General features: G+C 33.0%; 21 protein-coding genes and 4 long non-coding RNA genes across 41 annotated transcripts; 12 read left to right on the top strand and 13 right to left on the bottom strand.

The window, feature by feature from the left end:
- The first annotated feature begins 6803 nt into the window (after positions 1 to 6803).
- LOC103875179 (probable pectinesterase/pectinesterase inhibitor 34) lies at positions 6804 to 11042 on the top strand. The gene is made up of 3 exons (XM_009153665.3): positions 6804 to 8046; positions 8218 to 8354; positions 10177 to 11042. The coding sequence occupies exons 1-3, from the start codon at positions 7067 to 7069 to the stop codon at positions 10872 to 10874; spliced, it is 1815 nt and encodes a 604-aa protein (XP_009151913.2). The 5' UTR covers positions 6804 to 7066; the 3' UTR covers positions 10875 to 11042.
- A 2817-nt stretch (positions 11043 to 13859) lies between these two features.
- Positions 13860 to 16089, top strand: LOC103875189 (pentatricopeptide repeat-containing protein At3g49240, mitochondrial-like). Its single transcript, XM_009153676.2, has one exon. It carries the CDS (start codon positions 13963 to 13965, stop codon positions 15901 to 15903), a length of 1941 nt encoding a protein of 646 aa, XP_009151924.1. The 5' UTR covers positions 13860 to 13962; the 3' UTR covers positions 15904 to 16089.
- A 20654-nt stretch (positions 16090 to 36743) lies between these two features.
- LOC103875205 (zingipain-2) lies at positions 36744 to 38157 on the bottom strand. Its single transcript, XM_009153699.3, has 2 exons — positions 37653 to 38157; positions 36744 to 37496 (listed from the first exon to the last, which is right to left on the bottom strand). The coding sequence occupies exons 1-2, from the start codon at positions 38098 to 38100 to the stop codon at positions 36913 to 36915; spliced, it is 1032 nt and encodes a 343-aa protein (XP_009151947.1). The 5' UTR covers positions 38101 to 38157; the 3' UTR covers positions 36744 to 36912.
- On the top strand, positions 37496 to 38234 carry LOC117132732. Its single transcript, XR_004456257.1, has 2 exons — positions 37496 to 37866; positions 37950 to 38234. It is a non-coding gene; the product is annotated as an uncharacterized LOC117132732 (long non-coding RNA).
- Positions 38235 to 44132: 5898 nt separating this feature from the next.
- LOC103875214 (GTPase-activating protein GYP7) lies at positions 44133 to 46857 on the bottom strand. The gene is made up of 5 exons (XM_009153710.3): positions 46323 to 46857; positions 46053 to 46188; positions 45921 to 45970; positions 45791 to 45844; positions 44133 to 45723 (listed from the first exon to the last, which is right to left on the bottom strand). Exons 1-5 carry the CDS (start codon positions 46478 to 46480, stop codon positions 44538 to 44540), a joined length of 1584 nt encoding a protein of 527 aa, XP_009151958.1. The 5' UTR covers positions 46481 to 46857; the 3' UTR covers positions 44133 to 44537.
- A 19409-nt stretch (positions 46858 to 66266) lies between these two features.
- Positions 66267 to 66942, bottom strand: LOC117126606. Its single transcript, XR_004449269.1, has 2 exons — positions 66748 to 66942; positions 66267 to 66713 (listed from the first exon to the last, which is right to left on the bottom strand). It is a non-coding gene; the product is annotated as an uncharacterized LOC117126606 (long non-coding RNA).
- Positions 66943 to 70017: 3075 nt separating this feature from the next.
- On the bottom strand, positions 70018 to 81776 carry LOC117127909. Its single transcript, XR_004450881.1, has 2 exons — positions 73173 to 81776; positions 70018 to 73072 (listed from the first exon to the last, which is right to left on the bottom strand). It is a non-coding gene; the product is annotated as an uncharacterized LOC117127909 (long non-coding RNA).
- Positions 81777 to 90410: 8634 nt separating this feature from the next.
- On the bottom strand, positions 90411 to 95839 carry LOC103875228 (probable 6-phosphogluconolactonase 2). The gene is made up of 3 exons (XM_009153728.3): positions 91572 to 95839; positions 91365 to 91500; positions 90411 to 91054 (listed from the first exon to the last, which is right to left on the bottom strand). Exons 1-3 carry the CDS (start codon positions 91721 to 91723, stop codon positions 90566 to 90568), a joined length of 777 nt encoding a protein of 258 aa, XP_009151976.1. The 5' UTR covers positions 91724 to 95839; the 3' UTR covers positions 90411 to 90565.
- Positions 95840 to 106269: 10430 nt separating this feature from the next.
- Positions 106270 to 108385, top strand: LOC117128511. Its single transcript, XM_033281074.1, has 2 exons — positions 106270 to 107974; positions 108062 to 108385. The coding sequence occupies exons 1-2, from the start codon at positions 106313 to 106315 to the stop codon at positions 108149 to 108151; spliced, it is 1752 nt and encodes a 583-aa protein (XP_033136965.1). The 5' UTR covers positions 106270 to 106312; the 3' UTR covers positions 108152 to 108385.
- LOC117128459 lies at positions 108374 to 113648 on the bottom strand. The gene is made up of 7 exons (XM_033280873.1): positions 112808 to 113648; positions 111644 to 112554; positions 110984 to 111535; positions 110142 to 110897; positions 109871 to 110076; positions 109684 to 109768; positions 108374 to 109576 (listed from the first exon to the last, which is right to left on the bottom strand). The coding sequence occupies exons 1-7, from the start codon at positions 112812 to 112814 to the stop codon at positions 108938 to 108940; spliced, it is 3156 nt and encodes a 1051-aa protein (XP_033136764.1). The 5' UTR covers positions 112815 to 113648; the 3' UTR covers positions 108374 to 108937.
- Positions 113649 to 125173: 11525 nt separating this feature from the next.
- LOC103875262 (polyadenylate-binding protein-interacting protein 10) lies at positions 125174 to 127972 on the bottom strand. The gene is made up of 11 exons (XM_009153761.3): positions 127916 to 127972; positions 127314 to 127713; positions 127085 to 127192; positions 126976 to 127020; positions 126810 to 126882; positions 126635 to 126747; positions 126512 to 126571; positions 126384 to 126431; positions 126232 to 126297; positions 125848 to 125909; positions 125174 to 125561 (listed from the first exon to the last, which is right to left on the bottom strand). The coding sequence occupies exons 1-11, from the start codon at positions 127927 to 127929 to the stop codon at positions 125504 to 125506; spliced, it is 1047 nt and encodes a 348-aa protein (XP_009152009.1). The 5' UTR covers positions 127930 to 127972; the 3' UTR covers positions 125174 to 125503.
- A 1037-nt stretch (positions 127973 to 129009) lies between these two features.
- Positions 129010 to 142316, top strand: LOC103875291. Of its 4 annotated transcripts, none has more exons than XM_033281113.1 (12): positions 129010 to 129104; positions 129214 to 129316; positions 129452 to 129549; positions 129638 to 129724; positions 129796 to 129916; positions 130019 to 130240; positions 130322 to 130452; positions 130546 to 130737; positions 130819 to 130903; positions 130987 to 131155; positions 131225 to 131515; positions 131979 to 138130. In XM_033281113.1, the coding sequence occupies exons 2-12, from the start codon at positions 129239 to 129241 to the stop codon at positions 131993 to 131995; spliced, it is 1491 nt and encodes a 496-aa protein (XP_033137004.1). In that variant the 5' UTR covers positions 129010 to 129104; positions 129214 to 129238; the 3' UTR covers positions 131996 to 138130. The 4 variants fall into 4 exon arrangements, 3 of the variants coding, with proteins under 3 accessions (XP_033137004.1, XP_033137058.1, XP_033137034.1); XR_004451830.1 differs by lacking the exon at positions 129010 to 129104 and adding an exon at positions 139392 to 142316 and having other exon boundaries at positions 129141 to 129316; positions 131979 to 137236; XM_033281167.1 differs by lacking the exon at positions 129010 to 129104 and having other exon boundaries at positions 129141 to 129316; positions 131225 to 131335; positions 131419 to 131515.
- LOC117128569 lies at positions 135518 to 139394 on the bottom strand. The gene is made up of 3 exons (XM_033281290.1): positions 139006 to 139394; positions 138699 to 138911; positions 135518 to 138503 (listed from the first exon to the last, which is right to left on the bottom strand). The coding sequence occupies exons 1-3, from the start codon at positions 139210 to 139212 to the stop codon at positions 138273 to 138275; spliced, it is 651 nt and encodes a 216-aa protein (XP_033137181.1). The 5' UTR covers positions 139213 to 139394; the 3' UTR covers positions 135518 to 138272.
- Positions 142317 to 142573: 257 nt separating the features above from the next.
- LOC103875310 lies at positions 142574 to 149694 on the bottom strand. 2 transcript variants are annotated; one of them, XM_009153824.2, is made up of 17 exons: positions 149459 to 149694; positions 147583 to 148068; positions 147427 to 147511; positions 147254 to 147356; positions 147078 to 147162; positions 146895 to 146987; positions 146539 to 146627; positions 146329 to 146398; positions 145411 to 145835; positions 145158 to 145239; positions 144738 to 144911; positions 144593 to 144646; positions 144328 to 144420; positions 144172 to 144237; positions 144048 to 144094; positions 143287 to 143970; positions 142610 to 143195 (listed from the first exon to the last, which is right to left on the bottom strand). In XM_009153824.2, the coding sequence occupies exons 2-17, from the start codon at positions 147697 to 147699 to the stop codon at positions 142799 to 142801; spliced, it is 2664 nt and encodes an 887-aa protein (XP_009152072.1). In that variant the 5' UTR covers positions 147700 to 148068; positions 149459 to 149694; the 3' UTR covers positions 142610 to 142798. The 2 variants fall into 2 exon arrangements, with proteins under 2 accessions (XP_009152078.1, XP_009152072.1); XM_009153830.2 differs by lacking the exon at positions 149459 to 149694 and having other exon boundaries at positions 142574 to 143195; positions 147440 to 147511; positions 147583 to 147712.
- On the top strand, positions 149461 to 154510 carry LOC103875342 (general transcription factor 3C polypeptide 5). 4 transcript variants are annotated; one of them, XM_009153860.3, is made up of 16 exons: positions 149461 to 149600; positions 149793 to 149945; positions 150371 to 150611; positions 150685 to 150865; positions 150963 to 151029; positions 151302 to 151344; positions 151435 to 151606; positions 151693 to 151791; positions 151872 to 151940; positions 152063 to 152201; positions 152273 to 152474; positions 152694 to 152815; positions 152900 to 152939; positions 153022 to 153251; positions 153501 to 153988; positions 154372 to 154510. In XM_009153860.3, the coding sequence occupies exons 2-14, from the start codon at positions 149811 to 149813 to the stop codon at positions 153225 to 153227; spliced, it is 1716 nt and encodes a 571-aa protein (XP_009152108.1). In that variant the 5' UTR covers positions 149461 to 149600; positions 149793 to 149810; the 3' UTR covers positions 153228 to 153251; positions 153501 to 153988; positions 154372 to 154510. The 4 variants fall into 4 exon arrangements, with proteins under 4 accessions (XP_009152108.1, XP_033136871.1, XP_033136912.1 ...); XM_033280980.1 differs by having other exon boundaries at positions 152694 to 152939; XM_033281005.1 differs by having other exon boundaries at positions 149475 to 149600; positions 149796 to 149945; positions 152694 to 152939.
- LOC103875325 (serine/arginine-rich splicing factor SR34A) lies at positions 153880 to 156773 on the top strand. 3 transcript variants are annotated; one of them, XM_033281218.1, is made up of 12 exons: positions 153880 to 153988; positions 154711 to 154834; positions 154917 to 154982; positions 155072 to 155146; positions 155251 to 155404; positions 155498 to 155544; positions 155618 to 155675; positions 155787 to 155836; positions 155934 to 155990; positions 156072 to 156199; positions 156286 to 156415; positions 156533 to 156773. In XM_033281218.1, exons 2-12 carry the CDS (start codon positions 154748 to 154750, stop codon positions 156551 to 156553), a joined length of 873 nt encoding a protein of 290 aa, XP_033137109.1. In that variant the 5' UTR covers positions 153880 to 153988; positions 154711 to 154747; the 3' UTR covers positions 156554 to 156773. The 3 variants fall into 3 exon arrangements, with proteins under 3 accessions (XP_033137109.1, XP_033137089.1, XP_033137121.1); XM_033281198.1 differs by having other exon boundaries at positions 153924 to 153988; positions 154697 to 154834; XM_033281230.1 differs by lacking the exon at positions 153880 to 153988 and adding an exon at positions 154379 to 154621.
- Positions 156774 to 163032: 6259 nt separating this feature from the next.
- On the bottom strand, positions 163033 to 167558 carry LOC103875359. Of its 2 annotated transcripts, none has more exons than XM_033279241.1 (5): positions 166165 to 167558; positions 164932 to 166049; positions 164574 to 164684; positions 164336 to 164510; positions 163033 to 163954 (listed from the first exon to the last, which is right to left on the bottom strand). In XM_033279241.1, exons 1-5 carry the CDS (start codon positions 166388 to 166390, stop codon positions 163233 to 163235), a joined length of 2352 nt encoding a protein of 783 aa, XP_033135132.1. In that variant the 5' UTR covers positions 166391 to 167558; the 3' UTR covers positions 163033 to 163232. The 2 variants fall into 2 exon arrangements, with proteins under 2 accessions (XP_033135132.1, XP_009152124.1); XM_009153876.3 differs by having other exon boundaries at positions 164932 to 166052; positions 166165 to 167556.
- A 2147-nt stretch (positions 167559 to 169705) lies between these two features.
- Positions 169706 to 175494, bottom strand: LOC103875370 (RNA-dependent RNA polymerase 6). Of its 2 annotated transcripts, none has more exons than XM_009153887.3 (3): positions 174304 to 175494; positions 171162 to 173880; positions 169706 to 170852 (listed from the first exon to the last, which is right to left on the bottom strand). In XM_009153887.3, exons 2-3 carry the CDS (start codon positions 173874 to 173876, stop codon positions 169971 to 169973), a joined length of 3597 nt encoding a protein of 1198 aa, XP_009152135.1. In that variant the 5' UTR covers positions 173877 to 173880; positions 174304 to 175494; the 3' UTR covers positions 169706 to 169970. The 2 variants fall into 2 exon arrangements, with proteins under 2 accessions (XP_009152135.1, XP_033147823.1); XM_033291932.1 differs by lacking the exon at positions 174304 to 175494 and adding an exon at positions 174070 to 174197.
- A 22088-nt stretch (positions 175495 to 197582) lies between these two features.
- LOC103828432 lies at positions 197583 to 204551 on the top strand. Its single transcript, XR_004451661.1, has 2 exons — positions 197583 to 201081; positions 201201 to 204551. It is a non-coding gene; the product is annotated as an uncharacterized LOC103828432 (long non-coding RNA).
- Positions 204552 to 206847: 2296 nt separating this feature from the next.
- On the top strand, positions 206848 to 218513 carry LOC103828441. Its single transcript, XM_033286476.1, has 2 exons — positions 206848 to 213897; positions 214009 to 218513. The coding sequence occupies exon 1, from the start codon at positions 208219 to 208221 to the stop codon at positions 209251 to 209253; it is 1035 nt and encodes a 344-aa protein (XP_033142367.1). The 5' UTR covers positions 206848 to 208218; the 3' UTR covers positions 209254 to 213897; positions 214009 to 218513.
- An 11345-nt stretch (positions 218514 to 229858) lies between these two features.
- LOC103875406 lies at positions 229859 to 233430 on the bottom strand. Its single transcript, XM_009153926.3, has 4 exons — positions 233026 to 233430; positions 231362 to 232791; positions 230225 to 231279; positions 229859 to 230129 (listed from the first exon to the last, which is right to left on the bottom strand). Exons 2-3 carry the CDS (start codon positions 231980 to 231982, stop codon positions 230227 to 230229), a joined length of 1674 nt encoding a protein of 557 aa, XP_009152174.1. The 5' UTR covers positions 231983 to 232791; positions 233026 to 233430; the 3' UTR covers positions 229859 to 230129; positions 230225 to 230226.
- A 648-nt stretch (positions 233431 to 234078) lies between these two features.
- On the top strand, positions 234079 to 237723 carry LOC117132431 (replication protein A 70 kDa DNA-binding subunit A-like). The gene is made up of 10 exons (XM_033286473.1): positions 234079 to 234642; positions 234925 to 235086; positions 235174 to 235447; positions 235836 to 235950; positions 236024 to 236148; positions 236215 to 236296; positions 236370 to 236481; positions 236788 to 236945; positions 237011 to 237131; positions 237201 to 237723. Exons 1-10 carry the CDS (start codon positions 234430 to 234432, stop codon positions 237477 to 237479), a joined length of 1641 nt encoding a protein of 546 aa, XP_033142364.1. The 5' UTR covers positions 234079 to 234429; the 3' UTR covers positions 237480 to 237723.
- A 3295-nt stretch (positions 237724 to 241018) lies between these two features.
- On the top strand, positions 241019 to 245350 carry LOC103875413. Of its 6 annotated transcripts, none has more exons than XM_033286496.1 (5): positions 241019 to 241280; positions 241456 to 242492; positions 242598 to 242688; positions 244416 to 244545; positions 244815 to 245350. In XM_033286496.1, the coding sequence occupies exon 2, from the start codon at positions 241487 to 241489 to the stop codon at positions 241913 to 241915; it is 429 nt and encodes a 142-aa protein (XP_033142387.1). In that variant the 5' UTR covers positions 241019 to 241280; positions 241456 to 241486; the 3' UTR covers positions 241916 to 242492; positions 242598 to 242688; positions 244416 to 244545; positions 244815 to 245350. The 6 variants fall into 6 exon arrangements, with proteins under 6 accessions (XP_033142387.1, XP_033142385.1, XP_033142383.1 ...); XM_033286494.1 differs by having other exon boundaries at positions 242852 to 244545; XM_033286492.1 differs by adding an exon at positions 242852 to 242948 and having other exon boundaries at positions 241456 to 242688.
- A 398-nt stretch (positions 245351 to 245748) lies between these two features.
- LOC108872169 lies at positions 245749 to 255421 on the bottom strand. Its single transcript, XM_033286482.1, has 4 exons — positions 247811 to 255421; positions 247654 to 247742; positions 247376 to 247555; positions 245749 to 247295 (listed from the first exon to the last, which is right to left on the bottom strand). Exons 1-4 carry the CDS (start codon positions 247836 to 247838, stop codon positions 247104 to 247106), a joined length of 489 nt encoding a protein of 162 aa, XP_033142373.1. The 5' UTR covers positions 247839 to 255421; the 3' UTR covers positions 245749 to 247103.
- Positions 255422 to 260189: 4768 nt separating this feature from the next.
- LOC103875428 (probable 2-oxoglutarate-dependent dioxygenase At3g49630) lies at positions 260190 to 266241 on the top strand. Its single transcript, XM_009153948.3, has 12 exons — positions 260190 to 260387; positions 260484 to 260599; positions 260695 to 260813; positions 261613 to 261676; positions 261777 to 261844; positions 262805 to 262863; positions 262965 to 263109; positions 263239 to 263258; positions 263348 to 263394; positions 263521 to 263601; positions 263687 to 263776; positions 263857 to 266241. The coding sequence occupies exons 1-12, from the start codon at positions 260351 to 260353 to the stop codon at positions 264007 to 264009; spliced, it is 999 nt and encodes a 332-aa protein (XP_009152196.1). The 5' UTR covers positions 260190 to 260350; the 3' UTR covers positions 264010 to 266241.
- Positions 266242 to 267738: the final 1497 nt, after the last annotated feature.

Below are 267738 nucleotides of genomic sequence, written 5' to 3'. Positions count from 1 at the left end.
GAATTACTTTTAGTGAAAATTTAGGTCAAATTAATCAGTGTTTGATAATGTAGTGTGATGATTAGAAATAAACTGAAGATGCATTTGTTTGATTAACCAATTTTGATTTTTGTATTAAACACTAAATAAAAAATGTGTGTAAGAGAGAACGATTTGTGATTTGACAAAATTATGGAAACTTCATTTTTTTTGTCTATTAACCTGGTCATAACCATAATTCTAAACAAACCCAACCATAAAAGTCATAATCAAACCTCACAACCCCCATAATAAAGCCAATTAAACTTAATGACTCTTTAATCAACTTATAATCCAAATGACTAATCTTTTGAGCCTAAAACTTACAAGTTTTAGAGATTTCCAGCAGAGCTCATTTGTCATCATAGCTAAATTGCTCCCAGGACATCATAAGTTGTGTTTCGTAGCTAAATTGCTCTTCTGAATTCGAGCTCACTCTCTGTCTCTCTCCTCTTGTCCAGACACTAACTCTCCTGTTAGATTTGAAAAGAAGGTTACACCGAGGGTATTCTGAGAGTCTCATCTCTTGAGCAGTTATCCTTCTCAACCATCGAACAAACTCATCTCTCACAGGTTCATCATCATCATCAGAGGAACTTTCCTCTGCATCCATAGCTTTTTGGCCAGAGGAGGATCATGGTTCCACCTCTCCTGATTCTGACCCAGTGAGGACATGCCCAATGGTAACATAGTTAGGGTTTTAAAGTTGCTGAAGAAAACGTCTCAAGAAATTTTGAAAGCAAAACAATATAGTTACAACATACAACGGAAAGGAATTTGTACCTTGCACTCTTTAGATCACGATGACAAAAATTAGATGAAAATAAAACAGAATACATGTAAGAATATCCAGAACAAAAATCCAAAACTTTTACAAAATTTTGACAGGTTAACCAGAGAAGGATAATGCAGAATATCAGACATAAACGCTTAGTAGGAACAACATGAGATCCATATCCCTTCTTCATGATCCTTTAGTCAATCTTTTCATTGGTAATAGGAGTAGCCTTGTAACTTGTTCAAGGCATAACCACATAATCAACGCTTGCTGAGCCTTGTAACCTGTTCAAGGCATAACCACATAACCATCTGCCTTTTGCTGAGCCTTTCAACGCTTGGTGTACCCTACCTTTCCAACTGTATGCAAGCTACAACTGTTTCCTTTGCCATTTTTGTCATTAGAGTAGGGAGCCGCTTTGCTTTACCGATAAAGAAGATATCTTCTTTGACTTTGATGATTTTCCAAAAGCACAATCTTATTTCCTCTTCTTTCCCTTTATTTTGGACAATGACTTCGTCTTCAAAACAGCTTGCGACATCACCATGCCATTGCAGTAGCCTTCTTGCAAGACTTCAACACTTAACCATTTTATACCTGCAGTGTGGTTTTCTCTCCAGTTAGTGGAACATCATAGAGCTGGAAATCTCACTGCCTTTTACCTCATAATATTCTAGCTTCAAAATAATTTCCTTATATACAAAGATATACAATAAGATATGAGAGATTACATAAAATGATTGTTGTATGTTGATATCTATTTTTTCTGAAAACTTATTTATTCAAGATATAGTTAACTTTTGTTATTCGATTATCTAGTAATGATATATAGTAAATAAATAATGCATATGCATAATTGAACGTATATAATTATAAACAATGATACTATTTTCTTTTACATTGCAACTATAACACATTTAAGAACTGCATTTGTATTTGGAACACCCATGTTTAAGAATTGCAAAAGTTAAAAAATAATTGTATAACACTGCAACTAAATTGCGCCCACAAGTGCCAAAATAGTGGTTAACTTTATCCTAAATCTCAAAGTACATTTTACCTCAATTACAGGGTTTAGATACATGCAGAAGTAGCCATTAATATACATGTATGACTTGAAGTATTATATGTATAAAAACTTGCAACTCACTTGTGACTTGTTTGAGCTAAACTAAACTAACTAGTCACAAAATTGTTGCAGAGCTCATGGTACAATTTTGCAACTACAAAATTTACAATTTTGTGTGATTAATTTGTAACTACAAGTTTGCAGTTAAATACGTTGTTGTAAATTGGTCATAATAATGTTACTATGTTGTGACTATGCTGACTAATTACGAAAATGTCACAAATATGTCTGAAAAAGGCAATGGAATTACTACCATTAGTTACAGTCATATTTTTGCGACTAATTTATGACTTTTTAATTGTAATTGCAAAATAGTTGCAGATTAGTTAGAAATTAGTCAAACAATTTTGAAACTACTAATTGTAATTGCAGAAAAGGTCTCAAATTGATGTTTTCTTGTACTGGAACACACAAACACACTATGCTGATTTGGAAACTTCAGAACTGGATAAGTAAGAGAAAACCTGAAATGATGTGTATATGTCAAAATTAGTCAGATCTAAATATAAGAATAATATTACGAGTGTAACCGCTCAAAAAGTAGATATAACCTTCGCTGTTAACTCCATGGGAAGAGTCCATTGACGTTCAACTAGTCTTCAGATTCCTCTTTTTGGTGCTTTTACACGTAGTTCTGATGAAGGTGGCTTTGTCTGTCCATGTGGAAAGTCTTTGTATCCACTGAAGCGCACACAGTCAAATCCCGAATGGCCAATCGTGAATCTTTCATTCATAAGAAAACAAACATGAAGTCCATTCCAACTTCCTGGTGTAAAGTTCCCAGTGATACCCCTTGCTCTGGTCCTATTAATCCCGATATACAATTGACAATTAGTAGCGCAGGGAATGATAATGAGTCGGTTACCGATATAGCTAATCTTCTTTATAAGAAATAGTGAACTTGTATCGACAGTAACGTACTGGCCAAGAGACTACACCTGAGAAAGTAGATAATTATCCCAATAAACCTATTAAGTACATGCACACATCAAAAGTAGTAATGTAATTAAAAAATAAAAATCAGACTTACTCCATTAAAACTTGTTAGATTCAAAAGTAGGTTAATGTTAGACTTGTGTCATTAATACATTCGTTCGAGATGATGATTTTTAGCAATATTTGAGAAGTATTTGGGCAATGATTTATGGAAAGAAATTTGGGATCATATACTGGTTTAGATATCGTGGATTTAGGTATCTATGTCATTTTCAGCAATGAACTTGAATGTTTCCATCTGACATGGATAGATCATTTCTTCTGAAGCAAAAAAAAAACACATTAGTAAGCTTTTCATCAGGTCCATGTTCAGCAATAGGTGGCGCTTTGTAACCTGTTAATTATATAGAAAATTAATACAAGAGTTTGCCATAAGCACTACAATCATTAAACGTTATGAATCTATCTATCTATTTCTATAAGGAAGAGTTTTTCTCTTCGCTGGTGTTTCCACGTCAATAAATAAGGTAAGGAGAGAGTGACATGTGTCCACTTTAACAAAACTCTGTGTTTTATTAAATTTAAACTGCGCTGCTGCGTTTTGATTGTGTTTCTCATAATTTAGGGGCCTTGCTCCCGTTATTCAGCCCAAAACTACTAGACAAGCCGCAATATCTTGTTTACTGTCGATGCTATGACCATGTCATCAATTATTTTGGGAGGTTGGGTATAAAATTGATACACATCAATCTGTTATTTACTGTCGATTTATTTGCTTCGGTATGTCTCGGTTTCTTTTGTTTTCTCGTTTGTGTGTAGTCCGACGAACCGGAACTGTCGAAGGAAAGATTTGGCAAATTGTTTGAAGGTGAGGATGGATCTGGAGGGAATATTGATCAACCACTTGAGTGGGTGTTCTTCCAAGTGTTCGGCGAAGACTTGGCAGTATGTCGCGTCATGTTTTTGTGGTTTCATGTTTATCTTTGTAAAGAGCGCATGTCGTTTGTGTGTTGTCCGACGAACCGGAACTGTCGAAGGAAAGATTTGGCAAATTGTTCAAAGGTGTGGATGGATCTGGAGGGAATATTGGTCAACCACTTGAGCGGGTGTTCTTCCAAGTATTCGACGAAGACTTGGCAGTATGTCATGATGTTGATGAGAGCATCGTGGATCGAGGCTATGACCATGTCATCAATTGTTTTGGGAGGTTGGGTATCGGATTGATATCCGTCAATCTGTTGTTTACTGTCGATTTATTTGCTTTGGTCTGTCTCGGTTTCTTTTTTTCTCGTTTGTATGTAGTCCGACGAACCGGAACTGTCGAAGGAAAGATTTGGAAAATCGTTCGAAGGTGCGGATGGATTTGGAGGGAATATTGGTCAACCACTTGAGCGGGTGTTCTTCCAAGTGTTCGGCGAAGACTTGGCAGTATGTCGCGTCATGTTTTTTGGTTGCATGTTAATCTTTGTAAAGAGCGCATTAACAATGAGAGATGCGACTGCGGGTTAGTGTCTCCGTAGTATTTCGGGATTGGAGCATCAATCTTTCGAGGGCGGTGTTGGGTAATATTATTCGAGAAAGGGGTGTTCTTGGTTTTCTCCGGATTAGGTTCCATGTCGGGTTGTCGTCTGTGAGTTTCTACCACCTCTGCCCTTCCACGAGAGGTTTGGTTAGTCAGCGGTGGTGAGGCGGTTTGATGGGTTAGTGTGTTTCCCGTTCTTGCCTCGAACCTGCCCAGTGACTCCGTATGGGTTTCATTCTTCATACACTTCTATGTGTTCGGATGGTAGGAAGGCACTTCATAAGGATGGTGACGTCGTCCTTTGTAGCGAGGTCGCTCGAGTTTTCGCTTTTTGCCATCTTAGCTGATGGGTTCGCACGTGTAGCTTTCATCTTTTCAAAATGCTTCTTTGAGTTTAAAGATTCATGTTTCCCTCCACAAACGGTGCCAAATGCTAAAGTGTGAGTTCGGGTGGTTGATTAAGGAATGATTAAAGATGATTTAGGGACAAAGTAGGTCGAAAATCTTGTTTGTATTAGAAGCAGTTCGAAATGAAAAGAGGATATTACAAATAAGAAGTGAGGTCGATATTCTAATCGATGTCACTCTTTACAAAGTAATAAGAATGCTATATAAATTCTATCTGAGTTCGCTCGGGGAAAAGTTAGTCCTTTGGTCGGTTGGCAAAGGTCTTCTTTTATAGGCGAAATGCTCTTCGAATCCAACAAAAACAGCTTGTCGTCCTTTGTGATAAGGTCATATATTCGTTGTGTCCAAATTTGATGTTGTATATTCTCTGCGACGCTGGTTCAGCTCGCTTCGTCCCAAAGTATTTAATGTGAATCACTGATTCTATGTCTTTGACAGGTCTGCACGCTTTCTGGTGGTATGGGTCGTGAGGTCGTCAGGTCACTTTTGACACCCATTCCTCTTTTGGAGAGTTGAGTCGATCTTCTAGCAAACTGAACCGATCTGCGAATTATAGATAATATTGAGATTTTTTTAGAATCAGGCCGGGTTTTGATGGGTGTGTGAAGCCCACCTCCAACAACCATCACGAAACGAACGAAGAAATCGAACAATAATGCTGGTTTATCATCATGTAAATGTAAAATTGCATAAACTGAATGTAAGTACTAGTCATAGTGTTTAATTTAAACTACTCAGTTTAAAATTGACAAAAACTAAAAACATAAAAAGAATAACGTGAGATGTCTATGTAATCAGAAACAATGGGGGTCTTCTCTAGTCGCATTCTGTGACTTCTGTCATTAGCTGAGTCATTTTGTTTTGTACAATGTTGAAACGATATAATATAGACTTAATTAATTGCGTGTCAGTTGTTTAAGTTTTTAATCGCTTACAATACTACCCCAACATGTAACCGTGATTGAACTCGTTTTCACTATCATTTCATCAAGCTTACCTGGTAGGTAGGCGCCAGCTCATGCTCTTTAAAATTTACATTTAACACATATAATGATAATAATATCATTTACTGGATTTATATGCAAATGTACTAAACGCTCCGAACCGAAATACTTTAGTAAGGGTTATTGATGGGTGTATTTCAATGAATTTGAAAATCTAAACTAAATCTAGTATTTTTTTTGTTTTGAACACATTATTATTGGTTCTATGATTTTAAAATTCATATTAAAATCAAGTGTTATTGGTTTTATGATTTATAAATTGTAACGTAAATCAAGTGTTATTTAATCATACAGATTTATTAATAGATTTGATTTTATAATGGATTTGAATGTATTTGTATAGATTTATTTGTTAAAAATACAAAGATTCAAATCCGAGGAAAAACCTCTGGATTTGTAAATATTAATCCGAAAAATAAAAATCTGTATATTTTACTTGGATTTGTAAATATTATATAAATTCTTAAATCAATCAAAATATATAAACCAATATAAGTGTAGTATTTATAACCAATAAATTCCTATAAACATTACTTTTATGTATGTTTTGTGTGCCTTATTTCTGATTTTTTTAATATGTATCTGTTTCAAAATGAACTAACGCTCGGAACCAAAATACTTTAGTGTAGTATTCAGATCAGCATTATTTAGATATGTTTGTTTTGTGTACCTTATTTCTGATTTCTTAAAATTATTTATGTTTCAAGTTAATGGAACAAAAAAATTGGTATTGTTATTTAAATGAATTGGTGAAATATAACATCACAATTAAGAAATTAGACTAACCATTTATAATACGGAAAAAGATTAATCTTTATACGTAAGAAAAATATAGTTGTCCGCTATTAACTAACAAATGATCCAAATCCACTTGAAACTTTGTGATCGAGTGGTAAAAGAGATAGATTTGAGATGTCAACACATTTTAGATCGATCCACTGAAACGAAATCATATTATTTTTGGATATAGACCTCTGTTTTTGGACTATTTACATATTCGATGCAAGAATTTATCAATAGACTACACCGTACTTGAAATTTAGTCTTTACTCTTCACCCTTCTATAAAGTATGCATATTCTCAAGTTAATAAAAAACCTCGAACACAAGAGAAGTCAAGAACACAATAGAAACCAAATTTATTCTTATTCTTAACTAACGACTCAATGACGCGTGTCCCTCATATAATCACCACCACTCTCGTTACACTCATATATATACACTAAACATCATTCAGAATGTAAAATCACAAGAAAGAAAATATAAAACAAAATGGGCTACGAAAGACTCGGACCATCCAAACCAAGTGGTTCGGTCACAGCCACCACAGCTCCGGCTCCGAACGTGAACCAAGTCTCCACGTCAACACAACCGGAAAATACTAACCGGAGAAGAAAGAAGCTTCTAGTGTCGTCAATCGTCGTAGCTTTCGCCCTTATCCTCGCCGCCGCGATTTTCGCCGGAGTCCGATCAAATGTCAACTCTTCCCAACACGTCCCAGGGCTAGCTCGGAAACCAAGCCAAGCAATCTCAAAAGCCTGCGAGCCGACTCGTTTCCCCGAGCTCTGCGTCGACTCACTCATGGACTTCCCCGGCTCACTCGCCGCCTCCTCCGCCAAAGATCTGATCCACGTGACGGTGAACATGACGCTACACCACTTCAGCCACGCACTCTACTCATCTTCCTCCTTCTCCTTCCTCGACATGCCACCGCGTGTCCGCTCCGCCTACGACTCATGCCTCGAGCTGTTAGACGATTCCGTTGACGCGCTCTCACGCGCTCTCTCCTCCGTCGTTTCAGTCTCAACCGGCGAGACGAAGCCTCAAGACGTGATGACGTGGCTGAGCTCGGCTCTTACGAACCACGAGACGTGCGTGGAAGGGTTCGATGGTGTCGGCGACGGTGGAGTGAAGGATCAGATGACAGATGCGTTAAAGAATCTCTCGGAGCTTGTTAGCAACTGCTTAGCTATATTCGCAGCGAACGGTGACGGCGACGGGAATGACTTTACCGGAGTGCCGATACAGAACAGGAGGAGGAGGCTCTTGGACGTAGGAGACAATAACGTGAAGTTCCCGAGATGGACCAAGAGAAGAGAGCGTGAGATCTTGGAAATGCCGGTGTCTCAGATACAAGCTGATATCATCGTCTCGAAAGACGGCAACGGCACGTGCAAAACTATATCGGAAGCTATCAAGAAAGCTCCTCAGTACAGTAGTCGCCGGATTATTATTTACGTCAAAGCCGGAAGGTAAAAATACGTTTTTATCCTTTCCATTTCGAAAATTCCTCGATGTTTGTGTAATTTTAAACTGTTACGTCCGTGAAAATGATGAAAGTAACATCTTATAGTTGTACGGAAAATGTTAATAATTGCGTTGCGTTACATCTCAGTGATTGTCTTGTTTTTTTCTTTTGGAAGGTACGAAGAGAACAACCTTAAGGTCGGTAGGAAAAAAATTAATTTGATGTTCGTTGGAGATGGGAAAGGTAAAACTGTCATTTCTGGAGGGAAGAGTATATTTGACAATGTCACCACTTTCCACACCGCTTCGTTTGGTAAGGTTTCTTTCTTTGCTCCTTTTTAATTTTACTATTCCTTTTCACTTTTTTAACTTCTTGAAAATAATAGTATTATAGTGATAAATAGTTAAAAGTAATAAAACACTTTTGGTATGGAAAAAGTAATAAAAGACTTAAAACTCAACATCACTATTACAAGTAAACAAAATTACAATGCTTTATAAGTTGAGACTTGTAGATTATGGACGTCGAAAATCACAAGATCTTTCTAGCGCCATAACTGAAAAATTAAAAGAACCTTTAGTGATAATTACAGTCAAATCATGAAAAGAGCTAGATGGAGGTCAACATTTATAATATATTAGTATCGTTTTCGCTTTGAGGTTAATATATATATGTCTCTTGACTATTGATCAAAAAAAAAAAAAATTGTCTCTTGACCGAAAAAGAAATGTATATTAATACTTAAGGAAAGGAAATGAAAAAAAATAGTAAGCAAAGTTCTTGGAATCAGATACCGTGAAGGGGGCCATGAGCTAGCTGTATAGATTGCGAAGTGATAGGTTCCAGAGTGTCCGACAGATTCTCTTAAAGCCAGAACCGTTACAAAACTAGTTGTCTTTTTACCACTTGTGTCTATTTTTCATATGGAGTATGGATCACTAAAGATAGCTAGTTTTAATAAATCTTACATACTCGACCAGTAAACAAAGTCAATATTGTAAACAGTAAATTTTAATGTTTTTTTTTGTCTTAGTCATCTTTTCAAGACAAATATTTTTTTTTGAAACATCATTATTTTCTACCGCTTCCGTTCCAAGACCTCCATTGCGCAGAGCCGCAGACTAACTTTAAATTTCCACCAACTTTTTTTCTCACTCACGGTAGTTGAGACCTAATTTGTACGTAGTTATTTGGTACATTTACTTGTTTGTTGTTTTAGAGAAGATCATGATCTCTTCTTCATAAACCATTAAATTAAATTTCAATATAATTAATAATATTCCGTTACTCAAACAAATCCATTTGGTTGTTAGTTTGAAACTTATTTTACAGATTTAAATTTGTTCAGACTTTTAATGCTTCGTAGTTCAGTTACTGTTTTTGTATTGGATTTTCAGTATGATTCTGAAGATTAGTTAGGTAACACACTTACACTGAACCGCACATCCTATGTGGTACTGCCGCTTATCCAACCAAACTCACATGCATGTTGTTGTGGTCTTAATGTGCATTGAGTGCAGTCTACTCTACTCAAATCATACAACATTCTTTGGTAAAACAAAGTTTAAATACATTACACTCATCTAGAACTCATTTATATATCCCACATCCAAGTACGTACATCAGTAAATGCATGCATGTTCCATATATGCTAATTTGTATGCATATTCAAATCTTCATGTAGGTATGTATGCATACTTATATCATATATGCATACGCATCTAGATAGATAAAAAAACTCACATGGAACGCAACCTAAAGTTGGAGGTACGCCGCGCAATTACTGACCCACAAATTGGTACATATATATACACATTCATGATGGGGAGACATAGAAGAGTTGCATTTATTTATATATATAGTTGGATGTAGGTCATTGCTAATATTGTGGTTGGACGCGTTAGAGATCACTAGTTTCATTAACATTTCTATGTAAAGACATTTCTCAAATACTAGTCTTTGATTTTAAGTAATATAAATCCAATTTTTGTTTTTGTTTCAGTTCATTTGTTGAATCTATATTTAGAGATAAACTATTATTGATTTTAAGTAATTACATTGGTTTCTTATGTTTAATAAACTTAGAGTTGTTAAAACACAAAAACATAACTGTGTTTCTTGTTTTGTTTTCCAGCTGCGACCGGAGCCGGTTTTATTGCAAGAGACATAACATTCGAAAACTGGGCCGGTCCGGCAAAGCACCAGGCAGTTGCTCTCCGCATTGGGGCTGACCATGCGGTTATATATCGATGCAATATAATTGGTTACCAAGACACACTATACGTCCATTCAAACCGCCAATTCTTCCGTGAATGTGATATTTACGGTACAGTCGATTTCATTTTCGGTAATGCAGCCGTAGTACTACAAAACTGTAGCATCTACGCACGCAAACCCATGGACCTTCAGAAAAACACAATCACGGCTCAAAACCGGAAAGATCCGAACCAAAACACCGGAATATCGATACATGCGTCTAGGGTTTTGGCCACCCCTGATCTCCAAGCGACCAATGGTACCATCCAGACGTATCTAGGCCGACCGTGGAAGCTATTCTCTAGGACGGTTTACATGTTAACGTATATCGGCAGTCATGTACACACGAGAGGTTGGCTGGAGTGGAATACAACATTTGCTTTAGATACTCTATACTACGGTGAATATTTGAACTCGGGTCCCGGGTCGAACCTTTCGCAACGTGTGAATTGGCCAGGGTATCGTGTCATCAATTCGACGGCTGAGGCAAACCGGTTTACGGTGACGGAGTTTATATATGGTTCATCGTGGTTACCTTCAACTGGGGTTTCGTTCTTGGCCGGATTAAACATTTAGGTAAAGGAAAATAAAATGATTTTCTTTCCGATGCATTGTTTCATTCTTGCGTCCATATATTAATGGACATATATGATTAATCCTTTCCTATACAATTTAACTTTTTAATTGTATGATTTCGGGATATATATATTATTCAATAAGATCGTGACTCGAGGATAATTTACATTTGCAATATTCTTTTCGGTGGTACTAATTATATAATTCGGTGTGATGAAGTAATCGTTGGATGTTCTGTGACACAGACTAGTTTGATTTTACATATATTTTGAATAGAAATATAATGTTTACTTTAGAAAGAAATATAAAGTGAAACTTTAGTGTTTTTTTTTGTGTGTCAATAAGAAGGTCCAGCGACGTCAAATTTTTTGAACCGATTGAATGTTTTGAAAATTTTAGCGAATATCAAACATGCATTGTTTATAAAAATAACTAATTAAAAAGGGGAGAAATGGAGGCGTCGGTGCCGGTACGAACCAATGTGACTGAAATCAATATGGTCACAGCACAGAACCGACACCGACTGTGGGGTCCACGATTTTGGGAACTTTAGTTCCAATAATTCGAGAACCGATTAACTCACTATGCAGCAATAATACCAAACACCAACATGTTCTCTTACGTTATGCATTATAATTCGTTCTGATTTAAACTAAGAAAGTATTATATAACAAATTGTTGACTTAAGATTAGCTACTTATAAATGTAATAAACTATTTTTAAATCTATTAAGGTCGACAAACTAGAGTTTTTGAATCAGTTATTGTTACACCAATCAACTATTTAATCTAATTTTTAACTCTCCTATTGTCTCCAATCAATTGTTGTATGATCCATAGGTGTTTAGTAGATAGTTAATCTACAAGTTAATGTGGCTATACAACTGCTTCTAGATAGCTATTTTGTTGGAAATTCCTTTATTCACGTGTTTAAACGAATATATCTACTGAAATTCAATTCTACTTAATACTTGATTGGTAGAGCATTAGCATAAGCATTATGTTCGTTATTATCTTATCAACATTTAGCACATAAGTATTTAGAAAAACATTTACATGATGCTAATGCTCTCCAAATGCTCTTTTTGCTCAATGCTCTCATTTGGAGCTTTTGGTAGAGCATTTGCAGTTAGAATATATAATTTTTTTAAAAAAATTATATATAATTAATTTATTTTTGTTTAATATTATAAAAAATTATGTTTATAATAAAAAAACAAAATTTGCTTTAAAAAAAATAAAAGTTGCAATTAAATTTTTTTGAACTTTTTAAAAAGAACAATATTTCACATTTAAAGTATAATATAATTTAAATAATTACACGTATCATTCATTATTTTTAATAACAAAACATAACATAATATATATTTATATATTGCATATTATAAAATAAAAATATCTATATTATTTAGAAATAAGTAAATTATATATCACTTATTAATTTTTACGATAATATTATAATTTATTTGTTTTGAATAAATTTTATATTTTAAATAAATTTTATATTTTAAATAAATTTTACATTTTTAAGAAAATAATAATTCACATTTAAAAATTAATTTATATAATTAAATAATATTTATTATTTTTAATAACAAACATATTATTTCAAAATAAATATATCATATATTAACTTTTGTGGTAATTTTAAAATTGCATAGTGTTTCTGCTCAACCAGTCAGTTTATTAAAAACTTTAATGAAAGCATGCAGCTTCTGCAGCATACTGCTTATACAACATACTGCTACTGCTTTATCATCTGCTGTACCAAACGAGGCCTAAGTGGCGTTTCATAATGTTATAAGATTAGCTATGGATCGGATGATACGACGTTGCTGATCTAACCGATGACAAAAAAAAGTTTAGAAATTCAAAAATATTTGGGGAAAATACCAACACAATTTTATTTGATACAAAACAAACCATTTTGGTTATTTAAGGTGCCTTAGTCAAAATTTAATAATTTTTTTACTCACAAAACATGTAATATGATCACCAATTCCCCATTGAGCTTTTCTTCTACACACTTTATCGTTATAATGTATATGGATCGATGATGTGAAAATATGATAAATAAAAAAAAGTAATAAAGAATAAATATGATTCACTAAATCAGTTTTACATACGGAAAAAGAAAGGTTTTATAATTAGAGACATTATATTTTTTGATACATTAATTTTTTTTTTGGTAAAATGTTAAATATTATTACAAATTTTCAAATTTTGACAAACAATACAAATATATCAAATGATGGAAAGAAATAAAAACATACTGTAACAACAGAGGAACATACTGAAAGCAACGGAAACTGAAGCAAATAAGTGGTCTAATAACGAGAGAGGTTCAGACCTACCAATCATGATGGTTGCAGTGAGCTACTAAGAGAGGGGCACCCTCAAACCCTGAATGCAACAGTTTATACAAATTCCAACAAGAGCCCAGAGCTTACCGAACGAAGAATCCAAGCACAAACAAGTCTAAAGCATACCCGAAAATAGAGACCACTAGTGTATAGGAGAAGTCGTAAACTGACGATGCTCTCGTTCAGCATCTTGTGCCAAAGATTACCGCTTTCTACTGACGAGATATGAAACTTGATACATTAAAATTATCTTGGATAAGTGTTCTAGTAACCAATTTTTAGAACAATTATTGTTAACAGATACATAGATCTAAAACCAATAAAAAAATTCAAACTGAAATTTAACATATACATTTGGACAACTATTTGACACATAAACCAAATCAATCATTCTAGTTCAGTAACTTTTTGTTTAATCTACTGCTCATTATGTGCAGCTTATTTCATCTCAAATTTCTTGTTTTAATATCCTTTGTTCAAGAACAAGTTAAAAAAAAAAAATCATAGTAAATACAGTGGATCGCGGCCCACATAAAGGCCCATATGTTAATGGTTAGAAGTTAGCCTTCCTTACTGTCTTTTCTCTATCCCCACGCAGAAACATGGTTATCCCAGTTACCAAACAAAGCACACAAATTCATCATCCCCAAACCAAACCCACACTCTTCTAAAACCCTAACAAGTTCCTCTTTTACCTCTCTCACTGAGGACCCATCATTTTGAACCATGTCGATCGCTAAAGCCGCCTTCTTCAACCACCTGCAAACGCTCGCGAGAGCCTACCGCCCTCGCCTACCGCCGCCGTTTTCCGCCGTCCGTTACATGTCTTTCGCGACGCAAGAAGAAGCCGCCGCGGAACGTCGCAAGCGCAAGCGCCGTCTTCGCATGGAGCCGCCTCTCAACTCCTTCAACAGATCTCATCAACAGCAGCAGCAACCTCAGATCTCTAGGCCTATCCAGAACCCAAACATCCCCAAGTTGCCGGAATCTGTATCTTCCCTCACTGGGAAACGCCTCGATCTCCACAATCACATCCTCAAACTGATCCGAGAGAACGATCTGGAGGAAGCCGCTCTCTACACTCGCCACTCCGTCTACTCCAATTGCCGCCCGACGATCTTCACCGTGAACGCCGTCTTGGCCGCGCAGCTCCGGCAAGGGAAGTACGCGGCGCTTCTGCAACTCCACCGTTTCATCAATCAAGCTGGTATCGCGGCTAATATCATCACCTACAACTTGATCTTCCAAGCTTATCTTGATGTTAGGAAGCCTGAGATTGCTTTGGAGCATTACAAGCTGTTTATAGATAATGCGCCGCTGAATCCTTCCATTGCTACGTTTAGGATTCTCGTTAAGGGTTTAGTTGATAATGATAGCCTTGAGAAGGCTATGGAGGTTAAGGAGGATATGTGTGTTAGAGGTTTTGTTCCTGACCCTGTTGTTTACAGCTGTCTGATGATTGGGTGTGTGAAGAGTTCTGACGCTCATGGTGTTTTACAGCTTTTTGATGAGTTGAAGGAGAAGCTTGGTGGGTTTGTTGAGGATGGTGTGGTTTATGGGCAGTTGATGAAAGGGTATTTGATGAAGGAGATGGAGAAAGAAGCTATGGAGTGTTATGAGGAAGCTGTTGGAGAGAACTCTAAGGTGCGGATGAGTGCTATGGCTTATAATTATGTTTTGGAGGCTTTGAGTGAGAATGGGAAGTTTGATGAGGCTTTGAAGTTGTTTGATGCGATGAAGAAGGAGCATAGTCCACCGAAGCGTTTGGCTTTGAATTTAGGGAGTTTTAATGTCATGGTTAATGGGTATTGTGCAGAAGGAAAGTTTGGGGAAGCTGTGGAGGTTTTTAGGCAAATGGGTGAGTTTAGGTGTAGTCCTGACACGTTATCATTCAACAATCTGATGAATCAGTTGTGCGAGAATGGTTTATTGGCTGAGGCTGAGAATCTTTACGGTGAGATGGATGAGAAAAAGGTGAAGCCTGATGAGTACACTTATGGTTTGTTGATGGATACTTGTTTCAAGGAAGGTAAGATAGACGAAGGAGCTGCGTATTACAAAACGATGGTTGAGTCGAGTCTTAGACCAAACTTGGCGGTGTATAACCGGCTGCAAGATCAGTTAGTTAAAGCCGGGAAACTGGACGATGCCAAATCCTTCTTTGATATGATGGTGAGCAAGCTCAGTATGGACGACGAGGCTTACAAATTCATCATGAGGGCATTAAGTGAAGCTGGGAGACTCGACGACGTGCTTAAGATTGTGGATGGGATGCTGGACGACGAAACGGTTAGAGTGAGTGAAGAAATAAAAGAGTTTGTGAAAGAAGAGCTGAGGAAAGAAGGAAGAGAGGATGATCTGCAGAAACTTATGGATGAGAAAGAGAGATTGAAGGCTGAGGCGGAGGCGAAAGAGTTGGAAGCAGCAGAAGCGAAGAATAGGAGTACGAATATTAGGATAGCTTCTTTAATTCCAAAACAAGAGCAAGAGAAGAGTGATAACGTTAAGATGCTCTGGGATAATAACGGTGTCGCTGAAGAAATCGATGTGGCGGATGTGGTGGCTCAAGGAAAAGAAGCCGGTGAGGTGTCTCAAGGAGAAGAAGCCGGTGTGGTGGCCCAAGGAGAAGAATCAGGTGGATCTAACGGCCAGGCTCCACCGTGCTGATTTTCGTTTGCTTGAATTAATTAGTCTCTATTTAAGCGTAATTAAGGATTTAGTTGGGACAATAAGCTATGATCCACCTTTTGGTATTATGTCAGGTTTTGGCAAAATCATATTTTAAGCTTGCTTCTGCTTTCAATGTTATTACCATGGTATACACTTGATTGTTTGTCCACTACTGTTAACTCAGAGCTCCATTGTGAAGTTTCATAACAATGTGCAGAATCTTACCGACTTCCATGTGTGAAGAAGATTCCAGCTGTTCTTATGATTCTTTCTGTGCGTGGAACCGACAGATCAGTGAAATGAAAATTGCCTATGCGGTATTTAATTTGGAAATGGCTCCCTGTTTTTTTTTGTTCTCAGAACTTGATGATTGCGAACGAAGTTGTATTCAGCATTTGAGTGTTTCGAGCTATCTTACAGAACCGACGATAAAATACATGTGAGTTTTGTATTCAGCAACAGCCAGACAATTTTATGACTAAAACTGTCTTTTTTCTTGAAGGCTCTGGTGAATACAGTTGACCATTTAGGCTCTATTAGGTATAAAGTCAACAACTTTATCACTTCCTTAGAAAAGGTGAAAGAGAAATAACCATATTGTCATACAATGGATCATCAATATTCTTTAAATATTTTGTAAAATTGAATTAAAAGTTTCAAGTCATGAGACCAATAGATATTATTTTATTGAATCAAGATTGATTTTTTTTTTTGAGCAACTGAATCAAGATTGATAGATTACTCGATTGATTGATAGTTCAAACAAAATAGTCATGGATAACTAGAGTGTAATGGACAATATGGCTTCTTCATAGGATGCAGAGGTCGTCTGAAACGTGGCCCACCAGGTACGTTGGGACCCGGTTTTGGATAGTCCATCAGCTTTTCGATATCAACCTCTTCAATCTGTATTATATATATCGCACATTTTTTTTTGGCTCAACTACAACTTTCGTTAACTAACCAAACGGAATTACATGATCTTAACCTCAACAGAGATTAAACCACACACACAATGAAGTGATTTAGTATCACCCAGAAACACATAGATGGATCCTACGCTATCCAATCGATACTCCACGACTCGAAATGAACCGCCTCTTACACCCCTAAAATTAAACCCGAGATACGAAGATCTTGATGATCCGAGAGGGATTAAGGTCATACCTTGTTTAAAATTTGCACAAATCGCTAGTTTCCAAAGATCCGAATGCTGCATTTGAACTAGGATATCAACACCGTAAGGCGGGTCTCAAGTTTTGACCCATCGCTGTTGGAATCAAAGTCTCAATCCAAAGCCTAGAAAACGGAACAAGTACGTACTGCAAAGGTCGGGTCTTGACTGCAAACAAACGTGACCGGACCAGAATTTATGGCTTCCAAAAGTGTGAGCTAGTACCGCCGAACAAAGTAGAAAAGCCTACCACCGGCGCTGGGATGTACCGCTTCACCACGACTTTCACCAAAGTCCACGCCTTCGGTTGACAACTCTGTCAGTGTGAAACTCTGTGTCGCGACGTCTCCGTGAACCATAGAATGTAACCCTTGTTCACCGACCGTAGAACGTAACCCTTGTTCACCTACCGTCAATCCGCTCCTCCAAACATCACACCGCTGCGAACGTTGGTAGATCCAAGGTGGAGGAGGGCTCCACACTGAGCCACGCGCCGCAGCCATGAAGATTCCGCAGCAGATCTGAGAAGGAGAAAATTAGATCTGGCGATATTCTTCAACTCTAAAAGCCGACCTTCCCTGTCTCAGCTTCTCCACATCCTCGCCGCTTCTCCATAGATCCACCGTCTGCTCTTCTTATGATCCCGAGAAAGACCTTCGATTGAGAGTTGGTGAACACAGAGTAAGCTTGCATATCGGAAGGGATTGGACAGAGACAAAGGAAGGCATAAAGAAAAGAAGGCTAAAGAGGAGAGAGAGTGCCTCCGGTACCGGCAAACCACCGGACCGAAGTTAAAGGTCTTCTTCTTTCTGGTTCTAGTGAGGGATCGTAACTTGATTTATTTAAAGAAGGCAAATAGTTATTAGGATTAGTTATATAAAAAACAAGGAGATAACTTTTTGGAAGAAAAATTTCTTAGCATAGACCTAAAATTTTTTTTATCATAAATATAAATCTTAAAAATAAAAATGATCAAAATAGACTTAAATGTTTTATTAAAAAAAGTAAATATACACTTATACTCCTGAGGTTAATTAATCTAGACATTAGGGTTTAGAGTTAAGGAGTGAGGTTTATGATTTAGGTTTTAAGGTTTAGGGTTTAGAGTTGAGTACTGGGGTTTAGGGTTTCAAATTTTTAAAAATAAAAAAAAATGCTATTTTGATTCTATTAGTTTTTGATATCTATTTTTATGGTAAAAACTTAAAAAAAGTCTATTTGAGAAAATTGCCTTTTTAAGAAATTGGGTGGAATAATTATAAAAAAAAATAATTCACTAATTAACTAAAATCACACCCTTTCTCTTCCTATCTCTTTGTAACCTTTCTCTACAAAACTAAATTCATTTTTTTTAGTTATTTCACAAATAAACTCTTAACTTTTTCTTTTTGCCGTGTTTGTTAAGTACAAACGAACTAATAACATGAATTTGAAAGATGGAAGAAAACTGCTCACAATCTTTTGCCACTTTTTCTCGAGTTTTTACAACTAAATATGTAAATTAAACATTTTTATTTATTTTATTGCTTTTTTACTAAATTATTTTATTGCTTACCTTGCCGAAGGAATATTGATCAGTATGAGTAACTCCATGGCCATCATTAAGCCCTAAAAAATGCAAGATAAAAATATAATATATATTTTGACCAAAAAAAAGATAATATATATGTGTTGTTTATATTTATACAAGGTATATATTATTGACTCGATTGGTGATATTTTACCACAGTGGCACTGGCACAACGTACACCTTCTCTTGCATACCAATCAATGAAGCAGTAAAAGAATTGGTGTATGAATGGCACAACTGTTTTTTTTTTATTATTGCATTGCTAATATATCTGCTATTACTATTCGTAATGCTTGTAACTGTATAATCATCTTGTTTTGCTGTTTCGTACCATAATCTTTTATAGCTGTTTACTTTACTAATCATACCCATTAATATATTGATCTTGATAACATTTGTTATTTAACTTGTGTCATATACATGTAAGAATCAGGCAATATCAAATAAGCTCTTAAATTATTTTGTATAGCATAGAAAACTGCATCACTTTAAACTAAGCAACGTACTACAATTTTGTTTTTGGTAATTAAAATACTACAAAACATGCTAGTTGAATACATGTATTTCTTGTCAATCTCTCCCAAATGACGATTTTTTTTTTAATTAATTTGAACATTGAAGCAAAATCTTATATTATTATAATATTTATACCTATATTAATATTATATATTATTTTTTCTATGAGTTTTTAATTCTTCTTAAAGTAAAGTGTTATCCATATTTGTTAAAATGAAATTACTTAATATTAAATATACGTAATGATTTAAATTGTATGGATTTCCAAAATTAAAAATTTATAAAAGTTAAAGAAAATAAGGATTTTGCTATTGTCTCGACCATATTTAACAGTATTAACTTAATTTTACATATTGGATTTAAACATCAGTAGATTTGATATATTTATTTATGAATTTTATTTAAATTATTCAAAAAATGTAATAAAAATAAATCGTCTTAATTAAATCTTAATTATGTGTTACATTATGGTTTTGTTAATTTATTTTGTGATTACCTGAAGAACTAAATGGTAACAGAAGCAAGAACGAGATGAAAACCACCAACTTCATCATTTTGGATGGGGGGATCCCTTATGTGAAATGAATTGAAAATAAAATCTGGGGCAGACTTTGTATGATAACGCCTAATCGATCAATAGTGAAGTGAAATGTTTTCTTATATGTTGATGATTTTGGAGGAATATTTAGAAGTCTTTGACAGAGATAATGTCCAATTATAGCCTTCGTATATCCCATACATAACCAATAACTTGATAAATCAGTCGCAATTAATTCTGAGATCTAGCCATCAATCTCTTATATATTAATTGAGAAGCATTACACCATTTATTTTTGTAACCACATTTCTTCACTAGAATGATTGTTAGAATCCTTAAAAAAAATATATTGGTCCATCTAAATATATAATATTTTTTTATTAAAATAACCATAAATACATTATTAATGTGCTTCATTATTTTCTTAAATAAAATTACGGAATTGTCTAATGTGGCTAAAATATATATGACAATTAATGATTGTGAATAATAAAGATTTGATAAAAATAAGTGTATCTTATATTATATTTATTTAATTTTAAACTATTAAAATAAATTAAACAACCATATTAACCATATAATAAAAATTTAAAATTTTCTTTATATGTTATAATTTGAATTTTTTAAAATGAGTATAAATTATTAAAAATGTTAAAAGTCTCACATTCAAATTTTGTGATCCATGGTTTAAATTTTTTGTTATGATATGATACAAATGATTAAAAAATCATATAAGTCGAAAGTCTCTTTTAATAAGTATTAAGATTAAAAGATATATATATATATATATTTAAATTAAATTATATGCCATATAAAAAAACAGATTAATTTTTAAATTTAATTTGAACATTTTTTTTGATAAAACATTTGAAAAAATATTGACAGCTTAATTTTTAAAATATTATAAATTAATTAAACTATTAATCCTACAGTAAAAAAATTGTTATCAGTAATTTACTTTTTTGCTATAACATATACAAATGATTAAAAATATGAGTAGAAAGCATCATTTAATAAATATTAATATTAAAATATATAACATATATGTTACTATTATTTAAATTTAATTATATATCATATCAAATAGAAAAAAATATTTTTTCGATTAATAAAATTTATTTATATGTTTGCACCAATTTAATTATATAGGTAGTGGTTACTCACTTTTTAATTATGTAATATATATTAATTATTTCATAATATGTTAAAAACATATAATACATAAATAATTTATATATATAATTTTCATCCCTTAACCTAGTCAATATAATAAAATAGAAACACAATTGAGACCTAATATTAGTATAGTGTGTGATATTACCTTTTTCTGGAGAACTGCGTGTGTTACTACCAAATTTAAACTTTTATATTAATTATGTTCCATAATATGTGCATAGCAACTTAATTATTTAATTAATTCAACAAAATATTCAATATTTTTAAACAAAAATAAACAAAAATATATTTATACAGATTTTTCTAAGATTGCAATTTCATAAAATTTAACTATATATTTTAAAAGCAAAAAAAAAAAAAATTATTTATAAATATTAAAACTTTATAAATATCTAAATAAGTTAATAATTGAGTTTTTTCAAATATGACATACAATTTCAAGTCACGTATAAAAATAACTCATGTTTTTTTGAAATTGTTTTCCCTATTCACCCTAGAAGCTCGAGTTATTCACGAAAATGCCACTACTTTTTTTTTTTCATTTTTTCTAAAATGAATCTTCTACCTTTTTAATCCTCATCTTCACCAAGTATTTACAATATTGTCATTGTCATCAATACATAACCACCATGAACAACCAATTTGGAATTCTTAATGCATGAAAGTTTCGATTTTTACTCTTTATATATCTCATTACTTATGCACACAAATCACATCTCTTTCACCCTCTCTCTTCAAATTCATCCAAAAAACCAAGATTTTGATTCCAAGCTTTGTAAGTTTCATAGAGACATTGAAGCTCATGATTCGTGATCATGGACGACTTGGTAGCTTTTGTAGTGAGGTTTTGGGTGCTTGGAGAAGCTAAGCAAGTCATCTCACAAGTTCAAGGTATGAAATCATCTTTTGTCTTAGATCTGTTCGCAAAGACTTTCAAAAGACTTCGGGAGACTTTCAGAAGACTCCGGGAAGACTTTCAGAAGACTTCGGGAAGACTTTCAGAAGACTTCGCTACATATGTTCTCCATCGAGAAGACTTCCCTAGAAGTCTTCGAATTTTCCTTTATTAAGAAAAAAACCCGAAAGATCCCAAATAAGACTTCTCGAGAAGTCTCAAGAAGTATTCTCGGATAAACATGTTAGTTTTGCAATTGATCGAAGTTTGTTAGAAATTTGACTTTTTATAGAAGACTTCTCGGAAAATCTTCTCGGAGAAAACTTCTATAGAAGTCTTAGTCTTCTGAAAGTTTTTTTGAAGTCTTCTCACTATCGCAAGAAGTCTGAGTGGGTAACTTTTGCAATTGAAAAATAATAGTAAAAATTTAATATTAATGAGAAGACTTTGATTGAGTCAAATTTTATTCCGGGTTTTGGTCAAACCTTTGGTTACAAGAGAAGAATTCTATAGAAGTCTTCTCTAGAAAAGTTAAATATTGTCAATTGCAAAAGTATCCCAGGTAGTCTTCTTGCAACAATGATAAGACTTTCAGAAGACTCATATAAAAGTCTTCTTCGAGAAGACTTCCCGAGAAGTATTCTATAAAAAGTTAAATTATTAACATACTTCAATTGCAAAACTAACTTGTTTATCCGATAAGACATACTTCTCTCGCTTTTTGAGAATTTTAAAAATTCAAAAGTAAACCAATATTTACAAAGGAAGACTTCTCAAGATGTCTTCTAAATGGAAGACTTCGTAGGAAGTCTTCTACGTCAATGTTAATAAACTTTCATTTTTTTCTACAAATTAAAATGAATTTTTAATATATTTTTATTAATTCATGTGTATTAGTCAATATTGGGGCTCATGGATGAAATTCATAACTTATTTAGTGATAATTATGAGATTTCAAATATTTATGTTTACTAATGTTTCTAGCTATTTTGAGACTTCTGGAGAAGTCTTCTATGTTAGATTTTTAAGAGTGTTAAGTAACTTCAAAGTATGTTTTTAACTTTTAAAAGTGTCAAGTAACTTTAAAAATATCAAATCATATGGTTTAATGTGTCTTTTTATATCATAAGATATAATTTTTTAATTTACATGAGATTTAAAATTTAAAATTTCACTTAAAATTCAAGTTTGATCTTTGTGAATTGACTAAGTTTTCTTGTGAAGTCATATCTCTTAGTTTTAGTAAATTTGACTAAGTTTTTGCGTTGTTGTGTTTTGTTTTGAGTGGATAGAATGGTTAAAAAAATTCTTGGTATGTTTGTATCAATAACTTCAGTAATACCAAGTACTTTTGGCAAAACATCAACATATTTACCAAATTCTTTTGATTAATATCTCTTCCAGTTTACAAAAGAATTCACAACTAAAATAATATACATACAAATCCTGAATTAAAAGTTTCAAGTCATGAGACCAATAGATATTATTTTATTGAATCAAGATTGATAGATTACTCGATTGATTGATAGTTCAGACAAAATAATCATGGATAAATAGAGTGTAATGGAGGATATGGCTTCTTCATAGGATGCGGAGGTCGTCTGAAACGTGGCCCACCAGGTACGTTGGGACCTGGTTTTGGATAGTCCATCAGCTTTTCGATATCATCCTCTTCAATCTGTATCACAGTAAAACTTCTATAAATTAATATTCAATAAATTAATAATCTTTATAAATTAATAAATTTCACCGATTCCAATTTGGACCAATTGAAAATATAACACAAATCGATAAAATAATAAGATAATAATTTTTTAGAAAATTCTATATAAATATATGGTCCCACTAAAATTATAAATTAATAAAAAAAAGAAAGAACCAAAAAAATTATCAAAAACCTTTTTGCCTCTTTTTAGACTTTCGATTTCGACAAAGTGTCATGAATTACTTGTTTGATAGTCCTAATCCTAGTATGTATATTAAGAAGAATTCACTTTACCCTTTACATGTATACATATTTTATATAAATAAGAACATATTATTATATTTTTTGTTTTATATTTACAATGTAATTATCTTTATATTTTTTTAACACTTAATATATATTTGAAGAAATTTAGTAATATTATTTCTAAAACCACATTTAAGTGCTATGTATATATTATATACACTAAATAATATAATAAAATTAATATAAATGTCAAATTTCAAAAAATAAAACTAATGTATATACACTAAAATTAAATATATTTTTTATCTTAAAATAAATATATCTTAAAATAAAAAATATAAATAAGAAAACTTCTGTAAATTAACATTTCTATAAATTAATAAAATTTCAAAGTCCCAATATTATTAATTTATAGAGTTTCTATAATATTGCGCCACCAATCATTTACATAACTTGATTTATTTAAAGAAGGCAAATAGTTATTAGGATTATTAGTTATATAAAAAACAATGAGATAATTTTTTTTTCTTTTTTTTGTTTGTAACTTAAGATAATTTTTTCTTTTGGTCCATGATTTAACAAATACAAGAATAATGTAAAAATGGAGCGCCATAGAAAGTAATAGCTTGTTAAGTACAAACGAACGAATAGCATGAATTTGAAAGATGAAGAAAACTGCTCACAATCTTTTGCCACCTTTTTCGCGAGTTTTGACAATTAAATATGTAAATTAAACATTTTTATTTATTTTATTGCTTGTTTTGCTAAATTATTTTATTGTTTACCTTGCCGAAGGAATATTGATCAGTAAGAGCAACTCCATGGCCATCCTCAAGCCCTATAAAATGCGAGATGAAAATATAATATATGTGTCTTTTTATATTAATACAGGGTATATATTACTGACTCGATTGGTGATATTTTACCACGGTGGCACAACGTACACCATCTCTTGCATACCAATCAATGAAGCAGTAAAAGAATTGGTGTATGAATGGCAGAACTGTTTTTTTAATTGAATTGCTAATCTATCTGCTATTACTATACGTAATGCTTGTAACTGTATAATCATCTTGTATTGCTATTTCGTACCATAATCTTCTATAGCAGTTTACGTTACTAATCATACCTATTAATATATTGATTGACATAACATTTGTTATTTAACTTGTGTCTATACATGTAAGAATCAGACAATATGCTGATATAAGATCTTCCACTATTCATATAAACCATTTTGAAGGTTAAATAAGCTCTTAAATTATTTTGTATAGCATAGAGAACTGCATCACTTTAAACTTAGCAACGTACTACAATTTTGTTTTTGGCAAAATACTACAAAACAAAATACTACAAAACAATATGCTAGTTGTATAAATGTATTTCTTGCCAATCTCTCCCAAATGACGATTTAAATTTTTTGATTTTAATTAATTTGAACATTGAAGAAAAATCTTAGTATAATATTTATACCTATATTATTATTATATATTAATTGTTCTATGATATTTTTTTTAATTCTTCTTAGAGTTATCCATAATTGTTAAAAATATTTACTTAATACTAAATATACGTACTGATTTGAATTTAATAATTTGTATGGATTTCCAAAATTAAAAATTTATAAAAATTAAAGAAAATAAGAATTTTTGTTGTTGTTTCGAATATATTTATCAGTTTTAACTGAATTTTACATATTAGATTTTTTATTAGATTTAAAATCAGTAGATTTGATATATTTATTTATGAATTCTATTTAAATTGTTCAGATAAAAAATGAAATAAAAATAAATCGTCTTAAATTAAATCTTAATTATGTGTTACATTGTGGTTTTGTTAATTTAATTTGTGATTACCTGAAGAACAAAATGGTAACAGAAGCAAGAACGAGATGAAAACCACCAACTTCATCATTTTGGATGGGGGAATCACTTATGTGAAATGGGTTTGAAGAAAATAAAATCTGGGGTAGACTTTATATGATAACGCCTAATCGATCAATGGTGAAGTGAAATATTTTCTTATATGTAGATGATTTTGGAGGAATTTTTAGAAGTCTTTGACAGATATAATGTCCAATTTATAGCCTTCATATATCCCATACATAACCAATAACTTGATAAATCAGTCGCAATTAATTCTGAGATCTAGCCATCAATCAATACAATAAAATAGAAACACAATTTAGACCTAATATTAGTATAGCATGTGATATGACCTTTTTCTTTGGACAACTGTGTGTGATATTACCAAATTTAAACATTTATATTAATTATGTTCCATAATATTAGCATAACAACTTGATTATTTAATTAATTCCCTAAATATTTAATTATTTTTAAACTAAAACAAATAAAAAGATATTTATTTAGACTTTTCTAAGATTGCAATTTAATAAAATTTAACTATATATTTTAAAAGTAAAAAATTCATTTATTTATAAATATAAAAAATGTATAAATATCTAAATAATTAAATAAATTCGTAATTATTATACATTAATATTAATTTAGTTTGACTTATATACACAAGATAAATTTATAATATCATATATATAAATTATAGAATAACTAAATATTAAATTTCATAATAAATATATTTAAATGACTTAATATACTACTTACTTTGCAAATTATAAAATAAATTAAAATATATACACATAAAATAAAATAAAATTTTAATTTACGATATAGTTTAATTCATAGAAAATATTAGAAAAGTAAATATTAAATTAGTGACAATTAATTTTAATTTATTTTTTTTATATAAAAATAGTTATTAAAAATTAGATAATTACATATTTAGTTAATAATAAAAAATATTTATAATTAACTTTTATTTTATAGTTTATTGGAACATATTAGGTTGGCCAGTGCAAGACATGTTAAAAGATAAAAATGTGTGACACACCAAATAACCAAATAATTATATTTTAAATATTTGATAATTATGTTGTTATATTTATATATTTCTAAAATTTTGACTATTGAATATTAAAAACTCAAACAAAATTTATGAATATAGGTTATTCTGTAAAAAAAAAAAAATTCTTTTGAAACACTAAATTGATTAATCAACAACAAAAAATGTTATAAAAAGATTCTTAAACCTTTATAAGATGAAAGTAGAAAAATGAAACTCAAATGAGTCTAGGGTCCACTGTTCTTGCAAGCCGACACTGCATCATAGTGCTATAGAGAGCTGGTTTCATGCAGCAGAGAGAGGATATTATGTTCCTCAGTAATTTATCAATAAAGCAGACCATGTATGCCACATCATTGCAGTCAGGGCCGGGCCTGACAATTTCGGGCCCAGAAGCAAAAAAAAAATTTTTTGGCCCATAATCTTAATAAAACATGAAAATATTAAAAGGTGTTCCCATGTTATTCGAACCCATAACCTCTCCCTGTTATATATCTAGCTTTTACCACCAGAACTAAAGAGAAACTTCATTTATTTTTGGTCCCTAAAATAAATATTCTTTTGTTGGCCCCAAAGCCAATGCTTGATGGGCTTGGTATCAGGCACGGCCCTGATTGCAGTTGTGATCGTGCTTACGACTGTTTCGTTCCTGCCACAAGCTATGGATCGTTATGAAAGCAAACTTCAAAAGACAAGTTCGAGTCTCTTTTCCGCATGGAGAGCAACCTTCTAGTGGTGATGTTCCAATATGGACTAAGTCGTAGCCCATTATGTACCCCACATAATTAATTACGTGCATCACTTATTTCAAATTCCGTCCCCTTTTGCATTGAAAAATGACTTTTTGGAGTCCATAATAATATTTGTACTACCAGATATTGTATTTATGCTTTTAGGGTAATTTTTTATTTTGAAACTGAAAAAATACAATATCTGGTAGTGAAAATATTATTATGGACTCCATGTTATATTTTACTTTAATTATCGTGTGCGTTGACATACTATCTACATGTTATATTTTATAAAGTGAATTATATATATATATATATATGTGTGTGTGTGTGTCTACAAAGAAAAGATAATAATGGCAAAAAGAGAGAAAGGGATGGGAGGTAAGAGAAAGTGAAAAGTGTGACTTTAACTTACGGGTGTTAATTCGGGGTGGTCCGACCCGGTCCAAACCCGCTAAGTCCGTAAATATTTGAGTCCGGTTCGGCCTGGTCTGGAAATATTTTGAGCCTAGAATTTAAAGCACGGCCCGGCCCTTATAAGGTTTTTCTTGCTTTTTTGAGCTTTTCGAAAAATAATTTATCATCGTCACTTCTATCATTTTAATACATGTAAATTTTAATTAAAAAAATAGTTTTTTTTGTTTTAAAATATAAAGTAAGTTTAAACTTTTCTTCTTTATCAAATGTTTTTACTTTTTCGTATGCTTTAAATACATATTATAAATAAACCAAATTTAATAAAATTAAAATAATAAAATAAAAATTAAAATTAAATATATAAGAGAACAAAAATTTATGATAAACATGGTCAAACGTTTCATACTTTGTATTTTACAATAAAAAATACGTTGTACATAAAAGAAGTAGGTACATTTGCAAAATTTAAAATGTGACATTTGTAATGATCAAACAATAAAATGCATTAACAACTTTTATATTTACTTTGTTAGAGTTTGAATAAAAATATTAAAATAATATGTCAATACTAATAATAGTTTTGATTGCAAGAACAATAATATTTAAGTTAAGGTATAAAATTTTGGTTTTCGGGCCGGTCCTAGCCCAAACGGGTTAAAGCCTAAAATACCCAAAAGCCCAAATGAACTTAGCCCGGAAGACCCGTTTTTGAGCTTTAAAACTACGCCCAAACCCGCTGCGGGCTTCAGCCCTAATTGACATGTCTACTTTTCCACACACATTCGCATGTCAACGATGAATTTGACAAATATAGAAAGATCATAGGGATTGGTTTCCCTTCAGCACACATAATGATTTGCAGGGGTGGACACAAATCAAATATTTGAGTTTTGGAGTTATTAGTGATTCCATCGTTCCGTCCGAATAATAAATTATCCAATCTGATTCGCTTCACAACTACCCTGATATTCAGTGCCCAGATAGATATCTACAAATATTTATATTTTAAACAAGATATCCGATTCGTTCTTATAATAAAATAAAAAATTAAAATACAAAACTAATATAAAATATAATATGTTATTACAAAACAAAAAGTTATTTACCTTTTACAGCTTTAGCAACTAAATTAATCAATTTTTTTATTATTTTTTTAAATTATAAACTTACATATAGTAAAATAAATTAAATTTTATATATAATTCTTTTAATACATGTATATCTATATATATCCTTGTAACAGATCAGATATATGTTCCTAAAAATTTGATATTTGTTATTTTATTCATTTTTACGTTATTTTATTTCTTCGTAGAGTTATAGATATTCAAATTTTTAGGTTCGAATCAAAACATATAATTATTCGAATCAAAATTTACAGATTTGTTTCACAGCCCTAGTGATTCCAACTAGATGGGGGTTCAATTAATTTTGTGCCAGGCCTGGGTTGATGTTTTATACGATCTGTTTCTTGTTTCTACTAGGTTAAGATCCGCGCCATGCGCGAAATGAGATTATGTAAATAAATAATTTTTACATATTAAAATTTATTTTGTATTTATTTATGTATTATGTACATAATTAAATTAGATTAAGCACATTAATCAAAATAATACTTTTTTATTTATTGAAAGTGTTTTTTGTAAGTAAATCAAAAAATCATTTTATTTATTTTATATGGTATATAATTAAATTTTAATGATATTGAGATAGATATATAGTATATTTTAATATAAATATTTATTATTAATACTTTCTAATCATATGATTTTCTTAACATTTGCATTTGGTGAAACAAATAATTTAAACCATTACTCACAAAATTTTCAATGTAAGATTTTTTCAATGCACAATTCAAAATCATAATATTAATGTCTCAATAAGGTTTCAATGCAAATTCCAAAATTAACATATTTGTTTATTTTTATATGTTATATATTTTAATTTAAACGATACTGAAATAGACACACATATATATATATATAATATAAATATCTATTAAATGACATTTCATATTTATAAGATTTTATGGTCGATATCTTGTTATAACAAAAAAAGTTAAACCATTGATCTTAAAATTTTCAATATGAGACTTTAAACATTTTTAACAATTTATAGTCGTTTAAAAAAAAATCTAAATATAACATATAAAAAAAATCTAAATTATTTTTTACATAATTAATGTGATTGTTTAATTTGTTTTAAATAATATAAAAGTAAACAAAAAGAAGAGAAGATACAAAAATTGTTATCAAATCTTTATTATTCATAATCATTAATTGTCATAAATGTATTAGTCATATTTGGTAATTTTGTAGCTTTTATTTAAAAAAAGAATGAAGAATATTCTTTTGTACACAACTAATCAATTGATAGTTAGTTTAATAAAATGTATAATATATGTTTAGATATACCAACATATTTTCTAATTATTCTAAGAATCATCGTAGTACTGATACGTGACTTCTCAATTAATATATAAGAGATTGGAATTGGGATGTTCAATCAAATAAGAGCGATCCAAACCGAACAAAAATGTTTTTTTTTTTTGTTTCAAAACCTGCCTACCGTTTCTTTGTAAATCTTTCCAAATTAAATTATACCTTGCCAAAACTGATACTCAAAACAGAAATAAAAACGTAACGAAACAGAAGGGAATGATATCGATTTCTTTTGGTTTCAATAACCAATAATTTTGAATGTTGGATTGGACACTCCTAACTGAGGTCGAAAGATAAAAAGATGTTCACAAAAGTGTTTTCAAAACCAAATTGATAGTAAAGTGCGCAATATTTCCAATGAAATGAAGTAGATCAAAAATTTTGAGTCACAAATTAACCATATTGGTGATAATATATCAAAGACCAAATTCTTGGTGAAAACTCTGCTATATATTTACCAACTATCTGTCCACCTTATTATATTTTTTGTTTTTGTTATTGCCATAACTAAGTAACTAACTATACTTTAGTTAGATGATAAAACCAGCTCAAAAACTTTTTTTTTTTAATTTAGATGATTGGTTTTGACAGTACATATCATCTTACAATACTAAAAAGAGAATATCGTGAGTGGAGAGAGTGTCCACGTCGTATAAAAAATCAGCCAATGAAAAAGTCTCTTTTCGCCACGTCACCATGCTTTTGACTAGAATAGAGTAAAACTGGCCTTTAGTGTGGGTAGACTTAACATTTTAATTCGACCCATACCAAACCCACGTGGCTAAACCTTTTTGTTCGTCTCCCCCGACTCTTCCACTTCGTGTTCGTCTCCGATATCGGAACTTTCACGTCGTATAAAAAATCAGCCAATGAAAAAGCCTCTTTTCGCCACGTCACCACGCTTTTGACTAGAATAGAGTAAAACTGGCCTTTAGTGTGGGTAGACTTAACATTTTAATTCGACCCATACCAAACCCACGTGGCTAAACCTTTTTGTTCGTCTCCCCCGACTCTTCCACTTCGTGAGTGGAGAGAGTGTCCACGTCGTATAAAAAATCAGCCAATGAAAAAGTCTCTTTTCGCCACGTCACCATGCTTTTGACTAGAATAGAGTAAAACTGGTCTTTAGTGTGGGTAGACTTAACATTTTAATTCGACTCATACCAAACCCACGTGGCTAAACCTTTTTGTTTGTCTCCCCCGACTCTTCCACTTCGTGTTCGTCTCCGATATCGGAACTTTCACGTCGTATAAAAAATCAGCCAATGAAAAAGCCTCTTTTCACCACGTCACCACGCTTTTGACTAGAATAGAGTAAAACTGGTCTTTAGTGTGGGTAGACTTAACATTTTAATTCGACCCATACCAAACCCACGTGGCTAAACCTTTTTGTTCGTCTCCCCCGACTCTTCCACTTCGTGTTCGTCTCCGATATCAGAACTTTCAGTTAACCTTGAACCATTACTGACCAATCAATGATGATTATTTTAACTCTCCTTGATTTGTTTCGTTTCACCTCCCGTTGATCCTTTTCGTATATAAAGTGCTATGTCTAAATCTAAATCCACCCAAAACCCAGTTGGCTGTAGAAACGCTCATCTTAGTGATATGTGATTGAGGTTGGGGTTCTTGGTCGAATCGCTTTCAAACGGAACTACAAGTTCGGTTTTCTCTAATCTTTTGGATGCAATTCTATTTATTTTTGCAGGGCTTATGTTTTTGTATGCCAATCCTTACTATTTGATCTTAGCGACTGCATATTTTGGTTGAGTTGTGGTTCACAGTGATCAGTCAATTAAAGCATAAGTCAGAGGAGGGGATGCTTATTGATAAAGATTCAGACAACTTAATCTTGCCATCGTGAGTTTCTTGAATTTCTGGCAACTAATTAATGATTTTTTTCCTTTCTGATTAGTGATTACTGATCTTTGCAATCTGATTGTAGGCTGGACATGTTGATTCCGGTAATTCAACACTTTCAGGTAAACTACTGCATCTACTGGAAGTACATCTCAAAAGCAAATGACTAAGTTTGAGAAATAAGCAAAGTTGTAGGCTCTGTTCGAAAACGCAGACGCCTAGCCACTTAGGCGCCCGGCTAATCGCTGTTCGGACATCCGAGGCGATTTTGACGTAATCGGCCAACAAAATCGTTAGCCAATTAGTCGGTCCGCTAAACCGATTACTCGGCCCATTTACTGATTAGTCGGTCATTTAACCGATTAATCGGCCCAATTTAATAGGCTTAAATGGTTAACTATGAAAGTATTATATTGGGCCTCATAGGAAATCCGAAGCCCATATACCTTGAGTTTGCATTGTATGTGTATTCTATATATAGAGTCAGACTTCGCCCCTCTTTTCTCCAGTAAGCTATGTGGGACTTTGTCCAAGGAAAGGAAATAATACGAAAATAAATAAAAATCATTTAGGGATATAGAATCCGGGTTGTTCAGTGCACTAGCAAATGTCTCAGCCACTGGGAGACAATGTATACTTGTTTTCTTACACATATGTCTTTATATATACATATAGTCCTCTCTTAATTTGTGCTTCAATTATATGATATTCAGTTTTGCTAACAATTAATTTTGTTAAAACTAATAAATATAAATTTCAATAATAACATACGAAAAAATATTATATTCTAATTTATTTATATTATATATTTAAATTAAACATTTTAATAAAATAAAATAATAATTAAAACTAATCTCCGCGTATATCCCGATTAATCTCCGATTTTTTAGTAACTCGCTAGGCTCGAGGTTACCGCCCGACTAGCGTCTAGCGTAGTTTTGAACATGGGTTGTAGGTAACATGTTTTTTTTTTTGGATTCTAGAGACTGTAAAATAAATAATTCTGCACTGTTTGCTTAACAATGACCGTGTCTGTTGCTTATCTCTATACTAAAAGACATCATGCTGTTTTGCTAGACTCTCCTGGAAACAAATATTTTGTTCCGAACATACCGTGATTCTGGTCATAGATGCAACTATTGGTGCTTTTGAAGCTGGTTTTGATAATTTGAAAGGCTAGACAAGGGAGTATGCGCAGGTTCTTTAAGATTTTGGCATGGAGCAACTGAGCAAGTCATAGTCGCATTGAAGTCAACAAATGAATATTGTTGCGCATTCGAAGTACATAATTAATTTGATTAAGCAGTATGTTGGATCTTCTCTCATTCCTGCCGCTTTGAAGAATCGTATCTGACATAGATTTCATAAAGTGCCAAGGAAAACCAAAACTTGGTTTCGGCTCCCTGTGAAAGGCGCAAATCCTCATTGTTCCTGTTTCTTCTCTCTTGGTACCGAACCTTGCATTTCTGGTATTGTTAGCGGGTGAATTGCTTAGCAAATCTGAAACAGTTCATGTCATGGTTTACTTTTTGTTTAAATACAGGTATAAAGGTCCAAGTTTATTGGATGCAGTTGACTCTGTCAAGTCTCAGGATCTAAGGTACAGAACTACTACTTTGAGTACAAGTTATGTTAGGTGTTATGGGTTTCCAAGTTCTCTTTGTTGTCATTAGCTTTAAATCGAAAAACTTTCTTATGGATTTGCCTTAGTATATTGTTTAAGGATACTAATGAGACTGCTTCAACTAATGGCTTACATGACTGGAACTTTCTGCTAGGTAATTAATGGTTACGCCATCGGGACTCCGATTCGGAAGATCATGGAACCGTGCACGTCTCTGGAGCGTGGTTCTCAGGGTTGCACCATTGCGAGAGCTGGAGATAATGTAGCAATAGCGTTGCAAGAAAATGATGCAAACCAAGTAATGTCTGGAGGTGTGTTGTGCCATTATTATTACCTGGTTTCAGCAGTAAATGACAATAATTATGTTTGACTAAAAATCAGGTTATTATTTTGTTTTATTTTTGATGAATATCAGTGTTTTGTGGGAATCCTAAAGAGATGGATCAAACTGATTTAAGAGGTGAATGCATCATTTTTCTTTACTGGAAGCTAGGGAAATAATTCGAGAGCAGAAAGAGGATCTAGATCAACCAATGTGGATTCTCAAATCAATTATCGACCCTTCTTTGTAGAGTTAGAGGGCATATACAGATTAGACTTCGACACATGCACCACCCACTTTCGAACCACAAAATATTAAGAACCCTAAACTCCCAACTCAAATTTGAAAGAAGTGCGTAACTGAAATTGAGGAAGAGAGACGAGAGCTTAATTACCCTATTCCGAAAATAGCATTCTAATGACATATTCAATTCTTCTTGTTCTCACTTTGATTTCTCCTCTCTATCTTTTCTCTGGTTTTACTTCAAAAAGTATGAACCTTAAATCTCTAATTTGATTTGAGTTTTATTAAGTCAAGAGAAGCACACATTAAAAATGTATTTTTTTTTTAATTTAACGTCAGTAATCTTCTGTAAACAGAGTTTTAACTATCCCGTTAAAATTTTTGACGGCGGAAAGACGGAGGCCAATTTGAAGGTTTAATATGTTAGAGTCACTAGTTCGAGGGTTTGAAGTGTGAGGCATTGAGCACCGAGTTTAAAAGTCCGTCTCTTTCACACTTTTATGCAGAGCCGTGCCTGACATTTGGCAGGCTAGAAGCGAGAAAAAAATTTTGATCCAGAATTGCTCTACCCATCACTCGAACCCAGGGCACCCAACAAGAGAAACCCAAATAATAGCATCTTTAACCATCTCTACTACCTAATCTTCATGAGATTTGCCCCCAAAAATTCTTTTATACTGATCGGCCCTCAAGAAAATGCTTGATGGGCTTGTATCCAGGTCTGCCCTGCTTTTATGGTTTAAAATACGATTTTTCCATTGAAATTTTATAACTAAAAGGTTCATATATAGCCTTCCTAGGCTCGATCACCATTTGATAATATTTTTAGGACGTAATCTTGGATCGGATCGTAATAGGAGTCAAAAGTTCATCCCCAACGTCGATGTATTTTTATGTGTCTACATGATTTTAAATGAGCCCACACACTTTTTGTTATCAACAAGAGATTTATGAAGTAGATATGCGTTATTTTTTTCTGATAAAAAAAAAGAGTAGATATGCGTTATCAACGTACTATTCACTTTCAGAAAGACTAAACAGTGCGTAGACATATGCTTGTAAATACTTTTCTGAATAGTTCTATCTCCATCAATGCGTTTTTCTTCTCCATATGTTTAGCTAAAAGATCTAATAATTTTTTTTTTTGAATAAATGTTAAATTTTATTCATCAAAAAGCCTGTTTACATCATGTGTAATCCTATTTCAAAAGAAAAACCCTTTACAATAGATCTTCTAAATCAGAAACTATATTCTTGTCTCAAACCAAAATTGAAGAACTCTTTCCATACCCTTCCTCCTATCCTTCTTAATCAAACTCAGCTTGTTTCTTATACCCTTATCAATGGTCTTCTTCAATATAGCTATAGGCATAGCCTTCTCCCCATGTCTTATTATGTTCCTTTCACGCCAAATTGCATAGATAGCTGATTGAAATGCATATCTGATGCAAAAAGACCTCATCCTCTCTCTACTACCATCACATATAAGAGGCACAATAATGGACCAGACATTGGAGTATGAGCTTCTCAGGATTCCAAGAGCAAGATATTCCCAAACTTGTGAAGAATAGGAACATTCAAAGAATAAATGATTTCTGGACTCCGTTGTCATTTATTAACAAAAGATCTAATAATTAACAAAAGAACCTTATATATAATACTAGGGTCGGCCCGCCCTACGGGCGGGATATTAGTTAATTTGATATTCACTAAATGCTCGAGTTGAAATTTGTTTTAAGATTCAAGAATTTGGTTATCTGTTATGTGTTACTTATTAGTATGAAGTGGTATAGTTGTTTTAAGATTATTTTTGCTTTGGTATTGTATCAAATTAACTAATTGTCCGACTCATAATTATAGATGTACAAATGTGGATTTGTGATAAAGTTTGATGACAATACTGTTTTTTTTTTAATTCTTATTCATAGTGGAGTGTGCATGTGTCAGAAAGAGGCCTATATCAACTTTTATGTTTTTGCGTATGGATTTTAAATATATATTATTTTGTATAATGCATACTTGCTCTACAACATTTGCTTGTAGACTAAAAAAACTGTTTTCTATATTTTTAAAAAAGAAAATATTTAGTCTAGAATATAACATGGACATATGTATTGACTATATATAGAAGTTGGGTGTTATTTTAAAATGACATATGTATAGAGGTTTTTCAACCATTACTTCTGGCACAAAACATTTATAACTGCAAATACCTTCTTTTAAAAGCAGAACTAATAAAAGCGTGTATAATAAATGTATTTTGATATATATTATATGCATCAGATTATAAAGGTTGGAAACATTGCAAAACTGTTTGGAGCAAAGTTTTTAACTTCATGATCTTCATCTTGACGCTAGTTCAGTGCCGGCCCTGACTACAAGCATAAAAAGCATGGACTTCCAGCCGACACGATAATAAGTATTTTTGCGGCCACATATTTATAAAAGTGAGCCTAGTGGTTTTAAAAGAAATTACTAGGGCTGGAGGTGCTGAGTTCAATTACCCCTGACAGCCTTTTGTTTTATTTTGGCGATTACAGTAACGTAATACATGCTTCCAACAACATAACTTTCAAAATAGATATGACTACAACGAAAACGTGGGACCAAAATGCATTATTCGAATTCATGCAAGTGGATAGAAAGCAAGACGGGCCAAACCACACATTCCTTCGGGTGCATCCACATCTCTCTTGATTCTCATGTAACCATTTTCTCCCCAAGTTCGTCCCCATGAATTCTTCAGTAACCAATACTTAATCCCTTCTTCACTCATCCCGTAACCAACTACTGTAACGGCATGAGTCAGTTGCGTCCCACAGTCTCCGTCAAATATGCCACTCCGATATTGCTTAAACGCAGGCTCGTGGCCATTTATCGCCACTGAAACAGGCTGTTTAGATACTGCCTTTAGCAATGATTGCTCGTCATTACTTGGAACCGTCTCGTATCCACTGATGGTAGCAGCAACGGAATAGGTTGATGAACATGTTTGTTGTGACTCCTGGTAAGGATAGTTATCTTCTGTTGTGATTCCTTGGTTTTCGATTATGTACTCGAAAGCCTTGGACATTATCCCTCCCGCACATCCTTGGTTGTAGTCTCTGCTGCAATCCAACAACTGCTGCTCCGATAGCGATAGGAGCTCTCCTTTCGCAATCTGTGTTATGCCTTCTACGGCTGCCACCGCCGAGAAAGCCCAGCAGACTCCTGTTTCATTTTTATAAATTATATATATTATTTTTAAATGTGATGTAAACCGAATTATATAATCATAAATAGGTTGTCTGCTATATTTTGTGTCTATTAATTACAACAATGGTTTAGGTTAAAGTAGTATAGCTATTATTGACAAAAAAAGATTACCACAGTGGCCTTGGTTCTTAACGGAGGTAACCGCCCCCTCCTGTCTCCAATCCATGTTCTCGCCAGTGTCACTGACATTTTCATGTCTAAACGACACCTTTTTGTGCGAACCTGACGATGAAATTCTTAGCATATCTTCAGGAACCACCAGCCCCATGTACCTCGCCCGAAATTCCTCGTCCGTGAGGTCAGAGAACTGACTGACATCCAACGTGTACGTTATGTTCGTATTCATGTTGTGCCTCTCCACGAACTCCAAGTTCTTCTTAAAGATCTCAAACCTATTTGTTTTTTCAGATTCATCGGAGTAAACACGATGGAAACGAGCCATCCATTGCTCATGTTTCTCCGCAACAGCAGAAGCTTCAAAGAGTCCCCCACGAGAAGTGGCTCCTGAAGTTCTAGAACTCAATATAATGGCTAGAAGCAATAAAGTGATCGAAGTCATTCTTTTAGAGAGAAATGTATAAAAGGTTTTCTAAATATAAATGTTTGGGTTTCAAGGAACGAGTAAGAAGGTGGCGTTATATAGAGATTGCAAACTGTAAGGTCGCATGTTTTTTCTTGAATATTCTGACGATATTTTGTTAGGTAATGATCGTTGCCAATTTCAACACGCTAGTAAGTCAAGTACATGGCCAATCAAGCTACACTAAACTTACTTTGATTGAACCTCGTTAATCATGATAACAAGGTTGGGCCCCAAATCGTGTGATGACTTATACAAGTGGGTCCTATATAAGATAGTAAACAAGCGATTTGACAATGAGGTGGAAAATTCTGCGAAAATTGTACATGATTGAAATTCTCATTAGAATAAGTGGTCAAATTTCATATATAAATTTATTTATTTATTTTCCATTTTGACCGTTAACTGCTTAAATTATATTAGGATCGAGAAAAATACATGTATCCAAAGAACCAAACACAATCCGATTAGAAATATAATACTAAACTCGAACCAAACCTGATTAAATATCTGAACGGGTTCAAAATTTTAATATTTGGAGAATATAAATCTAACCCAAACCAAACCAAAATATTTTAGATACCCGAAATATCTGAATCAAAATAATATTGATAGATATAAATTACAAAAAAACAAGATAAATATATTAATTACTTTAAATTTAATATACAAAAGTATCCAAAATATAGATTTTTTTTAAATTGTTGAAAAAATTAACTGGTTGTATTCGACTTTTTCTTATTATTTTCCAAGTCGTCTTAGCTCTTTTGTAATTTTGTAACTCTGGTAAACGAGCATGGCTCCAAAAGAACTTTTAAAATTCAGCGGAAATCATGCTTGGAAAAACGAATGAAAATTCCAGTCTCTTTGCCAAATCACGTTCTGATCAGAGTCTCATTCATTCGAGTGTACGATGGCCTCTCAAGCTATGGCAATAAATTGGAGTACCTTTTCTTAATCTTTTTTTTTTGTTATATGTAATTAAGAAAAAATAATTTTACATTCCACACCTTTTATTACAGTCAACTTGATACAGATGTTGGAGAAGATGATAAATATTATTAACCTTGAGATGACGTTTCTAAAACACCAAATGGTCCAAATCAACTCTCAGAATGTGAAGAGTTTAGCATAAGAAACAACTCTAGAACATCAATGAGGGATTTTCCAAAAAGGTTCACAAGAAAATCAAAGAAACCACGGAGAATAGATGAAGAAGACTAACTAACTTTACAATTCTCGATTACTCTATTCTCTTCAAGTATTTTCTGTATTTTTATGGTTTCTTGGCTTGAAACATGATGAAGTTGTTGGATAATTCCAAGACTTGTGGAAAGTTAACATATTAATAAATATTTAAATTGTTAGGAAATAAACACACACAAAAGAAATTTTGAATAGGAAAAAGAAGTTTTATATTTTGATTAGGAAATTGTCTTTCACTATAACTATATGTCTCATTGAGAGTTGTTCTACAAGATCTAAGAGAAACTTTGAGAGCTTTAGTTTTGAAAAGTTTCTAAAGCAATAAGAAAAATTGTTCTTATAAGTCTTTGTGTTTTTAGATATTTGAATTGGTATCAGACTTCAGGTTGGATATTCGATCTAAGTTTAAGTTGAAGCTTTGACCCTGGTGAATGTGAAGTGATCAAGAAAGCAAGATGAGGGACGTGACTATAGCTTCACCTCGCACGAAGGACTTTGGATCCATATCCATCCATCATCTTATGTTGTCATCGACAAACTATACAGTTTGGTCGATGAGGATGAAGGTTCTACTACATGCTCATGAAGTGTGAGACACGATCGAACCCGGTTTGGATGATCAAAAGAAGAATGATGTTGCGCCTGCTCTTTTGTTTCAATCCTTTCCCAAAACTTTGATTCTCCAAGTGGAAGAACAAATCGCATCAAAAGAAATATGAAATGCCATCAAGTCATGACACCTTGGAGCTGATCGTATAAGGGAGGTGAGACTTCAGACGTTGATGACAGATTTTGACAGATTGAAGATGGAAGATAATGATACGGCCGATGACTTTGCGGAAAAGATATCGGGCCTATCATCCAAAGCAGCCTCGTTGGGAGAAAACATAGAAGAGTCCAAGATGGTGAAGAAATTCTTGAAGGAAATTCTGAGACACAAATATATCTAGATCCTAGCGTCTCTTGAGCAAGTCCTAGACCTCAACTCTACGGGTTTTAGGAATATAGTTGGAAGGCTAAAGGCACGAGGAGATTATAGGAGAAGAAACTCAGAAGGAAGACCAATGGAAGCTCATCTTTTCGAATAACAACCAGCATGGTCTTAAGAACTTGATCTGAAAGTTTCCGTTGAAGAGATAGAGGACGGAATGGTAGAGGCAGAGGTCAAGGTCGGTTCAAAAACTAAAACCATGTGTCACACATCGAAGACAAAAAGTCAAAGAAGGATCATTCAAAAGTGATATGTTGGAGATGTGACAAGTCATGTCACTATGCAACTGTCTGTCCCGAGAAACCATTAATGAATCAAGAAACCAACCTAAAGGAGACATAAGAGGTCGACGCCCTCTATGTACATGAAGTGGTTCTGAAAAATCTTGATATCGACAAAGTCAATGCAAGTGGTTGGTATTTAGATAATGGAGCTAGCAATCACATGACGGGGAAAATGAGTTCTTTTCGAGTTTGGATCATAACACCAAAGGAAAGGTGAAGTTTGATGATGGTTCGTGTGTTAATATTGTAGGAAAGGGTGCGGTTACTTTTGTGCGTAAGACTGGTGAGAAGAAAGCACTCAAAGACATATATTACATACCTGAGCTGAAGCATAACATATTGAGCCTTGGAAAAGTAAAAAAAACGGATGTGAGGTGAACATGAAAAACGTCTATTTAACACTCATAGATTCGTGTGAAATATTGCTTGTACGTGTTACAATATTCTCAAACCGTCTCTACAAGACCCCGATGGAGATTAGCTACCCGGAATATTTAAATGTCAGAGATGAAGATATTATATAGAAGTGGCATGCTCGACTATGACATATAAGCTATGGATTTGATGAACAACATGGTAAAGAAAGAGATGGTCATAGGAATACCGAGTGTTAACATACGAAGAAAGTGTGTGTGACGACGCATGTCTATCATGGAAGCCTATTAGAGACTCATTCCCGACTAAGACCATGTTTCGTGCGACAAAGCCATTGTAGTTATTAAATGCATATTTGTGTAGACCGATTACACCACCAACGCCAACAAATAATCGTGAGGCATTTTATTGTTCAAAAGGTTTTGCACCAACAGAGGAGGAGAGCTTACCTCAGCTGAGTTCAATCTATTTTGTGAAAAAATAGAGCGTAAGCTATGGTAGCCGAGTTGGAATCTATCACAAGAAACAATACATTGGAACTTGTAGATAGACCGACTGGAGTTGACCCTATAAGGTTAAAGTGGATCTACAAGATAAAAAGGAAGGTGGATGGTATGGTGAACAAGTATAAGGTAAGACTTGTGGCAAAAGGCTATGTACAAAGAAAAGAAATAGATTTTGATAAAGTGTTCCCACTAGTGGCACGTCTCGAAACTAAGCGGCTCTTAATATCTCTTGCAACAGTAAACGGATGGAAGATTCATCATTTGAACGTGAATACCGCTTATTTGAATGGAGATCGAAAGGAGTTAGTGTATGTAACTCAATCCGAAGGTTTTGAAAAAAAAAAAAAGAGAAGAGTGTGTTACAGAAAGCTTTGTACACTGATGGTTCCCATCACAAATAGATCATCAACGTAAATGACTGATGGTACACTGATGGCTCCTTTGTGCACTTCACAAAGGATCCATCAGTGTACCGCAAGAATGGAGGAGGAGACTTCTTGCTAATAATCATTTATGTTGATGATCTATTTGTGATGGGAACTTCGCTTAAGGTGATTGAGAAATTTAAGGAAGATATGTCAAAGAAGTTCGAGATGTCATATCTAGAAAATTAAGCTAACGTATTACATTGGCATATAAGTGATTCAAGAAGCATACGGAATCAGGATAAAACAAGAAAGGTGTGCTCAAGGAATCATGTGTGACACAAAGATGGAAGCGTGTAACGCCACTCAAGTCCCAATGGAGTCGACTTTAAAGATCTCAAAAGCTGAAGACGAACTAGAGATAAATGCTACCGAGTACATAAAAATCATAGGATGTTTGCGGTATCTACTTCACACAAGACCAGACTTGTGTTACGCAGATGGTGTTCTTAGTAGTTCCAGTGGAGTCATGTGTGACACAAAGATGGAAGCGTGTAACTCGACTCAAATTCCAATGGGGTCGACTTTAAAGATCTCAAAATCTGAAGACGAACCAGAGATAGATGCTACGGAATACATAAGAATCATAGGATGTTTGCGGTATTTACTTCACACAAGACAAGACTTGTGTTACGCAGTTGGCGTTCTTAGTAGTTACATGCACAATCCCAGAGACTTTCATAGACAAGCCATCAAGCACATACTAAGGTATGTAAGAGGAACAACAAACTTTGGTCTTTCCTTCAAGAGAGATGGGTCAAACATCATTATTGGTTATAGTAACAATAGTCACAATATCGATGTTGATGACAGGAGGATCACGTCATACATGCATTCTATTATGGTTTATCATTAATTACTTGGACGTCGCAGAAGCACCCGACGGTCGCATTATCATCATGCAAAACAGAGTTCATGTCGGCAACAAAAGCAGCAAAGCAAGCTATATGGATCAAGAAGTTATTGTGTGAGATACTAAGTGAAGAATGCGAAGGTCAAGCTTAGAATCGACAACAAATCAGCCATGCGAGAAGGTCAAGATATCATGTCATTCTTGAATGTATGGAGAATGAGCAAATCGAAATGGAGCATGTGATGGGTGTTATGAAGAAAACTGACATCCTTATTAAGTCATTAATAAGGATTAAATTTAAACAAATAAAAAGCTTAAGTGGAACTGAAGAAATTGATCTTCCTAATTCAAATCTGAATTAAGGAGATGAATGTTAAATAATTACAAGACTTGTGAAAAGTTAACATATTAATAGGTGTTTAATATATTAAGATATAAAAATCTATAGTAGGAAAAAAAAGTTTTCCATTTAGATTCTATGTTACACGGAAACGGAAGCGGGTACGTGGAAGCAGAAGCGTAAGAAAGCGCAGAAGCGAGATTTTTTTAAAAAATTAGGAAGCGAGTACGTGTTGGAAGCGTAACCATATATATATATATATATGAGAATATTTTAAAAAAAAATTAGAACTAAAAATTATATGATTTAAATTTAAAATAAAGCATTTATTCATTTATAATAATTTTGAAATGATTTCATATTAAAACTATGAAATACACATAAATTAAATTTAAAATAAATTATTATAATAATTATTTTAATACTTTATAATTAATTGACATAATATATTTGAATATATGATTTATCTTTAATAAAAAAATCGATGCATAAAAATAATTTATAGTATTAGTTTTAATATTTGTATATTTCTACTCTCTCTATTTAATACTATTAAAATTTGTATTTTATATATATTAAAAACTATAATTTTATATTTTATTGATTTAAGATTGTTTTTTTTTTTAACGAATGTAAGCGTGATTCCAAAACGGAATCGCAAGGTTCCAACGTGCTTTTAAAGAAAAGATTTTAGAAGCGTTTTGGAAACGGAATTCTGTAAGCTTCCATAAGGTTCCGATTCCGATTTTGGTTCCGAAGCGGAAAGCGGACGTCCGATGAAGCTTTTGTGCAACGTAGTTTAGATTAGTTTATATTTTAATATCTCACATTTAAAAAGAATAGTCTTTCACTATAAATATCATAAATATAAATCTCATGGAGATGTTTCGTAAGAGAGAAATAGTAAGAGCTTTCGTTTTGAAAAATTTATAAAACAATAAAATAATTGTTTTTATAATTTTTTTTGTTTCTAGAGATTTGAGAAGCCACTCATCTTCCACCACTTGTCCGTCATTTTTGCGATATAAGTCTATAACCATAATAATTTGATATTTTATTTAACCAGATAAAGACTTCTCTCCGGTTAACAACGCGTGCGAAAATAACACTTTCTCCTCATCAAAATCCATTTTCCACAGCTTTGTTTACTGGCACACATTTTATGAAACAGCTTTGATTTCTCAAGTAAAGAATCTCCCCTACGGAATTTGCAAAGGCCCCCCCAAATCTTTTCACAGTTTTCACAACACACACATATATTTATTTTCAATTAAATACACACACACGTCTCTATTCACCAGCCTCTTCCAATCTCTAGCTTCACTTCATTAAGCAAGGATTCAGAATACTCACAAGCCAATTCGGCCTGCAAGGAACCAGGGGACTCACCAAGAACCCCCAGCATTTAACACCAGTCACATAATTAAGATAAAATCTTATGAGAAGGCATGTTCGATCTTGGTGTGGAGAGTAACAACAAGGTCATGTGCATCATCCAAGAGCTTCCACACATCTAACTGCCCTGCCATACTATGACACTCCCTTAGAATCTCATCCATACTGTTATACTTCTCTATTATCAGCTTCCTTCTCTGCAACACCGATGCCGCTATTGCATATAACACCAAATCATCCGTGGGAGGTGCACGCTGCCTAATCCTGCTCCAAGCCGACTTCCCCATCCCGGCTCTGATCGCAGCTTGGTCTGCCCACATCACTTCCCACAGACAAAACGTCTGTTCAAGCGTCAGCTCTCGTCTGAACATTACAACAACCATTCTATACACAAAGAAACAGTCTTCAGCTTGGAGCTTCTCAAGGTGGCGGTACAGCTGAGAGTCTTTGGACTTTATTATCTTCGAGACAATGTTGAGTTGTCTTCTGATACCGACCTCATCAAGTCTGAAATTGTGCCGAGCTTTCTTCATGAACCCGACAAAACACCAAAAGGCTTCATGGTCATCAGGGATCACAGAGAGTATTGGAGATAGAAGATCGCTCATTCCTTGACAATAGCCAATGTCAGAGTCATACAAAGCATAGGCTTCGAGAACAGCAACGAGCCTAGCAGCTTGGAAGATCTTGTACGGTTCCAGGTGGTGGTAGTCTTTTAACCCGACAGCTTCAGCAGCACGACAGGCTCTGTCCTCGGATATAGCCGCCTGGGATGGAGAACAAGGAGTCCACTCTGAGTTAGCACGCACGGCATCTAGACGGATGATACGCTGCCACGTCACGAAATCCTCTTCTGTCCGAGGGATAGATGAGCTGGCTGGATTCACATCCGGAGTAGCTGAAGACTGAAAGACCTGAACCACTTCACTCTCGTCTGAAGAGTCTGAATCTGATGAATCGGAGTTGAGAGTGGAGATAGTAGCATTGGTGATTCGTCTAGAGCTGCTGTTGGCTCTCTCCACAGTACATGAAACTCCGCTCATGTAACCGAGATCTTCGTCACTAGAGAGAGACTCGCGGGCACTGACAACTTCATCAGAACATAAACTGTCAGTGTCTTGGGCTTGTGGCCAGTCATACTCATCTTGCATAGTGTTGAACTTGAGAGTTCCGTTGTTGTGTTTTTGAAGCCGCTTGCACTCCCTGCGTAGCCTCTCGTACTCCTTTCTGCATTTGTACAATCAAAGCTTAGAGAACACCAAGAAGAAGTGAAGATTCAATCAGTCTCTCTCACCTTCTCCATGTTCTTATAGTAACTCTCTCTGCTTTGGAACTATTAAAGCTATACCTGTAAGAAGAAGAAAAAAGTGTATTAAGCTTCAACTTTTTGGTTCACTTAATAGAAGTTTTGAGTTTAGACTTACACTCCAAGAAGGAAAGGCCAGACCTCAAACCGAATGCTTGGCTCAATACCCTACAAAGGAAGAGAAGAAAACAAATGTTTTTTAAAACTCAATACAAATGGTGTGAGTGAAGGTGGGGTCCATATGACTCACTCTTCTTCGGACTTTCCTCAACAAATCAACACCGCCGTTACGAAGTCTACCATCGGAAGTGAAGAACCTCTTCCACTGCTTAGCTCTGAGTGGCCTTTTCCTTTTCTTATGTGACCATGGCGACTTGAGACGAGCCCTGAAAACATTGAAACCGAGGTTTAATAGCATACTATTGTCCGATTCAAATGCTAAAAGACTCTTATTCATCTGGAAGGTACGAGAAGTCAATGAAAGGATTTTGCGATCTAGTTTCCATAAAAAAAGACTGACCGATCAGAAGAAGAGGAGGAAGGAGAGGAAGATGCGACGACGAAGAGAGCAGAACGCAAATGGATCCAAGAAGATGAGGAGGGAGAACGAGGAGATGTTAATGGCGATGAAGGATTGGAAGACGATGACGTCGTTTGTATCCTTCTCAGAGCTTTCATCTATTCCTCCCTCAGATTCAATCCTAACTAACCGCGAATATTCCCCTTCGAATCAATCAAACCTTGAAGAAAAAAAGAAAAGAAAAATAAAAACAGAACAACACTTGTCCCCGGAGACGAAAGGAAGGATGTCCGCCTTCAGACCACCACTGTCCGACAACGTTTTCGCCGGAGACCGATCAACTCAACTTGCTTCTTCTTCTTGTTCTCCTCGTTTACTTTTGGTTTCTCTCTCCAGAAACGTGGGCTTTCTATCTCGAGAATCTATGAGAAGAAACAAAAAGAAAGTCTCTTCCGAGTAATTACAGTGGACGCTTTGTTTCTCTCTCTTGTGGACCCCACTAACTCTTGTTTATAGAATTTGCACTTTAGCTCTCATTCTTTTCATTATTTTTCTTCATCTTTTACGTTTTTGTGTTCCTTATATATTTGCCCCTTTAGTTCATATTTACATTTTTCTTGACTTGTCTATTTGGGGACATATCCTGTTTGAGAGTAGGATCAGTCATGTGAAAAGCCGAATAAAACATTTGTCTTTAATTTTAATTTTTTTTGAACAAAACTATGTAGATATAATTTAAATCTGTAAAATATAAGCCTCTAAATTTATTTAATAAATCATTTACAACATCCAAAATCTTAAGATCGACGTTGTATGAAAGTTTGAATTGAATAGTTGAGATATACATACAATTATTTCTTAAAACTTTTTTCCCCAATAAAAAAATATTACTAAATTAAGAATATACTCCTACGACTAATTGACTATTATTTTAAGTTATTAAGGAAAGTATATATTTTCATTTCTAAAATTTTCAGAATTCTAAACAAGACTTGCTTTTAAAATATGTTTTGAAACAACAATTATTTTAGGGTGGAAGGGTAATATGTTAATCCTGATTGACTTTGTATCAACAAAAATAATAACTATAATCAATCCAAGATTTTAAAGAAATAGAAATAATTGCAGGGAAAAAGCTGATACCATGCCTTTTTATTTTGTCATCCTCGCATATTTTAAAGTAGAAAGGATGAAAGATAATAAAAGTTAATTCTGATTTACTATTGTACTAGGTTAAGATCTGCGCTTTGCGCATAATAAATATCATATATATTATTTTTATGTATTACATATTCTTTTACATATTTATAAAATAATAAATGTATATTAAATAATTAAAAATTCAGTAACTATTATATATATATATATATATATTTATAATTAAATTGGTGTGAACATAAATAAATAGGAAATTCTCTCAAATAGACATTTTTAATTTCTTTGGGCAGTCTCATGTATGAGAGAAATGAGGATATCTTCGATACGGTTCGAGACAGATTGCTCGGACCTAGTGGATATGACTATGAATCCGATGGAGTGGCCTACTTTTACGACAGAGATCGAGATGCTTCAAAGACTTCAGGAGGATTTTGAGGATGTGAGCTTGTCTCATATTTCTCGAAGTATGAATGGACGAGCAGACGCGCTAGCGAAAGAAGCAAGACGAAGAGGATATATTTTTTTCCATATAGATCAGACACGGACAGACGGAGATGCTCCTCGGAGAATCGGCTCGTCTGCCACCACTTGATCTAGTATATATGGATAGTCGACAAAAAAAAAAAAGACATTTTTAATTTTTTGTCACAAAAATAGTACTCAAAAAATAAAATGACAAAATAGACCCTTTTTATTTTGAAATTTTTAATATTTATTTTTTATTTTTTAAAATTTGAAATCCTATCCCCAAAACTTCACCCCTTAACTCTAAACCCTAAGTCTAGATTAATTAAACCTTGAGTATAAGTGCATATTTACCCTTTAATAAAACTTATTTTGATCATTTCCTTCTTTGAAGTTTATTTTTGTGAAAAAAAAACTAAAAAGGTCTATTTAAGGAAATTTTTCTAAGTAAATTCCATTAATTCAAATAATAACTTTTTTATTTTATAAGGTAAATAATAAAATTTAAATAACATTAACATATATATATAGTGTATTTTAATATTGATATATATATTAAATGATGCTTTCTACTCATTAAATTTTTTGATCGTTTGTATATTTTTATAATAAAAATTTTAAATCACTGATAACAAAAATTTAATTGTGTGATTAATAGTTTTAGTAATTTATATTTTTATTAAAAAATTCATGGCTAAGTTTACAATTTAAGTATTAAGTTGTCAATATTTTCTCAAAGCTTTTACCAAACACAATTGTTCAAAGCAAATTTCAAAATAAAATTATTTATGTATTTTAAATGGTAAATATTTTAATTTAAAAGAAAAAAAAAATATATATATATATATATCTTTTACACTTAATATTTATTAAATGAGACTTCTTACTTATATAATTTTGTAATCATTTGTATTTTACTATAAGAAAAAATTTAAACCATGGATCAATTTCTAGGGTTCGATGAAGTTTCGAGAATGGGATCCGGGGACTGGAGGTGCTAAAGGAATCTCAGATCATCACTATGGGTGCTTAGAGGCGAATCGCAAAGGATCTGATACTACAGATACGATTGAGATCCAACGAGATCTCGGAAAAAATGGAAAATTGGGAATTGTGGGATTTTGGTATTTATTGCGAGCTAGCTCTCGAGTTTGTTTCTTCGAAGTTTGGTCGATAGTATCTCAACTACGGAACCTCCAACGTGTGATTCTAAACCAGATAGGGGAAGTAGTTGGGTTGGAGATTAAGGAAAAGAATTACAGATCTGCTTTGCTCCGACTTTGGAAGGTATTGATCGTATGGCAGATTCATACGTATCATGACGGGGTGGGACTTCTCAGAGAAGAGATCTGTGGAATCAATCAGATAATTTGGTATTTAATTGGCTTAGATTGGTGGCGTGGGGTGGAGGAGATACGCTTAGTCTATATAAAGAGGATTGATACTGAGGCATGGTTTAAATTTTTTGGGAAATCATAGGATCTGAGGTAGTCATAGCAATCTCCCTTTTTTTCCCCGCTGTTTCCTTCCAGCCACTGCAAATGCAACCATCCTGTCAATGGTACCAAATTTTCCGGGAGCGAGTAAAGTTACTGAGTTTCGACCAATCTCTTGCATGAATACAGTTTATAAAGTCATGTCGAGGCACCTGGTGAAGTGCCTGAAGATTATACTACCGGATCTGATTCTCCCAAGCCAAACTGCATTCGTGAAAAATGGATTATTACTGGAGAATACAATACTCGCGAGTGAGCTGGTAAATGGATATCATAAGAAGCAAGGAGTAAAGAAAATTACTATCAAAGTGGACATTGCCAAGGATTTTGATACTCTGTCATTGGAGTTCCTTTTTGCTTGCCTAGAAGGTTTACAAGTCCCCTCTGTGTTCCTTGCCTGGCTAAGAGCATGTATCTGCACAACGAGCTTTATGGTTGGTTACAATGGCACTGTCAACAGGTATTTTAAAAGGAAGAGAGGCCTCAGACATGGAGACCCTCTTTCCCCCTACTTGTTTGTCATTGCTATAAATTTTCTATCACTAATGCTAAACAGAGCTGCTACAAAAAACAAACTCAAGTTCCATGCGAAATGTAAGTCCACAAGAATCACTCACCTATCTTTCATGGATGATCTCCTGATCTTCACCGACGGCCCTCTGGAATCATTACAACAAGTGCTTATGGTCCTTCGGGAATTCGAGCTTCGATCTGGCCTGAAAGTGAGCATGGAAAAAACAAGCTTCGTCGTTTCATGACTTACTGAACATGAGACTCAACTAATTCAAGCAACAGCTGGTATGAACATGGGATCCTTACCTTTCCATTATCTTGGAGTTCCTCTGAATTCTAAGAAGCTGAATCTGGTCAGCTGCGAGCCACTGCTACACCAAATCAAGGCGAAATTATCTTCCTGGTCCGTAAAGTCACTTTTGTTTGCTGGTAAGCTGTTGTTGATTAAGACCATCATTGCTAGGATAAAAACATTCTGGTGCTCCTCTTTTATTCTCCCTAAAGCTTGTGTAAGGAGAATCACCTCCTCTGTAGTGTTTTCCTGTGGAAAGGTGATGTGGAGAGCAGGCTCATTTGGATTTTGTTCTTCAGAGCGGGGTCGGTATGGGTGGCATGGTTCAAAGAAGTGATCCTAAAAGGATCCCTAGCAAACTACTGGACGACTAGGCCTTCTAGTTATTTCTCTTAGCTAGCGAATAAGCTCCTCAAGCTAAAGGAAACTGTGTTCTCCCTCATCAAACTACAGCTTCAGAATGGCCATTCTGCTTGTTTCTGGTTCAACAACTGGACTCCGTTTGGGAGTCTCTACTCGTTTCTGAATGGATCAACCTCCTGCTTGGGTATCCCTCTAAAGGCGACTGTTGGATCACTTGTTACCAACAACATATGGTCCCTTCCTCTTGCAAGATCAGACGAAAAATTACAATTGCAAACTTCCTTAACTACGGTACAATTGACTGAGGGAGAGGATCATTATGATTGGGAAATTAATGGGACCAAATCATCAAGGTTCCAGACATGGAAGATCTACACTTACTTAAGACCAGAACTAACAAAGGTTCGCTGGGAGGAGTTAGTATGGACAAAGCGGGGGATCCCAAGGCATAACTTTCACATCTGGCTGGTAGTCCAAGACAGGATTCCTACGCGGGATCGCCTCATCAGATGGGGTTTGCAAGTAAGCTCGGTGTGTCTCCTATGTAATGTAGCAGACGAATTGCGAGATCACCTCTTCCAATAATGCTCATTCATCTTTGATGTGTGGGCTCTACTACAAGACGACTCCGATTACAACCGCTGAGAAGCTGCGATGGTACTCTCAACCAGATGATCAATCTCCCCAAGGGCAAGCCGCTCACTCTCCTATCTCATTTAGCTTGGCAAGCTATGATATATTGGATTCAGAATGAATGAAACACTAGTCTGCATTCCAATATGTTTCGATCGGTTGACTCCTTCAACAACTTCATCTATCGTCAACTCAAGAACAAGATTAAGAGCTTTAGACCCTCAAACCCTTAACTCTCCTCTCAGATGTTGCAGCTGTGGATCTGATATGCATGTCTCCCGATCGTTTCCTCTCCTCCCCACCTCTCCATCTTTTTTACTGGGCTTAGCCATTATGGCTTCTTCTATTGGGTAACTGGGATATGATTCAACTAAGGTTCATTTGATATGGGCTTAAACATTGGGCTTTGCCCGTCTAACTAGTCCGGGGGTTTGTAATATATTTATTCTCATGCATTTAATATGAAAACATTTCTTCAACAAATAAAATAAAAAAGTTATTGTGATAGTCACCTATTTTTTATCTTATATACCAAAACACTATTCAAATCTACTGGTTCAATCTTTTTCTATGTTTTTTTATTTGAATCTCAAAAACCTCTTGATCAATAGGATCATTTACATATTTCCACACACCTCAAGTCAAATCAATCAGAAATCAAAACACAACCTCGTCTTGTTACGCTATTTTACATCACCGATGAATCTTTTCTGGACACCATCGTTACCAATACGATTGTTCGATATGATTGGTGTTGCATATTAATCATTTTTGATGTTTCGTTTATGTTTTAACACTTTTTAGTTGCAAGTTTAGTTTATTATTCATATTTTAATGATTAGGATTTAGTTTTTGGTTTTTAGGGGTTAAAAGTGGGGTTGGTTGTAAGTCTATGATTATACTATATATAAAGTCTATATACTATCAATTTATATTAATTTGCGTATGTACATAAAATTGACTCTCTATTGTGTACTATTTGTAGAGGATCAATACTATATATATATTACATGAAAACAAGGTTTTCATTATCCTCCAAAGTTGTTCTGCCACCTACATCATTGTTCCTCCCTCCTCTATTTAAGAAATGAAAACTTATTTATGTGGTAAATAATTGAATATCATGATGTTATATGCATGATTTAGCATTCTCTCTTCCCTCCCTCTCTCTCTCTCTCCATCTCTCTCTCTCTCTCTCTCTCTCTCTCTCTCTCTCTCTCTCTCTCTCTCTCTCTCTCTCTCTCTCTCTCTCTCTCTCTCTCTCTCTCTCTCTCTCTCTCTCTCTCTCTCTCTCTCTCTTCTCTCTCTCTCTCTCTCTCTCTCTCTCTCTCTCTCTCTCTCTCTCTCTCTCTCTCTCTCTCTCTCTCTCTTTGTACATTTGATTTGTTATTGTTGTCATATAAATTGTTCTATTTGCAAAGAAAAAGAGAATGGTATCAAATAGTGAATTATAATAAAAGAAAAAACACTTTGGATAATTTGTAAGTTACTCTATTAATAATTTAAAATTTTAAAACTACACATTCTATCTTTTAATTACACTTTAGTAAATATAAATTGACATTTTTAATCCAAATTATATATTTTAATAATTGAAATATAAATTAGAAAATAATAATATTATTATTATTAGATATGTTTAAAATAAATTTGTGTGTTGAGATAAATATGTTGTTTTACCATTTAAAATTTTACAGTAACAAGGATATTAAAAAAAGAAACAAATTATGATTTTTGGACTTTATTATGAAATTTATTTTCAAAATAAAATATAAGCAGAGTCAGAAATTAAAATCTGATTTTGAAACCATCAGATAACCCAAGTTTAATTTTTAAACATAAAAAACCATATAAGATCGACATGAAAAAATTACAGAGAGAAAATATATGTTTCAAGAGAAAGAGGACAATAATAGAAAACGTGAATTACAAAATCGAATTCTTAAAAAAAATTAGAAAATCAAATTGCACTGAAAGATTCATAAATTAACAAACCTCTCGGCTATGAGTAAAAGAAGAATAAACTATGAAACTAGAAAAAGAAAAATAAAAATGCTTTTGCAAAAATGGAGGATGGAGTATCACGGAGAAGAACAATGCAAGATAACTATCGATTGTTTTCTTTTTTTTCAGAAAAACTTTAAGATATATTAAAAAGAATATTGTGTATATATTTTAAAAAATTTGTTTTAATAAAAAAATTTTGAAACCATTATTATAAATATAAGATAAATTATGATGATAAATAATTGCAAAATATTCAGATTGCACAATTTAGTAAATTTATATGTACAAAAGTGTATTTAAAGAAACTTAAATAATGGTCTAGTTTTCAAATCAAATCTCATTTAATTATATTTCTCTCTCTCTCTCTCTCTCTCTCTCTCTCTCTCTCTCTCTCTCTCTCTCTCTCTCTCTCTCTCTCTCTCTCTCTCTTCTCTCTCTCTCTCTCTCTCTCTCTCTCTCTCTCTCTCTCTCTCTCTCTCTCTCTCTCTCTCTCTCTCTCTCTCTCTCTCTCTCTCTCTGTACATTTAATTTGTTATTGTTGTCATATAAATTGTTCTATTTGCAAAGAAAAGAGAATGGTATCATATAGTGAATTATAATAAAAGAAAAAATACTTTGGATAATTTGTAAGTTACTCTATTAATAATTTAAAATTTTAAAACTACACCTTTTATTTTTTAATTACACTTTAGTAAATATAAATTGACATTTTTAATCCAAATTATATATTTTAATAATTGAAATATAAATTCGAAAATAATATTATTATTATTATAATTAGATATGTTTAAAATAAACTTGTGTGTTGAGATAAATATGTTATTTTACCATTTAAAATTTTACAGTAACAAGGATATTAAAAAAGAAACAAATTATGATTTTTGGACTTTATCATGAAATTTATTTTCAAAATAAAATATAAGCAGAGTCAGAAATTAAAATCTGATTTTGAAACCATCAGATAACCCAAGTATAATTTTTAAAACATAAAAAACCATATAAGATCGACATGAGAAAATTACAGAGAGAAAATGTATGTTTCAAGAGAAAGAGGACAATAATAGAAAACGTGAATTAAAAAATCGAATTCTTAAAAAAAATTAGAAAAGCAAATTGCACTGAAAGATTCATAAATTAACAAACCTCTCGGCTATGAGTAAAAGAAGAATAAACTATGAAACTAGAAAAAGAAAAATAAAAATGCTTTTGCAAAAATGGAGGATGGAGTATCACGGAGAAGAACAAGGCAAGATAACTATCGATTGTTTTCTTTTTTTTCAGAAAAACTTTTAAGATATATTAAAAAGAATATTGTGTATATATTTTAAAAAATTTGTTTTAATAAAAAATTTTGAAACCATTATTATAAATATAAGATAAATTATGATGATAAATAATTGCAAAATATTCAGATTGCACAATTTAGTAAATTTATATGTACAAAAGTGTATTTAAAGAAACTTAAATAATGGTCTAGTTTTCAAATCAAATCTCATTTAATTATATTTCTTCAAAGTTTTCCAAAATATTTTCCTTCATGCATACTTGTCACTTCTAAAACTTATGGTTATTTTCTTAATTATTTTTGTTTTATTAATTATGAGTAAGCTAATTCACCTATTAGTTTATTATTTCTGCATAATTTATTAATATACATTTTTGGTTCAAATGTTTATTAATATACATTTATTTTGAATTTTTACAGTTGTAGCCTACTTCAAAAAGTTTCGCATGATAAACTATTTGGATATTTTAAAAATAACAAATAAAACCACCCGAAAAGTTCAATCACAAAAATCTTATTATCTTGATAGATCTGAAACGATCTTGGGATAATGGTTCCCAATTAGTGCGATGAAATAATTCCCATGTTTTCAACCGACCAAATATCAAGCACATGGAATTTAGCTATTAAGAAAATCATAATTATATTTCATAATTTACGTTTTATATTGTTCTTGTTTATGAATCTAGGTACATTGCCATTTTCTTAGTATACGTTTGTATATTTTTTTTAATAATGTAACCAAATAAAATAGAAGAAGCATAAATGTAAATTAAAGAATCAGTAATCATTAAGAATCTGTAGACAATCTTATATATTAAAACAGAAGTCACAACCTTGATTCATGTGTGATTTTTTTAAAAATGGACCTAATGGACCTATTCATAGAAATTCATATTATATTTTAGTTCAGACTAATAATAAATAGAATTTTTAAAATATTTTAATCATAATATCTTTTGATATCTTTTCATTTTAAATATAAATATATTTATTTTAAAATTCTAACAAATCTGTTTAAAAAGATTTTTACAAGATCTTCATTTTTGAAATTATATTTAAATATTTTTGCTAATTTCGAAATTAGTTTAAAATATTATTATACATTAATATATTCTGTTATATAAAATTTAAAAATAAAAAAAATCTATAATATTTTATTTATTATATAATCATAATCAATCATATTAAAATAAAATTATTATATTGAGCTAAATATAATAAAATTGTATTAAATTTATATATTTATTTATCTTATTTTCGTAATTATAAAATATTTATGTTCAAAAATAAATCTAATATGTTAGAAAGATGGGTTAACATTATCAAACTATATAATACATGTATAAAAATTAACATGTATTTCTTTAAAATTAATAATATAAAATCTTTGTAACTACTTTAATCATAATATATTTTCATTTTAAATATAATATATATTTATATATTATATTTTAAAAATTCTAATAAATCTGAGTACAAATTTAAACAATAACTTAATGTATTTTAAGCTATCGTTTAAAAATGAAAATAAATAAATTATATCCTATTTTATCTACTTTATAGTCATGATCATGTTAAAATATAATTATTATACTAAAATAAATATGATAAAATTATATTCAATTGATAAATTTATAAATTTTATTTTCATAAATATAAATTATTTATTTAAAATATAATATGATGATATAATAGCTTAAAATTAACCAGCTATATAATACATGTCTAAAAATTAACATATCTTAGACTTTTATATATACAATAATAAATTATCTAATATTGGTAAAAAGAAATCCAGTTTTGAAAGACGGGTCAAAATTTAGCATAAATTAATACAAAATAATTTTTAAATATATTTTCTCATTAATATATTAATTTGCTTAATAACTAAATGCAAATACAATAAGATAAATATATAATAAGAAGTGGTAAATACATACGGTTTAAACAATTAATTAATTATAACATGTAAATTATAAAATTATTGTATTTGAAATAGTTATATAAATATTTAAGTATATGATTAACATTAAAAATATATACCACTTATGTTCTAAAACAATAATGTATGTATAGAAAAGTGAAAACAAACACCCGTGCAGTTGCACGGGTCAAAATCTAGTACTCATTAAAATTGGTTCTTACGCTATGATTGTCATTCTTCTACTAATAAACAATTTCATGTATGTAGCCCTTTCTCAAAACAAAACAAAAAAGAAAACAAATTGATGTATGTCACCAGTCCACCCTTTTCTGGTTTTATTTTTCATTAAATATATATTTTGTCTTATTCAATCGATTCAGTTAATACATATTAAATGCAAGACAACGATTAATTTATTGAGCTTAAGGATTTGACTGGTTAACCACTTGGATTAGGTTTAAGAATATTCCAGATGCAAAGTATCACACGTTTTTCTATTGTTCGGGTGTTTGGATCCAAATATTGATTTGGTTTTAGCTTGATTTATTTTTCTTTGCGTTCTTGGAAAGTCTGTAGCCTAAATGACTGAAAAATGATACTGAAATAAATTATTTTTATTAGTGGACGGTTTACTTTCGGGATAATTTGAGAAATACCCTATTTGTGATTTTAAATTTGAAAGATACCTTTTGTTTTTTTCTTTTTGAAAACTTCACTTTCTTATATGTGAAATGCCGTTTTTGTCCAGATTTTATTTTAAAATTAAAAATTAAAAACAAAATTTAAACAATAATAAAACAGATTTATGTTTTCATATATTTATGTTACAGATTCTTGTTTCAGTTTATAAAACAGTTTTCCTCTGTTTTTCGTGAATATAACAAAGCTACTTCTTTATTTTTATTTTTTACAGAGCTACTTCTTGATTCATTAGATGTGCAGATACTAACTGTTCATCGTCATCTATTTCCCTAGCGTAGAACTGTATGTTGAATAAAATAACTTATGCAAAGCCTTTTTCAAAAAAAAAAAAAAAGATAACTTATGCATAAACAAACCTGTTCAGTTAGGTATTTTTTTTTGTCATCATTCAGTTAGGTTTAATTCTATGTATACCTTTGATCAAAAGCATATTATCCTCTAATAAATAAATAAATAATAATTTTCAAGAGACCATCATACAAATGCCTGTTTCTCTAAATTTCTAACAACACAGTTGATGTTCACCATTGAAAGAGACGATATCGGCGAGATTAGAAACAAGAATATACGAATTTAAACTACACCTAAAGACATGGACGAAGAAATAAGAAACCAATGAACGACACAGAATAGATAACAATATGAAACAAAAGAATAGACATGGGCGAAGAAATAAGAAACCAATGACGTTTGAATTCTCCAGAAGCTGCAGGAGCCGTGTGTTTCAAAGTTTGAGGGCACCTTTCTCTCCGGTAGCTCGTGGCGACTGGTAGCTCTCTCTGTTGTCGACTCGCTTTCTGATCCTTCGCGCTAAAGTTAAAGTTTTGTTCATTATCAGCTTCTTCCTTGCTTCATTAGTTTTTTCGTTGCTTAGATCCCTTTTGTTTAGTTTATTTATGTTCCTCTGCTACTAGTTTGTTGTGTATCGTCTGTAAAAAATTGAAAATTTAGTATAATAATTTAATATTTTAACAAAAAAAAAACAAAAGAAATGCATCATAAAAATGGGAAACCAGATGATTAAACTAGAGGAGGGAGAAGATATACAAGGCAAAATGCATAAAAAATGCTTCGTTTCTATACTTTTTTCAAAACATATAAGTTATATTTTAATAAATTATTATGTAGATATTAATAGTATTATTTAAAAAGAAAACGAAGATCTGAATCTTGTTAGATTTGTTACTTTAAATATTTAAGTAATTACGATGACAAAAATGTATTACAATAGTTTTAAATATTTATGATGGATAATTTCTGTCAAAAAAAAAAAAATTTATGATGGATAATTTAGTCAATTCACATATTAGAAAGTGTAGTATATAAAAAATAATAATAATGGTGTAGTTTTCAAATTCAAAACTCATATAAATCTATTTTCCCAAATTTTCCCTTTAATTTTAGTTTAAAATTAGAAAATATTAAAACAATCTTATGTATTTTCAAATTTAATTTTCAATCTGTAAAAAAAAAATTCACATCACTATCTATATTATCAAAACTAATCAACCATATTTATTTATTTTGTTAGATTCTTATCTATCCAAACTTAATTAATTAACTACAAATAATTTATTTGGTTAGATTCTTCTCTAACTAAAAGTACCAAACTTGCTATCATTCTTTAACCAGATTATTCTTTAATCAAATTTTATAACAAAACTAAACAAATTTATTTAAAATTTGACTACAAACTTTTAAATATTATATATTCATGTATATTATTATTTCATATATTTTTCAAATATATGTTAAATAATATGATGATTAATATAATTCACACATATCTATACTATTAAAAGGGAAGCAGTGTTTAAAAATCTACTTATAAAAGGTTGTTGGACCCTTTACTTTTTTATTTTTTGGTCTTCCTTATATATTATATGTTATCCCTATTTAATCTCAATTTGTTATCAGCAAAATAAATATTATTAATTGGGCTTTGGGCGTTTAACTTAAAAAAGATAATTTAACTGATACAACTCATTCAGAAAAGAAAATTATAAATTCAATTAACTTTAGTTACAGAAAACAAAAATTAACCAAAATAACTTTAGACCCATTTTTTACAAAATCTAAAATTATGAAAACCATTTTATACATAAATACATATAAATGTAACATTATTTAAATTGTATGGATTTCTAATAATAAAATATCTGTCACAAACTGGATTTTTTTTAAAGAAAAAAATTGATAATAGTTTGATAGAAAATTAAAAAACGAAAAAAATAATACTTGCTATTGATAATTAATATATTTATAAATAAACTTAACAATATTTGTTAAAATAAATTTTTTATACAAGTCAAATGTATATTAATATATCAAAAATTTATAAAACAAAAAACAAATTATATTTTTCTCAGTGGGTTAATAACGGTCTTTTGGATTTTCAGATACTTTTACTATATTTATTTTATTATATTCTATCCCACTATATATGAGTTACTAGATCTTACGATTCGACCACAAGTATGATTCGGATATGAAAACTCAATGAAAACATTGTACCGGACTGAAATAATAATAATATAACAGCTTTTAAATATTTTAGATATCTAATAATAAATATAAATTCATTTAATATTTGAGTTTACGGTCACCAAAAAAATACCCGCGCTTCTTAAGCGCGGGTCAAAATCTAGTATTGAATTATAAGAATACAACAATTCAATCTCATTTAATATCTTTTAAAAAATAAACGTAGAAGTAAAATTTATTAAGTATATAAAAACTTAGAGACATATATATATATCTATCTTATTAAAAATACATTTAATTTTAGAAATATAGATTTATTAATATACTGAAACATAATAACTGATTTTTTTAACTTATAAATAAATACATTAAAAATTGTTACTATAGTTAATAAAATATTAATTGAAAATGATGCTATATAATATATTATTTTTATTGGTTTTGTATCTAACTACAATATGAAAAGTCAACAAATTATACACAATTAAAAATCGTCGATCTATCTTAACTATTATATATTATAAATCAAAAATATATATGTTTATGCAATCATTATATTTTTGTATTAAAAAAATTGTTTATTTTATTAAAACAATCATCCTTACATCTGATTAAGCTTTAGTAGTTACATTAAAACTGACGTAACTCATTTTTCACATTTCTCGGATAATTTCGGGTGATGAACTTTTGGCTTTTTACATAAAATATCATGGAAAATAGAGGACAGTTATGAAGATAATAAGAAAAAATAAGCAAGAAACAAAAGGTGAAAATCATATACGGCAAGTGGCAAGTAGCAACTAGCAAGTGTGGGTCAACAAAAGCAGTTGCGTGTTGTTTTGATGTCTTTGCAACATTTTAAAGAATGTAAAGCAAAAATGTGATTTGACCCCAAAAATAAAAAGTAAAGCAAAAATGTGACCGTAAGTAAACTAGGATTATTATCCGAGATCCGGATTCGTTCCGAAACCGATCCGAATCTGCTCCAAAAATTTGGATATATAAAGGGGCCCTGATCTGGATTCGAATCTGTCAAAATCGAATCCGGATATCTTAATTTTTTATTCTGAATATTCAGATCCATAATTTTTATTAATGATTGTTTCAACATAGTAATATCTATGTAAATAATTTTATTGATTATATTTTCATATTTCAATTGTATATATAAATTTATATAAATTTTGTAAAAGTATATATAGACATAGTTAAAAACATTATATATATTTTTCTTTTTAAATTATTACTAATATTTTAATATTTTTAATATTATTATTTTTGTTTTAAAGATCAAAATCCGGATCTAGATATCTATCAGATATCATAATTTTTTGAAAGATATTCGATACTTGAATATCTTAAAACTTCGGATCTGGATAAGAATAATAAAACTTAGTTTTACCAAATAGGATCCAGATCTGAATACTTTAAAATTATCCGGATACTTGATCCGTCCCACCCCTAACTGTGAGAAAGTTAATCAGGACAATTAGTTGTTTAATTTTTTTTCCGAGGATAATTAGCTGTTTAATTAAAAAAAATGATTTTTTACTGAACTTTTGAAAGGCTAAAGCCTAAAACTAAAACTCTGACTTGCAAAACACGTGTTTGTCATGATTAGTTATTTAGTTTAGTTGGTGGGTCCAAAATCAATGTCTTTTAAAACCACCTGTAAACTTAGGCCTTGAACCTTTGATGATATCCTGTTGACCAAAAAAAAACTGACTTTAGTTATTGAGATAAGACATTCTGGTAAAAATCAAACTAAACAGTAAACATTCTAAGACATTTTTCTTTAGGTGAAGATTGTTTTGAAACCATTTTTCATCCAATCAAGTTTTAGCTTTTAGTTTTTATTTTTGTAAACCAATCAAGTTTTTTAACAAATAGATTCCCTAAAATTTAGAGAAACTAAATTTTCAAAAGTTTAACAAGCCAAAAACCAACTTTTGTGGGTTTTCAATATAAAAATGAATTTTGGTTTATTTTTTATAAAATACCGTATTTTAATTAATTAAAAAATAAATAAATAATATGTTCATAACGATAAAATTCCTAAAAACATTTTATCATTTTAATATTAATGTAAAATAATTTATTTGTGTTTCATATCTGTAAATAAATATAGATATTTTTAGTTTTAACTGTAAAAATTTGTTACTAATTTCTATTAAATAAATTATTGAATAATATTAATAATTATTAGACAGTAAACAACAACTAAAAATTATAAGAACTTAAAATATTTTATTAATACAATATATTATATTGATTTGAAAATAGCCATTCAAGTTTAAAAAATGAAAAATAATTTATGTAATAAAATTTTTAATAGTTTCAAAATTTTAAATTTTTTAATCTTTTACAAATTATAGATATTTTATTAATTATATTTTAGTATAATACTTAAAAAATTACATGGTAATTTTTATTTTAAATAACAACGACTATATTTTTTTAAATTTTAAATACTTTATCGCTATTTATTTTATTATTTTAAAATAATGTATTGCTTATTTTATAATAAAAAAAAACTAAGAATACAAAACCAAAATTTAAAAATTAAAAACCAAAAACCAAAACCAAAAACTGAAAATAAAAAAAAACCTAAAAGTTAAAAATTAAAAATCAAAAGTCAAAATATAAAATCAAAATTTAAAAACCAAAAACTAAAACAAAAAAAACTAACGGAAACAATCAACGCCTTAATACGCCTGGCCTCTTCGACTATCTTTATTATTTGTATACTTTTCTATTCTACACTCGTTCGTCATACATCCGGCAAATGGATGTTGATATGTTCCTAAATTATACCCTTGTAATTATATTAAGCGTTTATTATCATTATCTTATAGGTTGGAGACGAATCTACAGAAATGCACTCAATTATTCAGTTCAGAAAAGAGTCCACTCAATATAGGTTTAGAAAAAAATAACAGATGATTACTTTTATTATTTGCTAAATTGATCATTTAATTCTACATGGCAAAGATAATTTACTGTTGCGTCTTTTTTTTTCTTAAACTAGATTACTAACTTACCTTAAACATATTTGATGTATATATCTATCTTCAATACTTAGTATAAATAAAGGTTATCGAAATCTTCTCTCGTGTTTTAAATTCTCACTAGTTTAAGATCCGCGCTTTGCACGAAATGAACATTTATATATAAGAATTTACTCACTATTATTTATTTTACGTTCTTTTACATAATATAAAAATAACAAAATAATAAATATATATTGAATTATTGAGAAACCATTAACTATTATTTATTTACAATCATTTTATGGTAAAAGTAAATCTCAACAATCAGTTTTATCTATTTTATATAGTATATAATTAAATTTAAATGATATTGACATCAATATTAAGTATATTTTAATATGAATATCTATTAAGTGAGACTTCCTCATTATATGGTTTTATGATCATTTGTATCTTTTTATAATAGATATTTTAAATCTTGATAACAAATTTTCACTGTGAGATTTTTAACAGTTTTAAAATTTAATTTAGTTTTGAAAATTGACAGCAAATTGTTAAATTAAGATACTAAGTTCTCAATCCTTGTTCAATGCAAATTTTGAAATTAAAATATTTATGTATTTTTACATGGTATATAGTTTAATATACTTTATTATTATTCGGAATAGCTATTAAATGAGATTGTTTACTTATATTGTTTTAAAAATTCAAAATATAACATATATGAAAAACTATAAAAATTATATTTTTGATGTGATTATTTAATTTATTTGATGATATAAAATTAAACAAAAATGATGGAGGATACACAAATTATTATCAAAATCATCATTATCATCTATTTGATTTAATCATATTTGGTAATTCTGTATATTTTATTTCAGGAAAGAAAGAAAAATATTATTTGTACACTAAGTATAATATATATTCAGATGTGCCAAGATATTTCTCTACAGACTTTGACAAGCATTCTAAGAATGACACATGTCATGGCTAAAATTTTGTAATGCTTCTCAAATAATATATAAGGGATATCAATCCTTAATACTTAGCATATAAAACCTTATATTAGTGTACTATACTATATTGGTTTATTCGGAATGATCAAAACTTCTCTAAAGCATTTACAAAGTCAATTTGTGACAATATTTCTATACTATTTCAGACAATAGTTCTATACTATTTCTTAAATATGTAATAATGTTATAGGTTCCTTGTTAGGGTTTAAATTGTCGAATATTGAAAAATAGTTTATAGATTGTATTTGGTTTTATAGGTTTCTAAATAGGGTTTAGATTTACTAAGTAGGGTTTAGGTATATTAGTCAGCGATTTTGGGTGAGTTTATTATGTATAGTTCTTACCATATCTTGGGTGTTGTACTATGTCACCGAAATAGAATTGTACACTCGCAACATATGGTTAATATTATATTTGGGTTTAGATTTAGTAACTAGGAGGTTTGTCTAGGGTTTAATATTTAAGTGGGTGGGTAGGATTTAATATGTGTGTTCCATACTATGACTGATAAATTTTAAATATATAGTAAAATAGTTATAGATTATATTTGATTTATAATTTACTGAATACAGTATAAATTTACTAATTAGAGGTAAAAAACAGTGATGTGGATGACTTTAACACTCTCGTTGTCAATAGTGTGCACTAAATTTTAGTCATATCTCATTTTGTTTATTACATTATGTAAGTATCTTACTCACCATATATTTTTTTGGCCACATCATCTCTAATAAATGATATAAATGTTAGTTATTACATTATGTCAAAATCAATGACATGCATTTAATTATGACATGCATTTAATTTCTTTTGCAATCTTAGAGTCGCAAATTCTCCCTTGATTTTATCTTTCTGAACTTGGGGAAATGAACGAATATGCTTTTTTTTTTCTTGTCGACATAAGAGCATGATTAATGGTAAAAACCGTTTATGGAGTCCTTAAATTTTTTTTTTTGTCCTTAAAAAAAAAGTAAACCAATCGCGGACTACCACATGTCGATGGGGCCAACAAACAGTGCAAAAACTATCCCAAGATCGATCCTTATTTTGCGACTTTGGGGACCGTTTTTTAAAGTGGGGCCCACACATTAATTTTCTGCAGAAACCAGTTTAGGAAACCGCAATATTTATGGCCTAATATACTTAAATAAAAAAAATACAATTGAGAATTCTACTACCATTACATCATCATCATATGTAAGTGTTCTTCATTTGATGTAATAATATAATTAATCTGCTGAAACATTAGGGCTTTTTGCAAAATTGACCTAAAATTCAAAGTCAAACACAAAACTAACCTCTTTTTTTTTTTTTGGATATTGGTTTTGCCCTATTCACCCCACAAGTTCATATAATTCACGAAAATACCATCAATTTTTTTTCTTTTCGAAAATGACATTTTTAGTCTCTCACCCTCATCATCTTCAAGTAATTACAAGATTGCTATTGTCATCAATACCCCACACAACCATGAACAACCAATTTGAAGCTCTTAATGCTTCCAAAATCGATTTACCCTTCTTCTTTCTCCATTCTTATGAACTAAACACATCTCTCTCACTTTCTCTCCACATTCAGCTAAAAAAACCCAAGATTTTGATTCTACATTTTTTATGGTTCATAGAGTCATAGAAGCTAACGATTCTGGGTGGGTCACTTTCGTTTGAGATTATGTGTGCTTGGAGAAGCCTTATGTGTGCTAAGTAAGTTATCTCACCAATTTAAGGCATGAAATCGAGTTTTTTCCAGATCTGTTCGTCTAGACGACTTCCCAGATAAGTCGTCTGATCAATGCTGAGGTTATTTTTGCAATTGACTTTGAAATATGTTTTCTGAGACGACTGAAATATAAGTCGTCTGCTTTTGTTTGGTTACAAAAAAAATATCCAAAGAACCTAGATGACTTACATGTAAGTCGTCATAGGTTAATTTTGCATTTGACTAGATTTTGCCGGAATTTTGACTTTCCTGGACGACTTATTTTCAGTCGTCTGGTGAAAAATTGAAATATCAATATTTTATTAAAACCCAACGACTTACATGTAAGTCGTCGTAGGTTAATTTTGCCATTGAAAAAAAAAGACTTCAATGTTTAATTATACCCAAACAACTTACAATTCAGTCGTCCGCCCGACGATTTACATGTAAATCGTCCATGATTTTATTCTGAGATTCTGGTCAAACCTCGTAAATCCTGGACGACTTACATGTAAGTCGTCGGACGGACGACTGAATTGTAAGTCGTATATATATAAGTAAATATTGAAGTTTTATTTTTCAATTGCAAAACTAACCTATGACGACTTAATTGTAAGTCGTCGAGTTTTAATAAACTATTGATATTTCAATTTTTCACCAGACGACTGAAATGTAAGTCGTCTAGCTTTTTTGGAGTTTTTTTTAACCAAACAAAAGTAGACGACTTATTTTTCAGTCGTCTCAGATAACAGATTTTAAAGTCAATTGCAAAAATAACCTCTACGTTGACCAGGCGACTTATATTTTAGTCGTCTGGAAGACTTAGATTGAAGTCGTTCGCGTCGATCTTTAATAAACTTTCATTTTCTTTGTTCTATGTTTGCTAATGTGTTTTATTTTGACTTCTTCAGATGATGCGTCAGTTATATGTAGTGTTTGGAGAATGGTTGTTGAAATATGGATGTTGGAATTTTGTGGTTGATCATTTCGAAGGAGCGAGAATGTTATTTTTGAGTGAAGGTTCGACACATGCTGATCTTGTTGCAATGGCTCAAGAAGATTATAACCTGGACATGAACACATAGTCTGTGGAGTTAACCTACTCATTACAACAGAGTCTTTGTAAAATTTTAATTGCAAAAATGACCTAAATGGACGACTTCTCTGGAAGTCTACTAGACGACCTCCGTGGATGTCATCTGCGTCAATGTTTAATAAACTTGCATTTTCTCTAAAACTATAAATACTTTTTAACATTTTCTTGTTAATTCATGTTTATTAATGAATATTTGGAAAATTTATAACTTAATTGGTGATATTTATAAGGTTACCAACATTCACGTTAATTAAAGTTTCTAACTGATCCGAGAAAACTTCTGTGGAAGTCTTCTACGCTAGTTTTTGAATAGCTTGTATTTCTAAGAGTGATAAGTAACTTTAAGATATGTAAAACTTATATTTTTAAAATATGGTTTCTCCCTTAGTTTTACTAAATTTGACTAAGTTTTTCAACACAAACTTATAAAAATATGATATACTTTGACTAGTTACTATTGTTTGTTTCCATCTTTTAAGTATTATTGTTATAGACACTAATATGAAGCTACCAACATTCTTGTTTATTAAGATGAGAAAAAGGCCATTGGAGTTTATTATTGCATATGAGAGATCCAAAGATAAGAAAAAGGCTATTGAATTCTATTATTTCGTTGATTTGTAAATGTGTAAACACATTGTTAGCACATGTATTACATCTTAGAAAACATTATTACTGATTTTACAAAAAAATCACAACTAAAAGAGTAGACATGCAAATCACAAAACAGACCACAAATAAAACTATTATAGATCATTTCTTTACAAAGACAAGCTTGGATTCCACTTGATATGTAAGAAGACTTCGTTAGAAGACTTCTACGAAGTCCAGACGACTTCCTAGAAGTCGCCTGGAAGACTTCTTGGAAGTGGTCTGGAAGACTTTCTGGAAGTCGTCTGGAGAGTCGTCTAGTGCATTATATTTTAGATGACTAACTGGTAAGTCGTCCCAGAAGTCTTCCAGAGCTGAAAAATCTGTATATCAAAAAAAATGTTCAAATGGGTTAAAAACAGAGAAAATGAGTGGAATATTAGATAAATACCTTTATAGAACACACAAAAGTACATATTTGAAATTAATAGATCTACCTTTAAATGAGTGGAAGATGAGTACCATCTGATTAAAAACCTGCAAAAAAAGATAGATTAGTAAGAAAGACATGAGACAAAACTGAAAAATTCATATAAAGTTTGGTGTTTTCAAGTTAAAGAGATTAGAGTGGGTTTGGAGAGTTTTAGTTTGGGAAAAAAGTAAGAACTTTATACAACAAGAAGTTACCAAATGAAGAAAAATCAGACATAACAACTTACCAAAACGCTCAGTTCTATTATGAAAGGGAGACTTCGTCAGAAGACTTCCTGGAAGTCGTCTAGTACATTATATTTTAGACGACTAACAGATAAGTCATTCCAGAAGTCTTCCAGATCTGAAAAACATGCATATCAAATCCAGATATGTAAAACCTGCATATCCAAAAACGTTTAAATGGCTTAAAAACAGAGAAAATGAGTGAAATATTAGATTAATCTACCTTTATAGAACACAAAAAAATACATATCTAAAATTAATAGATCTACCTTTAAATGAGTGGAAGATGAATACCATCTGATTAAAAACCTGCAAAAAAAATATATTAGTAAGAAATACATGAAACAAAACTGAAAAATTCATATAAAGTTTGGTTTTTTCAAGTCAAAGAGATTAGAGAGAGGTTGAAGAGTTTTAGAATTATGAACATTACATTTTTGTTGCAGCCATTTTAGAGAAGGAGAGAGAATGTGTAATTTTTTTTTTATATAGGGAGACAAAAAATCCAATTAGGTTAAATATTTTTGATTCAGACGACTTCCTAGACGACTTACTTGTAAGTCGCCGAGAAGATTTAATATTTTTAGCGGGAAATTAAAATATTTTTAGCGGGAAACTAAAATAGAAGACTTCCCAGACGATTTACAAGTAAGTCGTCTGGTTTAAATTATTTAAGCGGGAAAATAATTTTTTAAAAATTTTAGGCGGGAATATTTGAACGACTTACATGTAAGTCGTCTGTTTTAATTTCTTCACCAGACGACTTCTATGGAAGTTGTCTAGACCCTAAACATAACCTCTAAACTTAATTAACTAATTAAACACTTCATAAAATCAAATTAAACTTCAAAAGTGTTTACTATACACAAAAATAAACACATATATGTAAAAATTTAATTTTTCAAAATAACATTCAAACTTTCCAAAATCTAACCCTAAGAATACATACAATACTACAACATATGTTGCCAAACCCTAGACCAAAGAATACCATGATTCACTACATACATTCATCTATGTTGAAAACAATTCAATTTTGTTATATTTTAATTGTATCACTTAAAATTGTTTATAATTACATGATTTTAATTTTTCGCTTATCAAAATATTTTTTAAAAAATTTAAAAATTATTTTTAATATCAGCTAGACCAGAAGACTTACTTTGAAGTCGTCCAGACGACTTCCAACATCTCAGACAACTTACTGTGGCTATATTCGTAAAAATGACTTTTGTTTTTTTGTTTGGTCATAAGGGGCTGGACTGTAATTTCACAAGGCGTTTAGGTTAGTTTTGCATTTGATTCAAGTTTGGTATATGTTTGGGGTTAAAATCAAGTTGTGGGTTAGTTTTGGCAAATTTCCCGAAACATTATCCAAATATATTAGTTTGGATGTCTGGATAGCCAAATTTTCGAATATGTTGCTTATGTAAATCCTACTTGATCAATGTATAAACAATTAAAACATTATTTGACAGAAAATCATTAAACATTGATAAAACAAAATATGATTCTATAAATTAAAAACGACAAATAGTTTAAGTTTCAGACTGAACATCTTATATTACTTAGCGCTGGGACTTTAAATACAAATATTAGAAAAATCTTAAAACTTGAAGTTAGGACTTAGGATTATAACTCTAAATTCTTTTAGATATTCAATGGATAGTCACCATTATTTTGCCAAAGATCAACCATAGATATTTCATTATTTTAAAATACATACGAAAAGGTCCACAGCGGTAAGTACACAAAATGTTTGTAAATGATTTTAAAATTCCGGAAGGCATGTTAATCAACAAAAAAGTTTGTTGTGAAAATATAGAAAAAGGCATGATACTTATTTTTTTTTTGGGCGTAAATGTTAAGATTTATACCAAGCTTTTTCTGTTTACAAGAGTTGTGGCAAGCCAGTTTAAAAGGCATGTTACTTGTTTTTGTTGTGTCATGTATTTAAAAATTATTCGTCGGTAATCTACGTATAATATGATCCATCATGTGAATTAGATATGTGTTGTTTACGCTATGTCTTCTCGTGTCTTTCATGATGTGGACACAATCATGGTGTTTCACACATTATCTTCGATCTTAGGGAAATCTATTCTATTAAATTAGAGTCTTACTTTTTATCTACTTAAAAATATTGTCATTCAAGTTTTGAACCTATTCACATTTCATTAGACATAAATATAACATCCTTTAAAATTCAGTTATACAATATACATCATGTTTGTTTTCGTGTGAATATTTTGTTGCAAGGATTTAGGAAGTTAGGTTTGTTATAGTTTAATAAGAGAATACTAATGGAGACATTTTTTATACGTATATACATTTTAAGGAAAGCTAATATAAATAAAAGGTTTGATATGCATGTATTAATGTAGTATATTCAGATGTATGATATCGAAATTTTCCATAACTACATATTATGCTTCTATTATTTATTTTGGTCTGTTCATAACATTTGTGTATGGTTTTCCAAATCATATATGATGTAACTATACCAGTGCTAAATATGATATATGAAATTCATTCAATCGTTCATATAGAAAAACATGGAATCCTTAATATATATTTTTAGAAACTCATTCGGTTCAAATTATCAATATTTAGATATATATATATATATATTATGTATTCATGAAAAGTTTTTGAGCATTTCTAATTTATTTAAAACTAAATAAAATTTTAGTATGTTGTTACATTTTTAAATAAAAATACAAAAACAAGTGGTTAATATATGATTATTAAAATTTCATCAAAACAAATTTTACAAAATATAAATATAAAATAATAGTAACTGGTATAAAAATATATTTTATAATTTAAATAAAGATATATACGCGCGGACGCGCGGGTTCAAATTCTAGTATAAAATTAAATTTCCTGTATAGGATTTTCGAAGTCTTTTCTAGTATACTAGGTCGTCGTCGCGGATTATTGGTATATAGAATTTTATAATTGATGTTTTGTTTGAATACTAAATATTATGGAATCGGTCACACTTAATAAGTGTTTCAAAACTGGAACTGAACTTACGGTTGAACCGGTAAACAATGATCCAAAATAAATCCAGTTTGAGTTTAGGAAAACATCCAATATTTTAAAACCCAATAAAACCAAGAAAACCCATTAAAGTCCGAAATTCGATTATTGGCTGAACCATTGGTAGCACCAATAAATAATTTAATTTAATTTAATTTTTTGTTATTTTTTTTGTAGATTTTGATAAAAACTTTCACTATGTCACCCGAAGAAAATGAAGTGAACGATGGTATATGAAATCAAGATTAGTTGATGTAATTTGTTGTTAGATTTTTGTTATCGAAAATTTATTACAATGATGTTTTACTTTTGGTTTATTTTAGTTTTAAAGTTTAATTTTGTAATTCGCATTAGAAATTTAAATATTTATGTATTTTAAATCTGTATATTTTTAGTAGATGTCATAACTCTTAAATTGCTATAAAAATTGTTAAATACTCTAAACTATTTTTAATATTTTATGTAAAATGAAAGTAAAAATATAAAAAACTAAAGTTAAGTATTTTCTAAGCGACTTTTTTAAAACATAAAATATCTATTATATTTTTATAGCTAATATATTATATAATAAAATTAATTGATTTATTAATTTGCAGTTCACTAGCGGTCGACCTAATAACCAGGTAACCGGGAAAGTTGTCCGGTTCAGTTTCCGAATCAGATTTCAAAACACTGCAGTTTTTTGTTTAGGTCTGCATAATTTGTCGTTTTCTTTTTGCTCTAAGTTAGGAATATAAATTTCTAAATTTTAGTTTTGTTATTATATAAGCCCACACTCTACAAAACTAAAGGATAAGTAGCCTGATTAACATCCTAAAGACGACGAAAGCAGCTTTGTGATTTTTTTTCTTAAGCTTCAAATAATTACAGTGGAGGTGTCAAAGTAAAATCTTGTTGATATTGTTAAAAAAGAATTGATGAATTATTAGTCTTTAAAATATAGAGAGACTTACACAGAAAGACACTTTCTGTCTTCTCTTTTCATTTAAGGACACATTGTGTCTTTGACACACTTTGTGTGTACTTTGTATAGACAGCTGTTTTTTTGTAGACAAAAATAACCTTGCTTTTGTGTAAGTAGAAGGATATTGTTTCTAAAGAATCAACCGTAAACCAACTAAAATTTTAATGGAATGGTTCTTAGTTAGAGAGAGAAAAAGAAATAAAACTTTTTATATAATTATTATTCTTCATTCACCTTCATTTGTATTTAATTTGCTTATTTTCAAAAGTTAAAGATATATAAATCAACTTTATTTAGTACCATAAATTATAACTTCTTATTTTCTACATTTTAACATCCATTTTAATATATAATTTTTATATTTTAATTTTCTTACGGAAACATATAGATAAGAAAGACTTAAATGAAAACACATGGATGGAGAAGACGTGGACAGAGAAACAGACATAAAAACATGAACTCAAGAGATATAGATTTGAAAATTTATAGATGGAAACTCGTTCAAGTTTGAGTTTTCAGATTTTCTTACGATTTTTGAGATTTTTGGCTAGTTCGAGCATAAAGACAAGTGAGAACAAGCGAAGCGTGGATGTAGATACGTGGATGCGCCTTAAAAATAGATGTGTACATGCGATTTGTGAACTTAGTGGATGAGCTAGGTAGAATATATGAAGTACAATGGATGGTGTTATTCAAATGATTATGCAAAAATACAAGTTCAATAACATTTACTATAAAAAGCACACAAGTTCTTGTGGACGGACGATTGTGGATGGATTATGAATACATGTTCAATCTTCATCTTCCCTCCCACATATTGAGAAATAAAGATTCAAGAGACTATTCAATTCAAAAAAATTAGTATATATTGTCTCCATCTTTAAATAATTTTACAGTTAGTTAAGCTAGAAACAACAAAAAATGTCAAAACATTACGTAAGCTGATAGTAACCACGTGGACAAACTCTTGTGGATGTATACTTATGGACGGATCATGTATACATGTTTGTGAGTACGAGGTTTGAATTGCATGGCTTCTTTATAAAACAATTATCTTGACCACAAGTATCTTGTCCATAACTATCTTATCCACAATTCTCTCTTCTATAACACAATTCTCTTAACCACAATTCTCTTGACCACAAGTATCTTGTCCATAACTATCTTGTACACAAATTCTGGAGAACCACAAAGACGATGGCGGATGAAAGCAAGTGTGCTAGGTCTTGAGTAATATTCAGACGGCGACAAGAGAACCGATCTGTTGCGAAAAGTCTCTCGGGGAGACATGGTCTTCTCTGTTCTCTGCAATGAAACAAAGATTCATCAAGAAACAGTGAGTTTTGTTTTTAAGCCGCTAGGACAAACTATAATTATGTTATTGCTTGTGAAACGAGAAACAAACCTTCCATGTCGGAGATTGAAACCGAAGCAAAGCGGCGTGATTACGGACACTACAATTCCTGGATCGAGAAATCTGAGACAGAGAGAAAGAGGATTATGATTTGTTTTCTGAGATATTACAAGATCTAGAAATTTAGGAAGGGAATAGGTAAAGACGTTTTTAATAAAGAAAAAAAAGGAATTAGTTTTATTGTTTTAAAAATATTAAAGTGGTTCTAGTTAAAAGGTTCCATCTAGTTAATGATTCAAAGAAAGGAGAGAGTTCACATAGTTGAGGGCTAGATAAAACAATTCACTAAGAAGAAGTGTTCACAGAGCTCAAAGTGTCTTTTTAGGTAATTGGAAACTTGAATTGTGTCTCCTAGAGGAAATATTTCTAAAATATATGGTACATGGTTAATTAAAGTAAGTTTTTTCCATTTATATATTATCAGGTTGTTTCTTGAGATCAACATGGTTTTTATTTATTTATTTTGATGCTCAATAATTATCTCAAAAATATTTTAATTCATCACATGTATATAGTCACAAAATTGTGAACTTCTGAAAATTTGTTTTATTAAAGCTTCGTTTTGCCTGCCTAAATTGGTAAGAATTTTGCTATGTTTATGAAACCATGATTTTATTTTAACCGTTTAACCATTTTTCTATTCATCATCCTAAGCAGAGAAATTTGGTTTCTTTGATCGTACTAATAAGAGATTTTCATATGTATATATAAACCAGGATTCCATAACAGTAAATTTAGTTGGATGGGTAAGTTTAGTTTATCGGGTGAAATAAACCAAACAAAAGGATGAGTTTAAGATTTTGATTATAAAATTTTTAAGGTTGATAGAGCCATTCAAGTTTATGATTCTTGGTCATTAACAAGTGGGTCGCTTTGATGGTGAATTTTTGTGTGGTTGAAGAAGCTAAACAAGATATCTCACTGGTTGAAGTTATGAAATCAATTTTTTTCCAGATCTGTCGGTCAGAAGACTTCCATGTAATTCTTCTAGTCAATGCATAAGTTAGTTTTGCAATTGAATTTATATGTATCTTTTAGAGATGATTTTTTTTGAAGTCTTTCGATTTTCTTTGTTTTTTAAAAAATAATTGAAAATACTAGAGGAGACTTCTCGGTAAGTCATCTAGGATAAACATGTTAGTTCTGCATTTGACCGGATTGTATCAGAAATTTGGCTTTTCCTAGACGACTTAGAGGGAAGTCGTCCAACACAAAAATAAAACTTAAATATTTAATTTTTAGACGACTTAGAGGGAAGTCGTCCAACACAAAAATAAAACTTAAATATTTAATTTTTAGACGACTTTCATATAAGTCGTTTCATGTTACTTTTGCATTTGAAAAAAATAAAAAAAAATATTTTTAAAAAATCTTGAAAATACCAAAGGAGACTTCTCGGTAAGTCATCAAGGATAAACATGTTAGTTTTGCATTTGACCGGATTGTGTCAGAAATTTGACTTTTCCTAGACGACTTACAGGGAAGTCGTCCAACACAAAAATAAAACTTAAATATTTATCGTTTAGACGACGTCCATGTAAGTCGTATCAGGTTACTTTTGCATTTGAAAAAGTAAAAAAAATACTTTATTTTATCCGGACGATTTCCATGTATGTCTTCAAATAAACGACTTACACAGAAGTCTTCCAGGATTTTATTCCGAGATTCTGGTCAAAGCTTGGTTATTACAGAAGACTTCCGTGTACGTTTGGATTATTTTAAAACGTTGGTTACTGATTCTGGTGAAACATTGGTTTAAACAATGTAGAAGATGAAGGAACGAAGAAATGTTTATGTGTAAATTTTTGGGCCGATAATAGTGCATCTGTTAAGAAAACAATAATTACACTAAGGCTCCGAAAGGAAAAAGCGAATCAAGCATTGCGGATCTAGCGGATCGATCGGAACAAGAGTGGATGAAGCGGATTGAGTTGATGAAGCGTATTTAGCGGTTCCAAACTAATGTTTGAATGGTAAAAATGGATAAAAAGCGCTCTAAAAACCTGTGCAAATTTGAAATAATTTATATAATGTTTTATAACTACTTACTTTCATAAATAACATTAAATGATTTATAAATTCAATAAGTATAGATTTTAATTTAAAATAAAATAGAAATATACTTTCAAGTTTACATATATAATTATTAAAGCTTTAAAATTATAATATATACTTTGGATTATTTAGAAATACTTATAGTTTTAGGTAAAGTAGTATAATGTTTTTTTTTGAAAAAAATAATGATTTATTGTTAAGAAAATAAAGCTTTAAGTCAAATATTATATATATATGATACATCAACTAGAATTAAAACTTGATTTTGAATAATTTATATATTATGTAATTCTTATTTTGTTTAAGTTTGAATTTTTGTAGATGTTTATATGACTAAAATAATTTTTAATTTAAAATTAGCACGTATTAATATTATTTAAACAAAAATTAATTTATTTAAAAAAGAATGAAGAAAAGAACCACTAGAAACACTCACGTCTAGCTGAGTAGCTACTGTAGTTAGTGTTTCATGAGTTTTGTTCACAAATTTGAACTAATAGGCAGTTCATTATTTAAAAAGTGAATCAATATACAATTAGTTCTAAAATATTGAATAGCAAACTTAGCAAAGTTTGCACGTCTAGGTGTCTTTCCGTCTTTTTCTTTTACTCTGTTCAGACTCTAAATACTGTCAACGTTGTGTATATATTGATTTTGCTTTATTCACTTAAGAGCTGACGTGTCAGTTTCATTGATTGTGAATATTTTATCCTATGTGGACAGTTTTAGAAGCTTTTAAATTTGTTTATTTTATAGATAATATATATATATATAAATATATATATATATATATATATATATATATTTAAAATCGTTCCATTAGACATCAACTTAGAATGATTTAATTTTAGATTTTATTACTGTATAAAAGATTTAAAGGTATAAAGATGGTTCATTTACCGAGTTAGATCAAGATAATTAAAATTAGGGATACACAGTTACTTATAGACTAATATACAATAAGCCGACGACAAAGTTAACAAGTTTAATTTTTTTACCGCTAAGAAATTTCAGTTATTTTTTATTTGTATTTCAAGAATACGAAATTCAAATAATACATGAATTTTTTTCCTAATAGTAATACTGTACATCTTCTCTTAACAACAATTTTAGCGTTAATTTTTCTAGTGACTATTTTTAATCGAATACTTTTGTACATCAGATGCTTGTAGATCTCGTCTAATGTTGTTTGGAAAATAAAGAATAAAAAAATTCTCTAGATCACGTTCCTGTTTCAAATCCTTTCCTTCCATCACGTTCTTGATTTTTTTTTTTTTGAACTTATTTGCATAATCTTCTGTAATATTTAGATCACGTTCTTAGTTCAAAAAAATATATTTAGATCATGTTCTTTTTTTTTGTGGTAAAAATTAGATCACGTTCTTGTTGCTAACTATTATCCACGGACCACAGTTTTAATCAAACGTTACGATTCCATTGGTTTTTTTCCATTGCGTCTTTAGTTTCGTTCCTGCCAAATGCAGTGAATCATTGCTTGCAGAGTGAATCATATTAGGAACCGTTCTGTTTTAGTAATCTAATCTATTAAAACTGAAGTACATTTGAGAATTAATCTTTACTAGGTGGCCGGCCCCGCACCCTGTGCGGACATAAACATATCCTCTCTCTCCCTCTCTCCCACTCTCTCTCCCCTCTCATCCTCCCTCCTCCCTCCCTCTCTCTCTCTCCGTCCCTCCCTCTCCCTCCCTCTCTCTCCCTCCCTCTCTCTCACCTATTAATAGTGAGAAAAATGTCTTTAGTATTTATTTACAACATTACAATATCGCGAATTCCACAAAAGTAAAACAAAAAAAATTAATTAATAGAAAATCTAACAAAAGCCACATCTTAACCAATAGAAGAGTATACTATTGATAACACGTTTCAAAACTTAAACAATGTAAATGAGCTTCCGTTCAAACGCATGATTGATTCAATCTCCGCCAAAGATAAACTCTTAATTTGATCTTCTGATAAACTCAAGCCTGAAAGAACATGTAAAAATTAATTTGATCTACTGACGTTTTCTTTTGATAAAAACATGATAAGCTAAGAAGTAGAATATTCTTTATTAAATTCTCAATAAATCTTATACTTATAAGGTAATATTATTTTTGGAATATCTTGTTAATAAAGCTAAATGAGAACATCTCGTGAATAGATTGCACCAAAATTTTGGTTGACAAGTCTCACCATAAATATTAAGTTTTAAATGCATGATTTTAGGAGAGAAAATATCTTGTCAAATAATTTTGTTTCTCTGACATCTAAAATATTTAGTGAGTATTTAATGAACTAAACAGAGAAATGATCTCAAAAAGATGTTATTTGAATCGAGAAAACACAAAAGATAAGTAAAATGCTAGAGTTTACTAAAATATTTAGCTTTCACAATAAGCTATGTAATAGAATGTTCTCAAATTAATTTTAAAAATGTATCTACCTATAAGTTAGGATTATTTATGGAATATATTGTTACTAAAATTACATTTTAAATATAAAAAAGAGAATATCCCGGGAGTAGTTTACACTAATGATTTAATTAACAAATCTTGTCCTTAAAGTTTAAATATTAAAGCATGAGATTAGGAAATAAGATATTATTTCAGTAGAGAAAATACCATCCTACTATAGATATTTTAAAAATATAATTGATTATCCAATTTTGATGTACAGTAGAGAAAATACCATTCTAAGTGCACATCTTTTGCAGGATCGGAATGGTGAACTCTTAGAGGTCTGAAATATGACCACTTCTCTCAAATCATCTCTGAAAAAAAAAATCACAATCAGCAAACCAAAAAACAAATATGTGTATATATAAGCTTATAATTCTAAACAATAATATAAATCTACAAATCAAAAAAAGAAAAATATTCGCAGCACAAAAAGATGCTATTGAAATGATTTAGCTGAGAGATGTTATCAAATTGAGTAAAAATTTTTTACCAGATTGAGGAACAAAGATGTTATCGAAATGATATATCAAAGAGGTGTACAATCAAATCATATATAGCTTCAGTGGAGAAATTGTCATAATAGGGTATCTGCATATAAACCAAAAGAAAAATCAGCTCTCATGAAATATAAAAGCTTAATGTTCTAAAATAAGAAGAAAAAAAGTTTAGAACATTATTAACATTAAAAGTTCAGAATACAAAAATACAAAGTTCAATTATTTCGTTTCTTCTACTGTGAATGTCTTATTTATAGTAAATTGGTAGACGTTTCTCATTGATTTAGCTTGCATGATAAGCTAAGAAATAGAATATTCTTTAATAAATTCTCAATAAATCTTATACTTATAAGGTAATACTAGATTTTGACCCGCGCTTAAAAGCGCGGGTTATTTTTCAGTTGATAAAGATATATGATATGAATTAGTATTTTAGTCTTGTTATACATTATTATGTTACAAAATTTTATTATGTCAAAAAAAATTATTATTATGTAATTATATTTTTAATCGTTTGATTACTTTTTTCAAAAAATGCTTTAACATTTTTTATGGCAGTTGATATCAGGATGTATGGCGGTAACGAAAAATCTAAGGGCAAGAGGAATACAAGGAGATACGTGCTGTGCACGGTGTGGTGATCCTGAAGAATCAATAAACCATGTGTTTTTTGAATGTCCCCCAGCTCGTCAAGTCTGGGCACTATCTAAAATTCCATCAAATCCGAATATTTTTCCTATTGGCTCTCTTTTTGCTAATATGGACCATCTATTTTGGAGAGTTAATCCAAAGATGGAGGATCATCAGTTTGCATGGATACTATGGTACATTTGGAAGGGTCGAAACAATAAAGTATTCAGTAATCTTGATATTGATCCCAGGGAAACACTTCGATTAGCAGAACTAGAATCAACACTTTGGGCTGAGGCACAGGTTAGTAACAACAGGTGTGCACAAGAAGTACAAGTTAGGCCTAACGTAGGAACCACAGGAAGATGGTGTTTCACAGATGGTTCTTGGAAAGATAACGACCTATTTTCAGGACAAGGTTGGCTCAGTACATTATCAGGGTTTGATGGTTTACTAGGAGCAAGGAATGTAAGGGCTTGTCTTTCACCGCTTCATTCGGAGATGGAGGCATTAATTTGGGCAATGGAATGCATGAGAAACTTAAGACAGTTTCAGGTTACGTTTGCAACGGATTGTTCTCAATTGGTGAAGATGGTTTCAGAACCAGAAGAATGGCCAGCATTTGAAAGCTACCTGGAAGATATTAAGCTGTTGAGAAGAAGTTTCGTCAACTCAGATATTGTTCATGTACCTAGGACGGAGAATACAAGGGCGGATAGTTTGGCACGTAGTGCTCGGCAACAACCGTCTTTCGTCGTACACATGGATTCAGAGTTACCACTTTGGTTTACAGGGTCTATATGAGTCTGTAATCTTTTTGCTGTCAAAAAAAAAAAAAAAAAAAAAGATTACTTTTTTCAAAAAAAAATTATATGGATTGATCAGATTCAGTGCGTCTATTATTTTAAAATAAATTATTTTCAATTAGATGAGAACAGTACTTTTATATTAAGTTTGGACCCGTCGTCGAACCAGTAAACACGATGACTTGTACATAAGCTGGTTTAGATTTAATGAAAACTCGTTAATTTAAAGCATGCAAACTTCGAAAAAACCCGCAATCAAGTGTGACCCGACATTTGGTTTACATGGTAGGAAAAAAATAATCTTCAATAATATTTTAAGAGATGAATGAAACTTCTAATATATTAATGTAATAAAAAATAATTTAACGTAAATATATATAATTTTGTTTTGACAAATGATTTGCTAAAGTATTTTTTTATTAAATTTGATTTTGTAAATATTTAGAATTATATAATGTTAGATGACATGATATAATATGTTGTATGATATATGCTTTCGTTTTAATAATTGATATCTAAATATTATATATCCATCTTTGAGCATAATATATGATGTATATAACGTTATTAATAACAACAATAACATTGGATGATAATAAGAAAAATAATTAAAGAAGTGTATCATACCAAATGAGAAATAATAATAGGATTTATTTGAATTATTTATAGTTATTGTAGTTAATGGTAGGATAAAAAATAAAGAGTTTTATATAGATGTTATAAATTCTTTTATAAATTTTTTAAAAAAAAAATCTTTAATAATAAAAATTTTCAATCGCATCTATAATATATTCTTATCAAAAATCATCATAACAATATATTTAGAATATATATATTTTTAGAATATATTGTTAAACTAAATTGGAGAAATATAAGGTAATTGATTATTGCATAGTTAGAAAAATATAAGATAATTGACTATTGCATAGTTAGAGAAATAAAAGGTGAGACCAAAAAAATAGTTTAAGCTAATGAAAGGGTCCAACAACTTTTCATAGGTAGATTTTTTAAAACTTCTTCCCTTTTAATAGAATAGATTATTTTTGGAATATCTTGTTAATAAAGCTAAAGGAGAACATCTCGTGAATAGATTGCACCAGAATTTTGGTTGACAAGTCTCACCATAAATATTAAGTTTTAAATGCATGATTTTAGGAGAGAAAATATCTTGTCAATTAATTTCATTTCTCTAACATCTAAAATATTTAGTGAGTATTTAATGAATTAAACAGAGAAATGATCGCAAAAAGATGTTCTTTGAATCGAAAAAACAAAAAAGTTAAGTATTAAAGTGATTTCATTTTTAGTAGTGTCGATGATTAAAATAAATCGAAAAAGAAATTCAATCAACAAAATCAAGAGAATTCTTTCCATTTGTAATAAGGAAACTAATTATTACATGTATTAACTAATATTGTTGCGCAAGTAATGTTAATAGAGAGATTAAATTATTTTTTCCTTTTCAATCAGTTTTCAATGTTACTTTCCTTTTATAGGGGATCGATGAACTAAAATAAATTATTTGATTTGATAAAATGACTTTATATTCTAATATATCTATAGACTACATAAAATAATAAACCAAAATATTTACTTGAATTGATAAAATGACTTTATATACCATACTTTCGACAATTAATTACTATAAATAGTTATTAATAATATTATGTAAGTCATTTGGAATCCAAAATATTTATTTGAATTAATAAAATGGATTTATATACTATACTTTCGACAATTAGTTACCATAAATAGTTATTAATAATATTATGTAAGTCATTTGGAAAGTGATGTTAATTGGTCATTAAATTATGTTTTCCCTTGCAATTAGTATTCAATGGTACTTTCCTATTATAGTGGGATCGATGAATTAAATGATATATCGAAATTACAAAATAAGGTAAGTATTTAGAGGGCTTTCCTTTTTAGTAGTGTCGATGGAAAATATAAATCAAAAAGAAATTCTAAAAAATATTTAACAATAAACAAATATTCAATATATAGTAAATTTAATTTTATTAATAATTTATAACATTCTGTAAATTATTTTAAAATTATGATAAATTTATTCTTTAAACAACGATAAATAATTTAAAAATAATATTAATAAACATGTTTGAATTTTTTAATATTTAAAATATTCAAAAATACCTTCTTCACTAACTGAAAGTTATATTTTTAAATATAAGAAACTTGAGAAATGAAAATTTTAATTTTTTTTTTCAAAATCTAAATATCTGAACCAGATCCGAAATAACCGAATCCGAACTAAAAATACCCGAACCCGACCCGAAGTACAGAAATACCCGAACGGATTCTACACCTCTATACCGAAATACCCGAAAATCTGAAATACCCGACCCGAACCCGAACGGTTACCCAAGGCTAAACTAAATCGATAATTATTATCCCCTAGCTATATATGGACTTAACAAAATCGACAATAGTTTTGGGCTTGTCTACATAAGTGATTGATTAAAATAAATGAAAAAGAAAAATTCAAAAAAACCAGCCAATAGAATTATAACGTTTTTCCTGAGAAGCTCTATATGAGTGCCACCTCAGCAGAAATCACTAAAGTGACTTCTCTTTTTAATGTATAGGGGGATTTCATATTTAATATTACAACATTTAACAACATTCTAAAACCAATTTAATTCATTTGATATACTCAACCAAAAATCACGTATTTCCTTGATGTAAAATAATAAATTAACATAATTTTTTTAAAAAAATTAAAAATATTTTCGGTTATCCACAAATTTTAACGAAATGGGTCGATTATTAACACTTTGTAAGTTATGCTGATCGCATTTTTGAATCAAAATATGATTTAACCCGTAGCTGGGCAGATTTGACTTGTTTTCTAACATTACTCATGTGGTCTGGTTCGTAGCTTATGTTTGCTTATAATTATGGATGGAGCCTATTTGAGCGTTAAAGAATATTCCAGAGAAATAGTTTTCCTGTTTTGGCAGCCATCTGTTATATATGCATGTCAACTTTTCTGTGATGACTTTTTTGAGATTTTTTCCGAAAGAACTGACTCTCTTTGGATATACTTTATCCCTCAAGTAGATATAACTCTTATCCTATGCAATTGGATATTTCAAACTGGTATTAACATTAGTACCAAAACAAAAAATTCAAATAATAGCGTAGGTCAACGCAAGAGGATAGGAGAAACGAAAAAGCCTTCATAGAATCAAATAAGAGCATCATCAGTGGAGAAATTCTCAGACAGAATTTTTTTAACATTTTATATTACTTTTTAGTAATGTAATTAAAATTAATAATACAAAGGAAAAAGAACCATGAATGAAAGACGTTTCTTGTAATTGTTAGAGTCTCTTGTTATTTGTGTGATAGTCTCTCTTGTCCAAAAGATGTTTCTTGTAATTGTTCTCCCCTCTTTCCTATTGTTCTTTTGTAGCTAGAGACTATTATATAATTAAGTGAATAGGTGTAATGTTTCATATGAACCATTGCAATTTTTTGTATGAACAGTTGCAACTATAAAAATAAAACATTGCAACTATTGATGATTACAATCTTTGGTGATAAACATATTAATTAATTGCAACCTTCGGCGATTAACCATTGTAACTCTTTACTAACCATTGTAACTCTTCATTAACCTTTGCAACTTTTGGTTTAACCATTGTAACTATTGGCTGCAAATCTTCACTCTCTATATAAATAGATGTAGGCATTGGCAAATGGATATAGAAAAAATCAGAAACTAATAGTTAGTAAAAAAGAGAGAGAGAAAAAATTCATTGTTCAAAGTGTTAAGCTAGATGGGTTTCCAACCTAAAACCAATTGGTGATAAGTGGAGTGACCCATCTATCTTATATATTGCTTAGGATCCTTTCCAAATACCGATGTGGGACACTTTGTGTCTAATACGCCCCCTCGAGATGATGGCTCTTTAAGCATCAATCTAGGAATATTCGGGCAAGGATCAACGGGCCAACTTTGGGCTAGATTGATGTGGATCAGGTTGGGCTGTGTGGATCGGAGTCTGATACCATGTTAAGCTAGATGAGCTTCCAACCTAAAACCAATTGGTGATAAGTGGAGTGGCTCATCTATCTTATATATTACTAAAAATCTCTTCCAACTACCGATGTAGGACACTTTGTGTCTAATACGCCCCCTCGAGATAATGGCTCTTTAAGCGTCAATCTCGGCATGCTTAGACAAGGATTAATGTGCTAACTTTGGTCCGGATCGATGAAAATTGGGTTGGACTGCGTAGATCGGGCTCTGATACCATGTTATGCTAGATGTGATTCTAACCTAAAACCAATTGGTGATAAGTGGAGTGACGCATCTATCTTATATATTGCTTAGGATCTCTTCCAACTACCAACGTGAGACACTTTGTGTCTAATACGCCCCCTCGAGATGATGTCTCTTTGAGCGTCAATCTCAGAATATTCGAGCAAGGATCGATGGGTCAACTTTGGGCTAGATCGATATGGATCGGGTTGGGCTGCGTGAACCTGGCTCTGATACCATGGTAAGCTAGATGGACTTTCAACCTAAAACCAATTGGTTTTAGATTGGAAGCACATCTAGCTTAACACAAAGATCATCAAAGACTTTGAAGAAACACATATAAACACTAAAGCTCTATTTGTTTCTCTTGTATCTTAGCCTAGAACAAGAGTGAGACTTTTGATTGTCTTATCCTACAAAGGGATTTCGTGTAACCCAAAGTTTGGAATATGGTCAAAATACTCTTTAAGGAAAGCACGGCGATTCAATCATTATCCATATATAATTCACAACTTTACGGGTTATAACCCTTAATACAATCTTAAAGAGTATTTTCTTGTGAATTATGACTGGTGAATCTATACGAGAGATGACATCAAAGTTTGAAAAGTTAGATAAGTTTGAGGGAGTATATTTCCGGAGATGGCAAAAGAAGATGCATTTTCTCCTCACAAATCTGAATGCCTACTGTACCGGAGGATGCTGAGAAAGAGTCGTTGGATGAGACAAGGAAGCAACTTAAATGGGAAAACAACAATTACATATGATGTGGCCATATTCTCAACGGTATGTCAGACCCTCTCTTTGATGTTTATCATAATGTCGAATCCGCAAAACAGTTGTGGGATGCGTTAGAATCAAAGTACTTGGCTGAAGATGCTTCTAGTAAGAAGTTCCTTGTCAGTAATTTTAATAATTACAAGATGTCTGATTCTAGGCTAGTTATGGAGCAATACAATGAATTGCTTCATATACTAGGTTAATTTGTACAACACAACATGAAGATGGACGAATCCATTTCAGTATGGAGTATCATCAATAAGTTACCACCTTCATTGAAATTTTTTAAACACATGTTAAAACACAAAAATGAATTGTCTCTTGTACAACTTGGCAGCCGTTTGCGCATAGAGAAATCTCTAAGGGCGCAAGAAGGAGAAAAACCCAAAAATAATGAGGCTGGTGCTTCTTCCATCAATATGATGGAGGAAGGTGTGAGTTCTAAGAATAGGAAGAAGAGGAAACGATCTTCTAATAACAACACTTGCAATGGATCTAACAAAAAGTTTAAGAGCATTTGTTGGAATTATAACATGTCGGGCCACTTAAGTCATTATTGCCGAGCTGGGAAGGATAAAAATAAAATGGGACAAAACCTTTTGGGACAAGTGTCTAAGGACCAAGTTCCAGTCACTCATCAAGGTCAAATCTTTGATTTTAAACCATATTCTAATGTGAATTATGTATCAAAGACTTATGAGGCATTTTATGTGCAGGATGATGAAGTGGCATGGTGGATTGACTCGGGTGCAACAACACATGTTTGCAAGGATCATGAATGGTTTACTACATATGGGTAAGTTCAAGATGGATATGTACTTCATATGGGAAACGAGTCAACTTTCCCTATTCTAGTTCGTAGAAAAGTGGTGTTAGAGTTTAGTTCTGGAAAAATCCTTGATCTTAAGGATGTACTTCATGTTCCCGGAATTAGGAAAAAATTAGTCTCTGGTAGTGTTTTAAATAGATGTGGTTTTAAACAAGTGTATGAATCTGATAAGTATATATTATCGAAGTGTGATGTATTTGTTGGATTTGGACATTTCTGTAATGATATGTTTATGCTTAATATTAATAAAATTGTCAATTATGTTTATATATTTATATGGCAAGTTCTAGAAAAATGATATTTCTCTGTGGCATGCTAGATTAGGTCATGTACATTATAATCATATGATTAATATGTCTAAAGAAAGTTTAATTCATACTTTTGATATAAATTCAGAAAAATGTAGTACTTGCATGATAACAAAGATAATTAGGCAACCATTTAAAAACATTGAAAAAAATTCTGTAGTGCTAGGAATCTATGTGATTTTCTTGCTACACCATCTTTAGGAAACAAGAAGTATTTTGTCACTTTCATAGATGATTATTCTCTTTGTAGTATGTATATTTATTACATGCTAAAGACGAGGCCCTAAATAAATTTAAGGTTTATGAAACTGAGGTTGAATTGGAACAAAATGGTTTGATTAAGAAGTTACACACCGATAGAGGTGGAGAGTATTATGATCATGTATATTTCCAGTCCGTAGGCATTATTCATGAAACTACGGCTCCGTATACACCACCACAAAATGGTGTATCAGAAAGGAAAAATAGAATCCTAAAGGAAATGGTTAATTCCATGTTATCTTACTCGAGATTAAGTCACGGATTTTGGGGTGAAGCCATGTTAACGGCTTGCTATTTATTAAATAAAATTCCTAACAAAAAGAACAAAATTACCCCTTTTCAACTTTGGTATAAGAGAAAACAAAACTTGAATTATTTTCGAGTTTGGGGATGTAGGGCTGTTGTAAGACTACCCCAACCCAAAATTAAAACTTTGGGAGAGAGATGTACTAATTGCATTTTTATTGGATATACAGAGCATTCCAAAGATTATAGGTTTTATGTAATAGAACCTAATGATTCAATAGCAGTTCACACTGTAATTGAATCAATAGATGCAATATTTGATGAAACTCATTTTTAATCTATACCTATGCCAAAGGCTTTGGTTCCATGTTCAAGTGCAACTAATAAAGGAGATGAAACTCTTGTGTCTCTTAACATGTTACCTATGCTTCGTAGGAGCAAGCGAGGAATGATTGAAAAATCATTTGGTCCTGATTTCAAATATATTTAGTTGAAGGATCAAAAGATGAGATTGGTTTACAACACTCATAATGTTATCATATTGATAATGATCCAAGAACTTATAGCGAAGCTATGAACTCTCAAGATGTTGCCTTTTGAAAAGAAGCAATAAATGATGAGATGGACTCCATCATGGGAAATAATACTTAGATCTTGTCGGATCTTCCACCTGGTTGCAAGCCTTTAGGCTGCAAATGGATCTTCAAAAGAAAGATGAAAGTTGATGGAACAATAGACAAGTTTAAAGCACAATTGATTATTCAAGGCTCCAAACAAAGGGAAGGTATTGATTATTTCGATACATATGCTCTAGTTGCTAGGATCTCTTCTATAATATTATTAATTGCTTTGGCAGCAATTGATAACCTTGTGGTTCACCAAATGGATGTTAAGATAGCGTTTTTAAATGGTATTTTGGAAGAAGAGGTGTATATGAAGCAACCTGAAGGTTTTATTATGCCTGGTAATGATCATAAGGTGTGTAAGTTGATCAAGTCATTGTATGGGCTAAAGCAAGCACCTAAGCAGTGGCATCAAAGGTTTGATGAGGTTGTCTTATCAAATGTTTTCCAGTTAAACCAATCAGATAAGTGTTTATATGGAAAATTTGATGAATCTGGAAACGGAGTAATCATTTGCTTGTATCTTGATGACATGTTGATTGTTAGTACTGACCTTAGACAAATAGAGCTTACAAAAGCATTTTTGTCATCAAATTTTGCAATGAAAGACATGGGGGAGGCGGATGTGATTCTTGGAATTAGAATCAAACGTGAAGACAAATGACTATTTTTGATACAATCTCATTACATTGAGAAAGTTCTTAAGAAGTTCAATTGTGAGAATTGTTCTCCATTGAGCACTCCCATGGATGCGAGTGTGAAGCTTATGCCTAATACAAGACAAGCAGTATCACAACTCGAATATTCACAAGTGATTGACTGCTTAATGTATGCCATGACGAGCACTAGGCCATATATAGCTTACGCTGTAGGAAGGTTGAGTAGATACACTAGTAATCCTAGTACTCACCATTGGCAAGCCTTAAAAAGGGTGCTCAAGTATTTGAAAGGAACCATTAATTATGGTTTGACATATGTCGAATTTCCTTCAGTGCTAGAAGGATATTCAGATGAAAGTTGGATTACCAACATAGAAGATCATTCTTCTACAAGTGGTTGGGTGTTTTTGCTCGGGGGAGGAAACAAACTTCCATTACAAGTTCGACGATGGAGTCGCAATTCGTAGCATTAGCAGCTGCTGGTCAAGAAGCAGAGTGGCTACGAAACTTAGTATACAAGATTCCACTGTGGCCGAAACCAGTATCACCAATTTCTATCCATTGTGATAGTGAAGCTACTTTGGCAAAGGCCTATAGCCAAGTGTATAATGGTAAGTCTAGACACCTGGGCGTTAGACATAGTGCAGTACATGAGCTGATCACTCACGGGGTGATTACAATAGATTTGTTCGGTCTCAACAAAATTTAGCTGATCATTTGACGAAAGGATTAGTTAGGGACTTAGTGATAAGTCGGTTAAAGGGATAGGTTTAAAGTCCATTTAAAATCTTTAATGGTGGGATACCCAATTCTCCTCTAATACGATGTTAGGTGCTGAATTCAATGTGGAAAGCATGCATTTAAAGATTGAAGCACATTCTTTTTTTTTGTTAATATCATCCCAAGGTATGTGTTTGGACCTGCAAGAATGAGATAGTTGAAAAATTATTCTTAATAAATACTTTGAAAAAGTGCATTTTGCAGGTGCATGACTGAAAGTATTTACCTATATGAGTGTGAAGTGATGCCGCTTCAATAAGTTGGGTCTTGGCTTTGTACGCGCTTAAGAATGGATAGGAACACATAGCTTATAATAGTGTCAAGTATAAACACTTAGAGTAGTGTGGAAACACATGTGTGTATTATCTTCATGTGCCCAAAATGGGTTGAATGATTCAATCCGTATGACATCCTGATTCTCGGACATTTGGAATGTGTAGTACACTTAGATGAAAATTTAATTCTTCGAACATTTTCATTTATGCATGAGTTTGATATATGTATTATTTATATAATAAATTTATGATTAAACTTTAATGGAGGAGGGATGTTATATATTTAAGTGAATATGTGTAATGTTTCATGTGAACCATTGCAATTGTTCGTATGAACAGTTGCAACTATAGAAATAAAACATTGCAACTATTGATGATTGCACCTTTTGGTAATGACCATATTAATTAATTGCAACATTTGGTGATTAATCATTGTAACTATTTAGTAACTATTGCAACTCATCATTAACCTTTGCAACTTTTAGTTTAACCATTGCAACTATTGGTTGCAACTTTTCACTATCTATATAAGGAGGTGTAGGCATTGACAAATAGATATAGAAAAAATCAGAAACTAATAGTTAGTAAGAAAGAGAGAAAAAAATATTCATTGTTCAAAGATCATCAAAGACTTTGAAGAAACACATATAAACACTAAAGCTCTATTTTTTTCTCTTGTATCTTAGCATAGAACAAGAGTGAGACTTTGATTGTCATTGACAACTAGACATAGAAAAAATCAGAAGCTAATAGTTAGTAAGAAAGAGAGAGAGAAAAATATTTATTGTTCAAAGTTCATCAAAGACTTTGAAGAAACAGATATAAACACTAAATCTCTATTTGTTTCTCTTGTATCTTAGCATAGAACAAAAGTGAGACTTTGATTGTCTTATCCTACAAAGAGATTTCGTGTAACCCAAAGTTTGGAATATGGTCGAAATACTCTTTAATGAAAGCACTTAAAAATGAACTGATGTGGGTGCTCTAAATTCTTTGAGGCAGATTGAAAATATACTTAATTGGTCTTAAGCATAACCAATGCTAAAATAATAGGTTCATAATCGAATCAACCCAAGGCAACAGGCCTAGTGAGGTACAACCACAAAATTGGAACCGAGTTTGGATTTTTGGTAAGACATAAATTAACGTTAACTTTGACTTTTTTTGGTTTCTTCTCAACAATGAATTAAAAAAATTTCTTCCATCCCCTTAAATTCTTGTAGGGTAATAATCAATTAACGATTTTTTTTGTTGCAACAAACGGCTATTCTATTACTCAAATTTGAGGTGGCTGGGTAACAAGACTATAATAGAACAATTAATAAAACAAATAGATCTATGGAAAGAATGAGCATTCCTAGCCAGCGAATCAACGATTTCATTTTGCGCCCTCGGGAAGTAGCTGATCTTGAAGTCCGAAAAACACATATAGAGAATTTGAATGATCTCCAGCTCAGTTGAGAGGTTTGGCCAAGCTTGTGGATCTGTTATCATTACAATTAGGTCTTTACATTCTGTCTCAAATCTCTGGCATGTCGAATGCTGTAGCATGCTCTCAATTGCCCATTTTAGCGCTTCCAGTTCCGAGTGTAGTGCTGTCTCACGTCTTCTTAAGTTCAGTGTCCCCATTAATCGATGGATAGCATGGGAAAGATCCAATCAATTAATGGATTTCTTAAGTTTGATTTGGGGAATTTTGTCTTTCCCTGATTCATATGTTGGCTAAACATCCTCTCTCATTTATGAAACCAATTATTATTAAAACCAAAGAGAATACTTGTAAACCAAATTAATCATTTGGTATGTTACACAGCATAAACAAGTAATAGCAATACACGGTTTACAAACGAGCCAAACAAAACCGATACAACTGGACACACAAACGTTGAAATCAAAGGATAGAGCACCAGCCTTTGAGTTTAGACGCAGCTGCTTGGTCAAGGAACCAGACCACTTCAACATCCGCTGTTAGTCTACCAGCTGGTACATCTTTGGTATGAGTAAGAGCAGCCGCAACCGAATCGGCTTGTTCTTTATCACATACGGCCATAACATTGTATGAAGCACAATTGATAACCGGTAGAGTAAAAGTGATCCTTTTTGGTGGGGGTTTTGGTGAATCGGTAATAAATGTAACCCATTTCACTTTTTCATTGATTTGATCATGTCCCGGGAACAAAGACGCCATGTGACCGTCTGGTCCCATTCCTAGAAGCTGGAGATCAAATTGTGGGAAACCCGAGGATTTGTATGTTCGGATTATGTTTTTGTTCACCTTTTCTTTGAGGCATTCCTCATACCGTTCGGCTGCGAGCTCGGCATTGCCTTCAGCTCCGAGCCCTTTGTCGATGGCATAGATGTTCTCGGCCGGAACAGGAACCTGGATGTTTTGTTATTAAATATCAAATATATATCTATGAACATGATCTTGCCTTGACGTTTGGTGTGTTTTGTATCAAAATAAACCCATTATTTCTGGTGTTTTAGTCAAAATTTTATCATAAACTATGTACATTAAACACGAACATCAGAAAATTTCCTTAAGATTTTCAAAACTATTAGATGAAAATTATAAATATGCTCTATTTTACTAATATGATATTAGTTTTAACATCCACAGGAAATATTTTATTGTGTTTGTAACAAAAGAAACTGTATTCAGATATACTGCTTGATAATTATATATGTACCTTGGAGAGAAAACCGTCGTATGCGAGTTTATAGTTGCTATCGGCATCATCCCAACCACAAACCCTCTCATCGACCCAAAAAATGTGCCACTTAGACCATTCAATTGAATCAGCATAAGGAGGTTCCAACAATTTCCTGTAGGATGAATCAAATATAATGAGACTTGTATTAAGAGTGTGATAAAGATGGTTTTATATTTGTTATACCAAAGCCAGGAGATGAGGTCGCCGCCGGAGAGAACAACGGTGAAGATTCCTCTTTCTTTGCAGAATTTCGAGGAGAGATTCGCTGTGTATTTGGCCAGCTCCACCGCCAATTCATGCTTTGTTTTGAATACTATCTTCTTCGCCGGAGCCATTTTACTAGATGATGATTATAATGGTAATTGTAATGGTGTGATGATGGCAAGCGAAGGAGCCTTGTTTTTTATAAGAAAGTGAGTGGGGAGTTATTACTTTTTAAAATATTTGTACGTGGAAAATTGGATTAACAAAGGGTATGTATGTTACTACAAACAAAATAATATATTTGAAATATTATACTTTTTTTGAAAAAAGGTTTAATATTATACCTTTCTTTCTTTGTAGTATATACATTTAATCATATACAACCTTATTATTATTCCTTTCGTCCTTATTAATCTACTCTATATAACTATATATTCATGTTTTTCCATGAAATTAGATTGTTTTAGTGGTTCAAGTTTTTTCCCCTAAATCCATTTGTTCAAACTTTTATTATGAGTGTAGCTAAGAAAGATGAAATAGAATGTGAAAGATTAATTTGGTTTTTAGTTTTTAAATTTTGGATTTTGCTGTAAATTGTAGTTTTTAGAAAACATTGAATAGTAATCTATTTTTTGATTTGTAATTTTTTGATTTTGACTATATTTAAGTTGTTATTTTTTTTTCAAGTTAAATTCACAAAATAAAAGTTATTAATAATAAGATATTACTTACTATGAAAATATTAAATCATACAAAACATTACTACATCAAATAGTTAGTTTTATATAAACAAACTACAAAATTTAAATACTATGATAAATGTGTGTAATACTTATGTAACTAGGCATTTTGCCCGCACATGCGGGCATAATCATTTTAAGAATACTAATTAGTACATATATTATAAATTTTAAAACCAGTATGATAAATTTATAATAATCTTTTGAATAATCTTTGTGTTATTAAACACCAATGTATCATACTATGAAAACATAACCATTTATCAAACATTCTATTTAATAAAGTAAAATAAGAAGGTCAAGCCTTCGTCTCTTTTAACCTTCTTTACCTCTTCAAACTACCAATAAACATGAAACTACAAAAAAAAATTCAAAACACACAACATAATATTTTGAAATTTATCTTAGTACTTGGTTAACCAAATTCTGAATACAGAAAACTGAAAGTCTGGTCACTGAAACATGTACTTCCTGGTCGGAACGTTATGGTCCAACGGTTTGCAGATAGCGTAACCGCATAACATAGGTACCAGTCATACGTAGCTATCAGTGGTCCAAGCTGGCTTCTCGCTTTGAGTACTGCAGAGGCAGCGACATCGCATCTAATTCCCTAAGTGTTCTTCCTTTGAAGTGTGTGCGGTTTGTTCTTGTGTACTGTTTAATACTTTCAGCCTAAGTTGTTATAGCCTATAGGTCATGTATCTTCCCTGCCTACTGATATGGTTCTGGTTTCTTGTTTTAAAACTATGTTCGAACCTTATCCTTGGTGGCTTAATATTAATCAATATTTAAAAAAGAGTTAGCATCATATATAGTTTCGAAATACTAAAAGAAATTAGATATTAAGAATCTGCCTAACACAGTAAAACTTTGAGGGAAATAGGGATGATGGAGTGAGTAAAACTTAAGGCAAAGACAGTGTCCAACAGAGTGTTTAGGTAGATCACTAAATATGATAAATTGTGTGGGTAGGAAATGCAAATACTCTATACTTTCTCTGTATTAGGACTTATATATTATTATAATATAACATTGATTACGAATTACGATAAATATCACTTACATACTATCTATACTATTATTAAATTAATATAAGATTAAAAAAAATCACCTATGTTTGACTTTACGTTGTTTGCCCTGCATAGTTTTTAATTAATGGTTTGTACTCATCTACTCTATTAAAATAGAATTCTACTAGATAATAACCTGCGTCATGGGCAGGATGAGGTGATTATTTGAAACTATATATTATATATTTGTCAAAATTATACATTACATATGTATATATTAAAAGGAAAGTTATTTTTCTTAAACACACCACAATTCTTCCATTGTTTTTTACCATTAATTATATCAAATATATGATTGATAGTAGATGAAATTTGAGCTTAACGCTCCAATATAAATTTTTTTCCTAATTTATATATTTAAAATAAAATAAAATACATGTTTGAGCTAATAAAAAAAGCTGAAACATTTGCATGGTACCGTACGTAATGGACATGAGTTAGACATGTTTAAGGCAAACATTTACTAATTATTATCACTAAATTAGTGGTACATTAGACATATATAATTTCCTCAAAACAAACTGGATTCAAATATAGGGGCCACATATGTATAAAACAGTAAATCGCTGTAATAAATCGATGGCTATAATTAAGAAATTTGCATATCTATCTACTTTTAATTCACCCATTGACATAGCAAAATAATACATGGAAAGAACAATTAATAAGATGAATCTTTTTGACATTAGCTTGGACACCACAAACACGAAAGTCAATCATTCCAAAAATATTTGATTGACTCAAATTTTATTAATCTTTTGAATTGGAGCATTCAATATTTGACACCGAAATTTACTCCATTAATAAAATATAGCTTAATCAAGATCCAATAACATCATTTTTTTCCGATTCATTCAAATTTATCATGGATTATATATTTTATTTTCCAGTAATATATTTATATTGTATCTAAGTATTTATAATCAGAATAAAAATATGATTATATTGTTGATGTGATCGAGTATACAGAACTATTATACTAACATATTACTAATAATAACTAACTAATATACAACAACATAGAAACAAACCGCACAACATTCTATTTGTTTCTGGTTTATTCAGCATAGTATATTTTATAACATAAATTTGAAAAATTATATAATAAGATGGCCAATGACATAATATTATCTCGAGTTGATATGGATGTTAAAAAGTATTGATATAACTTAGCATGGCATATAAATTATATTATCCATAAAGTTTACATTTTATACAATAGTATTGTGATACGGATGTATAAAAAGTTTCAATATTCTAAATTTAGTGAACACGTTCATGAAATGAGACTATATGTTTTTGGCAAGATGCTTAGAATAATAAATGTTTTATTTACGGAAAAGATAGATAAAAGTTGTCATATCATTAGAAAAATTCATAATATTATAGATAAAACCCAGAATCCCCAATTTATGGATTTTCCCTAATGATATGACAACTTTTATCTATCTTTTCCGTAAATAAAACATGTATTATTTTCAGCAGATTAATTATTTTACATATATAAGAGTTGTATCTACCGCTCTATAAACACATGAGAAATATCAAAAATAATAATAGCCTATGCAAATCAAACTTTAATATTTTATTTAAATAAGTTAATTTCATTATGTTTTAATCAATATACCATTAACCTTATGTAATTTTAGCCATAAGTATTATATATTTGTTACACTAAAATATTTTTTAAATTCTTTTAGATTTTAATTTTATAATATGTTTATCTATACTATTATTTGAGAAGTGAATTTGCTTATGTGTCATATTTTCCATAGTTTTAGATTATTTTGTTTTTTTTGTCATGTTTTAAGTAATTTTAGCTCTAATTTTTCTTATGTGTCATTTACTCCATAATTTTAGATTATTTTGGTTATTTTCATGTTTTAAGTAATTTTAGCTGTTTCATTAATATATTTTTCATGTTTTAAATATTTTTTAGCTGATTCATTAATTTATTAATTTAAATAATATTATTATTTCAAACCTTTTAATTATATATGCTTATGTGTCATGTTCTCTATGATTTTAGATTATTTTGCTTATTTTCACGTTTTAAGTAAAGTTAGTTGACTCTTTAATTTATTTTTCATGCTTTTAGTAGTTTTTAACTGATTCATTAATTTATTAATTATAAAAAAGTTGAAAATCATGTTTCCTTAAAAAGTAGAGAATCTAGTTTACCTTAATTTTGATTAGATAAAATATAGATTTTAGAAAACAAAAGCCAAATCTATTCTAGAATCTACAAACAATCAACTTCTTAGTCTAATTATCTTAGGCTATAATTTTTTGAAATTTTTTTAAGTTTTGATTTTTGTTTTAGATTTTAGAGTTTTTTTAAATTTAAGTTTTAGTTATTTTTAGATTTTAATTTTTAATTTTTGGTTTTTAGTTTTGTATATTTTAGTTTTTTTATATATTAATGTTTTTTTTACAAATAGGGTGATTTATTTTAAAATAGTACAGAAAATAGTAATAAAATATATAGAATTTTATATTTTCCAGTAAAAGGTATTAAAATATCAAAAGTTGTTATTTAAAAAAGAAAAAGATATATTAGCTTGTTATTTTTAGTTAATTGTATTTTTGATAAAAATATAATTTAGTTTAAATAAATCATAATATAAATACTAATATAAAATTCCTTAAACAAAAATTAGAAATTATATACATTTAATGCTCATGTATATTATATTAATATTTATAAAAATAATAAAATACATATGGAACTAGTTGTACACTTTTTACAAAACCACCAAAACATTAATTGTGATATAATTTGTTTTTGAAATTTTTTCAAAACATATAAAAACTAGTTTTATAGGAAAGTTTTTTTGTTAAAATCTTGATTAGATATTAAAAAGTTTTCTTTTCTGAAAAACTAGTTTTCATAACTTATAGAAAATCAAAACTTGATTAGATAAAAAAATGATTTAAAAAACAACATTAAAATACATTTAAAAGCTAACGAAGATCAATCTCTTAGGCTATGTGCAACGGTTGTTGTTATTCAAAACTTTAATTTACACTTTTAACATTCTATATCATATTCTCTTTCTTACACCTATTAATTTAATATTTTTCAATTTTTATTAAATAAAAATTTTTATATTCACAAGCATTTATTTAATAAAAATTAATACCCTAATCCACCATTTTATCTCATTTTATCCTTTTTATAATTATACTTTTAAATAACAACATTGAAAATATTATTTAAAAACAATAATAACTAAAATTTAAATAAATTGTAATTTATTTTTTAATAAAAAAAACTATTTATGTTCCACTTAGCAGAAAAGAGTATTTTCTTTAAAAATTAACGTTTATATTATATTACAATAGATTTTCTTATTTTATCAAAATCAAAAGAATCTAGTCTCTATTTATAGAACACAAAAATTATAAAATTTTGATATAATTTGTTTCTATAAAAAAATATTATTTGATGTAAAATAATTAATCTCAAGTTATTAGGTTGCAACAATAATCTATAAATTCAAACAATCAATAACATAGTTACAAATATACCAATATATATACATATATATATATATATTTATATATTTTGAAAAGTAATTTGCTCATACTCGATCATGCTTTCTCCCATATGTGGTTTAAAGTGAATCAAAACAACATAAAACACTTTCAACATGATAAAAAAATTTAGTAATAAGAAATAATCTACCTCAGGTTTTTTTAGGTTTTCAAGAGGTCTATTGCAAGTATTCAACAATTGAAAGTAAAATTCAACAAGCCAATTGTATATGCTAGTCAAAACCTCACTAACATCTTTCTTTCTAGTATATTAAAAAGTATTTATATATTGTATTATGACAACTATAGATTTCCTTTTCACAGTGTCCTTCTCCGTATAAATTTGTTTTTTTTTTTTTTTTTTTTTGTTAAATTTTTCTTTAGAATCTGTCTCTGTAAGCTGTTCCATACACAATGAGGTAAGGTACTGTTCTGACAACTGTGTCAATAAGAATGGCAAAGTTCACACCTGAAGACATACCCGTCCCTGCAACAACAACTGTATAAATTTGTTTACTTAGTTTTACTTTTGTCTATAAGTGTTAATTTCTTGGGGTTAGTTGAACTTATTATAAACGTGACCTACTATACATCTATACGATAAAGTTTAGTACCAATCTGAATAAATAAGATTTCCACGTTCTTGTAGTACAATATTTTATATGTGAGATGAGTGCTGTTAGAATATTTTTATTGCAGGTCTCTTAAGTTGGAATTTTAGCGTAATATAAAATACGGTCTCTTAGCTTTTAACTAAAAAATTTAAGAACGTTTCTTAAATAAGAGATATAAGAGACGTCTCTTAGCTTTTTTAGTTTTTTTTTTTTACGGCAGCTTTTTTAGTTAAAAGCTAAAAGACCATATCTTATATTACGCTAAGAACCCCAATCTAAGAGACCTTCGATAAATATGCTCTTAGAGGTTGGTGTGTTAATGTGTATTTATATATATATATATATAATTAATAATTACACAGCAAAAGTATGTAGTCTTATTGTAATTTATTTCTTTGTGGTGACTTTTCTGATTAACGTGGACTGAACTGTCGGTTTTACATAGCACCTTCATTTTAAAAGACTCCAGTGGGAATAATAGCAATACTAAAGCTAGAGAGGTGCAATACCTTCGACACCTAAAAGACTTTTGAGAATGTCTTAGGTGCAATAACAACAAAGCTATTTTTCCCTTTTAAACAAAAGACTTTTGCCATTCAGAACTACATGCAAATTCATGACTAAAGAGGCTATATATGTAATATGTCTATATGCAAATAGACTCAGTCGTCAACTTAGAAAATTTAAACAGGGCCAGGCATTTTGGAACATAAGTCTCTAAGGTATTCGGATCCGGATCCTTATTCGGCGGATCCATAATTTTACTATCTTTATCAGGATCCGGGGTTCTCGGATATCCGGGTATCGGATATTCTTCTAAAAATTGTAATATCCAGCGGATATCCGGATCCGGATTTAGATTCTTAAAATAAATAAATAAATAATATTAATATATATAAAATTATTAAAAATAATTTAAAAATAAAAATTCTATAACTATTTTTATTTATTTCTATGTATAATATTACAAAATTTACATATACTATTATAAAAATAAAAATATATTAGATAAAATTAGTTTATATATATAGATATTACTATTTTTAATAAACCTTACGGATCCGGATATTCAGACTAAAAATCAAGATATCCGGATCCGGCTTTGACGAATCCGGATCCAATATTTTACTATCCGGATTCGGATTCGACCCTTTCAGATATCCGGATTTTTGGATCGGATCCAGATCGAATTTCGGATCGAATTCGGATCTCGGATAAAAGTCCCAGGCCTACTCACAAGAGAAATGATCAAAAACTATATATGATGAAGGAAAGAAAAATAAAAAAACACAAGGTTTTCAAGTCCAGAATAACTTCATTATTTACTATAAGATGTTATGGTCTGGTGGACGACAACCGTAAATCTCGCTTCGATGCTTTTTCATATGATAAAGTATTAAAATTTACATGCTTGAAACAAATATTCCTTTTTAGGTAAAGTTAAACGGTTTTTGTTTTATTTGTGGTGTCTGTTTTCTTTCCATTGAGAGCCTTGTTTCTTAATAATTTCTTTTTCCGCCTTTAGTTTGAGAGATATTTTGTGGTGTAATATCCCTTTTAACTATGGGAAATTTGGCTGTATCACCAACAAAAAAATATATAATTCAAAATCTAACTTTTTTTTTTGTCATCAACTTTACAGACTCATATTGACTTTGTGAACCAAACTGGGAGATCTTGATCCATGTGAACTACAAAAGACGTTTCCTTCCTAGCACTGCGGGCTAAGCTATCCGCCTTCTTGTTCTGCGTTCTTGGTACATAGATAATCTCTACTCGGGAAAAACTCTCTTTCAGGCTGTTTATATCTTCCAAATAACTTGCAAATGCTGGCCATTCTTCTGGTTCTGAAACCATCTTCACCAATTGAGAACAATCCGTTGCAAACGTAACCTGAAATTGTCGTAAGTTTTTCATACATTCCATTGCCCATAATAAAGCTTCTATCTCCGCATGAAGAGGAGTAAGGGAAGCCCGAACATTCCTTGCACCCATCAAGCCCGCAAATCCTTCTAGAGTACTGTACCATCCTTGACCTGAAAAAATCTCATTCTCTTTCCAGGAACCATCCGTAAAACACCATCTTCCTGGAATTGCCAGAAGAAACATAGCCTCTACCTGTGGAATCCTCTTGTGATCAGTCAGTATTTGTGCCTCAGAATCTAACTATTTTACTTAATAAACTAGAGTACACAACATATTTTATATAATTGTCATTTTGTCCTTTTAACCAATCGGTATAACCTGTTAAAAATAAAATTAAAATAATTATTAGATAATTGTAATTATTATATCGTGTTTTATTCTTCTTCACATGTTTACACTAGAAACAATTACACCCAAAGACAGTTTTAAGTTTATTACTACATGATAAGACAGTTTATGCTACCAAGACACTTTTCTTCTAACAACTTCTCTTTTTCTAAACTAATTAGTTATCTTGCAACTAAAAAGCTGACTAACTAAAAAGACTGTTTTAGCGGGAATTGACCCACACCATTCATCCATTTTTACAATTGATGGCCCAGATTTGTTCTGATATATGTGACAAGACTTATATTTGTTTCCTTTCTCAGTCTTTAGATTTGTATTTTACTTTACATTTTAATGGTCCAGATTCATTTAAGCACAATAAGATATATTCATCTCCCACACTTATTTTCTTCTTTTGATTTTATGTAAAACAGAACCTTAATCATTTTTTGCCTCCATCTCCATCGGATTATGTCTCCATCTCCATCGGATTACTGCGGCTAATAACCTGATTTTGTGATGACTCCGGCGCGGCAAGGATATCCGACTTTATCTACCTCCGGTAAGAGTGATGACTCCGGTGGTGATGCTTTGTAGCCGCCGTGGTGAATAACAAACAAGATCAGACGGGACTACTCGTCTCCTTATGTTGACTGCTAAGTTAGAAAGAAGAAGAAGATGATTATGATTGATCTCCAGCAAATCATCTTTCTTTTATTTGCACTTTAGGTCATTTATGTTTAGCTAGGTTTTCAATTTGACCCCCAAATTATGGAATGCACATATTTTTTAATTTACTCCAAACTTTCAAATATGCACTTTACCCATTGTTACATGCAACAAGAATGATTAGTGTGTGTTTTCATGTTAGCTTTATTTTAAGTTAGTTTAGACTAATCTTTGGTTATTGTACACATGTACACAACCATTTTTTTGATATCATTGACGAAGACTTTAATATACCCCTTCCCGTCACTTTGAAGACATAACATATGATATGTTTTTCATTTCTTATCTACAGCCACTATTCTTTTTCATTCACAGATGTGTACACATGTACAACTCAGATAGTGTACGCAACCAAGTCCTACATACCAGGGGAACACCGGTCCACTTCTAGCAAATGTCTTTATTGATATACACATATTTAACATACTTCCTCTCCTCACTCTGAAGACATAACATGGGTTATTCATTTTTCATCTACAACTACTATTCTTTTCATTCATATATGTCTATACATGTACCACTCAGATCGTGTACACAACCAAGTCGTACATACCACGAGAACATCCACTTCTTGAAAATGTTCTTATTTAATGTACACATGAACACCACCATTTTTATCGTACACATCTACTCCATTACACTATATCGTACACACACAACAAATATCCAACAACCACTATCTACGCACACCATCACGTGTCCACATAGAATATACAAAGCCACACTACAACTAAATTGAGTTTAATCATAAATACATAGACTTATAGGTTAGATAAAGTGTCATTTTGCGTATAATGCAAACTAAATTGAGTTTTACATTATGTTTCTCAACTTTACATTATGTTTCTCAACTTCTTGTTCTTAATTTTGGTTTAGTGTTCCTTTTTAGATTTATCTATTCATTAAAGTTGAAGTCTTTGCAACAAAAAACCTATCAAAATTATTCAATTTGAGTGAAATGGATGTGGCTTGTGGGTTTGTACGTTCTTAAGAATGGCAGAAGGAACAATGTTTGCATGTGCAGTAAGACATGATTCACATATATGTGTACGCCAACAATATATAATGTTGTACATGTGCACACATATAACATAGACAAGCACACTTCCTCAGCTTTACACTTGCAAAGAATGAATTTTCTCTTTCACATATACACATGTACATTGACATTATGTACTCGTCGTGTACATGAAGGATATACTTAAAAAAAAACACAAAACACAATTGTTTATTTTGAAAGTATGAGGCAAAAATAAAAGCAAGCAAAATATAAAGAACCATTTCTGTAATTATAAAGAAATGCTGAAATGAACAATCAAGAAGTTATGGGGTTAATTCGAATAGTCATCTGCACAATTAAAATGTTTGGGGTCAAAAACGCAAGTATGTGAATTCTAAGGGCCTAAACAAGCAAAAAAATCTAAAAATACCCATTGATTCTCTCGAGTTCTAACAGAGCCGCGACAGCGAGATATGAACCCATGGCGCCAGAAAAAATGTGAAATAGTCTGACGTGACACTAGTTCAGTTCGTGGTGCGGAGGTTGGCGATGGATGAGACTTCAAAGGAGTTTGTGGTACGGAGGTTGGCGATGGCTGAAATTCATGGCAAACCTCCATTGAAAAAGAAGAACACGGTGGAAGAGATGATGAAGAAGATTGTGGTGAAAAAGGCAAAATGTACAATAACATCAAATAAAAAAACAACCGCCACATAACAAACCGTCAACTTTTTCCTTTCCACGCCGGCTGTCTTCTCGACATCTTCGCCGGCGTCACTCATCGCTCGTCAAACAATTTCCCTGAGAATTTTAATCTTCAGATGTCGCCGTCGTCGCTAATGTCTCTTTCGTCGTCTCTCGGTTTCTCTATCGGATCTCAGTAAAAGTTAGGGGAAGTGGATAAATCTTTCTACACATCCGGTAAATTAAAAAAGAAATAGGTTAAATCCTCATTGGGCCCTCCCAGTTATTTTTAAATTTCAAAATGTAACCAGATATATAAAGTTTCAACCAACAATACGCGACCAATTACCATTTCTTAGGAACAACTTATGACTTTTCACATAAAAACTGCCTTGGTAGTAGTAACTGTCTTATCTTGTTAAAAAAAACTCAAAATTGCCCTTCAGTGTAAATTACTCTTTACAATTAGGTGATAAAAATATAAAGCCGAAAGACATGATTCTTCTCCTTCATTATTCCATTAATTTCATTTCCGGTCATAACACCACATTCACCTTCACCTATATAATCGAACCATCACTACTTATTATTTTACTCGTCGCAACCCGTCTTCTCTTCCAGCCACCGTTGCAAACCTTTTTTCTTTACTTCCTCCCAGTCTCTTCTTTTCTTTCACCTATTGTACCAACAACAAAATTTCTTCTTCAATAACCACTGCTTTATACAGATGTTTTTACAGCCACCGTTAGTTCTTTTATTGGAGGAGAAAAACTAAGTACATCTAAGCAAAAAAAAATTATCACATTGAATATATATTTTCATTCTATTTTGCGTATATACTTGTTAGTAGAAGTTAAATGGAAAACACCGGTTGATGCCATATGAAAAGATTTAAATAGAACAGTTGTTTTTTCACTTGAAATCAGAATGGACTATGAACTCTAAATAGAACAATATATATATATATATATATATATATATATATATATATATATATATATATATATATATATATACATACTAACCATCCATATATATAGATATACAAACTCATGTAAACGAAATTGATTTTCTAATTCTTGTACTAGAACATAACTCACTACTGTTCATGTCGTGCGTGCAACTACATCTATTGAGGATGTTTGTCGATGGTAGTCATGTAATAGAATTACTATCTGTTCAAAGGTAGTATAGTATTTGTCGTGCTAATAATAAAGTAACTGTTGTGGAATATACTTATGCTCTTTTAACAGAATAGAAACTGTTGAAATGTAGACACGTTTTGTGTGCCATTGTATGCATAATGTTGTTCTTAATATGTTTGACACATTGACATGGACTTTTGTAATCTTTACAACTTTATCTTTTATTTGTCTGTTTTAGGCTAGGAATGGATGAGTTACAATTGCCAAGTAGATTAGTCAAAACTTGGTTCGGTTTGAGCTAGTTGGAGGGCAACATGTTAAAAATTATTTCAATCTTCGTTGGATAGAGCTGATAAAAATAATGTTAGATAAAGAGCATTTGGAAATGTTGCATGGTATACATTATCAAAAATGAACTATGGCCACATGGGTATTGAATACCGTGTATCAGAAAGAGACTATACTATTTATATATGTTAGAGCACGCGCAATGGTGTTACCCAGAGTGAATCCTTAGAAAAATTGTATTTTGACTTTTTAAGTATTATTTTTTTTCTTTTTTAGATTAAAAAAAATAATATCAACCAATCGCGGGTCGCCACATGTCGTGGGGACCCGCAAATAGTGCAAGGATTCACTAAGAAAGAATCCTTATTTAGGGATTTTACAGATTGAATCCTTAACTTTTGGTGGGATCCACTGATTAGTTAATTATTTTTTTTCTTAAAGATTCCCCTTTAAGGATTCTCATTGCGGGTGTTCTTATATTCTATTATTTTTATCGGTTACTTGTGTATGTGGAAAAAGATCAGAGAAGATGACCGATTCTTGTTCTATTATATTATAGACATATATAATAGATATGTAGCATGTTCTGTCAGACGGTTGTTTCATCGCTGCCACCCGTCCTCTCTTCTTCCACCTCGCCACCTATAGTCTCCTCACCACCTCTTTTAAATGTTGCAATGAAATATTGTTTTGTTCTATTCTATTTGACGAATGTAGAATATAAATATGATTTTACCATAAATATATTATGTTTTGAAGTTGTATCATTGATATGAATAATAGTTTTAACCACACCTACACAAGTGGTTTACAAACTCAATTTTATCATTTCGTTAATCATACTCAAACAAATGATTTTAATTCACAAGTATATTACACTTTCCATTTTTATATAGTACAATTTAATATTTCAAAATATTGTATACTAATTTCAGATTTTAGTTTAATTTAAAATCTTATAAATAAATATTATAATTTTAATTTGGGTTTGAGTTTAGTGATTGAGGTTTAGTGGGTTGGGGTAATGTTTAGCATTTAGTGGTTGTGGGTGAGATTATAATCTTATACTAATCCAACGATATGAAATAGAACACTCGGTACATATGTAGGTTATTAAATGAAATATATCTTTATTGTTTATATTTAAATCACTCTTTTGACGTGTATATTTTATCGAGTTGGTTACCATATGAGACACATTGTGTCTTTGGATTGCATAGAGGGACACATCTTGCTTTGTAGACACAATATCTTTGTCGAAGAAGAATAATGGACATTGTTGCCCCTGATTAAGGGAGACCGAACTTTCTGTCTGGTTATGGAACCGGTTTGCAAGCTGTAAGACCGGGTTGTTAGCTGTCTGTCTTATCCATTACCAAAAGCGGGGAAAAAAATCTCACCGTAGGATAAAAGAAAAAGCAAGTTTGATCCTACGGTTAGATTTGAAAGTAGGTTTTGCCAAGGACGTGGATAAAATGCGTGTTTGTCGTTGGGGAGCAAGAAAGAGCGACGTTCTTCTGGGGATTTGCAAGAGAGAGAACGTAGGTTAATAATTTTTTTTGTCTATGATTGTTGATGAATGTTTTGTAAAATCGGATCTTGTATTCAATCGAATGTGTACTTGCGCATGGTGCAGGTGCTATGGAGGACCAGTGCATGGTGATGTGTGGCGACTGGGTTTGTGGGGATGGATGTAAGTGGGAATTTGTGGTCGACAAAAGGCAGATGGCACGGCTTGTACCGATTTCCGAGTCTATTGCACTCAAAGAACTTCAAGAGAGTGTTCTGCGGGAGTTCGGTAAGGAGGAGAAGCTTTGGGAACCTGTTCTTAGTTACTGGACGCCAACAAGCTTCGAGTTAGCGACGGGGATTCGAACGCCTCCTGTGCAGCTTACAAGTGATGGAGCTATCAAGTACTTTGTTCAGCACATGAAGGTGAAGGGGGCTATGAATCTGTTTGTTAGGTTCGAGAGGAACGTGACGTTTTCTGAGAAGGACAATGTTGACGACTCGGGGATGGGTTTTATAACTCCGGTTGCATTTGGACCAAAGAGTTCTTCAAAGTTAGGCTCTGGAACTTCGAACGGAGGATATGTATCGACGGGTGCTTCTAAATCTAACATTGTTGACTTGCAAGATGTAGAGTTTCTGAGTGAAGTGGAGAGAGTTGAGGAGGTAATCAAAGGCGGTAGCGAGGGTGGAAAAGGAGAAGCTTTAAGCCAGAGTAGTGTTGGGGAGGAAGAAACTGTGGTGGAAGAAGTGGACGAGCTTGACGTGAGACCTCGAGGTTATGACGAAGATTTCTGGAGCCCACTACTGAAAACTGACTACAAAGGTTCGAATGCTGTTAATGTCATCTACAATGAGGAGGAGATTGTTGCTGGTTTGACAAAGAGTAGTGGTCCACGGCGTTACACTTGCACCACCAATGATGCGTTTGACCATGTTGTTGAAGTCGGCGGTAGTAGCAGTGGTGTAAATTTGCCCAAAGATGAGGACTTTGGCAAACAGAACCCATGGCTGCATGGCGTGGATGAGGGTGTTGGTGTGGACAGGCAGAGGAGGTCGTCCACAAGGAAGCTAGATTATGTTGTGATGAAGAGTTTGATATCCCTCCTCTGTTTGATGATACTAGCTATGCCGCAGCAGAGATTCCAGACATGGATTTAGATGAGAGAGATGGAAGGATACATGTTGGGAAGGTTTTTGGTAACAAAAAAGATTGTCAGATATCGTTGGCGATATATGCAATCAAAAGCCAATTCCATTTTAAACAAACAAGAACAAAGGTTGATTCTTTTGTTGTGGAATGTCCAGATGAACACTGTGACTGGAGAGTTACAGCTCATGAGATCAGGGTGTGTGGTTATTATGAGATAAGGAAAGCTCAACTTGATCATAGTTGTCCCATCGAGTCAAGGCAGGGGTATAAGAGCAAAGCTACTTCGCGGGTTATTGCGGCAGTTTACAAAGCTAAGTTTGGGGAACCTGGTAAAGGACCAGTGCCTGCGGAATTACAGAGGCTAGTGCTCGAGGATCTTCGAGGGACTGCATCGTACATGAAGTGCTATAGGGCGAAAGAGAAAGTTATCATGGACATTCGTGGATCAGAAGAAGACTCCTACTTGAAGCTGCCAGAGTATTTGCACATGTTAAAACTTGCAAATCCTGGCACGGTTGCTGATCTGGAGACTGAGGTGGATGAGGATGGAGATGAGCGATTTCTTTATATGTTCCTTGCGTTTGGGGCGTCCATAGATGGGTTTAAAAAGCTGCGTCGTGTGCTGGTGATAGATGGTACACACTTAGGAGGGAAGTACAAGGGGGTGCTGTTGACTGCAAGTGGACAAGATGCAAACTTTCAGATCTTTCCTCTTGCTTACGCTATTGTGGACAGTGAAGATACAGAAGCGTGGACATGGTTTCTACAAAAGGTTGAGCGTATATTGGCTGATTCCCCAAGTCTTGCCATTATATCTGATCGTGCAACATCAATTTCTAATGCTGTGAAACGTGTCTATCCATCTGCTCAACATGAGGCGTGCATTGTCCACTCAGCAAGGAACGTTAACTCCCGCTACTCGAGCAAGAACTTGGCAAAGATGGTGACTGCTGCTGCAACTGCATACAGACAACGGGACTACAGGGAGCTGTACGCTAAGGTCAGAGCAACTAACAGTGCATGCGGAGTTTATTTGGGGAATATCGGTGTGGCTCATTGGTCGCGGTCGAACTTTGCGGGTGAGCGCTATAATATCATGACTAGCAATATAGCTGAGCAGCTTAACAACGCTTTGAGGGAAGGGATGACGTCACCAATAATGGAGTTGGTGATATTCATTCAAAGGATGATGACAAGGTGGTTCTGTGCTAGGAGAAAGAAAGCAGAGAAGCATAGGGGGGTTGTTAGCGTGGAAGTTGATAAAGAGATGACCTCTAATATGGCAACAATGAAGGGTAGTAAAGTGAACTCTGTCTCGAATTGGACTTGTGAAATTGTGGGAAAATTTGGAGGAAAGGAGCGTGTGATGCTTGCTGAGAAGCAATGTAGCTGCAAGTATTTTGATAAAATAAAAATACCTTGTGGCCATGCTATGATAGCTGCTGACAGTTTGGGAGTGACTTATGAAACATTGGTGGGTCACTGGTACAAGACTTCGACTTGGAGGGAGACATATGGTGGGATAATTAATCCAGAGGGAGATCCTAGGGATGTTGATGTTCCGGAACACGTTAAGAATATGGTGTTAATGCCGCCCTTGACGACGAGGCCAGCTGGGCGTCGTAGGAAGAACAGGATTCCTTCAACTGGTGAATTTCCGGTAAGTACATGCATAGTTCTTTAGATCATTGAATGTGTGGGATTGTAGGATCTTGTAGTACTTGAATGTTTTTGATTTGTGTTTCAGGTTGCGAAGAAGACAAAGCTGGTTCCAAATAAGTGTGGGAGGTGTCGTTGTGAAGGGCACAACAGGACCCGTTGCACAAACCCAATATAGAGATTGAGGCAGTGGGAGGGAGTTTTTGTTCGAAGTCATTACTTGGCTAGCACATTATCGTATGAATAAGTTTTTGAATAAGAAACGAACTTGATCATGTAGTGTTATGAGTGGTTTTGTGACATTTGAGTTGGAGAAGTATTATGGTTTGAGTTGTTAAGTGGTAAAGACTATTACTTTGCTATTGTATTTGAGAGGATAATTGTGTTTGCATTGATTAAGGTTTATTTGGTATTCCTGGTGGGGTTATGTAGCTCTTTTGCAAGCTGATTTACTATAAGAGTAATTGTGACTCCGTACATGCAATCGTTTGTCTTAAGTATTAGATGTGGATAATGGATAGTACTTGTGTTCGATATATATAGTGTACAGGGACGGAGGTGTGTACGTAATTTCAAGCTGATTAGCTTAAGGTGTGGTAAAGTTGTAGATGTGGACAATGGGGCTAGGACTTGTGTTCGATGTATAACGTGTACATGAATGGAGGTGTGATTAAGTAGTAGATGTGGACAATGGCTAGGACTTGTGTTCGATGTATAACGTGTACATGAATGGAGGTGTGGACGTGAAATCGTTTGGTAATTGTACAAAGATGTAGGCTAAGGCAAAATGGAAAGGAGAGCAGTTGTAGGAAAGTCATAAACATAATATGTTACATAACGATTGTCTAGAAGCAAAACACCAAGAAACAGAAAAAGTTGCATAGACCAAGACACATAAGTTGCATAAACCATAAGTTTTAGTTTCAGACAACACTAATAGAGACATGACGAAATGGAATTTTGATCAAGGAAAAGTAGGAACGTGGTAAGCAGGTAGGACGATGGTTTTGTAGACATCCATGGCATACTGTTTGCGTAGATCATCAACGGTCCCGTCAGTAATTCCTGACATGTGGGGGAGAGGATCACCGTGAGAGTGTAGCTCCATAAACTTGATGCTGACTGGACCACAATCACCCGACCGCTCATTTATGTAGCTTCCGGTGATCCTTTCCCAATGAAAAGGCTTCAGTCCACGGAACTGAGTCTGATGTGGTTTAGCAACCTTCTTGACGAGGTAGGGCAGTGAAGTGAGGATGGGGTCCATGAGCTTCTGCACTTTGTTATCTCCATACAACGTTGGGAGTGGGTCTAGGATCTCAACATATCCCATGTCGAGGTTTATAGCTAGTCCCACCCAGTGACGATCCTCCCAGATCATAGGAGTGTATATCGTAAACACATCTTCCATCCATTTCTTCCCTGGCTGAAGCACCAACTCAGTCAGACGGGTGTCCCATTTGAATCGGTCTTTCCTTGCCAGTTTCTTGAACCCCTTGAAGACCTCCTGAATCCCGGATGCTAGATACGGTGTTGTGAAAGCAAGCTTCTCTCGATCAAGGAGCTCTCTGTGCCTTCCAGCAAGCATGTAAATTTCCATATGCTGGACCATAACGTCACATGTTATTCAACAGAATATGAGAAAGAACCAGAGTAATCATAAAGAGAAACAGGAAAAGCAAAGGAGCTTAGAAGGGGACTCGAACTTACAAATGTGGTGACCCATTTCTGCGGCTGAGCTATTTCCAATATGAATCTGTTGGAGAAGTCAAATTGGGACGGAGTAATGTGGAATCTGTGATAGTTTTAGAACATGAATTAAGAGTTGTTGAAAGAATGAAAATGTTAAAAAATCAAAAATGTTGCATGCGATGAAGGTTTGGATCAAGGTACGTACGCTTGCGTATTTGCTGTGAGAGTCGCGTGGAAGAGGTCCCACTGTTGCTGCGGAAGCGGAGCGATGAGGGCTAGTGCTGGAATTGAAGGGCATTTGAAGAGTTCTTCTGCAAGGTTGCATTCTTCATCTGATGGCTGATGTCTTGGGGTTGGCTTTACAGGGCTGGAGTCGCTAAGTTCAACAACTTCCTCGTCAGATAGGTTTTCCTGCACTCAAGAAATGAAGGCAGTTACGGGAGTGGTGGGAAGAAAAGTAAGGAAAAAAACAGTACCTGACTCTTTTCCACGTTTAAGGTTGGGAGGGAGGTTCGTTTTGATGTAGCGGTAGCAACGAATGCATTGACAGATGAGGCATGTTCAGCAAATCCGCTACTCTTAGTTGGACACGTATCGGGTGTGATGGGGATTAGTGGGGGTTTAGGAGTAGCTCTGTGGGTTGATGTGTCGTATCTAGGATTATTCAGTGATGGGGGGGGCAGGACTGTTGGGCTCGAAGATTTCAAAACCTTGGAATCGAAGTTGGTGGTAATGATGGTCACTAGTATCGTAGATGGGTGTAGTGGGTTCGGTTTGGTTATGGTCGGGGGTGGTATGGACGGGGGTGGTGTGGACGGGGGTGGTGTGGATGAGGGAGTGTGGACGGAGGAGGTGTGGACGGCAGAGGTGTGGATGGGAGAGGTGTGGATGGGAGAGGTGTGGACGGGGGAGTTGTGGACGGGGGAGTTGTGGACGGGAGAGTTGTGGACGGGGGAGGTGTGGACGGGGGAGTTGTGGACGGGGGAGTTGTGGACGGGGGAGTTGTGGATGGGGAAGTTGTGGATTATAGGGTTTGGTTCAATGGGGGTGTGTTCGGGTAAGGTGTAAAAGGTGGTGGTGTGTACGGGTGTGGTTTGTTCAGGTTCTGTAGGGAGATGTGTTGTGTGGACCGGAGTTGACTCGCTGGAAGGTTGGCCGTAGAGCTGAGCTGCATATTGGCTGACAACACGGGAGCTGCATTCCGGATGATCTTCCTCTATAGGTGCCGGGGACTGCAACGACGTTGACAGACATACATAAAAGTCAATAAATTGCAACAGAAACGCGAGAAGATTATAGGGAAAAGGAAAAATGGTACCGTCTCGTTAGGTACATCATCGGTTGAATGCTCTGTGGGGTCAGTCTGACATCCTCTGTGTGAGAGTTGGGGTTTGTGTGGAGAACCAATGAGAGAGTGGAAAGCAGAACGCTTGATGTGGGTTCGAGACTTCTTGCGTTTGTTGAGTTGGCGCATCAATCTAAACTCTTTCCTGAGTTTGGAAACTTCGCTAGAAACTTTAGAAAGCATTTCCATCATCTGATCGTTTGAGTTGCTGGTTGAACCAGTTCTGAGAAAGTAGTTGCTGATCCTCCTCTGCTTTCGGCACGGTGGTGGTTTGTTTAGGGGCTTTCTAGGTCTCAAAGCATTTTTTGAAACTTGTCTCCTCGTTTCTGGTTCCTCCAAGGGAGGTTTATGGATGAGTATGGGCGTGGAAGTGTCTCCACCTGGCCAGAGATGCTTCTTGAATGGGTGGTGGTTCGCTATGAGGTTCTCCATGTACGTTAGGCGTTCATCAGCAACAACGTCGTGCCAAACTCCCCATCCTGGTTGCGGTTGGCTTTGTATTGGTATCAATAATGTAACAGCAAGCTGTAATGGCCGCAAAAATGACCAGTTGTTAACATAGACTCGTATTGAAAACAATAGAAATGCTCAAAATTAATTGAAGTAGTAAAACGAGGGAGATGAGGTGCTTACATTCTCAACAGCTTCCACGCGTAGTATGTCAAGGTAGCTAATCTTCGGGTAAACAGGAAGATGAGGTTCTTCGAGTTGGATGATTGATAGCGAGTCTAAGGGGGCTGGGATTATGGACTGCAGCTCCGGGACGGCTTGAAATGCAAGGAGTTGTAATGATAGGGGGAATCCCTTCAGCCTGAAAGTTTCCTGCTTCAAAAGATCAACAAGCTTTGCAATAGGGTCCTCGCATTTCAGAGGGATGAACTTGGGAGGTTTCATGCAGGTAATAGTCTTGAGGAAAGACTCTCTGCCCCAAGGGTGTAGGCAGAAAGCGTCGACGTCCTGGACCATCTTGACGTACTTCAGAGTAGGCCGTGGAGTTTGTTGATGAGCGATTAGAACCCCATCAACAATTATTATTAGAGCTAGGCGCAGCTTCTTTTTTCCTGGCATCGTTGTTTCAGTCTCGAGCTTGTGGCGTAGATCAGCAATGGTGGTGAATCTCTTTTTACCGATCAGCTTGATCCAGTCAGGATCTTTGTGAGCTTTACTCTGGTCTTCCAGTTCAGTGTTGTAGTCTGCAGGAAAATCTCCACAAGGCAGACCTGTGATTGTGCCGAACTCTTGGAGGCCGAAACGGATGGGATCGCTTCCAAAGACTGACCAGAGTGTGTGTTTATCCTCGACAATTAGCTGTCTTGTAAGAAAAGCGTGTATTATTTTACACGAGGCAGGACACTGACGTGCTGGGAGCTCAAATAACTTCCCGAAACAAGAGTCTTTGATGTACTGGAGCTCTTTGGTGTTACGGATAGCATGCTGTATAAAAGCTAGAAGGTCTGGCTTGGAGTAGATGTTGATACGTCCGCTTGGGGCCCTGTCTGTGGCGAACAGCCTCGGAGGGAGAAGGTGGTCTGGCTTGTTGTTTCCTACAAGAACGTGTAAATGTTAGGACCGTAAATGGAAACAACTCGGACACACGACCAGAAAAAGAAAAAAACTAAGAAACTCTAGACTTTCCTTTAATTATTGATCCCTAAAGAAGAAATTTGAAATTGTTATGTTAAAAGCAGGAAACTTTCACACGATTTCATACGATTTCATAGAGTTATACAGTTTTAAGAGAAGTGAAAATCGATAACTAAGAGATCTACCAACAAGTACATGGGTGAAGAAATAAACCTTGCATGTCGGAGCAATCAAGACAGCAGATCGAGAAGGCGAGGAAGATGATAGATAGAGTAGGGAACTTAATCTACGGCGCTGAATATGACAAGACAACAGATCGAGACCGAAGATTGACGGGTTAGGAAGATTGTAAAGGGTGCGATACGATTGAGGGGTGAGGAAGATGATTGAGGGGTGAGGAAACTAGGGTTCTTAATCTCCGCCGCGGAAACTAGGGTTCTTAATCTCTGTCGCACAAAGTATCAGAGAGAGAGAGAGAGGGTGTGAACCGTAGGATAAAAGTGTGTCTTTAGATTTATGAACTAGGTATAGTTTGGCGTTGGTATACTTGGGTTTAAATTAAACTCGATTCGGTTTGGTTTTCAATGTGTCCGGTTTGGTTTTATTTGTTCTAGGGGCATCGATGTCTTTGGCTAGCCAAGAAGGTTGCCTCAAGTTCAATGTGTCTTAATGTGATATATGAAACTGGAAAAGTGTTCTAAGGAGTAAAAAAATCTATTTTATCGGCCATGTCATCTCTTTCATGCACATGGTTACCGGATAATTTCATAAGGAAGAAGTAAGAATCTGATGATTTTTGACGTAAATGTTAGATTATACATTACATTGCAATTACTTAATTTCTACTGCTAAATTGGTTAGTACGCAAATAAGCCATTTAACTAGGTTTAATTATTATATCTTTCGTTTAAAATTTAATAAAACTAGATGACAAACAAATGGTAACATGATAAATAATGGTAAAGCCATATTATTAAGAAATGGTGAAAGGTGATTCGCAAAAGATGACAGTTAATCATATTTTGATTGGTAAAAAACGAAGCCACTTAACATTGTATTCGCATTTGCATTTGAACATAAGAAAATTTTGTCAACAGTTAAACCTAGCGCCTTAATCACAACTAGATGACAATGGTGCAGGGTGAATTTAGAAAGAAAAAAATTGTACTTAAATTTTATAAACTATATAAATTTTGTTATCAATAACTTTTTTTTTTACATTTGATTAGAGGTGGACATTCGAGTACCATTTGATTCGATTCGGATCCTTGAAAATTTGGTTCGGTTCGGATCTTTGCGAGTTTGGTTCGGGTTTGGGTTCAGATAGCCTATTTAATTTTTTTTTTCAAAAATTAAAGTTCATATATACTTTAAATTTATCAAAATCTAAAAACAAAAATAATATATAACATATAAATTTGAATAATATATGTCAAATACTTAAACTTAACATAAAAATTGGTTTACCTTAAATATATGGATAGGAAGTTAATAGATTTTAAGTATTTTAGATATCATAAGTATCGTAACTATCGTTTAGCTATTTTAAACATGTACTTATAACTATTTGTATATATTTCCAAGTATTTTGGACAAATTAAAAACGTCTAATATATTTTATATATTCTTTTAGATATTAAATTTAAAAATAATTAATATATTTAAGTATATAAATCTTGTTCGAATATATTCGGATTATATAAATCTTGTTCGAATATATTCGGATACCTAAAATATTACAGTTTGGATCAAGTTCGGTTCTGATTCTCTAGATACAAAATTTTTGAACCCATTCGTATATCTAACCAATTTTGGTTAAAATTCAGTACTAATCTTTGGATCGGTCTTGGTTTGGTTTTTTGGATTCGGATTTTTTGCCCAACCCTATATTTTTATTGTGACAAAATGTTAAACGAAAATGATGATGGTTTATATTGATTTTGGATATGCAATAATTTTTAAACCAAACATATTTTACTATGTATGTAGCCCATTTAGTTAATCACTAAAAATTGTTCTAGGCTCATTTAGGAAAAACAATTGGTTGAACTTAAGAAAATGTTATAATTTCAGATTGTCAATTGCCACTTCCAAATATTCTATGTTGGTGTTTTGTAGAATAGAAAGGGCGTTAGGGTTAGCAATCAAATGTTTTGTGCAATCCATGTTTTCGCTAGGTGATTTCAATAACTTCTAAATAAATGTTAGTTGTATCGATCTCTTGTAATATTTTCGAACAACATTAATTAATAAAATATATAATTATATTTCAAAGATATTGACATAAATATATAGTATATTTTAATATAAATATTTATTATTTAGATTTCCTACTCATATGGTTTTATTAACATTTGTATATTTGATGTAACAAAAAAAATTTAAACCATTAATCTCAAATTTTCGATGTGGTATTTTTCGATTCAAGTTTCAAATTAAAATACTAAAGGTCTCAATACTCTTTCAATGCAAATTTGAAAATTAGCATATTTATATATTTTTAAATGATACATAGTTTATTTTACATGATACATAGTTTAATTTAAATGATACTGATATATATATATATAGTTTAATTTTACATGATACATAGTTTAATTTAAATGATACTGATATATATATATATATATATATATATATATATATATATTATTTAATATGAATATCCATTAAGTAAAAATTCATACTAATACGATTGTATGATCATTTGTATCTTGTTATAACAAAAAATTAAGCCATTGAGTACAAAATTTCCAAAGGAATTTTTAACATTTTTTGTAATTTAAAGTCGTTTTAAAAATTTTAAAATATTACATATAAGAAAAAATTTAATTTTTTATTAAATGGTTAATGTGATCATTTAATTTCTTTAATAATATAAAATTAAACAAAAATGAGAAAGAATACAAAAATTGTTATCAAATCTTTATTATTCATAATCATTAATTGTCATATATATGTTAATCATATTACGTAACTCCATAGCTTTTATTTAAGGAACGAATACACGTTTCTTATATTTTGGGTTAATAAAATATTCTCTAGTAATTGAATTTTGGATGTTTTTAATTGATTATTAAGCTGTCACATAAACTAAATTATCATCCTAATTAAGTGATACATAATCAGAGTCTCTTTTTAATTAGTACTAATTTAAAGTTATAATTTTTTAAATGATCATTAATTAATATATAGGAGATGATAGCGCATTAAAAGTATATGATTTCATCAATTCTGAAAAAAGTTGTAAACAAAATAGAAAGTAGAAGCGTATATGCAGATAGAAAGAAGTTCTTATTTTTTCTCCGTAGTTTTTATTTTCTTTCTTTTTTTAACTATATGTTTTTAATTTTAGAAGAAAAACAAGAACTGTGAAGATATACCTGAAATAACTGAGTTTTTTAAAATATTATCGAATGTTATTAAGCAAAAACTGTAAAAAAAATCTATTTATCGTATGTGAAAAACTCCAAGTGTATTGGAAAGTTAGAAACAGTAATAAAAGGAAACATAATGATGCCAAAGATCAAACGAACAGTTAGCATTGTAAAAGCCGGTAAACCGGACTGATGTAAACGATATAATAAAAGCGAAGTTAAGAAAATAGACGAATATAGAAAACGAATACGAGAACGATAAGAAACCGTATTCGCAACGAGACATGGAGGCGAGATATGATCTCTTTCCTTAACTCAAAATATTCGCTCCGTTAGTGAGACGGGACTGTACGAATATAGAGTCCCAGGATACAACCATGGCAGACGACTCACACCTCACCCGTGATCGCCCTATCGAACAAAAAATCTACGAAACACTCTCGCAATAATAGACTTACGCAGAGGGAATTTTGCTGTTGGATTTCGATTCAGAAAAGGTTGAAGAAAATGAGAAGAGGAGAGTCCGTATTTAAAGAGAAGACTAAGAGCGGTTTTTCGAAACTGTTGCGAACATTTTTCCGAAAATCTCGCAAAGATCTCGGAGTGGAACGTTGAGCAGCTTTCTCCGCAAGTTTCTCTCTTGTTGACTCGTTCTGATCCATTTCGAACAGATAAACTTCGTGTTGTTTTTAAACGAACTACATGTCGTTTATACACAAATGTCATGCTGTTTTTTAGAAATAAAATGGCAAAGCGTTGAGCTTAACTTGGTCCAAAAAGAATAATTCTTATCGGGCCAAAGGCCACCCAAGCCCAAGCCCAAGCCCAAGCCCAAGCCCAAGCCCACGCCGAGCCGAGCCGAGTCAGCCGGACGGCGGCGGCGCGCGCGTGGGAAGCTCTCTCTTTCTCTGAGCCGTTTAATCCAACGAGAGTGTGATACCATATATATACATCACAACTTCTCAAGTTTTAATCGATGTGGGACTCTCTTATTTCCTTTCATTAATACCAACATGGTTTTTACAAAGAGCTCGTAAGCCCATTTCTTTTCACATTTGCCTTTCATTATTTGAGCTAATAAGCTTAATAATTAGGCCCAACAATCCCCCACATGAATAGAAATGACTCTAAACATATGCAGACTAGATGCAGACTCGATAGACTCTAAAAAACTATACTTATTCTAATCCTGACTAGACTAGACAGACTTATCGAGAGTGTTTGCAAAAAAATTCACTGTGTTTGATTTGGTAGCATTTTTAAGCCTTGAACCACTCATAGTTAATATCTGTCGGGTTTACTTTACCAGAAGGTGAACATGATGTCTTGAACCAACCGGTGTTTTATGTAGACCGAGACAACAGGCATAACACAGCTTCATTTTCTCGTAGAACTTAGTTCTCTATTGTGTTCATTGTGGCCCTGAACTATTCCTGGTTTTCATGAGTGAACTTAGAGAATATAGCCTTGCATTCATTCTCCTAGAAACAGCCCCATTTCACACTCGTTAGGTGATTGACCATGAAAAGTATTGAGTAATACTCCGCTTAGAAGCTATGGAATCATTAAAAGCTTATGCTTATCCTTCACACATTCGTTAGCATTTTTATCATCTTATGAGCTGGGAAGAGACTACTTTATCTCAAGTGCTTTGGTTAGATTCTGTTTGATTTTGTTTTCCCTTTGAACCTACGTCTTGGGATCTCCAGTCATGATAAGTAGGGTTGCAGTCAAGCATCCTCATTCGTTATAGGCTTTAAACCCATTCCTTTTGATGATTTAGCAACAACATCTCGTGGCAAACCTTTAGTAAATGGATCCGCTAGGTTGTCAGCCGATTTGATGTAGTCTATTGTGATTACACCAGTTGAGATAAGTTGTCTAATGGTTTTATGTCGTCTTCTGATGTGACGAGATTTACCATTGTAGAGATTATTCTGCGCCCGAGCTATATTGATGATTGACTATCACAATGTATGCGTATAGCTGGCACAGGTTTCTCCCACATAGGGATATCTTCCAAACAATTTCTAAGCCATTCAGCTTCTTCTGCTGCTTTGTCTAAGGCTATGAACTCAGATTCCATGGTTGATCTGGCTAACACTGTTTGTTTGGTAGATTTCCATGATATTGCTGCTCCTCCTAGTGTAAATACATATCCACTTGTGGATTTTAAGTTTTTAGAGTCTGATATCCAGTTAGCATCACTGTATCCTTCTAAAACTGCTGGTTCTTTACCATAGTGAAGCCCAAAATCTTTGGTGTAGCGCAAGTAATTGAGTACCCTCGTTATAGCTTTCCAGTGTGTATGACCTGGATTACTTGTATATCGACTAAGTACGTTTACTGCATGCGCCAGATCTGGTCTAGTACAATTTGTCAAGTACATGAGACTTCCAATTACACGTGCATACTCGTTTTGTGAAACCGCTTCACCTGAATTCTTTGTCAAGTGCATTTGGGGATCTAACGGAGTTTTTGCCGTACTATTAGAGTAATTTTTAAATCTCTCTAATATGGTTTGAGCATAATGAGATTGGGTTAAGATAATTCCGTTTGAATTTCTTTTGACTTTAACCCCTAGAATTACATCTACTAATCCCAAGTCTTTCATCTCAAATGTCCCTTTGAGCATGTTCTTTGTTTGATTGATAATGTCTTTATTGCTTCCAATAATGAGCATATCATCTACATATAGGCATAGTAAAACATACGTATTTTTGGTAGTTTTGTAGTATATGCATTTGTCACATTCATTTATTTTGAAACCATTTGACATCATTGTATTGTCAAATTTTTCGTGCCATTGTTTAGGAGCTTGTTTAAGCCCATAAAGTGACTTTACAAGTCGACATACTTTGTCTTCCTGTCCGGGAATGACAAAACCTTCAGGTTGTTTCATGTAAATTTCCTCTTCTAAATCACCATTTAGAAAAGCTGTTTTTACATCCATTTGATGGATTTCTAAGTCTCTTAAGGCTGTGATTGCTATCATCAGTCTTATTGATGTTATTCTCGTCACTGGAGAATATGTATCAAAATAGTCAAGGCCTTCTTTTTGTCGGAATCCTTGAACTACAAGCCTAGACTTGTATTTTCCACCAGGTTTGCGTGTCATTATCCATTTATTCCCTAATGCTTTGCAGCCAGGTGGTAAATCTGTTATGTAATACGTATAATTTTGCATAATCGGATCTAATTCACTCCTGACAGCTTCGTTCCAAAGTGGAGCTTCTGGTGAAGCCATGGCTTCTGCCAAAGTTTTTGGAGCATTTTCTACTAAAAATGCCATTAGGAAATCTTCTCCAAAAGATTTTTCCTTTCGAGCTTTTTTGCTTCTTCGAGGTTCATCTTTTTTTTCATTTTCTGAAATATCATTTATAGAAATCTCGACGTTTGTCTCAGTTTCTGAATTCTTGTCATTGTCTCTTTCTTCTCGAGTTCGTTTTGAACCTTGTTTTTTCCTATATGGAAAAATATTTTCGAAGAAAGATGCATTTCTTAATTCTATGACTGTATTTTCATGAATATCTGATATTTCAAATTTATGTACCAGAAATCGATAAGCATTACTGTTATGTGCATATCCGATGAAGATGCAATCCACTGTTTTAGGTCCAATAGTGACCTTCTTTGGTGGTGGTACCGCAACTTTTGCCAGGCACCCCCACACTTTGAGGTATTTATACGAAGGTAAATTACCTTTCCATAATTCATATGGAGTTTTGTCAGTTACTTTGTGTGGAATCTTGTTGAGGATATAATTAGTGGTAAGCAACGCTTCCCCCCACATGTTCTGGGGTAACCCAGATTCCTGCAACATAGCATTCATCATCTCTTTTAGAGTTCGATTTTTGCGTTCAGCAACTCCATTAGATTCTGGTGAGTAAGGAGCTGTAGTTTGATGGATTATTCCATGTTCTTTACAGAATGCATTGAACGGACCATCATACTCGCCTCCTCTGTCGCTTCTAACTACTTTAATAGTTGTTTTAAGCTGATTTTCGACCTCGAGTTTAAATTCTTTAAATTTTTCTAAAGTTTCATCTTTGCTATGTAATAAATAAACATAACAATATTTTGTGCAGTCATCTATGAAGGTCACAAAGTATTTTTTACCACCTCTAGTTTGTAAATATTTTAAATCACATAAATCAGTGTGAATTAAATCTAGAGGTTTATTAGTTCTTTCAACACGAGGTGATGGCGTTTTTGTGAGCTTAGCCTGTACGCATACTTCACATTTTTGTTTACTTGTTTTGCATTTAGGAATTAGATTTAAATTCATTAATCTTTGTATAGATTTGTAGTTTACATGGCCTAATTCTTTCATGCCATATATTAAAAGACTCAACCAAATAAGCAACTGGTTCATTCTTATTCATTGAAACTTTTGGAGCTACAACTTTTGGAGTGACTGTCATTACATTCAACTTGACAAGTCCACCCTTAACATAACCCCTTCCCAAATACATCCCATTCTTCCTAATCACGAGTTTATCCACCTCAAAACTTGTGGCGAATCCATTCTTGCTGAGCAAGGTTCCCGAGACCAGATTCTTCCTCATGTCAGGCACATGCTTCACATTTGTCAGAGTGACCTCACGTCCAGATGTCATCTTCAAGATCACATTGCCGCGTCCTTCAATCTTGGAGACTGCAGTATTTCCCATCTTGAGCTTCTCCTCAGTCTTGCTTTTCTGATAGGTGTTGAACATCGCCCTATCGGTGCAAATGTGGGTGGTTGCACCAGTGTCATACCACCATTCCTTGGGGTTGTTGCTTTCAACCATGTTGGCTTCGGTCACCACAGCAACGAGATCCTCCTCAGTGAGATTTGCCTGAGCCTTCTCATCCTTGATCTTTTTGCGACATTCAACTGTCTTGTGCCCCACTTTGTGGCAGTAGTGACATTTCCCCTTAAACTTCTCCACATTCGCATTGATCTCAATACCTTTGTTTTTGAAGTTTTTTCCAGAAGCCTTCAAGGCTACAGCAGTTTTGGAAGGCTTGGCAGGAGAATAGGCGTGGGCCTTTCCTTTGCCTTTGTGCTCAGCCATGTTGACACTGTGCTCCTTTGTACCGACCTTTGCAGCAGTTCGGTTTCTGGATTCCATCTGAAGCCTCGTGATGAGCTCCTCGAGCCCCATCTTCTTCTTCTTGTGCTTCAAGTAGTTCTTGAAATCCGCATAGCTTGGAGGAAGCTTTTCAATGAAGCTGAGAGTTGTGAATGTCTCGTAGATGGACATTCCTTCAGCAGCGATTTCATGGCAAATGAGCTGAAGCGCTTCCACCTGATCCATGATTGGTTTTGAATCCACCATTTTGAAGTCGTGGAATTTTGAGACCACATACTTCTGGCAGCCGGCGTCCTCACCTCTGTACTTCTTGTCTAGTGATCTCCATAGCTCTTTCGCCGTGGGTATCTCACAGTAGACACGGTACAATGGGTCAATGAGACGACCCAAAATGTAGCCTTTGCAGATGAAGTCGGAATGCACCCATATGTCAACAGTTGCGAGGCTGTGAACATCATCAATCCCGTAGGGCATAAGCGGCTTGTCCTCCTGGAGGAACTTCTCCAGCTTCATCGTTGCCAGGAAGAACAACATCTTCTTCTGCCACGTTTTGAAGCCTTTGCCATCAAACTGGTTTGGCATCAGTCCTTGAGTGAACACACTAGAGACAGTCGGAGGAGTTTGAACTGCCACCGGACCACTTGCAGTTGCTGAAATGGAACCCGTCTGATAAAGACCAGCACCGAATAGGGTACAGCGAGTGGTTTCATCAGCAGCATTCCCCGCAGGGAGGAAAGTGCTCGTTGTTGCTGCAGTGGTTGACGCTGTGATGTTTCCAGCGGTTGTCACGCCAGTTGCTGCAGTGTTGAGTGGAGTCTGAATGACATCCGAGGTGTCCATGGGAGTGGGGGTGTCGTTTTCGTTTGTCATTTTCCTGTAGAGAAAACATGAAAACGGATTAGTACTCCATTCAACATTTAACATATTATTTTAAATAAAATAATAGTCTAAAATCGATGTTCATTTTTGGTGTTTGAACCAAATCATATCGATATAAGTCTTGGAAAAAACGTTTTGCAAACTCGCTTAAAAGCGTTCGCAGAAATCATTTTTATAGACTTAGAATGTTTCACAAACTCGCTTAAGAAAGCGATCTTGAAACGATTCATTTATAGAAAATGAACACAATAGAAAACTAAGTTCTACGAGAAAATACCTCGTTTTACAATCTTAACTCAAAATCGCTTTATGTCTAAAGCTCGAATCGGGTTGAAGAACGATTTATAAAACGGGTTTTGGAACCGTGTTTGCGATTTGCTTCCTAGCACTTCCGCGAAACGGTTATTCTTATTTTATAACGATGTTTGCGATTTGCTATACGCTTATCCGCGAAACGTTTTCTGAGGTTATTCTAAAAACGTGTTTGCGATTTGCTTTATAGTACTTCCGCGAAACGTTTCTGTTTTATTTCATTACGATTTGCGGATTGCTTTTTAGCATTTTTCGCAAAACGTTTTTGATACATCTTCAAAACGTTCTATAAATGAATCGTTTCAAGATCGCTTTCTTAAGCGAGTTTGTGAAACATTCTAAGTCTATAAAAATGATTTCTGCGAACGCTTTTAAGCGAGTTTGCAAAACGTTTTTTCCAAGACTTATATCGATATGATTTGGTTCAAATACCAAAAATGAACATCGATTTTAGACTATTATTTTATTTAAAATAATATGTTAAATGTTGAATGGAGTACTAATCCGTTTTCATGTTTTCTCTACAGGAAAATGACAAACGAAAACGACACCCCCACTCCCATGGACACCTCGGATGTCATTCAGACTCCACTCAACGCTGCAGCAACTGGCGTGACAACCGCCGGAAACATCACAGCGTCAACCACTGCAGCAACAACGAGCACTTTCCTCCCTGCGGGGAATGCTGCTGATGAAACCACTCGCCGTACCCTATTCGGTGCTGGTCTTTATCAGACGGGTTCCATTTCAGCAACTGCAAGTGGTCCGGTGGCAGTTAAAACTCCTCCGACTGTCCCTAGTGTGTTCACTCAAGGACTGATGCCAAACCAGTTTGATGGCAAAGGCTTCAAAACGTGGCAGAAGAAAATGTTGTTCTTCCTGGCAACGATGAAGCTGGAGAAGTTCCTCCAGGAGGACAAGCCCCTTATGCCCTACGGGATTGATGATGTTCACAGCCTCGCAACTGTTGACATATGGGTGCATTCCGACTTCATCTGCAAAGGCTACATTTTGGGTCGCCTCATTGACCCATTGTACCGTGTCTACTGTGAGATACCCACGGCGAAAGAGCTATGGAGATCACTAGACAAGAAGTACAGAGGTGAGGACGCCGGCTGCCAGAAGTATGTGGTCTCAAAATTCCACGACTTCAAAATGGTGGATTCAAAACCAATCATGGATCAGGTGGAAGCGCTTCAGCTCATTTGCCATGAAATCGCTGCTGAAGGAATGTCCATCTACGAGACATTCACAACTCTCAGCTTCATTGAAAAGCTTCCTCCAAGCTATGCGGATTTCAAGAACTACTTGAAGCACAAGAAGAAGAAGATGGGGCTCGAGGAGCTCATCACGAGGCTTCAGATGGAATCCAGAAACCGAACTGCTGCAAAGGTCGGTACAAAGGAGCACAATGTCAACATGGCTGAGCACAAAGGCAAAGGAAAGGCCCACGCCTATTCTCCTGCCAAGCCTTCCAAAACTGCTGCAGCCTTGAAGGCTTCTGGAAAAAACTTCAAAAACAAAGGTATTGAGATCAATGCGAATGTGGAGAAGTTCAAGGGGAAATGTCACTACTGCCACAAAGTGGGGCACAAGACATTTGAATGTCGCAAAAAGATCAAGGATGAGAAGGCTCAGGCAAATCTCACTGAGGAGGATCTCGTTGCTGTGGTGACTGAAGCCAACATGGTTGAAAGCAACAACCCCAAGGAATGGTGGTATGACACTGGTGCAACCACCCACATTTGCACCGATAGGGCGATGTTCAGCACCTATCAGAATAGCAAGACTGAGGAGAAGCTCAAGATGGGAAATATTGCAGTCTCCAAGATTGAAGGACGCGGCAATGTGATCTTGAAGATGACATCTGGACGTGAGGTCACTCTGACAAATGTGAAGCATGTGCCTGACATGAGGAAGAATCTGGTCTCGGGAACCTTGCTCAGCAAGAATGGATTCGCCACAAGTTTTGAGGCGGATAAACTCGTGATTAGGAAGAATGGGATGTATTTGGAAAGGGGTTATGTTAAGGGTGGACTTGTCAAGTTGAATGTAATGACAGTCACTCCAAAAGTTGTAGCTCCAAAAGTTTCAATGAATAAGAATGAGCCACTTGCTTATTTGGTTGAGTCTTTTAATATATGGCATGAAAGATTAGGCCATGTAAACTACAAATCTATACAAAGATTAATGAATTTAAATCTAATTCGTAAATGCAAAACAAGTAAACAAAAATGTGAAGTATGCGTACAGGCTAAGCTCACAAAAACGCCATCACCTCGTGTTGAAAGAACTAATAAACCTCTAGATTTAATTCACACCGATTGATGTGATTTAAAATATTTACAAACTAGAGGTGGTAAAAAATACTTTGTGACCTTCATAGATGACTGCACAAAATATTGTTATGTTTATTTATTACATAGCAAAGATGAAACCTTAGAAAAATTTAAAGAATTTAAACTCGAGGTCGAAAATCAGCTTAAAACAACTATTAAAGTAGTTAGAAGCGACAGAGGAGGCGAGTATGATGGTCCGTTCAATGCATTCTGTAAAGAACATGGAATAATCCATCAAACTACAGCTCCTTACTCACCAGAATCTAATGGAGTTGCTGAACGCAAAAATCGAACTCTAAAAGAGATGATGAATGCTATGTTGTAGGAATCTGGGTTACCCCAGAACATGTGGGGGGAAGCGTTGCTTACCACTAATTATATCCTCAACAAGATTCCACACAAAGTAACTGGCAAAACTCCATATGAATTATGGAAAGGTAATTTACCTTCGTATAAATACCTCAAAGTGTGGGCGTGCCTGGCAAAAGTTGCGGTACTTGAAGGACGATTTTACAATCTTAACTGAAAAGCACATCACAATATAATGAACAAGCAAATCAAACAAGAACAAATTGAAATCAAGAACCAGAAGAACAGTGAACTGCTCCAATTGTATTAACTATTTCATATCCAAAAGGGTATTTCAAGAATAACAACACCGCAGGAAGAATCTTTGTTTTTAAAGAGTATAGAAACGAGATAGTTAAAGACCAAAGTTCTTAAAAGTAGGTTCAAAGATACCGGGCAGGTTCTGCTGACTGCGACGCAAACTTCAAAAGTAAAATAGACTAAAACAGATTTTGATATTATAAACACAAAAACGCCTCAAATACCTTCTTATTCTTCTCTCTTCTTTAGACTTCTTCTCCCTCCTTTTCTATATATATGTTTTTGGGGATCTCCAGCAAGAGCTTTGCCAACATTTCATTTGCTCTCAGCGAGAGGATAGTGCGGCCTTACTGGTGTCTTTGATGGACTTACCCTGTTACAAACACACACATAAAGATGAAGATAGATTCTCAAATTATGTTAATAACATTTTTGTAACATAATGAAGATGCAAATGAATTATATTCAGAATTGAGTAAAGAGCGAGCCAAGTCTGAGTATCTGTCATCAACACTTTTTATTAGTTTGTATTCAATCTATATCAAGTTTGCTTTAGGTAATACCTGACACTACAACCTACGATGCAACAACTGTCATCAAGGAGATAGAAACATAATGAAAAGCTAAAACCTTGGGAGTAAAATGTAGAAAGCTTTTACCTTATTGGGAGTGCACCCAAGAAAATGCCACTGCAGTTAAGAGCACGAATTGCACTTTCAGCCTGAGAGACATCATCAGAATAACATTAATAATCATAGTCCATAGATGAAGTGAACCAAATAAGAGTGAAACTAATATAAAAGTTTTGAATCTTAGATATGTGACTTTTTGAGAGTCAAAGAAGCTCAGAGACAACATTAAAAACTAAGTAGCCTGATGAAATGCAATTCAACATATCAAGATATAAAAGCTAATCTCTGTTTCTTTAAAATGCATTAGATGGGCATGCAATGCAAGTAGAACAATCTTAGCTAGTAACTGAAACTATTCAATCACCGAAAGCTAGTTTTCCAAAATGGTAACCTAGGCAGAGAGAGAATTACATTGGAAAACTCAACAAAAGAGATGCGGCTATGGTGGTGATAGTCTCCAAGCCTCAGACGGTGAACCTACAATAGATATTGAAGAAAAGAAATATTGACTGTTAGAGCAGAAAACAAAAACACAAATATAAAAGCTTAAACCAGATCCTTACCTCTCCACAAAACATTTCAAAGAAGCCTTTCAAGTCAGTTTGACTAATCTGCAGATTCAAGAGACAAAGACATTGATGAATGAAAGTTAGTTTCTCATAAAATTAATGGTAAATGGAACTGAAGTTACCCGCTTGTCAATGTTGGTACAGTAAACAGTCCTCATGCACATCGCACGCTCATCCTCGGACTGTAAGAAAAAAAACCATCATTATGCTGGAGACTATATTAACCATGAACATTTGAAGCTTACCCGGGGAAGGAAAGTGGGGTTAACAGGGGCGATAGCGGTTTTGGAGGGAAGCACCTTGAGAGGGTAAAAACCAAGCACTGTCCCTGACATGCTCAAAGCAGCCCTAGCTCCCTCTGCAGGCACAAAATATTAGTTAAGAAACAGTACTTGTTAACTAGTAAAGAAAGGAACTTACCTTCATTGGTGAATTCAACAAAAGCGAAACGAAGGAGAGAATTTGGGTAACCGCATACACGACAATCAACAACCTTTTTGATCCTCCCCATAAAAAAAAAAAGAGAAAGTATCATATAATAAAGTACCAAAACATTCTAAACAAAGTAAAGATCATTTTTAAGTACCTGTCCACAAAAAGCAAATACACCAGCAAGGTTCTCCTCGGTAACCTAGAAACGAGACAAGTTAAAAGAGAGGCAGTGGTGATAGAGTGGATTCCTTTACAGGTTTTACCAGTTGATCGATGTGGGAGACATAGACAGTTCTCCTGATGACATCTTCCTTCTGAGCCAAGCTGGTTCTTTTGTTCATTCTTCTCTTCCCTTGCCCAAAGCTCCTTCTCTGTAAACACACAATAATTACGACATTTGATATCCACTCCACATAACAGTTTTGCACACTCTTCTATTATGTCTCTACTCTCTAGCAGCTAATAAGAATCATTTGAAGGATGAGAATATACCCTTGTAGGAAGATGATCATTCCCATCAGCAAGAACAGGCTGCACTGCAAATCCATTTCTCAAAACCCCAGATTGAGCCAGATAAGGAGGAGGAACAAACTCCTTAGCCATGGGGTTGAGCTTAGAAAACGCATCAGCCAAGTTCTTGAGACACCCTCCACTCTTTTCCCTCTCACCATTTGGGTTCCGACCCTTTCCGGCAGTCTCAATTGGGCTCTGATCGTCAAGACACGACGGCTTCGTCTCTGCTGCTGGAGAAGCAGTGTTGTTGTTGTCACCAGAAGAGTCAACTTTGACACCAGCATTCTCAGGGACAGCCATGATCGGACACAAAGAGAGAGAGGTGAGAAATGAGAATCTCCAAAAGATCAGAAAACCAAAGTTAGGAACTTGAAGATGTCTGCATCAAAACTAAACCAAACTCAGACAATTGCAACATAATTTGAGAAAGAGAATGTAAAACCAAACAGCCACAGAGAGAGAAGATACGAAACCAGAGACTTTAAAGATCAACAATGAGCAGAAGAAGAAGAGTGACACTGATACAAAGCAAAAATTGGATTTTTAAGGAAGAAAGTTAAATAAGTCAAAAAGGAGAAAACCTGGAATATTCCATCCAATGGGCATAATATGAATATGATTAGAATTTTAGAATACCATCATACATTTCGTTACTATATACTTTTGCTTTGGTACATTTCATATCTTTTACTTTATCCTTATGATGCTTCCTTCTTTTCGTTTTTTTTTAATTGACTAAATTTAAGGGAATTCCCTATAAATTATTTAATAAGTGATTTGATTACATGTTATCGCCACAATTATTCTAACAAAAATTGATGATATGACTTACTTAAGTGATAACTTATCATGAAACCTATCTAATTATGGTATGGTTTAACACATCTATTATTCAAATATAAAAAATCTTAAGAATATAATTACTATCATACTTAAAAGATAAAAGAAAATGACTTCAAATAGCCCGAAACCAAGTTTTTCTTTCCAATCTAGTTTCAAGGCTCAAAATCACAAAACTATATTTCATTTAATTTTTCCTAAATAGACATGTTTAAGTTAGACATGTTTAAGTTTATGTCTCAAAAATAGTCTCTCAAACTAAAAATCAGATTAATAGCCTTTATTAATAGATCAAAAGTCTAAACTATGTTTTCACTAATAAAACTTAAAAAATAGAAAAAAAATCACTAAGGACTAGGACGATGAAAATATTTGACTTCGACGTCTCCACCATCATCGCCTTCTTCTCTCGACGATGCTGGAGATAAGAATCTACAGTCGTTTTTGATATTTTTTTTGAGCAGAATTCACAACCAATCAAATTATAATAATTTAAAAAAAAAACATTTATGCATGATTGACACCTAAGCAAAAGTCATTTAAGTGATTTCTCAATTATATATAATATGATATTAATATTCAAAGCTAAAGATTTGCAACTGTTTTGTTTTTTTACTCAAACTGTTGAACTATAATCATTGGTTTTATAATAGAACTTTTATTTAAATTTTTTACCATAATAGTTTTGAGGAGTTTTTGGTAGCCGATATAGTCATGCTCGGAAGAAAAGTATTTAATAGTCAATAACTTTTTCTTTTTTTTGTGAAAAAGGGCTTTTAATTAATAGTCAATAACTTGACAAAAGAACTGTGGTTGACCAGTTTACAACGTGTATGAAATGCACAGATACACCTCCAAAAAATGTAAAATTGAGTCAATTCTTTCCCGCCATTAATGGCCTTCCAAAATATGTCTTTGGTAGCAGAAAAGGTAAGAAATCTATAAATCTTATCCTAAATCTAGAATAAAACTCTGAATTTCGTTGGTCCAAGCCTTGAACATCAGATTCCCAAAAAAAACCACAGATTTTCTTTTCCAGTTTGCGAGTAATTTTTGTTGAGAGTATGGCGATGGAAAACATGAACGGGCAGATTGTTAACGCAGCGATCGGAGAGCCAAAGAAAATGAAAAGTTGCCACCAAGTGATTGACCTTCCTCTTTGTTTTGATATTACGATGAAACTTAAAACTGAGACTCGTCAAATCCTGTGTTTAGATTAAACTTTTATTTCTTGTCATTTGAAGTTTTTATTTTGATAAGTGGTCTTTGTGTTGCAGTGTCGTAAACTGAGATCGGATGCTGTTGGAAATTGCGTGACCAAGAAGGGAGCCAAGACATGTGTGTTGAAGTATTGTCGTAGGTGCCTGTTGACCAGGTTTGGTTTTGATCGTTTTGAGATTTATGTCTTTTGTTATGAGAAATGTGTAAAAGCTCTAGTGATATGTATTGGCTCGAATTAATAGGTACGGAGAGATCGGAGAGGAGGTGGCGGTGAATGATAATTGGGTTTGTCCCAAATGTAGGGAAATTTGCAATTGTAGTTCGTGCAGGTAAGTCAAAATCATCCATTATATATATATTAAGGCACTTTCTATTAATTTTTTTTTCTTTTTTTTTCCAGGAATAATAAAGGTGAGAAGCCTACTGGGAAGTTGACAACCACAGCTAAGAAAAATGGTTGCTCCAATGTCTCTGAGTTCCTTAAAAAAGAGGGTTCTGACAAATACTTTTACAGGAGGAAGGTGACACCGCTACGAAGCAACGATCACTTGTATTCTATCGATCATAGATTTTGTGTCTTTTTTTTATGATATTTGCATCTGCATGAAAATGTTATGGGACAGGGGAAGTGTGCTGAAGAGATAAATGATTCAAGTGCTGGCTGCAGCGAGGAGAATGCTGCGGCAAGAACCAAACCCGTTCTCAAGGAGAAAGAGGAGTTTCAGCTTGAGGAGGTTAAGCTACCACAGGGCATCGGATCAATCACTGTTTCAAGTGTTGATTTGCACCCTGAAAATGCTGGAAGTGTGCTTCAGTTTTTAGAGTTCTGTCTGACTTTTAGAGAGGTATCATCTATATAATTAACCCTTTGAATATTAGAAAGGCTCACTAATAGTTCCCCTCACTTCATATGACTTTATGAAAAGGCTCTGGGTTTGAGGGACGGGCAAGCTGATTTGGTTGTACGTGAGGTTCTATCAGGGAGCCAAGAGCATTCGATGCTTACCCAGACGATAATCCAGTTATTGACTCTTACACTAGTTGACAGAGGAGACATGTAAGCATTGTTTTTCTTGGAAAGTATCAATTTTTTTCTAATAAATTATGCATATCATATCTGATCAATAACCATTTTTAAAATAAAATGTAGATCGGTTGGCTTGAGTGCAACTGATGACAGGTGGTTCACTATTCTTGGAAAGTGTCTTGCGGAATCAGAAGTTAAGCTTGATGAATTCCCTCCTGAGATGTTTCAGAAAGGCATTTCTGAATATGAGGAGATGGATTCATTACAAAAGCTTAAGCTTTTGAATTTTGTATGCGATGAAGCGCTTGGCATATCGTACGTTATAGAGATATATTCATACATACATACATACATACATATATATACAAGGGTTTACATGCTGTGATAAATTTTCAGGGTGATGAGGAATTTCATTGAAAACCCTGAATATGTTGAAAAGAAAAAGAAAGCAGAAGAAAAGTTGAATGCAGCAGAAGCTAGGGTAACCATAAAAAATCTACTTAAGTTTTTTACAGTTTAAGTTTGATAACACCTTAGATTTATTCTAAAACATTTCTGATATAGGAGAAACAACTGTATAAGAAGATAAAAGATGACTTTGCCAAAGCTGAAGCAAATAATAATGGGGTTGCATTAACAATCGAACAACGGGTTGCAATTTTATCGCAAATGTCTGCCGAATCTGAAGAAGTTCATTTTGAAAAGAAAAAGGCATTAGAAATGCAATCTAAAAGTATATATATGAACTCATATGATTGATTTTCATAACAATGTATGTCCCTAATGTTATTGTTTTGCATAGGTCAAGAATATAATGATGCTCTTAGAACCAACCCGGTTGAACTGGATGACAATGGTCTTATTCTCTGGAATTTGAAGTCGTACAATGAAGAACCAACCATTTTGCTTCAAGGTGTGAAAGATAGATTGGAATTCTCCATTTGTTGTGGCAAAGAGTATGTTACTGACTTTAATCTCTTTTGTATCTGGGTGCAGATTTGGGAAGCTGTAGTGACATATGTCCTCATGAAAAATGGTATTCTTTTAGCTCCGAGCAGAAACCACAGGTTGAGAAGTACATCACTTTCAAAAGGTAAATAATTTCATCTCAGTTTTTAGGTCAAAGAATTTATTAAGGCTTGTGAGAGTTTAAAACTAACCCAAAATTTTATACATACTATATACAATACTTGCAACTAAATCATATTTAATAGATTAAACTGATGCTTCACTTGAAATTACAAACTTTGGAATCTCTCTGTGTTACAATCAATCACTTTCTGAGCATGAAATTGTATTGGTTTCTTGAACTTCAAGCAATGTGAATGTGTTCATGGGTATCCATTTTCTGTTTTGCATATCATTTCTTATTTTCAATAATATTTTTTGTGGTACGAGTAAATGTAATCAACTCCCGTGCATGGGATTGTACTTCTTCTTCCTTTTTTTGGTGGGGAAGGGGGGAGGGGGCCTGTACTTCGATTGATGCTGATGTGTTATGGGTTTACATGTTTCTAGTTGCATCTCAAATTTTCTTTCATGTGTTTAATATGCAGGAAGAAATGTCGTCTAGAAAAGAAAATGGAGAAGAAGGAGAAGAAGAGAAAGACTATTCTTCAGTAGTATTGATGATTTTTTTCCGTTTGCCTGCGAGCACATAATACAAAAATGGGTTTGCTAAGCAGAGGTGAAAAAGTTGATTCCTGCACTCTTCTGACATGCAATTTTAAATTGCATTTGAATATGATTGGTTGTTTTAATTACATTTCTAAACAATCTAAAAACTCTTTATACATTTTTATGCTAAAAACCTTTCCAACATAATTATGAACGAATAATATATTTATTTTTGATTATGAGTATGATTGGTTACATTATAAATTTAAAATGCAGGAGTCTTGTAATTTTTGTATTGTCACTAATCATACATATAATTTGGTGCAAGTTTTTTCATATAAATTAATTTTCCAACATAATTTTCATATAGATTTTTTTGGTGTAAGTTTTTTCATATCGTTTTACAGCAATGAACAGTGAAAATAAAGAGTGCATTATAAAAGATGGTATAAATTTTCCATGTTAAATGGGATTGTACAAAAAAAGACATTATACTCACCTTTGAGAAGGAAATTCCAAGTTTTTTCTTCTATTGGATGATTACATTCACATGCTACTTTTTTTTTGACAAATTATATCTTCGCTGGAGAAATTGACATGTTACTAAGTTACTTTGTGATAAGCATTCTAATTATGGTAAACAATCATACACATTTATATTCATAGATACAAAAGTTAAAAGAAAGCTATATATATATATAATATCTTATGATTAGGATTATCATTCTCACCAAATACAAACATGTAATAAGTTTTATATTTACAAACTATCTACAATATCTAATGTATATAAATATATTTATACCACAGTAAATTCGATTACTACTTTTATAAAATTAAAATTGGTAATAATGCTTAATTTTAAATAAATATCAACTAAGTGTTTGCCCGCAATTTTGCGGGTAATTATATTACATGAAGAAGCATATATTAGGTTTACATTGTTATAATTTTTGAATAATAATTAAAATTAAAATTTAATTTCAAATAGTTGGATAATCAAAATTCTCAGTATATATTTTTAGAAGATCTGTGAAATTTGAAATAGTTCAACAACATTAACTTTAGTCATTACAAATATTTCTTTTACAGAAAAGTAATTTTAAAATTAATTCAAATAATTAGTTGTATAATTACTTTATATTTTATTTTAACACGTGAAAAAATGGGAATACTCTAGCTTTCAAAAAATAAAAAAGAGAAATTTGTGTGTAGTACTAATACAATGATCGGATGCTTTGATCATGTAAACCTAATATATATTTTTTTCATATCAATGTATCAATCTATATATATATATATATATATATATATAACAATAAAGTAGAGTATTCTCCTTTCTCATGCGTCCACGTCAGCGGAGAGAGAAGGGTAAATTGTGCTACATGTTGCATCACTATAGCCTCAGCTATTTTTTTCTCGACAGTTCTCTAATTTAACGTATGAGAACTGAGCTTTTATTACAATGGATATATTAGACCCAAACCTAGAGCCCGGTTAGAGACCCATTCGGTATTCGGGTTCGTCATCATCTTCCTCTTTCACATGCGACCTCCCCGATGAAATTCACAGACTTTAAGCGCCAATCTGAACTCTGTAACGTCTCACCAATTCATAAACCATTTTTTTACTCCGAGTTTTTTGTAATTAATCCATTCCGCTTACTTGAAGCAATCAATATACCTCTTCGTTTTCCACAGTAACTGGATAAATACTCGACAAAAATCGCAACCTAAAAATTCGAAAACCCGATCTTGAACAAGCTCTATGCTCACTTGAGTGTACTCTTGGCTTTGGCAGCAGCATAAACCTCGGCAGCGAAGAGCTCAAAATTCAGTTCACAGTCTCATCAAATCAATGAGTGTCAACAGTTTAAAACCAAAACCACAAAAAATCTCATCCCACGCTCGTCAATAAAAAATAAAACTATGAAACAAAGAAAAATCAATGGGAATCGAACCTTCGGCGTCTCCCAAGTCTCTGAATCCGATCGAAAATTTAGAGAAACGAGACAAAAACAGAGATGAAGAACAATGGAGAAGCGACAGTGAACGAATAGGAGAAGTGTGGTGTTTAAACGAATTAAATAACATAATCTGATCGGAAGAAACCACCGGATATTCTCGGCTCGAGCTTACAATCGAGTGTGATGACTGTCAATGGTGAGATTCACGGCGATTACACTGCTGTCTCCAGCATTGTCATCGTCGATTTTGAATATAATATCCCCGTCGTCGAGAGAAACTAATGAGTTTTTTTTTATATATATTAATATGTTTGAGAGTATTGTTGTCTTTTGATCCATTAATAAATGTTATATTTCTGATATTCAGCTAGAGAAGCTAGTTTTGGGATGAATTTTTAAAATGGCTATTAAAGAGAATTGCCCGAAAAGATATAAATAAAATAATTTATATTTGAGATGGAATTAATATTTGAATTACTTGTAAAAAACAACTAAATTGATTCATTATTTATATATTTTTAATGTTTATAATGAAAATTTATCCAAATATGGTAAAATTATAAGTAAGTATTCATTCTTACATTAGAATGTAAAACAGTTTTTTTTTTATGAATAAAATTTAACATTTATTCAAAAAAAAAACAATGAAGATTTGAAAATAAAAATATTAACTTTTCAATATATGCTTGCAAATATCAAAATATAAGAATACATTTTCATACGATGTATAGTTTAATTTAAAAGATATGAAAAAAAATTAAAATAAATTAAACCTTGATCATAAAAGCTTATATGAGACTTTTAACAATTTTAGTAATTTATATTCGTTTTGAAAAATTCAAAATACAACATATACAAAAACAAATCTAGAATTTTATTATACTATTAATGTAATTATGTAATTTATTTTAATAATAAATAAATAATCAAAAATGATAAAAAAAATATACAGATTGTAATCAAATCTTTATTGTTTAAAATTATTAATTGCTATATATATATATATATTTTAATCACATTAGGTAATTTCTTATGTTTTATTTAAGGAAAGCCTGCGAAACAATAAAGATTTGATATATGCGACCAACTATAGCCTGCAAAATATTATTTTGCTAGAGAGTATAATTTATAGACTATAGTTTATATAAGGTGTTCTAGAATTCTTTGAAATAGGATATAGAAGGCATACACAAGTGCCACATAGGATGAAGGTTTTTTTTTTAATTTTTACAAAATTTAGGTTATAACTTTTTACAAGATCCTCAGTTAATATATAGAGGATTTTTGATTATGAGTGTGATTGGTCACATTATAAATTTAAAATGCTGGGAATAGTGTAATTTTTGTATTTTCACTAATCATACATATAGATTTTTTGGTGCAAGTTTACAGCAATGAACAGTGCAAATAAAGAGTTCATTATAAAAATGGTATAAATTTTGCATGTTAAATGGGGTTGTACCAAAAAAGACATTATACTCGCCTTCCTGAAGGAAATTCCAAGTTTTTTTCTTCATTTGGATGATTACGTTGACGTGTTACTTTTTTTTGACAAATTATATGTTCGCTGGGAAAATTGACATGTTACTTTGTGATAAGCATTCTAATTATGGTAAAAAAATCATACATATTTATATTCATAGATACAAAAGTTAAAAGAAAGCTATATATATATATATATATATATATATATATATATATAATTTCTTATGATTAGGATTATCTTTCTCACCAAATACAAACATGTAATAAGTTTTATATTTACGAAGTATCTACAGTGTCTAATGTATATAAATATTTTTATACCACAATAAGTTCAATTATTACATTTATAAAACTAAAATTGGTAATTATGCTTGATTTCAAATAAATATCGATGTATATATAATATTATTAACAATGACGCGTTGCCATGAAATCTATAAGTTTGTTTCACCATGAAATCGTATTCATATGCAATAATTAGTTAATGTACTTTAAAAAATTCTAGTTTGTTTTGCTGAATTCGCGATTCCAACATCATACGTACAACTAACCTATATCTTCTCATAATTGTCAATAACCAACACCCAACCCACCTATATATAGGCTATCTAAACTATACTAAAAAGACAAATATTAAACCTTCTAAGATGGTCCACGTCGGACTAGAAATTCATCAGTAAGAAAGCAGCGTTCGGCCATGTCAGCAACGAGTTGGTTCAAATTGGGCCATGGGGTTTTTTCAAATTTCTATCTGGCCCAACTCAGCCTATGCCTAGAAACTGTATCGTCTCCAAACGTCTCTCCCCGACTCTTCCACTTCATCTTCTCCAATGTCTGATTTTTTTTTCTTAGTTAACTTTCTCAATCAATAATGATCTTAAAGCTATTCTTGAATGTTTTGTTTCACCTCTCCTCAATTTTCTCCTATATAAAACTATATCTCTAAACCTAAATTCATCCTAAATTAAAATAACCTAATCTGAAGAAGATACATCCATGGCCATGAAATACACCAGAAAATTTCATCTCTCCACCTACAAATCTGTAGTCGTCGTCTACTTCTGCTGAAACAACCCCCAAGAGAGAAGCTAAGGCAAATGATGTTTACCAGACTTCGCTGAGGACAGAGGCAGAAGCCCGTGTGGTCAATGGAACCGCAGCTGAGCTTGATCAGATAAGGTCGGATGTCTAGAGGCTAGCTGAAGATAGACAGAAGCCATCAGCGGCGACAACTGTTCTTAACGGCAAGATAGCCAAGGCTAAAGCTAAATTGGACTGAGCCATGGAGATTACGGCGGACTTTTCGAGAAGAAGTTAGCAAAGGAAGGTGAAAACTGAATATACCTTTGTTGTGGAGTTGACAATTTTGAACGAATAGTGAGATTCTTGGGTTTAGTTTTGAAACATGGCTTCTCTTGAGCTTGAGAGAAGACATGAAGACCATGAACGCGGTATGGAGAAGACCACCAATCACTTACATCGTCAAACTGTGAACTCCAAGAAGAATGATCTGACGTGGAGATCAAAGCTAGGGCAGCAATTGCAGGCTTTGCAGCTGTTGTGGCAGCTCAAAACCCAAGCAATCTCAAGGTTTAGTTTAAACCTTACTTGCAAAAATAATTTATAACTTTGTGAACCTGTTGATGTAAGGTCCTGGATTCGTTGCAGGTTATGAAAACTCAGATTATGCTTATTGCTCACGCAAGCCAAGGCCACTAACCCCCTGAAGCTAACGGTTCTCACCAGGTACACATAAGCGATGTTGGTAGAAAGATAGTTACTTGGTCATCTGTTAGGATTCCTCCTATATTAGCTTGGATAATTATCTACCGTTAGCTTTCTCATTATAATTATTTCACTACAAGAAAATGAGTGTATTGTTACGAAATATTTTGTCACAATAAAAAATATTTCGTCTTAATATTGACATTGTGACGTATTTGTAACTGTTTGCAAACGGTTGCAATACAATCGTCACAAATTTTTTTTGGTATCAAAAACGTAACAATTTTGCAACGTATTGAGACCGTAACAAGTCCGACACAAGTCGTGACGATATATGTAAGTGACAAAACAGCCACAATTAGCAACTAATAATCATGTCACAAAACCGTCATTTTATGTGACCATTACACCGTCTCATTTTCGTAACTCGGTGCGACGAAACATTGGTCTCCAATCGTCACAACTAAGGACTAATACATAGTCACTAAACAGTCTAATTTTGCTACTAATTTGCAGTCACAGATATGTTATGTATTGTCACTGAAAATGAGTAACAGTTCCGTCACAACTGAGGACCGATACGTAGTCACTAAACAGTCTAGTTTTGTCACTCAAATTGTCAGGAATTTTGTCACAAATCAGTCTTAATTAGATACTTATATTTTGTCACGTATCCGTCACAATTCTTCACTAAAAAAACATCACAAATCCATCTTAATTAGCTACTAATTTAGATGTAAAAGTTGTAGTGATTACTTTTATTAAATTAGTCACAATCTTACGGAATTATATTTATATCCATATATTTTTATTTTTATAAATATTCTGTAAATATTAGCTATATTACAACGTACTTTTGATAATTATTTTTCCAAAAAAAAAAATCTGATAAAGACAAATTATTGAAAATAAAAATTCCATAACATTAAAAAATTATAAATATAGTTTAAACTTGAACAGAAATTTAAATGAAAAAAATCATAGCAAGTGAATAAAGCAACTAAAAACCAATAAAATAACACCAAAAACCAAAACCAGAAATAACACCATAGCCACACTAGTTTGTGTTGAAGCAGAAAGCCTCCACAGCTTCAATTCGTTTCTTAAGGTCTTCATACTCATCATGACTCTTTTGCAATTCAGCTTCAAGCTCTCCCACTCGATGAGTTATTGTCTCCACATCTGCACTACCTAGTGGAGAACCCGTCGAAGACTCTAAAGGCATTAAAACACCTCTTTGGAGTGACCCAAGTCCAAATACACGACCTTGTTTTGATGTTCCAACAATCTACAAAAAAGTCATGTTTACAACTCAGATATTATAACACCAGATTTATAACCACATAAAAGCAATAAAACAAAATGTTTAGAACTAAAAAACTAAAATATGTATTCTGATTTGGTCGAAAACTAAAATACCATGTATAAAACTCGGAATTTAGGGCAAACAAACTAAAAGTGGAATAAAAGTTTAAGCTCTTACCTTAGAATAGATTTCATTTTTCTCTTCAAGGGTGAGATTGTCTATTGTCAAATCCTCTCCACTAGAATTTTCCATTTCAGACAAGCGTTCTTGAACACATTCATCAAATTTCTCAGCAATTAGTCGAGCTCTTTCATCAACATAAGTTCCATCAGATTTCTGGTGTGTTTTTTTCAGCACAGCAATGAAAGAAGAGTCTTCATTGTTTGCCTCCTACAGCATAACATCAAACAAAGTAAGGTAAACTACCAAGTTTTTTAAAATGAAATATAAATGTTTTTAAAAGTAAAAAATGCATAAATATTACCAAAACATCCTGAACTTTTGCATAAGAACGTGAGCCTGCTCTGTGTCGGTGTACACCTAAACCATCACGTCTAGATAGACGAGAAGCCCGAGCTTTCTCACTTTTATCTTTGGCCTTTGATGTTCTCCAATACTCAGACATTACCCTCCAGTAATCAGACAAAATCCAATCAGGTTTTTCTCCATTTGACTTTGCGAGACTAACCATTCCTTTGAGACGGGTAGCGGCAAGTTGATCAAAGTTTTCTTTAACAAGATTTCCAATTGAGGCATCCCACTCAAATTTAGTCTACAAATTATATGATATCAAATGGATAAGTATATAACCGTTCGTCTCAAGATGTAGTCACAATATATCCTTTTTTTTGTAGTGTTTGTGTTTTATAGTTTCTCTATAACACTGCAACATACACGAATCCATATAACCTAAACTCATTTCATAGATCCACTGCATCAAATGCGAGTTAATATATGTCCTTAAACTTGGGATCTATATGATTCATTTAGTTTGTTTGCAAGAGACGGTTTCAGTTACTAACTTTTTATGTGTGCAGGTATATATAAATTATGAGCTAATGTTACCTGGGAAGTTTGTGCTATATATAGAAGATGAGATTTCGTCACTCTGGTGGAAAGAGTATGCAGATTGCAGCCAAGGCTCTCTAGGTAATTAGAAATATCGTAAGATAAGAAAGAATTGACAAGCGGATAAGTACCACAAGTTGTTCCTAAAAATAAATCAAATAAACAGTTAATATACTCATTTAGAAACTTTTTTGTCATCTACTCTATATGATGTTGAAGAGGAGTGACATGTTGAACCTTCAGAGTCCTTATATCTAGCTTATGTTTCTGACCAAGGAACCATAATATTGTTGGTGGATTTGGTGAGGAGGCATTGTTTCCTGTATACTGGAATGGAGATAATCGGCTTGTGCTTAGAGTCCAAAAACTGTTACAGAACACTTGGACCTTCCATATCATAACAAGGTTAGATATCTTCTACTGGAGTATGTATCAATCTAAACTATAAGATTTTTTTCTACGTGATGTTTTTACCGTTTGAGTTTTTGGTTTTAGGTTTCATATATAAGCTGAATCTATGTCTTTTTTTTTTGCTCCATTCTCTCTCTTTTATTGTTGTTGAGAATTTCTGAAAGACTTAAGTTTTGTTAGGACTTTTTTCTCCCAGGTCTGGCGCAGAAGAAGGTTTCAACCCTCTGGGTTTTTTGCATCTCATGTTGATTTTCAGGTTCCAGTAATGTGTGCGAGTTATCAGTTATGTGTTAAAAATTGTAAATTTCTTTTCAGATGATGATTGCATAGAAAATAATGTCCTAAGTTATTAATGTAGATACTTCAGTCTCTCTTTACCGGGGAGGATGATACTTGGAGTCTTGGCTTAAAGCAGTTATGCGTGCTCTCCTAAACCTACAATGGTTCTCAAAATATCATGGAATTAAGTCTCACATTTATTTTCTATCTAAAGTCTACCAGGGATTGTGTTTTGAATCATATTTCTTGTGCTTCTATTCAAGAGAACTAGGCCAAGAACTGCAGAGCTCAAATCAAGAATCTGTAGAGGAGCCAAATTGTAAATTAAAATGTCATCTTTTCTTTTTTTTGTTTTAGTATATCAGTTTGGTCTTTGATGTTTAAATCCATGTAAGTTCTCTATATTTTCATGATAATCCAGAAATTCCACTTGGTTTGACAACTTTCCCCTCATTAGTACGACTATTACGATGTTAGATTGTCACAACTTTTAAAGGACATGTTCATGCATAGATGATACATATATATTTGCTCGGATGGTCACTTATTATGACATGTTTGGCCAAGAAAACACTGAGATTGTTTTTGTATATGGTCTATGATAGTCTAGTGAATATATTTTAATTCATATGTTTATTAGAGCAACGTCCTCAACACTATATATTTCCGTTCATTACATGTTCTTTGATTCCAGAAAAACGTCTTAACACATTCAAAGTTAACCACACAAATGTTTTTTAAAAACCAATTGGTTATGTTTAGTCAGCATTGTAATTGCATTTTAAAAACATTATAGCTTCCATATCTTCTAAACAAAATTAAAATCAACATAAAATTAAAATTAAATTTATATTTTTATATTTAGACTATTTTTTGGAAACTAAACATCTAAGTTTCACTAACATAAAAATGTCTTAAATGTAAAACTTTCAAAAAAAATAATTATGTCAAAATAAAGTTAAAATCAATTTCTCAAAACCAAAAAGGGTTAAAATCAGTTTAAGATGACTAAAAATACCAAGAAGAAATTAAATAAATATTTTTTTAAATTAGCATATAATATTTTAATTAAATGTGAAAATTTAATAAAATTTAACTACATGAAGAAAAAAAATTAAATTTTAAAAGTGTTGAAATTCTTAAAAATCATATATGTCAATATAAAATAGAAATAAGCTTAAATATTTTTTTAATAAAAATTATAAGATAAAAAATTATGAATTTGATAAGTTGTTTAGAGCTGCTTTTGATTACATTCAGTAAATCGCATTACATTTTTTTAAATTGTTACCTTCAATCTATCAATATACCGCTAGATTTGTCCATCGTTAATTTAAAATGTTATATTAAATGAATTTGTCTAAAGATCAATTTAGGTTAGAACATCACCAGTTAATGCATTGAGAATTATTTTAATTTTTTAAAAAAAATTCTAAATTGTTTCTCGCTATTCCAACACCTTCTTAAGCTTAAGACTAGTTGAAATAAGTTTCTACTGTAACATACAAACAATATTCCAAGGTTATAATTTTTTTTAAATTTACCAATGACTAATATATCTGCATATGTGTAATGCATTCTATCCAAAATACTTTTATGTAGTAATGAAATACAGAATTTTTCATATTGAAATCTACTACATATTTTACATTTTTATAACAAATAGTCATTTACAAAATAATAAATATCAAAAAAATTAATATTAAAAATAAATTATGGCTTCAAAACTTAAAGAATTACTGAATCATATTGGTTATCAAAATTTACAGATTTAAGTATTCAAAATTATTGCACATTTACAAAATTATATATTTATATGAAATAAATGTTATTTACCTATGCTTCAAAAGATAATTCAAAATCAATCAGACGATATAGAAGAAAATATATAATATACATAAGATGATAGAAAACATTTTTATTTTATTAAATGTAGAGTATTTTAAATTTTAAGAAAGATTTAAACATGGTTACGAAAATATTAATCGAGACATTTAATATGCTAACATAAATTAATGTTATTTCAAACAAAAAATATATTGAAACAAATAAATGATATAATATTAAAAAAAACTTAATTTTTATTAAAAAAATCTAAGGTTTAATGTTTATAGACAAACAAACCGCGCGTAGCGCGGTAAAATCTCAAGTATAATTAAAAAAGACTTGAGTTATACAATTTATTTTTCTTTTTTAAATGAATGTTAAATGAAATGGACTGACGCCGCACAATAAGAACACGCATTACCAATGAGTTATGTAACGGGGGTCATGTATGTGTTAACATCAACAGATGACAATTATCGGTTTTAAACATTTAACACGAAATCTCCAAAGAAGAAACATATGGGACAAGATTGTTTTTGATAGCCGAGTTTGTACATTACATCTATTGGTTAATGTATGGTACAAGATTGGTGATTAGATTCACCATCTTAAAAGTTTAATTTGTGAAATAAAAAACTATAGAACCAATAAATACAGTATCAAGTTTAACCCTTCTTAATAACTTATTACTATCATACAGGTGAAGCAGATAGCAGAAACTCCGGCTGCTTTCTCTGCAAGAGAATTCCACAGAAGAGGCAGAATGGTTTGAAGGCAACTTTGCTAAAGGAATATTCCGGAAGCCACTTGAGATCATTCGGGAACGACGGCAATGTGAATAAGGCCTCTGGAGCGAGCTCTAAAGTCAAACGGTTGCAGCATTTGCAGAACCATAAAGGAGTGGGTGGACATACTTGCATTGAGACGCAACACCTCTCAAGTTTGTGTCCTTGATCGCATCTCTCTTTCTTCTTCTTTTGGTGCGGAGCTTGGCAAACAGCTTCTTCTGGCGACTTGAAATGGACTGGCGCCGCACAATAAGGACAGGTCTCTTCCTCTAATGCGGTTTCTGTGCTATTACTACTTGATCTGTGTGAATTAGAAACATAGCAGATATGAAACTGAAACATTCTAGTATGTTGTTAAGAAAGGGAAGAAGCAGACATGTGAGATTAATTACCTTGTTAGACTAGATTTTACTTCTAATGAAAGTGTTTGGAGCTGATTATCGACGATATCGTGATTGATCTCAACCCATTGTTGCATCTGAGCCAATCCCGCTGGATGCCAGTTCCCAGTGGAAGGAGCTGACTCAGCAGTTAGATAAGCGGAGAAGCTGAGACCAACCAATCTTTCCCGGAGCTCTCTTTCGCTTTCCTGGAGCAGTTTGAGCCACAGATCAGTCTCTTCTTCATTGTTCATTCTCTGACCTTGCAGTTTTCTGTTGATTTCATCCGTTTTGAGCTCTGATAACATTACACGTCTGGAGATTACGTTGAGAATATGTAATAACCTTGAAGGAACATCAGAGAAGCGTTTGGAGATCTTTGGTACAAGATCTTCCATGGGGATATCAGCATGAAACCCAAGGTACGACACAGAGAGCCATTTGGTTGTTACCAATTCAACAAACTCCGGCATTGATTGTTTGAACGCCAACATAGCTGCTATCATATCCCAAAGAACTAGAGGCTTATTATAATCTTTGAACTCTTTCAACGACCATAGCAAATTAGATTCCCAGTATGCGTATTCGTTCTTGGAGAATCCCAGAATAGCTTCGGTTATCGTCTCCGAACAATATTCCGATTCTCCACATTGTTGTGCACCATTCCATATGAACTCTACAGCAGCCTTCTGTGACCTGAAAGCAAACAGGACAAAACGGTCAAGTTTTGCAATAATGAGCAAGACACAACAACGTTTCTTCTTGACAATCACCTTGCTTCGTACATCGGATTCAAGAGTTCAATATTAAAGCTGCGGACCTGCAAACATTCTAGACAAGTCTTAGTTATCATATTCTGAAAACTACAGTCAAACAAGTTTGCTTGGAAGATCATACCAAAGCAACAGCAAGGTTTCCAGGGGACAATGCAACACCAAGACATGACAGAAAGTCGTCAGGAAGCTGCAATTTTTTTTTTCATTGTTTGTAAAGATAAATCAGAAGAAGAGAGATACAAAGAGGCAAGATTGAAAGCAACACATAGTGACGTACATCACTTGTGCTACTGAGACCAGGAGTGTTTGCAGGAATTGGCACTTCAGAGATGGTATTCTCAGATAAGATCCAGTTTCGGACATAATTATCCTGCAATAATTTTTAAAGGAGTTAATGCAACCTACATAGCTAAAAAGAAAAATATAGTTGATCGATCATAATGTAGTTCATAGCTCAGCTTGTGGCTAAGAAAATCACTATTGTTTGTCACACAGAAGACAACCAATATAAAAGCTGAGCTTACAGAGAAGAAATAGTGTACCTGACTGCAACTGTACAAACAACGGCCATCATATGACCAAGCTAAACCCGTAACCTAAAAGACATTGACATATATATATATCAATAGATCGAACCCATATATTGCATTCAATAAAATGGTTTATAGCAAAAGAATGAAGGCTTACCACTTGGTCATGAGCATTAGTTGAAGCAACTTGTTCAAACTTTCTGGTAGATATTTCACACTTCCATACTTCAAAGGAACCAGATCCTTTGCCGATTGCCAAGCGCATTTCATCAGAGTAATTGTTCACAACAAATGAAAGCGTTGAAACCGGAACAAGGTTCACCGCTACAACCTATAAAAAGCCGGAAAATGGCAAAACATAAAACTCTTAATGTCCATTTGATGAAAATCACAAGGATTTACAGAGACAAATCGGAATATAAATCAAACTTTAGCTACAGAAAACTACAAAAGGATCACAATCAAAAGTCGAGGATAGTCACAAAACTCAGAAATCACAAGAAGCCATACCCAATCTGTTCTAAGCTGAGAATAAGACAAAGTAGAAATCACAGAGAAAAAAAATAACAAACGTTACCTGTTTTAATAGAAAAAATGAAGATGTGTAGACCTCAACAGATTTTTGCAAGTCTTCTTTGTTGCTCATCCAAATCTTCACACTACAAAAATTGTGGAAAGAAATGGAAAGAAAATGTTATAACCAGGGCTTCCATTGAGAAACCTATGCAAATGAATATACATTAAGATTTATAACACATCCAATGACTGACAGCATCTTTTGTAATGGTTTACAAATTCAAAAAAAATCTTGTAATGTAAAACTGACTTACCTACCATCGCAACTCCCAGTAACCAACAGCATTTGCGGATTGGAAGAATCGCAGCCAGAAATTCCCCAACTCATCGTTGAAACCCATGAACTATGGGCCTGAATAATAGCTGTAAGTTCCACGTTGGGAGATACATTGCCACGTTCAATGTGATAGCTTTCTGGTGCATGGACTTTCCATATGGAAACACAACCGGACTTTGAACCAATTGCCAAAAGAGAGAATCTTAACAGATTCTGACAAGAAGAACCTTCTGTTGAGAAGGTTAGTAAAGAGGACCAGGCGACAGAAAGAGAGGACAATAATGCCTCACGAGAAACATACTTCTCTGGACTTATCTCTCGACTGCACTTTTTCGGAGCTTTAGGCAAAGAGTGACAATTGTGAGCATTGCTTGGCTGTTCATACAATTCAATCGCAAGTACCTGGCAACACAATGAATCAGTATAGACACAATGAGGCGATTTGATTCTTACTAAATGACACTTAAGAGTGAGTGTGTCAAAACTTTTAAGAACCATGTGGTGTGAATAAATGCATATAAAGCACCACCTAGAACTCAAAACTATGACAAGTCGAAATGCATCAAATCAATAACGAAACAACATAAACTAAGTCTTCAATCCAAAAAAAAAAACAGACCCATATTATATCAAAAAAAAAAACTAGATAGAGTTACAAAATTGCTCAAGATATTGATTTATTTGATCAAATAATCTTGGTTCATATTAATACTAACTCCATCAAAAAAAAAAGTTTCCACAAAAGTGAAGGATGTGATCAAATTTGCAGGAACAGATTTTAAATCTGAAACTTAAGAGAGTAACAAAAATAAGTGGGAGGGATAGAAAACGAAGGTTTCAAAGGGAATATAAAGAGCAACATAAAAGAAGTTAGTGAAGAGAAACGAGGCAGTACATTATTCACCGTTTGGTTATCTTGCTTGGAACATGATGCTTGATCTGAAATATCCATTTCACGCAAGTTTCTAGATGTAGTCATCGATGAAAGCAAGTTAGTAAAGTGATCAAAGCAGGAAAAAAAAAAGATAAATGCAAAATTCTCTCTCATAATACTAAAGTAGTATGCAAAAAATAAGAATTGAAAAGAGAAAAAAATGTTCCTTACATGTTGTCTAGGCTCGTTTTTCTTCGCTTGCGTGTCCTGAGAATTGGAATCCTTTCATCATCTTCATGGTCAGGTTGCACCACTTGATCCTGTAACAAACAAAGAACAGAGGATCAAAATGTTACCCGTGACCAGTTAGTGATAAGAAACAAAGATTTATAATAACAATTGAATTAAATAACTGGCAATGCATAGCATAAACTATTTGTTAATACGAGTCCTCATCTACATAGAAAGGTGAGAGTGCGCATTACAAACCATCTGATCATGCCTCTCTAATATAGGACCACAAACACAGTTTGGGAGAGCAAGTAAAATAGAAAGTTTGACTGATTAGTTAAGAAGATACAAGTTACCTTGTTAGATAATGAGGTAGAAGAAGGATTGTTGGATTCTCCAAAGTTGATGCTTAATAGATTCTCAAAAAGCAAATCAGATACATCGGCAATCTACAAAAAATAAAGAAACCGAGATAAAATCAACTGAAACGCATAAGCAAAAGTTACAAAAACTTGCAAAAGTAATAATGAATTATTGACCTCGAGCCAGTCAGCAGAGAAATCAGAAAAGGGAGGTCGGTATAGCTTAACCCTGCCTTCTGCTGAGCAAACAGCCAGTAAGCAGCTGAGAAGCAGAGTTATTTGAAACCAGAGACAAGAATGAGTTGGGAGAATCGAATCTGCTATAAAGATAAGGATAATAATAATAATAATACCCGTAGTTTTGAGACATTCCTAAGTGAGACCATGAGAGAGAGCGGACAGAGGGATGTCTTTCCCTCTTCAAACTCGAAGGTAAGAGTCCACCACTAAGCAAATCTACAGCACAACATCCGTAAGGAAGAATCAGAATCTTCACGATAATGGGGGGGAAATTGAAAGAACAAACCTTCATAGCGAACCTTGCCAATCTGATAAGGCTCCGCGTTAGGGACTGAGATCACCCCACGAGGTCCACTTGGCAATGCCGGATTCTGACCAAATCACAGTTCAATTTTTTTTTTAAAAAAGGAGATTCCAAGTTCAATTCAAGTGGAAAACTCACGAGGATGATGACGAGGTGGCCAGCGGCGACGGCGATCAGATTTTCCGATGACCAAGCGACGGCGTTAGGGTACGATGGCGAAGTAACCAGTGACGCCTCCTGGAACCGCGACGCCATCGTCAAATTCAGCTCAATTTTGGAGGGAAAAGAACTTGCTTTGCGACGAGACGAAACTACCGATTTTGATTCACTACGGAAACCCTAGTTCGAATCGCATTGATGCAGCTGAGATCCTCTTTTTTTTTACTTTTTTTTTTAATTCGAGATAAGTCAACCTGCTCTGCTCGCTCCTGGTTCAAAGGATATTATTTATTTTCTCTGGGTAAGAAGTCGTCTGTTTATCTATGGGCTATAAGCCCAAAATCAATTCTGTAGTTAAGGGCTTTCAAGCCTTGCTCGCTCGTTCATACGGTGTCGTTTAACGAATGATATTGAGGCCCGACTTCGAATCGCCGTGACGCCGAAGTTCTCTTTAATAATAATGGGCTTTAATTTAAGGGTTTTTAGTAATTAAACCCCTCAACTAAAGATGAATCGTAAAAAAAACCCTCAACTAAAAATCCTGTGAAATAAACCCTCAACTTTAGTTCCGTTAACATATGTTACCCTCCGTCTAAAAAACCGTGACGGAGGGTAACAAATGTTAACGGTTTATAAGTTGAGGGTTTATTTCACTGGATTTTTAGTTGAGGGTTTTTTTTACGATTCATCTTTAGTTGAGGGGTTTTATCACTAAAAGTCATTAAATATTATTAAATTATTTATTATCATTTATACATTGTTTTAAGATTTATAAGCCTTTAAAACTAATTTATAAATTTTAATACATTAATATATTTGTATATTAATTTATACATCTTAAATTAATAATTTTTAAAACTACTTACAACTTATTATAACTTTGAAATATTAAATTATTTGATATTTGGCAATAGTGATATAAAAAAATTTGTGTGTTTATATCGTCATTGTCAAATATGAAATAATTTATAGTTTCTAAGTTATATTAAGTCTTAAGTAGTGTCGAGATAATTCATCCATGAAGTCAATCTTTCTATTTAGAGTATGACGCACTTTTTCCTATTTTCATGATTTCTGTCATCCGATTCATATTTCTCCCCCTCCAAAATAATGCATGATTATTTTTATTCTCATTGATTTCTGAATAACTACATTATATTTTTATTTTCTTGATCAATAATATATTTGAAACATAAAGTAATACAATAAATCAAGAACAATATAGGAAAATAGGAAAGTATAAGCCTCATGATGAAAATAATGAAAATAAGAAAAAGTACGTCATACTCCAAATAGAAAGATTGACTTCATGGATGAATTATCCTCAATACTACTTAAGACTTAATATAACTTAGAAACTTTCAATTATTTGATATTTGAAAATGACGATATAAACACACAATTTTTTTATATCACTATTGCCAAATATCAAATAATTTAATATTTTGAAGTTATAATAAGTTGTAAATCGTGTTGAAAATTATTAATTTAAGATGTATAAATTAATTTTATAATAGATTAATATATTAAAAATATAAATTAGTTTTAAAGGCTTACAAATCAATCTAAAACAATGTATAAATGGATAATAAATAACTTAAAAACCCTTTAATGACTTTTAGTGATAAAACCCCTCAACTATTTTTGAATCGTAAAAAAAACCCTCAACTAAGTTTTCAACATTATAAACCCTCAACTTATAAACCGTTAACATATGTCACCCTCCGTAACGATTTTTTAGACGGAGGGTAATATATGTTAACGGAACTAAAGTTGAGGGTTTATTTCACAGGATTTTTAGTTGAGGGTTTTTTTTACGATTCATCTTTAGTTGAGGGGTTTAATTACTAAAAACCCTTAATTTAATTTTATTTATCATAAAGAAACAGTAAAGGGTTTTTGAAGCCGCGAGAAATATTCGCCGTCGCCGATATCGGGAAACACACAAGAAACTTGAAGCAATCTTCCGCAACTCCTGTTTTTTTCTTATATGTCCGGTAAGACCGAATCTCCCAATTACAAACTTATAATTTAGTAATCAATTTCAAGGGGAAAGGAAACGCAATGAAGAACATATATAAGTTGAATTCAATTGGAATATATACACTACTTCTTATTCCCCCCATCGTGTAGCATTCATTGGCTAGAAACGTACTCTGGCTTATCTCATTGTTTCTTGTCATTTACAGTAGAGAGGGAGAGAAACAATGGGAATCATAGAACACGGAGCGGTCTCAGGTACCTTGCCAAGCAAGGAGGCCTTTGTAGTGCACTTCCCTGGATACCCATCATCTATTCCCCGAGCCATTGAAACCCTTGGAGGAGTTCAAGGGATTACTGAGGTAAGTTTTTTTTTTTTTCTCTTTCAAATTGTCTTTGTATCATAGTTGTTACAGTGATTCCATAGTGTCTATATGCTGATTAGTCATGCTTTATGTATCCATATAGCTCTCCTTCGATTTTTATTCTTTTGGTATAGATCATATACTTATGAGTTGGTGTTGGTTAGTAAATCTCTAATTTTTTTTTCCTTAAGAGCCTCTTACTTTATGCTGAAAGTTGTGTTTGTATGCTAGTTATTACAGTGATTCTGTAGGCTTCATGCTGATAAAGTCATGGTATATGTATTCATTTAGATCTAAGACCCTAACCAACATAATACATTAGATTTTTTTTTGGGTACATTTATAAAACCTGGTTAGTAAAAATCTTGTGTTAAAGTGGTGCACGATTAATTCAGTTTTGAGTCTTCTTTCTTTGTGGGTAGGCAAGAGGATCAATTTCAAATAAGCTTGAGTTGCGTTTCCGGCCAGAGGATCCTTACGCACATCCTGCATTGGGAGAACAACGTCCTTGCAGCGGGTTTTTGTTGAAAATTTCTAAGCAAGATATCAAGAAACCTGGAAGCCAACCTGTTGTTGCCACTAGTGATGTATGTTTGAAGGAGGCTAGTCCAGCTCTCTGTGCAGATATTGTCGCTCGTGTTTCCGATGCATTTCACTTCGATGGTCAGAGTGTAGCTCTCCTCCCGTGCATCTGAGAAATGACTGACTATCTCACATATACATATTCGTTGTCTAGGCATGGCTGACTATCAGCATGTTATTCCTATTCACGCGGATATAGCGCGGCAGAAGAAGAGAAAGTGGATGGACGTGGATCCCCTTGCAGGAGGCAGTGATTTGATGGAGTTGGCTGATGAAGATGTTATGATGTTATTGCCACAGGTCTTTGCACCCAAAGATATACCTGACAACTTGGCGTAAGATTACTCTCCTTTTCTTCTATCTGTTTCAACTTAGTTTGATTGTAGTCACTTCAGTTATAGTGCTGCTTTCAATTTTTTCGTGTCGTTGCAGGTTGAAACCTCCGGCAACTTCTGGCCCCAAAAAGAAAGATGATGCGGCCACTCAGAACTTTTATGAGGTAAACAAAGGGAAAATAAAAACATCCAAGTTTTCTAGATAAACTATACGCAGTCTGTTTGGAACAAAAGTTGACTTCAATAGTACAGCCATTGTAGCTGAACTTATTGTCTTGTTTAGAGTTTTGATGGTTTACAAACCTCCATTTGGATGATAGTTCACAAATTTTTAATCTGAATCGTCTAAATGAAATAGTATAACTCAGTTTCACTCTTATGAACCATCACGAACGTGGAACTTGTTTTGTTCATGCTGTTTTCTTTTATAATGCAGATGGATATTGGCCCAGTATTTGCAATTGATTTTAGCGTCAAAGATATCCTTTTTTTTTACTTTATACTATTTCTTCCAATTCGTTAGGAAGACCTATGTTTGTTTGGTTCTTGTCCTTAATTATCTCATATACATATCCCAAAGAATCTAAACTGGGAAGAATTTGTATCTCCCAGCTCGCACCACTGGCAATGGCAGGTATCACTCTCTGCATTGTTTGAAGAGCGTCCTATTTGGACCAGAGACTCTGTTGTTCAACGATTACTTGATAAAGGTCTTAAATGCACACATCATATGTTAAACAGGTGAGCCAGCTTTTTTTTTTAAAACAGGTTTCTTATGCTGAGCTGTTTCTAGTAGTACTGCACTGATCAATCATGGCTCTCTGTAGGTATCTGCTCAGGGCTGCATATTATTTCTCCAACGGTCCGTTTCTTAGGTTCTGGATTAAAAGAGGCTATGATCCACGGAACGATCCTGAGTCTCGTGTGTGAGTTTCATAAATTGTCATTGTATGGTTCTTGACATTTGTTAGGTGTAGTGATTGAGATTGTTATAATTGTGTTTCAGATATCAGAGAATGGAATTCAGGGTTCCACCTGAGTTACGAAGTTATTGCGATGCCAATGCAACTAACAAGTAAGTCTTATTCATATGAATGACATTTGCATTCTTAGATAATTGTTATAAAATTGTATCGTAGCTTTAGATTTATGCAGGAAAAAAAGTCTGATTATATGTTTTTATTATCTATGCTACAGATCAAAGCCAAGGTGGAACGACATATGTGCTTTTAAGTTATTTCCTTTTAAATGCCAAACATTTCTGCAGTTATTTGAACTCGACGACGAGTACATCCAGCGAGAGATAAGAAAGCCTCCCAAGCAGACTACTTGTAGCGTGAGTTCTCATCTTAGCTTTTGTGAGTCCTGAAATTTTGTGATCTGATTCCTTGTTTTTTTGTTTTGCAGCACAAAACAGGATGGTTCTCAGAAGCCTTGCTAGATACTTTGAGGCTCCGTGTGGCTGTGAGGTTTGTGTCTGTGTTTCCTGAGTCAGGCTTCGAAGATGTATTTAAATCCATTCAAGAAGAGTTTGAGAGGTCAGAAAAAATTCAAACCTTTAAAGAGACACATAAACCATCTCTAGTGAAGCATAAGGAGCCAACTAAAGGTAAAATCATCAACAAAATATTGTGTTTTCTCATCTCTTTTAACGTTTGAGTCTCTAGTGAGTGCTTTGTGAGCTGTGTGTTAGGAATGTGTGTGATAAGAATTTTGAAATGAGGTAAACATTATCTGAATACATATCACTGTGTTAGGATGATTGAACATGTGTTCTTTGAAAGACTTTGAAGCAGCAGCGACTGAACCGTAGTATTATGATCTGCAGGCTCTGAAGACATGGAAAAGTTTAAAAGCACAAACGATGATGTTGATGTTATTGTTAATGAGTATGGAGATGATGAAGAGCTGGATGAAGAAGAGGAAGAAGATGAAGAAGAACTATATGTGGTAATATATACTGTAGAGATAAATTTATGTTCACCCGCAATGGTTCAGTGTTTCAATGGTTCCTCTTCTGCCTTCTTATTGCAGCCTACAGCAGACGATGAGATATCTATTGATTCCCATGGATGTATCCTTCAAAGTTTAGCTTCTTCTTTTTTTTTTTTTTTTTTGAGTAATTGTTTATTTAGATATTCCTATACGATTAAAAGATCTAGATACTGAGAACAGCTCCAGAACGTATCTTCAAGGCTTGTTCGATAGCTTTCCAACGAGTGAACCTGGTTTGTATGGAGACTTTGCTGTCGACGATGGAGAGTTTCAGATATACGAAGAAGAATCTGATGAGGGTTTGTATTCTATTGATGATAATGATGGCGAGGAAGAAGAAGATGACCATGATGATGATGATGCGTGAAGATCAGTTCACACCACCCACCGGGTACTGTTTCTTCTCTTTATCCTTCAACGCAGAGAAAACTCTTTTTTTTTTTTTATAGTGGTATAAAGTTGAAAAAACGCAATCTTTTGCAAGTCACATGATTGATCTTATGCAGTTTGGTTTGAAAGTTTAAGTTGCTGATTTGATCTTGTGATTGGTATTTGACCAAAGGAAAAAAAAAGAAAAAAAAAAGGATCTTGTGATTGATAATGTTTACACTGCCTTGTTGTTTCTTTTGGGATGTTTCAGGTAAAGTAGGTTTTGTTCTAATGAATCTTCGTCCAGAAATGACTTCACAAGGCCTCTTGCTTGCAAGTTACAATTTGACAATTTTTTTTTTTTTTTGCTTCTCCAGGAAACAAAATAGATTTAAGTTTCTACACCTCAATTTTGAAATCTAAGATTCAAAATAACAGAAATTATTTGTCTCTTTCCACAAAAACTCAATTGTAACCCATTACACACAAAAAGAGGAGAAAAAGAAGACTTTTTTACCATTTCTCTAGTGAAGGGGAATTTTTTGCAAAGTTATGTAATTTAGAGTTATCTCGGTAAACAAAATGCTTAAGAAGGGACCGAAAAATAAAATCAGCAGACTTGAAAGATCACGTAAGGGTAATGTCGGTAATTTACATAAGTCCATTAAATTAAAGAAAACCCTAGAGATAAACTGTCACAGCCATCCATCTTTCGATTTCGAGTCTCACTTGCTTCTTCTCCGCTGCTGCTTTCTCCTGGTACGACGCCGTTCACCCCTCTCTCTCTCTCTCTGATTGTGTTTCCGCGTGTTCTCTTCAAGCGTTAGGGTTTATTCTGAATCCAGTAGTGTTGTCTCGTGGGGTCCCTTTCTTGATTCAATTGATGGGTCTTCTTTATACTGATGTCTGAATCTTAAAGTTTCGATCTTCTTTTTTTTTAAATTGGTAATTGTTAGAACGGTTTTGGAACTGTTGTAGTGGCGACACTGTTCTTAGTACCTTTACAAGGACTATGAGGTTATAATTGATTAATTGTCCTTGAAAGAGTTGTGCTGTATGTTTTGAGTAAAGGGAGCTGGACAAGGTAGATGCATTAGTCTCTATGTTACATCTTGTCATGACTTATGTTTTCTTTATGTTAGATGGCATGCGCTTGGAACATGAGCATTGCAATGGTTCATAGGGATATAGAGAGGGAATGGGAGATCCATGTGGACTTGTTTCATTTTCTTTTTTTTTTCATCTTTGGAGATTCTTACTCACTTTGGGAAGATCTGGAGAGAAAAAAAAAATAGATTTCAATATTTAAAAATAGCTTTTGGAGCACATTGGAGCAAATAAGCATTTTGGAGCTTGTGGAGCACTACTCTTACTGAGGATTGCTTTCACTTGGTTTGCTGTCTGAGTGGATATTCTTTGTCTATACCAGTAAACTATGCTCCTTTTTATTTATTTGTTTCCTTTTATTCCTATATCTGCAGTAACCTATTTGCTTCGTTTCAACAACCTTTGGGAACAATGAGTGATCGATCTTCTCGGTCAATCTATGTTGGTAACTTGCCCGGCGACATTAGGGAGTCTGAGATTGAAGATCTCTTTTACAAGGTTGGTTCTCGCTACCTTTTTTTTTTTTCATTCCGTTGATTTTTTTGCATAACTGTTCTAAGACAATGTTTCTCAATTGCAGTATGGCCGCATTGTTGACATTGAATTGAAAGTTCCACCTCGTCCTCCATGTTATTGCTTTATTGAGGTACACTCCGTTGTTTTATATTACATGGTCTTAACCAAATTTACAAGATTTAGTTATACTTAACCAAGCTCTGTGTTGAATGTTTGTAGTTTGAGCACCCTCGGGACGCCAAAGACGCCGTTGATGGCCGTGATGGCTATAACTTTGACGGCTGCCGCTTGAGGGTAACAAAACGTTCATTACTTCCTTACCACTTTGACACAGACAGGATTCCAAACGGTTTTTTTTTTTTTTGGTTCTCAGCTGTTTCTAATCATTATGAATGCAGGTTGAGCTTTCTCATGGTGGGCGAGGACAGTCTTCAGGTGACCGTCGTGGTGGATATGGTGGTGGGGGTGGCTATCGTGGAGGTGGTGGTGGTGGTGGTGGCGGCGGTGGTGGATCTGCTCGGTTTGGCGTCTCACGACACTCTGAATTCCGAGGTTTGTGTATTTTTTCTGTGACAAATTTCGTATTGGTAAAGTTTTGGCTGGAGGGTACCTCTTTCTGATGTATTCATGGATGGCTATCTGCAGTTATCGTACGTGGCCTTCCATCATCTGCTTCATGGCAAGATTTGAAGGTTTGATGATTACTTTATGCTCTACGCTGCAACATTTTGGTTTTCTTTTTTCATATTAAAACCATCATTTCAGGATCATATGCGGAAGGCTGGTGATGTGTGCTTCGCTGAGGTCACTCGAGACCGTGATGGTGCGTTGGTTTACACTTTCTTATATGCTCTATTGAAATGGCAGACTATTTCTTATCTATTTTTTTTCCTACACGTGAGCATGACATATCTTTAATAACTAATATGACCAGGAGCTTATGGTGTTGTTGACTACACCAACTACGATGACATGAAGTATGCTGTAAGATTCCACTCTTTTCTTCTCTCTTGCTGCATATCAAAGCTGTGAGTTGTTTAGTTTCTGATATTGCGAAATTGTGATTGTTGTTGTTGTTCAGATAAGGAAGCTTGATGATACAGAGTTCAAAAACCCATGGGCTAGAGGCTATATAAGGGTATGGTTTCTCCTAGCAGTCTTAGTTGTCTACGTTTTTTATGTTTGCTCTCTTTTGACTGTGTTTTATTCTTATGTGCAGGTTAAGAAATATGAAAGCTCCCAGTCAAGAAGCCCAAGCAGAAGCAGAAGCCGTAGCCGTAGTCGAGGCCGTGATCGCAGCCGTAGCCGCAGCATCAGCAGAAGCAAGAGCCCAAGGAAGGATATGAGGTGCGTTTCTTTACACTAAACATGTGTATATAACTCCCGTTTTAAACAGATGGAGTCTTGTTGTGCTTATCAAATGTTTAATGCAGTAAATCACCAAGACGATCCCCTGCCAGATCAATATCAAAATCTAGATCGCCATCTCCTGACAGGAAGAAGAGCCCCCTTAGGTCCAGGTCCAGGTCCAGGTCCAGGTCTCTCTCAAAATCTCCAGCAAAGGTATACAACAGACAGTAGACAAATAGAATAGTTTTGGAAATGATACATTTAAGTTATGGACATAAAAGCCAAATAGAGATTAATCTGAAACATGTTACAAAACTGTCTCCTTGTCAGGTTCAACAAGGCAGTGAGTGATTGCGAAAGTTGTCAAGCAGAAAAAGATCGAATGAGATGAACTGGAAGTTTTATTATAAGCACAAAACTGTATTTGTTCTGAATCCTTGTTTTTAATACTTTTTGTTTTTATTTGCTACTCTGAATTTTTAAAACCGGTTCTTTGAAATATTTCTTTTCGGTTCGTACTTAATAGTTCTTCAATAACTCAAGTTAATGGTAATTAAAATGGTTTTCAACATTACAGTTTCAAACTTTCAACTGTAACTAATGTTTATGGAAGTTTTATTGGTTATACACACTGAGATCTGCATTGTGGTTACTTTCCTATTCAATTTCTAACGAATGTGAACGCTCAAAAAACAATCTTATTTGGAGGATTTCCTCTTCCAGAAATTTTTCTTTGTAGTTTTTTTTTTTTAATGCTACAAGAAAGATTATAGACGATAACCGATAATGCTACATGTCTTATGAGATTTACGTTTAACTGTATTATCTGAGCCGTCCTATGAAGATCCACTTTTGACCAGATTCACTTTTTACGTATTTCTTAGGATTTCCTGTAATCTGCAAGAAATTGCATAATCTAGGTTGCGAACCCTAGACTTGGGTGTAGAATCCTTTAATCCTTAACTACTAAGCTACAGTGCTTCCACATTTTTTTTTCGTTATGTCAATCAGATTTTTTTCAATGAATCTATATTATCTATTAAATCAGAATCTCTGTTAGAATTTTACTATTAATTTTCAATTTATTTATAATGTCATACAATGTTTTATTTTACGATCTTTTTAATTAATTTCGCCTATTAAATAAGGAAACAAATCTTTCAAAATTAATTTTGTTTACATATACAAGTTTGTTGAATAACAGCACCAAAAAACACTTTGTAAAACATAAAGGCATATTAAGAAGAAAAAAAAGACCATAATATTGTTTTAGTATGTTACCCAAAAAGGTAAAGATACAAATTTATTCTGATTATTTATTTTGAATTTTTTTTTTTATATACTAATAGATTGCTTCATCTAGAATCAGATTTACTTACACGACTTTAAAAAATATTATCAATACGTTATGGATTATCTCATCTTAGTTTGATCATTAAATAAATCAAAACCAATGCAAAACAACAACATAAACGAATAATATTTTTACCAATCAAAATTTACTTATGCGATTTGAAGGTGTGTGTCTACTATACAGTGAACTTCTCTTTAAATCCAACATCTAGGCTCCACCTACTACAAATTACAATTATAATTTATTTTATTTTCTTATAAACATATACAATCATCTCAATTATAGACACTTTATCAAAAAAATCATCGCAATTATAAATGTAACTATGTTACAAATATTTTAAACACACATATATCTTTTCAGTAAAAAATATATATATTAAATAGAATTTTTAAAAGTTAATAAATTATACTTTTTTTAAAGCGTGGATCAAAATCTAATGCTCTTTAAAACTGGAAATTACATTTTCCCTCTATAATATTTATGAGCTTAATTTACGTGCATGGTTCCTTTCGAGCAAATGGCTAAACCAAAGAAAAAAAGATCGCCAAATTTCTGATTCTCTATCAATGTCATATTCTATGATTTTTTTTTTCTATTTCAACACGTCAAATCTTCGTTACACAATGTGTATAAATTATTTGTACATAGCAGAAAAAAATGAAGAATATACATTTGCCTCGATCTAGGAAGTATGTGACAATTTAGCATGAAATAGACACAGTTTCTCTTTCTTGTGCGTGATCTTTTGTCAATTTGATTTGTTATATTATATTGCTAAATATTGATCCGCGCTTTTAAAAAGGCGAAATAGATTTGATGGATGCAAAATTTGTAAAGTTTCAAATTTCAAATTTCAAATATAACAAACATTTACACGTAAACATTTTGACGTCTCTTGTATCCTTTTTTGACATTAAAACATAAGCTCAATAATTTACTTCCAATATTTAATTTTAAAATAAAATAATTAGTAGTCAATATAATTAAATTTAGTCGAAAAAGAGTAATGAATTACTGTAATTTATTATCTAATATATTTTTCCAATACAAAAGTATGAATACTTATTATATTAACTGGAATTTTGTTTGTCTAAGAAGATACAACTATTTATATTATGATTTGAGTTTATTGTTAAATTTTAGTTTTTATTTGAAAATATTAATTAAATATAACATTACAATTTGTATTATCATCAAGCTTAAAATTAAATTGGGCTGCCTGTATATACTCATATCTATTAATATGGATTTATTTGTTATTTGAAATGCTAATATACACGTATTTAGTGATCCAATTCCAAACAAAATGAAAAAATAACTACGCAATGTAATCAGAATATGTTTCACATCCTTAATATCTTTCCTCTGTTTTAACTTTCTAAAATTCAGTGATTTGTAACCAACGAATTATATTGTTGCCAAAGTTATTTTGAAACTAATAAATATATAAGGATGTTATAGAAGTTCCTATATTTTTTGGTAAGAATTGTTACGATATCTGGCTTTAAAGTTTTAAAGCACGAATTTTTCTAAAATCAATTTAATTATAGATGAAAAATCAAAATAAGGGAGTGACATTCCCTTATAAATAACTTCAAAACTAAGGGCGGAATTCTAGTATGGATTATGTTTTAATAGTATAGATACAATATTTATTAAATATATAATATATAACAATCGATTTATAGTACTTCGTTAATGGAGGAAGGAGAAGAAGAAAAAATAGGGAAAAGAAAGAGTGATAGCATTGCATATATGAAAGTTCTCGAGTTTTCTTGAAAAAGAGATTGTAAATCGACATGTCGATTCTATTGTTTTTAAAATAGAATAGAATAAAATAAAATATTAAATTTTAGTGTGAAAGGTGGATGATACGAGCCACGAGACTTATGAAAAAATACTTGCGAAGGAGTTGGTAGAATTTTTGTTGTAGTTGAAGGAGGTGAAAAAGAAGAAGAGATGTAATACATTGTGACAATAAAGTAGAATAATATAACTTACTATTTTGAAGAATCATTTATATTTTATTCATCATTTGTACATGCTTAATTTTGATCAATAAGTATAAATTAACTGATTCATAGATACACTAACAAAACACAAATTTATCTACTTTAAAGAGCTTGATCCGCCCCCGCACGCGGATGTTTAATTTAACTTGGGTTTATGAGTTTGGCTTTATAAAAAAATATATCATGTATATTTTTTATCTTTTGTAATTTACATATAGAGTATAATATAATATTTTATAATATAGATGTTTAGTAATAATATTTTTTATTTGTTCATAATATTATATTTTAAAAAATTATATTTTGATGCAATTTGATGTAATTATACTATTCATATATTAACCTGTTGTTTTTTGTTAATTTATTATAAAATAAAATAAACATACTAAATTTTAATTTTTTGCATTACCCATTATTGATATTGTATGAATATTAACTAAATTGGCCGTACCGAAAAGGTTATCTCCTTTTAATACAAACAATTTAGTTAATATTCATACAATATTAATAATGATCAATATATGAATATCGATTTGGTTAGATAAGCTTTGGAATTGTAATTAATTAATTTAAATTGATTTTAAATGCAATAGCAGAATCTGTAAATAAAAATAAATACAAAAAAAAATACTTATTTATTGTAAATGCAACGGCTAAACGTGTAAATAAAAAGAATTTGTGGATGCCTCCTGGAAAGAACTTGACCCAATGGGGCCGGATAAGGTTAGTACAACACTTTAGAAGGTTTCGACGGTTTGATGGGTGCAAGGAATGTTAGGGCTCATCTGTCCCCCCCCCCTCCCCCCCCCCCTTCACGCGGAGATGGAAACACTACTTTGGGCTATGAAATGTATGAGAAACTTACGTCAATTTCAAGTCACATTCGCAATGGATTGTTCTCAATTAGTGAAGATGGTTTTAGAACCAGAGGAATTGCCAGCTTTTGATGAAGCTTATTTGGAAGACCTAAAGATTTTGAAGGATGGTTTTCACAGCTCATAGATCATTCATATTTCGCGGACGCAAAATAAAAAGGTGGACAGCATAGCACGGAGTGCCAGGAGACAACCGTCTTTCGTTGTCCATATGGATGCGGAGCTATCCATTTGGTTTTCAAAGTCTATATGAGTCTCTTTTTGTTGTTGTCAAAAAAAAAGAATGTGATATTTGTGGCAATTTCCCAATTATAATCTTATACATAATTTTGTAATTTTTAAGTTTTGTACATAATTTATGTTAAAATTCATGTACATGATTATTTTAATTTTTCCTAGGCGGTTATATTATTAGGTTTTAGAGAGGATTCTAATCCACGCTAAACATAAGTTTTAAATTTTTTTTAATGTTTTGCCTGAAAATTAAAGTATGTAGTAAAATCCATGAATTTATATTAATTTGAGTATAATTACTCAAGTTTAATTTTATAACTTAAAATAGAAAATAAATTAAGGGCAAATTTCATGTTTACCACTTTTCATCTTTACCACCACTAATGGGACACTTTCAAAAATACATTCTTCATTAAGTGACAAAAGACTCTTATACTTTTGTTATATATATATCATTATTTAAATAAATAATAAAAACAAAAAAAAATTATGTTTTTGAATTATTCTTTTTCAAATTGGAACTTTTTTTTATTTTTTTTAATTTCTTTTTTTCGAAATTTGTTTTTTATTTTTTTAAAAAAGTTTCTTTTTAAAAATCGAAAATTATGTTTGAAACTATTTAAAATTTTCTTTTATATTTTTTAAGTATTTATATATATATTTATTAGAATCTTAAATTTCACATTCCAAAAACCTTACTTCATCCCTCAACTCTAAACCCTAAGTCTAGATTAATTAACCCTATGGGCTATGGGGTATTAGTGTGTTTTATCCTTCATTAAAAGTGAAGGTAAAATTGATTAGTGTAGACATGAAAAATGGTACTACAAATGTGGTATTTGTGGCAATTTCCCATAAATTAAATTATTTACTATATTTAGTTTTGCTTAATACAAGAGTAGATGATAAAAAAAAAGTTATATTAAATCTCGGAGACAAACATTTTTCATCGTTTATATGGACACAGAGTTATCAATTTGGTTCGCAGAGTTTTAATTAAGTACTAGATCTCGATCCGCGCAACCGTGCAGGTTTTTGTTTTCATTTATTTTTATATTAATATTTTTTTAATTCTAAATTGGTATATATTATAATATATATGTGTTTATCAATTTTTAAAATATAATAAGTTTAAGGTATATTTTTTTCATTGAACTCCATTGTTTCAAACTTTCACCTGTATTTGTATCTTCTTATATATATCTTTTCGGATTATTATTTTATTATTAAAACCGTAACTATATATATATATATATATACAGATTAGTAAAATATTGTTTTATTGTCATATTCAAAGATAATGTAACATTTCACAAATTTAGAAAGTTTTTAAAAAATTAAACTTTTCGCGTCATAGATTTATATTATCGAGTAAATAATAAAACATTTAGTTTTTGTTTAATTTTTAAAATAAACTATATATTTTAAAAAAAAAATTTCATTAGTTTAAGGTAGTAAAGATTAATCATTGTTAGATAATATGATTTTTGTTATTTATAAAAATATTTATAATTTTAAAAGTTAACATTGATAAATATTTAAATATTTAACATATGGAAGTATAGTATTATAACATTAAATTATATCTATTTAATTTATACTATCTATAAATCTAATGGATCATCTATTGTCTAAATTCAATTATTGATAGCCCAATAAAAATTTATGGTAGACCCAAAATTTAAATGATAAAATTAGAGATTAAATGTAATATGACTTTTTAGGAATATGTCTATTAGGTCCATTTTTTTAAAAAAAAATCACACATGAATCAAGGTTGTGACTTCTATTTTAATATATAAGATGTTATGTTGATGACAAAAAAAATATTTGCTGTAATCATGTAATTATGCTTATGAAATTTTATATTTTGAAATATTATAGAACTTAATTTTTTGTAATAAAAGTTATGATGTTCTGCCTAAAAATTAAAGTATGTAATAAAATCCATGAAATTATGTTAATTTGAGTATAATTACTCAAGTTTAAAACTTAAAGATAAAAAATAAATTAAATTATTAAATATATTTATTATTTGGTATAACGATTTATTTATTTAAATAAAAACTGAATTAATATTAATGTATAATAATTATGAAATTATATAACTATTAAAATATATAATTTGATGTAAAATAATATATATATATATATATATATATATGTTTAAAATAAAAAAAATATTTCAATGTTTCACTGAAAGAAGTCTTAGAAAATTTATAGGAATATATTTTATTTATTTTATTTTGGAAAGTCTAAAATGTTTTTGATTTTTTATGAAAAAGTTTGAACATAACAAAATTATGTTTAATGCAATATTAAATTTGCACTACGGCAAATATAGTATCGAAGTTATTTTCAAACTAGTAATTTTGTTTTATTTGTATATACTAGCATTATAAACAAAGTAATCTTATAGGACGTTTTGTGTAATAACACTGGTGTATTGAGAAATGAAAAGATTAGCTCACTAAGAGGACAGTACTCAATTATTTATTTATTCACTACCCATAAAAACGATCGAAACTTCTTGTCCAAGGAAGTTGCAGTACTCAATTATCCTTGCGGACATGTTCCCAATCCGAGATCGGGCTCACGTAGCCTTCGCCTGATGCAGATGGTTCTTCAGTACTGGCACACGTCTCTTTCACAGAATTTCCACCTATTATCATCATCGACTCCCAAAGATGGTCACAAATTTGTGTCTTGTTTCTGGGCTGGTCCTTGTCAGAATCTGAATCTGTGTCCAAGCGGTTGAGAGGTTCCTCAACTTGCTCAGCTTCCCGGCGTTTAAGCATCTTGAACCTATCCATGACATCACTCATTTGGCTGCTCCTGCCAATATTAGCCACCTCAGAAGCTTCTGGATTCTCCTCCTGATCACCAATTCTTGCCTCTGAGCAGTTCTGAGACATGAGTTTGCGCTTTGTTTCTTGCTGCTTCAGAATCTGAAACCTGTCTATAACATCACTATGTTTTTCCTCTGTGGTGAATCCAGGGGATTCCTGCTGTATTGCGTCCCGTATCTTTCCAGAGATTGCAGTATCAGGCTTGAAGTTTTCATGATGTTCCTGTTCTAAACCACCCATAAAGCTTCTGGACATAACTGATAGTACTGAAGAAACGGAATCAGAGTTGAATCTAAAGCTTTGTGGTGCATGACTCATTGTTACTATATCGTTCCCGCTATTGCTTCCGTGTTTGATAATGGAAACTGGTTTCTGGGGGTTAAGAAAAGGTTCTTGCATAAAGGTTGATGCACCTGCAGAGATCTCTGACAAAAGCAAAAGATGAACTGTTAAAATAAAAACACATGTTTAACAAACACTTTTGAAGGTTATTCGCAAGATGATGTGAAGGGTAAAGCATTTCTTATACTATATTTATATCTAAAAGCGTAACTTGACTATTCATAAACTTGCTAAACCAATATTGGCTGATAGACCTTCTTAGACAAAGACGCAAACAGCATCCTAATCTCATCTACCAGCATTTTTTTAGTGTTTACACTGCATCCTATGGATTTCTTTTATAAGAAACTAAGCATAGCAGTTGTATCTATGACAGGAGGATAGTGGACAAAATGGTCTTGCAATGCGGCTCTAGTCAATAATACGATCAGAGAAAAAAAATGGTTGGTTTAATAGTTACGAACCTCTATTCTGCAATTTGAGATTATCAATCTCACTCTTGATGCGACTGTACCGAGCCATGCAAGCTGAGGAACATAAGGCAGCTTCAGTTTCAAGCCAGAGGCTCTTGTACAAGAGAGTTTGTGGGTGGTTTTCTTCACCATCAGGAAAGTTGGAAGCAAGTATGTTCTTAATACTCTGCAAAGTTAAGATTCCGTAAATAAGAAGAGTTCACAAATATTTCAAATATGTAAGTAATACCTGGGTCATCTCATTCTCATACTTATCCTTATCCACCGGCTCTTTCAAACCAAATCTATCCAATGGCTTGACACTAAACCCTTCACAGTCTTTAGCAACTACATTTGAGGCCTGAAAAGGGTATCGTTAAGCAAATAACAAGTAACAACAAAGAAGAACAAACAATGTGTATGTTCTATCAAAAACTAAAAAGGTCCACAAATCAAGATTTTTTCCTACGCTCATGTGAAAAATCCAGTCATCACAAGTGGTGACCATAGGAAAAAAAAAATAACCAGCTCAGAGCATGAAAAAAGTAGTTTTTAACTTCTACCTGCGATGTAATTCACAAATTTTAGGGTCGAGCTGTACCACATACCATATTAAGGTCAATCACGTTTGGACAAGAAACATGCATAGCTTGAGTTGGATTTGATGCTTCCCCTGTTATTGTCTTGTTACCGGTGCTTTTCTTTAAGCACTTGGTGAGATTCTCAACTACTTTATCAAGGTTCTCAAGTTGTTCCGGCTTCAGCCAGCTCCCATTGTTGAAGCATTCATAAACAAGCACCTCTGACAGATTATGCATGGCATTAACCACAGAAGAGACTCTTGGACAAGAAGCAGGAGACAGGAACCCTTCTTGATCACATAAATGCCTTTCGGGCAATTGGCCAGTTGAGACATCATCAGCATTCGATTTACTACTCCCTTTGATACCCTTATCAGTCAACGACGTGGTCTTGTTATCTCCATTCCTCATATCATAAATTTGTTTTTCAGTGGCTTGAACATGGGAAGGGGCTTTACAGTTGACAGCTGATTGGGCAGCAGTTCCGTTATCTGCTTTCATTGCAACACATGACTCACTTCCTACAGAAAACATAATAGTAGGAGCTGAAGGTCCCTCAGAAGAAGATACCATGAAGTGGTTCCAGGATCTATGCTCATCACAATTTAAATCGTCAATAGCATTCTCCAAGGAGGTTTCAGAAACACCATTCTCACTGTCAGCAAGGAAAGTTTTCGGCGTCTGATAAAGGGAGGAGACGCCACTACCTTGTCGTTTCTCCGAGGACTTGCTATCAAATTGTAGCGGGTGGGAAGCTCGAGGACTTCTTAAACCTGCTGAGCCAACTGTCTCATTGCCAAGATCTGGGTTCTCGGACAAAGGCAAGCTGGATTGAATATTATCAGGCGCATGACTACAGACAACATCAGTGCATGATCTCCCATCCCCTAAACGAACCCCAGTCTGACTTCCATCAAAGAGAGCTTGTGGTAAAACCACAGGAGGACCAGGATGGTATTTTCCGCCAGAAGACAGGATAGGGTAATAGAATGGTTCCTGAGAGTTTCTGATTAGCATGTCTGATTTATAAGGAATGCGGTCAAAGCGTTGAGTCTCTAATAAATAATCAGATGATGAAGGGTGGTGTAATCCACTCGGTGGTATCATGTATGTATACGAATCTTCACCCCTGGGACCGTAACTTCCTCCTAACATAAACCCATTTCAGTATATCATAAGCTAGCTAGCTAACATGTACTGGATACGAATGCATGAAAAGCCCATCTCGGCACTGTTAAACAGTGGGATTATAATATTTACCGTTGTTAACATAAAACGATGAAGAAGGCATATGAGTTAGAGAAGGGTTACTCGACCGATCAGATGGCGATCGGTGGTAAGAGCCATGAGAAATCGTGGGATCAAACCCTCCTCCTTGGGTTAAATTAGACGGATAGGTTGCAGGAAACGGAGAAGCAGACGGAGACGAAAGCCAGAACGGGTACGGTGCTCCGGAGAAACTGCCGTAGCCAAAACCATCTGCCATCGTTTAGTTTTTCTTCCCCAAAAAGTGGAAGAGACCGTTGAAGAACAACAAGTGTCTGTGCAGTTAACTTTAAGTACTGCGAATATATAAAAGTTAAATCAGTATTAGAAGCTTCTTTGTGGGCCGTTTAGTGGCCTAAAGCCTTATAAGGAAACCTTGTAAATTGTAATTATTTAAACAATTTAATTAATTATTACCGTCAAAAAGAAGTGACCAATTAATTATGACAACACATTATTTAAAAATACAGGAAATACCAGTACTATTTTTTTTTTTTGAAACACTTACCAATACTATTAAAATTAAAAATTTACGTGATGATTGTTTGTTTGGTTTCTAGATTTTTTTATTTTGGTTTCTGTTTTTTTAGTTTTTGGGTTTTGGATTTAAGATTTAGAATTTGGTTTTTGATTGTGCGGTCGATTTTAGTCTTTTTTTAAAAGAAATATTGATGATTTTAGATTTTGGTTTTTAGTTTTCGGGTTTTGCTTTAAAAATAATAAAACAAAAAATATTTTAATAGTGAAATATGTATTCTGGAGATAATAAAATATAAAATAGTATTACCAAAAACATATAAGCTTATTTAAAAATTAAAAAAAAAAACAGGAAACACAAAATAATAGAATCTATGCTTAAACATAAACTTAAAAATTTAATTTTATGTTTAAACATAAATTTGTATATATATATATATACTTTGTTTTATAAAACTGTACATATTATATATATTGAAATCCCTACATGTAAAACCTTAAGTAGACATAATTTTTCAATAAACTTTTACCATAACTATAATCTATATATATTCATTAATGGTTAACTACAAAAATTTAACTCTATGTGTTGAATTTAACCATATATGCAATAATTTTATGTAAAAAATTAGAATTAAATAATTGTTGATAAATAATATTTACAAATTTAAATTAAAAATTTAACGGAAATTAACAAATATTTCTAAAACTGTGGCAAAGGTCTACACATATGGTCTAGTACATAATAATATTTTTGAATAAACTAAAATTTAATTCTATTTTAAAAACAATGGCAAAAAAATAATATTTATCAAAATATTTTAGAGAAATACCTTATGATAGCACTAAAAAAATTTATGTCACAAATATAGACTCTAAGGATCAAAATGACCAAACTGTTTTATTAAAGAGGTAAATATACATTTATATCCCTAGAATTAACTAATTCAAACCTTAGGGTTTAAAAAAATTCGAAAAAAAAATTTAAAAAAAAATTTATAAAAAAGTTCGAATTTGAAAACACAATCTAAACTATAAAAAACTATTTTTTTAATATATATATATCTAGAGTATTAGGGTTCTTTTACCTATTAAATAAAATAGTTTGGTCATTTTTCTCCTTGTGATCTATTTTTGTGATCAAAACTTGAAAATAATCTATTTAGGAGAATTGCCCAATATTTTATATAAAAATTAATAGAAATTCTTTTATAAAACAAAAGTACTTAATAAAGTCTAACAAAACTATTATAATTTTAATTAACAACTTTAATTAATTTTCTATAAAATCTATGATAGAAAATATTGATTAAAACACTAATAAATTAACTTACCTTAATAAAACTTTAATTGTTTCAGTAAGTAGTGAAGATATTTTTGAATTGCTTAGAATGGTAAATTTTGTTTGTGTGCTTTGTAGAATGGTAAAGTATAGGTCTTATATGCTACATAATTTATCTAAATTTAATAATATTTAAAAATTAATAATAATTTTTCGTTTATGCTCATGAGAAACAAAAAAAGGAGATTTTGGTTTTCAGATAGAAAATGGTAAAAGGAATCAAAAACTAGTTTCCCTAAAGAATAGGAAAACTACTTCACCAAAATCATGACTGTGTAGAAAATGAATTTTAAAAAAGGAAAAACCAAAAACTACTTTAAAACTCCAAACAATCAACGTCTTAGTCAATTAACCAAGTAGTGGTAGCCTAGTGGCAACCCGATTTAAAAAATTAATATGTACAATCAATCCGATTTAAACAATCAAATTTCTATGTTATATATTATTTTTCTATTTTTCATAAATTTAAAATATATATGAATTTAATTTTTTTTAATAATCTAAATATTTTATTCTAATTGGAACTGAACACGTAAAGATCTGAACCATACCCAAACTAAAATTATAAATACCTGAATGTAGCATAAATCTTTAATCGCGAAGACTCTAAAACTGAACAGACCTGTGAACATAACCCAAACGCCTACTCCTAATTTTTAACTTGAAAACTAAGAACCAAAAGACTATTTCACAACTAACAATATATATTGTAAAGAGTATACTTATATAGAAAAAATAAGTATAAAAACAAAAAAAAATAATTTTTGATATATTTTCATAAAGATAAAATTTATGTAAATCAATTTTTTAATAAACTAAATTATTAATATAGATTCGCGCGTAGCGCGAATGAATAATCTAGATTTTACTTTTGATGTTAATTCTGTATGAGATTGCGAGTTTATGGGATTGGGAAAAACAACCAAGGAATTAGAGATCCCATAGAAACTTTCATATGTGGTAACTTTGTCGGTTTGGGCTATAATGATTCGCTTGTAAGTTCCTTGAAAGAGAAAGACCAAAAAGAAGAAGGGGACAAGAAAGAAGATGGTGTGGAAGAACAAGTTAATCGATAAAGCCTATTTCTTTGATTTCTTGATTTTGAAGTAGATGCTGATGTTCAGGCAGAGGTTGCAGCATATGAGAAAACAAAAGGAAAATCAGTGTCACCAACATCTAAAACCACTAAAGTGGTGAGTGTATCTAGAATTTAATGAAAGTGATTATATGTTTCCGTCAAAAATATATGTGTATTGAATACACGCTATAGTACAAACAAACATGTTTTCAAAAAAAAAAATCAAAATCATGATATATTGAAAGAAAAATTAATTAGAAAAATTAATTAGAAAAATAGAAAAATGATAGAAAAAATAATACAAGTTCATGAAAATATGTAGCAATGTAGAAAAAATATGATCAAATTTATGAGTTGACATAGTTAACAGTTTAGAAAATAATTTAGAATACTGGTAAATATCAGAACCGTTATGGTAAAAATATTAACAGTTTAGAAAATATCATTTTATAAGTTTATCTTAATAAAATAGCATTCATCTCTTTTTGTGCAGAAAGTAGCATTTTATCTATTTCCCATTTTTCTTTTTTTTCTTAAAAAAAAAAAAGAATAGATTTTCAGTTGAATATTTTTTTTTTCTTACTTAAACCACCAGTTGGTGAATATTTTTTTTTCTTACTTAAACCTACAGTTATCTATGAAGCTGAAAAGAGCATATTGTTTAACCAAACCCGAAGCCAATTTCGGTCCACAACATAAAATCAGTAAAATACATAACCACAAGCAAAGCCAGTTTAGATGGTAAACGGCAAGCAGTTTGTTTCTGCCATCACATAGAGAGACAGTTTTCACAAGAGCACAAAACAAAGCACATCCAATACTAGCTATTTAACAAACATTGAAGTGTATCTGTTTTCTGCAGATACATGGCAGAGTGGCCTTACGGCTCCGAACGTTAACTTTTTAGAGACGTTGAGAAAGATACTTAGCCAAAGCATCAACAGGTTTGGCCGAGTCCATTTTCATTCCCATTTCCCCTGACCGGACTTTAATTCTCGCAAGATAATCAGCTGCGATCCAAGCAAAGCTCAGCATCACCGCATGACCAGACGACTCACCAGGTTCTTGCAGCTCTGTAGACTTCTTCACCCACTCGGGATGGTAAGTGACATGATACCAAGCTGAAGCTTTTTTCTCATACATGACGTTCTTTTCTTCTTCGCTGAGACTCTCGTGCTCCGGTTTTGTTTCCTCGAATACTTTCCTCAGCTCTTTCTTCAGGGAGTTATAAGAATGCTTCAGTCTTTCTTTCAGCTCGCCTTGTTTGCTACTTGTGTATTTAGGCATGGACCAGATGTGACCCGTCACAATCTCTTCCTCTTTTTGCACCTTGTATTGCCCGAGAAGACCAATTAGCTGCCCGTCATAGCTACATTTGTGACCCCATGCCTCAGGGACAAAATCTTCAAATCCTGGTACTTCGAGATCAGTGTCATAAGGGATGTCACTCGGGTCTGAGTTTTCTTCTGAGGAAGCTTCTGCATCTTCGTCGTAAACCTCTTTTACACGTCTGTAAAGCCGACCCAAGATCTTCTCCGACCTGTAAGTCTGGTACTCTTCTTTTCCCATGAAATCAGGGTAGAGTTTCGGTTTCAGGTGGAAAGGCATTGTCACCAGCTTCCCTGTCTTTGGGAAATCGACTGCTGTTGCAGCTAGTTCCGCCAGTAGCAAACATTCTTCGTCCCTGGCTCCATACTCACTCCTATCAGCATGAACGACGTGTGCATGGCATATTGTACCCAGATTCTCATTCGCCATGTTTTTGACAAAGAACTCTATTATGTCCTGTAACAAAACCGACCAGTTACCAAAGTCCTTGTCGTAGAAAAGAAAGTAAAACAAAGAAATCATTACTAGATTAGCAGACGCTAGCATCATGAGACTACTGCACTTTTGATAATAACTAAGAAAATCAGAATCAACGATTCAAAGTTTTCTAATATTTCATTCATCTGAGTTCCTGCAGCAGGATGAACTCAGTATGCAAGCATAAATAATCACTACAAGCATCCAAAAACAAATCATCTATCCATCTTAAGCGTCATAATCTCAGCTAACCGGAAAAAAAAGAGTAGTGGGTAAGTAGATATTGACCTGGTGGTTGACAGGACGGCCCTTACTCGATTCTTCAGCTGCAGTATATTGCATCGCGGGAAAGCTTGTTCTGCTGGGAGGGATGAGTCTCTGATCCCAAGCCACAAAGTACAGGTCGCCATCAAGGTCACTGCCAGAAGCTTCGTTTGTATGTGGCCTCTCGCCTTTCTGAGGAAAAAGTAGGCAGTCATACATGTGATGCAGCTCGGGTACATCAACAGCTTCTAGAATCCTTATATCCCCTGGGTGAAGACAAGGATTCTTAGCAATGGCTACATAACCTTTCACTACTTGCAGATCTGTCTTCGTCTCCTTAAAACGAGACCCATGTTTGGAGAAACAATTTTCTATAGACGGTTTCGAGACTTGGATAAAGCATTGGCCCTGTTCAAGTACCCCTGCTTCGTCTAAGCAACCCATTAGCCACCTTCCTGACGTAACAAAAATACGAGATTTTTCTCTGAGACCCCAGAGCTGTGCAATCCTGACTGAAGACAGCATTCCCCGTAGATGTGGCTCAGTTTTTGGTTTGAAACCTGCACTTAGCATGATAGCTGCAGTGTTTCCCTGTTCAGCACATGATGCTGTAAGAACTTCAAATGCGACATCTGTGTCATCAAGGATGCGGTTCAGTTTACAGAGCATAGTTTCCTGCATATCCCAGAATATTTCGTCTGGAACACCAAGCACAGATAAGAGGGTAATTATCTGCCGGTTTAAGAACCCAGGTTGAAACCTGGTCCATGAACAGATCTCCAGGATTGTATGCTTAGAGTGGAACTTATCCATACTGTGTCGAAGGGCTAACCGGATTCCATCATCTTTTGATGGCCAACGAGCAACAACTCCTTTGAAACCGGCGTAACGTATCTGGTAAGCACAAGGGCTGCAGTGCGAATCCAACTTAAGTTTCTCCATTATTTCTAACGCGAGATCAGGTGTGATTGTACCAATTCCATCAGAGAAAGTATACCCATTTCTCTCTATTTCTGGAAGCTCGGTGTCAACCTCGTGAGGCATGACATCCACAGTGGCGTATGTGGAGGAGAAGCACAGGCCCATCCTAGCAGCGCATTTTGCCACATTCTTGTCTTTGAACTTCCCCATCCATGTCTTTATATCCGACACTCTTGTTTTCCCGTCTTCAGCGAAAAACCATGCAGAGCGGTCTCTGAGCTGATTGGCCGAGAATGCTAGAAAACTGTATCTTCTACCACATAGTTTAAACCCATCGGTTAATATGGTCTTCACTCTTTTGAAAACGTGGGTCTTCTGAGAGAAAGAGCTTGATGTAAGGTCCTTCACAATCGGAGCAACAAAGTAAGAAAGAACATTTGAGTTCATGGTCTGCATGCTTTCGTCCATGAAAGTTACGCGCAAAAATCTATCAGACAATGCTTTGTATTTCCTGAGTACCCTGTTGGAGAGCTCAACTTCTGGGGGTAGGCAATACGCTCTGGTTGGAGTGATCGCTAGCCTTCTGATCTCAGAGATATCATCCAACTGTACGTGACTCCCTAAAAGCTTTGGATTTTTCTGAATCCATTCCTGAACAAGCTTCAGCCTCTTGTACGCATCAAAAACAGGTCGTTTATAGGTACAGAGATGCTTGAGAGAAGCAATGTTGACATCCTTGGGTTGGTTTCTAAGAAGATCAAAGAAGCGCTCAGTCAAGTGAAACTGGTTAAAAACCCCTCTGTGCAGCACCGCATTTACCAGGAACATGATCTCAAAGGAGATTCCTTCCCTGTGGTGAATGCAGAAGAAATGATCTGTAATAGGCTCCCCAAAACAGGGCTCATCACGAATCCTGGGAGGCCACCTCACACGTTCCTCTTGCACTCTCCGCGCCCTTAGATAGTCCAATGCTGTATTCATTTTCTTCTCATACCGAGGAGAGATGAGCACTCGATATGAAAGGCACCGCCCAATGGCCCCAGCTTGGGTAAAATCAGTGGTACGGATCCAAGGGTCATCATCATCCAAGAGATCGACAGGGACAGTTTCATATATATCATCATCAGCAGTTCTGTACCAGACACGGGGTGATGAAGCCAGCTGCAAGAGTAGCACATAGCCATCCAGAGTTCTATACTGCCTTACTGTTCGTATGTCTCTCACCAATAACTCCAACTTATAATCACAGTTGATCACAGCATACATCATTGTGTCCTTCAACGAGAAGGCAGTGCTCTTTGTGAAGCAAAATCTGCAGGTGTTGTCAAAAGGGTCTACGAGGAAATCAACCCCTTCAGCTCTCCAAGAAACAAGAAACTCATCCCGGGCAATCAAGGTCCCAATCTCAATCGAAACACCAGTCAGCTTATAAGGTGTTGTCGTTCTTCTTCTCTGGTTAAGTGTGTACGGGTTCTTAGGCCCCAAGCTGACTTTCAAAGGCTGGCCGTCGAGGATGAGCTTGGACTGCCCCGCAGCATCCATTGCACGACCTGCTGACTCAGGGACCGCGAAATGGACAAACGCATGAGGCTCCACTCTCTTGTAACCATCAAATGTGGGGATGTTTGAAGTGTCAGTGATCTCGAAATCAGGATAAGAACCAGGAGGAGTCCAAGAAGTTTTTAATCTGCATCGCCAAACGAGTCCTACTTCTTCTTCAAGGTAATCTGTAAGCTCTTTTGCAGTAGTTGACTCCCCAAACCCACCAATGCTTACTTGTGTCACAACCGAGTTCTTCATGTTTCCCTCTGACCCCATTCTCCTAAGATACAAAAAAAGAACAAATGTTCTGAGTCACAGTAATCAGATCACCAAAAATACACAATAGTTAAAAAAGAAAAAAAAAACACCAAGAAAATAAGCAGATGCAATGAAAAAGACATTAGAATCATCATCATGCATAGACAACCAAACAGGTGAGATCAACAAAGGAAAGTGACGCCATAAGCACCTTTGATTGTTTATGGTAATGAGGAATTAATAATGCTCTGAGTCACTGAAAGATACATCTCAGATTCTTCTTAATAAGTAGCATTTAACATCATCATCAACCAATGATCAGAGACAAATAACGTACAAAGAGAAGAAACATCAAATTAAGAGACGATACTGATGGTTTAATTATGCAGATAATTAAAACCCTAACGACCGTACAAAATTATACAAAGAGAACCTGGAGACTTACAAAGTGATATCTTCGATCCCAAGGTTGGCAGTGAGATCGGAAGAGACATGGAAGCAATGCGGAGAAGAAAAGGACAGTGAGCGATTAGTATACTAGGACACTGGAACCGCCATAGCCAAAAGTTAAAACCATCAACCATCGTCTTCTACCAGTCAACGGAAGAGACAGTGTTGTGTTAATCGTATGAGTAGACGTTTCTTTATGGGCTTTTAAATATGGGCCTTTTTATTCTCTTCCAAGCCTTTTTATTCTTTTCAATTGTATAAGCGGCGTTATTGGTTTAATGATTCGTAAATTGATCTATATCAAGTGTTATTCAATCGTACATATTTACTAATAAATTTGATTTTATAATAGATTTGAATAGATTTGTTTGAATTTTTTTTTGTTAAATATACAATGATTCAACTCCGAGGAAAAACTTCCGGATTTGTAAATACTAATCCGAAAAAGTTTAAAAATCTGTATATTTTACTTGAATTTATAAATACTACGTGGATTTAGAAATATTATAAAACAGTTCCAATTTTTTTTATCCCAAATAACCGAGAAAGAGACCAGTCAAATGCTCCAATACTATTAACTGAAAAAAAAAATTCTGTGATATTTTTCCCTTTTTTATTAATTTAATAAAACTTTATTTAAATGAAGAAAATTTGTAAAATACCACGAAACCAAGGAAAATTTGTATAACTACGATCCTACCAAGGGTTATTTTATTTGCGGACCATCCAGATCCGACCCATAAAATTAAGATCTTCTTCTCTATAACTTCCCAAAACCGTCTAAGTCATTGCGGTTTCACTCTCTCTCACTCATTCTTCAATCGACATTTATCTCTCTTTTTAATCATCACATTCCCATTCTTGAGGGATTTGAAATTGGAATCCTAGTAGAATCAAAACTCTAGTCATGCATCAATATAGGAGGCTTCGTACGAAGAATCTTTCGGTCCCGTTGAATCAAAGTGATCTGAACGAGAAGGAAAGAGGAGAAGGTGAACCCGGAGAAGGTCGAGTCATAGAGGAGTAGAAACGGCCATGGTCCCAAGCACCGTCGTCAAAACATCTGAAGGCGGTGAAACGACCTTGTAAATCCTAGCACGATCGACAAATCTAACGACCCGGAAACCTACAGAGCACATGCAAGACTTTATTTGAATAGTATAAGCACTGATTCAGTGCCACAACATGAAACGGGCGCGAATGAAGAGATACGTAACTCGTAAGGATTTATTAGAACTCCAAGAACTTGGTGAAACTTTATTTGAATAGTATAACTGTAACGGCCCGGTTCCTAGCCCAAAAATTTTCTTAAGGAGAGCCCGTTAAGACTGCAGCCCATTAGGGTAAATGACCTAGGGTTCCCTCCTTTTCCTATAAATAAAGCTGCCTCCTCTCATTTTTCTCTCATTCTGAAACTAGAGCGAAGCTCTGCAGAGATTTAGAGAGACTAGAAAACCCTAGCCGTCAAGCTTCCCTTTTCCTCTTCTCTCTTCTTCTCTCACGCCTCCTCTCTCTCCCTCTCCCTCTCCTTTCTCTTTCCGTTGGTTCTCTTCCTCTCTCCTCGCCGTGAGTCCCCCGAGAGCAAGCCGAGCCGCCGGTGGTGGTGGTGGTGGTCGTCCAAGTGGTGATGGGGTGATCGTCCGAGTGTGGTGATGGTGGTGGATGTGTGGTGTTGTGGTGGTGACCAGATCTCGTCTCTCTTGTTTACTTGTTCCAGATCTGTTCAGATCTCATCCCCTTTGTCTCCTGTTCCAGATCCAGATCCAGATCTAGGCTAAGGTGGAGTGTTTCGAACCCAACCTTCTTTCATGGTTCTGTATACTCCTATATGTTGGAGTTAGGTTTGCTTAGACCCTGTTTGGGAGTTAGGTTGATAGTACATGGTATTGCTAGGATGATAGATGAATGGATCATGATGCATAAGAACCCTCATACTGATAAATGGGACTTGATGAACTGAATTGAATTGTTGTGGTAATGGTTGATTGGTAGTTGATACTTGTATGTTTGGTTGTGATGTCCCATGTGTTGTTGTGATTGAAGTTAGGATGCTAGAGAGAAATAAATGCTAGGATGATAGGTGAGCAGTGATTATAAAAGTTATTGAAGTAGAACTTGAATGCGATGTGTATTGTGTGTGACACCGATAACGGGTGGCGTCTAGTGATTGAGTCCAAGTACAAGTATGAATGAAAAGGGGAGTAATTGGGAATGAGAAGGGTTAAGTGGAAACGATAAGGAAGTGAAAGGATAAGTAAAAGTATGAAAGAATGATGTTAAGGTTAAGCATGGGTGGGAAAGCATATAGAGAGTCTAAGGAAAGTAGGTGGGGTAAGTAGTCCACGCTAGGTATCCATAGGAGATGTGGCGAATCCACATGAATATGGAAGCACCCATAGGAGATGTGGCCAATCCACATGAATATGGGGTAGAAGCCTAGTGGGGGGCTACCCACTGAGGAAAAGTATGTGTGGCAGCAGTTCACGCTAGGTATCCATAGGAGATGTGGCGAATCCACATGAATATGGAAGCACCCATAGGAGATGTGGCGAATCCACATGAATATGGGGTAGAAGCCTAGTTGGGACTACCCACTGATGAAAAGAACGTGTGCCAACCGCGAGAGGCGGGATATAAAAACGTGCATCATGGTCGGGTAACGGGGAGTTAAAGGTGTCATAGGATCGAGTTGGACTGGTAAGATGAGTCGGTTAAGTCTAGGGTTTGACCTGTGTGGCAATGAGTGAGATCATTGTATTGATTGATCACTAGGTTGTTAGAAATGAATGGAAGTTAATGTGGAAATTACAGATGACGATAGGAAATGATAAAATGCATTAACTGATTGTAGTGGCTAGTCGGTCCTAGTTCCCGCATAGAGTAGTATAGAGTGTCATGCGGGCAGGCTGGTCTAGAGCCACTTCACTGAGTAACTTGTTGCTCACCCCTCCATTTCCATTTTTTCCTGTGCGCAGGACTGTAAGTAGAAGTATATGGATGTGGGTGTGACGGTATTTCAAAGAAGGTTATGCGCTCGTCTCTCGGGACCAGTAACGGGATACGTAGGGTTGTCTAAATGAGTAGACACGTGTCCATAACGCCCCTTCGATAACCCCGGTCGGACGCCGGGGGATCGGGCTGTTACAATTGGTATCAGAGCGGGTTAAGATCCCTTAGTTCTGTCCTAAGGGATCAGCATTTCCGACGTTTTCGAAAAAAAAAAAAAAAAAAAAAAAAAAAAAAAAAAAACTTGTTTTCATTAAAAGAAAAGAGTTTGTAAAAGTTTTGTTTCTTCTAACACTCCTGGAAATGATTTCAAAACCACCCATTATATCTATACGTTATTATGATTTTGATCGGATCCATTGTATTTGCAAAATTTCTTTTTGAGCTTAATTCATTCATTGGTTTTTAAAAGATCCCCGAGCAAAGTTGTTCTCGCCTTGTGTGCCTCCCTTGTATGATGTGTGATTGTGTGAGTTCCTTTTGTTATCGGATGTTAAGTTTGGAAGTCTAGGGCTTGGAATTCGGGGACGAATTCCGATTAACAGGGGAGAATTGTAACGGCCCGGTTCCTAGCCCAAAAATTTTCTTAAGGAGAGCCCGTTAAGACTGCAGCCCATTAGGGTAAATGACCTAGGGTTCCCTCCTTTTCCTATAAATAAAGCTGCCTCCTCTCATTTTTCTCTCATTCTGAAACTAGAGCGAAGCTCTGCAGAGATTTAGAGAGACTAGAAAACCCTAGCCGTCAAGCTTCCCTTTTCCTCTTCTCTCTTCTTCTCTCACGCCTCCTCTCTCTCCCTCTCCCTCTCCTTTCTCTTTCCGTTGGTTCTCTTCCTCTCTCCTCGCCGTGAGTCCCCCGAGAGCAAGCCGAGCCGCCGGTGGTGGTGGTGGTGGTCGTCCAAGTGGTGATGGGGTGATCGTCCGAGTGTGGTGATGGTGGTGGATGTGTGGTGTTGTGGTGGTGACCAGATCTCGTCTCTCTTGTTTACTTGTTCCAGATCTGTTCAGATCTCATCCCCTTTGTCTCCTGTTCCAGATCCAGATCCAGATCTAGGCTAAGGTGGAGTGTTTCGAACCCAACCTTCTTTCATGGTTCTGTATACTCCTATATGTTGGAGTTAGGTTTGCTTAGACCCTGTTTGGGAGTTAGGTTGATAGTACATGGTATTGCTAGGATGATAGATGAATGGATCATGATGCATAAGAACCCTCATACTGATAAATGGGACTTGATGAACTGAATTGAATTGTTGTGGTAATGGTTGATTGGTAGTTGATACTTGTATGTTTGGTTGTGATGTCCCATGTGTTGTTGTGATTGAAGTTAGGATGCTAGAGAGAAATAAATGCTAGGATGATAGGTGAGCAGTGATTATAAAAGTTATTGAAGTAGAACTTGAATGCGATGTGTATTGTGTGTGACACCGATAACGGGTGGCGTCTAGTGATTGAGTCCAAGTACAAGTATGAATGAAAAGGGGAGTAATTGGGAATGAGAAGGGTTAAGTGGAAACGATAAGGAAGTGAAAGGATAAGTAAAAGTATGAAAGAATGATGTTAAGGTTAAGCATGGGTGGGAAAGCATATAGAGAGTCTAAGGAAAGTAGGTGGGGTAAGTAGTCCACGCTAGGTATCCATAGGAGATGTGGCGAATCCACATGAATATGGAAGCACCCATAGGAGATGTGGCCAATCCACATGAATATGGGGTAGAAGCCTAGTGGGGGGCTACCCACTGAGGAAAAGTATGTGTGGCAGCAGTTCACGCTAGGTATCCATAGGAGATGTGGCGAATCCACATGAATATGGAAGCACCCATAGGAGATGTGGCGAATCCACATGAATATGGGGTAGAAGCCTAGTTGGGACTACCCACTGATGAAAAGAACGTGTGCCAACCGCGAGAGGCGGGATATAAAAACGTGCATCATGGTCGGGTAACGGGGAGTTAAAGGTGTCATAGGATCGAGTTGGACTGGTAAGATGAGTCGGTTAAGTCTAGGGTTTGACCTGTGTGGCAATGAGTGAGATCATTGTATTGATTGATCACTAGGTTGTTAGAAATGAATGGAAGTTAATGTGGAAATTACAGATGACGATAGGAAATGATAAAATGCATTAACTGATTGTAGTGGCTAGTCGGTCCTAGTTCCCGCATAGAGTAGTATAGAGTGTCATGCGGGCAGGCTGGTCTAGAGCCACTTCACTGAGTAACTTGTTGCTCACCCCTCCATTTCCATTTTTTCCTGTGCGCAGGACTGTAAGTAGAAGTATATGGATGTGGGTGTGACGGTATTTCAAAGAAGGTTATGCGCTCGTCTCTCGGGACCAGTAACGGGATACGTAGGGTTGTCTAAATGAGTAGACACGTGTCCATAACGCCCCTTCGATAACCCCGGTCGGACGCCGGGGGATCGGGCTGTTACAATAACTTTAAAGAACTTAGTGAAACTGTAACTGATTAAGATTGTATAACTGTGTAAAACTAAGTAAAACTTCAACTGTTTTGATTGTCTAACTTTGTGAAACTAAGTAAAACTTCAACAGTATTGATTGTCTAACTCTGTGAAACTAAGTATTTCTTTAACTTTATGATTGTATAACTTTGTGAACACAACAATGATAGAGAACATGATATCAATAGCAAATAATATAAGAGGGTTCAGGGGTTCTTCTCCAAAAATGTGTAGATAAATCTTTCTCTCTTGCAAGATTGCCAAAATCGCTAGTCTCTCTCTAAATTCTGTTTAAGAACTAACATAGTCCGATAAAAAAATAAGAACTGATATATTTCGGTATGTGGCGGCTCTAGGAGAAAAGTGGAGATTTCTAGGTAAAATACATAAATAATTAGATTTTTTTTTTAAAGTATGGGTCTCAAGAGCGCTCTCCATTATTAATAACTATAAGACCTGCGCAATGAAATATTTTTTTTAAAAAGTTATGTTTTTATATTTAAAATCTGATTATTTCTAAATACATGTGTTCTTGTGGTCAAAATATATTTGGTATTTATGTTTTTCTCAATATAGAATAATTAGTTAACTATAAATATTTGGTACACATAGAAAAAGAATAAAAGCCCAAATCAAACAATCTAAATGTGATATTATTGATACTCCTATAATCATATATTAAGAGTTGTGAAGAAATTTAATGGTATTTCTAAGGAAAAACTCAACAGTATATATATATATATATATATATATATAGTAGGCATATGTAGGTTTTTGGATTGTTTGGAAAGTTAAAAATAATTAGCATTAATTACCTAGAAACCGTATTTTAGCATGATACTTTGAACCAATATTTATGTAAATTTTCAATGACTAACACAAACATATTTGGCAAGTTTTTTTCAATGGTCTAAATTATAGACTTGGTGACATAGAATATTATTATCTTGAATTAAACTTACCATTTAAAACATCTTCAAAATTTTGTATCAAGCTTAAAAATTCGGTGGAAATATTGACTTGGTGGAAAAGTTTCTTATTTATTTAAACAGCCATGTATAAAAAAAAATTAAACTTACCAAAAGAGTTTGATTCTAAAATTGTGTATCACGAAAATTTGGTTCAAATTTTAGAATTTTTATTGTCTTCTAATTATAATAATACCGACAGTTTACGATTTCCTTCGGCTCAATTGAAATTGAAAAGAACATTTAAGCGACTTCAATTATAGATAATCTGAAATAAATAGTTGTTTTCTAATTATATAGCTTACAAAACTTGAGTATAGATTAGAAATTTATTCTTGATAGTATAGTATAATAGACTATGTCTTCTGAGTATTGAGTATAGATTGTGTCTCTTCCAAGCATATAATTGTGTGCAGCAACACAGAATAACAATTACACAAATGATATAGAGATTCTCACATCAACAAAGTTTTGGACCTACTAACAATGAACATTTGAAATTCAATTTTGGTTACTGCTCGTTTGTGAATTATTGCTTTGTTTGTTATGAAAATTACAATTTTGTTAACTCCAAGGTTTGTCAAATGTTGCGGATAATGCATTGACGACGAAACAAAACTTTCAAATGTTTTGCTTTGTTTTCTTCTCGATAATATTGTTATCTGGTATTGCTCTGTCCTTTTTTTCTTAATTAAAATTCATTATATGCTTTGTTAAATTGTGCTCTTTTCTGTATGGTGTAGGTAAGCAAAAGAATAAACAAACGTAGAGAATTTTCTATTTAACTGTTAACAAACACTCAAGTGATTATTATAATATTATAAATAAAATAGTTAAAATATTTATAAATAAAATAGTTAAAATATTTATAAGATCAGCAAGTATTAAGTTTATCATATACATTTGTGTTTGGGTTATTATAAGTTTTTCTACCAATTGAATTTTGGATTTACTAATTTTTCAATTGATTCTTATGTTGCCATGTAAGTCAAATTGATATCTTAATTAAGTGACACTCAAGCAAGATCTTTTTTAATTAATACAAACTTAAGATTACAACTTTTTAAGGGGGCCAAGTCTGGAGCAACTACTGCATAGGAAAATCTCCGAATGCACTCAATTCAGCATGTTTTGCTCTAAATGATCCATATTCCATCCAAAATTTTAATCCAAACTTGAAGGACTAAAAGGCTTGAAAGCACTTTAGAAAATATTTTTAGAATGTGTCAAAAACATGACACATCAGTTGTCTCGACGTGTAATCTTACGGACCTCGCCACAAACTAGCATTTGGCTAATCCTATTGCGAAAAATCTTGACAGGATCCTCGTATATGGCTCTTGGATGCATCATTCATGAAGTCTTACGCGAGTTTTGAGACACCAGGGATCTCTGACCATGCTCGTTTCTGGGTTCATCTTAAATTTCTTTCGGTAACAAGCGTCCCTTAGTTTTTTAACTTTCTCGTGGTTCATTCTGATTTTGAAACACTATATCTATATCATTTCCACCGGAAGCTGAAGATGCTGACACCTTTTCGGCGAGTGTTGAACATAAATAAGTTTTGTAACATACCGTAACGTACTCGGGAAGTTTATGGCATATTGTGTAAGAAACAGAAGCAGGCACTCCTCAGTAGTTCTACTGAGTCATTTGAGAAGCTGTCTGAGGCGTCTATTCACTGGAATCAATGGGCTGCAGTAGAGGATATATTTTACAGTCAAAAATATCTATTACTTGGTTGAGGTTGGTGATAAGAACACTTAGTTCTTCCATAGGATTGTGCAGTAACACAACTCCTTTAACGTGATCCGGCTTCAGTGCTTGAATTGGGGTAAACAAATACAATACCTCAAGAGATAAAGGCCATGGCTGCTTGAAAACTTCTTGAAATTTGGCCTTCCAGCCGACCATGTGTACTCATCCAAACCCTCTGATTTATTGGATTATCATTGTTCGTCATATACAACTGAGTTACTTATGCACCCAATCACAGCTAATGAAATTAAGAATATCCTTTTCTCAATGCCATCGAACAAGGCTTATGATCATGACGGGTACCCTGTTGAGTTATATCGTGCATCATGGCATGTTATTCACAATGATTTCACAATTGCCTTTCAATAGTTCTTCAGGTATGGCTTTCTACCTAAGGGTGTCAATTCCACCATCTTATCACTCATCCCTAAATCTGAAGATGCCAAGACAAATGAGGGAATATAGGCCGATCTCGTTCCATAATATTATGTACAGTGGTGGATCTAGAAATTTTTTTACCTGTGTCTTAAATTAAATTAATTAATTATTTATATATTATTTTGGGATTTAACATATTATTTTGTAATAATTTAAAGAAACATGCCTAATTATAAATAATAAATATAATTTAGCCCACATACAAATAACTCGGACTTTAAATTTTATATTTTGACAAAATTTAGATATTGGGCTCTAGTACTACAGCTAAAGTTAGCTAGAATGAAAAAAAATAAGTAAGTGGGTGCAAGATAAGAGTTTCGAACCCGGGTTAGGGGTGTCAGCCTTTAAAAAAATTGCCAACTGAACCGTCAAAATCCTTTGTTTTAGGCTTACAATTTTAAACTTTAACTTTTAACCGGTGTCAGCTGACATCCCTAAGTCCTATGGGGAAGGTCCGCCTCTGGCAGCAAGGTCATCTTGTCGGATATGATAGAACCGAACCAATGTGCTTTCGTAAAAGGAGGCTACTTCTCGGAAATATTTTGCTGGAAACAGATTTTGTCAAGAACTATCACAAGTACTCTATTTCCCCAAGAAACGTCCTATATCTCGATATTTCAAAAGTTTTGAAATTTTTCGTTCGTCTTTCATTATTAATGCTCTTCGTGCCATGAGTATCTGGAACCAGTTCATCCACTGGATTCATACTTGCCTCTCCATTTCTGCCTTAGGCATGTTCGTTTCTCTGACTCAGCGTCAGCGGCGGCGACCAATAATTAACAAACAGGTGAGAGAAATTTTAACGGTGTGTTGTTGTATAGTTGCCGCCGGCGACTTCCACTGCTCCTCTTTTCTGTAATTCTATTGCTGCTGCAAATAACAGCGTCTCCCATCTGATACGAGAAGTGACGCAGCGTCCAATGATTGCCTTTTCTAACTCTCTAATTTAATTGGTTGCTGAGCTGTCATTAAAATTTCTTTACATTTTTGATCTTTGGTGGTTGACGCAGCGCGTTCTCAAAACGAACAGCACTCTTCTTTATGGGTGTCAATGGCGAGCTTTAGGTTTTTCTTGCAAGTGAAAGGGGCTATGCCAAAGTTGTGCTCTCTCACCGTATCTATTTTTCATAGCGTTAAATGTTCTCTCGAATCTTCTTAACTATGTATCAGCTTCTATACATATTGGCTAGCCCCCGAGTTGTCATAAGGTAGGTCTAATGCACTTGTGCTTTGCTGATGACATCATGGTTTTTACAGATGGAGCTCCTAGATAGATTTGAAATATATTTGACGTGTTGGATGAATTTGCACACGCTCTGGTCTTGTAGTTAACCCAACAGTCTGTGGTTTTCATAGCTGGCAGAATTAGTAGTGATTTTATGACTGAGATTAATCATCTGTGAATTATTGTTGAGTATTTACCAGTCTGTTACCTTGGCCTCCCACTCCCCACCAAATCAATGTCACACGCTGATTATGAACCCATGGTCGATAAAACCAGAACACAAATGCTCTTTTAGATGACATGATCCATATCCTATCGATTATAGTTGTTCAACTCAGTTATCACTAGCATAACTAACTTATGATCCTCTTTTTTTCTCCTAAGAACTGCCTTTAGACCATATAAGAGCTTGTGTACTGCTTTTCTATGGTATGGTTCACCTAACATACATACTAAAGCAAAAGTTTCTTGGGATGAAGTTTCTCGTTCGAAAGAAGAAGTAGGTCCTGGTATTCGGTCGTCTGTGTGATTCTTCTCGTGTGTGTGCACTGAGCCTGATTGGCATCTTTTAAAAAACTCATGTCTCTCTAGGTCACTTGGACGCGAGCTTACCTTATTTTCTCTCAGTCTTGTTGGGATCTCATTGACAAGTTTGCTTGAACATGGATCTGGTGTAAACTACATAATCTAAGTGATATAGTAGCAAGCTTTATTCACTGGATATTGGAAATATTAAAACTGCTCTATTTTGGTATGATAATTGGTTAAACATGGTAAAGCTTCTTGAAATTGCAGGTTATTCTGGTACGAGAGATTTTGGTATTCATTTTTATGCAACAGTTGCAGAGGCATCATCATCTGGATGGTGGAACATTCAATGACGTGGCTATCACCTACGGGTGATGATAGCTCACATCCATTATTCTCCAACACCAGTAAATGAAGCTGATGATGACTATGTGCTTTGGTGACGATAAATTCAAGCCAACTTTCTCTTCCTCCAAGACGTGGAGTCAAACATGTACGCACCACCAGTCAGTCAACTGGAGCAAAATAGTCTGGTTCCCTCAGAAAATTTTCATTAATTGTCTCACCTTCAAAGACCGGCTGTCCACTGGTAAACAACCGCGAATGCTTTTGGGGTGAAATCCATATTTTCCTTCTCTATGGTGAGCCAAACAAAACTCGAGACCATTTATTCCTCACATATCCCTACTCATTTACAGTTTGGACTGAGCTAGTAGGCTATATATATCTTGGGATCGAAAGCCAATACAAACTGGATCATCACAGTCTCCACTCTCCTCTTGCAGCAGTTTAACGGCAACGACAAGTGCCTCCTCCACCTTTCCTTCCAAGCCCCGATACACAATGTATGGCGAGAAAGGAACACTCAGAAACATAAGTATGAATACCACACAGCCAATCACTTGGTGCACTTCATCGACGAGGTTATCAGGAACCGTATCTTAGCTCTCACGCATAATAACACTCCTTTCTATAACAGGTTGATGCAGCATTACTAGTGAGGCCTTCCTCCTATGCATCTCAGTAGAAAAACACATTTTTTTACCGATTTCTTTGCCTTAAACACTACTTATTGTAGTTTTTTTTTGTTGACAAATAAATTTGACATTTCAAAAACAAAAATGTGAATAAACGAGAAGAAATACATTTGCAATTTGGTTTTTGTCAAATAACTGAGGCATTTTTTTTTACAACAACTGAGGCATTTTCTATCAAGAAAATTTACTTCTAGATACACATTATCACTTCTAATTTATTAAAAGAGAAATACAAATTAAGACTAACCCTTAAACTTGCACAATATTCACAACTAATACCATTGAAATAATTAAATGAACTTATTTTTAAGTAATCTTTGTTTTTTCTAAAATTAATGAAGTAATAATTACTTCTACTTTTATGTTTTCCATGTCTTTTTCAAAATTAATAAAACATTTTTTAAATTAAATTAACAATCAATTAAATATAAATCTTTTAACTTATCTATTTCATATTAACATTATAAACATTAATGAATATCAATAATATACACAAAATATTTATGTAACAATATAAGTTACATTTTGTCTCATTCTCCTCCATAATACACGTTACTCTTCATTTTTTTGAACAAATTCATCTTCTTACCAATATAAATATATTACATGCACCATTATAATTATTTACCAACTTACTATGTATATAAAATAATTTATTAGACATTATCATAAAATTTTGATCCACCAAAAAAAAAAACAAAATAGAACATTTGTATAGATGCACGGATCATATTTTAAAAATGGTGGTAATACAATTGACGGTTTACAAGACAAAATTAAATTAAAAAATATAAACTATACATTATTATGCTTATAAATGTTATTAAATAATTATTTAACACTGGTAAATTTTTAAAATATATACTATCACTTAGACAAAATAATTTATTTACAAAAGTAAAAGCAAACATCCGCAAAATCATGGTTTAAATGTACACAAACTTAAGCCTATTTATAATTTCTTATCAGTTATATAAAATTTATATTTTTATTTTATTTTCTTACAAATTTAAATCTTAATTTGTATATGTTCTAAATTTGATAGAAGTTTAACAATCATTTATTTTCTTACAAATATTATAGCTAATGTATCATTAAAAAATAAAAGTACGTTTATTTTCGTACTTTTTAATTAAAAAATGTGTTCGCTATATATTTTAGACATGGATCTAATTATATAAATGTTATATATTTTTATATAATACCCAATATTGGTGATACATTTTACTCTAAAACTCTAAAATATAAAATTAAATACAAATATAACATTTACATTTATAAATATGACTACATTTACAAATATCATAAATTAAATACTCGCGCGGTCGCGGATCAAGGTCTAGTTACAATTACGTCTAGAGACACATCTGACATACTTATTTATATGAATTGTCACTTTTACACAAACTATAGAATTCAGAAAAATCTTTACGATTCTCTCCTTATCCTCTTTGTTTCTTTTTCATGTTTAGAATTTGAAATCACTTTCCCAAATCAATGAACCCTAATCCCTCCTCCGTCGTCTGAATAAATGGAGAACACGGTGACTGAGTTGGTACGAGAGTCTCTCGGATTCGTCCAAGTCGACGTGTTATGTGGATGAGGAGCATGCCACGGGTTTTGGAGCTTTCAATTTGGATGAATAGCTATCCGAACATTCCGATGTTTGATTAAAATCTGTTGATAAGTGGATCTTCGAAATCGACTTCTGCATCTCTAACAGAGTCAATCTCTAGCACGGAAACCATCAACGGCTCACAAGGATTCAGAATCAGCCGCTACTCTCTCTCCAAATGGATGGGGATAGGCAAATACGTCGCCTCCAATACGTTCATGCTTGGCAGAGAATCTCGCTTGTGGTGAAACCAGTGATTCTTTTCGAAGGATTCATAAACGATGGCTTTGACGACAATAGATCAAATCCGATGATGGCGTCTCCTCCATGGTCGCTCTTCGCTGAGAGAAGAAAGAGTCAGAGAGATATTGAGCTAGAGGTTGAGTTATTTCCAGGAGCTGATTACAAGATAATCGCCATAGGCCTCCTTTGCCGGTGACACAAAACCCAAAAACCGGTCTGCGTCCTCGCATGTCCTGTTCCTGGTTGGATTCAGTGGCCAACCGTGTCCGAGCTACACCCGTTACGTCTTCCCGCGGCCAATCACCAATCTCCAAGCTCTCTGTCGCCCTGAACCCAGAACTTGATAACTTCCAATGGCGATATCTTCTTAGTTTCATAGTAGGTCCCTAAATGCTTTATTATTTTCCCATTGTGCTTTAAACTTCTAAATCGTACAGAAATGTCTTTTTGAATCAACCCCCATAACTTCCAATTTTGCACTCTAACCTTTTTCATAATTGCACAATGGTCACTTGTTTTCTGATGTTTTTTTAATTTGGACACAAAATTTGAATTTGCAGAAATGATTGATCTGTGTGAAATATATGTACACAACTTGTCCATCCACAATCTATCCATCCATAATTTTATGTTAAATTGGTTTTATAACTATATAGTTTGTATATATATTCAGTCTTTTTTAGTTATTTGTTTGTCCATTTAATTTATTATTATATAGTGTACCTTATCAAATTAATTCAAAATATATTCAAAAGCTCTTAATACCATCCATATCCATAAGATAAGTTGATTTGACTTCTGTGCAGGATAAGTTGATTTTGACTCGATTGAAAAAGCAGAGAAACAAGAAGGAAGAAGATGAAGTACATGCTAATACACTACAAGAAAACGTAACCTTAACGAGGAAATTTAACGAGGAAAAATAATCCTCGTAAAAAACCGTTGATTTTGCGAGGAAAGTACGTGGAAAAAGAAAAGCATCGTTATTTCGTCGTAAGGTAATGACAAAACATATTCGTCGTAAAGACGATGTAAATTGACGTGGCTTTTACGAGGAAAAACTATTTCCTCGTAAAAGCCACGTAAATTTCGCGAGTTCTTTACGACGAAATATTTTACGTGTACTTAACGAGGAAATTTTGAATCCACCAACTTGGTAGGTGGCTCACGTTTTTTTTTTGGCCATCCAATTAATTTTCGTCGTAATTTCATAGTAAAATTACAACTACCAGATTCGAAATTTTCTATAAATATGGATGTTTGAACATCATTTTAAACACACCAACAACAAAAAACGTGAAAGAAAAAAAAATGGCTGGCTCTGGGATTATTTACGAGTTGCGGAATTGGATGTATATGCATAGAGATGCTAACGGGAGAGTGACGAAAGAATACCTTGCGGGGCTGGAGACATTTATGCACCAAGCAGATTCAACACCGCTCGCCCAAGAAAGTGGTAAGATGTTATGTCCTTGTCGAAAATGCAACAATTCGAAATTGGCAAACCGTGAAAATGTTTGGAAGCATTTAATAAATAGAGGTTTCACGCCAAATTACTATGGCCCTGTTCGTTTGTACATCTAGAAGATGCATCCAGATGGTCCATCTAGATGTCTTATCCAGATGCTCCATCTGGGTGTTGTTCGTTTCTTCATTTCGTCCATGCATCCAAATGAATCATCTGAATGCAACTATGTTCGTTTGCTTGTCATTTTTTAACTTTCATCTGCATCTAGGTGAACTTGTTAATAAAATGACTAAAATATAATTTTTTACGTTTCGGCGGAAAAATAGCATTTTTACGGTTTTGGCCGAAAATATTTTTGCGATTTTTGAGGAAATATGTATTTTTCGCGAACAAGTGCATTTTTATGGTTTTGGCGGAAAAATACGTTTTATGGGTTTGGCGGAAAAATACGTTTTTTGCGGGTTGGACGGAAAAAGTGTGTTTTGAAGTTTTGGCGGGAAAAGTGTTTTGCATGAAAAGTCTTTTTTCACGATTTTGGCGGAAAAATACATTTTTCCGGTTTTGGCGGAAAAATACGTTTTTCCGGTTTTTGCGGAAAAATGCGTTTTCCGGTTTTGGCGGGAAAATGCATTTTTCCAGTTTTGGCGGGAAATGCGTTTTTCCAGTTTTGGCGGCAAAATTTTATTTTCCGGTTTTGGCGGTAAAATACATTTTCCGGTTTTGGCGGGAAAATGCGTTGTTTCCGGTTTTGGCAGGAAAATACTTTTTGCGGTTTTGGCGGGAAAATGCTTTTGAAGTTTTGGCGGAAAAATGCGTTTTTCCGGTTTTGGCGGGAAAATACATTTTTCCGGTTTTGGCGGGAAAATACGTTTTCTGATTTTAGCGGGAAAATACATTTTTCCGGTTTTGGTGGGAAAATGCATTTTTCCGGTTTTGGTGGGAAAATTATGTTTTCTGGTTTTGTCGGGAAACTTCTGTTTTCCAGTTTTGGCGGGAAAATTCCGGTTTTGGCGGAAAAATTGTATTTTTCGGTTTTGGCGAGAAAATGCGTTTTTTTTCGTTTTGTCGAGAAAATGCGTTGTTTCCGGTTTTGGCGGGAAAATGCTTTTTGCGGTTTTGGCCGGAAAATGCTTTTGAAGTTTTGGCGGGAATATGCCTTTTTTGGGTTTTGGTCGAAAAGTGTGGTTTTACTGGTTTAGCTGAAAAATGTGTTTTAATGAAAATGTGTTTTTATGTTTTTTTGCAGAAAAATGCATCTTGCGGTTTTGACGGGAAAGTGTGTTTTTCCGTTTTGCGAGAAAATATATTTTTTGGTTATAGCGAAAAAATGTATGTGCAAAAAAAAATAGAATTTACGGTTTGAAAATAATACTTTAATTTTAAAAAATCATTTTTGTCATTTATTATTTTGGACTGAACTAGATGCATCTGCATCCAGATGCACCATCAAGACTCACCTTCATTTGGATGAGAATTTGAGATGAGTTCAGCTGGGTGATCCATCTGGATGTAGCATTATAATGCACTAAACGAACATCAATTTGCATCTTCACCCAGATGGATCACCTGGGTGAGCAAACGAACATGGCCTATATCTGGTTTCAACATGGGGAAGGTTATAATTATGATCAGAATGAAGCTAGTAGTAGTAATAGCAATTTTCAGGAAGAACCGGTTAATCATCATTTGCATAATGAACATAGTTACCATCAGGAGGAGATGGTAGATTATGATAGGGTTCATGATATGGTAGCTGATGCATTCGTAGCTCATGATGAAGATGAAGAACCTAATATAGATGCAAAAAAGTTTTACGGAATGTTAAACGCGGCGAATCAACCACTTTACAGTGGTTGTAGAGAAGGTCTCTCTAAATTGTCGTTGGCTGCTAGAATGATGAATATTAAAACTGATCACAATCTACCTGAAAGTTGCATGAACGAATGGGCGGACTTGTTTAAAGAGTATTTGCCGGAAGACAATTTGTCTGCTGATTCTTATTATGAGATTCAGAAATTAGTTTATAGTCTTGGGTTGCCTTCGGAGATGATAGATGTTTGCATTGACAACTGCATGATCTATTGGGGAGATGATGAGAAGCTAGAAGTATGTCGATTCTGCAAGAAGCCACGATTCAAGCCGCAAGGACGGCGACGTAATAGGGTACCGTACCAAAGGATGTGGTACCTACCAATTACAGACATATTGAAAAGATTGTATCAATCAGAGCAGACTGCTGCAAAGATGAGATGGCATGCCGAGCATACTCAGACGGATGGTGAGATGACTCATCCATCAGATGCAAGAGCCTGGAAACATTTCAACAAAGTACATCCGGATTTTGCTAGCAATAGCCGGAATGTGTATCTCGGATTATGCACAGATGGATTTAGTCCGTTCGGAATGTCAGGGAGACAATATTCATTGTGGCCAGTCTTTCTTACGCCATACAACCTGCCACCGGAGATGTGCATGCAACGGGAGTTGCTATTCTTGACGATATTGATACCTGGTCCGAACCATCCAAAAAGGTCCCTGGATGTTTTCCTACAACCACTGATAAAAGAGTTGAAGGATTTGTGGTCAACAGGGGTGAGGACGTACGACTGTTCAACGAAGACGAATTTTACGATGCGAGCTATGCTTTTGTGGACCATAAGTGACTTTCCTGCATATGAGATGTTGTCTGGATGGACTACACATGGGAGATTAGCTTGTCCATATTGTAATGGAACGACAGATGCGTTTCAACTGAAGAATGGTAGGAAGACAAGTTGGTTTGATTGTCATCGTCGATTTCTTCCCATTGGCCATCCTTACTGAAGAAACAAGAATTTGTTTAGGCACAAAAAGGTTGTGAGAGACACTCCTCCACCATATCTAACTGGAGAACAAATTGAAGCACAAATCGACTACTACGGAGCTAACGAAACAGTTCGTTGGGGTGATAATTGGCATGTCCCTCGTAATATGCCTGATTCTTACGGTGTTCATCACAACTGGCACAAGAAGAGTATATTTTGGGAGTTGCCATATTGGAAGGATCTTCTTCTGCGCCACAACCTCGATGTGATGCATATAGAGAAGAATTTCTTTGAGAACATCATGAATACAATATTGAATGTCCCAGGGAAGACAAAAGAAACCATAAAATCGAGGTTGGACTTGCCGGATATTTGCTCAAGAAGCGAGTTACATATTAAAAGCAATGGACAAGTTCCCGTTCCGATATTCAGACTGTCTTCAGAAAAAAAGTCGGTGTTGTTCAACTGGGTGGCATCAGAAGTGAAGTTCCCCGATGGGTATGTTTCAAATCTCTCTAGATGTGTTGAAAAGGGTCAAAATTTCTCTGGGATGAAGAGTCATGATTGTCATGTCTTTATGCAACGACTACTGTCCTTTGCATTTGCGGAGCTACTTCCAACAAACGTACATGAAGCACTTGCAGGTTCGTAGTGTTTTATATCACAATAATTTTATAACGGTCTAGTTTGCAAAATAATATACGACTAACAATGTGTTTAATTGTTTTTGGAATATAAAAGGCATTGGAGCATTTTTCAGGAATCTGAGCACACGCACTCTTAAAGAAGAAGTTGTGGAACAGCTTCAGGAGAACATTCCCATCTTATTGTGCAACTTGGAAAAGATATTTCCTCCTGGATTTTTTGACGTCATGGAGCATCTAGCTGTCCACCTCCCATATGAAGCATTGCTTCGTGGACCTGTACATTACAGATGGATGTATCAGTATGAGCGAGCCATGAAATATTTGAAGGGAAAAGCAAAGAACCTCGCCAAAGTTGAAGGTTCTATAATTGCTGGAAGTTTGACGGAAGAAGTTTCTCACTTCACATCGTACTACTTTGCGTCAAAAGTACGTACCCGTAGAAGAGCTCCAAGAAGATATGATGATGGTGGAGTTGCGCCAACATATGCAGTTGCTGGTGTTCCAGACATCTTTAGCCAGATTGGACGACTCGGTGGGAAGTCTAAAGAGGTTTGGTGGTCGAGTGAACAAGACGCTCATAGTGCACACACCTATATTCTACTCAATTGCGAGGATCCATTGATGCGTTATTTTGAAAGGTAACATATATGGACACTTCAAAACACATATAATTAATTATATAATTGCAAGAGATTCATTCCTATGAAATGTGATTAATTTTACAGCCTATTTGTTTCTCAAGTCGAAGAAACATTTCCTGGTATATCCACAAGTGACGTAGACAAAAGGAAAGATCAGCACTTCATTAAGTGGTTGCGGAATCAGGTATTATAACTCAAACTATTTTTTCATACATGATTTGTATTTTAATGTTCTCTTTATTTTTGCAGGTTGATTATGACGACGATGCAGATTATCCTAAGTGGTTACACGAAGTAATTCAATCTCCACTTGTAAAGGTCACCACATCACAGATGTATTTCACACGAGGCTACACTTTTCACACATATGAGTATGGTAGACAGCGGGCGACCAGTAACTATGGAATATGTGTGAAAGGGGAAACAGATTTCTACGGGATCTTGACGGAGATTATTGAAGTCGAATTTCCAGGGATACTGAAGCTGAAATGCGTCATCTTCAAATGTGAATGGTTCGACCCCGTCGTCAACAGAGGTGTTCGGTCTAACAAATTTGGTGTAGTTGATGTCAACGGTGGACGTCGGTACAACAAATTCGAGCCTTTCATCTTAGCTTCACAAGCAGACCAAGTTAGCTTCCTTCCATACCCTTGGATGAGAGATTCGGGTATAAATTGGTTAGCAGTGATCAAAGTTACACCTCGAGGATGAATCATCAGTGGAGAAGAACCACCATTGCAAGAAGAACAGATAAATGAAGTCGAGGAACCTGAACAAGAAATTGATGACATCCTTCTCATTGATCCGCATAATCACGAATACGAAGATCTTACCGATGATGCCACAGACGAAGCTGTAGAAGACGAGTTTAATGAAAATGATGATATTTCTAGTGATGACGAGAATGTCGATGTATCCGATTGATGTATTTGATTTTGTGTAGTTTGTTTTATGAATAAGGTAATGTGAGAGTTTGTTTTATGAATAAGGTAATGTGGGAGTTTGTTTTATGAATAAGAAATTGTGGGAGTTTGTTTTATAAATAAGTAAATGTGGGAATTATGGTTTGGAATGGAAATAAAGATGGGGTTTGGAATATATGAAGTAGAAGATAAGGAATATGGGGTTTTGGGGTTTGGGGTTTCGGATTTTAGGGATTTAAACGTACTACTCGTTAATTCCTCGTAAGTTGACGTCGAATGTACGACGTAATCCTCGTTCATTCCACGTAGGACATAATCGTCGTAAAGAATTCGTTAGCTTACGTGGAAATAACGACGAAACTAAAAAAAATAAAGAAAGCGAAACCCGTTAATTCCACGTAGGACGGAATCGTCGTAAAGACCTCGTAAGGTAAATAGACGTAAATACCACGTAAAGTAAATGACGAAGGAGGCACTCTTTAATTCCACGTAGGATGAATTCGTCGTAAACACCTCGTAACAAAAATCGTCGTAAAAACCTCGTAGACTACAAACTAGAAAAAAAAGGAAAAGAAGAGAGACACCAGATTTACATGTGGCAAGACTTCCAGCAATTATAATACTTAAGTCTCGCCCACATAAATTATAATATCTTCTTCTCTTTCTTTTTTTCCAAATATTTCTAAATTTGTGGAAAGCAGGACTAGCTACTTCCTCATAGTATAAAAACTAGTAAAAAAGAAAAAAAGAAAGATACTGGAATTATATGTGGCGAGACTTAAGTCTCACCCACATAAATTCTAATACCTTCTTTTCTTCTTTTTTTTTTCAAATATTTCTAATTTGAAAAGTATTTTGGTGAGGTGTGTGATTTGAGATAGGGTGTGTTTTGTGAGTTTGTGTGTGGTTTGAGAAGGAAAGTTGTGGGTATTTATAGAAAATATAGGCTCGCTAATTCCTCGTAACTGGTTAACTCGTTAATTCCACGTAACCCAACTCGTCGTAAAAACGTCGTTAACGAAAACTCGGGCCTTTGTATTTCGTCGCTATTTCCTCGTAAATGAAAATGCGGGCCTCTGTAATTCCTCGTAAGTTTACGAGGAAATTACGAGGACAAGTAATCTTATATATATCCCGAGCGATCTCGCTCTGTCTTTCCTCTCCACTTCCTCTCCACTTCCTCCCTAATTCGTAGCAATGAAAAGTCTCTCTAATTCCTCTCTAGTTTGATTAGTTTAGGATAGATTAGGTGGTTAGTATAGGGAATTTAGATAGGTTTACGGATCTTATGTTATTTAGTGTTGATTAGGTGGATAATGTTGGGAAGTATATTGTTCACGAAAATTTAAAAATTAAATTTTTTTCCCAGGTTCGAAAAGGTAGACTTACTGCCCATTACAGAGAGATGTTCGGTGAGCCGGGTAGTCGTTTAGACCCGTCGTCTTCTTCAGCTCCCGGTTCTTCGGGTCAGGAGACTGTCCCCGAGACTCAGTACACTCAGAGAGTCTTTGGATCTCCTTCTTCTAGTGCACCATCGGTTCCTCACGTGCCTCCCCAGATGGCTCCTCCTCCTGTGCCTCCTCCGATGCCGGCACCTCCGATGCCCGCCGAGATTCATCCCAATTTGATGGTGCCTCCGAGTGCTCCTTACTCGCAGTACACCGTAGAGGACATTCTCCGTCTGCCAGGCAGAGAAGGTTTACCAGTCATCGACCCCGACCGACCGGACGGAACTTTATGGTATGTTTCATTATTTTTTTATTCTTTTTAAATTCTTTTATAACTTTAAAAAATAATTTATATTTTAAATTTGTATTTTTCAGGTGGGGGATTGACGGATGTCTTGCATCGGACGTAACCGACACGATAAAAGGTTACTTCTCCATGCCACATCCGAACTGGAAAACGACTCCCCACTACGTCAGAAAGACGTGGTTCAAAATTTACGCTGTAAGTTCTATTAATTAAATATATATCTTTAAATTTTTTCATTATTTATATATATATTTTTTTCTGAAAAACTAATTATAAATTATTTTTTCCAACAGCAAAAATATAATTGGGCCTTGGGGATCACTGAGAGGGTGAGGAAGAAGTTTGTCGCGAAGGCGAAAGTTCGCTTGTTGGACACGGTCTCCAACTGGAAGGGTGACTGGATCATGAAGGGGTATAAGCGTGGCAAACCCGCTGAGCTCACCACGGATGTATGGGATGGCCTCATCCGATATTGGCGTCTTCCTGATTCCATTAGAATCGCCCAGTCTTGCTCTAACTCCCGTAACACAGTCGATGAGCACGGGAACGGGCCAATGCTTCACACTACGGGCCAAAAACCCCACGCCGGTGTCCGTTTGGAAATGGTAATTAAAATTTTAATTATATTAAATTTTTAGTATATTTTTATATATATTCTAACAACTTTCTTAAATGTTTTATTAGGCCAAAGAGACGGGAGAATTCCCATCTCTTATGCAACTTTACGAGAGGACCCACAAGAACAAGGCGGGCCGATTTATAGATGGCAAGTCCGAGCAAATCTACAACGATTTGGCTGCTCGGGTTGAAGAACGCCAGACCCAGCTGACCCAACAGTCCACCGATGGATTACCCGTCACCTTATCCACACCTGAAGTGGATAAGCTTTACGAGGAGGTAAATTTTTTAAAATTTTAATTTTCTTAAATATTCATTTAATTTAACTTAAATTTTTACTAACAAAATTTATTTTTTGTTTTTAAGGTTGTCCCTAAAAAAAAGGGACGGACGTTGGGGATTGGTTCCGTTAACGATGTTCCGAGAGAGACATCGTCTTATGTTCAGCGACGGGATGATGAAGTCTCTCAGCTGCGTAGGGAGTCCGAAGAGCTGCGTAGAGAGTCTACTCAGCTGCGTCAGGAGTTGAGCTCGACGCAATCTGCGTTCACGGCTCGTGTGGGTGGACTCGAGGGCTTCTTGGACGTTGTAGCGGCCACAAATCCGGAATGGGAGACTTTGTTGAGGACCATGCGACAACAAAATCCTATCCCAGGCGAGTCACCGACCGACGACTCACATGCCGAGGCGGATGTTCAGGCGAGGAGTGATGAATTCTACCAGGCGATTAACGACCACCCTTAGTTCTTTTTAATTTCGGTTCTTGTATTATGAATTCAAAACTTATTTATATATAAAATATTTTGGTTTTGATTTTTTTAGAATTTTAATTTTATTAATAATTTAAATTATATTTATATTTATAATTTTTTATATTTCTATAAAATAACGAAACAAAGTAAATTCGTAGCTAATTTTGCGGCTTCTTTACGTGGAAGCTTAACGTGGTTTTTACGAGGAATCTTTTACAAGGAAATAACGTGGAAATCTATCAAGGTTTTTACGTCTTCTTTACGTGGAAAGCTGTCAAGGTATTTACATTTATTTTACGAGTATTTATTTACGTGGGTTTTACGAGGAAATTTTTTCGTGGTATTTACGAGGAAACTTAGCGACGTCCTTACGTGGAATCTTTACGTGGTCTTTACGACGAAATATCCTCCTTCGCTTTTACGACGAAATTATTTCCTCGCTATCTTACGACGAATTAGCGAGGATATATGCGTTACGACAAACGTATAACGACGAAACGGGTTTCCTCGCTAATTCCTCGTAACACTGCTTTTACGACGAAGTAACGAGGAAAACTGCCCTCGTAAAACTTGTGTTTTCTTGTAGTGATAATAGGAAGTGTTGTGAGTGGATTAGGCAACGGAGTAAAAACAAGTAGTATATGTGTTCCCCTTAAAGCTTGTTATGAAATACATCACTCATCCTCATCCACACATCACTTGTCCACGTATATTCAATCTACAAATCATCCATCCACGCCGTCCACAAATCACACATCCACATATTACCTGAGTATCCACAAGTGTCGTTTTTAGTATGGGCAAAATTATTTACAATCTGTCATTAGTCCACAACAAAGTGTGTCATATATAAAAATGTCTTTAGATGTAATAGAAAGTAAAAAAATGTCATTGAGTATAATCAACTCTTCTATCAATAGCATTTCTACACTTCTAGTATTCAAACTGCTGAAAATACATGGTCTAGTAACGTTGTATGACGGCGTCATCTACTTCTACTTGTGTTAAAAATAATGCGCCGTATTGATCAATTTTGATATATTTACATGTCAAATGGTTACGTGCTATGTTGTAAATTTTCTATAGCTAATGAATATTAGGTTACTTGACCCAATTTGTAGTCTCGGCCAATGAAAGAACAAAAATGTGGTTATTTATTTCAGACGTGGCTTCCCACACACTTTGATTATGGATTACAATAATGACACACTTGCTTTATGAGGAAACAAAACCCTGACTCAGTCATATGACTCGTTGTCTCCTTCCTTATTTATTCCCGATTGAGCAAACTCTAGTCTCTACTTCAACTTTTCCGTGTCTAGAAATGGTTTCCCCAAACAAAAACGATAAGATTCACATGCTTCCGATTTCAGACGCATCGTCATCTTCATCTCAGACTAGGGTTTTCACTTCCAGGACTCGTAGCGTTCCTCTCTCAAACCCTACTGAAGAAACTGGCAACTCGAAAGCTGCGACTTTAGGCTACGCAGGTTCTCTTCCGAGCCAACGTCCTCCTTTATTCCCAATGACTGGCCCTCTTTCCTCTTCTACTCGAAGATCTTCTGGCTATTTTGGTGACCTGGAAGAGGTAAACTCCTCAGACAACGATGAGTTATTGAAACACGCACATCGCCTGAGATCTGGAAAGCTGGGGATGTGTAACGATCCTTACTGTACCACTTGCCCTTCTAACTATAATCCCAAAGCATCCCGGCTTCCCAATCCAACTGTTTCTGCTTCCACGGTATGTTTGATTTTACCCTAACAGCACTAAATACGCTTGAGACTCGAGAAAATTTTGCTGACATGGAGTTTTTTTTTTCTTTTTCATATTAGTTCCATAATGCCTTGTATGATGATGCTAGAAGTTGGGCTAGGCGATTTGCTTCTTCTGTTAATAGATGCTTACCTGGAATCATGAATCCTCATTCCAAATTCGTTCAAATATGGACTAAGTTCTTTGCCGTCTCAAGCTTGTTAGCCATTTTTATAGACCCCCTCTTCTTCTTCATCATATTAGTCCAAAAGGTATATATATGTTTCTTCTTGGATCTCTTTCTTCCGTTTGAATATCTTTTTGACCATCTTTCTGACTGCAGAACAACAAATGCATAGTGATTGATTGGCCGATTGCTACCGCATTTGTTATTGTTAGAACTCTGACGGATGTTATATTCTTTGCTAACATGCTGCTTCAGGTGTGTTTCCTTTTACTCCATTTATTGTAAGCAAAGTCGGTACTGGACATAGCGAGATAAAACATTCGCATCAGCCCTAAATTTAAGTGGCTGATATGTTTAGATTATTCGTCTTTCAAACTGATTAAGAAAAATATATGTATTAATCATTTACAGGAGCCTGTCCCGGTACACATCATTTTACAACCACTAGAAGATAATAATTTTGTACTGTTGTTATGTCTGTAAAATCTTAATGTAATTTGGCGCATAGTGATTGATTGGCCGATAGCTACCGTAATTGTTTCAAACCTCATAATCTTAGGCCTGATTCTTCTTACAAATAAATATTGGTTTACATTTAATACAATTTTTACTTAATATTTTGTTGCAGTTCCGACTGGCATATGTAGCTCGTGAGTCTACGGTAGTTGGTGCTGGCCAGTTGGTTGATCGTCCAAAAAAATTGCTCTCCATTACTTTCGAGGATATTTTATCGTAGACATGATCATAGTGATGCCATTTCCACAGGTTTTGTAATGTTAAATACTCAATACTACCAGTGGCGGATCTAATCCGGGGAAAAACAAAAAAAAAATACTACTATATATTTACAAAATTACACTAACTAGAAAATTTCATGGGCAACTGCCCCACCCACTCACATAGATCCGCCCCCGAATACTACTATTCGTGTTTTGAGTATGGTATTTGGAAGATGTTCATCTACCACAAATCTTACCTTTCCATTTTTTTTTTGGCCTTACAGGTATTGGTACTATCGGTAATACCAGCACAGTTAGCCATATCCGGGACAAACTATGCGAAAAACCTTTTACGTACTGGAATTCTTGTCCAATACATTCCAAAGCTATATAGACTTCTACCACTGCTTGCTGGACAAACACCAACAGGCCTCATATTTGAGTCAGCTTGGGCTAACTTTGTTATTAATCTTCTCACCTTCATGCTTGCTGGACATGTTGTCGGCTCTTGCTGGTATCTTTTTGGTCTGCAGGTACATTCAATTTAATGCATGTCTTGTCCAAATGCAATAGAAGACTTTTGTATATATTTCAAGTGATTTATTGATTCTTCTCATTGCCTTCTACCTCTTCTCTTGTTGTGTTTGGTCGTTTTAGAGAGTTAATCAATGCCTTCGAAATGCTTGTGGTCATTCTGGGCGTGAATGTAGAGGTCTTATTGATTGTGGCCATGGAAATAGTAATATATCAGCATCCCTACGAGCTATCTGGAGAAATAGTGCGAGTGCAAATGCTTGTTTCCAAGAAGATGGGTTTTCTTACGGAATATATTTGAAAATGGTCAATCTTACAACTCATACTAGTCTCTTGACAAGATATAGTTACTCTTTGCTATGGGGATTTCAGGTAATGGTTTACTCAAACAATGTTTGGTAACTGTCCTAGCTACAGAATTGCTATGTTGCTATCCATTGCGTACTTAATTTTGGCTATGAGTTGTGTCCCATAGCTACAAACTATGTTAGTTAATTCTTGTAGTGGTGGAACTCTTAAACTGACGTCATGTTCTTATAACTTTCAAAGCAAATTAGCACGCTTGCTGGAAACCAAGTCCCAAGCTACTTTTTCCCTGAGGTCGTTTTTACTATGGGTATCATCGGACTGGGACTTTTGCTTTTCGCGCTTCTTATTGGTAATATGCAAAACTTCCTTCAGTCTCTCGGTAAAAGGTTAGAAAATAAACCCATCATTACATACATCATCAATGTATATAATAAGATATTTTGAGACATAATGTATGGTTTATAAATCAACTTGTGCTCTGGTGATTGTGCTTTGTGTATCGTAGGAGCTTGGAAATGACGCTAAGACGGCGTGATGTAGAGCAGTGGATGAGCCATAGACGGTTGCCAGAAGGGATAAGAAAGTATGTGTACTATATCTATGCCTAATCATTTAAACTTTGTCTAGTCTTAGTAAAAAACTTTAACTCACACTCAAAAACTAACTTCACTTATAAATTGCACGAATTTTATTTTTTCTCAGCCATGTGAGACTTTAATAAATCATCTTGAAATGTGGGTGGGAAATAATTTAAGGGAAACGGGTCAAATCCAACATCTCGGTCGGATATACCGCAACAAGATGTGCTAGTTATACATACTACATAAATAAAAGAAAAATTGTTTATGTCCAAAAGTAATTTTTGGCTTTATCATTAGCTTTGATACAATATTAGTAATATACCTAACTTACATCCAAAAACTAATTCAAGGTCTATGATTGTTACATCACGTATACATATATTGCCCAAATACCTGTTGTCTATGGGATGTGTGACTTTAGAGCATCTCCAATATGACACTCTATTTTGAAGTTTCCACAACTCTATATTTGAAGTTTAAAGGTGTTATTCTCCAAAAAGAAAATTTCAAATTTAACATCAAAACTATTTGTATTTTATATTATGATCTTTTTATTTGTCATAATTAATTTATATTCATAAGATTTTTGTAAATAACTGGCACACGTATAAAAATATTACAACAATATTAATTAATAAAATGTTACATTAAAATATCAGATTTTAAATAGAAATACATAGTTGATATTAAACTCAAGAAAAATACCACATTATTCCAAAAAATTATATCTGTAATGGATATATGATCAATGGGTGCATTTCGAAGTTAAAAATGACTTTCTTTATTTTTAATTTGTAACAAGCTAAAAATTATTGAAATCAGGTGATATTAATACTTGTAAATACATTAGATTTTAACAAGAAAGTAAAAGAGGAAAATAAAATATTGCTAAAAGATTTAACTTCTATCGATGATATTAATACTTGTGAATACATTCGATCTGAACAAGAAAGAATCGTACAAAAAAATATCAAAATAACAACAATGATCTTCGGTTACACAAAATTTGTTTGGAAAATATTTTGGAGGTTTCAGATTAATTTTTGCTGAATATTAGTGTTATTGTAATATTTAAATTTGTATAATAACTATGCATATTTTTATTTTTTAAAGCTTTTTTTTGTTAAGCTTCGTTTGTATATTGTTGTTGTCTAAATCTACTATTAAAATATTTAAATCTTATTTTAATTTTTTATTTAATTTTATGTGTAAAACTTAAATTTATACAAAATTGAAATATTTATGATATTTAAAAATTTTAAGGATTAAAAAAATAAACGAGAAATTATTTAAGAATCATAAATGTGATGTGTAATTGAGGGGACCAAGATATGAAACTTCAAATTTAAAGTTTTGATTAGTGAAACTTCAAATTTAAAGTTTCACTCTTCAAAACTTCTTATTTCTTTTGGAGATGCTTTTAATACTTTGCTCCTTTGTTTCCTTGAGAGTTCCATTTTCTCAGGCTATGTATTTTCATAACCAAAATGTTAAAACGTTTAGGAGGGTGCGAGAGGCAGAGCGTTTCAATTGGGCTGCTACCAGAGGAGTTAACGAAGAGTTGCTCTTTGAGAATATGCCTGATGACCTTCAAGGAGATATAAGAAGACACCTCTTCATATTTCTCAAGAAAGTAAACATCAGAATCCATTTCTCTCTGTTGAAGTTATATGTACTTAACTTAGACCCCAATTCCTTAGTGCTTTTGCATAGTGACTATCAGTGAAACTGAAGTCTGAAGTAATATACGGGGATCACAGTATAAGCATTCCTGAAACTATGGTGAAGGATATGGACTAAAGAAGTTGATGGGTTTACTTTACAGGTAAGAATATTTTCGTTGATGGATGAATCAATTTTAGACTCAATACGTGAGAGGCTGAGACAGAGGACATACATAAGTGGTAGCACAGTCTTGCACCGCTGGGGTCCGGTGGAGAAAATAGTTTTCGTAGTGAGAGGTGAGATGGAGAGCACTGGAGAAGACGGTTCTGTTCTTCCTCTATCAGAAGGAGACGTTTGTGGTGAAGAACTTCTCACTTGGTGCCTTGAACGCTCTGCTGTAAACCTCGGTATGTCTCTTTCACTATCAAGATCTTGGCGTTTAACCAGTATATATATTATATATTCATGAAGTTGATTGACCCACTTGAGAGATGATTAAAAACCTTGATCATGATAAATCTGTAGATGGGAGGATGCTTTCCAAGGGATTGCTTAGCAGCAGAAATGTTAAGTGTGTGACAAACGTGGAGGCGTTTTCGCTGAGTGCAGCAGACCTTGAGGATGTAACGAGCTTGTTCTCGAGATTCTTAAGGAGCCATCGAGTCCAAGGAGCCATAAGATACGAGTCTCCTTATTGTAGGCTACGAGCAGCTACGCAGATTCAAGTGGCTTGGAGATACAGAAAGAGACGGCTCCAGAAGTTAAGCACTGCTCAAAAGAAACAATATTCGTCAGAGTTAATCCAAAAAGACATGGCGAAAACATAGAAAGAGATGCAAGATAACTGCTTCATTTTATTCACAACATGTATTTCATTTTGCCGCTAAAGTGCTAGATTTAAACCAAACCTGGAGAACATAAGTGGCTAATGTCTAAAAGGAACTCTGTATTTATCCTCGATGTATTCTGTAAGGAACGCAGCGACATTTTCCTTCGTCCATGTATTTTTGGATGTGGCGGAGTTGAGGCTACAAGCCATCTACTTGTCCACACCTGCCCTGTACAACGACCGATCATATTATGACACATCGGCATTTTAGTTAATTATTTTCAAAAATGACAATATTTCCAAAAAAATGTTTACATTAAAATAAAATAAAAATAAATATCAAATAAGGTAAACTCCTAAAATTTTGTAAAAAGATAATTAAATTAAAATAATATCTATAATAATATAATTTTTGAAATTTAAAATCAAAAAAACAATGATAGTAATTAATTCTAAAATGCCAAAATTTCAAATAATTATAACAATATAAATTTAACTCACGATTCTCAAAATTTTGGCTATAAAAATTATTGAAAATATTCACAAAATTGAGGCTATAAGCGTCCACATAGGATTTAAAACAACTACTCATATTATGACACATCAGCATTTTAGTTTATTAATTTCAAAAATGTAAATATTTACAAAAATGTTTAATTTAAAATAAAATAAAAATAAATATCAAATAAGGTAAACTGTTAAATGTAAAAAAAAATATAACTAAATTAACTTAATACCTATAAGAATATAATTTTTGAAATTTAAAATCAAATAAAATAATGAAAATAGTAACTAATCTAAAATGCAAAAGTTTCAAATAATTATAACAATATAAACTTAACTCATGATTCTCAAAATTTAGTCTATAGAATTATTGAAAATATTCACAAAGTTGAGGCTATAAGCCATTGAGAGCATCCACATAGGTTTTAAGAACACTAATCATATTATGACACATCATCATTTTAGTTTATTATTTTCAAAAATGTCAATGTTTCCAAAAAATGTTTACTATAAAATAAAATAGAAATAAATATCAAATAAGGTAAACTGCTAAAATATTATAAGTAATCTATACTATATAAAAGTTGAGGTTATAAGCCATTGAGAGTGTCCACGTAGGATGTTAAACCAGCAATCGTATTATGACAAATCATTATATTAGTTTACTATTTATAGAAAATATTAATATTTCTAAAACTATATTAAAAACGAAATTAGTATTCCATATGTAACTTAAACTAAAAAAAATATTAACATTTTACAACTTGCTTTAAAATGTTTATTGTTATAGTAAGATGGAATGATTCAGAAGATACCAGATGAGTGGCTCTGATACCACCTGAAGGACCCTAAGATCGGCTCACTCGACTGGATCAGGTTTGGATGTGAACTCCGGATGAAGAACTGAATGGATTGAAGGGTAGCACGAAGGTTGCGGAAAGGCCTTCGATATTCCCGACTTCAGTTGGTGCTTGATATGACTCACAAGTCCACCAAAAGAAGAATCTCGAACTGTTGCTTGATATGACTCACAAGACCAATAGATTTGAGAGATGTTTGCTTGGATATGACTCACCAAGAAACAAGACAAGTTCTAAACAAATAACAAAGAGTTTAACTCAAAAGCTTTAGACAAAATCGATTGATTTATTCCATTGAAGGGTTACATACTTATAGAGTTTTGTAGTCAAAGACATTAAATAGAAATGTAGGAAAACAAGACATAGAAAATATAATCTTGACTAGATCTGGTCAAGGCTCGGAAAATAGAGAAGACTAGTCAAAGTGACCGTTCGGCTCCTCTCCAGATGCATCCGAACCGGCTGTGTCCAAAACGGTAAGGATCAGCACATAGATGGGACGACCAGCAAGGGCCGCGGGACGTGCTGCTAAGGCCGCGGGACGTTCTGATCGGGCAAGTTGCGTTCCAACCAAGCCCAAGTCTTCTGAAAGCTTAAGGATCCTTGCCTTAGAGAAATATCCAAAGAAAAGTCCATGATCAGATCGAACAAGGTAGAAAGATCATCAGCACAGTCATCGGTACATGCGGTACGAGCCAAACGAGCCAAAAGAGAGAAGCCATGTTCTGGATCGGAATTGGCTCGAGCTAAGTTGATTTTGGCTTGACCATCAGTCTTGGCTTGTCGAGTTGGCCGGGAAAGACGAGCTTCAGTTCGGTCAGCTCGAACATCTGGTCGGGGATCTGGACGAAGCTCTAATCCGGACGTTCCCGGATCGAGCCGGTACACGGCCTGATTGGTCTGTCTTATCTGATCGGTTGGATGAACCTCAACTGGGACGTCTGGAGTGTTCTGATCTTCATACTGATCGGTCTGGTCCATGGACTGGGGCACATCACCATATATATTCAATCAACATATTTTGAAGTAAAAATGAGTTTCTTGATTTTTTATTCGAATATTACGAGTTAAAATAATTAAAATCAAGTATTTTCATTTATGGTATTTCAATGGTTGCTTATGGTGCCGGTCTTGCATCTCAGCCGATGCGTTGATATCATGTTCCTCTTCAATTATCATGTTATGGATTATAATGCATGTTATCATTATATCATGCAATACCTTTTTTTTCATTAACATGATGATATTTATTGTAAAATATATATACAAAGCGAAGCATAATTTAGACTACTTAACAATTTTTGTAATTTCTTATAAAGAATATCGAGACTTAAAATCCATAAGTAAAATATGAGTGATAAAGTTATAGTTTACATCCAAAATAAACCAAAAGCAAGATATCAAATTGTAATAGACTTTCGATAGCAAAAATAAACTAATACCAAATCATATTAACTAATTTTGTTTCTCTATCATTGTTAACTTTATTTTCTTCGGTAGAATCTTCATCAAATCTAAAAATCAAAATAATATAATTTAATCGGTATATGATAAAATTGAAAACACAAATTTTTAATTAGAATACAAAACAGATTCTATTAATATAACTAAGAAATCTAAAAAACATAAGTAAAAAGTGCCTACTGGTTCAGCATATAACTGGATATCGAGTTTTAATTTGAGGGGGGGGGGGGGGGTGGGGGGGGGGGGGGGTTTGCAGGTTTCATTGGGTTTTTAAATAACTTATTTTATATAAAATCCAAAGAAAATTATATATTGAGTCACCGGGTTTATTGGTTCGTCCACGGGTCCGTATCAAATTTCAAAACACTGCTCGTACATTATCAGGGACGGGTCCTTATAACTTGTGGCACAATATATATATTATACATTTTATTTTATTCTATATATTAAATATAATTATAAATTAGTATACTAAATTATTTTTAAAATATAGTATACTAATTTTCCACGGTGCTCGTTTTGCCAATTATGAAACCTGGCTGAGTGATCATACTTACATTGGACCTAGTGCTCAGGTGGTTTGGCTAATAGTTGGACAAGAAATCCTGAATGGAGATGTAGGCAAAGGCTCCCGAAGAATACAAATAACCTCTGACTTTTTTTCAGCTTTGGCGAGTATCTAGAATAACTAGTTAATTACAATTTTATTGTACCGCAATTGGCGCATTGGTCTCTGGAGCCTTAATGCTTTTTGCTGGTTGGTTCCATTATCACAAAACAGCTCTAAAATTAGCTTGGTTCCAAAATGTAGAATCTATGTTTAATCACCATATATTATGTTACAATTAAAAATTACATTAAAATTTTACATTTTATTTTTAAAAATTGAATCAACTTAAAAGTTAAATAGTTATTATAATGTTAAATAGTGTTGAGTATTACATAATTATATACCACATAGTACAATTTATTTTTAATTTTAGTTACAAATATTGTTAAGTAAAACATAAATAAAGAAAAATTTAATTAATAAAAGGTAGAAACTAACATTCTTTATTTTATTTTTTTTTAAAAAGCATTCTTTATTTTATTTTATTTTAACATATTGCAAGAGTACCCTTGGATTTTATTTTATTTTAGCATATAGAAGAGTACCCTTGGATTTTATTTTATCACTCTGATCGCTGCACATGTTGTTATCCACACTGAATGAAAATATTTAAACATGCCTTTTTTTTTCTTTACGAACCTTCTTAGATTTGAAATGTTTGTGTCTTCGTAACGCCACGTGACTCATCTTCTCCGTCTACGTGGCCCACCAGCGGAGTCGAGAAGGGTTTTTTTGTTTGGTCAAACAGTCGAGAAGGTTAAATTGGCGTTTTGGTAACACGTATTAAAGAAGAAAAAACATAACCGTGAGAGAGAGAGCCAATCAATGCATGTTCTTTTTACAGAGCTTTGGCAATAGGAAGCAAGACAAGATGATTGAAACTAGATCAAAGCGTGGCAACCCAGCTAGGACAACGACATGGACAGATTTGGAACAAGTGGAGAGTGTCTTTGTAGAGATCCTATCGCGTCTGCCACTATAGAAGCCTTTGTGTGTTACATGTCCATGCAATGATACTAGCTAGTATGGTATTGTATACGATGGAACCAAGGAGTTTCAGAAGATTTCACCTGAATACGATTGATTCAGCTGAATCCATGTACATGATATCTTCCTTCAACGGAGTTATCTGTTGTGTTAATCGGGTCAGGGTCAGAGAAGCAAACGAGTTCTGTGATCTAAAGATATGGATAGTTAACCCTTGTACAGGGGAAACTCTGCTTCTTCCCCAAGGGAGACCTTCGTTTCAGTTTGAGCCAAGTGTTGGAGTTGCTTATGGCTCCACTGACTACAAAGTTTTCCGTATATACTGCTCTGGAAAGAAAGTTCCTGAAGAAATGGTATTTGAGAGATATGATTTCCGTGAAGGTCAATTGGATACGGTGTACCGTTACACTCTCGCTTATGAATGTGAGGTGTATTCATCCATCACTGGTGTTTGGGAAAACATAGGCCATGTGCCGTGCGTTCCAATGTATCTCCATCTTAGCCCGTTTAGCTGTGGCCATGTATTTGTGGGAGGAAAGATTTATTGGCTGTCTTCCTTAGATGATGAAGGTGCAATCCTTAGTGTGGATCTTGAAGGGAGGTTTGAGGTTATTCAGTTGTCTCTTTATGAAGGTGATCAAAAAGAGGAAGACATGATCACTGAAGCAACTTATCTCATTAATTTACAAGGATTTCTCTCTGTTGTTATTCTACATCCGGAGCACATGGATGTGTGGATAAGAATGGGAAGCGGGGAAAATGTTAGTTGGATTCTTCTATGCCAAGATACTACTCCCGTCGGTGACAATGACATTGTTTTAGCCATGACTTGTTTAGAGAACAAGATCATATGCGTGACTGAGGAGAAATGGTGTTGTTATAATATAGATACTAGAAGGTGGAAGAGGACTAATCATGGTGGACTTGTGAACCACCCAACGGTGTATCCTTTCACCGAGAGTTTTCTTCCATGTATAGTTTGTATACAATGTTTTATTCTTTGTTTGCTTTATTTATCGGTTTTGATTCCTTGTTCTCTTTTTCTTTTTTATTATTGAATCAGGCAGTGGGATGCTGTAGAAGAAGAACTTCATCAAACTATCTATGTTCTTTACTCTTTTTTGGATCTTTCAAAATGTTTAAGACATCATCAAACTATCTATGTTCTTTACTCTTTTTTGGATCTTTCAAAATGTTTAAGACTTAAAAAAAAAAAAGATCGAATCTGGATGGATCGATATTGTGTAATAAACCTAAAATAGTTGTTTTGAAGCTAGTTTAATGAAGGGTCCAAAATATAAAGGATCCTTCCTATTTTGTTTTGATCATGTTACCATGCTTCATGTGACTGTGCCAATAGGCTTGAAAGTCCATTCTCTTCAAAAGACCGAGTCAATCTTTGAACAATCCTTTCATTTACAAAACCATAGAATAGAGGATATTCACCCGTACTTTTAATTTCATATTTAACTGAGAACTAAAATATTAAATTTTTAATAAATAAAAAACAAATTAAAATCATTTTTATCTGTAAGATTGGTACACGGTAAAAAAAATTATGTTTTTTTTTCAAATTTTACATGAAATTTAGTACTAATTCTAATATAATATTTTGTCAATTCACCTTAGTGAAGAAAAAGGCAAAAGATGACTGCCGTATCAAATATTTGTTATTTTTATTTATATTAGTGGTTGGTTTGCGCTTCGCGCGGAAAAATTATTTATTTTCTAATAAGTTGATTAATATTTTTTATATCATATCCTTTGTTTAGGGTTGTATAACTCTATACTTTATTTTTATAGCAGTTGTGGATTTAGGTTTAAAAAAAATTCAGAAATCATGACATCTATTTTTTTAAAAATAATTCTCCATTTATTTGGATAGACAATGGATAGAATAATCTAAAGGCTCTTGTTTATACATAAAATGATATTTATTCATTTTTGTTCTTGTATTTATTGTATTACTTTCAGTCTTGTTCCATTTTTTTTAACTATAATTTTTTAAAAATCTTGTTTTAATTAACTATTAAATTTTCATTATGATTTTGTATCAATATCTTATTAATTTCACTTAACTTGAGTTTCATGATTTAAAATAAAAAGATCTATCAGATTAATTGTTTTTATTTTAGTTTTGTTGATCTTGGTTATAATGAAACTTGTAAAAAGTACATCGCATATGAATAATTCTATTATCCACTTTTATGAAATTGCACTATATATTCTTGAAATTTGTGGTTTTGGATTATACTATTTATATGTAGTTAAATTTCTTTTTGTATTTGGTTTATATGCTGTTTTTGTTTCCCTAACTATTTTTATTGTGTTTTCCATTATTTTTTTTTTAATTTTCTCTAAATTTATGTCTGGTGATCAACTTTTATTGTGGTTTTCCATAAATTTTTAATTTTCTCTAGATTTAAGTTTGGTAACCAATAAAAAGTTAAATTTTTACTACGCATAAACATTGCGATAACTTATCTTACCAGTCTGAAGTGGTTAAGCCCACTAAAATAATTACAGCCAATGCGAGGGTTTACCAACCTAAATGAGGCCATGTACCCAAAAACATCAGGAGATTATTTTGTTAGGTTTAGTGCAGTAGATGACGTCCACTAATTTAAAAATAATTCAAATTATATAATGCTCATAACAAACTCAACTATTTAAATGGCATTGTACCAAAGATAAGTAAATAAAAACACTTTGGTACTAAGTAAAAGTACGTGGATTACAACATTATTGAAGAAAAACATAAAATTTTGAAACAAACAATTGAATTGAATTTTGCAAATTCCAAGTCTCCATAGTTGGAGTGATCAGTATTTCGAGCTTACATTGAACTGGGGGCCTTTTCATCATCAATGGGAGTCTCGGTGGAGGTCAGGATTGAATCAGTATGTGCAGGCTCTGGGTCAGTGCTGGCTGGACATCCTTCAATAATTGGAACATCATCTGGCCCGTTTGTGTGATACGAACAACTGCTTTTCACCACTGGATTTGGGACCATAGAAAGTTTAACAGCTACAGACATATCATCACTTGTGTGGTGCTATAATAGAAACTCCACAGTTGCTGACAATATTTTTTTTTCAAATGTGAAGCCTAGATAAATGAGCAAACGCAGAAAGCATGCAGCAAAAAAATCTCTTATTTTCAAGTAAGAGACATTTTGATTGGTTAGTTGTGCGTAGTATGAAAAAGGAGAGACAACAAAAAAATAACAACACATGTAAATTGGTCATGTTGTGACAGTACACATGAGAACTGAGCTAAATGCAATAATAACAGTGATCCTTATTCAGTGAACGTACCTGTAGGGGTGAATTCAGAACGTAGATATTAAGTTTAGAGAGTCTGACAGGTTCAAGTTTCTTAACACCACCATATTTTGGAAGATATACCAGAGGAACCACTCTCTGCTCTGCAGAGCCTGCATCTGGTATGTTTAATGTGGGAACTAACGCCGTAATAATCGTGAAGTAGTAACTAATTGTAGAAAGAAATAACAGACTCTTTTAAGAAACACTGAGTGGCTTGGTTTTCATGATAAAAGTAGAACTGTGTCCCTAATGTGACGTTTAGGACTAAGCGACCTGCACAAACAGATTAAGAGAACATGAAAACTGATGCGTTCATGTTATTGTAAATCACATATGCACAGACAAATAATTTGGGATTTATGTTGGTTGCAAACATGACCTTTTGTCTCCACATCCAAGAGTACTAACTTGTCATGCAACCTTATCAAACACACGACACACAGTGGTTGAACTGCAGAGGTTGATGGGGTTTATCAGTAAGAAACATCTATCAAGTTAAATAAAACTTAAAACTTAATGGTGCTTGCGTAGGGGCTACGTACCTGTCCAGCTAGATTGTGACCATAACACTCTGTATCAACTCGTTTTCGTCATTGTAGATGGTGTGTATACTCCTATCCTGACTAAAAATATCTGAAATATACATAATTGTAATATACACCCGAAACTGAGGTAGTACAATGGAAGTGGATATTGTAAGATTAAGATTAAATACATACCGGGCAAATCTACGTTGGTGTTAGCGAGAGCCATTAGCTGCTCATACTTGCAAAACCTGATTTTTTTTCAGCCGTCGGGTTGACAACCTCGACAAAGCTGGTATGCTCGATAAATCGAATACAGACAGGAGAGGCGCACAGTTTGAACTTTGAAGTGATTATTGCTTCTAGCAACATAGAACACAGTAAGCTTGTAGACAGTGCCTTCACTCAGTAGATTTTTAAAACTGTAGAGCCGATGTGCGGTGATGGTACCTTGTATCAACGTCGACTGCAAATGAAAACAGTGGAAATTTTAGGCAGACCGAATGAGGTGTTCCTTAAATCAAGTTTTTATGAATAAATTTAGATTATCAGTACCTTCTTGTCAAGCAATACTATGTTCACCAACAATAACCTCGCCTCTTTTCTTCAGAGTACCGACTCCCAGAATTGAAGAAGACGTGTCACCACCACGTCCTCAAAACGACCAATCTCCAAGTTGGAAATGTATAATTGGGAAATCCCCATTTTTTAGCTTCAGTTTGGTGAGAAATCGAACGCCTTCAAAAAGAGAATTGGAACAGACTTAAACTGAGAATGTATTGAAGTGGAGATGAAAGTAAGGTAACCATAAATTAGGCGTTACAGGGAGGCTTTTGGGAGAACGGTAGCCAAAGGTTTGGCGAGAGAAACCCAGATCTGGCTAGACACTGGAAAGGCGTCGAAGAAGAAAAAGGAATCACGTAAAGTTAGATTTTCTTACTAAGCTGACATGGCATTTTAAGATAATCTGATTGGTTTGAACTTCTGATCTTACGTGGATAGGTTCAGTGGAGCTCATATCCTCCTTTAAGCATTGTAAGATTCGGCAATTTAATACACTTTATTATGCCACATACACTAACAACAATTAGAAATGTTATTATGTTTTTCTTTGATAAATGCATGTATTATTATAAGTATTACTAGACTCTGACCCACGCGCCAGCGCATATATGAATTTTTGGTTTTTGGTTATTTATTTAACTAAGTGATGTATTTGTAATATTTGATGTATTATATTCACCAAGTAAATAATTTTTTGGCATCTTAAACCATCTATTTATGACAAATATTCGATATCATATAAAAAATAGAACAAACAGACGTAATTAGATAATTGTAGACGATATATAAAAACAATGGTTATTAATATAAAATATGAAGAAATATTATATTATGACTTAGTATAGCATAAAAGATTATAAATTAGTTATACATGTTTAAAGAAAATACAATGATTTTTAAACTTCTATGAAAAATTTAACATATTAGAAAGGGCGATGAATTAGTCATCAAATTGTAAATAATTTCATAATATTATTAATAATAGATTATTTATAGTCTATGTTTCTCGTCAAGATAATTATTAAATCTATATAATACAAAACAAATTGTGTATTTTATAAAAAAAATATAAATACATTAATAATAGTAATATATATTTTTATGATACAAACAAATAAATAGTTTAAGTATTAATTGTTATAAACTAAAAAATTATTAAATAGTGTATTCTTTGTAAGTCTTCTCTTTCAATAGATCTTAAATATTTTTAAATTTTTATAAAAATATATTTTGATGGAGAAAATTTTAATCCATGTAATAATAAACATTTCTAAATGATGTGAATTTAGTTGGGCTTTTTGTAGAATTTACCTACAACTTTGCATTTGATTCAAGTTTGAGTATATGTTTGAGGTTAAAATCAAGTTGTAGGTTAGTTTTGGCAAATTCTCCAATTTAGTTTTACTAAAATTAAATTATTTTCAACACAGATTAGTAAATGTAGACCTAAGACTCTTGATAGTCTTTGGTTTAGGGTTTGGTAACATATGTTGTAGTATTGTTGGTATTTTTAGGGCTATATTTTGAAATCTTATCTTTTTTTATAATTTGACCTATATGTATTTAATGACTATTTAATAACTGGATTTAAACACTTTCTAAGTATCTTTTAAGTTTAAGAAAGTGTTTTGCTTAGTTATTTGATTATATGGTCTAAAAGTTTCACAAAACACTTCCCAAGAAGTGTTCTGACATATTTCGCCTAAGTTTTAGTAGAATTTAGGATTTCCGCCCAAAGTTTAGAATAATTTAGGTTTTCCGCCTATATCGAAGTATTCCAGAAATTTTCCAGAAGTCTTCTAGGGGAACTCTTCTTATGTATTAGATCGTAAAAGTAATCAATAAATTTTATAAAAAAAATATTTTGAAAGGGAAAAATCGAAATCATTTATTAATAAGCATTTCTAAATGATGGAAATTTAGGTTTACTAGAATTGAACTAGTTTGAACATAGATGAGTGAATGTTGATTGAGTCATGGTAGCCTTTGGTTTAGAGTTTGGTAACATATGTTATAGTATTGTTGGTATTTTTATGGTTAGATTTTGAAATCTTATCTTTTATTTTTATTTTAAATTTGACCTATATGTGTTTAGTGACTATCTAATAACTTGATTTAAACACTTTCTAAGTTTCTTTTAAGTTTAAGGAAATGTATTTTTTCTTAGTTATTTGATTATAGTGTTTGGAAGACTCCCAGAAGACTTTAGTTTATGATTTGGTAATATATGTTATAGTATTTTTGTATTTAGGGTTTGATTTTGGAAACTTAACTTTAAAAAGTAACATACATGTGTTTACTTTTGTATATATTAAACACTTTATAAGTTGATTTTAAGTTTAATAAATTATTTTTTACTATAGTTAGTTCTTTGATTAGGTTACGGTTTGGAAGACTTCCAGAAGGCTTCCCAAGAAAGTCTTCTGACATATTTCCACCTAAAGTTTAGTAAAATTTAGGTTTTCCGCTTAAAGCGAAGTTTTCCAAAAGTTTTCTCATGTATTAGATCTTAAAAGTAACTTTTAAAATTTTAAATTATATTTTGATAGGGAAAAAATTCAAATCATGTAACATTAACATTTATAAATGGTGTAAATTTAATTTAACTAAGATTGAATTATTTTTAACATATATGAGTGAATGTATATTGAGCCATGATAGTCCTTGGTTTAGGGTTTGGTAACATACGTTATAGTATTGTTGGTATTTTCAGGGTTAGATTTTGAAATCTTAACTTAAAAGAAACCAATTAAATTTTACATATATGTGTTTAGTTTTGTATATATTAAACACTTTAAAAGTTGATGTTAAGTTTAATGAAATGTTTTTCGCTATTTAGTTAGTTATTTGATTTTCAGGTCTAAAAGACTTCCTAAGAAGTCTTTTGTATCAAAAAATATTTAACTTAATTGAAATTTTTGTTTCCATAATAAAGGAAATTTAAACATTATCTTTCTTCTTCTCAAATGACAGTAACAAAAATGTAATGTTTCTCACTCTAAAACTCTCGAGCATCTCTGTAATCTTTTTGAACATCCAAACACCAAACTTTAAATCCATTTCTCATTTTTTTCTTATGTCTTCTCACTAATTTATCTTCTTTTTGCAGGTTTTCATTACATGGTTTTCATCTTTCACCACATCAAAGGTAGATCTATAAATTTTGGATATGTATTTTTTAGTGTTTATATATTAGATTCTAAAAAGCTATAGATTCAACCTAATGTGAATGTTTTGTTTATTATTTAAGCATACAAATTATATTTTTAAAGTTTTTCTCTCTTTTGAAACCATTTGAATGTTTTTGAATTTGTAAGTTTTTTAGATCTAAGACAGACTTTGAAAAACTTCTCAAAAGACTCTCGAAATATTTTTTGGGAAGTCTTCTAATGCATTTTATGCTAGAAGACTTCCCACGAAGTCTTCAGAAAGTCTTTCAAAATCTTCTGTCCAAAGTGATATAAATTTTAGATATGTATTTTTGTGTGTTTAATATATTAGATTCTAGATTCAACTTAATGTGCTTATTTTGTTTATTATTTAAGGATAAAAATTATATTTTTGAAGTTTTCTCTGTTTTGAAGTCATTTGAATGTTTATAAATTTGCAGGTTTTTTCAGATCTAAGACAGACTTTGAAAGACTTCTCAGAAGACTCTCGGAATATTTTTCGGAAGATTTCTTGGGAAGTCTTCTAATGCACTTTATGCTTGAAGACTTTCCAGGAAGTCTTCCGAAGTCTTCAGGAAGTCTTCCGAAGTCTTCTACCCAAAGTACTACAAATTTTGGATATGAATTTTGTGTGTTTTATATATTAGATTCTAACAAGTTATAGATTTAAGCTAATGTGACTTTTGATTTATTATTTAAGCATAATAAATTATTTTTTAAGTTTCCTCTGTTTTGAAGTCATTTGAATGCTTTTGAATATGCAAATTTTTCAGATCTGAGTCAGTCTTTGAAAGACTTCTCAGAAGACTCGGAAGACTTCTTGGAAAGTTTTCTAATGTATTTTATGCGAAAAGACTTCCCACAAATTTTTCAAGAAGTTTTCCGAAGTTTTCTACCCAAAGGGGTACAAAGGGATGATGTCAAGTGCGGAGTCCAAGCTTATTTATGCTGAGGAATGATATCTAGCTCCATGTGTAATAGTTTTGTTTATGGTATGTTTTATGATTTGTATGTGTACTATTTTAGTTGTGAATTCTTTTGTAAAGTTGAATAGAAGTTAATCAAAAGAATTTGGTAAATATATTCATGTTCTGCCAAAAGTACTTGATATTATTGAAGTTATTGATATAACATACTAAGAAATTTTTTTTAACCATTCTACCCACTCATAACAAAACACAACAATACAAAAACTTAATCAAATTTACTAAAACTAAGAGATAAGACTTCTCAAGTAAACTTAGTCAAATTCACAAAATATTAATATTGAATTTTAAGTAAAAATTGAAATTTTAAATCTCATGGAAGTTAAAAATTATAGCTTATGATCTAAAAAGACACATTAAACCACATGACTTGATATTTTTGAAGTTACTTAACACGTTTGAAAGTTAAAAAACATACGTTGAAGTTACTTAACACTTTTGAAAATCTAATGTAGAAGACTCCTCTAGAAGTCTTCTTTTAGCTAGAAACATGAGTAAACATGAATATTTGAAATCTCATAATTATCATCAAATAAGTTATGAATTTTATCCAGGAGGCCTAATATTGACTAATATACATAAATTAATAAAAATATATTAAAAGGTCATTTTAATTGTAGAGAAAATTAAAGTTTATTAAACATTGACATAGAAGACTTACTGAGAAGACTTCTATGCAATTTTTAGAGAAGACTTCTACGGAAGTCTTCCTGAAGAAAAATTCTTAGGAAGTCTTCCATTTAGGTCATTTTTGCAATTGCAAATTTATAAAGGAAAACTTCTAGAGAAGTCTACTCTATAGCAAACATCTTAAGAAGTCTTCTTTTGTAAATATTGGCTTATTTTTGAATTTAAAAAATCCTCGAAAATACCAGAGAATACTTCTGTAAACAAGTTAGTTTTGCAATTGACCAAAGTTCTGCACATTTTTGACTTTTTCTTAGAAGTCTTCTCTTGTAGCCCATAAGTCTTCTCATTAATATTAAAATTTTTACTATTAATTGTCAATTTTAAAATTAGCCTACGCAAACTTCCTGCGATAGTGAAAAGACTTCATTTAACAGTAAAGAAGACTTCCCGAGAAGTCTTCCTCTATAAAAAGTCAATTTTTTTATAGATTTCGGTCAATTGCAAAACTAACTTATTTATCCGAGAAGACTTTTCAAGAAGTCTTCTTGTTTTTTTTTGTTGACAAAGAAAAGTTAAAAGACTTTCAGAAAAGTCTTCTCTAAAAACACATACAAAAATTAAATTGCAAAACTAACATATGCATCGTCGAAAGACTTCTCTAGAAGCCTTCTCTGCGAAACAGATATGAAAAAAAAATCAAATATCATTTTTTAGATCCAGTGAAATTCATGTTTAGCTTTTATAAGCACACACAATTTCTTAATGAAAGTTACTCATTTGTTCTTGATCATGAATCATGAACTTGAGTAACTCTAATAAGCTTATAGGTTTTAAAATAAAAAAATAAGGATTTTTGGATGAAATAAGAAATAAAGTGAAAGGGAAATGGTTTTATGTGTGTAAAAAATGCAGATATGAAGATGTATATGTTGATTTAAGTTGCATTTAGAGTTTGAAATTGGTTGTTCATGGTGGTTGGTGTTTTGATGACAATGAAAATTTTGTAAATAAATGAGGAAGATGATGATCAATGAGTAAAATACTCATTTTTGAAAAAAAAAAACGAAAATATATATAATAATAATAATAATAACATTTTCGTGAATAACTCAAATTTTTAGAGTGAATACGACAAATACAAATTTCAAAAAAAAAACATGAATTGTTTTTTGCGTTTGAATTCAAATTTTGAGTCATATTTGAATAAAACCCTAATATCTAAACCTCTCTTATTATCAATCAACTTAAAATCAAATCGAGACACTAATCGATTCATGCAACGATGACCCATATGACGAAGCAACGGATTTACATGTCAAATTGAAAATAAAACACCTAACTGACCCAAAAGGATTCCAAGGTAAATCAGACGCAAAGATTTAGTGTTAACCCTTGGATTTAGTATTCTAGGACTTTGGATTTAGTGTTTAAAATTTGAGATATAAAGTTAAAAGCGTAGAATCTTGTAAAGTGAAATTCTTTTTTGCAATTAATATTATTTTTAATTATATTTTTTCATAAAAAAAATATAGCATGTGGCAATTTTTTATTTGTTACTATTTAAAAAGGTGATCCTATAGATTCACCGTAGGGGAACTCATGAATAACTGTTGATCAAATATTGATAAAGAAAAACATATTTAGACAAAAGAAACATATTTAGCCATTATTGTTTTTTTTTCATTTTCTTTTTTGAGCAAAAATTAGCCCTTATAGTTTTGGTAGTAGATTTCGTATATCTCTTAGATATGAAAATATTCGTGTATATCATTAGATTCTAAAAATCTATATTTATCATGAAGATTTAATTTTTTTTCTTCAGGCATGGGTTACTCATGTCTGGTCGGCTTATAAATTCCTTTTGATACCAATATGATTTGTACTATTCTTGACAAGTAATATTTTTCATGGTTTAATTTATTTTCAACAGTTTTTACTGTGGTTTGTAAATAATTATTTTGTCAATACTCATAACTTGGATTAAAAAATTTGAAGTGTGTGTATGTGATCAAAGACAAAATTAACAATCAGCTTATGAACTTAGCAATAAGTATTACTGGATTTAGTACTGGAAAATTCATGAACATACTAATAACATGGTACTAACTATTATATTTAGTCCAATCAAATTTCTTTTCCTCTGGCTTACCATTTTTCGAAAAGTAAATACCATCATCTTTGGCAATCCATGTGTGCCATTGACCACATCTAGGAACAGGTCCTGATGTGTATGCTCTAAAGTTTAGAACATACTCCATTTTAGGCCCATGTTGTATGAGACAATCCCAGTATGTCCCTATAAATATATTATCGCCAAATTTAATATCGTATACAGGATCACTGAATTTTACGAAGTGGACGCCTAGATCGTCGTTTCCAGATTTGCAATGGACTTGGAGGGTATCATGACTAGAAGCTAAGCTGTTTTGAAATGTTAAAACATGTTTACGACACCTAGCTTCGCTTAATTCAGCAAACAAGGCAATAGTTACCAGAAAAACAAAGGAAAAACTATTCATTTTTTATCTTTCTTACTTCTTAAATGAAGATATAATTGGAAATATGAATGTAAGAGCATCGGAGTTTACTTATTTATATTTTGCATGTGTTGCATTCTGGATCCATATATATCACTGCTTAAAAGCATCAATTTTTCTTTCTTATTAGTTCCTTAATTTTTTAAGGGGAAAAATAGAAAGGATCTTGATTTTAGGATCCCCAATGAACTATAGGAAACAAAAATCTTGTGTTTGTACTTTTCATTTACAAAAACCAACTTTTGGACCATTTGGCACCTCCATTGTGAAAACCTTTATTTTCTTGTTTTGTTTTATACTGAAAATACTGTTAGTAGGATGTTAACGAAAATAGCTTTAGTATATTTAAAAAAATCTATGAGTATTTAGTTACTCAGTTCAAGTATAATTTTAATTTATTTATGTGTAATCTATACATCACTCGTTTATTTTTACATTATATTTTGAATGGATTTCACATTTATTTTGCACTCAAACTCTCACTCACTAAACTCATTTTATAATTTTTTTTATCAAACTACATAAATAAAAAAAATCTAAGAACTTTAATTAAACCTAATATACCACAAATTGTTTTTAACGCTTAAGAATTAGTTTATTGTTTATATATTATATAACGTAAGATACTTATAATAAGAATACATAAAGCAATATGATATGAAATTTTAAGGTTAATATTATTCATAAAAAATTTAATTTACCATTTATACAAATTAAGTATAATGTCACTTAGAATTCACAAAAAAAAAAGAAAAAATATTATGTATATATCAATATCCGTTCATGAGTTTTCAAAATTTTATTGGTAATGTCTGTTTATAAAACTTTGTACATATCATCACTTCAATTTTTTACTATTTTTACAAACAAAAAAATATGCAAAACAATTATGAAAGTAAAATTACATATTTAAGATAACGAACTGAGCTAATGCAATAAATAAAACTAATACAATTTAGCAAAAAAAATTATAATAATTTTTTTTTATATTTTTCATTATATATATATATATATATGTATATATTTCCTACTTTCTTATATCTAACAAAACTATTTAATGTTATTTAAATTTCATCAAAATATTTATTTTGATTAAAACCTAAGTCGAAATATTATAATATTAGATATGCCCTCTAAATAATTACATAATAATATTTCAAATATGTATATGCACAAAATAAGTAGATAACAATCATACTTTTATTGTAAAATTTGGTAAATACAAAGCATAATTCGATATGTGCATATAAATTAATCTTTTATGTCATTCTAATAAAAAAGATTATAATAAATGTTTTTGAAAACATTATAAAACATTCTATCTTATTATATAAAGCTTGGTTCTTCAAAGTTGTTAATTAACATGATCGCGACACATGGCAATTATATATTTAAGATTATAACATGTGTTAATATATCTCATAATTAAAAATATATATACTAAAATACTAACAAAAACAAATTTTATTAAAAAGTAATTATAAATTTTATTAAAAAGTAATTATAAATATTATTTAATAGTAATTTTCCATTTAATATTGTGACATGTGTTTAAAATTATTTAATAGTAAATGTTTTTAAAAAATATCTAATAGTAATTTTTTTAGAAATTTTCCTTTTTCAAAATCCTACAGAACTAGATTTGAAAACAATTTATTTAATATCATTTTGCTTTTCTAAAATTTTAATGAAAATATAATTATAAAATATCATATTGAGCTTCGTTCTTTAAACTTTCTAATTAACATGATCGTGACACATGGTAATTATGTCATTTAAAAAAGAAATAATGTTATTATATAACTGTGATATAATAACAGTTAATATAATTAAATAAAATATATAAGAAAATATATTATATATTTAAAAAATATAATTAAATGCTTATATTTTATATACTAAGATATTAACAAAAAAAGAATTTTATTAAAAAGTAATTATAAATGTTATTTAATTGTAATTTTCCATTTGATATTGTAACATGTGTTTAAATATATAATGATTAAAAATATATATAATAGGATAATAAAAATGAATTTTGAAAAAAAAATTTATAAATTATTTAATTATGAGATATATTAACACATGTTATTAACAAAAAAAAGTATAAGATATATACTAATAAAAACGAATTAAAAAAAATACTTTTAAAAATTATTTAATAGTAAAAATAAAATTTAAAAAATATTTAATAGTAATGTTTTAGAAATTTTCCCTTTTTCAAAATCCAAAAAACTAGATTTGAAAAAAATTTATTTAATATAATTTTCCTTTGTAAAATTTTAATGAAAATATAATTATAAAATATTATATTGAGCTTGGTTCTTCAAAATTCCTAATTAACATAATCGCGATACATGTCAATTATATATTTAAGATTTTGACAAGTGTTAAACTATACCATAATCAAAAATATATATACTAAAATATTAAAAAATTCATTTTCTTAAAAATTAATTATAAATATTATTTAATAGTTTTATTATTATTATTATTACTATCTTATTATATAAAGCTTTATTCTTCAAAGTTGATAATTAACATGATTATTACACATTTCAGTAATATATTTAAAAATGTGATATGTGTTAAACTATCTCATAATCAAAAATATATATACTAATATAATAAAAATGAGTTTTCTTAAAAAATAATTATAAATATTATTCTCTCCGTTTCTGAATGATCCATGTTTTAGAAAAAAAAATTGTTTCTAAGAGATGCAGATTTTACATTTTCAATGTATGTAATAACGGTAAATTGTAAAACTTCAAAAACATTAATTGTGTTTACTGAATTTTGATGGGTTAAAACTAACTTTAAAATAAATAATATTACTTTTTAAATGCCTAATTAAAAGAAAATTTTAAAATTACTCTTATTATTTTCTTATAAGTAACTAATATTTTTTTAATAGATAACTATATGTTAAAAAATAATGACCAAAAATAGCTACCAATATTTCACATCTATATTTAGGTTTAAGCTTCCACATATTATTTTTACAAAACACAATAGTATTTAAATGAGAAGTATTACCTGAGTATTTTTCTTTTAATTTCTTGATGTAACTCAACTTTTTAATATTCTTATTATATCTTATGATACTAACATAACTTTTAATTTTGATGTTGTTGTGGTACATGAGTATGTATAAATATGATGGATATGTGTTTGTATGTATAAGACAAAATAAATAAATAATAAACAGAATTTTGTTTCTATTAAAAATAAAATAATTGTATAAAATCTACAAGTAAAATTAATTATAAATTATTTAATTTATTTTTTACAAGTCTAAATAAAATAAAAATATAAAGTAATCTTTTTTTCTTATAATTATCTAAGTTACTTTTTTAATAATTTTGTGTAAAAAATATATAAACCAAAATTAACTTCAAATATTTCACCTGATATGATTGTTACATCTATCAATTAAAAAAATTAGACAGTGAATTTGTCAATAAAAACTATTAGAAAATAAAATAACTTCTTCTTTTCGTAAAATCCTAAATAAAAGAGAGTTTTAAAGAAAATATATTTTCTAATCATAACCAAGTAAGATTTGTTTTTTTATTTTTTTTCTAAATCCTACCAGAGAGAATGTAAAATTTTATTTAATAGTATTTTTACTTAAAAATTAATGATAAATCTGATAGTAACAATTATTTAATTAACAATAAAAATTGTAAAAACATTAGTGATATTGAAAACAACAAATTTTTGAAAATGCAACTTTTTAAAATAGTTAATATTAACTGGAAATAATTATTTGATAGAATTTCTTTTTCCTAAATCCTAGATAAAATATAATTGTAAATGATTATGTAATATTAACTTCTTTTTCTAAAATCCTAAAAAAATTAAAATAATATTTGATAGTTGTTTTCCTCTTTTAAAAAAAAACTAAACAAAAGAAATTTGTATCATATTTTTTGGTCTTTACCAAAAGAGAATTGTAAAAATTTATTTGATAATATTTTTTAAGAGAGTATTTGATGATGAACATAATACTAAAAGTTATTTAATTAACAATAGAAGTGTAAAATTAGTATGCATATGAATTGTAGAAATAATAATTTTAATGTTATTAATTAATAAAAATAATTATTTGATAGCAATTTATTTTTTTCTAAAAATCTAAAAGAAGATAATTGTAATAGGTTATATCACAGTATAATAGTATTTAATATATTTTATTATTTTTTAATTGTAACTAAAAAGGATATTTATAAAATAGAATGTTTCTTTTTTTTAAAACCTAGCAAAATAAAATTTTAAAGACTTATTTAATAAAACATTAAATTAGTACATAAGAACATGTAATAATGTTGTCATTGATTCGATTGACGTATTTCACTTTCATTTATTTTTTCTTTTCATTCAATTTCTTATTTCGGCTGTGTTCAGTTTAAATATTTAGGTATAGTATTTTCTCTAATCCTAAGTACAAAGTTTATAATAATTCATCTATGCACCATGATTATAAAAAAATACAAATATTAACTTGAACTTATGTGTGAAATGGGTTTTAATTATAAAAAAAAATCTCAAACAACATACGCAAAAAAAACAATCATAAAACTATAATAAAATAATTATTATTTTATAGTTTTTATTAAATTAAAACATCAAACAAAATTCGTTGCAACGCAACGGGCTCATATCTTGTACTATATAAAAATTGAACATATAAGCCATTGAGAGCGTCCACGTAAGGTTTAAAACAATTAATCGTATTATGACACATCATTATTTGAAATTTGATTTTTTAAAAAATGTCAATATTGCCAAAAAAGTTTTTTTTTGAAATAAAATATAAACCATTATCGAATATGGTAAACTTAAAAAAGTAAAAACATTATGTATACATTAACATAATGTATAATATATATTTAGAAAATTAACATAAAAATAAATAGCAAAAATAATAATTTATTTAAAAATACAAGAATTTCAAAGAAGTATAACTATATAAATTTAAAACATTTATTTTAAAAGTTTAGGTTATATGCTATTGAAAATATTCAAAGTAACATATAATATATATATAAGTTGATGCTATAAATCATTGAGAATATCCATATATTATTTTAAGAACCAAAAATATGCTAACTAATTTTTAATTTGCTATTTCTAAAGATGTCAATATTACCAAAACATCTTTATTTCGAAATTAAATATAAATCAGTATCAAATAAGGTAAACTTAAAAAATAAAACATTATATATAAGTTAACTATATAAAAGTTGAGGTTACAAGCCATTGAGAGCATCCACCTACTACTTCAAACGTCCAATCCTATTATGATAAATTATTATGAATTGTTTAACTCTTCGTTTTCAATTGTTTAAATCTTCTTATATTGATCTGACTGAAAATATAATGTATTATCCGACCAACAATTTTGAATTGTTTAACTCTTCTTTTCTTAGCTTCTTTTTGCAGTATGCCTAAGAATCTTCTTCATATATGAAGTTGAGCTTGTATGGAGCACTAACAAGTCTATATCACCATTCAGAACCCCGCCAAATGCTTCCTTCTCCTTCACACCCCCTTGAAACCAAAATAAATGGGATCAGATACAAAGACAAGATCTCAACATACGGCCCTCACTTTACTACATGTCAAATATGAAAGACAAAAACTTTGAGTTATTTTCAGTTGAGGCCTACTCAACTAATCGTTACCGATACGTCTCAATGCAATCACCATCAAAATAAAAGTAGAACGATATATGTATATATACCTGGAACACAAAAGGAATGATCAAAATACTGACAAATCCCACTGAATTCACCGTCGAATAAAAACAAAAATCAGTCACATAACATACACAAGAAAACATGCTATCCAAAGTGTAGCTCTTTTAACTCCCTCGAATTACAATATCTCGATGGTTAACATATTCATCGCACATTTATTCGCACTCGTAGCTTTTACAATCAATCGCATGAAGATCAATTTAGAAACTGATACAATCTTAGCTCTATAGAAAGGTAACCAAATCTCAAAGGAAACCTACAGAGAAACTTATAGATTACCTTGGATTGTGAAACATGGTCGACCTTGTTGGCATATACAGAATTGTGTCACCGTCCTTGCAACGGTGATCGGAGGCGTCAAATCACTTTCTACATTCAAACCACTTTCCCATACTTATTCCTCTAGCTCTTCAAACATATGTCCATCTCCTTTGATGACATTTTCAACATTCTCATGCATCTTATATCTTTGTAAAGTGTGAGCATACCATCAATATTTTCATTATCAGTTCAAATACAATACCATTGAAAAATAACTATCATTAGTATTATTATGATTAAACAATAAAATCAATTTTCACATCATACATCTTTCTATTATTAATATTAATTCATTTAAGTACTACTATACAACACTGTAATACCAGTAGAACTGTTAAACATAGTTTTAATAATAGTTCTAATAGAACTATTTTGTCTCAGTAATACAAGTACTCTTACAAATACCCAGAAATTTTCTTTTAAAATTAGGATGATATTGTTTGATTAAACCAATATTATTATCTTCTATGACCATTTCAAATATATGTAGTAGGTAACCCATTTTTTTCTTTCTTCACAAAAGTGAAATAAACCCAATGCCCATAAAACACATTCAAAAGAATATTTTATCTCTCTAAATTTTCACTAAACCTTACATTTACATTATCTATATCTATGATATACATCTTATTTTAATAATATTCCAGAAAAGATATCATCAAAATCAGACATAATAAACCCACCAACCAAAAAAACCAGTTTTAAAATTTATTTTCAATCTTTCAAAATACTCATGAAATCTTACATTCTTTACTTTACCTATGATGTCTACTTTATTGAATGATATTCCAGAATTTTTTTCTTTTCATAAACAGCCATAATAAACCCACCAATTCATAAACACTGTTTTAAAAATTATTTTCAGTCTCTCAAAATACACATCAAAATCTACATTTTTACTTTATCCATGATGTATACTTTGTTTTAATGATATTTCATGAATTTGCTTTTCAAAAACAGCCATAATAAACCCCACCAACCCATAAATCAATACTATTAAAAGAGAAGGAGTTTAAATAAATCTACTTAAAAAATGTTGTTTGGACCCTTTCATTAACTAATAATATTTTGGTCTTACTTTAATTTGGACAAACAATATGTTTCCTTAAATTTCTCTAACAATCATTTAGTCAAAGCTTTTATTTATTGGACTCATATCTTTTTGTAAACGAAAAGATTATACTATATATATGACCACATAAATTTGGTTCACGAAAATATAATATCATGTACACTTTATTATACTCTTCTCTAAATATGTCTCATTAACTTCATAATTAAGATAAGTTTAAAAATTATATATTATGTTAATTTTATTTTACTGATAAATAACAATTTAGTATTTAAGATAAGTTTAAAATTATCAAAACCCCAACAAATCATTTTTTTTACTGCTCAAAAAAAATCTACAAATCTATACTATTGAATTAGCCAAAAATTTCTCAAATAAATCTTAAGTTTCACCAACTGAACAAATTTAACTTTTATAAAATGCACAAAAATATAATGAAAGGTTAGATTTGGGCATTCGGATCTTCGGGTCAAATATAAATCGGTTTCTTTCAGGTCCAAGTTCTTTGGATCTTGGACATTTATATCCAACTAGATATTTGTATTTTTTTGTTCAGATCAGCTCCTTTTAGTTCCATGTCAGTCTGAGTCAATAATTCAAGTATCTGTAAAATTTACTATGTACTTTGGCTACGTAATGAGTCTAGCTCGGTTCGAGTATTTAGGACCCTTTCATTAAAAAAATATCCAATATTTTAAATATATTTTTAAAATTTGAAATTTTACCCAAACCCTGAAACTATAACAGATAAGAAAACACGAATCCAAAATTTACAATAATATTTTATATTCAGAACATATATAAATTACTCAAATATACATAATATGAACAAAACATTCTAGGTACTTTGGGTACCCGGAGTCCAACAGAGACCCGAATGTCCAAAAAAATCTAATAGGTACGTTTTTCCAATCCCGAACCTCAACCTATATTTCGTATTGGTTTGGTTCGTTTATCAAATTTAGGTAAATTTTTAACTTCAGAAATAGTTAAATAAGAGTGTATATAAAAATCTCGAATAAACCTATTCATAAGCTATATAATTTTAAATAAATTTATGTATTCGATATAATACGACTTTATAACATAATAATACTCAATATACTCAAAATACTATCTCATATCCAACTTTGTATATAACCCATAAAACCCGCGTTTTCGAAGCGCATATCAAAATCTAGTATAGTTTTAAAAAGCATTTTCAGTCTCTCGAAATACTCATCAAATCTTACATTTTTCTTATCACTCTTATGTAAAATTCATTATAATGATATTCCTGAACAAATTTCATAAAAAATGGATGTATATTACATATTTTTAAAGCTTCAATTCATCAATAGAGGAATGAGGATACACGATCTGTAGAGAAAAAAGAAAAAAAACTGAGCCCCACCTGAATTTTAATTGGTTGAGACTTGTTGCGGAATCAAGCTTGTAATTGATTTATTAATAAATTATTTAATTTATGAATTGATGAGGTGAAAAAAATATATTAAACAATTAGAGAGTAATTTAAGGATGACATCGAGAGAAGGTTAGTGAGAATATAGAGAGGATAAGAAGAATATTTTTTTTCCAATAAAGGCATATTGAGTTAAAATCCTCTAAGGCCACCACATCATTTGATCCTCTGCTTTTTTTTTTTTTATGTAACACAATCCTCATCTACTATATCATTAAACTAGGTCCCTGTTCGTTTGCTCACCCAGGTGATGCTCACCCAGGTGATCCATCTGGATGAAGATGCAAATTGATGTTCGTTTTGTGCATTATAATGCTACATCCAGATGGATCACCCAGCTGAATTTTTAAAATCTCATCTCAAATTCTCACCCAAATGAAAGTGAGTCTTGATGGTGCATCTGGATGCAGATGCATCTAGTTCAGTCCAAAATGATAAATGACAAAAATGATTTTTTAAAATCAAAATATTATTTTCAAACCGTAAATTCTATTTTTTTGCATATACATTTTTCCTCTATAACCAAAAAATGCATTTTTCTCGCAAAAACTGAAAAACACACTTTTCCGCCAAAACCGCAAGATGCGTTTTTCCGCAAAAAAACATAAAACACACATTTTCATAAAAAGACATTTTCCGGCTAAACCAGTAAAACCACACTTTTCGACCAAAACCGAAAAAACACACCCCCCCCCCCCCCCCCCCCCTAAAAAAAACCCAAAAAACGCATATACCCGCCAAAACTCCAAAAATCATTTTCTGGCCAAAACTGCAAAAATCATTTTTCCCACCAAAACCGGAAAAATACATTTTCTCGCCAAAACCATAAAACATATTTTTTTGCCAAAACCATAAAAATGCATTTTTTCGCGAAAAATACATATTTCCTCAAAAACCGCAAAAATATTTTCGGCCAAAACCGTAAAAATGCTATTTTTCTGCCGAAACGTAAAAATTATATTTTAGTCAGTTTATTAATAACAAGTCCACCTAGATGGGGAAAACGGCCAAAACCTACCCAATGTTTCTCAATATGTTCAAAACCTACCCAGCTTATAAGGTCGTGCGAAAACATGCCTAATCTTTTGTATAATTCAAATTACATACCCAACATTTTGTTTTTGTGCGAAAACGTTCACTTGTGCCATCTGGCTGACGGACAGTTAACGGCTGATTACGTGGATGCCACGTATGATACAACATTGTTGTACTTGAGCTCGTTATGTTTGTGTACTTGTAAGACTTAAGTTTGTGTGTGCGCATGTAAAACTTCAGTTTGGTGTTCTTATGTATTTTTAAGACCTGATGAGAATTTGGCAAGATAAATGAAGAAAATTTGGGAGTTTACATGAGAGTGATACAAATCATTCAAACCATGCAAATCATTAAAGTCATACAAATCATAAATAACAGCCGTAAGTCATTCAAAGTTGTCTAATATAGCATAAAATGAACTTTCATTCCTTGAAAAAAATACCAAAAAGACCCATGATCCATCTTTCAATAACCAACTTTCATTCCTTGAAAACAATACCAAAAAGACCCATGATCCAGCCTTCGATAACCAACTTCCATTCCTTCAAAACAATACAAAAAAGGACAGCAAATAAGAAAGAAGCACAATCACAAGAAATCTAAAAAATAAGATGAAGTAAAGGCTAAGGCTACTTACGTTCAACCTAGATTTGAATTTTGAGAGGCTTGGCTTGGACCTTCATCTTGACTAAGTCCAGAAGGTTGTTTCCTTGGTCTATAAACCGGGCATCCATGATTAGGACATTTTCGACTGTTATGTCCGCCAACTCCACATCTCCTACAATGTGTAGTCTTGCCTTCGATAGTCAGCTTAACCCTCTTTTTCGTTGGTGCTTCTACTCCCTTTCCTTTGTTTTTCTTCTGAGGAGACTCATTTTTCCCTTTAATTCTCTTCTTCTGCTGTTTTGTTTGTTGTGGAACATCTCTTGGTGGTGGTTGAATAGTGGCTTCTCCAGATGATCTCCAAAAGTTGATTCCATTCACTGGACATATTGGATCATTGTATTGTTTCCTCCATGTGGATGTCAAGTACCAATGAGAGACATAATCCAAAGGATCAAGCTTCTTTTTCAATATGACCCTCAAAGCATGTCGGCAAGGAATACCAGTCATGCTCCATCTCCTACAAACGCAAGTCTTCGCACCCATATCAACTGTATGAGGATGATTATTCTCTCCAACTTCATAAATACCATTACCACTAGGTATCACTCGACATTCAAACAAATGCTTCTTCTCGGCCTTGATGGTATTAGCTACCTTTTCACTGTATTTTCCTTTCCACCTAAAAGCCTTTGTCTTCCTCATATCCATACGGATCATGGCTTGCCTTCTAACTGTCTCCAACATCTCAACCAATGGCATCTCTCGGGCAGTGTTGAGTGTATTGTTGTAGGACTCAGAGAAGTTGTTAGAGACATCTTCACACACAGGAGTAGAGCTGAAAAAAGCACGGCTAAAGTTATGCGGGTTCTTAAGCAACACTGCTTCATACACACGGACATCAAAATTCTTCAATTGTTTCAGAGCTATTTCATATTCACCAACATTGAAACTCTTTGCTACTGCCCAAAACAAGTCTTTAGGTAGTTCTTTTCCTGGATAAACCCTTCTCAGGTTGCCATAGATATGCCGAGCACACATTCTGTGTTCCACTTTAGGCAGTTCCTGCTCCACGGCAATGATCAACTCCTGCCATTGAAATAAAATGTTTTAACCGCAAGCAACCACATTTACATATTATAGTGACCGAAGATTAGAGTGAAACACTTACTTTCTGCCTATCCGAGATTAAAGTGAACCCTGTTCCGTCCAACAAGTTCAAATCAAGCTTCAGCAGCTGAATGAACCATAGCCAACTATCAGTATTCTCCACTTCCACTACTGCCCACGCTATGGGGAACAATTGATTGTTTGAGTCTCTCCCTACAGCTGCTAAGAACTGTCCTTTCTCATTACTCTTCAGAAAACATCCATCTATCCCAAATATTGGACGGCAGTGAGCAGTCCAAGTTCTCTTCAGAGGCGCTAAACAGACATATATCCGATCAAATGTCTCTTTTCCACTTTCATTGGTTAATGTCCCAAGTTCCACAGTAGAATCCGGGTTACACTTTATAACCTCCATTTTGTAGTCCTTTAACCTTGCAAATTGCTCGTCATGTTCATCTTGAACCATCCTCAATGCTTGTTGTTTAGCCTTCCTACACTGATCATTAGAGACTATCACCTTATATTTCTCCTCCATCTTTGCTTGCATCGCCTTAGGCTTCAGTGTAGGATCTCTTCTTATCTCATTCAGTGCCAACTTTGCAATGATACGACCCCTAATAACCGTGCAATATCCGTCTGGTATACATGAATGCTCATCTTCGAATGTCTTGATCAAGTACATCCCTAAAGACTTTTCAAAGGAGCAGTAGATTCTAAAAGGACATCTTTGATTCTCAGTGCTTCCGTCTCCATCCTTTTCAGTTACCGGTGCAACTACATCACCATCAGCTTCATTATTGTTGCTATCTTCATGTACAGCAACAACAGCACATCTAACCTCAGATTTTTGAGATCCCCATCTTGTGAATTTAACATTGAATCCATCCTTCAAAGAGTAATCAACCACAGCTTCCTTGAACTCAGCCAAACTATCAAATGCTTGGCCTAAGATAAGAACTCCACTACCTTTTTTATACCTCACAGTCAGAATTCTGAGGAGTCACCTCATCATTGTGATTTTCTTCTTCATCCACAAATCCTTCTATGTTTTTCTCCACTCGCGCATCTTCCTCAAGAATTTCCTCATCACAATTATCGCCTATACCAGACACTCTATCACCTTCACCAGACCTTCTGTCACCTGAAGCTCCATTATCCCCACTTCCATCACCATCTCCACCATCAATGTCGTCGTCATCTTTCTCCATAAAAATTTGAACTGCCTTACACAAGATTGTCGCCTCAAGCATCTTATCAAACATTTCATTTCCATTGCACATCAATTTAAGCTCTGTGAAATCATCTTTAGGGAGTTTGTACCAAACCCTTTGCCCACACAAGGAATTCCCGAGTGCGTCAGCCATCTTTGTGAACAACATTTGAGGAAGACAATCAAGTTGAACAACATCTCCTCCCTTGTATGAAGTTACACCTTCAGTTATTTCAAACTTTCCCCTCCAATATATGGTGAAACGTACTTCAAAGGAGTCACTGAAAAATAATAAAACAGTCACATTAGCATTTCATCGAACAGTTGGTGCCCATAAACAGAAACAAAGTCTACCTTTCAAATCCAAAGTAAAAACCCAAAATTGCAATGATTTCTATCACTATTATGGTTAAATCAGCGACTTGAAATATAGAAAGTGTGAAAGCCCAAAAGTTTAAAAACCCTCTGTTACCATCTATGAAAAAATTTAGGGCAAAATTGAGTAAGAAATTTACCTCATGTTCTTGTCTGGTGGAATATGAACTCGCCACTATTTTTTTTTTTGTCTTTGCCGAGTGTTAGATTGAGATTCTCAGAGTGAGAGGTTTGAGTTTGAGAGGACAAGAGTTTTTGTTCCGTCTTCGTGGAAGTTAAAAGTTTAGACTGAATTTTTTTTTTCTTTAATGTGTTAATACAAGAGATAATACACGTCATTACACACTTGTCATGAACCTTAACTAGGATTAGACGGTACGTTAATGACCGCTTAAGGACTAACGGCAATAAAAGGTTTTCGAACAAAAACAAAATGTTGGGTATGTAATTTGAATTATACAAAAGATTAGGCATGTTTTCGCATGACCGTATAAGCTGGGTAGGTTTTGAACATATCGTGAAACATTGGGTAAATTTTTAACTTCAGAAATAGTTAAATAAGAGCGTATATAAAAATCTCGAATAAACCTATTCATAAGCTATATAATTTTAAATAAATTTATGTATTCGATATAATACGACTTTATAACATAATAATACTCAATATACTCAAAATACTATCTCATATCCAACTTTGTATATAACCCATAAAACCCGCGTTTTCGAAGCGCATATCAAAATCTAGTATAGTTTTAAAAAGCATTTTCAGTCTCTCGAAATACTCATCAAATCTTACATTTTTCTTATCACTCTTATGTAAAATTCATTATAATGATATTCCTGAACAAATTTCATAAAAAAATGGATGTATATTACATATTTTCAAAGCTTCAATTCATCAATAGAGGAATGAGGATACACGATCTGTAGAGAAAAAAAGAAAAAAAACTGAGCCCCACCTGAATTTTAATTGGTTGAGACTTGTTGCGGAATCAAGCTTGTAATTGATTTATTAATAAATTATTTAACTTATGAATTGATGAGGTGAAAAAAATATATTAAACAATTAGAGAGTAATTTAAGGATGACATCGAGAGAAGGTTAGTGAGAATATAAAGAGGATAAGAAGAATATTTTTTTTCCAATAAAGGCATATCAAAACAATACTAAAAGCTCGATACGCAGCCTCGCGAGCGTGTCCACGTAAGAAAAAAAATCAGCCAATGAGATTAAATTATTTGGCCATGTAATCAGAATTATTTGGGCTCTGAATTTGTCACATAATATTTGCAATAAAAAATAACCCATTGAGGCCCAATATCAAACCCTAGATCATTACACGAGTCCTTCTTACTTTTCATCTTCCTTCTTCCTCTAGATTTTCATCGATTGAACGACGTTTTGGCTCACCATCTCCACTGCAACCAAACTGTAGAGTAATCAATTGTCCGTTTTGGTTTGATTGATGGCTTCCTCTCCATTTATTTATAAATCTCTTCTTTCATGTTTTTTTTCAATCAAAACTCTCTCAATTTGTTCTCGCGATGAAGTCGAACGGGAAAGCCATAGTCTCCGACGATCCTATTGTGAAGAAACCAAACGGCAAGGATGTTGTCTCCTCCACCGTTCTGGATCAACCAACCGGTAAAAAGGCCGTCTCCTCCGCCAAGGTCCATAAGGTTATGCCCGCTGTCTCCTCCGCTGTACCGATCCAACCAAGCGGATCAACCGCCGTCTCCTCCGTCAAGGTTGATAAGGTGATGTTTTTCTTCTACTGTTCTTCGTCTAATTCGTTCTTGATATCAAACCCATCTCTCTCTCTCTCTCTCTCTCTCTCTCTCTCTCTCTCTCTCTCTCTCTATCACTGCGAGTTTTCTCTGGTCAGTGGTGATGTCCGTGCGGAAGGGAGAGCATACGATTTCTTTTTTTGGCTTTCTTTTCACATTCGCCTTTTAGCAGACGTCTTCCCTTTAAACCTATGCGAATTGTCTCACATTACAGCGTCTAATCAAAACCTCTCTGTGCTCCCTTTGTTTCAGGTTCGCTCCTCCGCCAAGGTTGATAAGGTGTTGTTTTTTAGAGACGTCTCATTTGGCATACAAGAAGGGGAGTTAAGGTTTCGGCTCATCCATTTCTGGGAGGCTCGAAATGTGCTTACAAAAACACTTATTGGTCTAGAGATGCTCCTCATTGATGAACAGGTTCGATCTGAAATTTTTTAAAAAGTTTATATATTCTTACGGTCTTGATATTTACTCAATTGATCGTTGTTTTTACATGTTTGACAGAGAACTGTTATCCAAGGTTTCATCCCATCAGCAAGGATTGATACCTACTTGCCACACATGAAAGCAGGATCTGTCTACAGACTGAATAAGTGTTTCGGATCAAACAGCAAAGTCATGTACCGGGTTGCTGAGCCTAGGGTAGTCATCAGTTTCACTTCGAACTCTGTTCTCTCTGATCTTGAGGACAGTCGGGTTAATTTCCCTGATGATCGGTTCCGTTTCCATAGTTACGAAGAGTTTGAGGCAGCATGTGACCTCAAAGGTGATCTTTACGGTAAGACTCATCGACTTCACATTGATTTTGATAACTGTTTGATTTGATCTTAAATATTTAAGTTGTATTTAGCATATCCTCAGATTTAAATAGATAAAGTACTATTTGGTAACATCTGTGGCTCTGTATATATAAGTAAATTTGTATATTTTAGTTGTAGAGTATCATGTTTTATTTTTATTTAGTAGATAGAGAATTATTTGGTAGCATCCGAGATTTTGGGTTATAAGTATTGATTGTCAGTTTTAGATGTGGAGTACCAAGTTCTTTTTTTTTATTCTGTTGCAGTATATGATGAGATTTTGGTTATACTGATGAGATTTTGGTTATAAATATGTTTGTCTAAGTAAAGCTAATCAGCATTAGTTTCTATTATTTGTTATTGCAGATTATGTTGGGCACTTGAAACTGGTGAATGGGCAGACACTGAATGACAGTGTGGTGCTTGACGAAGAGGAAATAGCTTCGACCCGGCGGGTTTTGCTCCATGTTCAAACTCATGAGTAAGTCATTCACAGTGTCTTAGATCTATTAGTATACTATTTCTCTAATCACTTGGGTTTATTTTAATTGTAGTGGACCAGTGATGAAGCTCTACCTATGGGACCAGGCTGCAGCAGACTTTTGTGCCAAATTCAAGTCACATGGAAGCACTCCAAGGGTTATTTTAGTAACCACTGTCAACCCAAAACGTTTTGGAGGTTAGCATACTGAATGTCTTTTAATGGTTTATAGTTATTTTATGACTAACAAAGGTTATGCAACAGGTGCTCTTGCTCTTGCTTCAATGTCATCCTCTCGGGTGTTTTTGGACTTTGATGTTCAACCAACCCGTGATTATGTCACTTGGTAGGTATTCCTCTGGTTGAAATTGAATGTGTAATTTCAGTCTAACTACATTTTGGTTTCACATTTTCTTCAGGTTGGACTCAAATTTAGATGTGGCTAATAGGGTTGATGCAAATGTGGTCACAAAGACTGAAACAATGACGATAGGGGAGCTATTCTCCTATATCAAGCAGGAAGCAGCAAAGGTAATATATTTCCCACGTTTTACAAATGCATTATGAGAAGGTTATTTGGTTGGTGTGGGATGTATGTTTGAGACTTCTTTTCCCAGTTCTATTTTTTGTTGACATGTCCGTATATGATTTCATTTGTCTAGAAGACTCATCCATTCTGCGTAAAGTCTCATCCATTTATATTGATCTCAACATGTTCTTTGCAGTAGTCATCATCTTTATTTCGAATTTCTGTCTAAACACTCAAGTAACCAAGAAGACTCAGTTTAAAAATGTACCTGCTGATGAATTGTGATGGAAGTATTTTCATTGTGGCAGGTTACTTGGTTTGAGTGCACAGCAACTGTTGATGCTGTTTTCCACGGTTCTCCTTGGTATTATATTGGCTGCGGTGTGTGCCATACTAAGGCAATCAAAGGGCCTACATCACTCATGTGCAAGAAATGTGGAAAACATGAAGTAGATGGTGTTCCACAGTAAGTATCATAGTTTATATTTCAGTCATACTTTTGTGCATTCTTTTAATATTCTTCCATGGCAGGTACCTCACAAAGCTGTCTGTTTATGACAACAATGACCATGCGGTTTTTGTTATCCTTGGTGAAGCTGGGCGTGAGCTGACTGGGAAACAAGCATCTGAGTTGGTTGAGAGCTACTTTGAGGTGATTACTAACCTCTATGTCAATACAGCTTAGTATATTTATTCTAACAACTATTCCAATTTATGATAGGCCAATGAGAGCATGGGCGATGATCACTTAATCCCGGTGCCACAGACCTTGGTTGATACCATCGGACGGACATACAGGTTCATTGTCAAGGTATCAGATCGCAATATTAAAGGCGAGATACACACTCTGACTGTCACAAAAGTACTCCCTCTTGATGTTCCTGAACCTGTAAAAGCTTTGGTAGAAACTGTCTCTGAGGAACCTGTGGATGGGAGGGTGAAGAGAGGTTCTGAAATGGTTGAATCAGGTGAAGCCAAACGTGCTAAGTCTGGCAATTAGATCTCCAGTTATACTCTCACATGTTGGGAGAATATGTTGCGGATTAAGTACTGGTTTTCATTTTATTTAAAGACTATTTTGTGTTTTATTTTCATACTTTGGCTTTCAACATTTGAGCTATCTTGGCTCTGGACTATTTTGATTTTATTTACCTTTTGCTTATTTTTGAACTTATGTTTATCACTGATCATTACTAAATGATATTGACTTTCGTCCATGTTTTATTTATTTACATGCAAATTAACATAGACTTAATATAAACAATGCTTATAAAGGCTTATGTAAACATGTAGAGGGCCTTATAAAGTATAAATATTATTCGTTGTTTCTGTATTGTTTATTTGCACAAACCTTTACGATTATATTTTTTTAAAAAGACAGCTTATAAAGTCTTTTAAATAGAGTTCCACCAAATAACATAAAATGAATAGTTTCTTTTGTGCTTTCTGCCTCTGAAAATTTGTAGTAGGAATGTGATGAAGTGAGTGAGAAAGAAGGAGCGTTAAGTCAATATATGGAGGGAACGAAGCCAATGAATTAGAGCGAAGGGATCATTGGCTTTGGTATGATAAATAAAGGTTGTGTTTACAATTGTTGAGAAAATAAAACCATAGTTTTTGTAGTATATAGGCGTCGTGTTTGTATTAGTATTCACAAAGATTAATCCAACTTAAGAAAAACATACAATATAATTTATTAACTAAAATATGTATTGTTCGCATTTGTATGTTGTTCTAATTAAAAAAATGTGTGTATCTATATTTATGTTCATATATTTATGTGTGTACCTTACCCGACTGATTTTGGTTGTGTGTAGAGCCAAAATATTGTTAAACTTTATAATTTGCTAAGTATTCTAATAACATTAAATATATTGTTCAAAAATCAAAGAAAAGCTTTAAATAATTTTTAAATAATATATAATTAGTTATGGATACAAAAAAGTTTTCCATGTACAATTAGTTATTTTTCCTTGACTCACCATGAAAAGTTAGTTAAACTGACCAACAAAATATATATATATATATATATATATTTTCACCCTTTTTTATCATAAACCATTAAACATCAAACATTTTCCGCGCGTAGCGCGGACATCGGATCTAGTTGAGTTAAAACCCTCTAAGGCCACCACATCATTTGATCCTCTGCTTTTTTTTTTTTTATGTAACACAATCCTCATCTACTATATCATTAAACTAGGTCCCTGTTCGTTTGCTCACCCAGGTGATGCTCACCCAGGTGATCCATCTGGATGAAGATGCAAATTGATGTTCGTTTTGTGCATTATAATGCTACATCTAGATGGATCACCCAGCTGAATTTTTAAAATCTCATCTCAAATTCTCACCCAAATGAAAGTGAGTCTTGATGGTGCATCTGGATGCAGATGCATCTAGTTCAGTCCAAAATGATAAATGACAAAAATGATTTTTTAAAATCAAAATATTATTTTCAAACCGTAAATTCTATTTTTTTGCATATACATTTTTCCTCTATAACCAAAAAATGCATTTTCTCGCAAAAACTGAAAAACACACTTTTCCGCCAAAACCGCAAGATGCGTTTTTCCGCAAAAAACATAAAACACACATTTTCATAAAAAGACATTTTCCGGCTAAACCAGTAAAACCACACTTTTCGACCAAAACCGAAAAAACACATTCCCCCCCCCCCCCCTAAAAAAAACCCAAAAAACGCATATACCCGCCAAAACTCCAAAAATCATTTTCTGGCCAAAACTGCAAAAATCATTTTTCCCACCAAAACCGGAAAAAATATATTTTCTCGCCAAAACCATAAAACATATTTTTTTGCCAAAACCATAAAAATGCATTTTTTCGCGAAAAATACATATTTCCTCAAAAACCGCAAAAATATTTTCGGCCAAAACCGTAAAAATGCTATTTTTCTGCCGAAACGTAAAAATTATATTTTAGTCAGTTTATTAATAACAAGTCCACCTAGATGCATATGAAAATTAAAAAATGAAAAGCAAACGAACATAGTTGCATTCAAATGATTCATCTGGATGCATGAACGAAATGAAGAAACGAACAACACCCAGATGGAGCATCTGGGTAAGACATCTAAATGGATCATCTGGATGCATCTTCCAGATATACAAACGAACAGGGCCTAGGTGTTTTCTTGCACCATGTGCAGAAATAGAGTTTTAAAATTATATTCATAAATAATATTTTATTAATTTTTTAGTTTTATTATTTGCGTACCATATTTTAATTCAATGTAAAAATTAAGAGAAAATAAATATTTTTATTTACATTTATATTTCATATATATATATATATATATATATATATATATATATATATATATATATATATATATATATATATACATATATATATACAAATATATATATATATCTTGGAAATATTTTTATTTATTTATTTTGGTTAATATATATTAAATAAAATTCTATAAAATTAAAGGAAAATTTTGTTATGTATAATTAACAAAACATAAAATTAAATAATATTTCTAAAATTTGTAAATATTAAAAATAAATAATCATAATATGATTAAAAAAATAATTTTTTAATATTTGTTTTAGTAATAAAAATTATAAAATTATTTAAATAAAATTTTCGAAAAGTTATTTTATATTACTATATTTCTAACTTTACTATTTCTTGTTATATTAATGATAATTTATAAGTTATTACCTTATTCTAAAAAACTTGCCAAAACTATAAAACAACATTAAATGTAAATGTACATGTCACAATTAGTTTAAGCCTTGTCATCTTTATTAGTATGCTATGTCATCATTTTACTTTCCAAATTAATATAGTGATGACATGTATCAAAAATCACTTGATAAATAATGTACAAGTGATGTCCAATATATACGTTGATAACTAGGTGTCTTATCCGTATATACGGGCTTAATCGTTTTACAAATATTTATTAGTTTATTTTTTATTAATTCAAAAACCAGCATAATAACTTATTATTTATGTTTTCAAAAAATTAAATCTAACATGTATATTTATGACAAGAATCTAGTTAAATATATATGTTTAATTAAAATTTATTAAGGATACCATTGAATTTAACTACTTAATTTATTATACTTGTTTTATATAAGATATCTTAAAAAATATGTTTTAAGATAACAATACAATATATAAGAATTATCTTTAAAAAAAATTAATATTATTAATAAATATTTGTTTTTGATTATATAATTAATAATATATAAAATTCATTAAGAGTAAAATAGATATGAACCGTTCTAACTTTTAACGTAAGAACTGCGTTGCTAAAAATTATTTGTAAATAATAATAAAGAGTAATACCGCTTGCGCTGCCAGTCTGCCACGCCTAATAAATATGAACGTTAAAAACGTATAGATCTAACCAATTAATGAATTGACACGTGAATTCCCCAACTTACCGCCAATACAATACAAAACAAATCGAGAAAATTTAATGAATCAAAATATAAATAAATGATACGAAGTGGAAGAAAGTAGATAAGGTAGACCCCGGTAACCTCCACCGTTTGTTTGGTTAACGGAGTTACATTATATCCATAGGTGGAAGACAGTACGAGTTCTATAAAATATAAATACCTCCACCGTTTTGATCAAAAAAAATAAAAATAAATACCTCTACCGTTTGTTTAGTAACGGAGTTGCAATATATCCGTAAAGAAGACAGTACGAATCTGATTTATAAATACCTCACATCGTCTTCTTGAACCACTTTTGTTCTCTAGCTATTATACAGTTCGCATCAAATCAAAATTAGAGTTACAGATTCTCCGCTAAGGTGTGTGTATCTCTCTCTCTCTCTCTCCATCTTCTCCCTTTCTCTTACGCTATTAGGTCTAATTGATTGATTTTCGTGCAATTTATCTAATTCCGATTAGACCTGAAACGAAATCGATTCGATCTGGGAAGAGATTGTAGATTGCACATCGTATTCTAACCTTGTGATCATGCAGAGTGTGAGGACGGTGTTGAGATCACACAACGATGGAGGTATTTGGAAAATCTTCAGCCAATGTTATTTACTTGTCTGCGATACTGGGGCGTCGTGACGGACCCGACCCGAGTCACAAATGTGACTACAAATGCGAGAACGAGAACGTTTGTGGGAACATGTACCGTTGCAAGCTAACCGGGTTAACCCACGTCTGTGACAAGAACTGCAACCAAAGGATCCTTTATGATAACCATACCTCTTTGTGCCGAGCTAGTGGCCGGATCTTCCCGCTCTCCTCGGCTGAGGAACAGGCGGTTAGAGGTGTCCGTAGGAAGCTTGATGATGAGAGTCAGCCCTCTGAGAGCTGCGTTAAGCGTCGTCGGCGTGATGCTCACTTTCATTCTTCTCCTTTTGAGAGGTCTTTCGGTGTTGTTAGCCCGATCTGCAGCCGAGCTGGGGATGGAATGGATATGAACTAGAAGAGGCTTTTCTTTTATCTGCTCACCTACAATAATATATAACACTGCACAATAAGAGACGTTATTCATGTGCTTTTACAGGGAGAGTTGCTCCCTGTCTGATGAAGCATTTTTTCTCTGTGTTGTTGAACTTTATGTAGTAGTTATAACTTAGGAGACACTTTGTGATTCTGCTACTCTGTTCTGGACTTTCTTCTTTTAATAACTAGGTGAAGTAGAATAATAACCCACTTGTTTCATCTTCTGCTACTGCTTCTTTGTCCTTGTGTTTGTATACAGGGTAGAGGCAGCCTTTCTTTGGTTGTGTATCTGTTTTGGTTTGTTCTTAACTGTTACAAGATAGCATTGGTGATTCCTGATAAGTTTATTACGACAGGTTCTTCAAGATGAAGAATCCTTTTGGTTTGTCATCCTGCAGAATATTCTTTTGTCCTTTTGATGGAGACATGATTGATTACAACCTATACTTTGTTTAAGATCAAGTTTCTTCTTTTACATGATTGATGAGCCCTACAAGTCCTGAATTCTTTTATGTGTGTGCAGGTTTCATAGTGTTGTCATGCAGGACAGCTAAATTGTCATTACTCTCTCTTTACAATGAACCAATTATTTTGACTGATATGTTTCTCAAATTTCAAGTGTTTTGAGGGGTAAGTCTTAACAATTGGAAGCTTCCTTGTAGGTACATTTATGATCTCAACAGGCAACTAGGGGGAGAGGAAGGACGGGTATAGAAGAAAGATAATACATTAGCTAATGACATAGACTACATGGTAATTTTGCATTGGATAAACTGTGGCAAATGTCAAATTATTTTCTTTGGTTTGTTTATGCTGCAAGTTTTTTTGGCTTCTGTATCACCCAGTCATTTTTTTTTCATTCTCTCTTCATGTGTCTGAGGATCTGTTTTTTTTTCCAACATCTCCCAAACTTTAGTTTGTTGATTAAGACAACAAGTATTGACATCTTACGTCAACGGATTTGGACATTTTACATCTTACATCTTACATCTTGGCGAGAGAACTAGGTCCTGGTATGTATTACTATTAGCATATACTAGCAATTACTGGTTCTTCATTTATTATATTATACTGAAGGTTTCATACTCTTTGGAATTTGAATTTAATGTTCTTAGTAGCTGAATACATAAAACTTTAGTTTTGGTTATAAAATCATTCCTTCAGACTAGTAAAATAGGCCATAGGTCAACATTTTTTAAGTCTATCACTAGTTGTTTTCATTGATAGCCTGATAAAAAAAGATTACATATAGCCATGTTATATAGCTATATACTAGGGGTATTCCGGCGCTAGGGTTCGCACTTGTATATATTTTTTTTTGGTTTTTATATGCTTTCATTTATATATGTTGTAATTTATTTTATATCTTGTTTAGTTATAAAACTTCTAATATTTGACTAATTTTTTTTTCTAGGATAGGTCCAGCTTAAAAATCACACATGAGTTAACATTGTGACTTCTATTTCAATAGAATAGATTATGTTATTTCTTTTTTAAGGTAGTATAATATTTAACGTAATTCTGTTTCGAAAATATAGGAAAACATTTTAAAAGGTCACGGCAATAATAAATAAGTGAGATTGATCTCCGAGCTATAAAATAAATACTGTATGTAGAATATCATATATTTTAGTAAAGACACGAAAATAATATATTCTCCAAAAGTAGATATTCGGTTAATTAGTTATAAGGGAATAAGTTAATAATCTTTAATTCATTTGAATTTAAATAGAATAGATGTAGATAATTCTGTTGCAACTGAATGTAGATATTCTCAAATTGTTAACGACGTAAACAGTGCACTTACTTCATCTTCTCCAAATGCATGTGTTCAATAAATTATTAACATATTTTCAGAGCTTACAATCAAATAAGAATATCATGGAAAATACGTATATGAATACCAAACTTGACACATACGAAAACTGAAATAATCAAATAATATGGGAAAGACGTAAATGAATGCCAAACTTGACATGAACTTCATATTTATTACAAATCAGAAACTGGATTTAGATTAGATATATAGTACATGTCGATCTGAAAAACAAAAGCACTCTTGATTATTTTATATATTTTCGTAGGCAATGTTATATATGTGAAGATGATATTAGTTCATTTTGATTTAGATTAGATATATAGTACATGTCGATCTGAATAGTTAATTTTGTCGTTTATTTAATACAACTATTATTAAGGATTGAAAATGTATTGTGACCAACTCTAGTAAATAGTTCATTTAAAAAAAAATCACACATGAATTAAGGTTGTGACTTCTATTTTAATATACTCTTATTTGCTGTTGCTATTCTCTTGGTGATTAGTCTCTCCATCCTCAAAGCCCTCACTGTCCTTGTGTTAACTGAAACTCATGTTAACATAGTGAAGTAAGTTACGGTGTCATGTTATAGATCATGGATGATCTGATTGGTTTGTACCTCGTTCTAAGTCAGCAACATTAATGTCCTCAACTTGAACAGGAAGGATAGTGTCTTGGTTGTATTGTATGTCTTGCTGGGGGCTTTGCAACTTCTTCTTGCGCGGATGCTTCTTCGTTGCTGACGGGCAAGCCTCCCATTAGTTTCTGTGAATGTTATTCAAACCGGAAAAGTAAGTTCCAAAACAGTAGTTCTAACTTGTTAAATAATTCTCAGCATTAGGTGTGTTCGACCATTAAGACGATCTAATTCTGATATTCCTCCGAGCAAGGTGGCTGGTGTTAGGGGAAGATAACACTCTCTTAACCAGGACTGGTGTTGATCAGATACTGGAGAAACAGAGAGCAAATGACATGATGAAGTTGAAAATTATAAATCTGTGTGAAATATTGTCGGGTCAGGACTTACTTTTTTTCTTTTTCCGGCTTCTTTTTGGTGCAGATGATGATGATGGTGTGGATAGTACAGGACCACTTTGTCTTCTCTGGGATCTCGCTGAAGGTGCTTTGCCTGTCACTGCTACTGGTGTCTTCACCATGACTTCTTGCAATCTAGATGGTAGAGAAATCAATGATGGAGAGTCTGAATCAAAAATGCGTGAAAGTATGCAAGGGTTTGTTAGTAACGGAATGCTGAGTGCATTCCATTCACTATGTGCTTTTAGTATTTTGTTGTGAGAGTCGTACAGACTCTCTGCAACTGTTACTGGTTTATTAAAGCTAGGAGGAGATAAGTATGTAAAATCTTGGATAGTATCTACTGTTTCAGAACTTAGTGCAAATGGCATTAGGACTTATAACATGTAGTGAAGTGTCGCTTATAAAGGTTTATAGAAGTTAGCATCTTGGGTTTTCTTGATTGTGATCATCACTGATTAGTGTTCTTATTTTGTTGAGAAGTTTCAAACATTTTGTTGTACATAGTACATGAAGATGTTTGAGATGCTTGTTATCATCACGTAAGAATGTTTTACTCTGAACTGGGATGAAGCGTTGCGAACAGATGGATAATTTTTTTTTCTTAAAGCGTCCATCAACTCTTGCAAGTTGTTGCAATTTTTGTCACTACTATTAGAACCACTAACAAAAATAGTTTTTATTGTTTCATGCAATTTAAGGTTTCGTAAAATAAATGTGTTAAAATGCAAAAAAAAATATGGAAATAGAATCATCCATAATGTTAATATTATTAGAATTTTTAACACATACTATGTTTTATAAGACTCGCAGGTGCTGTCATGTTCGTAACAATGAAAACTGCATGAATACGTCGGAATATATAAACCTAACACATGCGGCCTTTTTAATGTTTAACTAGATCTCAACCCGCACAACCGTGCGGGTGTTATCTTTACTTTTTATGTTTGATAATTATGATTTGTTTTAAGTTTTTGTAAAATAAATTTGTTGGCAGCATGTGTTATTAATGTAAAGAACTAAAGTGGTATGTTAGATAAATCATTTGTTTTTTAATATTTATTATTTCTAAACTTACCATTTTTAAGTTTATTTATTTCCAAATCATACAATTTCTATGATTTGTATATATATATATATGTGTGTGTGTGTGTGCTGATAAAAAAAACAGATTTTTCAATTTTTTTTTGGTTTTTATATGCTTTCATTTATATATGTTGTAATTTATTTTATATCTTGTTTAGTTATAAAACTTCTAATATTTGACTAATTTTTTTTTCTAGGATATGTCCAGCTTAAAAATCACACATGAGTTAACATTGTGACTTCTATTTCAATAGAATAGATTATGTTATTTCTTTTTTTAAGGTAGTATAATATTTAACGTAATTCTGTTTCGAAAATATAGGAAAACATTTTAAAAGGTCACGGTAATAATAAATAAGTGAGATTGATCTCCGAGCTATAAAATAAATACTGTATGTAGAATATCATATATTTTAGTAAAGACACGAAAATAATATATTCTCCAAAAGTAGATATTCGGTTAATTAGTTATAAGGGAATAAGTTAATAATCTTTAATTCATTTGAATTTAAATAGAATAGATGTAGATAATTCTGTTGCAACTGAATGTAGATATTCTCAAATTGTTAACGACGTAAACAGTGCACTTACTTCATCTTCTCCAAATGCATGTGTTCAATAAATTATTAACATATTTTCAGAGCTTACAATCAAATAAGAATATCATGGAAAATACGTATATGAATACCAAACTTGACACATACGAAAACTGAAATAATCAAATAATATGGGAAAGACGTAAATGAATGCCAAACTTGACATGAACTTCATATTTATTACAAATCAGAAACTGGATTTAGATTAGATATATAGTACATGTCGATCTGAAAAACAAAAGCACTCTTGATTATTTTATATATTTTCGTAGGCAATGTTATATATGTGAAGATGATATTAGTTCATTTTGATTTAGATTAGATATATAGTACATGTCGATCTGAATAGTTAATTTTGTCGTTTATTTAATACAACTATTATTAAGGATTGAAAATGTATTGTGACCAACTCTAGTAAGTAGTTCATTTTAAAAAAAATCACACATGAATTAAGGTTGTGACTTCTATTTTAATATATAAGAAGTTTTGCATTGATAAAAGAAAGAACAACAGCCACGACTCAGACTTTTTGTTTAATAAAAAAAAAGAAAAAAAAAATCGAAATAAGCGAAATTGAAAGATGCTAAAACAGTAACTGATTCCGACTATTCGTGGTTGTTTGGGTTCTAGGTTCATTCCACACGTGCTTTCTTACTGGCATTCTCTTCCAGATCAACTTGTTCCTTAGCTACTGCCTCATGTCCGGGAATTGCACCATCAGCTGCGGTGGAATGCTCTGCAACATTGGACGTGATTGCAGCTATATCTTCTGATCCTGGTGACACATTCTGAAGAAGTGCTGGCTTGGTAACCTCTCCAACTTCCTGATAGCAACATAAAAAAGTTTGTATTCAGATATTTCTAAAACCATCAATTTCACATTAAGAAAGTTAACAATACTTACAACGAAGGTTATAATGGATGCGAGATCACGTGCATGGAATATGCGGGAAATGGTGAAGGCCTGGTGGTTCACAGTAATATTGAAGTCCTTCAACTTGAGCTGGAAAGTATAGGTATTTCTCACAATGTCAGCAAATGAGCGAGGTAGATGAACGTCGACCTGAGCAGTAGGACCTATACCCTGCAAGCATTGAAAATACATTATAGGTTATAAGTGCTCATTCTAATTGGACCAGTTACAGGAAAGGCTGATATTTAGAGGTTGATTATAGGTTATACCACAATCTGTGCAGCTTCAAAAGCTAGAACATGAGTCAGTTTAGTGACTTCTGCATTAAAGCCAAGGAAAGCCCATGTGCCAGTGTCATCTGTCGCAGGGGAATGAATATTTGGTTTTGCATCAAATAAACAGAACCACAAAGTAAAAATAACTTACCTGAATTCAGCCACAGCATTGGTTTCATTGCATGAGACACACGTGAATGAGGTCTCCTCTCGAATGAGTTTCTCTGAACAATTTGAGCAGCCAAATATAACACCAACCCTCTCCTAGCTGAATCTCAGTGACTTTAGCCGTACAGAGAAACTTAATGATCTGTCAAGTAGACATATACATTTTTATCTTATTTACTAATTAAATATTAAAATTTATTAGTGATGGGCCTAACTCACACCCAAAAGCTAGCTCATGAGTGGAGGATTGCCTATACACATATATATTGCCCAATAACCATGTCACCACACGATGTGGGACTTTAATAAGCCCCCTCGAAATGTGGGTGGGTAATGGTCCAATGGAAACAGCTCAAGCCCAACATCTCGGAAAGCTCCGGCAGATTTGACGAGGGCCAACAACATCATATCAGAGCAGGGGCGGATCTACCTGCATAGAGGGTGGCACATGCCCCATACTAACTTTATAATTTTTTGTTTGTAACATAATTTTGAGCATGTGAATCTAGCATATTTGCCTAAATTAAGTCAATGGTGTCACACACTCTCACGTTTGACTATATTATTCTCCCGACTCCCATCTTTTATTTAATTTATTTTGCTATTACCTAATTTAATGTGTCTAATTACTTTTTTGTTCTTATATTAAATTTTTTTCCATTTTTGTTCTCTTAAATATCTTTTAAATTGGTTATATATGTCTAATTTGTTCAGCTTTTTTTAGTACATATCAATCTTGGATTTCAGATTTCTTATTTTATACTCCCTAAATAAATATTTTTATATTTTATGCTTATTAAAAAATATATTAAAACCTAATAATAAATATATTATTTCTGTGATTAAATAACAATAATAACATTAATTGTTTAAAATTTAAAATTTATCATTCTTATCTTGTATTAAATATATTTAAAATGTAAAATATATATATGAAAATTTATTTTTTTGTATTTCACAAAATTACATATTTTAACTAACAGAAAAATATTTAATTAATTAAATATTTACTGTAAACATAAATTACTTTTCTACTAGTATAATAAAAATAGTAAAAATATTTTTTTGAAAGAATATTAAAAACATTTTAAATAAATAATATATAATTGTGCTCCATATAAAATATTTTCCTAGGTCTGCCCCTGTATCAGAGCTTTGTGAGGAACAACATGACACTAAGGCTCAGTTGAGAGCCATGGAGGGGATGTTTGATGTCCTCGCGGAAGAAAACCCGGCAACTTCACGGGCGTGGCAGAGTGTACACCCAACCGTTCACCGCGAACCCACTGCAGATGAGCAAGAGGAAATGGAGCGATGGGCCATTGACCATAGTTCCCAGCTGTTTGACGACTTTAACCGTTAGCAATAGTTTTTCGGTTTGTATTTTGGTTACTAAACTATTTTACATATTAGATTTAATTTTATATTTTATAAATTTTCAATTTTCTATGAAAAAGTTTCAATAAAATCATTTTTTTCATTTTCAAATTCGAGAATCGATGTAAGCCTTACAACCAATTAACATCGACTGTCGATGTTAATTTGTCGTAATATTCATGACCATTTAACATTGTCTTAACGACCAAAGTTTACGACTGCTTAATGATCAAACTTTACGACTGCTTAATGACTAAACATTACGAGAAAAAACGACCAAGAATTTAAACATAAAGTTTCGAATATGTTACGATGAAACGGTTTACGAGAAAATAACGGCGAACCCCTTTCGTCGTAAATGTTACGACGAAATTTCCGTTACAACGCGCGATTAATAACGAATTACGTTTCGTCTTAGTAGGTGATAACGCCGAACGACCAAAAGTGTGGTCGTTAAACGCATGTTTTCTTGTAGTGTTGAAGGTACAATGTTGAATGTGGGTTTCTATGGAGAAGCTATGGTGAAAACTCAACATTTACTCTTTGACTAGCTAGCGAAATAAGTTTGGGAATTCTCCTCCCATCCTAATACTCGAGGTCGGTCAAATATATTGGATTGCGTTAGTCTCCTGTTTTGCTTTTACATATAGAAAGAATGGGGAAGTACAAATTTTCTCGTTTGTGAGTTGGAAAATTTGGAAGGTACGTAATGATATCAATTTCAAGGGGTAACGGTAGTGTCTATTAATACCCGATATTATAAATCAGGCTTTTCTAGAATATAAACTATGGGTAGATGCTAACGATACAACATCTTACTTGGTATCAAACCCGTTAGATGTGAGAAAAAGGAGCACTACTTTACGTCAAGACTGCATAGTTCCTAATGTTACTGCAACATGTTGTATACATGCTTCATGGATCAACGCAAATAGCAAGGTGGAATAGGATGGATCTTTTAAAAACCAATAGTTCACGGATCCTCACCTCATCCATAGACCCAACTGATACGGTTTTGGAAGCAGAAGCCCTGGCGCTAAAGGAAGCAACTGTTACAGCTTTGGGAGACTTGGTGATAATGCAGAACTATATCAAACACTTCGGAGACTTGGTGATAATGCAAAACTATATCAAACACTTCAGAAAATGACATGAAGCACCGAAGAGAGCCTACTAAAATGCAAGTATACAGGGATATCTGGATGATATTTGGTTTACGACAAAGCAAAATTATCAGTTTCGAAAAATACAAGCCAAAGGAACCGAGAAGCAGATGAGTTAGCCAAGTGTGCCAGAATCAATAATCCTCCATATGTTGTCTCTTGGGTATTGTAATAGACTATTGTAACAGTCTTTTCCAAACTTAATATTAAGGGATATTTTGAAAAATACCCTACTTATGTTTTGAAATTTGGAGAATACATTGTCTTTAAATAAATTTGAAAACTATACTTATTTATATGTGATGAGACAATTTTGACCCACATGTAATAAATAAAAATAAAATTTTAAAGCATTAATATTCATATTATATTAATTTATTTGAGATAAAACTAATAATGATTAAACATACTCAAAATTTATCAGATTTCTGTTAGCATCTTTCTACGTAGAATTTTAATCATTTCTAAATAATGTTGACACCATGAAGGGAGGCTAATTACTTTGTACTCAATTATTTGCTTCATCAATTTTTGCTTTTGTTTTCTCTTTCAAAGATTCCTCATGCTTTTGAACCAAAGTCAAGGCAGCTGCAAATGGCTCCTTCCTTTCCAATCTCAAAGACTTGTTTCTTTTATTAGATGTTTTGGTTAACCCTTTTTTTTTTTGGTTAACCTTGTGATGAGCATGTTTGTTTCTTGTTCGTCACTTGCTTTTTCTGGGAAGAGGGTTCCATTTTCCTTGCTTTCTAGGTAGTTAGGACATCTCCAATGGTACACAATAATTTTCTTTATATTTCACTTTAAAATAGAGTAACTCTATTATAGAGTTGAATTTGCTCTATTGGTTCACTCTATAAGGGCATCTCCAATGGTACACTCTAATTTTCTCTATATTTCACTCTAAAATAAAGTTACTCTATTATAGAGTTGAATTTTCTCTAATGGTTCACTCTATAACAGAGTTATTCTATAATAGAGTGAAATATAGAGTAATTTTATTTTTTTGCTCCAAATATAGAGTTAAAAAACAAAAATACTCTATATTTCACTCTATTATAGAGTAACTCTATTATAGAGTGAACCATTGGAGCAAATCCAACTATATAATAGAGTTACTCTATTTTAGAGTGAAATATAGAAAAAATTATAGTAGATAGATAACAATTATTTAGTTGGATGTGTAAATATAATAGTAGCCAGATAACAATTTTGTTAGACCATCTACAATATATATTAGTTGGACAATAGTTTTAGAAACTTACCTATGTATATCTATTGGTGATTGGGGTTGCATTACATACATGGTGAATGATACTTAATAGTGTATGCGGCGGGTGCGATTGGTATGTATTATCCAAGTAATACAATTGGACAGTTAATAAAAGAGATATCCATGTAAATATACATTTAGAAGGAAAATATTGTTATGCATTATTTTCCTAAATAAGCTTAGATATCGTAAGTTATGTTCATTACATTTCTATTTCTTATTCTTTGTAGGGATTGGACTGCAGAACTTCCAAACTACAGCCGTCTACTAATGCCAATCCACCCATGTTTATCGCCTATGTTTTCGGATCGTGGAAGACGGTTATTGTAAAATTTAACTCGGGTTCAGTTTGTTTTTGGGAGGCAAATCCAACTATATAATAGAGTTATTCTATTTTAGAGTGAAATATAGAAAAAATTATAGTAGATAGATAACAATTATTTAGTTGGATGTGTAAATATAATAGTAGCCAGATAACAATTTTGTTAGACCATCTACAATATATATTAGTTGGACAATAGTTTTAGAAACTTACCTATGTATATCTATTGGTGATTGGGGTTGCATTACATACATGGTGAATGATACTTAATAGTGTATGCGGCGGGTGCGATTGGTATGTATTATCCAAGTAATACAATTGGACAGTTAATAAAAGAGATATCCATGTAAATATACATTTAGAAGGAAAATATTGTTATGCATTATTTTCCTAAATAAGCTTAGATATCGTAAGTTATGTTCATTACATTTCTATTTCTTATTCTTTGTAGGGATTGGACTGCAGAACTTCCAAACTACAGCCGTCTACTAATGCCAATCCACCCATGTTTATCGCCTATGTTTTCGGATCGTGGAAGACGGTTATTGTAAAATTTAACTCGGGTTCAGTTTGTTTTTGGGAGGCTAAACCTTTTGTAACGGTTGATAGTGTTTGGACGCCGTTGTTTTCATGGGCTTGAGAAGATTGTTATCTGAAATTTTAGTGTGGTTAAGGCTTGTTTTGCATGGTTAAACTTCCTTGTAACTGTGTATGTAACAAATTGACTTAATATGTACAAGTTTGGCTGTTTTACAATCACAAAATCCTTAAGCCCTATGTCGTACACAAATCATAAACCCTAAACCCTAAAATCTAAACCCTAAACCAAGCATAAACCCTAAATCAATACCATAAGCCTTAAACCCAATAGCAACAGCTTTGACCCTAAACAATTGATTATAACCTCTTACCATTATAATACAAAACATTAAATCATACAGAGAAATCATAAATCCTAATCCCTAAAAAAATACAATAAACCCTCAAAAAATACCCTAAACCCTAAATCAATACCATATAACCCAACATCAACACCTTAGACCCTAAACCATTGATCATAAACCCTTGACACTATATTACGATAAACTAAACGTTATATACAATTTCCTTAAGTCTAAGACCTGGTAGATGGAGAAGAAATATAAGTCAATTATCAGATGTCCAGTTTTCCTCATGGATAGTTAACACATTTTTTGGATGGCTAACACAATTAATGAACATGTCAATAATAATATTAGCTATAAATTATGATACCCTTACACTATATTTTTAGCCATAAATCGAAACTCCTTGTAGTTGAATTTGTAACTTGTTTGATAGCATGTTAACGATAATGAGAAATCTAACTTTCAATTATCCAGAATTCACTGTTATGGTACAAAAAAATTTCTATCCATTTAAAAAAAATTACAGCTAAAAATTTTACCAGCTGGTAATAAATTTAAATAGAGATGTTGCAGGTTCCTCGGCTTATCTTTGAAGATTATGGAATATGATTTTTATTAGAGGTAAACACTTTACAATATATAGATAGCGTTAGAACTTAAACTAAGTTACAATTATTTACATTAGAACCGGAAAACGTAACTCCAATGAACTTTTCTTCGTCTAGAAATAATTTTGTTTCTCTTTGAACTTTTCTTCATCTAGAAATAATAATATTAAAAGCACGAGCTTCCTACAGAGAAAATAAATGTTTTAAGCTCAGACAAAAGAACTATATTTGGTAAACAATATGCTCAACGTCTTCAAAATAGGGTGTAAATAGAAATCAGAACGGAGAAAGATGAAAAGATGCAGGATTTAATAACAAAATGTTGTGGACTAATAGAGAGAGAAAATAATTTCCACTTTCAAATTGTTTGACAATATTCAAAGACGTAGGGGATAGAACTATGTTTGATCTCACATTAAAGCAAGATATGAGTAGAACCAAATCTCCCAAAATCTTTTAACAAGATTTTGTCTATGTCAAATAGTAGTATTCATAGGAGATATATAGGGGCAACAGAGTCACGATTAATTACCAACAATATCAAAATATTGAGTTTTGGTATATTGTTAATTATAGGATAGTTCTTTGGTAGAAGAGCAAATTTCTCCTTATATTTTTTTGTAAAATTAGTATAAAACAACAAATACTATAAGTTCCAAAATAAAATTAATTTATGTATATTGCATAATTTAATTTTGATTTCACTTTCTAAATTTTACTGATAATATTTTTTTGCACTGATGTTTTTGGTATTTTCTTTTAAGCTGTAGGAAACGGATGGTTTGGTAAAATGTTAACACAGTTGTATGAAACACGTTAACGTCATGTCGATTCGTTTTCCTTAAAGTTGTACGAAACGGATCATTACTCGATTCAGTAATATCCAAATTTTAAGACAAATGTCTAAACACGTGAATCATGTTTGATTCGTTTGGACTTTATCAATAATACATTATCACAGATGTGTCTGGACATCGACAGTGATGACCTCTGAAGATCCGAAGAGATACGTTTGGTGTTAAGTTTTACCAAAAAAACAAATTTATGGGTAGTAAAATTATTATGATCATTTATTATATTCCAATTTTAAAATGAAAAGATGTTTATATATATGAGTTATTCTTGGGTTCACCCCCTAAGGTGCCAACCAATAATGTTTGAGTATTTGATATTTGATATCTTTTAAAAAAGGAAACAAAATTGAATTTCCAAATTATATTATATTTTTAAAATAAAAAATAAAAATATATAAAAATAGTAATAGTTAAAAAAATAAATTAATTAATATTGTTAAACGTCAGCAAAATACTAAACCTTATACCCTAAACCCTAAACTATAAACCTTTGGATAAACCATAAACTTTTGGATAAACCCTAAACTTTTGGTTAAATCTTAAACCCTAAATCATACATTAAAACTAAAACTTAATAATACTAAACCCTAAATCCAAATCACTAAACCATGAACCCTTGGATAAACTCTGAACCTTTCACTATAAGAAAACAGTGGTATTCTGACGGACATTCCGACGGAAAATGAAATCCTCGGAATATCCCGAGGAATTTCCGAGGAAACACAAAATTTGGTTTCCTCGGAATTTCCTCGGAATATACCGACGGAATTCCGAGGAAATATCAATCCGTTGGAATATTCTTATGGAATACCGAGGAAAAATGTATTCCTCAGAAAAAACCGATGAATTCCGATGATATATTATAGCCGTTAAAGAGCCGTTGGAGAGGCGTTGGGGGATTTTAAAAATTCCGAGGAAATTCCGACGAACTAGCCGTTGGCATCGGAATTCCGTCGGAATTTCCTCGGTCTGTCGGCAGGATTTCAACTATAAATACAAGCACCCCTCTTCCTCTTCATTCACTACATATCTTCATCCTCCCTCTCACTCTCTTTACACACGAATTTGATTCATAAAAAACATGTCTTCTTCAAATTATTTTCGTTCTTGGATCGATCGACCTAATTTGGATCCGAACACGAGATTGCTTACGGAAGAATACCAACGAGGTATAACCGAATTCTTGGGGTTAGTTCACCGACAACCGAAAGCAAAAACATGTATGTTAAGATGTCCTTGCTCTAATTGTAAAAATAAAAAGGTTATTAAAGAGTGGGATGTTTGGACTCATCTATATTTGAGTGAGTTTACACGAAGTTACAAAATTTGGTATCATCATGGGAAAACTGATTATGAACATGGTAGTACTAGCGAACCTCAGCCAGCGGTTAGATTAGAAGAACCAATTAGAACGGATGTAGATTATGGTGTAGGTACTGGGCAGATGGTAAATGATCATTTTAGAGGGGAAGATTTACCCAATGCAGAAGCTAGGAGATTTTATGATATGTTGGATGCTGAAAAGCAACCATTGTGCGAAGGTTGCAGAGATGGTCATTCAACTTTATCATCTGCTACAAGATTGATGGGCATTAAAACGGATTATAATTTGGCTAAAGACTGTGTGGATGCGATTGCTGATTATGTAAAAGGTATTCTACCCGAAGATAATGTAGCTCCTGGTTCATACTACGAGGTTCAGAAACTCGTAGCTGATCTTGGTTTATCGTATCAGGTAATAGATGTATGCAGAGACAACTGCATGATTTATTGGAGGGCGGATGAACAGCGGGTTTCATGCAAATTTTGTGGGAAGCCTCGTTATAAAGATACGACCTCGTTATAAAGATACGAGTGGAAAAGTTCCAGTGCCATATAAAAGGATGTGGTATTTGCCTTTGACGGAAAGGTTGCAGAGGTTGTATCTGTCTGAACGCACAACGCAACCAATGAGATGGCATGCGGAGCACTCAACAGATGGTGAGATCAGACATCCTTCAGATGCAAAAGCGTGGAAGCATTTCCAATCAAAGTATCCCGACTTTGCGTATGAGAGAAGAAATGTCTACCTTGGATTATGTACTGATGGTTTCAGCCCGTTTGGCAAGAGTGGAAGACAGTATTCTCTATGGCCAGTCATTCTTACACCATACAACCTACCCCCAAACTTGTGCTTGCGACGAGAGTTTTTGTTTCTCTCGATTCTCGTTCCCGGACCAGAGCATCCTAAGAGATCACTTGATGTGTTTCTTCAGCCACTAATATATGAGTTGCAACAACTATGGGCTCAAGGTGCTGAAACATACGATGTTTCGTGTAAAGAAAACTTTCAAATGTGGGCAGTACTAATGTGGACAATAAGTGATTTTCCAGCATATGGTATGTTATCTGGATGGACAACGCATGGAAGGCTATCATGTCCATATTGTCAAAATAACACTGATGCTTTCCAACTAAAACACGGAAGGAAAACGTAGAAGTAGGAATTTGTTTACGAAGAACAAGAGAGTGTTTGAAAGTCCACCTCCGGAAATTTGTGGGAAAGATTTGAAGACACAACTTAGAGATTTTGGTGCAGAAAGGACGCCAGACGTCGGTGGACATGAGCGTTTTCCGGTAGATGGTGTTGGAGACCTACATAACTGGCACAAAAAAAAGTATTTTCCGGGATCTGTCATACTGGGAGGATCATCTACTAAGACATAATTTAGATGTCATGCATATTGAGAAGAACTTTTTTGACAATCACATGAACACGATCCTTAATGTTCAAGGTAAAACAAAGGATAATTTGAAGTCAAGACTGGATTTAGTCGATATATGTGCTCGTTCAGAACTTCATGTTGATGAGAATGGTAGGGCTCCTTTTCCCATATACCGACTTGATGCAGCGGGAAAAGATGCATTCTTTGATTGGATTTCAAACGATGTGGAATTTCCAGACGGTTACGCATCTAATTTGCGTAACTGTATCGACAGAAAGGAAGGAAAGTTTACTGGCTTGAAAAGCCACGATTGCCATGTAATGATGCAGCGCCTCCTTCCGTTTGCCCTCAAGGAACTATTACCACGAAATGTTCATGAAGCACTTGCAGGGATAAGTGGTTTCTTCCGCGATTTATGCACGAGATCAGTGACTCTTGAAGGTATTGAAACTTTGAAGACTAACATAGCCGTGATTCAGTGCAACCTTGAGAAGATATTTCCTCCCTCATTTTTTTATGTTATGGAGCATCTTGTTATTCACCTGGTAAGAGAATTGGAACTTGGTGGTCCTGTGCAGTATAGATGGATGTATCTGTATGAGCGGTATATGTTCCATTTGAAGAAGATGGTGAAAATTTTAAGTAGGGTGGAAGGTTCTATAGTCGCACATATGATCAATAAAGAAACTTCAAACTTTGTCGAGTACTACTTTCCAGCAGAAGTTCAGACCAAAAACAGAAGACCTGCTCGGCATGATGATAGAGGCGAACGGGCAACATATCATGTTACGGTTCCAGACATTTTCACAGACGTTGGACGACTTAGCGGAAAACCAAAGGACCGTCGACTTACTGAGCAGGAGTGCAGTCATTTGCAAACATATTTGCTCACCAACTGCGAAGATGTTCTTCAATATGAGAGGTAAATAAATTAGCTTACAAATTTTTGTTTTAACAAGTTGAAATTTAAATCTTAATTAATTACATTATTGTCATCATATGTACAGGATTTTCATGGCAGAAAAGCGGTTCGAATATAGATACGGCACAGAGGACGAATTAGAAGAAATGAAGCAGAGAGAATTTGCTGGATGGATGTTTACTTATGTGAGTGCTTTAAACAAATTAAAATATCATTTATCACATATTTATGCTAATTCACATTTATTGATAGGTGTCTGCTGGTTTGGCCAGAGGTGAAACATTTGACGATTGGATACGCGAGATGGTCGTTGGACTATACTTTGTTGTGAAGTCATATCCGAGATTTTGTACTCGAGGATATGCATTCACAACTCAGAAGAGGAGACGTTCGAGTACGACTTATGATGCTGGCGTTTGTTCTGCATCAGGAGATGATGTATACTACGGACACATACATGAGATTTTGGAAATCAAGTATTTGGGCATCGTTGGATTGCGCTGTACTGTTTTCTATTGTGATTGGCACGACAACACTCGAGATCGAGGTGTGAGAACATATGCATTTGGTGTTACATCAGTAAATTCGAGGCGAAAGCTGCAATATTATGATCCTTTCATTCTTGCTTCTCAGGCCGATCAGGTAATTAAATGTTAATTATTCAGAAGGATTCATCATCATGTGTATTAATTTATAAATTTACTAATAATTTTTTAAATGTTACAGGTTTGTTATATCAAGTACCCCCAGGTAAGGAATAGAGATGATCCATGGGTTACTGTTACAAGACTCAACCCGAGAGGCCGAGTTCAGGGAAGTTCTGAGCTGGAAGACCCACTACAACCAAGCACATCCGGCAACTTAAGAGCAGCAGAAGATTTAGGTGGAGTTGGCCTTGTAGTCGATTTAACCGACTTCGGAGAGGAAGCCGCCGTTCACGTAGAGGATGAACCAGTGATTGGAGAGTTTCACCAAGATCCAGATTCAGATTCATCTGGTGATGATGACTCGGAAACAGACTAGCGTCGACTTTTTTTTTTTTTTAATATAAATACCGAGGAAATTCCGAGGGAAGATAGGTCTTCCTCAGAATTTTCTCGGAATAGACCTTGTCGATTTAGGGATTTGATTATAGAGTTCTTTTCCTCGGAATTTCCTCGGAATATTCTGACGGAATTCCGAGGATGGTAGGGGTTTCCTCGGAAATTCCTCTAATTCCTCAGAATTCCCTCGGAATATTCCGAGGAACTAGGGGTTTTTAACTGAAAACAACATTTTGCGGATTGAATAACACGTATATAACCTTCACTAAGTGTCTTAACCAGATTATGAAATCAAACTTTGGTGTTTTACCCAATAACATTTTTGTTAGGGTGAATGGTAGGATTTTTTTAAAAAAATTAATTTTTTTCGAAATTCCGAGGAAATGCACCCTTGGAAATTTCTGACGAACATTTCCTCGGAATAATTCGTCGGAATATACTGAGGGACAATTCTTCGGAATTTTCCGAGGGCCTGGTTCCTTGGAATTTTCTGAGGGCCACGTTCCTCGGAAATTCCCGATGAAAATTCCGAGGAACGTTTCGTCGGAACTTCCGAGGATTGGACCATCGGAAAATCCATCTAAATATTCCGAGGAAGTCCTCCCTCGGTATATTCCGAGGAAGTCCTCCCTCGGTATATTCCGAGGAATTTTCCGACGAACTGGTGGTCCTCGGAGTTTCCTCGGAAATTAGTTTCCTCGGAATTCCGTCGGAAATTTCCGAGGGATTTCTGAGGAATAATGAATTTCCGAGGAGTTTTTTCCGAGGAGTTTTTTCCGAGGGATTGTTTTGTCGGTATGTCGTCGGAATACTGTTATTCCGACGACATACCGACGATTTTTTTCCTCAGTATGCAGCTGTTTTCTTATAGTGTTTGGATAAATCATAAACTCTAAATCAAAAAATTAAAAATTAAACCCTAGAGTTTATGATTTATCCAAGGGTTCAAAGTTTACCTAAGGGTTTAGTGATTAGGATTTAGGGTTTAATGTTATTAAAATTTAGTTTTTAATGTATGACTTAGGGTTTAAGATTTTTCAATGGTTTAGGGTTTATCCAAAGTTTAAGGTTTAAAACTTAGGGTTTAGGGTTTAAGATTTAGGGTATAGGGTTTAGTATTGTGCTGACGGCTTAACAATATTTATTTATTTTTTTTTTCACTATTTTTTATGTTTTCTTTATTTTTTATTTAAAAAATATAATCTAGTTTGAAAATTCAATTTTATTTTATTTTTTAAAAGATATCAAATATCAAATACTCAAACACTATTGGTTGGTGAACCTATAGGTTGGTGTTAGGGGGTGACCCAAGAATAACTCTATATATAATAGACCAACGCGAAAAGAATTCATCATTGTCTAAGAATCTGGAATGGCTACAGACTCTAACTCACGTCTACCAATCATCGGTATTGAAAATTTTCGTAAATATAGTCATTATTAACTTTATCATCAAAGCTTTCATTTAATATTGCCAAGAAACTAATGAGAAAATGTTGTTGTAGACATCAGCCCTTTACTAGTAAAATGCGATGATCCCAACATGAAGGAAGATACCGGCGTGGTGGAGGTTGTCCGAAAACTAGACCGGGCTTGTCGGGACGTAGGATTCTTCTACGTGGTAACAAAAAATATGAGTTTGTCTTTTTATTCTGGTTTTATAAAAAATGTTCTGCATGGCCATGAGGATTTGAATTGGTGAGTGTGGTGGAGCAGACTGGTCATGGAATTTCGGAGAGTTTTATGAAGAAGGTGAAAGAGATGTCACATCAATTCTTCGAGCTTCCATATGCGGAGAAACTTAAGATCAAGATTACACCAGCAGCTGGATACAGGTTTGTTTCGTTGATCTTAACATAGTATATGATGTTTTCATTACATCGGTGCTATTGTGTTCATAATGAAAGAAACAATATACACTTTGTTAAAGATAACCTTTTTCTCTCAAAGATAATGCATACTTAATAAGAGTTTGGTGCCATTGATTTCCGACGTTACACGATAGTGGAACCAATCCGGTAAACTAGAAAAAAATGTTTCATCCTATATAACTGAATCATTTGCATGTTTTCCGATCTTGTCATTGTCGTGGTCGAGAACAAGAGGAAAATAGTTTGAACTTCACTAAAGATTGATCTATATATATAGATATAATAACACCATAGACAAGCGACTAAACACTATGACTATTCCTACGAAAAAGGTCTTGAGTTCAATTCTTATAGCATACAAAAACATTCTAGTTTTACTTTTGAACTCTAAGGTCCCTACCTTATATATGTATATTTTCTAGCATTTTAATTGAAAACCCTTTATCAAAAAGATTTATCTATAACAAGGGATCTTATATTAAAAGTATTAATACAACGTAAAAACTAGTTACTTACAAAGAAAATTCATTGGAACACGAATCAGATCGAGTGTATTTGTAGGACCTTACATATGTATATTTTCTAGCATTTTTAGTTGAAAGCCTTTTATCAAAAAGATTTATCTATAACAAGCGATCTTATATTAAAAAAAGTATTAATTACGACGTAAAAATTAGTTACTTTTTAAAATGAAAATTCATTGGAAGTCGAATCAGACCGACTGTGTTTGTATGTGCAATATTATGGGTGTTGGATTGCGCAGAGGATATCAGAGAATGGGACTAAACTTAACGGGTGGGAAACAAGATTTTCACGAAGCAATTGATGTAAGTGTGCCAACCGCACTAGCCAAGCGCTTGAGTCATTTTATCCAAGTATACAAGTAGTAAATATTCTACTAATTTGTTTTCGTTCTTTTATGAACAGTGTTACAAAGAGTTCGAGCAAGGGAAGTATGGGGAAACTGGAAAGGCCATGGAAGGGCCAAACCAGTGGTAAGAGTTTGCTATATTTTGCATTTACGTTTGTGCTGAAAAAAAAATGTGTTTTTGTTAATCAGTGATACATATATGAATGAGTCAAATTATAGAATAGCGGAAAAAAAAGTTAAACAGAGGTAATCAAATGGTAGAATAGAAAACATTCTAGAACTGTTAAAAAAACATTCTAGAAAAATAGATTTAGTCATACTCATATCTATCAATCTTGTTAAAACATTATAGGGAAACATCAATTAGTTACCGTGTTATTTACAACTTGCGTTATTAGAAAAATTTGAATTTTTAGATATTCTGTACAAAAAAAAGATATTCAGTAATTATCATACTGAATTTGGTCACAAAATATTAAATGTTTTTAAAATAAAATATATAAAGTTCTCTAAAAGTTGCATTTCCATAAAATGTTTAAATATTTTTATTTTAAATCTAAATGTATATTTCGTGTTTACTATAGTAAATTTTATATTTTCTGAATAATTGAATATTTTAGTCATAATTATTACAATATCATTATAAATTAATATTATATAAAAATACAATTCTTAATATATCGTATAATTATAAAAAGGTAAAATTGTTAATATATCTTAAACTTTTACATCCACAACTATACATTATCTAAAATGACTAAACAGCTAAAATTTTGTTAATAGTGCACACATTTTAATTGTATAGACTTTCAGTTTAATGATGTATAAATATTTGGTTTCAATAGATTTATGAAATTTTTTGAACAAAATGTTTTTAATGTTATTTCTGAAAAGCTCATAATAAACAATGGAATTGATTTTTTCCTTAAAAGCGAACAGTTAATGGATATTCTAAATAGTAAAAATAGCGAAATTATGTTTTGAAAAAAACGTTAAAATCTCGAAAATTGAGATACCACTATCATCATATAATTTTAAATTTCACTTGAGCTTTCTCTCTATTATTTTGACGTTTTCTTTGAAGGCCAGAGAATCCTCAAGAGTACAAAGAGTTGATGGATAAGTATATTAAGCTATGCATAGGTGTGTATTCAACCTATTCCAACCTTTTTTGTTTGTTTTGTGTGCCTTTGTTTTCAACTTACATTCTTTGTTTTGTAATTATTTCATTCCATGGTTTCAAGATCTTTCTAGAAACATCCTGAGAGGAATCTCCTTAGCTTTTGGGGGATCACCTTATGAGTTTGAGGGAAAACTGGTTGGAGATCCTTTTTGGATAATGCGCATTATTGGTTATCCAGGTGTTAACCAAGAAAATGTTATCGGATGGTAATGCACTTCTCATTATTGTTTACCTAGGAAGGCCTTTCTTTTTGTCTCACTTAATTAGTTGCTCACCAAAAATACTCTATCAGATGGTAACTCGTCTCTCTTTTTTTTTTCTTTAAAAAATTCCAGTGGAGCTCACACTGACTACGGTAAGTGTGATGAATATATTCATACTTTTTGTTTCAAGAGGGAGAAAAGCCATAACTTTTTTTAGTTTAAAAACCCCATAATTTTGTAGGTTTGTTGTCGCTTATAAATCAAGATGATGACAAAACTGCTCTTCAGGTACAATATATATATATATATATATATATATATATATATATATTTCTACTATGATCTTTCTCTTCTTTTGTTACTCTAAAAAATGGTTTCGTTGAGATTTTTTTTTCTAATTGTATCTTGCAAAAGGTTAAAAACTTGGCCGGTGATTGGATATCAGTTACTCCAATCCCTGGATCATTTGTTTGCAACATCGGTGACATGTTAAAGGTTTTTTGTTTGTCCTCTCTCAAAATATATAACTGTTTCACATATTTCGACAATTCTTGAAAACATTTGAAAATCAAATAAGCAGGTACTTTCAAATGGAGTATATGAATCCACACTTCATAGAGTGATCAATAACTCTCCTCGATACCGGGTATGCGTCGGATTCTTCTACGAGGTATAATATAACTTGTAACAGTCTTTCTGTTTTTCTCATTTCTCATTTCGGATTTTGAATCATGTATCTTTTCCGAACAGATCAACTTTGACGCGATGGCTGAACCATTGGATATATTCAAAGAAAAGTACCCTGGAGACGAAAGATCTCAACTTTCCAAAAGAGTTGTCTATGGAGAGCATCTGGTTAACAAACTCCAGACCACCTTCGCAAATTTAATGGAACACAATTAATTTGATTGGTTGGGCTTTCAAATGGCAATTGTTTTATCTGGATTTCTAGTTCTAATAAAAAAATATTACTATTTGCTAATCTCCTGAACATGAATTCAATAACTGTATCATGTGTACCTGTTGCAGTCTTAATGGGATAAAAATCATTGTATTCTAAAACATCTCCCTTTACATTAACGGGAATGGATAAGGACGCAACCACATATGCTATCTCGTCCCATTTGGCAGGATCTCTCGGCCTGGCTGCAATTTTTCTTTATATATATGGAAGGAAATATCCATCACCAACTATTAATATTGGGATTTTTCCATATCTTTAGCATATTGTATATCTTGTGTATATTCTCATATGTGTAGGTTTACCTTTTCCGAATGCTGTGTACATGTAAGGCTTTCCTTGTAAAGTTCATAGCCTATGTTTCGTCGTAAAAGACACGTAAAGAATTCCCCGTAAAGTCCATGCTACGTTTTGTCGTAAAAGACATGTAAACTTTATGACGAATTTGCATGTCTTTTATAGTAAATTCCAAGTAAAATTTAACGAGGAATTTATGGCGATTTTCTCAGAAAAGACTCGGTAAATTTACATCGATCTAACGAGTCTTTCCTCGTTAAGTCCACAAAAATTAGCTACGAATTTACTTTGGTTCTTGTTTTTCTACATTAAAATTTGTAATCAAATAAATAAATAATTTTTTTAAAAAATATTAAAAATTACATAATAGTACAATACGAAAATATTTTATAAATATTTAAGTTTCAAATTTATAATATAATAAAAATATTTTTTTAAAAAGTAGCTAGGGGTTGTTCTGGAACTCTTGAAAGAAGTCTTGACTCCTTCTCTCCAGATCTTCCCTGTCTTCCGGTGCGGGGTGTGGCTGTGGAATGCTAAATTGTGCTAGTCTATGCTGCAACATGCTCTCCAATTGCGGATTTCCAGCCGCTAAAACGTCCAGAAAACTTTTGAGTGAACCCAAATGAGCTTGAGTGAACCCAAATGAGCTTGCGTGACGTCCAAATCAGAACGCGTTGCGTTCAACTCAGAACGCAGCTGAGCAGTCTCATCATCCTGTGTCTGACTATAAGACGATGTCGCTCTTGGGACATCGTTAACAGAACCAATCCCCAGCGTACGTTCTTTTTTCTTAGGGACGATCTTAAAAAAAAAAGATCAATGTTAGTTAGTGATAAAGTGTTACATTAAATGAATAATAATAATAATAATAATAATAATAATAATAATAATAATAATAATAATAATAATAATAATATAATAAAAATTTGTATCTCCTCGTAAATCTTATCCACTTCAGGTGTGGATAATGTAACGGGTATTCCATTGGAAGACTGTTGGGTCAGTTGGGATTGTTGCTCTTCAATCTGAGAAACCACGTCGTTGTAGATTTGCTCAGACATGGGATCTACAAATTTCTCAGCCTTGTTCTTGTGGGATCTCTCGTTAAGGTCCTTAAGATATGGTAAAACTCTGGTCTCTTTGGCCTAAAACTATTTAAGAAAGTTAGAATATATTCAAAAAAATTAATTAATTAAAATATTTTCCATCTCGAGATGGATACCAACGTGAGGTTTTTGACCTGTAGAGTGAAGCATCGACAAGTTGCCATGCTCATCTTTCGTCAGACGGGAACTGGAGCTACTGTTGGAGACTTTAATCAACGATTGCATGTTCCAATAACGGATTAGGCCATCCCACACATCCTGTGTGATCTCAGTGGGTTTCCCGTGCTCATAACCCTTCACCAGCCAATCATCCTTCCAGTTTGAGACCTGTCCAACAATTGACCTTTCGCCTTCGCGACAAACGTTTTCTTCACCTTCTCGTTCACCCCTATGGACCGATGCCATTTTTCCTGTAACAAAAACTATTAGGTTAATAATTAGTTCAAAAATAATAAAAATTCTAAATAATATAAAAAATAAAGTTTATATAATTAATAGTAACTTACAGCGAACATTTTGAACCACGTCTTTCTGACGTGGTTCGGCGTCATTTTCTAGTTTTCCTATATATTAATTGAGAATCATTTAAAAAGTTGTAACATATAGTTTGTATTAATTACAAAAGATGCGTGTTGAGGTGTTATTTAATTAGGCTATCAATTTATCTTATCTGACAGCATAGCATGAGAATCAATTGAATAATTTCTAGGTCCATATCAATTCACTAGCGATATTATATTAATCCGAGCATAAAAAAAATGTTGAGGACATTATATATCTAATGTTTTCTTGCCCAAATATATAGTGTATTAAATTTTTATATTGCGACTTTCTATATTTACAACATGAGTAAATTGCTGACCTTCTAAATTTATAAAATGAGTTAATTACGATTTTCTATAGTTATGATATCCCAGATTTCCATTTTTTATGTAAATTAAGCAATAATTGTTGAATATACATAATTCCTTTCATTGATCCCAACATATAGCTATATATTAAGAGACTACCTATTCTATTTCATTACACAAACAAACCATCGTAATTAAATTGTTTCCTTTCCTATCTTTTGCAAATGGCTGATTTGAACTTTTTCGACTTGAAAAAGATCTTTAACAATATTAGATTTTTTTTAAATGAAAAAAAGTTCATCCTAGCCGCTCCTCTCAGGCACCATTATCGAGGCAACCCTATGTCACCATTGTTTGTGTAAGGGTCAATTTGCTAAATATTTATAAGGGGTTCGTAAATGAAGAATATACTCATTCTATAATGTTTTTTCTTTGATGTGACAATTTTAAGCAAAGTTAGATCACTTTCTCTTTAGCGGCCCGTCTATTGTGTATATGCAAAATAAAAAATAAATCTATATTATTTATGGAAGAGAAATAGTATACATTGATCTATATATTGTATACTATTTGGAGGAAAAGGAAGAGGAAGAGAGGTAAGAGGAGATCGGAGGAGGAGGAGGAGGAGGAGGGAGGGGAGGGGAGGAGGAGGAGAAAGAAGGAAAACGAGGCATAAGAAGACGAACATTTTAACGTTCTGTACTATATTTATAAAATATTATAGAATATTCAGTAAGTACAATAATTGTTACAAATGTTTTTGTCTATTTCACCTGAGATTGTGTTGTTCTTTGTATATAGTAAAGGTTAAGATAAGAGACTTCAAGGTAATAAGATTGTCAATGAATTACACATATTATAATGTTAACATATTGTTATTTATTATAAAATTATGTTTCTATTCTATGTTTTTTATAGAATATCACACAACAAAACAAACTGTGAAAAAACAGAAGTATAATTTTATGAGAAATATATGTCCATTTAAAAAATTTTAAATTACAGCATATACAGAAAAATGTATACATTTTTATCAGCATAATTATTTGAATGGCTTTTATTTAATTAGAAAGATGTATATCAAATAAAATGAGAGAGGGAAGAAAAAAAAACTAAAAATACATGTATGTGATCAACGGTTGTAAATGTCTATGGGCAAAAAAATGTCTTATTACATAAAATATTCAAAATATCATAACCAAGTTGTTGATATAGTTATAACATTAATTTTCTTTTCTCTTGTGTATATTGAATCCAATTCCCATTTGTGTAATGATATAAATTTTATATTAATACTTTTACAGTATATATATATAAATATAGTTACTTAATCTAAAATTGGATTAAAATTTAAAACCCAATTGAACCTGTTGGACCGGTCCGACCATTGATCCAACTACAATACCGAATCAAT

Source organism: Brassica rapa, chromosome A01, assembly GCF_000309985.2.
Source record: "Brassica rapa cultivar Chiifu-401-42 chromosome A01, CAAS_Brap_v3.01, whole genome shotgun sequence".
NCBI lineage: Eukaryota > Viridiplantae > Streptophyta > Magnoliopsida > Brassicales > Brassicaceae > Brassica > Brassica rapa.
This window is presented reverse-complemented; position numbering and strand designations above follow the sequence as displayed.

Excerpts from the sequence above, each read along its gene's own strand:
- LOC103875214 (XM_009153710.3), bottom strand. The coding sequence starts at position 46,480 with ATGAAAGCTCTGAGAAGGATACAAACGACGTCATCGTCTTCCAATCCT. Across the intron at positions 46,189-46,322 it reads TCCTCCTCTTCTTCTGATCG|GGCTCGTCTCAAGTCGCCAT; the intron begins GTCAGTCTTTTT and ends CAATGTTTTCAG. Across the intron at positions 45,724-45,790 it reads ACTATAAGAACATGGAGAAG|AAAGGAGTACGAGAGGCTAC; the intron begins GTGAGAGAGACT and ends GTACAAATGCAG.
- LOC103875413 (XM_033286496.1), top strand. The coding sequence starts at position 241,487 with ATGGAGGTATTTGGAAAATCTTCAGCCAATGTTATTTACTTGTCTGCG.
- LOC103875179 (XM_009153665.3), top strand. The coding sequence starts at position 7,067 with ATGGGCTACGAAAGACTCGGACCATCCAAACCAAGTGGTTCGGTCACA. Across the intron at positions 8,047-8,217 it reads ATTTACGTCAAAGCCGGAAG|GTACGAAGAGAACAACCTTA; the intron begins GTAAAAATACGT and ends TTCTTTTGGAAG. Across the intron at positions 8,355-10,176 it reads TTTCCACACCGCTTCGTTTG|CTGCGACCGGAGCCGGTTTT; the intron begins GTAAGGTTTCTT and ends TTTGTTTTCCAG.
- LOC117132431 (XM_033286473.1), top strand. The coding sequence starts at position 234,430 with ATGAAGTCGAACGGGAAAGCCATAGTCTCCGACGATCCTATTGTGAAG. Across the intron at positions 235,087-235,173 it reads TGCTCCTCATTGATGAACAG|AGAACTGTTATCCAAGGTTT; the intron begins GTTCGATCTGAA and ends CATGTTTGACAG. Across the intron at positions 237,132-237,200 it reads TGGTTGAGAGCTACTTTGAG|GCCAATGAGAGCATGGGCGA; the intron begins GTGATTACTAAC and ends AATTTATGATAG.
- LOC103875262 (XM_009153761.3), bottom strand. Across the intron at positions 126,432-126,511 it reads GTACCAACATTGACAAGCGG|ATTAGTCAAACTGACTTGAA; the intron begins GTAACTTCAGTT and ends TTGAATCTGCAG. Across the intron at positions 125,910-126,231 it reads CTTTTGTTGAGTTTTCCAAT|GCTGAAAGTGCAATTCGTGC; the intron begins GTAATTCTCTCT and ends GATGTCTCTCAG.
- LOC117128511 (XM_033281074.1), top strand. The coding sequence starts at position 106,313 with ATGGATTTAGATGAGAGAGATGGAAGGATACATGTTGGGAAGGTTTTT. Across the intron at positions 107,975-108,061 it reads CTTCAACTGGTGAATTTCCG|GTTGCGAAGAAGACAAAGCT; the intron begins GTAAGTACATGC and ends TTTGTGTTTCAG.
- LOC103875370 (XM_009153887.3), bottom strand. The coding sequence starts at position 173,876 with ATGGGGTCAGAGGGAAACATGAAGAACTCGGTTGTGACACAAGTAAGC. Across the intron at positions 170,853-171,161 it reads GCCGTCCTGTCAACCACCAG|GACATAATAGAGTTCTTTGT; the intron begins GTCAATATCTAC and ends GTTTTGTTACAG.
- LOC103875428 (XM_009153948.3), top strand. The coding sequence starts at position 260,351 with ATGGCTACAGACTCTAACTCACGTCTACCAATCATCG. Across the intron at positions 261,677-261,776 it reads ATTTTCACGAAGCAATTGAT|TGTTACAAAGAGTTCGAGCA; the intron begins GTAAGTGTGCCA and ends TTTTATGAACAG. Across the intron at positions 262,864-262,964 it reads GTATATTAAGCTATGCATAG|ATCTTTCTAGAAACATCCTG; the intron begins GTGTGTATTCAA and ends CATGGTTTCAAG.
- LOC103828441 (XM_033286476.1), top strand. The coding sequence starts at position 208,219 with ATGATACTAGCTAGTATGGTATTGTATACGATGGAACCAAGGAGTTTC.
- LOC103875406 (XM_009153926.3), bottom strand. The coding sequence starts at position 231,982 with ATGTACTTGATCAAGACATTCGAAGATGAGCATTCATGTATACCAGAC. Across the intron at positions 231,280-231,361 it reads TAATCTCGGATAGGCAGAAA|GAGTTGATCATTGCCGTGGA; the intron begins GTAAGTGTTTCA and ends TTTCAATGGCAG.
- LOC103875189 (XM_009153676.2), top strand. The coding sequence starts at position 13,963 with ATGTCGATCGCTAAAGCCGCCTTCTTCAACCACCTGCAAACGCTCGCG.
- LOC117128569 (XM_033281290.1), bottom strand. The coding sequence starts at position 139,212 with ATGGTTAGTCTCGCAAAGTCAAATGGAGAAAAACCTGATTGGATTTTG. Across the intron at positions 138,912-139,005 it reads CAAAAGTTCAGGATGTTTTG|GAGGCAAACAATGAAGACTC; the intron begins GTAATATTTATG and ends GTTATGCTGTAG. Across the intron at positions 138,504-138,698 it reads AAAATGAAATCTATTCTAAG|ATTGTTGGAACATCAAAACA; the intron begins GTAAGAGCTTAA and ends ACTTTTTTGTAG.
- LOC117128459 (XM_033280873.1), bottom strand. Across the intron at positions 111,536-111,643 it reads GCGTGGAAGCTGTTGAGAAT|CTTGCTGTTACATTATTGAT; the intron begins GTAAGCACCTCA and ends CGGCCATTACAG. Across the intron at positions 109,577-109,683 it reads AGAAATGGGTCACCACATTT|CATATGGAAATTTACATGCT; the intron begins GTAAGTTCGAGT and ends GTTATGGTCCAG.
- LOC103875291 (XM_033281113.1), top strand. The coding sequence starts at position 129,239 with ATGGCGATGGAAAACATGAACGGGCAGATTGTTAACGCAGCGATCGGA. Across the intron at positions 129,550-129,637 it reads CGTAGGTGCCTGTTGACCAG|GTACGGAGAGATCGGAGAGG; the intron begins GTTTGGTTTTGA and ends TCGAATTAATAG. Across the intron at positions 129,917-130,018 it reads AATACTTTTACAGGAGGAAG|GGGAAGTGTGCTGAAGAGAT; the intron begins GTGACACCGCTA and ends GTTATGGGACAG.
- LOC103875342 (XM_033280980.1), top strand. The coding sequence starts at position 149,811 with ATGGGAATCATAGAACACGGAGCGGTCTCAGGTACCTTGCCAAGCAAG. Across the intron at positions 151,941-152,062 it reads GATGCCAATGCAACTAACAA|ATCAAAGCCAAGGTGGAACG; the intron begins GTAAGTCTTATT and ends TCTATGCTACAG. Across the intron at positions 152,475-152,693 it reads GCATAAGGAGCCAACTAAAG|GCTCTGAAGACATGGAAAAG; the intron begins GTAAAATCATCA and ends TATGATCTGCAG.
- LOC103875325 (XM_033281218.1), top strand. The coding sequence starts at position 154,748 with ATGAGTGATCGATCTTCTCGGTCAATCTATGTTGGTAACTTGCCCGGC. Across the intron at positions 155,545-155,617 it reads CTTCATGGCAAGATTTGAAG|GATCATATGCGGAAGGCTGG; the intron begins GTTTGATGATTA and ends CCATCATTTCAG. Across the intron at positions 155,837-155,933 it reads ACGATGACATGAAGTATGCT|ATAAGGAAGCTTGATGATAC; the intron begins GTAAGATTCCAC and ends GTTGTTGTTCAG.
- LOC108872169 (XM_033286482.1), bottom strand. The coding sequence starts at position 247,838 with ATGAAACCAATGCTGTGGCTGAATTCAG. Across the intron at positions 247,743-247,810 it reads AATGCTGTGGCTGAATTCAG|ATGACACTGGCACATGGGCT; the intron begins GTAAGTTATTTT and ends CCCCTGCGACAG. Across the intron at positions 247,556-247,653 it reads TTGAAGCTGCACAGATTGTG|GGTATAGGTCCTACTGCTCA; the intron begins GTATAACCTATA and ends CAATGCTTGCAG.
- LOC103875359 (XM_009153876.3), bottom strand. The coding sequence starts at position 166,390 with ATGGCAGATGGTTTTGGCTACGGCAGTTTCTCCGGAGCACCGTACCCG. Across the intron at positions 164,685-164,931 it reads ACGTGATTGACCTTAATATG|GCCTCAAATGTAGTTGCTAA; the intron begins GTATGTGGTACA and ends TACCCTTTTCAG. Across the intron at positions 164,511-164,573 it reads ATGAGAATGAGATGACCCAG|AGTATTAAGAACATACTTGC; the intron begins GTATTACTTACA and ends TTAACTTTGCAG.
- LOC103875205 (XM_009153699.3), bottom strand. The coding sequence starts at position 38,100 with ATGACTTCGATCACTTTATTGCTTCTAGCCATTATATTGAGTTCTAGA. Across the intron at positions 37,497-37,652 it reads TAAGAACCAAGGCCACTGTG|GAGTCTGCTGGGCTTTCTCG; the intron begins GTAATCTTTTTT and ends AAAATGAAACAG.
- LOC103875228 (XM_009153728.3), bottom strand. The coding sequence starts at position 91,723 with ATGGCTCCGGCGAAGAAGATAGTATTCAAAACAAAGCATGAATTGGCG. Across the intron at positions 91,501-91,571 it reads GACCTCATCTCCTGGCTTTG|GAAATTGTTGGAACCTCCTT; the intron begins GTATAACAAATA and ends TTCATCCTACAG. Across the intron at positions 91,055-91,364 it reads ACGACGGTTTTCTCTCCAAG|GTTCCTGTTCCGGCCGAGAA; the intron begins GTACATATATAA and ends CAAAACATCCAG.
- LOC103875310 (XM_009153824.2), bottom strand. The coding sequence starts at position 147,699 with ATGGCGTCGCGGTTCCAGGAGGCGTCACTGGTTACTTCGCCATCGTAC. Across the intron at positions 147,512-147,582 it reads GCCACCTCGTCATCATCCTC|AATCCGGCATTGCCAAGTGG; the intron begins GTGAGTTTTCCA and ends TGATTTGGTCAG. Across the intron at positions 144,095-144,171 it reads GAAACCTTGCTGTTGCTTTG|GTCCGCAGCTTTAATATTGA; the intron begins GTATGATCTTCC and ends GAATGTTTGCAG.